General features: G+C 37.9%; 1 protein-coding gene and 1 long non-coding RNA gene across 5 annotated transcripts; one reads left to right on the forward strand and one right to left on the reverse strand.

Moving 5' to 3' along the window:
• The first annotated feature begins 22,234 nt into the window (after positions 1-22,234).
• Positions 22,235-25,111, forward strand: LOC122138858. 4 transcript variants are annotated; one of them, XR_006155842.1, is made up of 4 exons: positions 22,239-22,420; positions 23,245-23,419; positions 23,508-24,174; positions 24,423-25,107. It is a non-coding gene; the product is annotated as an uncharacterized LOC122138858 (long non-coding RNA). The 4 variants fall into 4 exon arrangements; XR_006155843.1 differs by having other exon boundaries at positions 22,235-22,420; positions 23,245-24,174; positions 24,383-25,111; XR_006155844.1 differs by having other exon boundaries at positions 22,235-22,420; positions 23,245-24,174; positions 24,386-25,111.
• A 42,561-nt stretch (positions 25,112-67,672) lies between these two features.
• cpne5b (copine Vb) lies at positions 67,673-232,686 on the reverse strand. Its single transcript, XM_042733626.1, has 20 exons — positions 232,262-232,686; positions 191,926-191,966; positions 189,408-189,454; positions 183,041-183,144; positions 181,369-181,408; positions 180,531-180,607; positions 140,354-140,417; positions 110,774-110,878; positions 109,914-110,017; positions 100,165-100,206; positions 99,997-100,072; positions 93,909-93,962; positions 93,085-93,146; positions 84,492-84,538; positions 82,691-82,872; positions 82,225-82,352; positions 80,727-80,829; positions 73,026-73,083; positions 71,306-71,379; positions 67,673-69,119 (listed from the first exon to the last, which is right to left on the reverse strand). The coding sequence occupies exons 1-20, from the start codon at positions 232,369-232,371 to the stop codon at positions 68,931-68,933; spliced, it is 1,707 nt and encodes a 568-aa protein (XP_042589560.1). The 5' UTR covers positions 232,372-232,686; the 3' UTR covers positions 67,673-68,930.
• Between the last annotated feature and the right edge of the window lie 2,314 nt (positions 232,687-235,000).

Genomic DNA, 235,000 nt, shown 5'->3' on the forward strand with positions numbered 1-235,000 from the left:
AATTAGCTAATCAACTCAAAACACCTGCAAAGGTTTCCTGAACCTTCAAAATGGTATCTCAGTTTGGGTTCACTAGGCTAAACATCATGGGGGAAGACTGCTGATCTGACAGTTGTCCAGAAGAACAATCATTGACACCCTTCACAAGGAGGGTAAGCCACAAACATTCATTGCCAAAGAAGCTGGCTGTTCACAGAGTGCTGTGTCCAAGCATGTTAAAAGTTGAGTGGAAGGAAAAAGTGTGGAAGAAAAAGATGCACAACCAACCAAGAGAACCGCAGCCTTATGAGGATTGTCAAGCAGAATCGATTCAAGAATTTGAGTTAACTTCACAAGGAATGGACTAAGGCATCAAGAGACACCACACACAGACGTGTCAAGGGATTTGGCTACACTCTTGTTAAGCCACTCCTGAACCACAGACAACGTCAGAGGCGTCTTACCTGGGCTAAGGAGAAGAAGAACTGGACTGTTGCCCAGTGGTCCAAAGTCCTCTTTTCAGATGAGAGCAAGTTTTGTATTTCATTTGGGAACTAAGGTCCTAGAGTCTGGAGGAAGGGTGGAGAAGCTCATAGCCCAAGTTGCTTGAAGTCCAGTGTTAAGTTTCCACAGTCTGTGATGATTTGGGGTGCAATGTCATCTACTGGTGTTGGTCCATTGTGTTTTTTGAAAACCAAAGTCACTGCACCTGTTTACCAATAATTTTTGGAGCACTTCATGCTTCCTTCTGCTGACCAGCTTTCTGAAGATGCTGATTTCATTTTCCAGCAGGATTTGGCACCTGCCCACACTGCCAAAAGCACCAAAAGTTGGTTAAATGACCATGGTGTTGGTGTGCTTGACTGGCCAGCAAACTCACCAGACCTGAACCCCATAGAGAATCTGTGGGGTATTGTCAAGAGGAAAATGAGAAACAAGAGACCAAGAAATGCAGATGAGCTGAAGGCCACTGTCAAAGAAACCTGGGCTTCCATATCACCTCAGCAGTGCCATAAACTGATCACCTCCATGCCACAATGAATTGAGGCAGTAATTAAAGCAAAAGGAGACCCTACCAAGTACTGAGTACATGTACAGTAAATGAACATACTTTCCAGAAGGCCAACAATTCACTAAAAATGTTTTTTTTATTTTTTATTATTATTATTTTTTTATTGGTCTTATGAAGTATTCTAATTTGTTGAGATAGTGAATTGGTGGGCTTTTGTTAAATGTGAGCCAAAATCATCACAATTAAAAGAACCAAAGACTTAAAGTACTTCAGTCTGTATGCATTGAATTTATTTAATACACAAGTTTTACAATTTGAGTTGAATTAGTGAAATAAATAAAATTTTCCATGACATTCTAATTTATTGAGATGCACCTGTATTATTTTGCACATCAGTGCATCTAATATTGTGTTCATGTAGTATTTATTTTCTGGAGGATGAAGAGCGATGACAGCGAGCTGCCTTAAGTTAATATCTGACATGATTTGATCGAGAAAAACCCCTTCCACACTTCGGCAGCTGTATCGATAATCACCTTTATAGATTCTCTCATGTTAACCTTGAAGTAACCAACTGAGAGAACCACAGCCTTATGAGGATTGTCAAGCAAAATCGATTCAAGAATTTGAGTGAACTTCACAAGGAATGGACTGAGGCTGGGGTCAAGGCGTCAAGAGCCACCAAGGAATTTGGGTACAGTTGTCGTATTCCTCTTGTTAGGCCACTTCTGAACCACAGACAACGTCAGAGGCGTCTTACCTGGGCTAAGGAGAAGAAGAACTGGACTGTTAACCAGTGATCCAAGGTCCTCTTTTCAGATGAGAGCAAGTTTTGTATTTCATTTGGAAACCAAGGTCCTAGAGTCTGGAGGAAAGGTGAAGAAGCTCATAGCACAAGTTGCTTGAAGTCCAGTGTTAAGTTTCCACAGTCTGTGATGATTTGGGGTGCAATGTCATCTGCTGGTGTTGGTCCACTGTGTTTTTTGAAAACCAAAGCAAATGCACCCATTTACTAAACAATTTTGGAGCACTTCGTGCTTCCTTCTGCTGACCAGCTTTTTTAAGATGCTGATTTCATTTTCCAGCAGGATTTGGCACCTGCCCACACTGCCAAAAGCACCAAAAGTTGGTTAAATGACCATAAGATGAAATCCATAATAAGCTGATATAGCCAAGCTGTTAAAATTAGACCAATGATTGCCTCCATTTCACCAGGTGGGCTAAAAGCAGACTAAACGTAGCCCATCCAATTTAGAGCTAAATCGTGGCTACATATAGAACATGTCATGAAATGTATATCTTTGTAGATATATTTGACACTGCGAACATGATAGGATATCAACCATTTCATGTGCTGCCTGGCCAAAAACTACAGTGAATCAGGTTTAGACTATAAGTGGGCTACAGATAGCCGCTCTGACTATGAGCTAAATTGAGGCAATGCACAGGCTAGGCGTTGAACATGTCAAAGAAATGAACCAAACACCTTGTAAATGCTGTTGACTTTGCATACATAATGGAATATCGCACATCTCACAAGTTATTTTGACTTAAACTGTAATTCATCAACTGGCCGCTACAGGCTGGCTGCAAAAGGGAGTCAATCCCATAGACTTCCAATGTTAAAATGTCCAACTTTACAGCAGATAAAAAAGCTCCAGCCTTTTTGCCCATTTTTGATTATCCGGGAGTGGCGCTCGGTGACGTGCTGCCAAAATGGTGACGGCCCGCTCCAGCCACTTTGAGCTTCAAAAACGCTCTTCAGGAATCTACGGGTGACGTCACGGACACTACGTCCATGTTTTTATACAGTCTATGGTTTGAGCGTAGCTTTTAGGTCCGACGTCAGGCGACAACACCATTGGCTTTTGACACCGCTAGTTCTTTGAAGTCGGCTTGGTGTGTCCCGGCCTTTAGCAAAGTCCCTTTCAAGGAAAGTCTGTTCACTCAGCCCCCATATTTGCAATTCCTCCAGGCAGCTCAAACAAGATCAAGTCCTATCTAAATGAATGGGGGAATACTGAAAACTCAAAAACTGCTTGCTGAGCTCAAAATTAAATTACATATTTCATATCAGCAACAAAATCTCAAATGAATTGCCCAAGGATTGTTGTTTCTTATACTCAAATAGCATTTAAAAAGCGTATTTTTCAGGCTAGACCAGCCCATGTGCATGTGTAGTTCCAATGCGCTTATGACTGCACATGTGCATATGCTGCTCTAGCATCCAGTTTCTATGGGAACCAGAGCTTCTCACAGCCGCTGTAGTGACACAATGACTTTACCAATCAGAGATTGTCTCTTTCATTTAGAAGGCGGGACTATCCCACCATATTGCACATTGCAGTTTCTCCCATTCATAAATACAGGCGTGAACCGTCTTTGTACTTCTAAAGTCTTTGACCTTAGACCCGCCCTGAGTGAGCTGCCATCAGTCCACCATTGTTTCACCGCCAGAGCAGATGTAGACAAGAACGGCTCCTAAGCGATTGAGGTGTTTTGTTGTTGGATGTAATAATGAACAGTCATTATTTACTCCCAACATCTGAGCCTCTGAAGACGCAGTGGATTACTTTTGTTTTTGAAGGGAATGCACCCTCGATCTACATAAATGCGTCTATGTTCACGTGAATAATTTGTGATCCAGCTTCCTTTTTCAGAAGAAGTGAGTTTAAGGTTTTTTAATGAATCTTTGGAAATTGCCTTTACTAATAATATGCTAGTTAGCAAGTTTTACAATGAATGCGGCTAAAATTTACAGTCTCTCAGAGAGCGGGTCGGAAGAGAGGGGCAGGGCTCAGACCAGAAAACAAAGAAATCTTCAAATTAGTTGTAAAAACATAAAATACCTTTCAGTTTGTTAGGTTCTTGTGACACAGGGTCGCACCTGGCTGGAGAAAAGCAAACATTCTCACAGACTCTGAGGCAGACACACCCCTCATCAGCAGAACAGTTTTCTTCAAAAGTTTTAAATCTTTCTCATAATATAAGTGACTACTGTGAAATTTAGACCATTTTCCCAATTACACAGAGACCTTTGGAATGATCTCAAATGTGAAGGGGAAAAACAACAGGTTCACAAGATACATGATAATGGTATAAATCTTTTGGGGGAAAGAGAGTGAGATAGGGCAGAGGGGAGAAGGGGGTCATAAATGAGCAAGGGGGTGGTGTTATTTGCTCTCTTTGGAGATCTCAACTCCAGATTGTTTTGTTGCATGGTATCTGTTTTGTGTGAGTTCCTGACATTTTGGATTCATTAGGAAATAATTTCACTCCTTGCAATAAATAACACTTGAAGACATGAGATGATGTGATCCTACCTGGAATAAAATATGTCTCATTAGTCAAATATGTCTCACTTTTTTCCCATCTAGAGAACACTAGTGAGGTCAATTCAAAACACTGTTACAAAAACCTCCTTTTGGAAAACAGGAAACATTTTGCTAGTCAATGTCTGTTACAGTATGCATCATAGATAGAGGTCTGCAGATACAGTAAAATTCAGCAATACATTTTAAGAAAAGTTTACTTTCATTACACTACTGTAAAGTAATCTTACAGTAGATAAAAAGCGCTACAAGAGAAAAGTTCAAAAACCAAACAAATGAATTGACAGTACATTCCAATGTGTCCAATGTTACTGTAAATAAATAAATTCAGCATCCTCTCCCAAGTTGCATTACAGTATTGGTAATATCCGTATTTGTTATACTATAGAAGTTTCTTAGTCTTCTGACAAAAAGACTTTCTCTGACTCCCCTAGACAGTCAACTCTCAGTTCTGCACAAATACAGTACATGTAAGAACTACTCGGCTACAACTCAATTAAACAGTTATCAGTTTGAGGGTGTGTGCTACAGTATTTACAGTACAAAGAACAGTGAATGTTCTCTCATCTGAAGTACTGCTACTATGTAAGGTAACTGTAGTCAAGTCAAGTCATCTTTATTTATATAGCACTTTAAACAAAAAAGATTGCATCAAAGCAACTGAACAACATCAATTAGGAAAGCAGTGTGTCAATAATGCAAAATGACAGTTAAAGGCAGTTCATTGAATTCAGTGATGTCATCATGCAGCTCAGTTCAGATGAAATAGTGTCTGTGCAATAATTTGCAATCAAGTCAACGATATCGCTGTAAATGAAGTGTCCCCAACTAAGCAAGCCAGAGGCGACAGCGGCAAGGAACCAAAACTCCATCAGTGACAGAATGGAGAAAAAAACCTTGGGAGAAACCAGGCTCAGTTGGGGGGCCAGCTCTCCTATGGCCAGACGAAACCAACAATTCAATTCCAGGCTGCAGCAAAGTCAGATTGTTCAGAAGAATCATCTGTTTCCTGTGGTCTTGTCCCGGTGGTCGTCTGAGACAAGGTCTTTACAGGGGATCTGTCTCTGGGGCTCTAGTCCTGGTCTCCGCTGTCTTTCAGGACTGTATAGATCCTTTCTAGGTGCTGATCCGCCATCTGGGCTATATACATACTGGATCCGGGTGACTGCAGTTGACCCTCTGACTTGGATACAGACTGGATCTGGTGGTTACGGTGACCTCGGAATAAGAGAGAAACAGACTAATATGAGCGTAGATGCCATTCTTCTAACGATGTAGTAAGTACATCGGGTGTTATGGGAAGTGTTCCCGGTTCCGGTTTACCTAATTAATGCAGCCTAAAAATCCTTTAACGGATTTGGATATTAGAAGTGTATTAGTATGTTATGTGTAAGCCAGGTTAAAGAGATGGGTCTTTAATCTAGATTTAAACTGCAAGAGTGTGTCTGCCTCCCGAACAATGTTAGGTAGGTTATTCCAGAGTTTGGGTGCTAAATAGGAGAAGGATCTGCCGCCCTCAGTTGACTTTGATATTCTAGGTATTATCAAATTGCCAGAGTTTTGAGAACGGAGCGGACGTGGAGGACTATAATGTAACAAGAGCTTGTTCAAATACTGAGGTGCTTAACCATTCAGGGCTTTGTAAGTAATAAGCAAGATTTTAAAATCTATATGATGTTTGATAGGGAGCCAGTGCAGTGTTGACAGGACCGGGCTAATATGATCATACTTCCTGGTTCTAGTAAGAACTCTAGCTGCTGCATTTTGGACTAACTGGACGTTTGTTTACTAAGCATGCAGAACAACCACCCAATACAGCATTACAATAGTCTAACCTTGAGGTCATAAACGCATGGATTAACATTTCTGCATTTGACATTGAGAGCATAGGCCGTAATTTAGATATATTTTTGAGATGGAAAAATGCAGTTTTACAAATGCTAGAAACGTGGCTTTCTAAGGAAAGGTTCCAATCAAATAGCACACCTAGGTTCCTAACTGATGACAAGAAGAATTGACAGAGCAGCCATCAAGGCTTAGACAGCATTCTAGGTCATTACATGCAGAGCTTTTAGGCCCTATAATTAACACCTCTACTTTTTCAGAATTTAGTAGTAAGAAATTAGTCGTCATCCAGTTTTTTATATCGACTATGCATTCCGTTAGTTTTCCAATTTGTTATGTTTCGCCGGGCCGCAAAGAAATATAGAGCTGAGTATCATCAGCATAACAGTGAAAGCTAACACCATGTTTCCTGATGATATCTCCCAAGGGTGACATGTAAAGCGTGAAGAGTAATGGCCCTAGTAATGAGCCTTGCGGTACTCCATACTGCACTTGTGAACGATATGATACCTCTTCATTCACTGCTACGGATTGATGGCGGTCATATAAGTACGATTTAAACCATGCTAATGCACTTCCATTAATGCCAACAAAGTGTTCTAGCCTATGCAAAAGAATAGTGTGGTCAATAGTGTCGAACGCAGCACTAAGATCCAATAGCACTAATAGAGAGATACAACCACGATCAGATGATAAGAGCAGGTCATTTGTAACTCTAAGGAGAAGACTCTGTTCTGTCTTTTATTTTATTTTATTTTATTTTTTAAAAAATCTACAGGAAAGTTGTATTTGTCAAGTTCTAAGCTGTTCCCAATTACTAACCAAGCACAGGCTGCTATGTTTTAAGTTGATATGTTGCACATGTTGCTTGCCAATAAATACAGTTGTCAATTCATGAAATTCCTCTTCTCGTAATTTCAATACTTAATATACATTGTTGTTAAATATAGTATAAACTTTAGCTTTAGACTACTTTAACTTTAGACTAAAAACTGCAACAAAAAAGGCTACAGTCAAAATTGTTTCAAGTCAGACCTCAGTTTTTCTAATTTACTTTAAGGACCACAGGTAATAAAGTGCACAACAAAACTGAATATATAAATACAAATAACAAACAACTTATATCTCCATATATGTATCTGTATCCGTCTACAACTTTAACTCACTTCTCAGGGCAGGCCTAACGAGCCATTGCAAGTATACATCTCTTGGGATGTCAAGAAGAAAGGCAGTTAACACTAACATAACTACAACTGCACTATCATGATGGCTTCTGCATTATGAATCAATTATAATTCTGAAGTAGTTACCTTAGTTGTTTTCTGAGAAGCTCAGTCAGATTTTGTAGGCATTTAGAGAGGTAGAGAGAGCAAGAGTGAGGTAGAGAATGAGAAAGGGAAGATAAAGATTAGTAGCTTACTTCTTAAGCATCAATGGCAGATTTTTCTTTATAAATTTAAGCATCTCCGCATTTTTGGGTGACAGCTTTTTGCGCTTCTCATCTATAATATTTCCTGCTGTGCTAAAAAATCGCTTGCTATCAACACTAGGTTCATGCTGCTTGTCCAAGAGCAGGAAAGCGGCTTTTATTGTTCTGCCAAAAATCAAGAGGCTGTCCATTTTTTGGGGTAACTGGCTCCGATAGGTAGAGGTTCAGCTACAATGATACTGTGCTGCTGATGTCACTGCCACCATGTTCCTGATCTCCATCCAACAACTCAGCATACATAGCATGCAAGGAGCAAGTTCGTGGTACTTTCTCTGAGGGTTTGGACCCGCTTGCAGCCAAACTCGCCTCACCATCCAGTTGCTCCAGTCCAGGGACCAGGACATCAGAAAACAAGCCCACGTATCTGGGGCTTGAGTGCATCAGGGAAAAATCTGTCCTTGTACCTTTTTAACAAGAAATCAAAACATTAATTTATTTGAACTGAATATGAATTTATCAAAAATCATCATCAGAAATACTTCAGTGAATGGGTTACAGTTGATCCAATTTTACAACAGAAATATGCAACAGCACAGAGAAATTATAAGAAAAAAAAAGTTATATGATTTACAGTTTTTTTCAACTGCTAACACACAAAATTATTACTTGTCACACAATTTCTAAAACCTGACACTCAAACACCAGAACCATACACTAAATCAGCAAAACCATACACTAATTTTTGGCCTTTTACTCAGTTTTCAATTTCATTAAACACTTTTTGCAAAACACAACACACAATTTTTTCTATGCAACACACAAAAATCTGACAGGAAGTTTCTTGATTTCCTTTTATAAAGACAACCAATCAAAATGCCACACTAATTCATCAGTGCCTCACAGTTACTCCTTACATGTACAACACACTTGTTGCTTTACTTAACAACAACCAATCATAACTTTAGTAGTGGCCTATAAATAGGCCAAAGGTCATGTAATAGCTTTTGGACAATGGATGCAAACAATGCAGACAGAGTAAGAGGAGTTGGAGGGAGAGCCAGAGGATGAGTTCGACTAAGAGGAGTTGGAAGGGTAGCAAGGGGAGGAAGAGGACGAGTCAGAATTTGAGGAGGACAAGTAACAAGAAGAGTGGTCTCAAATGAGATTAGGGCTACAGTAGTCGATCATGTGATAAACCATGGTTTAACAATGAGAGAGGCTGGACTGAGAGTCCAGCCTAATTTGAGTAGATTTACTGTGGCGGGTATAATTCGAACCTTTAGAAATGAGAACAGGTATGTGACAATCTAATGTAATGTACACATGTTCTAATGTACACATAATAGTTTTTTTTTACCATAAAAAACAGTAGGCCTATACTATAACACAGTTTTTTTCAACTGCTTACACACATTTTCCAAAGGTTTCCTCTTTTTTTCAAAACTTAACACACAAATTCAAGAATTGCACACACAAGATGCAAAATGCCTGACATCTCTTTCAAAATGAAACACCACAGTCAAAATATCACAAACATATATTTCAAAAGCAAACATTTGTCTTACGTTGTAAACACCTTTACCATAATATTATATTTTTGATTATGTCATATACACACTGTTATTCAAAACCTAAAGCTCTTCTTTTAAAAGATCACATGTACATGATTGAATGTAATTTGGAGAGAGCTGTTGAATATATAAAGTAAAAACAAAAGCAAAATTTAAACCAAACTTTTTATTTATGTTTTTATTTTTTTGCTCTTTGTGGTTGTAAATGTAGTATTAGTGTACACAGTTTGAAAAGAAAAAAAATACATCAAAAATATGTAGTGTTGTAGCATGTAGTGTAAAACCAAACATAATGTGTGTGCTTGCATGTGGAGATGGTTGGGTGTATCTAGGCTCCATCGCTCCTCCGGGCTGGGTCCAGCCACAATACTTCATCCACGTCACATGCTATATTCTCTCTTGCCAGACACCGTGGAAAAAACCTTCTCTGACCAATGCAATGCACTGTAGTAAATGAATGCAAGGGTACTACAGTAAAATATATTTATTATAGTATAGGCCTACTGTTTGTTATGGTAAAAAAAGCTATTATGTGTACATTAGAACGTGTACATTACATTAGATTGTTACATACCTGTTCTCATTTCTAAAGGTTCGAATTATACCCGCCACAGTAAATCTACTCAAATAAACCATGGTTTATCACATGATCGACTACTGTAGCCCTAATCTCATTTGAGACCACTCTTCTTGTTACTTGTCCTCCTCCATTTCTGACTCGTCCTCTTCCTCCCCTTGCTCCCCTTCCAACTCCTCTTAGTCGAACTCGTCCTCTGGCTCTCCCTCCAACTCCTCTTACTCTGTCTGGATTGTTTGCATCCATTGTCCAAAAGCTATTACTTGACCTTTGGCCTATTTATAGGCCACTACTAAAGTTATGATTGGTTGTTGTTAAGTAAAGCAACAAGTGTTTGCACATGTGAGGAGTTAGTGTGAGGCACTGATGAATTAGTGTGGCATTTTGATTGGTTGTGTTTATAAAAGGAAATCAAGAAACTTCCTGTCAGATTTTTGTGTGTTGCATAGAACATTGTGTGTTGTGTTTTGCAAAAAGTGTTTAGTGAAATTGAAAACTGAGTAAAAGGCCAAAAATTAGTGTATGGTTTTGCAGATTTAGTGTGTGGTTCTGGTGTTTGAGTGTCAGGTTTTAGAAATTGTGTGACAAGTAATAATTTTGTGTGTAAGCAGTTGAAAAAAACTGTAAATATATTTTACTGTAGTACCCTTGCATTCATTTACTACAGTGCATTGCATTGGTCAGAGAAGGTTCTTTCCACAGTGTCTGGCAAGAGAGAATATAGCATGTGACGTGGATGAAGTATTGTGGCAAGCACACACATTATGTTTGGTTTTACACTACATGCTACAACACTACATATTTTTGATGTATTTTTTTTCTTTTCAAACTGTGTACACTAATACTACATTTACAACCACAAAGAGCAAAAAATAAAAACATAAATAAAAAGTTTGGTTTCAATTTTGCTTTTGTTTTTACTTTATATATTCAACAGCTCTCTCCCAATTACATTCAATCATGTACATGTGAGCTTTTAAAAGAAGAGCTTTAGGTTTTGAATAACAGTGTGTATATGACATAATCAAAAATATAACATTATGGTAAAGGTGTTTACAATGTAAGACAAATGTTTGCTTTTGAAATATGTTTGTGATATTTTGACTGTGGTGTTTCATTTTGAAAGAGATGTGAGGCATTTTGCATCTTGTGTGTGCAATTCTTGCATTTGTGTGTTAAGTTTTGAAAAAAAGAGGAAACCTTTGGAAAATGTGTGTAAGCAGTTGAAAAAAACTGTAATACATTTTGAAGGTAATGTTTTGCTCTTGTTGCCTAGCATACTCCCAAAACATATGCTTATTTTTACAGCAAAATTAATTTATTTAATTTATTTAACTAATTTAAATAAGGAAATTCTAGCCTAAGGTATAACACAATAACACTGTTTTCCTTTCAGTATTATCTCCTTTTATCAATCATTTAGAGCAAAGATGAATACTTGCAAGATTCTTGCAATATGAATTTGAATTTAAATGTTTTCAATACTCATTTGCCTGCTGTTTAATTTGCTCATACAGCGACACAGCACAACATATACTCACGATTGGGAAGAATGTACAAATGAAGTTTTCTCACCTCGGATCAAGGATGGTAGCGATGCTATACAGGCACTTAGATTCAATGTCACAGAATCTTTTCTGGACCACTTCCAACAACGTGGCTTTTGAAGTTTTTACTCCATGGTCAGTGTCTGCTGTCTTCCCTAGAAGATGAGTTCAAGCTCTGATCGATGGTATGACATCTGCAGCCCATGCAGTTGATGAGCTGATCTGTTGGGTGAGCTCTTCAAATGGGGCAAGTAGTGAAATCATATTTTCCACTAATTTCCAATGGCTGCCGGTGAACATGGTGGGTAAATCATAGTCGCCTCCATTTCTGTTCCAGCAGACTCTGCAACATGTATAGAGTACTGTTCCACTTGGTAGGTATATCTTGCTGTAGTCTCTTGATAGGCTGACCCAGCTGTTTCTGAATACTTTGCAGTGGGGAGTAGGCAAGTGGGGAGTGTTTGAAATGACCGATGATGCGTCTTCCTGAGGCAATTATATCAGCGATGCTGTATTGTGACATAACTCCATTGACCACAGCAAGCTGGAGTGAATGCGCCATACACGGCAGGCTGGGCAGATTGGCGTCCCTCATGGCCTTTTCCATGTTCTTTGCATTATCCCTTAGAATAATGTGCACTTTTTCCTTCGGGATTCCCCATTCATGAAACATGTCGTTGAATGCAGCAGCAAGAGGCTCCGCGGTGTGTGACCCGGAAAACTCTTGTGAATGAAGAACAACTTTTTGTAGTTCGAAGTTTTGATTAATAAACTGCACAGTGAGGCTCAACATGGACATGGGACATACACTCGCACTCCAAATGTCACTCGTGAAACTAATTGATGTTATGTTGTCCTTCATAAGGCTACCAGCATGTGTAAACACTGTCTGGTATAACTGCGGCAGGCATACATCCGTGAAATATTTTCGCCCTGGTATGGTATAACGTGAATCCAAGTAGGACATGAGTCGCCAGAACCCCTCATCTTCCACAATAGACACCGGCTGACAATCAAGGCATATGAATTCCATTATTTTGGCTGATATTTTTTTATGTTTCTTACTGTCCTTGCAGTAGGGTCGCTGTCTTTGAAACGTCTCTGTTACCGACAGCTGAGTAATTGGCGCTGGAGTTGCTGAACTGTCCCACTCTCTCTTAGCGCTAGCCAACTTTGAAAACTGCTCATATTCCTCTACATGACTAACCTTCAAATGTCTGATGAGGTTCGTGGTGTTTAAATACTTTGGGTGCTTCCCACCTCGTGGAATTTGCTTGTTACATAGGTTGCAAATTGCAAACTTATTGTCTTTTTCACACACTGTGTAGAATTGCTAGACCAGTGAAGCCATTTTAGCAGTGCGTAAAAAATTTGTCTCGCAAGTTTTGTCATCTGATCAGCTTTTCTAGATCAACCTTTATAGAGACCACCGATCAAACTTCCCAAAGCAATTATTGGCCGATTATGATCGCCGACCGATCAATCGGAGCACCCCTAGTAAAAACCCTGCAGATGAGCCTGCTGGCCAGCTTTCCTTATGCTTATTCCATGTACAAGAACATGTTCATTTATAGTGCTTTATATTTCATTAGCAACAAATGACCTCTTTGTCTCCCACTACCTGAATTCGTTTTCCAAAATACATAATCACCTGTGCTCTTGTTCATATCATCCTGAGATTCTGACCTGTGTGCCATCAGTTTTGCTACTTAATTTTCACACGTGTTCATTTTGCGATTCTTGAGGGAGTTATATGGTGTGTTTGTGTTTTTTAAATGAAAACATGGTTGAATGATGCCATTCTTGTCTAGAGTTTTGCAGAAAACACTGAGCAAATTGGAATGTGTGTGAAAACAGGTGAAATGTGTTATAAGTTTTGAGAAATTTGGCTTTGTTTCAAGAACTGTATGAATGGTTTGGAAAATTGTGCTAAATCAATCAGTAGTAGTGTGTTAGCAATCAAAAAAAAAAAAAAAAAAAAAAACCTGTAAGAGTGGCTCTGGACCTAAAAGATAACACCCAAACCAATTGCATTTTACTGTCCTTAAAAATATTCTCACTCCTTATAATAAAACACACTAATTAAGAAGTTTTACAGATTAAAAATCCACAGTAACACAATGACAATATGACTGAGACAACTCATATGAGATTAAACAGAATGTGGCTCCACAAGGACTGAAGACTGAAGTAGATGTTGGTGGTGATGGAGTTTTTCTGATTTGTAGGCTGCTTGTTGAATGTCAGCCAACATTTAAAGCCAGTTTGCAGTCGTTTAATGACAAAAAATATTTGTTTTCTTTCTTTCTTTGTATACAAAAAGGGAAGAAAAATTATTCCCACAGGTATTAAATGGTTTGCATCATTGTGAACAGTTGTCATTTGTTATAAAACTTTTAAGGATTTAACTCGAGGTTTAATGACTTCCTGAGAGGCTCTAATATTCTCTCCATTAGTATTTTTCCTCAACATCCCTTGAGTATCATAACTGCACTCTCCCTGACAAAAGGAGGCTTGGTCTCTGTCATTAGAAACCATTTCCTCTTATTAACATTGTGTTCCTTGACAAAAGTCTTATCTTGAAAGCTTAGATTCAATTAAGGTTGCACTTTTCTAATGGGTTCTTATGAACATTAGTTAATTATGCATGCCACATATAACCTCCCATCTCTGCACTGTTTTGTTTGAATTTTACTCAGTTGAAGGCAGACTGGACATCACTGCATCCACAAACAGGTTTGTTTCTTTTTGTATTTTCAAATTGTGAATTACAAATGCTATTTTTGTGCCCTTGAAGGGCACTATGGGAAATGGATGCCACTTGAAGGGTCATTTCAAATGAAAGTGAGCAACTTAAGCCTTTTACAAGTTTGTTATCCTACAGAAAAGAGAATTGGTCCTAGAGACCCAAAAATGTGTCAGATTATTGTCCATGAGCACCACTTTAAGTGTACCAAATTTCATAATTTTCCTGTTCTCTTCATAGGGCTGATATTGACTCCCATTCGGGAGAATTGTTGAGACTGCTTCTTAGCCATTGTCTTTCTGAATACTGGTATCTTACCGGGACTTGGCCTGGGAACATCTTTCATCAGTGTTCCCACACTTAGTTCCTGGAGGGCCACATTCCTGCAGAGTTTAGTTCCAACTCTAAATAAATACACCTGAACAAGCTTATCAAGGCCTTCATGATTACTCGAAACTTTCAAGCAGGTGAGTTGGAGCTGGTTGGCGCTAAACTCTGCAGAGCTGTGGCCTTCCAGGAAATGCATTTGAGATCACTTTCACTCTGACAGAAAGGCAGTTCTAGTCCATGTCCAAAGTCATGTGTTGCTTTCTTGGATGATTCACAGCAGGTGTCAACTATGTCTGTTGTATGAAGAAATTAGTGGTAGTATGTCCCAAAATAAAGTATATGCTTTTGATCACACTTTAGTTTGGGGTCCAGTTCTCACTGTTAACTACGACTTTTGCCTAAATAAACTCCTAATTTGCTGCTTAAGTTTAGGTATGGGTAGGATTCAGGGATATAAAATATGGTCATGCAGAATAAGGCATTAATAAGGCATTCATGAGCCGCTACAGGTATATAATATGTCTGAGCTCTGTATAAAATTAGTTTACCTGAAGTATACTTGCAATAGTTCCACTTTAGCACAATCAAATAAGAATTTCTTTAGTTGGACCGCAGCACTACTTCCACAAAATTAAAATGCATTACAGCGAACAAAATTACACTGAACAAAATTATAAACGCAACACTTTTGTTTTTGCCCCCATTTTTCATGATCTGAACTCAAAGATCTAAGACTCGTTTCTATGACTAAGTTTCTATGTACACGTTTCTATGACTAAGTTTCTATGTACACAAAAGGCCTATTTCTCTCTATTTCTTCATAAATCTGTCTAAATCTGTGTTAGTGAGCACTTCTCCTTTGCCAAGATAATCCATCCACCTCACAGGTGTGGCATATCAAGATGCTGATTAGACAGCATGATTATTGCACAGGTGTGCCTTAGGCTGGCCACAATAAAAGGCCACTCTAAAATGCAAGTAATGCATATTGAGTGTTTATTAAACAGCTATGTGGAGTAGAATTTAAGACAATTTTTCTGTTGGCAGAGCTACTTAGCATGACACAACAGAAAGAGAAATAAAGCGACCAACACAATGACACTTTTTTGCATAGTGTTGCCTGTCAAAGAAACCTGACAGAGACAGATAATACAGTAGTTCAGACAAAACTGCACAGAACAGTAGAAGAGATTATCACATACTGTACACAGGAATAATATTCAAACTTATTCATTCATTCAATTTGTCTTTTTTTTTTTGTATAATTTACCACACTAAGTAAAGACAAAAAAATATTTTATAAAGTTAGTGAACATTTTCAGTAAAATAGAGCTTCTTTAATCATTTACCTATTGTTAATACTTTGTTTACATTTTATCAGCATGTTGTTTTTATACATGTACACCCACATACCTGTATAGGAAAAAAATCTGAACAGACAGTTTAATAGAAAAGAATGTAATAACAAACATTTCATTTCAACTACATCAAAGTGCTTATTACAAGTTAGTACAGTGCACATCATGTTGCATGTTAACTGTTTGAACTAGTCGAGAGTCGTGTTGAATTCTGACGTCTGTCAGTTTTACAACAGCAGGGAACAGACTTCATTATATCAACAACATCAGCCCTCATGAACAAGTACAATAAACAGTCAGCAAGTGGATTCAGATACAAGAGACATTCCAGAAAGCGGTCAGCCTTTTCATATACCATGTTCATTCGTTCTATAGAGGTAAAATAATTAAAAAAGTCCATGATTACAAAGGGGAGAATGAGACATGTGTAAGTCAACAACACAAGAAACAAACTGCCCAATATTAATTTGCGATTAAGAGACGTAAGTGATATTGAGTGTGAAAGACCCCGGTATGTACCAACAAAACAGAGTATGATTATTGGGTAGGGGATAAAACATGCTACAGTTTGGGGCAGGTCTGTGAAATACAGATAAGGTGGTTTTATGTCTGCAAAGATCAGAGGCACAAACCAGACCATCAAAGAAACAAAACAGGAGCGTTTTAGTGAATGGTGAGATTTGTACCAGTGAGGATGAGAAACCAAAAGATATCTTTCAAAAGCAACACATGCCATAAAATACAGACCTGCAATCAACAGATAATAATATACACCTATCAATTCATCTGAGTCGAATTTGGTTGTGAATAATAATATACAAATGATCTGTAAGAGATCTGAGAAAATTAAATTAATCACATAAACTGAAGCAATACGATTGGATTTGATAAGAACACACAAAGCAAATAGAGTTAAGAGCATGATTGGAATCTCAATGACTGAAATAGCCCAGATATATAATGATTCTGCCACAGACTGTTTAGAATAAAAAGTAAAAAAATTTTTGTAAAATGACCTAAGTCCAGGAATAGGCAGGTGACTGATGCTGTTGTTGCGTTGTGTCATGTCTCACAAAATCTTGACAGGCAGAACTGAAATAGCAAAAGATCAGTCATTAGTTTTATTATGTAAAGAAACATAGTACATATAAAAATATCTTGCACTTGTTTTAATTCCTGCTATTCAAGTAACACATCAGAAACCTACTTTAGATTCATTAAAGGAATGAGTGCATTTTTTCCTACATATTTGAATAAGAAATTTGTAGGTTGATTTCTTTAATAGTTTAACAGTTGTAGCTCTGTTTGACTTTACTTTTTAAGATTTTTAAGCCATTTGAAAAGATAACACTTTATTTTATACTTGACATTCTACCTGCAAAGTTACTTATAGTTAATAGAATGTCTAAGGTGGACTATTGAAATAAAGTGTGACCTTTGAAAATCTCACATTGACTTCTATTGAGAGAACTTTTAAAAACTAACCGATTGCACAGCTAACAGAAATAAAGGAACAAGCTTTTAACTTAAAGAAAACTTTACTGCTTGATAAACCTAAAAATTGCAACACACCGTAGTTTCTCATAAATTTACATTTAACCATAAAGGACTATAAACAATTAGAGTTCACAATAACAGTGAGCATAAAATATGTGTATTCACATACAGGACTGAAAACCAGTAAGCGATGGTGTTTATGAACCGTTCAACCATCTAAGTGAGGGACACAGCCCTTAAAATTGAGATTCTTCAGTAAGAAGAAGAATAAAACAAATAAATAAATAAATAAAAAACCTGGCATCATGTTAGACAATATTTTTGCTCCTCGAACAAGTGTCAACAAATATCATACAGATGTACTAGTTAAATAATTGATAAATATCCACAGTGACAGAAAACAATAATTCACACATGAGATAACATGAACTTACCTGGAATCGGACTGTGGAACCACTTACAGGACTGGAGATGATGCTCATCAGTAGATGATGGTGTTCATGAGCTGTTCACAGTCATTTTATAGTCTGAATTAACTGTGGAAACATCACTTATAAAGAAGTAGTTTTGTCAGATAATGACTTGAAGGGGGAAAAAAGATTAATTAATAATAATTTCTTTGTAATGGAGTTAAAACCACAAGTAAAACCAGAATATAATAAAAGATGCTAAATCAAAAAGATTTCAGACACACAGACACACTGTATATATAATATTGCAGTGATACATCAACAAGTAATGGAAAGATAAGAAGACCGAAAGATAAAGAAAAGATAAAGTTATAAGTTGTAAGGTTCAATCATCTACTGTACGTGAAGGACCCAACCCAAAAATGGAAATTCTTCAGTAAGAAAAAAAAGCAAAAAGAAAAACCCTGGCATTATGTTAGACAATATTTCTGCTCCTCAAACAAGTGTCAACAAATAAAATACAGATGTATTTTTTTGTTAAATTATTGATAAATATAAATAGTGACTGAAAACAATAATTCATACAACATGAACTTACCTGGAATCAGACTGTGGATCCACTTACAGTCTGTTGCTCATCAGAAGATGATGGCGTTTATGAGATGTTCACGGCCCTTTTATAGTCTGAATTAACTGTGAAACATCACTTACAAAGGAGTGGTTCTGTCCGATAATGACCTGAAGAAAAAAAAAAATTCATTAAACATAATTTCTTAATGTAATGGAGTAATAACCACAAGTAAAACCAGAATGAATGATGAATGAATGAATGATGCATTTATATAGCACTTTATTGTGTGTTGTTGTAGACCCAAAGTGCTTTACAGTCATCCAAAAGACGGTGCTTTTTGACAGTATAGTGTCCCCGTCACTATACTGGGGCATTAGGACCCACACAGACTACAGGGTGAGCACCCCTGCTGGCCTCACTAACACCTCTTCCAACAGCAACCTAGTTTTCCCAGGAGGTCTCCTATCCAGGTACTGACCAGACTCAGCCCTGCTTAGCTTCAGTGGGCAACCAGTCTTGAACTGCGGAGCGATGTGGCTGTGGCCAATAAAATACAATAAAACATGTAATAAATTGAATTTATCCAATAAAAGATGTAAAATCAAAAAGATTTCAGACATACTGTATATATAATATTGCAGTGATACATCAACAAGTAATGGAAACATAAGAAGGCAGAAAGATAAAGCTAAAATTATCAGTTGAAAGGTTAGGGTGATACTGTCACAGTGTCTGGTCTGTGTATCCCTGGAAGTCCACTAGAGGTCTCACTTCCCCTTATCGTCACCCCACTTCAGAACTACATTTCCCACAAGTCTTGTTGGTACTCATCACTGTTCATTGTATTCAGCTGTTCCCACTTACATTGTTTACACCTGTCTATAAATACCTGGTTTGTTTTCTGTCTTTGTTACGGAGTCCTTGTTGAACGTCACCCTGCTATTTCGTGTTTCCTTGCCCGAGTTTATGTTTCTTGTTTTGGACTGCTTACCTGGATTTTGACCTTTGGCCTGGCTGATTATGAGTTTTGGATTATCCTAATAAAACACTGCAATTGGATCTACCTATTTGTGTGCGTGTCGTGACAGAAGGACTCCGTCATGCCTAGATCCAGCAGTGGGGGATTTCGAATCTGTTCCCCAGCCACCATGGAGGAATGGAGGAGGAGACTCCTGAACATAACCACCCTTCGTCAAAGGGGGAGTGAGGTGGGTGGCCTGGCGCAATTGTTTTGGACCATGGCGGTCGGGTTGGGTTATAATGATGCAGCACTGAAAGGACTTCTTTAAACAACTTTGTCTGGATGACCCTTTGCCTCAAAGGGAGATGAAGGGGCTGGAGATCCTGGACTTTTGGGGGTTTACCAAATACCTGCGCCATCGTGCTCAGTGGGATACGTCAACCACACCTGATCTCCAGCGCCACAGCACAGGAGGTCCGCCCGCCAGGCCGCCGCCAGCCCAGCACAACAGCACAAGAGGGCCGCCAGCCCAGAGCCATTGCACAAGATGGACGCCATCCCAGGGCCACTGCACGAGTGGGCCGCCAGCCCAGAGCTACAGCACGAGATGGCCGAATCCACACCGGTGTCACCAGACAAGAGGGCCGACTCAACGCCTGAGTCTCTGGACAAGGTACCACCGACTCGCCGTCATAGAGGGCGGAGGAGGAGACCGGCATCGACCGTTCCTCAAGGCCCGGAGGCCGTTCCCGAGCAGCCCGCTGCCGGCCCTGAGGAGGTTCCTGAGCAGCCCGCTGCCGTTCCCGATGCCGAGGCGGTTCCCGATGCCGAGGCGGTTCCCGATGCGGTTCCGGAGGTCGAGGCGGTGCCCGATGCTGAGGCGGTGCCCGAGGCCGTTCCGGAGGTCGAGGCGGTGCCCGATGCCGAAGGTGGTGCCCGATGCCGAAGGCAGTGCCCGATGCTGTTCCGGAGGTCGAGGCGGTTCCCGATGCGGTTCCGGAGGTCGAGGCGGGGCCCGATGCGGTTCCGGAGGTCGAGGCGGTGCCCGATGCCGAGGCGGTGCCCGATGCCGTTCCGGAGGTCGAGGCGATGCCCGATGCCGAAGGTGGTGCCCGATGCCGAAGGTGGTGCCCGATGCCGTTCCGGAGGTCGAGGCGATGCCCGATGCCGAAGGTGGTGCCCGATGCCGAAGGTGGTGCCCGATGCTGTTCCGGAGGCCGAGGCGGTGCCCGATGCTGTTCCGGAGGCCGAGGTGGTGCCTGATGCCGAGGCCGTGCCCGAGGCCGAGGCGGTGCCCGATGCTGTTCCGGAGGCCGAGGCGGTGCCCGATGCTGTTCCGGAGGCCGAGGCGGTGCCTGATGCCGAGGCCGTGCCCGAGGCCGAGGTGGTGCCCGATGCTGTTCCGGAGGCCGAGGTGGTGCCCGATGCCGAGCCGGTGCCCGATGCTGTTCCGGAGGGCGAGGCGGTGCCTGATGCCGAGGCCGTGCCCGAGGCCATTCCCGATGCCGTTCCCGAGGCCGTGACCGAGGCCGTTCCAGAGGCGGTGCCCGAAGCCGAGGCGCCTCACGTCTCCACAGGCCGTCCAGAGCACCTTCACATCTCCACAGGCCGTCCAGAGCACTTTCACGTCTCCACAGGCCGTCCAGAGCACTTTCACGCTCCACAAGCCGTCCAGAGCACTTTTCCACTTCTCCACAGGCCGTCAGAGCACTTTTCACGTCTCCACAGGCCTGCAGGCCGTCCAGAGCACTTTCACGTCTCCACAGGCCGTCCAGAGCACTTTCACGTCTCCACAGGCCGTCCAGAGCATCTTCACATCTCCACAGGCCGTCCAGAGCAACACCGTGTCACGTCTCCACAGGGGCCCCAGAATGGCAGGTTCCGTCCTGGCCGCTCAAATGGCGGGTGTTTCCCTGGCCGTCTGCACAACCTGAACTTTCGGGTCCACCCTGGCCCCCTAAACTGACTGATCCACCTTGGCCCCCTGAACTGACTGATCCACCTTGGCTGCCAGTGGAGCCATTGCTTTGCCTCGCCCCTGTTCCCCCTACACGGGCCTGGCCCCTCCATCCCTTCCCCTGTTTCTATACCTCCACCAGTCCACCTCCCTCCTAGTCTTTTTGGTTTGTTTTGTGTTTGAGGAGCAGCTTGGAAGCTGCTCCTTAGATGGGGGGGGTAATGTCCACAGTGTCTGGTCTCGTGGTATCCCTGGGTGGCCACTAGAAGGTCTCACTTCCCCTTATCGTCACCCCACTTCAGAACTACATTTCCCACCAAGTCTTGTTGGTACTCATCACTGTTCATTGTATTCAGCTGCTTCCCACTTACATTGTTTACACCTGTCTATAAATACCTGGGTTTGTTTCTGTCTTTGTTACGGAGTCCTTGTTGAATGTCACCCTGCTATTTCGTGTTTCCTTGCCCTAGTTTATGTTTCTTGTTTTGGACTGCTTACCTGGATTTTGACCTTTGCCTGGCTGATTATGAGTTTTGGATTATCCCAATAAAACACTGCAATTGGATCTACCTATTTGTGTGTCGTGACAGATACAAACTTTACAACTGAAAAGTAAACATCTTTAATTGCATTGTCTAGAGGTTAGTGGGTGGTATCTTTCATACGACGGAAGGAGGGAGCGGAAGTGTTTTTTTTGGTTTTTTTAGTGAGGTATTTGCATTTTCCAGTCCAGCGCCACGTCGTTTAATTAGCAAATGCATTTACAACCATTTGTGCGCCCATGGGCATGCTGGTCTAAAAAAGAGGTGTGTTCAGGCGCATTGCTATTTTAAGGAGCTGAAAATAGACTGCGCCATAGACCAACTCAATCCTGGTCTAAAGTCTGGCACAATGTTTTTTCTTTGTTATTTAAAGAGCGTGTAAGTATAGCCGGGTACACAACACGCTTTACACTTTGCGTTTAGATCGTTAAAATAGGGCCCAATGTTTGCAAAACACTTTATAACTAAACCTTTTCATCTTCCTTTCCTGTGTTGTAATTGTAGGCTTGGAAATTATCAAATACTTCTGCTTTCTTGTCCCAAAACAAAGCAAGCAAGACCATGGAGCACCATGGAGAGCATCAGAGGAGGAGGCCACAGGTGCAGGCTGTTAGACACAATCAACAACCACCACATAAAAGAGAACAAAGAAACCTGAACAAGAACCCAGCAGGGGAGGTGAGCAGACACAGATTGCTGGATCTCCCACAGCCCAGACTTTGGACAAACTCTTGAGGCCAGAAGCTTAGTGGGAATGTGAGTAGCCTTATCCTCTTTACTAACATTCAATCTCTTCTGTCTTGCTTTCATTAAGTTGTTGTACCAAGGGCCAACCTAGGTAGGATAAAATGCCTTACTTAGTTTTTTTTTTTCCCCTACCCCCTCTCCCTCACCTCTTTGAGAATTAAGAAAATTACATTTTGCCTTCCAGCTGAAAAGTGATGCAAAGTCTGATTTATTTTGGCAAACTGGTTCTTTTGGAAAGTTTGGTTCAATTAACTGGTTCAAAAAAAAAAATAATTCATAAATTCGTGCTGTGGTGTAATTATTATTTTTTTTTTTCTTTTTTGTTGATGTTGTTGGTGTTTTTTCATTCGCTGATCCTTCGTGTTAGATACGATAGACCAATTTAGTAGCCTACATCTTGGATAAGTTTCCTAAAGTTTTCACACTTACAGCGTGCATTACAGACACTGATGCATAAACATGGATATATTCGTATCTAAAGTATAAAAATAATAAACTTCTATTTATATGGTAAAATTGTAGGCCAGTTTAATAAATCTATTACTAAGCATATTCCCTGTATGTTTATTATTAAAGAAACCTGCATTAAACATCAGTCTCTTTCAAGTCCTTGGTAATAACTAATATCAGCAAATCACTCTTCAGAGTCCTCCATAATCCTCAACAAACTTCGACAGTTGGTTGAAACAGACAATTTGTTTCTTTTTGAGTCAAACATGCTACTTGTGTATCTGTGCATCTTGCGTCACCAACCAAGTACTAAATTTTGATTTGTGAACCAGCTCGATTCAAGAGAAGTGTTTCTGAGTACGTGTTGGGATCTGTCTGTGCAGGGCTCGTCTGCAGGGAGATGTGGAAACCGCACCCAGGAAGAAACATTAATTTGCCATCACCCAGTGATGATCCAGTGGCCAGATATACATGTCTGGAGAGAACCGTTGTGTCTGATGCCTGATTGCTTGTCACCTCAAGTCACTGGTTATATGAACTATACATCCATATGCAGAGGTTTTGTTTCAGCCAATCCAAATCCATTTTACCTATGCATTGACGCAATTAGTAACCCCTGTTAGAGTATAATTGCTGGTGTTTTTAGTGTGTACAGACACTTGACTGCTGTACCGACTGTTTTTAAAGCTCTCGTGAATGGGGGGTTTCAAGCTCAATTTGCAGAATGCTCAGCTAGCATGACTGGAGGATGCATACTTTGGAAAGATTGTAGGAGTTCATGGCAGACGCATCACCTCGGAAAGGATCAAGGCCATCATCAATATTCCTAAGCCCAACATCATCACTGGTCTAAGGCAAGTAATGGGACTTTTGAATTACTGCTGCCAGTATATGTCTGAATACACTGAACTGTCTGAGCCCCTCACAGAAGCGAAGGAAGAAGTGAGGAAAACCCGGAATGGAGCTCATGGAGGATGCTTTTTTTTGAAGTATCAAAAAGACCCTTTCTTCCTGTCCTGCTCTTAGAAATGCAGATGCCAACAGGCCCTTTCACCTGTGAACCTGGGTGGGGAACAAGTCCTACTTCGCTGACCTGGGCCAGCATGTTCATGGAAGGACGTCCTACAAAAATAGTGGGATACTGCTCTACACCGATTCCTGCCTCCATGGCAGGGCAACATCTGTGTTTGCCGATTTGAGACTGAGATGCTGAAGATACTGAACCTCTGCCGAATGCCATGAAAGTGTTGACTGTTCCAGCTTCAATGAAAATTGTAAATGCATTACAGGCTGTGCAGTTGTGAATGAACATGGTGAGACTCTTGACTTGGTTCTCTTTCAGGTGGAAGGGCTCAAATTTCAGAACTAGTCACTCTGATGCATGCTTTGCAGTTTGGCAGGGGAATCAGATTAAAGTGTACATGAATGGCAGATATATTTATAGAGTTGTGCATGACTTTAGACCTGTGGAAACACAGGGGTTTTCTGACAACTGCTGGTCATTCTATCTCTCACCAAAAGCAGGTCATTGAACTCATGGAGGCATGTACTCTTCCCGCAGCAGGAGCTGTCATCAAGGTCATGGTCATTGGAGGCAAAGTAATACTAGGCTGCCGACACTGCTGCCAAGGGGCTGCAAAACCGACAGAAAAACTTGGGAGTGTCTCTTTCTCCACAGGAGTAGGTGCACAAAATTAGGGGCACAAAATAATTCAGATGGAATATGGAAATTTAATGATCATTTTATGTGTTCCTCAGCTGCTTGCACTGAGTTAATCTTGGTATCATTGTTTGGCACATGCAGGTCCTGAAAAGCTACATGCAATGATTAAAAAAAAAAAAAAATGGTGGATGAGAAATGTTTGTGCTGAATTTTTGTAAAATATGCTTTTGTGTGTCTCAAAGTAAACTCCCCTTCCAAGCTAAAGATTCTTTTGGGACATGTCCCTTGCCCCCAGAGTCCCTGGACACATTTGCAAATTGATTTTGTAGGCCCATTGGCACCTAGTGAACATTTCACATACGTTCTAATGAGTCTAGATGGGTGGAGGCCTTTCCGCTGAGAAGTTGCACAACAGATGCAACAGTTAAACTTTGCTTAAGTATTTCCGGACATGGACTGCCTTCGTGAATCGATTCAAGCCAAGGTACACACTTCACAGTGAAAGCCATGAAACAGGCCATGAAATTGATGGGGGTAACAGTACTTTCACATTGCTATTAGACCTCAGTCTAGTGGCTCAGTTAAACATACCAACCCTTACCAAAAAGTAGTATACTTCAGTTCAAGTTTATTTTATTAAGTATACTTAAGTAAAGTTCAAGTATATTTTGAGTTTTTGTAAGTATAAAGGCCAATTTATACTTCTGCGTCGAGTGTACGCCGTAGTGTACGTCGTAGGCTACGCACGTAGGCGACGCCTTCGTGAGCATTTATACTTCTGCGTATGTCTGTTTTGCTCTGCAGTTACCCCGCCGAAACGCTAGTTGACGCGAGCGGGTTCCACTGTGTTTACGTTCCTCGATCCTCGCGGGCTTCTACGAACAACGGCGACTGAAAGAGAGCGGATCATACAGATGGCTGTATTTCCTCACTTCTTCAATTAATCGCTCGGTCACTTGGTCCATTTCAATGTTGGCTCTTCACTGAATTTCGGAATTTAAAAATGGCGGGCGGTCCAGAGTGCAGAAGATCATTCCGGAAATGCAATAGGAAACGTGATACTACCAAGCCGACCAATCACAGATCTTGCAGTCCGCGTCGTCGCGACGCGTAGTTACATTTTTGAGGAGGTGCTCGTCAGGGTACGGCGAAGGGTACGACGTATGGTACACGTCAATGCGTATGCTACGCCGTACCTACTACGCGCACCCGACGCAGAAGTATAAATTGGCCTTAAGTCAAGTATACTTAATTGTCATTATAAGTATATATCTTAGAAGTACATAAAGCCCATTTCTGAGAAGTACATAAAAAGGTAAACTAAAAGTAGGTATACTTTCCTATTTTTTGTTTTTAGTATTTTTAGTTTAACACTTGAATAAACTTCTTTTTCGTAAGGGAACCGTACTTTGGGAGCTTCTTGAAAAAAACCAAAACAAGGGGGAATAAAGTGTCCAAAAGGGGAACAGTGTCCAAAACAACAGGGAATCTGGTGTCCTCGTCGGGCTGCGGGTTTCGTGGGGGTCTGGCATTGTTCACGGAGGGAAGGGTCCAGGTAAGGGGCGGAGTCCGGCGGCCGCACGCGCTCCCCTCTTCGGTCCGGGGCGCGAGGGGCGGCGGCTTCTTCTAGCGGCTTCATCCTCCTCGCTGGCCGCGGCGCTTGCAGGGGATGGACGGCCCGGCATCCTGGCCCGTAGGCCGTGTAGACGGGTGCGGTTCTCGACCGGACCGCGGGTCCGGCAGCTCACGTCTCTGGTGGCGCGGGAGTCCCTCAACGCACCCTTCCTGGACCCACGAGGACACCAGTGTGCATGCACGGGGGAAGAGACCTGTCTCTCGAGGAGAGGCGCGTTGGGCTTTTAAACAGCGGCGGTGATGAGGCTCCATTTCCTTCAGGTGTGCCCCATCACACGCCGCCAGCCCTGACTCGTCCAGCGCCCCTCCTCTCTCCCACACCCACTCCTATCGGGAGCCTGGTGAAGGGCGGCGATTTAGGACGGGGTGCCGGTGATTATCAGGGAGGAGGCAGCTGACTCGCCACACCCACTAAAAGATGCTCGTGAAAATTATCTAGAAGCATTGGCTGATTGTTTGTGAGACACGAGTCAGCTTGCTTAATACTGACACTGAAAAAGATAAAGAGCAAAAGAACATGCCTGTTCTTCCAGAGAGTGGGGATGGTGAAATGATGCAGAGGGAAACCGTACTACCTCTGGGACCAAAATTTGACCTTCTCAAGTATTACTGACTATTAACACTTCAGTTCTTCTCGACAGAGGAATTCGGGGTACAGTATCGAGAAAGTGGTCTTAGTTGAAGCCCTTCGAGAAATGTCACAACCAGACTGCTGCCTCCATAACAACTGTTACTCTTCATAACCTAATTATGGTGATATGTGTAGTTATGACCATATATTGTTTTTGCTAAACTGGATTTTGGAATCATTATGGATGTCTCGACCAGAAGACATACTAAAGCTGCTAATTTTCCAAAAAGAATTGCGCAGAGAAAGGTGTCTGAAAATGAGGTGGGCATTCATCTGCTCTGATTGCATTATCAGGTAACTTTCATGCGTTCTCTACAAATTTGGATTGTGAAATTGCCAACTGCAGTCCATCATGGGTCTGTTACCCATGCCTAAATTCAACTGCGGGTCTAAATTTGCTTCCAGGAATATACCAGAATATTAATAACTGTTCTTATCGTCTAGATTGCAATGAACTTGTGACCTATTGGATCGGTAACTATCCAAATTATCCAGATAATACCCTCATAATGTAAAAAGGTTGGTGGGTGCACAATGGTGAATTGGTTATAAAAGTGCATCTCAATAAATTAGAATGTCGTGGAAAAGTTAATTTCAGTAATTCAACTCAAATTGTGAAACTTGTGTATTAAATAGTTTACTTTCTATGAGTTTGAAGTTGTTTATGTATTTGGTTTTTTTTGGTGTGGTGATTTTGGCACACATTTAACAAAAACCCATCAATTCTCAACTAATTAGAATACTTTATAAGACCAATAAAAAAAAAAAAATAAAAAAAAACATTTTAAGTGACATTGTTGGCCTTCTGGAAGTATGTTAATTTACTGTACATGTACTCAATACTTGGTAGGGGCTCCATTTGCTTTAATTACTGCCTCAATTCGGCGTGGCATGGAGGCGATCAATTTGTGGAAGTGCTGAGGTGGTATGGAAGCCCAGGTTTCTTTGACAGTGGCCTTCAGCTCATGTGCAATTTTTGGTCTCTTGTTTCTCATTTTTCTCTTTACAATACTCCATAGATTCTCTATGGGGTTCAGGTCTGGTGAGTTTGCTAGCCAGTCAAGCACACCAACACCATGGTCATTTAACCAAGTTTTGGTGCTTTTGGCAGTGTGGGCAGGTGCCAAATCCTGCTGGAAAATGAAATCAGCATCTTCAGAAAGCTGGTCAGCAGAAGGAAGCATGAAGTGCTCTTTGGTTTTCAAAAAACACAATAGACCAACACCAGCAGATGACATTGCACGCCAAATCATCACAGACTGTGGAAACTTAACACTGGACTTCAAGCCACTTGGGCTATGAGCTTCTCCACCCTTCTTCCAGACTCTAGGACCTTGGTTTCCATTAAATACAGAACTTGCTCTCATCTAAAAAGAGGACTTTGGACCACTGGGCAACAGTCCAGTTCTTCTTCTCCTTAGCCCAGATAAGACGCCTCTGACGTTGTCTGCGATTCAGGAGTGCCTTAATAAGAGGAATGCGACAACTGTAGCCAAATTCCTTGACACATCTGTGTGTGGTGGCTCTTGATGCCTTGACCCCAGCCTCAGTCCATTCCTTGTGAAGTTCACTCAAATTCTTAAAACGATTTTGCGTGACAATCCTCATAAAGCTGTGATTTTCTCGGTTGGTTGTGCATATTTTTCTTCCACACTTTTTCCTTCAACTCAACTTCCTGTTAACATGCTTGGATACAGCACTCTGTGAACAGCCAGCTTCTTTGGCAATAAATGTTTGTGGCTTACCCTCTTTGTGAAGGGTGTCAATGATTGTCTTCTGGACAACTGTCAGATCAGCAGTCTTCCCCATGATCGTTTAGCCTAGTGAACCAAACTGAGAGACCACTCTGAAGGCTCAGGAAACCTTTGCATGTGTTTTGAGTTGATTAGCTGATTGGCATGTCACCATATTCTAATTTGGACATGGGGTTTTGTTAAATGTGAGCCAAAATCATCATAATTAAAAGAACCAAAGACTTAAAGTACTTCAGTCTGTGTGCATTGAATTTATGTAATACACACGTTTCACAATTTGAGTTGAATTACTGAAATGAACTTTTCCAGGACATTCTGATTTATTGAAATGCACCTGTATATTTGACAGCAATTCTAGTTCTCTTAGCTGTATTCCGATTACCCTAGCGCAAATGAACCAAAGTACCTGCCCTTCATTGATAAACAGGAACCATAGATATGTGCTGAATAAGAGGCAACACACCCCCACTGCCAGGCAGAGCAAACGAGAACGGAGTGGTCCCAAGCATACCCATATGATCCTGGAAGGGACAGCTGTTAAGCCATCTCTGTATCCTAGTTATATTATAACCTTTATTTTACCAGGAAAGAAGCACATTGAGATTAAGAATCTGTTTTACAAGAGCGTCCTGGCCAAGACTGACAGACACAGCACGTTTGAGTGTAACAAATAACATCCAACAATACATACACATATACACACACACACAAGCAAATATCAATACATAACTAGCTAAAACATCTACAACCCGATGTTTCATTCTCCAAAACATTTAAAACTACTTTAAAAGTGTCCAACGAAACCAGTTCCTTCAGTTTCAATGTACTTTGCAAACAATTCCAGGCAGCGGGAGCAGCAAATTTAAATGTCTTTTTCCCCAACTCCGTACGTACCACTGGAACAGACAGTAAAAATATATCCTGTGACTGGAGGCTATAGCTACAAGCATACTTTTTACAGATGTATGTACAAAGATAGGAAGTAAACCCAGGATAGATTTATAAATAAAAACATGCCAGTGTTTTTGTCTTCGGATGGACAACGTAGACCAGCCAACCCGAGCATACAACACACAATGATGAGTGAGGGTTTTAAGATTTGTTATGAACCTCAGTGCACCATGATAAACAGTGTCTAAAGCATGTAAATACTGTGAAGATGCATGCATATATATAACATCACCGTAGTCCAGTACAGACATAAAAGTGGCTGCAACAAGCCTCTTTTTTGTCTCAAGGGAAAGACAGGATTTGATTCTGAAGTAAAAACCCAATTTTACTTTCAATCTTTTCACCAGTTGCTGAACATGAGGGCCAAAGGAGAGAGCGTCATCAATTAAAATCCCCAGATACCTATTCTGAGACACAAATTCAATTTCTAAACCTTGGGACGTAGTAATATGCAGAAGATCATTATGGGGGATTGATTTTGATTTAGAAAACAACATGAATTTTGTTTTATCAACATTGATCAATATTATTTATATATAGAGTAAATAGGAGTGGTCCAAGGACTGACCCCTGTGGCACACCTTTAGTGACATTGAGTGAACCAGAGATAAAACCTTCTGCCTGTACACATTGAGTTCTGTTTGAGAGATAGTTTTTAAACCAACCAATCGTATGTTTAGATAATCCAATACTGACAAGTCGTTGTATCAGTAAAGTATGATCAACCGTATCAAATGCTTTTGATAGATCAATGAATAAGGCTGCACAGTGTTTCTTGATATCAACTGATTCAATAAAATCATTTAGTACCTTTAAGGCTGCCGTAGTTGTGCTATGTTGTTTTCTGAAACCAGATTGAAAATCAGACAAGGTATTATTAATAGACAAAAATTCTTTTAATTGATTGTTGACAAATGTTTCGAGGACTTTGGCCAAGACTGACAGCTTGGAAATGGGCCTGTAATTATTTGGGTGTGTGGGATCTCCACCTTTAAACAGGGGAAGGACAAAAGCTGATTTCCATATAAGTGGAATTTCATTTAAGTCAAGTGAAAGGTTAAAAAAATGAGTCAGAGATGGGGCAATAAAATCAGCTGCTAGCTTTAAAAAGCAAGGTTCTAAATTATCAGGACCTGCCGATTTTGAAACATCTAATGATTTAAGGGCTTTGCAAACCTCAGAGATTGCAATTGGTGAAAAGTTGAAAGATTGACTAGACACTAAGCTCTCTGACTGAACAGTCAAAGGATTCACATGAGCACCGTCTACTGAACCAAACAAAAAAACAGAAGCAATGAAGTGTTCATTAAAACAATTTAGCATATTTACTTTATCAATGATTGTATCAGATCCCTTATTAATAGTGCGCCAGACCCCAACCACATAATGTCATACTTTTTGCCTAAAATTAAAGACCAGTTAGAATCTAATAAAGAGGTCAAAGCGGTTGCTCTGAGTTACCTGTACAGTAACCTCTTTTAAGGGACAATCCTAGTTTTGAAAGCTACAGGGAAATCTTAGAGGACAGATTTATTTTTTTTTTTTGATGAGATGGAATGTTACAACCAACTAAAATCCGTTGGGTCTGGTGGGATTCAAATAGATCATATGAGGTAATTTATAATAGATTAGGATGCATGGACAGGACTGATAAAACTAATTTTGATCTGAATGGTAGAAAAAATGGATTACCCAATGTAAACGCTCTCTCGGCCCAGTTACACTAGGTTCAATGATCCTTGAAAGGAGACTTGAGCAGTGCTTTGGTAGGAAAATACAACAGTGGTTTGTCACAACATTTCCCCCAGATCAGACTGACCAATGCTTGGAAGTCACTAAAAAGGTGACAGGTAGTCCAGGGATGAAAGTCCCTAGGGAGATTTGTAATTTGTCTTTTAGGCTGATTATACTTTGGATTTAGTAGAAGCTTTGTTACAGTATGACATTGACATGCTACTAGCTAACAAATCCATTATCAAAATGGAGCAACTACATGACCAACTTGAAAGTAATTGCTATAGCCCCACATCTATGGTTTATAATATCACTACATGGATGCATATAAACATGTTTTACTTGTGCTTTGAGATCATCGCCAGTAGAAAAAACGACCATGCGTTTATTTAATTATTGATGACTTGGTATGGAAATATTTCAACCTCACCAAGTGTTTGTGATCACATGTACCGAATGTGGCAATGGAAGATGAACAGTTTGATAGGGAAAAACAATTTTGTCAGTTTCAAAGGCCCATTCTTTAGGATCAAGAGTTTAGGGATAGGTCTAGTGCAAGTAACTGTCTGTATTACAAATTAGTACAGTCTATTGAATCTAATTGGTAACCTACTGAGAAGTGCAGACACGGTGATCGTGCTGAGCTAAATTCTTGCATTGCTAACATGACTAATGCCACTGAATATTAACCTCAACTGAAAGCACAAAAGTCTAAAGAGAAATAAATGTAATGCTTTTATAAAACAAGATAAGACATTAGTTGTTTTTGCAGGATATCAATACCTGAATTCTGCGTGGCTTAGATCGACTGTATCACCATTTCCGTCTGATCAATAGGCACCCTCAGCTCTCGCTCTTGCTTTGATGTTTGCTTTTACCGTAGGGGCCATATTCACCGATGTAACAGACTCCATAGAAGAGTTTGTGGATGCTTTAGAGGATGTAGTTATGGGAGTGTTAAAGTATGTTCTGTATGCTTTTGGAGGATGCCTATGGCTTCTAATATTATGCTTAAGTATCCGGATGCTTGTTCGCTGTTGTTTTTCATATCTTTTCAAGTCTGCCTGCAGAACAGTAAATCCTGCTGAAGACGAGGTGTGCCTGCTGAAACTGACCAACAGTCTACATCACCAGCTGACAAAGGATAATGTTGATGCCTTGCTATGAGTGGAAGGTGGGAGAGACCCTACCATGGGGACCAGAATTTTATTTTATTTTTTATTTTAGTAGGCATGTCCATGATGTGACCCACCAGGGGACCATTTGTCTCTACTCTGCCTTCCGTTTTGACCTCACTTAGTAGACTAGACGTGGGATATTGGGCTCCACATTGGTCTAAAACGGGGGATTAAAGGAGTCAAGTCAAGTCAAGTCACCTTCATTTATATAGCGCTTTAAACAAAAAAGATTGCGTCAAAGCAACTGAACAACATTAATTAGGAAAACAGTGTGTCAATAATGCAAAATGACTGTTAAAGGCAGTTCATCATTGAATTCAGTGATGTCATCATCTCAATTCAGTTTAAATAGTATCTGTGCAATAATTTGCAATCAAGTCAACGATATCGCCATAAATGAAGTGTCCCCAACTAAGCAAACCAGAGGCGATAGCGGCAAGGAACCAAAACTCCATCGGTGACAGAATGGAGAAAAAAACCTTGGGAGAAACCCAGTCGGGGGGCCAGTTCTCCTCTGACCAGACGAAACCAGCAGTTCAATTCCAGGCTGCAGCAAAGTCAGAATGTGTAGAAGAATCATCTGTTTCCTGTGGTCTTGTCTGAGACAAGGTCTTTACAGGGGATCTGTCTCTGGGGCTCCAGTTGTCCTGGTCTTCACTGTCTTTCAGGGCTGTAGAGGTCCTTTCTAGGTGCTGATCCACCATCTGGGCTGGATACATACTGGAACCCTGGTGACTGCAGTGACCCTCTGACTTGGATACAGACTGGATCTGGTGGCTATGGTGACCATGGAATAAGAGAGAAACAGACTAATATTAGCATAGATGCCATTCTTCTAATGATGTAGCAAGTACATCGGGCGTTATGAGAAGTGTTCCCGGTTCCGGTTTACCTAATTAATGCAGCCTAAAAATCCTTTAACGGATTTGGATATTAGAAGCATATTAGTGTGTTATGTGTAAGCCAGGTTAAAGAGATGGGTCTTTAATCTAGATTTAAACTGCAAGAGTGTGTCTGCATCCCGAACAATGTTAGGCAGGTTATTCCAGAGTTTAGGCGCTAAATAGGAAAAGGATCTGCTGCCCGCAGTTGATTTTGATATTCTAGGTATTATCAAATCGCCTGAGTTTTGAGAATGCAGCGGTCGTGGAGGATTATAATGTAACAAGAGCTCATTCAAGCTCAATACTGAGGTGCTAAACCATTCAGGGCTTTATAAGTAATAAGCAAGATTTTAAAATCTATAAAATATTTGATAGGGAGCCAGTGCAGTGTTGACAGGGCCGTGCTAATATGGTCATACTTCCTGGTTCTAGTAAGAACTCTAGCTGCTGCATTTTGGACTAACTGGAGTTTGTTTACTAAGCGTACAGAACAACCACCCAATAAAGCATTACAATAATCTCACCTTGAGTACATAAACGCATGGATTAACATTTCTGCATTTGACATTGAGAGCATAGGCCGTAATTTAGATATATTTTTGAGATGGAAAAATGCAGTTTTACAAATGCTAGAAAAGTGGCTTCCTAAGGAAAGATTGCTATCAAATAGCACACCTAGGTTCCTAACTGATAACGAAGAATTGACAGAGTAGCCATCAAGTCTTAGACAGCATTATAGGTTATTACATGCAGAGCTTTTAGGTCCTATAATTAACACCTCTGTTTTTTTCAGAATTTAGCAGTAAGAAATTATTCGTCATCCAGTTTTTTATATCGACTATGGATTCCGTTAGTATTTCAAATTGGTATGTTTGCCGGGCCACGAAGAAATATAGAGCTTAGTATCATCAGCATAACAGTGAAAGCTAGTACCTCAAGGCTCAGTACTAGGGCCGTTAATCTTCACGCTTTACATGTTACCCTTGGGAGATATCATCAGGAAACACGGTGATGATATCTCCCAAGGGTAACATGTAAAGCGTGAAGAGTAAAGGCCCTAGTACTGAGCCTTGAGGTACTCCATACTGCACTTGTGATCGATATGATACCTCTTCATTCACTGCTACGAAGTGATGGTTGGTCATATAAGTACGATTTAAACCATGCTAATGCACTTCCATTAATGCCAACTAAGTGTTCTAGTCTATGCAAAAGAATGGTGTGGTCAATAGTGTCGAACGCAGCACTAAGATCCAATAGCACTAATAGAGAGATGCAACCACGATCAGATGATAAGAGCAGGTCATTTGTAACTCTAAGGAGAGCAGTCTCAGTACTATGATACAGTATAAATCCTGACTGGAAATCCTCACAGGTACCATTTTTCTCTACGAAGGAATATAATTGTGAGGATGCTACCTTTTCTAGTATCTTGGACAGAAAAGGGAGATTCGAGATCGGTCTATAATTAACTAGTTATTTGGGGTCAAGTTGTGGTTTTTTGGAAAGGAGTGGAATCCTGGATCCTTTGGTGCCTTCATGAAATATGTATTTATTTCCTTATTGAATAATTATTAATTGAGTTATTAATCAGTATTTAACCACCTAGATTGCTAGTTGATTAAATTAAAGTTATTAGTTACTAGTTACTACAGTAACTACTACTACTATTAGTTACAATATACTAGTAGTAATCATCAAAATGTATCTTACCATCTTTCTCCCTGTTCTTGAGAAGTTTGACTGTGTAACAGTAAGCCTTTACTGTAAGCTGCGTTTCTGTTTTCTCCTCTCAGGGTCACTATGGTTGCCTAGGTCACAACTAAAAGTCTCTCGACATTTGCCTCATTCTGATGTCCGGTGGCATCTGGCATCTAATAGCTTTTCACCTAAATAATCACTGGAGATATACTTCGAACTATACGTCTATGTGTGGATTTTTTCTACGTTCATCAGCCAATCTGAATACATATTATCTATTCATTGATGTAATTCAAAACCTCCGTTAGAGTATAATTGCTGGTGTTTTGAGTGTGTACACAGTGTTGCATACAAACTCTTCACGAGTGTTGAAACTGACTTCTGCTAATTAAACTGGAAATGCTTTTTTTCACTAAGTTTTTCTTCAATTCATTGTATCTCTGACTCCTGGTTTTTGTTCCTATCTAATCCTTGGTTTTTTAACTTTACATTCATCTATAAAGTTATTGGATTATGAAGTCATTTTACTTGACTACTTTGTTTAGAAGCTCTTTTGCCCTCTAATATCTTTGGTACCATCAAAAATCCAGAGTTTTGTGACTTTAAAGGGCACAAGTCAACTAAAGGAGGTACAGTGTTTTTTGTTTTTTTTTTGTTTTGTTTTTTGTGCATTTTAGCTACTAAATTCTGGAATAGCTTTACTGAAAACATTTGGGGGTTAGACACACTTTCTCTGTTTAAATCTAGGTTAGTGATCTCTTTAGCCAAGCTTTCACATATTTCCCACATGAATGATAATATATGAGGAAATCGGACCAACTGCACAAGCTTTTTGCCTAAAATGCTATGGGGTCATTCCTGGGATTCGGTAATCCCAGGTTAACAAGCATCATACAGTACATCAGAAATTGCAAATTGTTGACCCAGAAAGAAGGTGACAATATGAGATAGAAACAAAACCAAAACTTTAAATTAAAGGCAATGTATCCCTTCAAACGTGTTACAGTCTTCAACCCCGTCACACCTTGTCACATTAATATTTTTGGAAAAATACAGGGAAGACGATTAAGATTAACTGATAATTAATAATTGCTGATTACCATCTGACATGTTACAGACTAAAACAATAAAATTGTGGTTTAAGTTAAGCTTCAAATTAAAAATTAAAGTAAAATCCCTTTTAGACCAATCCCATTTTGTCAGTTGTGGGGTTGCGAAAAAAGGTGTCTAAATCTGAGAAAGAAAAAAAAAAGAAAAGAAAAAAGAAAAGAAAAATAATAAAAGGTCTTTAATGCCTAGAGTGGGAAAATTAGATTTTTTGGAGGTTTGATAGGTGCTTAATGTGGAGTTTTTTTGTTTTTTTTTTTGAAAATGAATCATATGTAGTTGAAAAAAAAAAAGTCTATTCCAAGTTGAAATGATACTGAATCCCAAGAATGACCTAATGAACAGCAAGCAGCTAATACACTAATTCTACTAGTTCAGGAAGCCCATCCCAAGGAAACCACAGATCACTAGCTCCAGTATGGATTTGTGAAGACTTCAGATGATGTCAACCATTTTTTCACAAAGATTTTGGATGATGCCACAAAATTCAAAAACTTTGGATAATGCCAACCTTGGATCAACATGAAATACTATCCTTATACTGAAATCATTATGATCACAAGCTCTAATCTTTGCCTAACATACTGTATCCATTATGTCTACATAGCTGTGCAGCTAATTAGCTCAAATGAGAAATATGTATAATTAAATATAACTGGTTATAATCAATTATAAAAATGTAGATAATCAGAATGAATATTACAATCATTTAATCTGTTTATCCACCGAGCAGACAGTATAACAATTTATCAGTTCTAGGAAAGGTCATCTTCCTGGCCAAGAAAGAATAGCTTTCTTACTGTAGACAGTACGAGCAGTAACTTAGCATGTAGCAAGATAAACATTTTAGTGACTTTGAACTGTGAGCAGCAAACAAAGAGATAATCAATCGTGACAATAAGGGATTTAATAAATGAAACTACAGGTAACATACAACTGAACAACTTACTGCACTTTACAGCAAAATTGCTAGCAATGCATATTTGATGTTTAATATACAGCTATTTGGAGTGGAATTTAAGACTGATATAATTTTTCTGTTGGCAGAGCTACTCAGCGTGACACAACGGAAAGAGAATCAAAACAACCAACAAAATGACACTTTTTTGCATAGTGTTGCCTGTCTAGGTCATAGAAACCTGACAGGGACAGATAATAAAGAAAAAAAATATATTTTAGAAAACTAGTGAACATTTTTAGCCAATTAGAACTTCAGTAATCATGCATATTGTTTACATATTGTAAATAGTCACTAATTGTTTTACATATTATGAAAGTGTTATTTTTGTACATGTACACCCACAAATATGTTATTGCGTCTATATATATATATATATATATATATATATATATATATATATATATATATATATACACACACACACATTTAAAAATGACTGATCTGAACAAACATTTCACGACTACATCAGAGTGCTTCAACAATTTTAGCATCACATCATGTTACATGTTGAGTGTTTGTACTGGACGTGAGTCGTATTGAATTCTGACGTCTGTCAGTTTTACAACAGCAGGAAACAGACTTCATTATATCACTAACATCAGACCTCATGAACAAGTACAATAAACAGTCAGCAAGTGGATTCAGATACAAGAGACACTCCAGAAAGAGATCGGCCTTTACAAATATCATGTTCATCCAGTCTATACAGGTATAAAAATCAATAAAATCCATTATTACAAAGGGGAGAATGAGACATGTGTAAGTCAACAACACAAGGAACAAACTGCCCAATATTAATTTGCGATTAAGGGGAGTAAGTGATAATGAGTGAGAGAGACCACGACAAGTACCAACAAAACAAAAAATTATTATTGGGTACGGGAAAAAACATGCTATACATTCGGGCAGGTGATAAAAGATCAGAGGCACCAACCACGTAATCAAAGAAACGAAACAGGAGAGTTTTAGTGAATGGTGAGATTTGTACCAGTGAGGATGAGAAACCATAAGATATCTTTCAAATGCAACACATGCCATAAAATACAGACCTGCAATCAAAAAACAATCATATGCCTTCACCAGTTCAGCTGAGTCGAGTTTGGTTGTGAATAATAATATACAAATGATCTGGATGAGATCTGAAAAAATCAAATTAATTACATAAACTGAAGCAATACGATTGGATTTGATAAGAAGACACAAAGCAAATAGAGTTAAGAGCATGATTGGAATCTCAATGACTGAAATAACCCAGATAAAAAATGATTCTGCCATGGACTGTTTAGCATGAAAAGTAACAAGCTTTTTTTTAAATGTTTTACGTCCAGGAATAGCAGGGCAGCTGATGCTGTTGTTGAGTTCTGTCATGTCTCACAAAGTCTTTAAAGCCAGCACTGAAAAAATAACAAACCAGGCATTAGTTTTCCTAAAGAACATAGTAAAGAAACATACAGTAGTATATATCAAAATATCATGCAATTGTTTCTTGTTTTAATCTTATTTCTGCTATCCAAATTTAGATTCATTAATGTTTGAATTTTTTCCTATATCAAAATATTTTCTCTTATGCAATTAAGACATTTGTAGGTTGATTTCCTTAATAGGTTAACACTGTAGTTCGTTTTTTTTTTTTTTGATACTTCATATTTGTTTAGAATTTTAAGACTGACGTTTGACATTTTGATAGTCCACTTTACATATTCTACTATAACTACATATAGTAACTATATACAGAACTTTAAGTAACTTTGCAATTGCATGTCAAATAGCAGTCATTAGAGTATTAGTAGACTGTCTGCTTAATATCTGAAATAAACATTCTCCTGACTATAAATAAGTACTTGTCAACTTATTCTACTAACCCTAATGCTAAACTTAACTCTAACCTAACAGTCTACTAATACATTTACTCACAGTGACTTATATTGTACAGTGCTTGGGAGGAAACGTGTTTGGTTGTGGTCATGACATATTAAGTCGTGGGAACATGATGACGTTCCCCCGAATTAATATCTTGTGGCCATGACATATTATCACGTTCCCACTAGTATGCCATGCCCATGACAAAACTGAACCAGTCACTGTAATATTGAAAGAATATTCAACTTTAAATTCTAAATGATTACTGTTCACATCTAATAAAACAAGATATATTCTGAGAATCAGACAACAGTATTTTAACTTCAACATTATTGCTTGATAAACCTAAAAACTGTATTGCATACTGTCATTTATTGTGAATTTACATTTACCCATAAAAGATTACAATTGCAGTTCACAATCACAGTGAGCATGAAAAAAAAAATACCTGGGAGATTACCTGGAATCTGTGTACTGAGTGTATATTCACATACAGGATTGAAAATCAGTCGATGGAGTTTATGAACTGTTCAACCATCTAAGTGAAGGACAAAACCCTTAAAATTCTTCTGTAAAGAAAACCACCTTGCATTATGTTTAACAAATTTATACTTTTACTTTTAAAAAATTTGCTGCTCTTTAAACAAACACACAAGTGTCAACAAGTATACAGCTGTACTACATGTTAACCATTATTGACAAATATCCACATTGACGTTAAACAAAACAGACAGATTCACAAATGGGATGACAATAACTTACATGGAATCAGAATGTGGATCCACTTACAGGACTGGAGATGATGCTCATCAGTACATGATGGTGTTTATGAGCTGTTCACAGTCCTTTTATAGTCTGAATTAACTGTGGAAACATCATTTAAAAAGGAGTGGTTCTGTCAGATAGTGAACTGAAGAAAAAAAAAGATTCATTCTACATCATTTATCTGTAATGGATACAATACCACAAGTAATACGACTGAAAGTAGTCAACAGCAATCAGTTCTTTTGGACAGTGTTTTTCAGTGAACCATTTATTTTAAATTCTCACATAATGATATCAATTCTATCACCCAGCAGATGATAAAAACATACTCAAACTCATTTAAATAATGTGGATGTTTTACCTGTTTTATTTGTTATTAATTAATGTGCATTACTACAGAGGCAGAGAGAGTTCAACACAATGCAACTTAAGAAAACAAATACAAATAGACAAAAGTCAAGTTACCATTATTTATATAGCGCTTTAAACAAAAAAAGATTGCGTCAAAGCAACTGAACAACATTAATTAGGAAAACAGTGTGTCAATAATGCAAAATGACAGTTAAAGGCAGTTCATCATTGAATTCAGTGATGTCATCATGCAGCTCAGTTTAGTTTTAATAGTATCTGTGCAATAATTTGCAATCCAGTCAACGATATCGCTGTAAATGAAGTGTCCCCAACTAAGCAAGCCAGAGGCGACAGCGGCAAGGAACCAAAACTAAATCAGTAACAGAATGGAGAAAAAACCTTGGGAGAAACCAGGCTCAGTCGGGGGGCCAGTTCTCCTCTAACCAAACGAAACCAGCAGTTCAATTCCAGGCTGCAGCAAAGTCAGATTGTGCAGAAGAATCATCTGTTTCCTGTGGTCTTGTCCCGGTGGTCGTCTGAGACAAGGTCTTTACAGGGGATCTGTCTCTGGGGCTCTAGTTGTCCTGGTCTCCTCTGTCTTTCAGGGCTGTAGAGGTCTTTTCTAGGTGCTGATCCACCATCTGGGCTGGATACATACTGGATCCGGATGACTGCAGTGACCCTCTGACTTGGATACTGACTGGATCTGGTGGCTATGGTGACCTCGGAATAAGAGAGAAACAGAATAATATGAGCATAGATGCCATTCTTCTAATGATGTAGCAAGTACATCGGGTGTTATCGGAAGTCTTCCCGGTTCCGGTTGTGCTAATTAATGCAGCCTAAAAATCCTTTAACGGATTTGGATATAAGAAGAGTATTAGTATGTTATGTGTAAGCCAGGTTAAAGAGATGGGTTTTAAATCTAGATTTAAACTGCAAGAGTGTGTCTGCCTCCCGAACAATGTTAGGTAGGTTATTCAGGAGTTTGGTCGTTAAATAGGAGAAGGATCTGCCGCCCGCAGTTGACTTTGATATTCTAGGTATTATCAAATTGCCAGAGTTTTGAGAACGCAGTGGACGTGGAGGACTATTATGTAACAAGAGCTCGTTCAAATACTGAGGTGCTAAACCATTCAGGGCTTTATAAGTTATAAGCAAGATTTTAAAATCTATACGATGTTTGATAGGGAGCCAATGCAGTGTTGACAGGACCGGGCTAATATGATCATACTTCCTGGTTCTAGTAAGAACTCTAGCTGCTGCATTTTGGACAAACTGGAGTTTGTTTACTAAGCCTGCAGAACAACCACCCCATAAAGCATTACAATAGTCTAACCTTGAGGTCATAAACACATGGATTAACATTTCTGCATTTGACATTAAGAGCATAGGCCGTAATTTAGGTATATTTTTGAGATGGAAAAATGCAGTTTTACAAATGCTAGAAATGTGGCTTTCTAAGGAAAGGTTGCTATCAAATGGCACACCTAGGTTCCTAACTGATGACAAAGAATTGACAGAGCAGCCATCAAGTATTAGACAGCGTTCTAGGTTATTACATGCAGAGCTTTTAGGTCCTATAATTAACACCTCTGTTTTTTTCTGAATTTAGCAGTAAGAAATTACTCATCATCCAGTTTTTTTATATCGACTTTGCATTCTGTTAGTTTTTCAAATTGGTATGTTTCGCCGGGCCGTGAAGAAATATAGACCTGAGTATCATCAGCATAACAGTGAAAGCTAACACCGTGTTTCCTGATGATATTTCCCAAGGGTAGCATGTAAAGCGTGAAGAGTAACGGCCCTAGTACTGAGCCTTGAGGTACTCCATACTGCACTTGTGAATGATATGATACCTCTTCATTCACTGATACGAATTGATGGCGGTCATATAAGTATGATTTAAACCATGCTAATGCACTTCCATTAATGCCAAAAAAGTGTTCTAGTCTATGCAAAAGAATAGTGTGGTCAATAGTGTCGAATGCAGCACTAAGATCCAATAGCACTAGAGAGATACAACCATGATCAGATGATAAGAGCAGGTCATTTGTAACTCTAAGGAGAGCAATCTCAGTACTATGATACAGTCTAAATCCTGACTGGAAATCCTCACAGATGCCATTTTTCTCTAAGAAGGAATATAATTGTGAGGATACTACCTTTTCTAGTATCTTGGACAGAAAAGGGAGATTCGAGATCGGTCTATAATTAACTAGTTCTTTGGCGTCAAGTTGTGGTTTTTTGATGAGAGGCTTAATAACAGCCAGTTTGAAGGTTTTGGGGACATACAGTATCCTAATAACAACAAAACACCAGCAAATTAAGAAAACATATTCATCCGTTTGAAGACACATGCTGCAAAGATACACAATGCAACCAAATACAGAAAAAGTGCTGCAAAGATTCACAACGCAACCAAATACAGAAAAGTGCTGCAAATACTTACAACACAACCAAATACAGAAAAGTGCTGCAAATACTTACAACACAACCAAATACAGAAAAGTGCTGCAATTACTCACAATGTAACAAAATTCAGGAACGTGCTGCAAATAATCACAACACAACCAAATACAGAAAAGTGCTGCAAATACTTACAACACAACCAAATACAAAAAAGTGCTGCAAATACTCACAATGCAACCAAATTCAGAAAAGTGCTGCAAATACTCACAATGCAACCAAATACAGAAAAGTGCTACAAATACTTACAACACAACCAAATACAGAAAAGTGCTGCAAATACTCACAACACAACCAAATACAGAAAAGTGCTGCATATACTCACAATGTAACCAAATACAGAAAAGTGCTGCAAATACTCACAATAAGGACCTCTACAGCCCTGAAAGACAGTGGAGACCAGGACAACTAGAGCCCCAGAGACAGATCCCCTGTAAAGACCTTGTCTCAGACGACCACCGGGACAAGACCATAGGAAACAGATGATTCTTCTGCACAATCTGACTTTGCTGCAGCCTGGAATTGAACTGCTGGTTTTGTCTGGTCAGAGGAGAACTGCCGCCCCCCCGACTGAGCCTGGTTTCTCCCAAGGTTTTTTCTCCATTCTGTCACCGATGGAGTTTTGGTTCCTTGCCGCTGTCGCCTCTGGCTTGCTTAGTTGGGGACACTTCATTTACAGCGATATCATTGACTTGATTGCAAATTATTGCTCAGATACTATTTGAACTGAACTGAGCTGCATGATGACATCACTGAATTCAATGATGATCTGCTTTTAACTGTCATTTTGCATTATTGACACACTGTTTTCCTAATTAATGTTGTTCAGTTGCTTTGATGCAATCTTTTTTTGTTTAAAGCGCTATATAAATAAAGGTGACTTGACTTGACTTGACTTGACTTGACAATGCAACCAAACACAGAAAAGTGCTGCAAATACTCACAATGCAACCAGTTTCAGAAAAAGTGCTCCAAATACGTACAACACAACCAAATACAGAAAAGTGCTGCAAATACTCACAACACAACCAAATACAGAAAAGTGCTGCAAATACTCACAATGTAACCAAATACAAAAAAGTGCTGCAAATACTCACAATGCAACCAAATACAGAAAAGTGCTGCAAATACTCACAGTGTAACCAAAAATCAGAAAACGTGCTGCAAATACTCACAACACAACCAAATACAGAAAAGTGCTGCAAATACTCACAATGTAACCAAATACAGAAAAGTGCTGCAAATACTCACAATGCAACCAAACACAGAAAAGTGCTGCTAATACTCACAATGTAACCAGTTTCAGAAAAAGTGCTGCAAATACTCACAATGCAGCCAAATACAGAAACAAGTGCTGCAAATATTCGCAATGCAACCAAATACAGAAAAGTGCTGCAAATACTTAAAATGCATCCAAATTCAGAAAAGTGCTGCAAATACTTACAATGTAACCAAATTCAGAAAAGTGCTGCAAATACTCACAATGCAACCAAATACAGAAAAGTGCTGCAAATACTCACAATGTAACCAAATGCAGAAAAGTGCTGCAAATACTCACAACACAGCCAAATATAGAAAGGTGCTGCAAATACTCATAACACAATCAAAATCAGAAAAAAAAATGCTGCAAAAATTCGAAATGCAACCAAATACAGAAAATTGCTACAAATACTTACAATGCAACCAAATTCAGAAAACTGCTGCAAATAATCACAATGCAACCAAATTCTTAAAAGTGCTGCAAATACTCTCAGCACAACTAAATACAGAAAAGTGCTGCAAAGACTCACAATGCAAACAAATACAGAAAAGAACAGACCACAGTGGAAATGTATCAAGGGGACCCCAACAAGTTGTGAAAGTAAGTTAGCCAGATAACATACTTTTTCACAGTTAATAGTGTATTTCTTCAGTTTTGTGAGTATTTGCAAAACTTTTCTGTATTTGGTTGCATTGTGAGTATTTGTAGCACTTTTCTATATTTGGTCGCATTGTGTGTATTTTCAGCGTGTTTTTGTGTTTGGTAACACTTTATTTTAGGGTCTCTTAACTACTTGCTTATTAGCATGCATATTACTACAATATTAGCTATTTATTTAATGGCACTAATTAAGTACATATTAATGCCTTTTTCTACATGACCTTATTCTACATCCCTAATCCTACCCAATACTTATTCTACATCCCTAATCCTACCTTACTAACTATTAATAAGCAGCAAATTAGGAATTTATTGAGGGAAAAGTCATAGTTAATAGTGAATAAGTGTTCCCTATTTAAAAGTGTTACCCTGTGTTTTGTGGTGTTGTGAGTATTTACAGCATGTTTCTGTATTTGGTTGAACTGTAAGTTTGTTGTCAAACTGATGAAGATGTTTTCTTTAGGTATTTATTTATTTATTTATTTATTTTAAGTTGCATTGCGTTGAGGTCTTGGATAAGTGTACTGGTGATTTGAAAACTTTTGCAACGAGTTCTTGACTCGAAAACCGCTGTTGCAGTATGTGTAAATTTGTTGAGCTGAGAACTGCTGCAATCGTATAGTTAACATAAGTATGTTTCCAGTATGTTTATTATGTTTCTACTGCTTTGATCAATACATTGTAAATATTTATGGTACTTTGCCCCCTTAAAACCTTGGCAAAAGTTTGTTTACATCATTAGCTTTATATCAACTTTTTTAGAAATTAAAGTTGCAAGGTTAGGCTATAGTGTCAAGTAGCCAGACTGACAGCATAAGGGTTAGGAATCATGGCTGCTTTGAATGGCCAAGGACTGCCCAAAGGCCACGTGACTGGCAGGTAAAGCAACTAATAACGTTTTGTTTTATGCCGTGTCATGTTCAGGGGCATGGAAATATCCCCACAATAACAGACCGCATATGCATCTATAATTGCAGTCAGTTTCGACCACAAGGTCAACTGAATGTCATCTAGCTAATATTCTCCTTTTAGGAATCCAACCTGACTCAGTGAGGCAACTGTAATAATTTGACTTCTTACTGGCACCAAAAATGTAGTATTCTCAGACAGGTACCAGTCTGGTCACACGTGTTGTGTAAGGTAATTGTGAGAGTTCAGAGGATTCCTTGCGCCTATTATAATTGAGGCACTGGCTATGGACTTTTACTATAACAGTTTAATCACAATTAAGAAAGATTGAAAAATTATGTAAATTAGAGGGGTGTTTGTCTTACAACTGTGATATATTAGAATGATATCTGTATCTTCAAGCAGGAGAGGGCTAGGCAACAAAGAGGTCATTATGTCACAAAAGTAAATGGTGATACCTCTTACTAAATCATCTGAATCACATTAAGGGCAATATTTATGTGTATCTAATGATTCTGATTAGTATTTAATTGATAGTACAGTAATGTTATCGCATCACCAAATGTCACTTAAAAAGAGATAATAGCATTCAAAGACTGTCCAGAGTGTTTCATCTCCCAGTGGCCTGAAACAGTGAGACCTTAACACTTTGTTACTGAAACACACACACACACACACGCACGCACGCACGCACGCACACACACACACACACACACACACACACACACACACACACACAACCTTCTGTTTCAATTAATTTCTTAAGATCTAATAAACTAATAAACCAAACTCTTATAATTTATTTTTTAATTTTTGAAGCTTGGTATTGCAAGCTGCTTGCCAATTTGGATTGTAACTCATTTGGAATATACAACCCCTAAAACAAAGTGGGATCTAGGAAGAAAACAGTATTCACAAGAGGAGAAATGGTTTCTAATGGAAGAAACCAAACCTCCAGAGTGCAGTAACTCAAGGGCTATTGAGCAATAACACTCTGTGGTGTTTATTAGAGCTTTCCAGGCCTGAAGCTAAGTCTTATCATTAGCAGTTTTGTAACACTTTACATTAGACAATGTCACAAACATGTATGTGTTTCATTTCTTGATGATATATATATATATTTTTTTTTTTTTTTGGTAACAAATAAACATTAAACACTTAAAAAAAAAAAAAAACAGTATGTGATCCAATCCAAGGTGCAAAGAAAAGAAGGAGAGGAGGTTTACTCAAGAACAGATATGGGGCATTGCAAATATTAATATACCTGTATGTTGTTTTTTTGCCCCTACATAATTTGATCCACATGCAGTATAAGTAAATTATTTTGCAGGTATATCACTGCATTTCTGGTATACAGCATATATATTTCTGTTTGAAATACTGGGTACTCTATAGATATTTTTAACATTTTGGTTTGTTGGCTGATGGCTTACCATTTTGCAGTTTAGTGGTTACGCATTTGCTGATGTTGTACATACATGAAATATCAATAAATTAAATAAATATTCATATGAAGTAAAAATGTTATAGCTTTTTATAAGTGCTGTCAAACGATTAATCACGATTAATAGAATCCAAAATAAAAGTTTTTGTTTGCATAATATTTGTGTGTTCTGTGTATATTTATTATGTATATATAAATACACACACATGCCTGTATATATTTCAGAAAAATATGTTATGTTTACATATTAAATATATATATTTTTATAATAGAAATTATATGAATATAAAAATAGACATATAAATACATGCAAATATTTTCAAAATATATGTCTATATTTATATTCATATAATTTATATTATAAAAAAATATATTTAATATATAAACATAACATATTTTTCTGAAATATATACAGGTATGTGTGTGTATTTATATATACATAATAAATATACACAGAACACACAAATATTATGAAAACAAAAACTTTTATTTTGGATGCTATTATTCGTTATTAATCGTTTGACAGCACTAATAAAAAGCTATAAAATTTTTACTTCATATGAATATTTATTTAATTTATTGATATTTCATGTATTATTAACGAGATTAATCTGGAACTGGAGTATGAGGTTATGTGATGCATTATGTGAATGTTTGGCCGAAGAGGTGTGTCTTTAATCTAGATTTAAACAGAGAGAGTGTGTCTGAACCCAGAACATTATCTATTCCAGAGTTTAGGAGTCAAATGTGATGATGCTCTTCAACCTCTAGGTACTACCAAAAGTCCAGAGATTTGCCACTTAAAGAAGCGTGATGAATTGTAGCGTGACTTCAGAGATGGCCTTTGTGGCTGTGACAGGACAGGCTGAGAGTTTGGGAAAGGTCTCTTTAAATTTTACTTTAAAGCATGAGCATTACAATAAGACAAAAGTAAGATAGACAGTTGTTTGGGTGAAATAAATTTTAATTTTAATTGAAAAGTAGTTCTTCTTTTCAACATAGCAGTAAATATCAGGAAAAGCTAACCTCTAAAATGAGGTTCATATGTACTGGTGTTGAGTAAATTTTCCATCCCTATAAAATGAGGCAGAGTATTACATGTATATTATAAGTCGAAAGTAGGGATGTTTAACAAATAAAAGGACAAAAAACAGTGGTACTTAGCAATGATATATTTGGGTGCTTGTTGTCCAGACAGGATTTTACTGTGTCCTCCTCCTTCACTACAATAAAGAACCCAATTGTTGTGAGTGATATGATCTCTTTCTCTCTTTCTCTCTCTCTCTCTCTCTCTCTCTCTCTCTCTCTCTCTCTCTCTCTCAAAGGTCTATTTTGTCTTCAAATACCCATGAATCTCTCTCAACGGGCTGTGGAAATGATGTTCTACTGGTGTGCTCTGGCTCGGTTGACTCTGGTACCAAGGGAAATGTACTGTATGTTCTCAGTGACATAAATAAGAAATAAATCTGAAAGTATGATTGCAGTTTAGTATTGCTTCAGAGTGGGTGGGATGATTCACATGTCTTTATAGTTGCACCACCTTTACTGCCACGACTCCTGAAAAACTTTTTCATTCCGCGTCGCCCCATCAAGCTCTCACTGGATCCGTTCCGTGCTATCAACGAGAGGAACATCTGTACTTCCTCAACAGACAACGAAACAGACACTTTTTGGTTGTTAAAAAAGGTGCGCTCGTTCAAAACAGTTGCATTCGATCCTTCGCTGGCTGTGCTGAATTAAGTCTAGCAGTTCTGCTGTGTTTTTGTCGCAAGTTCAGTCCGGCCAGTCCATGATCAGTAGAGTTTACACGTCATGTTTTGGTAATGGTACGGTTCACTTGGAATCTCAACCGAGGTTATACTAAAAAAAGTACCAGGTACCAGGTACCTTACCCAGTGGAAAACCCCCCAAAAGTGAACCGTACCAAGCTGTACTGTGCCGTACCACGTAGTGTAAAAGCGCCATTAGAAACTCCAAAAGGACACCAAAGAACCAAATTACACAAGGACCCCATATAAGCACATGAAAGACCAAAAAAATATATATATATTTTGTATAGTTTGAGTACAGTATAACATCAAAGAGCTTTTTTTTCACATTTTTGAGAAGTCAAGTTGTGATACCGAACAGGACCACATGGAGATGGCAAAAAAACCAACCATCTGCTGACTGCATATATCTACTACACTACACGGATCGATTCAGAAAAACTAAACACAGCAGCATACAAGCATAATTGTTTTAAATTATTTTAACGCGTTATGGATTGTAAAATGAATTGCATGCATTCATAGTGTAGTCTGCCCCATGTTTCCTTGTCGGGTCTTAAACATCAATTCCCTGTGTTATGTGTGTGTTCCTGCCTGTGAGTTTTTATTTGGATTAATAAAGACTGTTCCTCGTGAATTATCCTACGTCTCTGCGCTCCTTCATTGCTATACAGTACTCATTGTGACAGAAGACTCGACCTACAAAAACTTTATTTGCGTTTACCCCTTCGCTTGTTTTCCACGTTTTGTTTCGTGTCTTGTTTTCTGTATTCCCCATGGATCCCCTCGCCTCAATGTTCACCTTCCTACCCCGCAAGGACCACAAATTACCAGCACTCTGTCGACCTCCTTGACACCACTGGACTGAGCTGGAGAGAAGCTATTTTCCGGTTCTATCCCCGATCCAGAGCAAAGCCAGGCCCAGTGCCAAGCCCACCATCTTCCCACTGTGCGAGCCCGAGCCCACTGTGACTGACGAGCCAGAGCTGAGGATTGCTGTGGAGCAGATGCTGCAAATGACATCAGACCAGGTGCGAGAGCCAGCTACAAAGCCCACCACAAGGGAAAGAGCCATGGAGAGTGAGAACGTGGATAGAGGAGCTCTGCCCACTGCACCATGGCTGAAGGTGAGCTGATTGTGGATCTGGGACTGTGTAACTCTGAAGGAAAATGTAAGGATTTATATGCCGACCTGCTCCCACTCCTTCACCCTTTTGTCTGAGCCCTCTGTCACTCCTATTTCCCCGTCCAGCCTAGAGAAGGCTCCTGCTTCCAAGTTCGGCCCAGAGAGGGCTCCTGTTCCCACGTCCATCCCAGAGAGGGCTACTATTTCCACCTCCAGCAAAGAGAAGGGCTCCTGTTTCCAAATCCAAATTCTGCTTCCAAGTTCAGCCCAGAGAAGGCTCCTGTTTCCAAATCCAGCCCAGAGAGGCCTTCTGTTCCTGAATCCAGCCAGGAGAGGGCTTCTATACCCAAAGGGCAGCCCTGAGAGCCTGGAGGCTTAAAAATGCCCACCCACCCTCCCGCTGTTGTCTCCTCCACTACTGTCATTTGGCAGCCCCCCTGCTCATCCTCAGCCCACCATCTGTTGGGTGCAAGCCCTGCAGGTCTGCCAGTCTACATCACCGGCATGGCTGGAGAATCCCATGCCTACACCTCCAGCCTCTGAGTCCCGGACTCCGCCTCAGTCCGTCGACCCAGCGGCTTTACCATGGCTACTAGCTCCCTCCTCTCCACCGTGGCCTCATCCCTCCGGCTCCGCCTTGGTCTGTCATCAAACATCTGTCACCTCAGGACTCCATTCCTCTAGCTGCGCCTCATTCCTCCATCCCTCCGGCTCTGTCAGGCTCCTCCTTCCCTTCGGCTCCTCCTTGGATCTCTGTCGCTCTGGCTCCACCAGGCCTTCCGGATCCACGCCTCCACATCAGTCGCCAGAGCCCTCTGTTCCACCTCAGCCCTCCGGATCCTCCTCGTCACCCTGGCTCATCAGATCTCCATCTCCGCCTCGGGCTCCTCTGCCACCTGCTTTGCTGCCGTCGGTCGGCCCCCTGGAGTCATCAGCCCTTCCTCCTCCATGGCTCCTCCCTCCATCAGCTCCACCGTGGGTCGTCATTACAGCTGTGGCCTTGGTCCCACCTGGCACCACCTGCTCCAAGTCCCTCCTGTCTCCTCCCTGGCTCCTCCCACCTTCATCACCTTCCAGGACTCTATCTCCCGGCCGCCTCCTGTGTGTCCATCTTCCTCCCGAGCCTCCTCCCAAGGTCCCACCCGTCTGTCCCTCTGTTGTTTCTACGGCGCAAGGATGCGCCTTCTGGGAGTGCGGCGATATGTCAGGATTATGGACTGTCTGTGAGTGTTTTTCTCCTCACATGCTCCCCGTGACCCAGTTTTTCCCTTGTGTGATTGAATCATTTGATTCACCTGTGTTCGTTAATTATCCCTCATTAGTTTAGTATTTATAGTGTAGTCTGCCCCATGTTTCCTTGTCGGGTCTTAAATGTAAATTCCCCGTTCTACGTGTGTGTTCCTGCCTGTGAGTCTTTGTTTGGATTAAAAAAGACTGTTCTCGTTAATTCTCCTACGTCTCCGGGCTCCTTCATTCCTACACAGTAGGCACTTGTGACACTCATAAATAATCATTACAACAATTATAGTACATTATAATACTTGTTTGTGGTTATTACTTTTAAGATTATGGTTAATTTATACCACATGATGAACACCATGTCAAATTCAAAATATGATTTTGTTAGTATTAGGTTACATTTTCTTTTGATGGTCCCCTTTAGACATTCTGTTGACTACAAATAATTTTGCCAAAACATGTCAACTAACTCTTGTTAGAGTATTAGTAAACTGTAAGGTTATAGTTAGTAAAGTAAGTTGACATGTACTTGCATAGTCAGTCGAATGTCTGTTGGACCATTAAAATAAAGTGTTTACAGATAAAAGACAGGAAAAAAAAGACAATCTACTAATATTCTAATGACTGCTTGACATGCAGTTGCAAAGTTACTTATAGTCAACAGATTATATAAATCATATGCTTAAAAAGCCATAACCACAAATAAGCAAGTTATAAATTATAACTCGTATTTTGATTATTCATGAGATGATACAACATATGATAAAGTTATTTTTATTATTATTCATTTGTTTATTTATTTTTTTATAAAGCATTATGCATTCACTGTAATGTATGTAAGAATACTTTACTATAGCATAATAAATGCAGGCTTAATAGAAACTACAAGCAAGAGCTTTTTAGTTTTGTGGTGAATATAAAACTGCCAGAGCATTAACAGCAGATGGCGGCATGCACTCCACCATTAAAATGAAAAAAAAAATGAAAAAAAAAAACAAAAAAAAAACTCTCACACACACAAAGAGGGAAGTGGTTTTAAATGACAGAAACCAACCCATTTATGATGCTAAATGGATGTGGAACACTCTGTGGTTAAAAAAAAAATGGTCCTTTATTCCTGAAACTTTAAAGAATATATTAAAACTGTATTGTTTATTATTTTAGCTATTATAATCTTTTAAATCATCATTTGTGAAATGTATCATATCGCTTTTGTGTTTGTTTCACTACCAAAAAGGGGAGGTTGTAAGGGGTCAAGCAGGTCCCAACAAAAAGAGTCAACTAAACATAACAAAGAAATCACAACCAAACATAACACGCCAAAAGGAGACATGGGGGAAACTTTTAACAGAGTTAACATTGATCAGTTAACACCTTTAAGAAAAGAGTAATCACAACACAAAGAAACTAGTATCAAACGCACAAATAATTATAACAAATGAAAATAAATAAGACACAGCAGACTGTCCAGGAGCTCAGTGATGCCCTGATGGATGTATAAATATGTGCGTTGTTTGTTAGCTGCATCATCGGCCAGCACATAGGCTATAGGATTCACCATATTCAAACATATGAATATTAAATAACCGTTTCATCTATGTTAATAGATAAAACAAAACAAAATGTAACATTTGGAATGTACATTTTGTAATTTGTATTGTGCTAGTAATTAAAAGCATGTACAATTAGGTAGAATTAATATCACTAAAGAGTGGTGTTGCATGATTGTTTGGAATCCAAAGCTAAAGTTTACACATGTGGAGTCATGTATTTATTTCCACAGACATCAGTCTTTGGAATAAACTTCAAATAAAGATGTAAAGTCATGGCCAAAGGTATTGGCAGTGACATAAATTTTCACAGTTTGCTGCTTAACCCCTTAACTGCCCCCCCCCCCCCTTTTTTGAACATAGAGGTGAAAGTACACTGTTTAAACTTAAATTGTTATAATTCATGAGGTAGAGATTGTGTGGTTATGGGGGTAAGTGATTAATGACAAAATTTTCATTTGTGGATAAATAAACAATGATAAGCATTTCATCAGGTTTAAAGGTGTTTATATGCAAAAAACACTCTTTACAGTTATGTCCCTTCTTCACAACCACGCAATCTCTATGCAATGAAGAGTGGGAGTTCAACATAATGATCTCCAAACCAGTTCATTATCACTATTGTATTGTGACATGGTGCTCCAGCAATGGAAAATGCACAGATAATAACCAAATTGCTGGGAAGTTGGGAGAAATTGCTCTTGCAGGACAAATGATACCATTCTTTATTTATGGCAGTGTTTTGGGCAGAATGGAGAGAGACCACATTCTTGGATGAAAAACAACCCCTCAAATGGATGGTCTCTTGATGCTTCATTGTTGGCATGACATAGGAATCGTGGTAGCATTCACTTTTTCTTCTTCATATAATTCATTTTTTCCAGATGTCCCAAACAGCCAAAAGGGGGCTTTTAGAGAAAACAAATTTGCAGCATTCTTCTGCTGTTCAATTTAGGCTTCATAATTTCATTGTGTTCTTGATGTTTTTCTTCAGTAGAAGTGGCTTCTTTGCTCCTTCTCCTAACACCAGGCCACTGTCAAAAAGCCTTTACCTCAGTGTTACCTCAGTACCTTGATGTTGTCCAAAAGTCTTTACCTCACTCTCCACCACCTGCTGCCAATAATGAGCAAGCTCTGCATTGGTGGTGACATGATTCTATAGCTGAGTCTTCAGAAAGAGAAGCCTTCAGTGCAGGTGAACCTCTCACCTTGAAGTTCTTGCTGATCCAGTTTATGGTTCTTTCAGGTGCAATATTCTTTGTAGTAATTTTCTTGCATGGGAAGCCATTGCTAACACAAGAACACAATGACTAGAAGCACTTCTTCCCTACTTTTAAGGAAGTTTAACACAGTTTGGGAGCAATATGTTCAAGTAATCCAACCAATACAACCAGTGCAAGACAGGGTATATATAGACGTCCCTCACCTCAATTCTCATTTCATGGTGCAGAACTCAAATGGCCAAATGCATTGGATCAGTGTGAATCAACACCACAACAACATTTGCTACAAACTACAAAAGTTGCTATAAGCCTAACTTCTTTATTTTGTCTTTATTTTGCTCTCACTTTATAATAATAATTTGATAAACTCACAGTATCTTACTTATTACTTACATAATCTTTCTATATAGTTTTATTTATGGGTATTCACTAGGGCTGCCCCCTAATAGTCGACCAGAAGAAGCTTGGTCGACCAGAAATTTATTAGGCACTTAGTCACAAAAAAAAAAAGAAAATTCCACAGGCAAAGTCACGCAGTTCGTGACTAACAGATTGTTAACAGCTAGTCTTTGAAAATACAGTACATCGGGCAGGACATGCAAACGCTCGCCTATCATTCATCAACCTCAAATATGGCTTTTCATCTGAAATATGTAAGTATTAGTAACTTTACATGGCCGCTCAATCTAATGTTAACCTAGAGAAATGTGCGCTGTTCAAGTGTCTGTGCTGAGTGTGGAAGCTGAACAGTAGTTCACTGCAGGACAGATGGAGGCGCAGTGTGCTCACTTGCTCTTAAAATACTCCATTATTTTTGGTCATACAGATAAATGCAATACATCTTTAGAATCTGTAAAGACTCTAAGTTTATTTGTTTGTGTATTTGTATGAGCACAATATCACGCTTTTGTAAAATAATGAAGCAAACAGGATGCGCTTTCTGCCGTCTCGGTCTGTGAACTTGTGCGCAAAACTCTGTGCATACCTTTGCCTTGCAGACATTAAAAATATATCTATAGAGAGTGAAATTTCTACTTTCAAAAGAAACAATTCAAATGGAAAACAAATTCTCAAATTATTTAATCCGTATGAAACATGCATCCAGGCACATCACTACTGCAGAGATGACGAGTCAGTGTCGCCTTCTTTATCTCTGAAGTTGAAAACAAAGAAAGCGCTAGTTTATCAAATTTTTAAAAAGTTAATGCAGTCTCCCCCCGGCGAGGGGAACCCCACTCAATGAATAGACCCCACTTCAAAGCATAGGCCTGCCTTGTAGAGGGGGCTCTAGCTTGAGTGATAGTATCTGTTATGGCCTGAGAAAAGCCAGAGAGGTCTCTCGCCAAGTCTACCACCAGTCCCGTCCAGAAGCCAGAAGTGCAGCTTACATAGATTGGGTCGCTGGTGCCAGATCATCCTCAGGGGAATCCTTCAAGGAGGGGCTGTTGCGAGAAGCATGATGGGTCCGGGTGGGCCAGAACGGTGCAACCAACAGGACCTGCTCCTCGTCCTACCTGATCTTGCACAGGGTCTGTACAAGGAGGCTCACTGGGGGAAGGCGTACTTTTGTAAACCCCGGGGCCAGCTGTGTGCCAGCACATCCGTGCCGAGAGGGGCCTCGGTCAGGAAATAAAACAGCTGGTAGTGGGAGGAATCTCAGAAAGTGAACAGGTCCACCTGGGTTTTCCCGAAATCGACTCTAAATGAGCTGAACCACCTGAGGATAGAGTCTCCATTCTCCAGGGAGGGTAAGTTGCCATGAGAGCAGGTCGGCTGCACGATTGAGTTCTCCTGGAACATGAATGCCACACAGCGATTTGAGCCATCTCAGTGGGTGACTGAAAGCGGAATCTGCTGAGAGCTCAACGGAGCTCCACTGAGAGAGACTGGACTTTCGTGGGGGCTGGCCCAACTGCACATTCCTGATCGTGATCCTCAGGTCACCCTTGTCCCTAATCAATGCAGCTGCAGAGTCTTTCCGACCCTACGAACTGGGCTGGGTAGAGCCTGAGAGAAGCCTCATTATGAATGAGAGTCACGACCTTAGCGTAGCCATGGACATGCACTCACAATGTGGGCACGAGCCATTCGTGAACGTGACCGTCGCCAGAAGGAAACTACCGCAACCAGAAGCACACGGTCGGAAAGACATCTCGAAAGACACTCTTAACAGCCATGTGTCGAGCTACGTTGAACATGACTAACTGAAAGGGAAGTCTTTTGATGGTTTTACTTTTTAATGTTTGGTTTTGTTCACTGATAGCCTGGGTTTGCCATGTTATATGTGGTTGCATCTGCATTAAGCGTACATAATGTTTAATGCATCTGTTTTTTTTTTTCAAAGTCATTATCTGACAGAACCACTCTCCACTCTCTGACTTTTCCCAAGTTATTTAGTAAATAATAAAATAATTATAATTCCTGACATATATATATAGCACTTTTCTGGGCACTCAAAGCGCTTTACATAGAAGGGGGCAATCTCCTCAACCACCACCAGTGTGCAGCATCCACCTGGATGATGCGACGGCAGCCATATTGTGTCAGAACGGACACTACACACCGGCTTACTGGTGGAGAGGAGACAGAGTGATGAAGCCAATCAGCAGATATGGAGATGGTTAGGAGGCCATGATGGTCAGAGGCCAATGGGCGAATTTGGGCAGGATGCCGGGGTTACACCCCTACTCTTTTCTGAAGGACATCCTGGGATTTTTAATGACCACAGAGAGTCAGGACCTCGGTTTTAACATCTCATCCGAAAGATGGGCTGTTTTTTTGACAGTAGAAATATCTTCTGTCTTGTAAGTGGAACCACGGTCTGATTACAGGTAAGAACATGTTATCTTGTGGGAATTGTCTCAGATTGTAAACTGTCGTCATGTTTCAGCCTACAGTGTCAGTCATTGTGGATCATAATCAGTCAAAAATTTGTTAACTCTATAGTGTGCTTGTTTATGAGTAGCAATAGTTGTATTCAATGCAAATGCGAGGCAGCTGTATTCAAATTAACCATTTGAAGTTGGTATTTTAATAAATATAATACAATGACAGGCAGTGAGTGCTGAGGCAGTGACACATCTTCTTTGAACAACTGACAGTCTTATCTGTATGTAATTGTGACAAGAAAATACCAGGGAAACACTCAAGAGGACAACAAGGATCATGGAAACACTGGAGAAATGATGCTAGAGTAACAAAGAAAACAACAAGGAATATCACAGGTAAGCCCTTCAGGTGAGCAGAGAGAGTCCAATAGTGATTGTTAACACAAACGAGTCCAAATAAAATGTGAGGGTAAGTGATGGGTTTATGTGTAGTGCTAAATGAGCTGGTGACTGAATAAGGCAAGTGTGGAAGATTAATCCATGGAGCACCAGCGTGATGACGGTGAGGGGAAACTGTGACACACATCATGAGTAGCTGATGATAGCACCGCTAGTGCCCCTGATGGCTGAGAAAGTTTGTCAGTTTTATTGTCTTCATCAAGTATAGGTTACAATTACAAATACATATAGGCAGATAGGGTCAGGGACTCAAATGCTGGAAGGTGGAGACAGGGGATCCTCCAGCCAAAACACCAATGGAGACTGGCAGACCCTCTGCGATCCCACCGCATAGATAGTGGCTTGAAGGTGAGCAGAGGGGCTGTCAGAAGACATTGGAGGCGATAGTGACGAATGATACAGAGGAGGTGAAAGAGGTAGGCTGGGCGGGAGTTCAGAATGCCCAGGAGGATTTGACATGGTGTGTGCTGCCCACACACCATAAGGCCACTTCCAGCGCCAGCGACAGGGGAACGACCAGCGTGTTCGTTATAGTACAGGCAGATAGTTCAGGGCAGACAAATATTTCCAGACTGACAGACAGTTCAAGGCAGCGCACAGTTTTTTTATTATTTATTTTGTAGTTTATTGAGGGAAGAGGGGATTTTATATCAAAATCTTTTTTGTTGTGGGGGGAGACAGATGATGATGGCGGGAGAAGACAAGGCATATCCGCATATATATTAACGTCTTCTGAGCACAGCCGCAGCTCACCTCTAGCAGTGGTGCAGTGGACGGGGCATTCTTCAATGCCTTCACTCCCTGCTGACACTTCCAGAGACTTACAGATGTATAATATGATGCAATTTAAAGTGGTTGTGATATTTTTGCTTGTCAGCTAGATTTGCTGATTTATTAAAAGGGATAGCTTGCTCAAAACTAAAAAATGTCTCTTTTTGTTTGTTTGTGGTTAATTAATTAAATAATGTACATACATACAATAGAGCTCTGTGGACATTCTTTAAAATATGTTCTGGTTACATTTTATTTTAAGGTGTCCTTGTTACAGTGTAATTATACATTTAATTACGGAGTAATATTTATTAACTACATGCACTTACTAAATGGTTACGGTTAGGATTACGGTTTGGCTTAGGGTTACTTGCATGTAATTATGCATAATTTATTGTTATTATAATAATAAGTACAAGTGTTGACTATTAAAAAAAATAAATAAATAAAAAACCTTGAGGGTGTAATAAGGTAAAAGAAGTTTCATTTTGGTGAACTAACACTAAAATGAGCTGATTTATAACATGCAAACTATATTATAAATGTACTAAGTTCATATTATACTAGGCAATTATATGGAAATCAAAATAAGAATTTGATAACCAGATAAATCAGATTGTTTAAATACGTTTGTGTGTCTTTGTAAAAAGTATTTCATATAGGTTATAGCAGCATATCTCATTCACTGTTAGAGTCAGAGACTGTCTATCTTATTTTTGTATCATTAAAGATCTCACAGTTTTCCAGCATATGCTCATTTGACAAATAACAGATGATTTTGATTAAATGTAAGTGAAGGAGGCCGATAGCTAAATAAAAAATACCAACAGACAAACAAGTATTTGTCAGATTCTATATAAAAAAAAAAAAAAAAAAAAAAAAAAAAAAAAAAAAAAAACAGGTGCATGGAAATATAGTTTGGTTTTATAGTTCACAAAAAAAAAAATATCTTTTTATTTTAAACTCAATTTAAAATGCATTTATCTTCTGACACACCTATTTTTCTTATTAAAACCATAATATTCATGTTTTATATTGTATGTCTTATTTGATCAGTTCTTTGAAGAAATGTAGCAAATGTGAGACATACCCACCCAGTGGAGAGACCAATTAATGCAGCCAATACTGAGAACAAGCACATAGCATTTAGGCTTTGAAGTGATTGTGAGATTGATGGACCACTTTGTGGCTGCCCCACCTGCACTGCTGATTGTTACTCCACTTCTGTCCAGACAGGATAAAAATGTGCCATACAAATAGTCCATAAGCCTTACACTCTTGAAAGTCTTTTTAAGGTGTAAAATAGCTTTACAGTTTCATTTAATTGGTTCAAAAAAAATAAATAAATAAATAAAATCCCCTCTGCTTTGCCCATTCAAATTTCTTACCATTTTGATATATTTACTGACTGAAGCAGAATGCTCTTGGCGGTCAATACTCAACAAATGTATTTTAACATTAAATACCTTCAAAGACTATAGAATACTGTAAGGGGCTTTGATATACACCAGGGGGCGCCAGGTCATCTCAAAACCAACATGCTTCTAGCGAGCCCTGCTTGGAAGTCTGGTGCTACCCAAATGTTCCTCCCTGGTTAACTAACTTGTGTTTGTTCAAATATGTTTTTGTATTGTCAGGGAAGGACTTAAGGAAGTGGGGGGCCATGGGCTTGAGGTTATGTTTGGGCCCTATACACTAGAAATGCCCTCGAATAGGACATCATTATGGAGTAACACAAAATACACAAACATATGCTTTGAGGTTCATAAATAGTACAATTAATATGCAACATGTCTATGCTATAGTCAAAGTTTAAATGTAATATTAAATATTCATTTTAATATAATAAACGGTTCTCTCAGTTGAGAGATCAAAACCCTGAAATAACTTACAGAGACAGAGACAGAGATGTTGGCTTGTTAGTATTATAATATTGTAATTTCTGTGTTCTCTTATGTCAGGTTCTTATTTAATCAATAAATTAAATCAAATAAAAAGACATGCTGGCTATAAACAATCAAATTAAATCACTATTAACAAAATTCATAGATGGATTGTGCATAAATGTTAAGTTTAAATATAACATTCTGGTGTAGAAATTAGGTTTGCCACCAAATAGTAGACGAGAAGAGGCTTGGTAGACCAAAATGTTATTAGTCGCTTAGTCGCAGAAAAAAAAAAAAAAAAAAAAAAAAAAAAAAAAAGCACACAAAGTGGCTAATTCACACAAATTGTTAACGTCTGGTCTATGTGGTAATACAGTACATTAGGCAGGACATCCAAACGCTCACCCAACATTCATCGACCTCAAATATGGCTTATCATATGAAATATGTATGTAGTAGCAACTTTACATGGCAGCTTCCAGCATGATATTAATAAGGTGTGAGGCTTTATTAACATGTACCCAACCCTAAACCTATACCTTACAGTAGGATAAATACAGTGTTGGTAGCATAATCTGATAGGTAGCATTATTTGTTAGAACACTGGCTGGCCCATTTAGATCTTGCGTGAGCAGTGTAAATGCAGCTAATAATTACTGAGTTCTGAATGGCATATAACGAACAAATCAAACAAACGTAAACCAATGGTTAGTCCGGCCATCTGTATTGTAGTGGTAACACTTTAGAATAGGGAACACTTATTCACTATTAACTACCACTTTTCCCTCAATAAATTCATAATTTGCTGCTTATTAATAGTTAGTAAGGTAGTTGTTAAATTTAGGTATTGGGTAGGATTAGGTCGTACTTAGGCTTAACTGTCCAGTCCCATTCCTTCACCTTGGTATTGTTTATAAATTGTCCTTTGCAGATGAGTGATCGATTATGATATTGGCATTGAGAAATATTATGCCAGATTTTGGCTAAATTTGCTCAGATACCAATAAAAAAGATCAAATAAAAAGTTCAAACATTGTTGTAGAGATCTCCAAGACTAAATAAATAAATATTAAATAAATAAATGTATCAAAAAATGCAACAACTGTAAAACTATTTGCGCTACAAATCCAAATTTATTATTATTAATTAAATCATTTGATACTGTTTTGCATCTAGCAGCTTTTCTACATGTAAATAACAGGAAGCTGAATGACACCAGAAGCCTTGCAAATTCATGTTGCAAACTGCTCGCCTTCTCAAAAAGTTAATAAGATGTATATACATATGCATCTGCCTCCTGAATAACAAAGTTAAATGTGAAGTTTGTGTGGATATTAACACCTTATGTTTCATGATTTCAATCGCATTTTGATTAGAGTCATTATGAACAGGAGACAGACCACTTGGGTAAAACGATATCAGAAGTGGCTACCATTGGTCTCTCATACTGGTGAGTGTGATTTCACCAAGTACAACATGTTCCTGGATCAACATTCTAATCAACCAATCAGAATAAAGATATAACCTTTCAGGAAATATCTGTTTTAGGCTTACAATCGGGGTTAGGTGCTTCTACACCCTTTTAATCAGCTATCACTTCACACTGATTTTAGGAATAAATTATGGGTAGGGTTAGGTTTAGGGGTAGGGATTGGGTTAAGTCTATATTTTTGGACAATAATGTTGATCCAGGAACATGTCTTACTTGGCAAAATCAGGCGACCCTCTTAAACCCATGTCATGCTAGTGATCGTTACTCAAAAGTCCAGCAGAGGGCGCCAGTATTCTTCATAGGTCATTAGCCTATCTTTCAAAAGGGGCCACTACAGCCTTCTATCTGAAATAGAGAATAACGAAAGGGAAGTTGATGCATTGTGGCTGATGTAGTTTTAATATAAAACCATAACAATCTGTACAACTATTACATAATGGGTCCTTACAAAAAAGTGATTGGAAAAGATCTGTTACTGTCTTTACCCCTCATAAAGGGACTTCATGACCCATTGTGACAAATGACTCATAGGAAATTCTTCAGATGTCATAGAATAGTTGTGTGATAAACAAACAGAAATGCCATCATAGTGAGATATTAACCATGGCAACTGAATCACAGGGCTGAACTCTACCAGACTGAGCAATTAATCGTGAATAGAATATTTAGATCGTTGTTGTGAACTGGATCAGCTGATTAAAGGAATTGTTCATTCAACAATCCAACTTCACTTTTATTTTGAGACTGGAAGGATTCTGATAATATACTACAGTTATAATTTTCTGCAGTGCTCCTCCATTGATGGACAATTTTTTAATTTAATTTAATTTAGTTTTGTTTTATTCTTTTCTTTTTAAATCAACTATGCAATTAAGTATTATAAATACACCCATGTGGCCCCTGTCATCCCTCAAGATATTTACTTAGATGAGTGTAGCACTAATCTAGTGGGAGCACACATTTATTGAGGCATTGGTCTGAATGCATCTCTCAGATAGTACACAGTTCATACAGAGTTCTTATGAGAATGTGTTTCTAATTGTGTGGGTGCACAGGAGGCCGGCAGGTGCCTGGTCTCAGATCAGATTTGAGGCTCTGACAGCTGCTCGAGTCCCCCAGATGGCACAGAGGCAGAGCCTCTCATTAAGGAAAGTAACTGCATGTATGCATAAGAGTGAGAGACATAGAAAGAGAAAGAAAAAAAAGTGGCAACAAATTTATTGAGAGTCTCATTGATTCAGGTGTCAATTAGAAATTGTCTAAGGACAAGTCACGGTTTGTATATTAGCAGGTTGATGGCTGTGATCCTCACACAGCTTTAAATCTAAGATATGACGGATCAATTCCTCATTCAAATTGAGAAATAATGAAAAGTTACAAGTAGTGTAAAGGCGAATATCTAACAGCAGGTCAGATCATAACCTGGCACTTTAAAGGATTAGTTCACCCTAAAATGAAAATTGTCATTAATTACTCACCCTCATGTCGTTCCAAACCTGTAAGACCTTCGTTCATCTTCAGAACACAAATTAAGATATTTTTGATGGAATCGGAGAGCTATCTGACCATAGACAGCAACGCAACTGAAATGTTCCCAGGTAAATTGTTATTTTTGTTTTCTAGTAACATTGCAAAACTGAAGTTGAGCCACTGATGTCATATGGACTGTTTTACCAATGTATTTACTACGTTTCTTGACCTGGGAACATTTCAGTTGCGTTGCTGTCTATGGAGGGTCAGATAGCTCCCCGATTCCATCAAAAATATCTTAATTTATGTTCCGAAGATGAATGAAGGTCTTACGAGTTTGGAACGACATGAGGGTGAGTAATTAATGACATAATTTTCATTTTGAGGTGAACTAACTACACAACATTTGTGATTGGAAATGTCCACTGATTACAATATCATTAGGAGTTTCACAAAGTTGTATTGCGTGCATCATTTATCCTAATGTTCTCTCTTTTTGTTGTTGTGGTTTTGGGACATTTTAAGAGATGATGCTTTGGATGGGCATAGACTAGCTTTCAGCTGGCAGGTTGTAATCACTAATCTTGTGTCGAAATGAAGAAAATCAGTGTTAAATACAAATAATACTGGACAGCAAAGTAAGCTTTTAAAAGAGAGTAAACATCTTGGCATCAACATGGTTTAATTAGTTACTTGATTCTGATTGGTCAGTCACAGCATTCAGGGGTCGTCCATGGCAACGCTGTATCAGTCCGTTCATCAGGTTAACTAAAGCTGTGTCCCATTCAGAGAATCAGAATCAGAAAGAGCTTTTTTGGCAAGCTTGCTCACACACAAAGAATGTGTCTTGGTGAGAAGCTTCCAGTGCACAGACAAGATGATAGTGACGACAGATATCAAAATAGAAATAAATGAGTAATAACAAATGTGTAAAAACAATACACAATATAGAAAAAGACAATAGACAGTATATTGTACAGATATGCTATAGGCCTATAAAAGCAAGGAAATGTGGATAGAGGTACTGTAGGCTATTACATAAGTAAAATAAATAGAAGTATAGATTATGTTGGTATTGCACATGTTTGTATTGAACAGTGGTGAGAACATTTAACTGTTCATGAGGCAGATGGCCTGAGGGAAGAAACTTTTTCTATGTCTGGCTGTTCTGATGCTCAGCTCTGTAGCACCGACCAGACGGCAACAGTTCAAAGAGAGAGTGTTGTCTGGTCTATCCGCTGTAGTCTTCTGAGGTCAGTTTTGGTAGCTGAGCTACCAAAGGACATGGACTTTAAAGGCCACACCTTCGAATTCCAAACTGAGCATTGTTAAATGAGATGGTCTTGCCTCCAGAGCCCTGTTAACGGGTGGCAGTAACATTTGTACTGATGTTTTTTTTTTTTGTTTTTTTTTCTGAAAACAAAACAGCATTCACAACCTGTCCAAATATGTCCACCATGGACCATGTATGTACTAATTAAAAAAGTATAAACCATCTATAAAATTGCATCTTAGAATGGTATAATTCAAACCAATGAAAAAGTGTTTTGTTTTGTATTATTTTTTTTTGTTTGTTTTTTTTATATACTGTGTATTATATACTTAGTTTGAAATCCAAAACTTACATTTAAAAGTGTAATCTGGCATTCTCTCTCTCTACCGGTGCACTATGAATCTCTATATATTGTATAGATAGATAGATAGATAGATAGATAGATAGATAGATAGATAGATAGATAGATAGATAGATAGATAGATAGATAGATAGATAGATGATTTATTCAGGGCATCTCTTAATCATCAGTAAATTCTACTGAATTAAAACTCTGGAGCTTTGATCAATGATCAGTGACTTTTTGATCAATGATCAGTGATTTTCTTATGCATTTTATGTAAGTAACTTTTGGCCGTATAAATATCAGCACCTGTACCAATTTGCATATTTCTGCTCTGTTTGGCTCTCTGAATAAAATGGGTATTTATTACTCCTCGAGTATAGTCTTTTATGGTTTATCTAAATTAAACTCTTAATTTCTTATGTCAGGCTTTACAGGGTTAATAAATATTAAGGTTTAAGCTTATGCTTACTTTAGTATGGTAAACATCTTTGGCATTATGTCCAATACAAAATGAGGGTCCTGAAGCAAAACCACCAAAACACTCTCATGGAACACAGCATAGTATTTCTGTTAAGTATTTCAGTAATGGTCTATTTAAATTTTTCCCTCCATATTTCCTCCACATTTTTTTAGTCAGTGGCATTTTTGTTAATGAAGCGGAACTGAAAATGTTGAAAATATTAACACTCATTGCCTCAAAATCTGATGCGTTTCTGAATGTGACTCTTGTCGTCTCCTAAAACTCTCATTTATCTGGTACTCTTCTTTATCTGTGAAGAACTGTTGAACGTGTCAGATTTCCTACATGACTCAACAGGAGCAGAGAACAGCAGGCCACCACATTAAGGGCCACAGTCTCGCAGTGAACGTGATAATGGTGAAAACCTTTCAACATACAGTCCACCAGCAGCTATAAATACATTCTCTACAAAGTGCATGGACAAGAGTTTGTAAAAGACTTCATTTTTTATTCTTATTTAAGGCATTTCAATACAAAGCATTTCACAACCCACCGTATGACAAAGATCATGTACAATAGAATTTGTTGGGAGCAAACATGCAAAACAAATGATAATAATAACAATAAAATGTGAGAAATGGTATGTTGTGTTAATGAAACGAAATATTTTAAAGAACATGATTTTTATGATTTATATGTATATTACAAGTTGTATTTATAACAAATTAATAATAATAATGGTCATGATATGCTGGTTGGCTGCCAATGCCTCGGGTGAAAATAAATTATGATTATTAAAATATATTGTAATATACTGCATATATATATAAAACATCCCAACATAACAACAGAAATAGCAAGAGAAAACAATCCCAATCAATCCACTAAATTTCAGGCCATACATGCACAAGTATTCCAATGAAAACAGTCTCTACAGTATTTTACATGTGAACAGCATTCAATGTATGTGTTACAGGTCCTGCGTCCCACACTTCCTGTAATACAGGTATTCATACATCTTCTGCACTGTCTTATGAAGCGATTCAGTCCTCACGAACGCTGGTCATTTGCTTTGCTGAACACTGTATTTAATGGCTTATCGTATATTCCAGGCAGGAACAAAAATAAATCCATTTTCTTACAACATCATGTCAAGAAAGGGAAACAAACAGATGCTTATTTAAAGCAGGCCTATGACATTGCAGTAAAGTGCTCCCTTAATGTTTCAGAGAAATGAGAATTGCTTACAAAAAACAGTAGACTGTAAACATTTGTAGTCCCATGCTGGAAAACAGTTCATACCAGTATACTTTCAATTCCCATTCACCACTGCGGTGTTGACTGTATTTTTGCTTTAAAAACACTTTGTAGTTGGTTTTATCTATGTAAACATGCACTGGTTAAATGGACATAAAAAAAAAAAAAAAAATCTTGTTCAGCTTTTAAAAATTTGCCGCAAGACCCTGCTTTTTTCTTTTTTGCCATTTTGTGCACCGTGTAACGTGAGAGTGTACATGAAGTATATGGTAAATATGCACTAGATCTTCAGAAGTATTAGCTTTGGACAGCATTGAAGATGTTTGCATCGCTATCAAATTTCTCACTATGGAATATGCAAAAAGCTTGAACCACCTTTGTGTGCGTTTCTAGATGAACTCACAGGGCAAATCTCCTCTGTGCTAATTCAGTAGATCCAAGCTTTTGATCAGATATTACAATGACGTTCCTACCTGAAAAAAAAAAAAAGGAGTTGATGTCACTGACTTCTCAAATGACAAAGAACTGATGCCCAGATGAACAGACTGAATTGTGTGGGGTTGCAACTGAGAAAAGGTCATTAATTTGAAGGCACTGAAATGGACGAATACAATTAGTGTTGCAACATCCTATTCATCCGACATCAGTGGTTCCCAAGATGATCTCTGGACCTTCTTTGGGGAAACTGCAGCAGTGTAAAAACATTGACGCTTTTGACTCTGGGTAATTTCAGTTATAATGTTTTGTTGTTTTTCCAAACCAAAATGAGGCAGTTAGACTTTGTGTTAAGTGTAAAACTGTTTTGTAATACAAAGTGTGTGTTGCATTAAAATATCCTAAAACGGTAGATTTAGAAAATGTTCCCCACATTGGGTTGATTTCTGTAATGACAATCTACCAAGCCTCTGCGTAGTAAAATCATTTGATGATATGCATAGTTAAACTGGTTTCAGGGATCTCACTGGCATTTTCATGGAATCATTTGGGATAAATGTTTACCAGCTGTTATTATTATTATTTTTATTATTATTATTATTATTATTTATTTAAAAAAGCAACAATCTTTCCAATGATTATCGTGAGGGCAGAATATTTACTAGTGTGGCATTCGGTGTGTAAAAATCCTATAATTTATTAATTTTATAATTTACTTAAATAGCAAAAACATACATACAAAATAAATAAATAAATAAATAAATAAATAAGTGTGTGCAATAAATACAAATCAATTCAATCTAAGAAAATCAACTGATTTAAATCTGAACTAAACATTATTTAGAATTATACATTTAGGTGGAAAAACACACAAACTGACAGAATAAAATGCATTAATGACATCTTGGGGAAAATGGAAAGGAAAAGTGAATTTTTATTAATGTGGTACAGTGTATGGTGTGTAAAATCCAAGAATGTATTCAAAAATAAAATAAAATAAAATAAAATAAATTTATAAAATAAATTTAAATTAAATTCAATTAATCTGAAGAAAGTCAACTGATTTAAACCTGAAAAAAATAAAAAAATAAAAACAAGGTGGATAAACACACAAATATACAGAATAAAATGCATTAATGACATGAAAAAGGACAGTGTAGTATTAATGTAGTATATGGTGTGTAAAAAGATCATAATTTATTTAACAGAAATAATAATTGACAAATTATGAAAGCATAAATTTATATATATATATATATATATATATATATATATATATATATATATATATATATATATATTGTGTGTGTGGAATAAATACAAATCAATTAATCAACTGAGGTGAATTGAAAAAAAACCAACAACATTATTTTGAATTTTAAAATAGAGTGAATAAAATACATTAAAGACATCTGAGAGATGAAAAGCCTCTGATGCTTTGATGCTCTGTCAAAGCCTTATGGGTTGGCAGAAATACATCTGGAGATAATGAACACCCCATACACAGTCACAGGGCTAAATGCTCACGGTTATTATACCCAGACAGGACTGTAATGTGCTCAATGACACAAGCTCCTCCATTCAGCCCTATACTGGCAGAGTACAGATACATCAGGCACTCGTCTTTGATTAAAAGCCTCTTGACAAAATTGAATTGGTGAATGAACTACAGTTGAGTGGGTGACACCATTCTGAGCACACTCCAGGCCTCATTTCTGCCTGTGAGGGAGAGAGGACCCATATCGGCTGTGCTGCACGTAGGCAGGGTCGGCCAAAATGGCCCCTATGCATTCCTACAAAAGCACATTAGCAAGTGTAATGCTGATTATTGAAGTTTTGCTTCTAGTCACTTTAGACAGGTGCCGTGTGTGAAATTATGGGAAAATAGTACTTCTGTCATCACACCATTCATAAATAGGAAACAAAATTATTCATTTTGCCTCTTCTCACGCATGCATGCTTTCCTAAATCAAAATAGATAAAGACGGAGAATCAAATAAGAGCTTTGCACAAAAGCAATGTTTAACGTAATAAACCCAAATGGACACAGGCCTGATCTGATATGAAATGAAAGCGATACAAATCTAAAAACATCACTGTAAAGCGCACACTCTAGTATACCAATGTGGAGTAAGGTCAAATGTCAGATTAGGGCACACTTGTCCTGGTACACTGAGACAGTCACAGACAGGCACAAGTTGAAACCACAAACATCCTCCTCCTCCTCCTCCTCCTCCTTCTCCTGCTCTTCGTCCTCTTGTCAACTGATCCACAAAACAAGAAACAGTCACAGGCCAAGATATAGATATTTTTAAACAAAACAAACAAAAAAGCTGCCCTTGGGTCAGATTCGTGGATCACACCATCCTTCCGAAAAAAAAAACAAAAAAAGAATGGGCAGAAAATATAAATGGCACAACCAGAAAAACGCCACTGTACCTCAGAGTGTCTTGGAGAGTTCAAACACACGGTGACACTGGGAGCTAAACCCTAAAAGCTCCAGTACAGCTATCCCATGACTCCAGGGAGAGGAGCTGTTGTGTTAAAGCAGGTTTGTGAGCGTGCGCTCAGATCTGTGTGTGGTGTGTGTGTCCTGGCGGTGTGTACGGAGGCGGCGCCGGATTGGGTTTGATTCCCCGGCTCTTCATGTAAGAAATGAACTGGTCGGGAATCTCAGCCAGAACGTCTTTGGCCAGTCGGGCCATACTCAACACGTGGTTTCCCGTCCGGTCCATGTAATCCCGGAATGGCACAAACTGTAAGGGGCAGGAAGCAATGTGCACATTTATTCATCCATCCACTTATATGGGGCTTCTTAACCTTTTTGATTCAAATCCCCATGTTGTCCAATATTCAAAGGCCCCTCAATATATGCTGATCTGGTCCTCAGTTATTGTTGGTGCTCGATTATTAATTTAAATATTATGATCTTTCTTATTATATGAATGTTGAAAACAGTTTTTGGTGCTTTTTATATATAGTATTATATATATACATAGCCTATATTGTGGAAACTGTGATGCATTTTTTTTTTTTTGATGCATGGAATGTTTTAAAGAAAAACATTTATTTGAAATCTTACAAATAGATGTCTTGTCTGTCATTCTCGATCAATTAAAACTTTTAAAACTCGAACAATTGAAACTATATATTAATACACTGCACTCTTTATTAATATACTCATTTTAAGTCATCTTGTGGCCCACCTGTAATCCACCTTTCATTCCACATTTATTCATCCATTCCTCAATTTTTTCCCCATCATCCATGCCACTATTTGTTAATTCCTCCATTCATTCCACTTTTTTTTCATCTTCAGACCAACCATGGCGATGGAAGATGCTTTGATGATATAAATAAATATGAATATATTCATTCATATTTATATCATCAATGCATCTTCCTTCCCCAGTTCAATCATCTAACCCCAATTATTCATTATTCCAGCCCTTAATCCAACCCACATTCATTCATTCATTTGTTCATTCATTCATCCATCCATCCATCCATCCATTCATCTACCTAATGCATTCTTTCCCATTCATCTATCCATCCCTTACTTTTTTGTCTTTCATCCATTCATTAACCTAATACATTCTTCCCCATCCATCCATCCATCCATCCATCCATTCATTCCTAATGCATTCTTACCCATCCATCCACCCATTACATTCTTAACCATCTATCCATCCATCCCTTAATTTTTGGCCTTCTATCCATCCATCCATCCATCCACCTAATGCATTCTTCTCTATCCATCCACCCAGTGTATTCTTCCCCACCCATCCATCCATCAAATGCATTCTTAACCATCTATCCATCCATCCCTTAATTTTTGGCCTTCTATCCATCCATCCACTCAATGCATTCTTACCCATCCACCATCCCAATGCATTCTTACCCCTCCATCCATCCCTTAATTTTTGGCCATCCATCCATCCATCCATCCATCCATCCACCTAAAGCATTCCTCCCCATCCATCCACCCAATGCATTCTTATCCAGCCATTCCTTAATTTTTGGCCTTTCATCTAGCCATCCATCCATCCATCCACCTAATGTATTCTTACCCATCCATCGATCCATCGACCCACTCAATGCATTCTTCCCCATCCATCCCTTAATTTTTTGCCTTTCATCCAGCCATCCATCCAGCTATCTATCCATCCATCCACCCACCTAATGCATTCTTCCCCATCCATCCACCCACCCAATGCACTCTTCCCCATCCATCCATCTATCCATCCATTAATTTTTGGCCTTTCATCCATCCATCCACCTAATGCATTCTTACCCATCCATCCAAACATCCACCCACCCACCCAATGCATCCACCCATCCACATAATGCATTCTTGCATACTTGCTCATCCTCCATTTATTTTTCCTTTCCTTCAATAATACATCCTTTCCATATCAGTTCATCCATCTATTGCCTATGTATTAGGTCAACCACTGATCCATTCAAGCATCTATTCAAACATTCATCTTTCTTCCATTTGTGCATCCACAAATCCATTTATTTTTTGAGAAAGACAACAACATCCCAAAACATACTTATCCTTTCTTCCTGAGTAAAACAAATTAAACAGTGCCTCAAGAGTGAATTCTCCTCACTTTGCTCGCTGTCTGTGACTCAGTAGCCTGAGATGGTCTTATTACTGCTAATGACAGGTTGCATTCATAGGGGACCTGCATAATGAATTGCTTTATAATAATGTGGGTTATAGAGTGGAGCTGTTACACGAGGGCTTGATTCCACAGTGACTGAATTAGTAATTAAAATTCTCATGCTTAAAAGATTTGATTGCTGAAAGAAAGAGACATGGGGCGTCAAGTCACAGCTATTTAAAACCTGAACGTTAACATAGAATACTTGTGGTTTAAACAAGCTTTGAAAGAGCATTGCATGTATTAATAAAGCAGACTACTACTGATGTCACCTGGACAATGTCTCGCTCCGCTAATTTTCCTCTTGAGGAAATCCTGATGTCATCACCATCCAACTCAACCATAGCTGTGGGAAAAGACAGGAAGTATAAGTACATCACTGGACCTGTGCTTATACATTTATTTAAATATCAATTAAATATTACACTTAATTTTTATTTAAATGAATGCAATTTTAAAATGATATAAAAGTGTGTAAATGATGACAATATCTTTTGAACTACTCTATTTATTGTATGCACAGTGTTACATTCAGTTGAAAAAGTCATTTTGGGTCTTAAAACTACTAGGGCCATCATTTCCTTCATCATCAGGTACTGCTTTGGTACCAGACGAATATAATTGGTCTCTGTAACTAGAATGCACATAGAGAATTCCATTACAGTCTTCTCAAACAGCTGGCCCTCTCCACATGACCTGCTCACCTCATCCGACAGGAGCTCATCTTCCACCTCTGTGCATGTGAGGTATGTTGTTATTCTAGGAGGAAGCCCTATTTCAATATCGATCAAAGTCTCTCTCAACTTCCTGAGTGTTCTGACAGATCACTACATGACCAGACATGAAAGTATGTGCTTAATAATACCCACTCAATATAGATGATAATTACTTCTCGCTCTATGATTAGCCCAAACCAGGTCTCTTTAAATGATCTCTAGATTACCTGTACTGCGCACACAGCTGAGAAAAAACAACCCTGTTAATTGCTATCAAAGCACTTCTTTGACTAATTGCTATAAACAGCTTCAGGGCACTAAGCTAGTATTAAGGGTATGTGGTAAAATTTTACTTGAAGCCTTTATGAATAGTGCATTATGAAGATATTTATAATGTACATTGCAATGCATTATATTTTTTCATAAATAATTGTAAACCAAAGTTAAAATGCATTATAATATTTGAAGGTTTGTTTGTCATGTTTAATGTTACACATTCTTAAGGTGTAACAATGAATAGATAAGCATTATAATATATTATAACTGTGGTTACTATTATTCATAAGATCACACAATACATTATTATGTATATTACAAGCCATAATGACTGCATTAAATATTTTATAATGCATTATATATATTAAGGTTTTAAGTAAAGTGTTACCATGTATGTTTACATGACAATGATTGCACTAAATACAGAAAAGACAGAACATGTCATACATTTATGCATGACTTCTTTTCATAGTTTACACAGAGATGATAACAGTATTGTGCACTTTAAAATGTGCACTTTGAAACCCATTTTCAAAAGTTTCCATTTTTAGCTGCTCAAAATGCTGTTGTTAAGTAAATGAATGAGCAAAATGTTTAAAAAAAATTTTTTAGCTGAAAATGGTGTTGAGTAAACACCAAGTAAAACTAAAGAATTGAGTTGCCAATTTTAATTGCATAAAAAATAAAAAATAAAATATTTAAAAGTTTTAAAATATTTATATATTACTTGATACAAATATTTATTTTTTACATGGTAATGTTGATTTTATTCTATAAAGTAAGAGTTGGAGTTCTCCAATAAGTAGATAGATAGAAAGACAGACAGACAGACAGACAGACAGATAGACAGATAGATAGATGATAGAGATAGATAGATAGATAGATAGATAGATAGAGAGATAGATAGACAGATAGATAGATAGATAGATAGATAGATAGATAGATAGATAGATAGATAGATAGATAGATAGATAGATAGATAGATAGATAGATAGCTTACCATCAAATTCAGCCTGTCCAACTCCAACAATAATGATGGACATGGGAAGCTTGGCAGCCTGATGGCAAAACAATATTTATGTTCTCAAACCACAAATTTATGTTTTTTTGTTATATACATGAAACACAGGCATAATGTATACATGTTTAGGAAGTAAAAATCCATTACATTTATACAACTATTCATTCAATGTGATATTGATTTTATATATAAGACAGACAGACAGAATGACAGGAACTACCAAAACACAAATTAATTTGCATTAACACTGAAAGCAACAATTGGTATTGATAAACATGTCTCATACAGTATATCCAGCACAGAGGTGTTTAGCTATTTATAGTGATGGAACAGAATGCTCTCAAGAGTTCTAGAGGGTGTTCTAGAGGGTGAGCAGAAGGAGAGAGAGGCGGGGCCAGTTTGATCACCACGACACCCGCTTCTCTAACAGCCCTCCTGCCATCTCCCCCTCCAAATATCTGTGAAAATTACAACCAAGCATTCCTCCTCTCATATACCACAAACACAATTGTGCATCATTTATGTGCCCTGCTAAATTAAAGGCTAGTAGTTTCAGAGCGACTATTTGCACAGCGGTCTAAATAGCACAGGCCACACAGCACAGCTATTCACACCACGACAGCCAGACAAAATGACAAAATCACATCTGACCCCACTATAACCTTATGTGCAGAAAAAGAAAAAAAGAAAAACTAAAAATGGATGCCAGAAGAGCAGCAGTAAACAAATTAATGTTAATTACAGTATCCAGCTAAATGCAAGTTTGCTAGTATGGCCTAATATAGTTATAGCATACTCTCAGCAGAATGTGTGCTAACTATCACAGAAGTAGCACAGAAGTGTGATTGCTATCTTGAGAAATAATTGAGAAATGTAGAGTACAGATACTATTATATATCCTGAATACACCTGAATGCAAATAAACAGTGTTGGGCAAGTTACTCTGAAAATGCAATTAAACTACTGATTACTCAGTAAGTAATCATGTTTCTGTTCTGATTACTTTATTTCAAACATAATTAGTTACATTACTAATGTAAAATATAAGGAGTTTTTTTTTTTTTTTCACTTCCAGCCTTCATGGAGAATTTTATATCATTATAAATGATTAAACACAAAACCAATAGTAGTTATTAAGATTGATGTGGTTTGGAATTGGACAAACGTGGTTGGAAATAAAAAAAAATATCATCAGAATATCAACGTGCCTAATAATTATGCATGCGGTGTAGTTACATTACTTTTTTCTGTGGCTACATCCATGAAATTAACATGAAATCCCAGCATAAATGCTCCCGATAAATATTTGTTATTAAATTCACGAAAACACTGTTTTAAAGCAAGCATAGGCTGCAAAGCAAAGAGCGCTGCATTTAAAATCTCTAAAAAGATGACATCTCAGTTCATCGAAATCTCACAAATCTCAATTATAACACAATGAATTCATGCATAATGAATCCTTATGTCTACAACTCGTGTTATGATGTGTTATGATGAGAGGATTCGTGAGCACACAAATTTCAGCACTGCACTCCTGACTGGCCATTGCGTTCCAGAAATCAACTTTGCTCAATGCTGCAAACATGTGTTACAGGCTTACAGCCTAAATAGAAACTCTGCCTACACTGGCGCCTGTTAATCATTTTTATTTTATATTAGTTCTTGTTACTTTTGTGCAATAGATACTAACAATTTATTTGTTTTAGATATTTTACGTTTAGACATTTCTATATTGCGGGAGTCCCGTGAATCATTTTATTCTCCTGCATCCCGCACACACACAATGTCTACTCACCCATCTTGTCCCGCGCCGCGCTTTATTGTGTAGGGGCTTGCGGGAGCAGGTCTCTAATACATTGGCACTGGACTCAAAAGTGCTTGTGCTACATCCTTTTTACAATCTAAATTATAAAACACTGCATTCTGTCCACAGTGATGTAACGCGGCAGTAATAGAGACCTCGGCTTGTAACTATAGCCTACTCTAATTACTATTTTGAAAATTATAATGCATCAAATTACTCTGCTACTAAAAAAGTAATCAAATTACAGTAACAAGTTACTAAGCAATACGTTACTGCCCAACACTGCAAATAAAAGACTAAAAAATGTCATCATACTTGGGTGAACACTACCATTTAACTTTTCAACTTAAGCACAACTATTTCAAAAAATGATAATAATTGAGAATATTCAAATGATTTCTAAAGGATCATGTGACACTGAAGACCAGAGTAATGATGTTGAAAATTCAGCTTTGCATCACAGGAATAAATACAATTTTTAAGTATATTCAAATAGAAAAATGTTATTTTAAATTACAATAATATTTAACAATATTACTTTTTTTCTGTATTTTTGATCAAATAAATGCAGCCTTGATGAGGATTAAACTTCTTTAAAAATATATATTTAAAAAATCATACTGATCCCAACCTTTTGAACAACACTGTATATGTGTATGGTTTAAATGTCTGATGGTAAAGAAAACTTGCAAGTTTCAACGGTTTCTTCAGTAGATATTTGGAACGTGTTTGTTTTGAATAATTTTACAGTTAATTTTACGGATCAACTGGCAAGTAAATTTACTTGCTTTATTTTTCCAAACTAAATTTTTCCTTGCATGTGGCACTTGCAGAGTGTTAGATTGTTACGTGTAAGTATAAATGAATAAAACCCCACAAAAGCATAATTTTCAAGCTCTACTTCCTGTGATAGCTGCTCAAAATAATAATGTAATTTCCCCATTTTGAGATGTTTTGTAATAAAAACTTTCCTGCTGCTCTTCTGACAGGTTCAGAGACCAATTTTGTCTTCATTTTTCGCTCCAAGACCATAACAACAAATCGACTGTTACTGACAGGGGCTGCCCATTTCCACAATCTTAAATTATCAGTGCAGAGATTATGACAGTCCTGTCATGCCTGCATGTCATAAAAGAGAGGCAGGGCACTATGAATAATTGAAGTCGGTTGCCCCATTTGTACCATCGTCTTCTGTCATGACTGACAGGACAGATTTGAAGAAATGAGAAAACAACACAGTCTGTTAGTTCACCATAGTTTCCTTGACAACAGCTCTTCAACGTCACGCATGCAGTCCCGAACCCCCACTCTAACATATATGAACGCAGAAGCAAGCGAACATTAGGAACAAAATGGAAGGAAAAAAATCTAGATTCTGAGAACCCACAAATTACCTGCACCGTGTTTCTTTATAACAAAAGCTGCATGCTCACTTGCTTACAGCATTATTATTTGGCCTGGGTAGAATTCTAATGTAATGTCATCAGCACCCAGCTGCTTTAGGAAATTATCATTACGCTGCTAAAGGAAAGACATGATTTGAAGAATTAAATTGGCTTTTGGACATTAAAGGAACAGTTTGGCCAAAAAAAGACAATTCTATCATTATTTATTAACCCTCTTGTAATTTCAAAACAACATGCTGTTATTTTTTTCCCCTTTGGAACACAAAATGAGAATTTCTGAAGATTTATTTTTATAAACAAAGTAGATTTTTTTTTTCCTTTTTGAGATTTTACTGACTTAGATTAACATGGACACACTCCATTGAAACTTGCATGAATGGCTTGTTTCAAAATAAACATTCATAGTTGTATTAATAATCAAATAAGAATGTAAGAATCAACACTTGTTGGTCATACAGAAACATTTGCAGGGCTTTTCTGAGGGGGAAAAAGAACAGAAAAGAAAGAAAACCCATTAACATATTTGAATCATTTGAAATATTAGTATTTAATCTTATCTGCCGAAAACAAATTTTTAGCAGTTTTATCTAATATTCAGTTAACTGCAAACTGCACATGAATTTGGGCTGATAAATTAAAAGACCAAAATACTATTTAAATTCATTGTGTTAAATGAGAAAAGCATCGAATAGATGTTACAGAACAGTAACTTTAGAAATAAATACTTTGATTATATATTAGTGAAATAAATATTTTGAAATAAATAAAAAGGATATATATATATATATATATATATATATATATATATATATATATATATATATAAATTATTGATATGTAATTATTGGCACAATTTTGCCCAAAAATGGCCTTCACATGGCTCCGAAAACTTTTTGTTCTTTTTGGAGCTTGATGTTCACTATGAGCTGTTGTTCTGGCCAAACAATTCCTTGAAGCAGAGCTCCCAGGTCTTCTGTATGAGCATGTACTGTAAGTGAGGAAATACACTGTACAGATTTCTACTTGGAGCCATGATAGGCAGTTTGGGGCTAAACTAATGATGCCCGTGCTCTAACGAAGGGTAGAAAAAGCAGGATTGAGTCAGACATGGCATGAAATACTGTCAGGGTGTGACTAAGGACAGGAACTTCTATTAAGCCTATCATCAGTCACACAGCGAGCGGGCGGTTCAATCTGACAAAGAGCTGTCTAATTGATTAATCCCACCATCCTTCATGTTGCACGTCATCTGATTGGCGGATGATGGACCTCTGCTATTGCTGGAGCATCCTGACTGGCTTATCATCGCAGGCCTGCCCACGTCCAACATGACAAATGAATGCACTCGTAATGTTGTTGTTTCTCATTATCATCCCCCGATTAGCCCTCAACCGTGCCTATTGTTATTCGTAATTACCATGTCAAATAAAAAAAAGGCTGCATGTCTTCAGCTGACGGATGGGAGGATTCCAGCATTCAATGCTAATTATCTAAGACAGAAAATGAATATGCGAGGCTCATTAGAGTCTGCCAGAGCCCAACACAGAACCACTGCATTTTATAACACTTAAAGGAATAATTCAAATCAAAACTGATTTTCAAACTTGTACGCAGCTATTTTTTGGCGAACTGTCCCTTTACACTTTTCTGACACATTGCCCTCAACACGGCGCAGCTGGAAAAAAGATTACTTTAATATGTACTATTCACAGAGACCTCTCACGAATTATTGTGAATGACAATTTCTTTCAAATACTGCTTAAAGGGATAGTTCACCCATTTACTCATTCTCGTGACAATCCAAATGTGTATAATGTCTTTCTTTTGAGGATTTGTGGTGAACAATTTCTTTAAGAGACTGCACTAAGGTAAGCTCCACAAATGATAGATAGATAGATAGATAGATAGATAGATAGATAGATAGATAGATAGATAGATAGATAGATAGATAGATAGATAGATAGATAGATAGATAGATAGATAGATAGATAGATAGATAGATAGATAGATAGATCAGTGTGTTAGTTTCTTTGTAATTAATTGTGACATTTACTAGCAATTTCTGCATGGAATTGTTTTCAACACTGAATTTTTCAGTGCATGTAAGGTTTGAGAAACATTATAGACGTCTTCAGAGGAAACCATACTGCAAACCCTAAATATAGCTGACATTTGACGTGCAACTGACAAATAAAAAGTGAAGACAATGTACTTTTCCCCTCAAACCATTCTTTGTAAATATATTGCTATATACGCATATGCCACACCACATGTCTATATTCGCATCTCTGCTGAAACTGTAATGAGACAGCTTAGCCGCAGGATGCTGTCAGCTGTTGTGGAATGTGAAGAGATGTTGTCGAAACACCCTTAGATCGAAAAGGCCTTGCGTGGGCGAATGTCCATTCCTCTACGACCTGTTTTTAAATGAACAAGAAGGATGAGATGCAAACAGCTGCTTAGAGTAACAGCTTTACTCATGAATGATACATGCGTCTGTCTGAATCTGAATCAGAGCAGAGGAGAGAAGTAGGTCAGTGTTCCTCAAAGGTTTTCTGTGAACACTTTGCACACTGTTATGAAACTATCCCAACATATGCGTGCCACTCAGGACCACCCAGGACAAGAGTAATACACCTCGTCCACCTAGAAACGTTAACAGATCTCCTACGTTGAATTTCCGAGCAGCATTATGATGAGATTTATAGTTGATTTGGCACTTATGAACATTGCTCACCATCATACTGTGCTTGAGAGCAAAATGCAGATTGTATTAGCACTTCAGATACAGCTTTCATTTCAGACACATTTCCATCAACACGGCGCAGCTGGAAAAAAGATTACTTCAAAATGTACCATTCACAGAGACCTCTCATGATTTGTTGTGAATGACAATTTCTTTCAAATTCTGCTTAAAGGGATAGTTCACCCAAAAATGTCACCATTTACTCATTCTCATGCCAATCCAAATCTGTATAACGTATTTCTTTTGTGATACACAAAAATAGTTTTAGGTAGAATGTCCATGGTGCTTTTTTTTTCTTTCAAAACGAAAAGACTTCAAAAATTAAGCAAAAATGCACCATAAAAACAATACGCTTAGTGGGCTGAAAGCATAAGAAAATTGGCTAATATATATAGTAGAAAGAAAGTTAGTCAAAGAGGTGTTGAATGTTGGAAGAAGCTAAATATATGATGACAGGTTTGAGTGAAATTTCCCTTTAAAGATTCCAAATGATAAAATAGTTAACAATTTTCCATATCTCAATATAGTAATTATTGAATTGATGCACACATGGCTAATCAGTTACCAAGACCACATGACCTTTTCATTTGATTAAGAGATGCAGCCCCTTTCTTGATTAGATTAGTCGGTTTCTATGCTGATATCTCCTGTTTCTGATTCAAACCTCCTGAAATCATTAATCAGATCTGCACTGCAGTATAACATTCATTATCTTTAATTCATGACGGTTTGATGAAAATGTCTGTTTTAAATCCAAACACCCAAATTTTGATTCAAAAAATGTAAAAGTCCTTTGAACACACAAATGAAAATCATAGGTTTGCACCATACTGTAGGTCACCATTTTTACCTTGCAGCTTCAAGTCTTAAATGTCACACGAGGTGGAAATGTGAGGCTTCTTGGCAGATGCAGGCAGCTGGGGAAAGAGCAGCAGGCAAGATCTTAAAAGGAAGGTGTGGCTGTTCTACAAATCTGAGTAACAGTCGCAAATTCCCTTTAAATCCAGTCTGCTGGGAAATCGGGCCGTTCATAGGCTAGATGAATGACATGCACCGCTGGAAATGAGACTGACCTTTTAAGTGTAAATTATGACCTCAATACACCACGAGTCATCCATTTAGAATTGTTTTATGCAGCCTAAATAGATTATAACAATATATATATAATCTATAAAAACCCATATCAGCCACAAGAGATGCTTTAGTACTTAAGCGTATTATAGTTCAGTGCAGGCTGAAGATGAAGACCAAGGATTTTACACAAAATATAAAAGCTCTGTTCCGAAACCTAGACCACATAAAAGGTGTGCTGCATTCTAAGATGCTTCATTTTGGCTACATTTTAAGGAAGCATTTTGTGTATTAATCACAGATTGCATTGCAATTTGCTCAAAAATAAATCCACAATGGTGGACGATGAGAGAAGTACTGATTATCTAATTGAATATTTATCCAGTACTTGTGTGTGTTTGGTGATTGATATGCTTTTTGAAGATCAAACATGCCAATGCAAAATCAATTGCGAGTTAAATCTGTCGTGCACTTTTTGTGAACAGATCTATTTTCTATGATGTGTGTGTGGAGTTGCAGCCTTTTCACTTATGAGGTTTCATTTCAGTTAGGATGCAGCCTGAAAAGGAAGTAAAATGGAACAGAGTGGCAATCTGGACCCTCTCCAGCCTGTTCTGTTGGGACACTTGTCCTCTTTTAGTGGTCATACTCACATTCACGATGGCCTCTTTGGTCTGTGACATATCTGATATTACTCCATCTGTGATGATGAGGAGCACGAAATACTGTGAGCCGTCCTGGACAGCAGCTGCGTACCTTCAGAGACAAGAAAAACTAAAACAATGTATACTTCAGGACAGATGATTTTTCTTTACATCACACATTTTACTCTCTACATTCTTATTTTCCTGGTTTTCAAATGCCATGTTAACATCAGCCATGTTCTGCTTTTTTTGGTTAAATAAATCTATGCCGCCTCCAACTCTGAGCCAGAGCCTGAGGAGGTGTATCATGCTTCAATTTAGAAAGTCTAATTCAAATCTGTGGAAGATGGCATTTTTAATTACCACAGTGGATGCAGTGTAATCAGATGGAAAATGATTTGGTTGTGTGATGCCGTGACATAAGGGAGGGGGTGGAGATGTCTTCAGACAATTACTTTGTCTCCTTTATTCTGGAAACACCCACTATCCTTTCAAATGATGATTAAAAAACAGCTGCAGTCAGTACTGAGTCAGTCTTTTATGACACCTATGCTGTGAGCTTTACAATGGGATAACAAGCTTCTCCATGTCAGCATCATTCTTGTATCAGTTATTGGACTAACACAAACAGAATATGGGTTTAAAAGCCGAGTGTTTGGCCTTCGTGGTCAGACATGATAGGCAGACATCTTTGATGGAACATCAGAGAGTCAAAACAAACTGAAGCAAAGGAAATCATAAGTGTCTTCAAAGATACAGTGCATAGACAAGGTGCTTAGCCAAGCAGTTTGAGATGCCAGGCTTATTCTGATTCTCGATGTGTCTGTTGTTCATATGCTATGCATTTGAAAATCTAAACAACGATCAATTTCACTATTCATGGAGAAAATAACATTTGCATTGCATTCCACTAAATCTGGGCAATCTATCATTTGCACGCTAAGCGCAAACAGGCTGACATTTTACATGGAAACAAAAACAAGCTTGAATAGATTAAAATGGCAATTTAATGGAGTAAATTTTGAAATGATGCAAGATTGGGCAAAGCGAGGTTAGATAGAGGAGGAGTGTTAAATAAATATCAATTTACTCTGTGTTTAGATGCTTTTACTCAAAACTGTGACCACATATTCAGGGCTGGAGGTGTCAAAAAAAAAAAAAAAATTAGTTCACAATTTTCTCTCTATTTATTTCCTGCATAAACAGTGTTGTTATTGTTAACTAAAACTAAAGCCAATAAAAATCTGTTTTGTGAAATCAAATATAAATATTCACTGAAATCGTATATAAAATTTAAAGGAAGAAAAAAATAATACAATAAATGTAAAAAGACAGCACATAACAACATTACTAAATCTTAAATCTTGAAAATAATAAAATACTTTCTAATGTTTGAGCCTGCCATCAAACTAATAATCTTAATTTTAGTTGCCATTAATAAATGAATAAATAAATAAATGAATAGTTCATGTGGACTATGAAAAAATGTAATAATTTAAAAACCTACCTGGCCACGTGATTTACAACAGGGGCAAAGTTAGTAGGTCCGTATAGTTGGACGGTCTTTAGACTCTGATGGTATGCCTCTAATATCCCCTCAATACCATTACAGTAGGGATTTTCAATATTGCCATTCTGAAAGACAGAAATCAATGTTTCACATATGTTTCTTCATTTAAGCCAACCAAAGTTCAACAGAAAAACAATGCTGAAGAGAGAAAATGGATTGAATTAATCAATATGACAGCAGAGGTTGCCAATTATAGATGTCTCCCATACAGTTTCATCTCAGAATCATTAAACCACTTCCAGAGCACCAATGCCTAGCATCTCATACTCTCAAGTTTACGACTGGGAAAGTAAGAAAAACTGAAGGACACTGATACTCTTGGAATCAACAATCTCCTTTGGACTAATCTCAGAGATTTTCAGGAAGTTCAAGACAACAGGAAGATGAACATCAGCTCACTCACTAGGGGGAACTCATGAGACACCCGTCCATCGGGGGGCAGCTTGGCTCCAAATCCAAGTGCAGGGAACATCTTGTCACTGTCATAGTCCTGGATGATTTCCCCCACAGCCTTCAGTGCCAGAGCGTAGGCGTTCATCTGGTACGGGTTCATGTAATGGAGAGAAGTGGACTGGGATGGGTTTCCTGAAAATTGAACAGCAAACCAAAAGTTTCTAGTTGTACAAACATATTAGAACACCAATTTAAGAAACAATGTTAATGTATTTGGTCTTAATGGACTAGGTCTTCTACAAGTGGGATACTAGCTGCTGAGCAAGTATAGACTTGCAACTGCCAACAGAGACACTTCTGTGAGCTTGTGAGATATGCAGCTGCTGCATAAATGGGCATACATAAATCCTAGAACATGTTTAGACAGGTGGAGCTGGAGGAGGTGGAGGGTTTAAGAGGAACTCTGATAACATGCTGCAGTACCAGCTCACAAAAAACACTGAACCAGATGATTTAAATGTTGAGAAAGCAAGCTTACTGGCTAAAGAATGAGATCAGTCAGCTTGTGCCATGTTGTAAATTATTTGATTGCTAGCAGACTGCATGGATCTGCCTACGTCATCTTTCTTGACTAAGATAGATATTTCAGTTTAATTCAAAAATGTATTATTTTATCCAATATTAGTGTGTTTTGTGTATTTTTAAGCTAATTAGAATAGTATGGTCTTAGCTTAGCAACATGCTAACATCAAACTCAGCAATCAATTCTGATTTGTATTTCATTTACAGAATGCTATTTCTTGCTTTGAAGGTAAAGCTCTTCAAATCAGTCACTTATGAGGTTCTATGATGGTTAAGATGCCTTATCCTGTGTCTTCCCAAGTGTGGCCACTGTCACATTTGTGTCGTGACCCACTACAATAGCTTGAGGCTTTCTACACTGGATGTGTCACAGCAAACATTTTAAATACATTTGTCCTGTTACTCTATGTTTTCTGGGAAACCCTGTACAGTTTTCGTGTCCCCTTCGCCTCCCCTGGTCAACACCCCTGGTCCTGTTTACTGAGCTACATCCAGTGTAGACAGTTTCACTAAATATAACAGTTTAGATATACATCTGATGCATGGCAGTGCTCGCATCTGGAGTTGACATGGTGTTATCAATGCAATTCATTAGGTATTTGAACAGAGCTACTGTGTCTGCCAGAGCAATTCAAGAAATACATTTAAGAAACACAAAAGAGCACTCCAAGGTTTTTTTTTTTTTTTTTTTTTGTATGTTGTTCTGGGCTTAGAACAGTTGGGATCCAAACAGTTCTTGAGCTATGGTTGCATTGTTACTAAATTAACTCTGTAATTCAGCTCTCTTGTACTGCAGGCAGCCACCTTCAATAAATCTCTCAGCAAACTCCACGATGCCTTCTATTTACATCTTCTCGCTACCCTGTTCTGAACAAATCTCATTAATTTGCTGAATAATTCAAAGATGTTTGGAAGCAGTTTCTTGTGAAAGAACAGTAATTATTTGAACACTTGCAGCAAGTGCCGTGTCAAAAACGACGGGGTGTAACATACACTGCGGGCTGGTGTAGCTGGGCCATTTTAGACTGTTTTATCCAACCGGTTCACCTCTCAGCTTGACTTAAACCCTTACACAGCTCCCCGTTCAGCCCCGCAGCACAGGGGGCGCCCAGCTACAACTAATAGGAGTATATTGAGCGACACAAGCTGTAGAAAAAGACCAACGATTGGGTTTGGATTCCCCAACCTTTTAGGAGGTCACACACCATTCTCTCGACTTAATAACTTACCGTTAGAGGCGGTGAAATCAATGGCCACAGTGAAATTGATCTGGGTCCTGGGAAAAGAAGCAGAAATGAGAAAACAAAAGAGTAAGCAAAAATGCTCTCTGCAGTGATTTGGTAGCTTGCATAGAGACAGGTCTGTGCGGGCACATGCTAACACGCACACACAAGCATGAACACGAACATGGCTACATGATGGCTAATGTGTAAAGTCAACCCCAGCTGCATGGTCTTATTGGGATAAACAGGAAGAGCCATTATTTTGAGCTCACATTACTAGTTGTACTGCACTCAAACAGCATTGCAGTGCAGCCTCCGCAGGTCCATCTGCATCCCTGCCTTTAGCGCATCCCTTCACACAGCTTTTCCTACTGCTCTGGTTTCCCATCAGCCACAAAATCACATTGTGCAGCATGTTAGAGATACCTACTAAATGAGTCCCCCAGGCACCTTCAAGGATGACTTGCTTTCCAGCAGAAGATGCAGTGAATAGAAAGAGTTTAACTTTGAGTGATGCTAATTAGCCGAGGCTAATATTTTAGACTTTAAAGGTACTGTTTAGTTTAAAAAATACTAGGGCTGTCAAATGATTAATCACGATTAATCACATCCAAAATAAAAGTTTTGTTTACATAATATATGTATGTGTACAGGGTATATTTATTATGTATATATAAATACACACCACATAAATTATATATTTAGAAAATATTTACATGTATATACATTTATATATTTATATTCTTATATTTTATATTATATATAAATATATTTCATATATAAACATAACATATTCTTCTTAAATATATACATGCATGTGTGTGTATTTATATATACATAATAAATATACACAGTATACACACATATATTATGTAAACAAAACTTTTATTTTGGATGTGATTAATCGTGATTAATCATTTGACAGCCCTAAAAAATACACATCCAACTGATAAGACAGAAGTTATTATTGCTAAATCTGTTTTATAAAAGTGCCATATTCTAAATTAACATACCACAACATTAGCATAAAACAGATACACATAAAGCAAAGCAATTCAAATGATGGAGCACTTAAAAAGGAAATAATAAGAATTTAATTTTCATGATAAAAAGATGTCGAAGACAGCAACTCCCCTCCCCAAAAAGTCAAACACAGCAGCCCATTAGGGATTCAGTGGGTTATAAGAAAAAGGAAAAAAAAATAGTCCATAGAGAAAAAAATCAATAAAACCATAATAAAAGCAGAGAAAATTACATTACCCTTTAGAATCCCATGCTAATACATGACTCATGCCCCTGTGTTGCGCAGAGAGTAATTATCCTCTTATCAATTCATTAAAAGCCATTTACTCTCGGGTCCCAGTGCATCTCCGCTTTAAAAAACAGTTCTCTCATTTTGGGAAACTAGGTGATCGAAGCTGTGGAAAATAAGACCTCCTAAACTACCCTGGATTATTACTGTTTAATTATACATGTATGAGGAGGAAAATTAAACTGATCAATATTCTTTTTAGTTTTCTCTTGTCTGCTCATGAATGTGCCATTCCAAATTAGAACAAATGCTGAGCTACTTTCAGCAGTGCTGTTGTTCTGCCAGCCGTGTTAGCCTGTGGCACTAGAGCATTTCCACAGCCCAGAAACTTAATAGGCTTTAAAAAGGATGCCCTACGTCTCCTGGGATGAGTTAAACAGAAGGACAAGAGGAATCAATTTCTGGAGACATACATGTCACTGTGTCTCCCTCTCATTTGTCAACTGCAGTGCTCTCTGCAGTGCTGTGGGAGGCAGGGAAGCCCTGCATAGTGACAGAAACTCCACCTGTATCTAATGGAATGGAATGGACAGCATAGCACAGATAATGCTGTTTTTATGTCGCATGATCCATTATGACCCATGTGACATCATTAATGGCCTGCACAAATGCAGTCACACAAATCTAACACAACTTTTTGTAGCCTAGTCGCCATGGGCCCCCAACAGTCAGGGGTCCACAGAATAATCACCATTGCAAGCAACGGCCCTGTCTGTTCTATATATTGAAATCATATGTGCAGCAACGTGACATGTTGATCACATTTCAAATGCACCTCTTCTTCTTTGACTTTTTTCTGCACAATAGACTCTTACCCTGGCCAGCACAATCTCATCTGCCTTAATAGAAATGTCAAAACCGGTCCTGCGTGGGATGCACAGGCTGGCCGGAGACTCGGAGCACATAATAACAGGTTATCTGCCACTCTGTCATGAGTATTTCCATGCAGGTACTGTAAAGGTCAGTGCTTAATCAGGTGCACACACTCACAGCAATGAATGTGGAGCTCAGCATAGCAGTTCTTCATTGGCAAGGGCCAAAAGATCTTCCACTGTCTCATGATTAACAGGTTACTGTTTTGTTTTGTTTTTGCTTTTGTTTCTAGCAAAAAAGAAAAAAAAAGAATCTTAAGAATATGACATTCTAAACAAGAAAAATTTACACGAGAAGCACATCTGCATGAGATTTTGAGACTAGTTTACAAAAATACAACTTAAATATATTTGTCTTAACTTAACACAAATAATTTTCTCTTGTTTTAAGCTTTGGTTTTAAACTGATACTTTTATTCAGCGATGAAACATTAAATTAATCAAAAATAATACTTATGTTACAAAAGATTTCTGTTTCAAATAAATGCTGTTATTTTAACCTTTCTATTCATCAAAGAATCTTGAAAAACATAAAAACGTTATTATAATAATGTTTCACAATGTGTTGGTTTTTACAGTATTTTTAGTGAATAAGTAGTGTTTATAATTTTTAATAATGCATGTTTCCTTTATCTTTTGTTTTGTCTTATTTTTAGGGTGTGAAAGATATGTTATCTGAGCCATACTTGATTTTTCTCAGTAAACAGCACTGTCTGGCCATTTCATCAAGCTTTGGCGAGGCCTTAGGTTTGATTGGCTCTCCTCGTGGCTGATCTAATACCAAACTGGAGCAGCTCGGGTGTGATGTGCTCCAATTCTCTCCATCTTCTAGCCATCATCTCTATTGCTGTTCCCAACTCAGTCACTTAGAAAGCAATATTTGTCAATAATGCAGGGGGTTCCTCTTCTAAGTGGCAATTTCCTGTTTTCATTTAGACGAGGACTTAATCAATTTATGGTCTGTCAGACCACTAAGCCATCCTACATGCTCCGTGTCTGAAACACAATGCTGCAGCTCCATGAATACACATGTGCACACAAATGCACCCACGCACACTGTTGTTTTCTCCACATTTCATTGGGTTGTCTCCATGTGAGCATGAACCTGCGGGCTGTTTCCTGATGTTTATACAACCCAATGGCAGTAAACCCTCTAACCCTATCAGGGCTGCCCGTGCTGGGGCAGTCAGTCGAAACTGACAGAGATTCACCTAAATGTCAATTTGCATTAGGCTCAAAACTTCCGCTCCACTCTCTTATTCAGTTCATGGTCATTACACTATTTGTCTTTGACCGCTGTGGCTTATATTAAACCCCAGTAGGAAATCTATTGTTAGCTTAATTCAAGCTACATGGAACAAAATATTTCTTGATGATCAGCTGTGAATCCAGATTCTTTACAAAGGAAAATGGCCACATTTACACATTTCTACACACTTACGACAGAGTGTCTATCTTAGTATGAAAATCTGGTGTGAGCTCTCCTATAAAAATCACAATTTTCACTGTTCTCTGAGGTGAATAAAAGGAAAATCAGTGCCTACACCATGTGGCAAATGCACATGGGGTGTGAAATGAGGACATTATAAAGTGCAATGTGTACAAGTGTCAGTCAAAATGAATGATTTACACTGTAGATATAGCAGAGTGATTGTGTATTCCACAACTTTACAAATGCATTATTATTTTAAGGACCCCAAAAGGAAGATTATAATCATTTACTCACCCTCTTATCGTTCTAATCTTATATGAATCTTTTACAGAATGAAAGTTCATAGTGACTGTCAAAGGAGTCCAAAGACTTTGCCATACAGGTTTGATTTTACATTAGGATAAGTAAATTATGACAGAATGTTTTTTTGTTTTGTTTTGTTTTGTTTTGTTTTTTTTTGGAAACATCAGTTTATTAAATGATTAAACATGTTTGTTAATCAGCCAATTAGATTTTAGGGGTAGTGCTGGGTTTAGAACACAGCTGGAATTGGGTCTTAAACTACACATTGTTATCAACTTAAAAATTCCCCAACATAGTCTCATTGGAAAAACATGAGTTTACCTACATTTTTCCTAAAAACTTAATACGCTTCACTGTATATTCCAAGTTTTTGATGCACAATTCAAGTACATTAAAGTGATTTAAATCAATCCAATGTTTACAGAGCTGTGCAGAGAGTAAAAGTAATATGTTTATGTATGTGTATACATATACAAGATAAACTCTTTCTATGTACTGTATATATCCGCACATATTGTATAAAGACATTAGTAGAATATGCGACTACCGATTTAAACTTATTTTATTTTATATATACAATAAGCTGAATAATTGCAAAATAAAGGTAAAAAAAAAGTGGAGATATGGTTAGAAAGCACAGTCTATCAGTCAAATCCGAAGCAAGATGCAACCCACAGCAACACATTATGGCAACGACGTCTCAACGACAGAAAAAAGTAACCGATAAATGAATGAATGATCGTTACGAAAGTGTGCATCAAATACATTGAACATGGAAGCTCAAACATGTGTGATGCGCTAGAACAGACCTCACTGCATACATGCATATTTTTTCTTTTGTTTCTTAATAGCGGCTGAATGCACACATTTGAGCGCCTTCTTTTCCTTCTAATGGGGGTTGGCAAATCTACTACAATCTAGACACCTACTGCATGTCACCGGGATGACAGCTGACATAAAACACGGATCGCTTTGGAGAGCCAATGCCGATCAGTTAAAAAAAATGCTTGATCGGCCCTGATCCCGATCCTTGAGATCATCTCAAGACGTCCTGAATACTCGTGGCAGTAAAACACCAACAACTTTTATTTCTTTTACACACAAATTATGATTACAAGGGCAGATTAGATACTGCTATGTTATAACCACAAAATACAATTATATGGTTTGTAAACCATTCACATAGGTTTGAAACCACACAAGGGTGAGTAAATGATGACACATTTTTCATTTTTGGGTGAACATTTGTCATACATTTAATTTCCAAAAGTACAACAACTAACGCTATAAAACATTTCCAGATTCACAATCATCTGGACGTTCACGAAACTGAAAACACTTTTAGTGCTAGTCACTGGACATTTAATCTGGAAAGTGTCACAAAATGTGTAAGAAGCAACACAATATTAGGTCCCACTTTATATTAAGTGGCCTTAACTACTATGTACTTACATTTTAATTAATCATTTGGTACAATGCACTTATTGTGTACATACATGTTTTTACATTGTACTTATATTTAAAAAATACCTGCATGTAATTACATCTGTAATTTATTTATGTAATTACATTTGTAATTACTTTGTTGACCCATTTCTTACACCTTAACTCCCCTTAAACCCACCCATACCACCAAAGCTGTCCCTAAATGTACCCATGTCCCACCTCAATAGCAGCAAAAGTGTTTTGCAATACAATATGAACACAATAAGTACTTATTTTTGTATGTAGGTACATAGTAGTTAAGGCCACTTAATATAAAGTGGGACCCAATATTATTTTGCAGAAATGAGCCTGACTTAAGTTGAAAATCCCTGTGATTGAAAGGTAGTTAATGGTTTACAGTAGGTTGGGGCAAAGTGAGGATTAGCCTACGTTTGTTGTAGGACCAACAAAATTGACAAAATCATAGCTGCACTAAACTTCATCCAAAAATACAATGCATACAGTCAAATTTAAAATGCTTGTCTGTAGCTATTATGCACATATGTGATGGAATAGAAATTGTGGTGAAATTGGTCTATTGCTGAAACACTTTCCTCAAGGGCAAAAGTTGAAAAAGGGTGAGAAATCAGGCTGTGTGAAATGATAACATAGCTAGTGTTTAGAAAAACCCACTGCAATCTCAAACATATTCATCACACAATCTCCAAGGTCGAGAGCTATACATGTGACATTCAGTCAAACAGCACTGGAGAGCTTCAAGCAGATGAATGCAAAGAGATGACTCTGTCCTTTTTGTAAAATGCCAGATAGTTTAAGAGAACAGCCAATCACTGCATACTCTAGTTTAGTGATCACAGCTCTGATTGTCAGATCATCAAGCCCTTCATATGTTCCTTTCTAAGATGATGTTTATCCCTACACCACAAAACAAGGGTAAGAGGGTCGTGTTGATCTTTGGATCTTGTTTTATTTCAAGCATTAAATTGTTATGAATGTAAATGGAGGGTTAACACATAATGTCAATGATCTCTTTTTAAATATACATCAAGACATCATATTTACATTATACATTAAATAAAATTATGTATTAATAACCCATTTATTAACTCTTTCCCCGCCAGCATTGACAGCCAAAAAACCTTTTATTCTAGCTTCATGCAGGTTTTTTTTTTCTTTCTTTTCTTTTTTTTTAACACTTGAGTTAAAAAGTAAAAAAAAAAAAAAAAAAAAAAGAGCAAAAAGCTTAGAAAAATCTTATTTTTGTCATAGACTACAACTGTATCAGATTCAGATTCATGATCAAAACATACTGTAGATGGAGTCGATCACTTCCACCGACACCCCCAAAGCTTGCACAGTCCAGTACCACTTCCCGGGTCAATGTCAGGCAGTTTTGATTTATAGAGTTTAATGTTTGTTGATCACATTATTTTGCAAATGCATCTGCTTACATTCGCTTGTTTCTGCTTCTGCTTCATCTGCGTTTTGATCTGGAGATTCTGTACTCTTTCAGAAGATGCTCAATAGCGCCCCCTACCATGCAATAGTTCCATCAATGGCAGGGAGAGAGTTAAGCTTTCTGTGCTAATCAAGTGTTCCTCACCTGTCCTAAAAAAAGTGAAGCCGAAACATTTTAATCACCATCTCTTGCAGTATAGGTCATAATCCCCACGTCTTCAGCTAAGTGAATGGGATCCAACTAAATAATCAAATTACACTTCAAAAATTTTTTTCCCGAAGATGGTTTCCATCTTTTTAGGTAGTTCTTATCACACTGATGTACATTATGTTCAAGCTTTCGTCTTTCTAATAAGTTTGCTTTTAGTTAGCTATTTGATGCTATAAAAAGGGGTGTGGCATCATTATTGTGGGGTTGTGATTGGGTCTGCAGGAGTTTGGGCAGGACTTTTATACGGTGGCTCTATCTCATGATCAGTACTGAGCAGGTCCAGTCTCCTGATGACGCCATTTTCGCAAGATAACAGCAGCCATAAAATTCATAAAATTATTAAAGTTTATTTTGGTTAACTGAAATAAAGCTGAAATACAATATTTTTGTCTTGGCAATTAAATGAAATAAATTCAAGCTGATATACTTTAAAATTAGTTTAGTTTTAATTAATTAGTTAATCAGGTTAGTTTAAACTAACAGAAATGATAAAAGCACATACAATTACTAAAACTTACACTAAAATGCAAATGGGAAATATAAAAACAAAAGCTTATTCAAAATGCTATAATAGAATATAAGGGTGCTTTCACATCTCTAGTTCGGTTCATTTGGTCCGAACCAAGGGCAAACAATTATACATTGTAGCATTTTTCAGCTTTTTTGGTTCCTTTTCACACCACACTGATTGCTTTGGTCCGAACCAGTTGAAACGAACCAAAATTCAGTCACATGACAACATCCACATCACTCATTGGCCATGACGTATTTCCTAAACTGCTTTTCGATTGGTCAGAATTTACGTGCGGGAAAATTCCAACATAAGAGGAAAAGCCAGCAAACAACACGGAGACAACACAGCTATGGAGAGATGACTGCGTGGGCTGGTTTTGTCCCTGGCCATAATCTATTACATTGTTTGTATACACCACAATATGCAAACAATACATTTCTATAATGAAGCGCGTATGCGGCTTGAAAACAACGTTCTTATGCACTGCACACGCAGGCGGGCATCGCTCGTAACGTCAAGCGGAGGCGTGCATTAATCCACGAGCTGCCATGCTAAAGTGCAAACTGTCAACAAACACTTCCTCATCCCATAATGCACAGTGCAGCTGACTACGACAGCTGGTTTAGTCCAAAAATGATCAGTACTTTTTGCAGTTGGGTCTGTTCGAGGTCGGATCACGTTCTCACCACATACGAAAAATTTCAGAGTAACTGTCAACAAACCACTCCAGTGTCTCTTCAAGCAGGTCTCGGTACGCTTGTTTGGTCCGCCTTTGGTGCGCACCCGAGTGCGATTGCTGCTTTTACACCTGCCCAAACGAACCGCACCAAAGGGGGAAACGAACTCTGGTACGATTCAACTGAACTAAATGAGGCAGGTGTGAAAGCACCCTAAATAATACTAAAATAACACTGGTCATTGTAACAGCAAGAAATCAGTTTGTGTGTAATTGCAAAGTCATGTGAGCCACCCTGCTTTTGTCAGAGCATCAGTGTACAGTAATATGTGTGATTCACAGCACCTGTGCAAGAGCATTTGTCTCTCTACTCACCCTCCTTTGATGTAATCGAGGAAAGTCGACTCTGATTCCACTGAGAACGACAGCAGTGTCACCTGCATCAAAAACAGATCAAAAGAGACATCTGAATCTACAACAAAACAACTAGAGAAAAATATGATGCCACATGATGCAATTCAGTCATGTTAGAAATTGTCCTAATACAACTTGTTTCAGATGAGGCAGTGAATGATGCGGGCGAAGTGTCAGACCCTCTGGGAAGCGACGTTCTCAAACTGATCTCGTGATATAGGGCAATAAGGCGACTCTGGCACATTCATCAATCAAAGCATGATGCTCATATCAGATTATCTCTGTTGTGCTACAAATTCCTGCTTTCATATTCACTTCCATGATCTCTATCTACCCACACTCCCTTTCTCTTACACACATACACATGTAAACAGATGTTCAGTGTGGCGTGACATTTGGTTTAATGTGCATGTCTTGGCCGGGCTATTTTCCCCATTTTAAAGCCATACGCAAAAGCGCTTAAACAGAATGCTTTATAAGTACCCGTCAAAGGAAAACAGCTTCTCCATGCAGCCACGAAGCAAAGCTCTCTCTTGTTTTTACCACTTGTTTTTATTAGCATGGGTATAAAAGGAATACTCATTAATGCGGGAAGACATTTGAAAGCCACTGTGCATGTCATTCCCTTTCCCATCACATAATTGAACACAGGAAACGGCTGTAATTAAAGGCTTCGTCTGTGTGCACATACATGCGTGTTTGAGCGTATGCTCTGATACACAAGCGCATACACACTCACAGTGGTGAAATTTGTTTCATAAGTTAATCTCTGAGCCACCACTCACCGTGCCGGAATTTACATATTTCTTTTTTTTCATCTTCTTCTTTGGATTCACCACCTAAGAGCCATTGGAAAACAAATCAGAAATCAAAATAAGTTCAGACAGATGAGATTGGACGGAAGTGGGATTTAGATTCATTAAACAGATAACAAACAGCCTTTCCTCACACAGGATGGTGCCTCAAAAACAAATCAATTATATTTCCTTGGAAAATGCCACCACCTGCGGAAGATGTGTCTTGCTCTGAGTTAAATGTGATTTCACATTGAATTCTCCAATTCTCAGGTCTAAAATGTACCACATTTTTTAAAGAAAATATCAGTAGTATTTTGGATATTTTGGTATATTTTAGACTGCACCAACCTAAAAAGCTGAATAAATAAGCTTTCCATTGATGTATGGTTTGTTAGGATAGGACAATATTTGGCCGGGAAACAAATATTTGAATATCTGGAATCTGAGGGTGCAAAAAAATCTAAATATTGTATTGAGAAAACTGCCTTTAAAGCTGTCCAAATGAAGTCCTTAGCAATGCATATTACTGATAAAAAAATTAAACTGCCCCTATTATGGATTTTTGAAAATTACCTTTCATGAAGTGTGAAAACATCTTGCAAAGTTTTAAATCAAAAAAGTGCGCTGTATATAAAGTTCTTGTCTTTCAAAAGAAAGAGTCGACTCCGAGTCATGAAAACGAGTTTTTTTTAAATTAACTCTATAGCTGCTTCAAGGTGATGTCAAACTGAAACATTAGGATATTTATGCCCGCCCACTTGTTGTGCGTGCAGACCTGGGAAAAGTGACCCCCCCCCCCCCCCCCAAACACCATGGCTGATTACAAAGTGAACATGCAAGGATGGTCAAACACTCTTTCCAAAAAAAATAAAAATTAATAAATAAATGTAAACAACGATGTAGGACGATTTTGAAGTTGGAGGAGAAAAGTGTTGGGAGTTTTAAGACATACCCTGTCTTGAACCGTTGTACACAGAGTATGCGTGCACATCGCAGAGCTAGACAAGACGAGCAAAAGGTGTATAATTTATTTATTTATTTTTAAAGAAAATGACCGATCGTTTCGTTATATAAGTTGCGACTGATAAATTCTTTGCGACTGAAGAAAGGGAGACATGAACATCTTGGATGACATGGGGTGAGTAAATTATCAGGATATTTTTATTCTGAAAGTGGAGTAATTCTTTTAAAAACTGTTGCCATCATGTACTCTGAAGCCTACTGTAGCATGCAAAATAGGTATTTAGTTGTGTGTATTGTGTTCGCTCCGTGCAGCTTGTAGGTCTCTGTCTAACAGTAATATCTGTTCACTCGCAATTGTCTAGAAATGTATGGATGAATAGTGAATGTTTGTTGTTGTTATTACTTGTAGCACTGATAAATAATAGAGCAATACGTTAGTGTACAAACTGCAGTGCTTCATCAATACTTTTCTGCATTGGGCTAACACATGGCTGTTTGGGTGTTTACCATCGAGCTGTGGGTTAAGTAATGGTGATGGGTGTCTGTTATTTACCTGCGCTGCACACAGTAGACCAATCACAACAGACTGGGTCATCAGACCAGTCACCGCATTTTAGCGTCACGCAAAGGAGGAGTTTGGAAAAATGAATCGTTAAATGAATCGTTTGGGAGTCATTGAGCAAAAAAGGAAAAAAATAAATGCATATTTTAAGACAATGAAAGTGTTTTTTTTGACCTTGCATGCTTGTCAACTTGTTGTTGTGGACTCTCAAAACCAAAGTATGAACCTATCATTACCCATAAAAGGGGCACTTTAAGTTTTAGGGCCCTATTTTAACGATCTAAATGCAAAGTGTAAAGCGCACAGCGCAGGTGCACTCAGGGCGTGTCCAAATCCACTTTTGCTATTTTAACGACGGAAAAACCGTTGGCACGCCCGGGCGCATGGTCTAAATGGGTTGTCCCTATTCTCTTAATGAGTAATGGTTGTTTTTTGGGCGTAACGTGCAATAAACCAATCAGAGTCTCATCTTCCATTCCCTTTAAGAGCCAGTTGCGCTCGTGCTATGATGGATTTGCTATTTACACGCCGGAATTTGGCAATCGCAAATACAGAACGCGTCTCCGAGATGAAACGGAGCTGCTTGTGTGCGAGCAAATACATAGCCTAATTCTGATACTTGCAATGACTATCCATTATGACATGTAGACATTTTTATATTTAATTAGCCTACCAAAAATTATTATGCATTGCAATCCTTTAATTTTTAATATTTAGCATGTTTGTGTGCTGCTGTGCGTCCCTGTGTTTAATAAGCAGCGTGTACGCGCGTTGTGGACCCGCCTATACTAACACGCTCTTTTAATAACAAAGAAAAAACATTGCGACAGACTTTAGACCAGGTTTGAGTTGGTCTATGGCACAGTCTATTTTCAGTTTCTTAAAATAGCAATGCGGCAGCAATGTGCCTGAACACACCTCTTTTTTAGACCAGCACGCCCATGGGTGCACAAATGGGCGCAAATGCATTTGCTAATTAAATGACGTGGCGCTGGACGGAAAAATGCGAACGGCGCCGGACTGAAACTAGCAAACACACTTGCACTGCGCCTTGCGTTGCATTGCGTCGGGTGTATGATAGGGCCCTTAATGTATTTATGGTCAAAATATTTTCATGGAATATGACCTTTACTTAATATCCTAATGATTTTTGGCATAAAAGAAAAGTCAATCATTTTGACCTATACAATGTATTTTTGGCTATTGCTACAAATATACCCATGCTACTTAAGACTGGTTTTGTGGTCCAAGGTCACAAACAGTGCAACAAATAAAAAACATGAAGCATTATCTATAATATAATATGATAAATAATACAAATTGGGAGTTATATAACACTTTTTTTCTGTAGCATGAGTTTTAACTTTTGCACTAAAGGGCAACTTTATGTGTTTCTTTCATTTCTAAACTATGTAAGCAATGATTCTTTGCTATATATTACATCTAACATATATTTTGATAAGAAACATAAAAGAATTAAGGGTATCCATTTTATTGATGTCTCTAGTAAAAGAAATGAAAGAGAGAGCGAGAAAGAGAGAGGCAGAGCGAGAAAGAAAAATACAGTTAATTATGATGTAAAGCACAAAAATGAAAGTAGAACCATCCAGGTGACCTCTGTAAGGGGTGAAGTACAGAAGAAAGGACTGGCAACCCCTGGTCGTCCTCCATTCATCTCCAAACACAAAGTAATCAATAGCTCAAATAGACTCTTTGTGCTCAGATGGATGCAAGGATCTGGACATGAAAAGAGTTTTTGAACATGTTCGCTGTAGACTCATGGCCCAACACCCCTTCAGGTTCACAAAAAATCTGAGAGGTGACATTACAGAGTGGAAATTTATAAGATGTAAATCTAAAGACTCCTTGATGTATAAAAAAGTTCATGTGCCATAATAAAACATTTTATTACACTGTAATAACCTCTTTATTACACTGTAATTACATAAATTCCTACAAATTCTCCAGGGAAAACAACCTCTTATGTTCAGTAATATCTGTACCCTAAATAATACACCAGAACTCATTCCAAGGACAATAAACCAACTTGAAGCTTTTGTTTAAGCCTCAACTGCTACCTCCCAAAGAGACACTATGAATGTTTTATCAGCTCTGAATGCACAGCTCGCAACAACATTTTCACAGGCCACCTGAATCACTGCTTCGTCTGCAATGAGATATTTTATTATGTGTTGGCATCAACACATTAGAAGGCAGGGGTGCTGGGAATGCTTGCGGTATTAGACACCCTCCTTTGGAGAGGAGATGGTAAATCGCTGCAATAATTCAGAATCCCAGGAACGCTCTTATAGTAATCCCCATTTGCATTCTTCCCAAGGGCTTTGATGACTGTACTGTCCAAGCAATTACCAGAGAAAAAACAAAGAGGAGACTTTTAGATACCTGCGACACTGAATGTGAATGGGGGTGGCTAGAGAAGGAGTGTGAAATATCCATAAAAAGAATCTTATTTTAGAGTTAGAAGCTGAAGAAAAAAAAAAAAAAAAAAAAAAAAAAAACCTGGGTTCATGCACAGAACATTTGTTACTGTGTCTTCCAGATTGAGGAATCAGTTTTAAATTGAAAATGAAAATATTTGAGGGTATAGAGAGAAGACCACCGGGTTTCATGGGTGATTTATGTGTCAGCTGAAAAATTAAAAACATCCGTATGGCTTGGAATATTTGATCCTGTACATCATTTTGAGTGGTTTTTATCTAGTAACACATTTTGAATTTTATGCACAGAATAAAAAAAGGAAAGTCTGCTTTCTAATGATACAATTATTATCTTTCTAACAGTGTTTTCGATATATAAGCCATTGGCTAAGGCTAAGGTTAATTTGTGTATGTGTGTGTGTATATATTTTTGGGACTAGTATTATTTATTTTTTTTTATATATATATATACACACAGTGGGTACGGAAAGTATTCAGACCCCCTTAAATTTTTTTACTCTTTGTTATATTGCAGCCATTTGCTAAAATCATTTAAGTTCTTTTTTTTTTCCTCATTAATTTACACACAACACCCCATATTGACAGATAAACACAGAATTGTTGACATTTTTGCACATTTATTAAAAAAAGAAAAACTGAAATATCACATGGTCCTAAGTATTCAGACCCTTTGCTCAGTATTTAGTAGAAGCACTCTTTTGATCTAATACAGCCATGAGTCTTTTCTGGGAAAGATGCAACAAGTTTTTCACACCTGGATTTGGGGATCCTCTGCCATTCCTCCTTGCAGACCCTCTCCAGTTCTGTCAGGTTGGATGGTTAAACGTTGGTGGACAGCCATTTTCAGGTCTCTCCAGAGATGCTCAATTGGGTTTTAAGTCAGGGCTCTGGCTGGGCCATTCAAGAACAGTCACAGAGTTGTTGTGAAGCCACTCCTTCGTTATTTTAGCTGTGTGCTTAGGGTCATTGTCTTGTTGGAAGGTGAACCTTCGGCCCAGTCTGAGGTCCTGAGCACCCTGGAGAAGGTTTTCATCCAGGATATCCCTGTACTTGGCAGCATTCATCTTTCCCTCGATTGCAACCAGTCGTCCTGTCCCTGCAGCTGAAAAAACACCCCCACAGCATGATGCTGCCACCACCATGCTTCACTGTTGGGACTGTATTGGACAGGTGATGAGCAGTGCCTGGTTTTCTCCTCACATACTGCTTAGAATTAAGGCCAAAAAGTTCTATCTTGGTCTAATCAGACCAGAGAATCCTATTTCTCACCATCTTGGAGTCCTTCAGGTGTTTTTTCATGTGTCTTGCACTGAGGAGAGGCTTCCGTCAGGCCACTCTGCCATAAAGCCCCGACTGGTGGAGGGCTGCAGTGATGGCTGACTTTCTACAACTTTCTCCCATCTCCCAACTGCATCTCTGGAGCTCAGCTACAGTGATCTTTGGGTTCTTCTTTACCTCTCTCACCAAGGCTCTTCTCCCCTGATAGCTCAGTTTGGCCGAACAGCCAGCTATAGGAAGGGTTCTGGTCGTCCCAAACGTCTTCCATTTAAGAATTATAGAGGCCACTGTGCTCTTAGGAACATTAAGTGCAGCATAATTTTTTTTTGTAACCTTGGCCAGATCTGTGCCTTGCCACAATTCTGTCTCTGAGCTCTTCAGGCAGTTCCTTTGACCTAATCATTCTCATTTGCTCTGACATGCACTGTGAGCTGTAAGGTCTTATATAGACAGGTGTGTGGCTCTCCTAATAAAGTCCAATCAGTATAATCAAACACAGCTGGACTCAAATGAAGGTGTAGAACCATCTCAAGGATGATCAGAAGAAATGGACAGCACCTGAGTTAAATATATGAGTGTCACATCAAAGGGTCTGAATACTTTGGACAATGTGATATTTCCATTTTTCTTTTTTAATAAATCTGCAAAAAGAGTTTTTCTGTCAATATGGGGTGCTGTGTGTACATTAATGAGGAAAAAAAAATGAACTTAAATGATTTTAGCAAATTGCTGCAATATAACAAAGAGTGAAAAATTTAAGGGGGTCTGAATACTTTCCGTACCCACTGTATATTCTGTGTGGTCGACATCTCACCTCATATACGTTGAACTGGCTCTGACCTCGGGCTAACTCTCTGTAGCTGGTGGTGAATTCACCAATGAAATCATGGCTAAAACATAAGAAGATTCGCAGATTCACTACAGTGAAATATCACTTAAACTCTTCATTTGTTATCACATCAAAAGCCAGTCATCAGCTTACCTGCCATCACGATCCCAGTCATACACTTCCACTTTGATTGTTCTAGAAAACACAAAAAGCCCAGGCATGTTTGACAAAGAAATACACTCTAGGAATTTGCATGCAATGTCTATATTGTTTTAGCACCTGAATTACTAAAGGAATTCTGAAAATTAGATAATGGTGCTAACATTGGCAAACACTGAAAGGTGAACTGATTTTGAACATCATAATTTCTGTACATCTCTGTGATTTTAGCCTACCTCCACCAGCCACCTGAATCCGCTTTATTAAAAGTGCATGGACTTCACTGTGTATTTGCCCAGTTATAATGCTCTTCTCAATACTTAATAAATTACTGCAGCCATGATCAAAGGAAAATGTAAACACATGCAATAATACAAGAATATTGATTTATTTTATTATTATTTTTTTAATACAACTCAGTTTACCACTTGGTTTGCATGCAGGAATAGTGCAACATTAATTGCATCAGGAAAATAGTGGTGGGTTTCTTATTTACTGTATAATGAGCTTAACTGACATAAAATTTACATATACAGGTGCATCTCAATAAATTAGAATGTCGTGGAAAAGTTAATTTATTTCAGTAATTCAGAAATAAAAAGTTAATTTATTTCAGTAAAAAAAAAAAACAACAACAACAAAAAAAAACATTTTTAGTGAATTGTTGGCCTTCTGGAAAGTATATTTATTTACTGTACATGTACTCAATACTTGGTTTCTCATTTTCCTCTTGACAATACCCCATAGATTGTCTATGGGGTTCAGGTCTGGTGAGTTTGCTGGCCAGTCAAGCACACCAACACCATGGTCATTGAACCAACTTTTGGTACTTTTGGCAGTGTGGGCAGGTGCCAAATCCTGCTGGAAAATGAAATCAGCATCTTCAAAAAGCTGGTCAGCAGAAGAAAGAATGAAGTGCTCCAAAATGTCTTGGTAAACGGGTGCAGTGACTTTGGTTTTCAAAAAAACACAATGTACCAACACCAGCAGATGACATTGCACCCCAAATCATCACAGACTGTGGAAACTTAACACTGGACTTCAAGCAACTTGGGCTATGAGCTTCTCCACCTTTCCTCCAGACTCTAGGACCTTGGTTCCCAAATGAAATACAAAACTTGCTCTCATCTGAAAAGAGGACTTTGGGCCACTGGGCAACAGTCCAGTTCTTCTTCTCCTTAGCCCAGGTAAGACGCCTCTGACGTTGTCTGTAGTTCAGGAGTGGCTTAACAAGAGGAATATGACAACTGTAGCCAAATTCCTTGACACGTCTGTGTGTGGTGGTTCTTGATGCCTTGACCCAAGCCTCAGTCCATTCCTTGTGAAGTTCACTCAAATTCTTGAATCGATTTTGCTTTGACAATCCTCATAAGGCTTTGGTTCTCTCGGGTTGGTTGTGCATCTTTTTCTTCCACATTTTTTCCTTCCACTCAACTTTCTGTTAACATGCTTGGATACATCACTCTGTGAACAGCCAGCTTCTCTGGCAATGAATGTTTGTGGCTTACCCTCCTTGTGAAGGGTGTCAAAGATTGTCTTCTGGACAACTGTCAGATCACTGTCTTCCCCATGATTGTGTAGCCTAGTGAACCAAACTGAAAGACCATTTTGAAGGCTCAGGAAACATTTGCAGGTGTTTTGAGTTGATTAGCTGATTGGCAGGTTGCCATATGCTAATTTGTTGAGATTGTTGTTGTGAATAGGTGTTTTTTTGTTAAACGTGAGCCAAAATCATCACAATTAAAAGAACCAATGACTTAAACTACTTCAGTCTGTGTGCACTGAATTTATTTAATACACGAGTTTCACAATTTAAGTTAATTACTGAAATAAATGAACTTGTCCACAACATTCTAATTTATTGAGATGCACCTGTAAATTGTAACAGATATGAGTTCAGCATGCATACAGGGTGATGATGCATAACCCAACATATGGAAAATAAATATACAGTAGCTGTATATTTTGTCAATGTTATACAGTAGCTAATATATATATATATATATATTATATATATATAATTATTATTATTATTATTGTTGTTGTTAAAAGAAAAAATAAAATAATGTCATTTATATCTTCTAAGATGGTTAGAATGTTTGAGAATTTTATCAAATAACATAATACTGTGATTAAAATGTTATTAATTTAATTAAAAAAAATTAACATAAAAAATCTAAATCCAGCATAATATAAATTCACAGATCGTAATATCTACAGATGAGAAAGGATTATTTAAGATCAAAACTGTTGGAATAAACATCACATGCTGATGTAAAAAAATGTTTATGCAACTATATGTCATCTTAACATATTTAATATTTATTAATATTTACGTCTATGATCAAAAAGGTGATTAAAAGTTAAAGGGGTCATTGTAACGTATTAAAACGTATTAAAAGTGACTAAATCAGTATGTTCCAGGAACATAGTAAAGATTATTTTGTGCTGATTTAGAGCAAGACTTGCAAGACTTGGACTGAACTTCTTTTACCATGCTTTGATTGGTCTCTTGCTGTTAAGGCCTAAATTGAGTCATCAGTCACAATTAAACAAAAGCAGCGCAGGTTGGTGAATGCATCCTGTGGCAGGTGTTCGCTCAACGGCTTACATCAACAAGATTTGCTGAAAAAAATAAAGCTAGCTACTGCCCATATTAATGAGGATAAAACACAGTCTCTTAAAGCTTGCTCATTAGCATGACTGAGAGGCATTACAGAAAACTCTATAGACCGGCAAAGAAAATCTGTTCCTGTTTACTTCCTGTCTGCAAACAGTCCAGAACTCCCACGCAAATCATTACAGCCGTTTATGGAGAAAGTGAATAATTCTTATGATTACACTGAGTCAGTGCCCAGAGGGAACAGTGTTTCTGGAATAAAAGCACAAATGAATGTCATGGGGTGGCTTGCTCAGTTCTGCTGAGTTGTCTTGATGTTTACTTTGGGGTAAACAAATGAGTGGTCTAATATGTCCCGTGATACCCGTAAATTCGAAAAAGCATGCCGTGAGCAGTTAATATCTTTCATGTTGTTCCAAACCTGCAAGACTTTTGTTTCTTTTGTTGAACATAGAGTGCAATGGTGCTTTGGACCCCACTGACCTTCATTGTACACATTCAGAGAAAAAAAGGTACTTTGGTACTGATTACTCAACTCACATTGCTTGTAATGCATTACCCCTAATGCTGCACCTTTGTATCTTATTTACCATATATATTTACTGTATATACCATATTAATACATTAAAGGTGCATATTAGTACCTGAATTGCACATATTTGTACCTTTTGAAAAGTCACAGTTTTTGTACCTTTTTTGGTGAACGTATATGGACAACACATTATTTGAAATATTTTCTTACATGTTTCATATGCAGGTTTGGAACAACATGAGAATGATGTCAGAATTTTCATTTTTGAGAACCTCCAACTAGGGAACCATCCCTTTAAGACTCTATCTGAAAAAAACTTTTCACCTCAACATTGCCATTTGACTTGTAGGCAAAAGTTTTGCACACCTCACCAGTACAGCAAAGGAAAGGCAATATATCAGAAAATCTCCTGTAGTTAAAGAAGCAACAAAAACACGCTTCCTCCATGGAATTGTGGGCGGTAGCGTCCTTTGACGTTCGTTATCTTCAAAGTAGCGAGTCAGCGCCTCTCTGAGCATCTGTCACCTGGGCGTCATGTTCCCTGACAGTAAAAGAGTGCAGCCGCCAAGACGGCTCCCTAGGCAGCTGTCTATCAAGCCTGACAACAGAGGAGAAGAAAATAGATTGCGCTCTGAGCCCAAACAGTGAGGACGGGAGGTGGGGAAGGAGCTGTGCAGAAGACATTGAAGGCTGAAGGTACAATCCAGAGCTGTTTTTAATTCCCATGTACTGACCTCAAACCAAAATGTCGATCCGAGCTTCTCATCGCTTCGGGCGTTGCGTGAAAAACGCGTTGTGTGGGATTGGAAAGACACATTGGATGTCAACACCAGTGTTTATTGCAAAACTATGGTTGTCTCTTGATATAACATTTATATATTTTGAGCTGCATTTTCAAACTCTGCTTGACAGTTGTCATTTTCTAGTGAAAATTTGATTCCTCTGGAAATTTCGAAAAACTTTAGCCTAAGGTTTTCATAGATAAAACAAGGCATATATCCTCCCCAAGGTTTATTCTTAGTCTAAAGTAGAACATCTGTGATTCATTTCATTACTGTCTCAAATTAATTGAGATCAGAATAAAACCATGGAGACGTGTGGGGATGTTTCGTATCTACTCTTTTGAAGCTTGGAATAGAATGGATGCACACTGACATCTATTTTAATGAGCTCTGGAGCTATAATTTGTTACGTCTACATAAATGGCATGGATGATGTATTGACGTCGTCTTTTTTGGGAACTTCATTCACAAAGATCATCACAGTTCCCCAGGAGACAACCGCCTGTGGTGGAACTGCAACATCATGTAATTTATGTTCCATATATATTCACTGTCCTGGTTTATTTCCCCACTGTTAATGCTCTTTCACGATGCGTATGGCCTGTCAAAGATACAGCCGTGCCTTATAGGTGGAGTGTCACGGCTCTGCAGTATAGTGAGCCAGAGAAGACAGCTGGATACAGAAAGAGATGTGCTTAAAGCATATTTATATTTATTAATGAAAAAGGGTATCTCAGGATTTGTAGCAAAGAGTTAAAGGCATAGTTCACACAAAAATGAAAATGCTGTCATCATTCACTCACTCCCGGTAAATACTATGTATATACGACACTATGTGTGGACAAAAAAACTTCAAAGTATTCTTTGAAATATCTTCAAAAACCCAACACAATTTTTCCTTTGGCTTTAGGGTTATTGCAGAAAATGAGCTCTGTGGCCAATTAAAGTTTATGATTATAACACATTTTGTTTATCATGATAATCTTCACAAATGAACACAAGGGTAAATGGCTATATAAACAAACTAGACCACAGTCACATGGTTATTAACAAGAAGACAGTGAAAATTGGCTAGTGAGTAGATGAGTTTATATGGTCAACTTACATTGTCTGATATAACCTGGGGTGACCATACATACCCTTTTTTCCGGACATATCCTGGCCAGTATTTCTATGTTGCCTAAATATCAAGGTTTTGGCTTTGTTTATCCTGGCCAGTATTTCTATGTTGCCTTATGGTGACCCATACTTTTGGCTCTGTTTGCACACACACAGAGCAGTGAACACACACACACACTGTGCACCCACCCGAGCAGTGGGCAGCCATATGCTGGTTGGGGGTTTCAGTTTGCACCTAAGTCAGAGCGCTGTACATTCACTCCCCCCACCCACAATTCCTGCCGGCCCGAGACTCGAACTCAACAACCCTCGATTAGTCCGACTCTCTAACCAACGACTGCACAGACTTTTACAGTCGTGTACCGTTTATTTGTGCTGCACAGACCAATTGGTGTTTGCATACAATGCATACAATGCATTCATTTTATTTTTGAAATTATTTTTAGGACATGTCCAGGAAAAAGGGCGCGTATGGAGACCCTAGATATAACCACTTGTTAGAAACCAAGATTGCCAAGTCTAACAAAACCAGCCCCATTCCTACTCAAAAGTAGCCCACTCACAACCAAAACAAGCCCAATCATGTTCAGTGTAGACAGCATCACTGATTATAATGAGTTCTACAGTATTTTGCCGCACCGCTCACATCTGGTGTAGACACAGTGTGAGACTGTTAACTTTAGCTGCATTCGTTGTGAAACTTGCTAACTAGCACATTATTAGGAAAGGCGATTTGCAAATATTCTCTTCTGGAGGTGAAGCTGGGTCACGAACAGTGATCCATCCTTCAGGAACAACTTTTTAGCAAAACCTGCTTTGTGTTGACTCTTGTTTAAAAAGCAGCCTGGTGTAAAAATAATTGTGCAAACAGAAATACATTTAGGTAGTTCAGGGGTAGATCGAACACTGCGCTTTGCGTGGAATCCTGCCACAACATCCTTTGCCAAATGATAAGCACACTACTATATCATGATTTTATTTTCTGTTCGATTAATGTTCATTACAAAACAGTGGGGGGAGATTATATTATGACAGCCCATCATTGTAAAACAGACATTTGATATAGAGTGCAATAAAGCAGTAAAAATTAATCACTTTAAAAAGGCTATTATTCACCTCCTGTATGTGCTTTAAATATTTGACGTAGACCACATTTTAATCTTTGTTTTGCATAACTTACACCTGATACATGTGAAATATCCACACCTGAACATCCTTTGGCAAATCATCAGACGATCATCAGACAAATCATCTTGTCGGTGGACAGACTGTAAAGCCGCGAGATGCGTGATCACAACAGATGGCAGTAAAGAACAATTCTAGTTTGCGATCTAGTCAGAAAAAGACGCTGCGCTGTTTCAATGCATTACAGGCTCGTGACTCAGAATGCAAAATGGAATGTAGCTTTTGGTTGCGCTACACCATTACTTGCTGGAAAAAGTAGTTAGCTACTGGAAAAGCTACACTGATTTAAAAGTAGCTGAGCTACTGTCACGCTACTGAAGATGTAGTTACGTTAGTAGCGTCGCTACTTGTAGCTAGCTACTCCCCAACACTGCTTACTCAGGGCGGGTCTATGCTAAAACGGCAATGTCCGTCAACAGTCATGGGAGAGGCCTATGCAAAGTGATGTCAGTTTGCCCAGAATCTGAGAACAGCTTGCTCTGGGAAAGTGCTTATGATTTGTGGGGATAAAAAAAAAAAAAAAAGATTTTATATCATTATAAGATGGTTGTGTTCACACACTGCCATGACACATTTCGGTTGAAACACCTTGTAAAAAAGTAAATTTTGCATCCAATTTCCCCTTTAATGAAAAGTATTATTTACTTTACGTTGTAGAATAAAACTTAAAATATATATTGAGCTTGTTTTAACCACAGACCTTATCCGGGGAATTTGACCAAAAAAAAAAAAAAAAAAAAAAAGAAAGAAAGAACACCTTTGGGATGATGAAACCTGAAGTGCCATTTCCAGGTTTTGACCTACAAAAATACAACAATGCTGCAGCACACTATTCTGACCATTTTTATTCTTGAGTGAAGAATCCCTTTGAGTTGCAGCTCACTATTTTTTTAAGTGGCAGAAAATGGAATTTCAAAAATAATGACTGTAAGAAACATCTTTCCATTGCTATTGGTTGAACAAACAGGTAGTTCCACCCCTAATCTTTACAACTGACCATTGTTGAAGATATCTGACCCTCATTTTTGAATAAAGGCACAATGAAATTTCATCAAAATGCCTCACTTCCTGATTTGGTGTGGCATGTGGCACAGTTCAGCACCATAATGTACCGTGCTGCCTGTCATGAAAGATTAACCCTGGAAAGCAGCTAGAGCACACACAGGCAAGAACGTAATTTTTTGACATGCAGTTTTGGTTCACCAAGCTGATTGGTCGGGACAGAGTGGTAACCCTCGCTGTGTCAAATGTGTGAAGAGTGGGCAGAGCATGTACTATTATAGTTACTCAGGCACGTCACACCAAGTCCTATGTTATCTCTACAGCATCTCTCTTTTTGAACTGATGTATGATAAATTTATAATGCTTATAGCATTCTCGAGCAAATACATGTAGGCAAGGGTCAAGTTCAACAGTTCCTCTGTGGTAACCATGGAGACGATCTGCTGGCATCTCTAAAACAGCTTTGTTAAAGCAGTTATTAAGATCTTATTTATCACACTGTACATATTTTAGTTATATTATTCATCATTATATCTGATGTTCAGTCATCTTTGTATGGAAACACTCTTGAACAAGCTTTTAAAAGGCAGATATTGGTTGGCTTATTCTTCACATCCCACTTATATAGTCTTGTATGTCAAATGTTCAACACTTATCATACCATTAAAAATAAATGAATAAATAAATAAAAAGCATACAAGGCCATAAAATACTAAATAAACAAGATTATAGATAAAGATGACTATGTTATTGTTAACTAATATATATATATATATATATATATATATATATATATATATATATATATATATATATATTTCATGGTCTGTCTGAATACTGGATTTATACCATAGTCAGTCTGAATAATCAGTTATACCATAGTCAGTCTGAATAATCATCAGTTTAATCACCATTCCATATTAATGCGCTGCTTTAATTGATGCACACAAGCCCACACACACACACACACACACACACACACACACACACACACACAGAGAGAGACAGAGAGAGCGAGACAGCAAGAGAAATTCAGAGATTGCAGATTGTGCTACGCACACACATAAACTTGTTTTTAACGCTTCTCCATGATTTTTATTAATAAAATAGCCTAGATACTACATTGCTACATTATATTCCTCAGCAACGAGGCAGTAAAATTGCTGTTTTTGAAGTAATTAATTGTTTGTAGAAAGAGACGTACAGAAGCAGCACAGGTAATGTACACACAGCTGTCATCTCTCTATTTCTCTCTCTCTCTCTCTCTCTCTCTCTCTCTCTCTCTCTCTCTCTCGATCAATAATTAATTGAAATAAATGCTATAATTCATTCAGATTCATTTATTACATCTATGTGTCTGATTTGAAGAGGGCAGAATGCTAGACCTAACATGCCGTAACTGACGAAAATAACCGTCATTTTTACCCTTCTGTTAAAATATTGCGCTGCAAAAAGCATTACTAGTTTTAACTTGTCTTTGCCTCCATGTCGTGCATTTAAATTCCTTTAATGCACGGCAAGCAATTGATTATCCCTTACAAATATATTAGATAATTAAAATAGAGTTGAAAATATATATAAATATTATTGGGAGATTAAAAAATAGAAATCTTGCCTTGGAAAATAATTTTAAATAAAACTGAAATAAACAAATTAAAGTTGAATAGAAATATACAAAAACTAATAAAAATAACAAAAGCACATATAGCAAAAATACCAAGACGTAAACTAAAATTAAATTCAAAACTAAAAATAAATTTCAGAATATTAATAAGTACTATAATAGTTTATAAATAATAATAAAATAACTACAATAAGAAAGATTTTTACTGTTACCCCTGGAACGAAATCTAACTGCAAAAAAAATTACTTTTTTCAAAAAAACATCTTTCATACTGTGGGTATATTGGTGTTTCTTAAACTATAGCAAATGTGAGCTAGAAATATATTTTACTTTGCATCTACAAATCTTTGAGCCTCATGGGACTCAAACCCAAGCACTCTGCATTGCAAGTGTTATGCTGTACCAGGTGAGCAACCGCTAACATTTATTTATTTTACTGCCACTAACATTTTTTTTCCAACTAGAAACTGCAATTAATTGTACAGTATACAGTATAGGTATATAGGTAGAGGCATGTTTTTCCAATGAGCCTGCATTGACACATATCTCATATTTCATCATCAAGCTCTTCTTCTGCTGTTTCCTTGGTAACCAAATACACTTATCTTTGAAAAAAATAATGATAGGTAGACGGACGGATGGACGGACGGACGGATGGACGGACGGACGATAGATAGATAGATAGATAGATAGATAGATAGATAGATAGATAGATAGATAGATAGATAGATAGATAGATAGATAGATAGATAGATAGATAGATAGATAGATAGATAGATAGATTTTTTTTCATTGACTCCTTTTAGGAGTGAAAGTTAAAGGGTTAAAGAGACCTAATGGTGTTATGTAAGAAAGCCAGTGCTGGTCTGCGTGTCTTACCTGTCATAGTCTCCATTACAGAGAGCTCTGACTGGAATGGTGAACGGCTGCCAAACAGGGTTGAGGGTGTTCTTCACCACCTCAGTCTTATGGCAGATCGTAAATTCATGTTGAGAGAACAAACAGAAACACAAAGATGTGAAGGCACTGCGTAACTTCTGAGGAAACTTGACTGACATCAGCCACCTGCTGTGTTTATTTCATGGTGATCAAAGATGACAAACTATATGAACTACAGCATCAGTTATACACATCACATTGTTTTTTGGGGTGATTTTTTAGACTTTGGAAATGACATATGTCATGTAAATAATATGGTTTCCAATAGGGTGACCAAACTTGCCATTTTTGCAGCACAAACAAAGCCAAAACCTGGATATTTCAGGCAATATAGAAATCCTGGCCAGGACGTGTCCTGGGAAAATGGCACATTTGGTCACCCTAGTTTCCAAAGGTATTTGAAATTGCATTGTAGTGCAATTATCATACCATAAAATGAAACATCCTTACATTCTATAACAGAGATTATTTAACATTTGATAATTAGCCCCTTCATCTGTGCCAAAGAGCATCATTAAAACATTCTAAACCTGCTAAAGTACAATCTGAGCCTCTGCACAGCTATTTTAGCTGCTCTGTTGAGTATTTTTACTCTGAAAAACAAAATGGGCAAACTACATCACGGCTCTTGAAAACATGAAACCACAGTCACTTAAGTAAGAGGCTTTGATGGAAAACTCTGGGTTACACCAGGATAGGAGGCCTTTTCTTGTTCCTCTGTTCACACACACAGAGAGTCTTTATACAGTACCTATGATTAACACACAGCTGTGGTGTTTTAAATCAAGTTAGGACACTTACGTGCCGTCTTCGTTACTTCTGTAGAAGACCATGAAGGGATCGGATTTCCCAAAAAAATCCTTCTTGTCCAATTTGTTGGCACAGAACTGCATGGTTGCACTGTCCTACAAAGAGAGAGAGAGAGAGAAGTTGTAGCAGGTTCAAATATCGCTAAAAGTTTGTAGAAGTTAAAACATTTAAAACTATCATTCAAATTGACCCAAAATTTATATTCCCTATTCCCTGAGTATTATTATTATTATTATTATTATTATTATTGAGTGAGTGAGTGAGTGAGTGAGTGAGTGACTGATTGATTGATTGATTGATCCATTCGTTAAAATAAAAATAAAAAAGGGGGTGGGGGGTGGCAGGCGGTAAGCCAACAGTTTGAGGCTGTCCACTCTGGATGCGCCAAAGCGACCATTACAAATCATTATGTCAGACAGTAGGCCTACGTCATAAATTGAACAAGGCATCAGTTCACTGTCGGGGATTTGTCATGCTGTGCTGCATCCAGTGTAGACAGCATCGCTGCTAATAATGGGTTCTGTTCATTTTTTTGTGTCCAGTGTAGACACGGTTTGAGTCTTCAGGTGTTTTTTAAATTTTTGTTATTGCTTCAGTGCAAAGGAAACCAGCGCACCCAGAGGTGACGGCTTACAGGGCTGGACTGGGGTTAAAATTTGGCCCTGAACAAATCCAGCCTATCCAGCCCACGAGTTCCCCTGTGAATGTTTCGCTGCGCTATAGGGCCTTCAATTTGAGTAAATACATAAATAAAACAGGATAACGATAAAACAATAATAATTGCGATGGGGGGTGCTCTGTTCCCACGGCTCTCGGCCCCACCCTCTCATCACAATAATATATTACTTATTCACAGCAAATGCAACAAACTAATAGCCTTTTACAACATTTTTTTTTATTATTATTTAATTTTATTTTTTATGTGTATTTCTATATCACATAGAAATACACTTTGACAGTATAAGCATTGATTTTGTGCTGGAACACAGGAAATGTACTGCTAATAAATGCTGTCATCATTTCCTCAGTTTACCATGTCATGGCTTTTTTCACCCAGAACCTTTAATGTTCTCATATCACACAACTGAATAACAAAATTCTGTTTCACTCCTGAATGGATCAAGCGATCTGCGCTGTTTATCTCTTATAAATCTTGGCGGAAGCGCAGCACTGTGCAGGAGACTGACCTTGCTCTGCTTTTGCACGCAGCTGCCGGATGCAGCAGGTAGTGCAGCTTCACACATTTGGAGTACTTGCTTTTTACAGTTTCACGTGGGCAGTAATTTAAAAACAGCGCCTAATATGAGGTCTCCCTCGCTTCGGCGATCAGCCCACTGGGAATGTCCTGGTTCTCCCGATGGCCAGTGCATCCCTCAAGTAAGCTGCGCAATGAGGCTGTATTTAAGATATCATGATGAGTCATAAGTTCAGTATTTCCGCTAAATCTGCACAGATTTGGTTTACAAGAACTTCCCCAAGTTATTATTGAACATAATTTACGAAAAGTAATCCGCCAAATTGGCTAGTGATTTGACAGCCTTACCTGCCACAGCTGATTTGTATCCGCATTTGGCGGGTGTAAATTTCAAACCCTGTACATCTGTATAATCACCTATAAAAATGGTTAACCTTTACATGGCAAACCATTTTAGATAAATGCAATATATAGGGTAAATACTGGTTGGATTAGGGATGTAGAATATGGTCATGCAGAATATGAGCTTTAAAAGTAATAAGTACTAATAAACAGTCAATATGTTAGAAATAAGCATGCTAATAAGCAACTAGTTAATAGTGTGAATTGGTCCCTATGCTAAAGTTTTTCCATATATACAACTTTATTGCAGTGGTTTTTATGGCATATGTTGAGCATATATTTGAAATATATTTTGCCCAGGGAAAAAAAATAAATAAATAATAATAATAATTTTGCTATGGAATGTGTTGAATTGACAGCAACAACACAAAGTCTGCATTGATTACAAAGCAGAGAGAATAGAACCAAAACACTTTCATCTAATTCGTCTGGGAGAACGAGAGGCTCATTAGAGCTAGATCTGTGATCTTGTTGAAGTGAACACACAGAAACGAATGAAGTCTATGAAGCTTTGGGATTTGAGCTCTATTCAATCATGAAGAATGCCAGTCTGTAATCAGCTTCTGCTTCACCTGGCATTATGATTATGACCATGACTGCCATGTAGAAACAACTCTGGATGAGCAGTTTCATGCAATGATGATTCTGAATGTAAATCAACTCACTGCTTATCATTTTTGGATTGGCCCTTGAGATCAAAGGTAAAGCACATTCAGTGCAAAAGATGTGTCTACTTCAACTAGAATGAAGCCATTTGAGAAATTATTCTGTCTGTTTAGATAGAATTATCTGCAAGTTCTGAAGGTCTGAAAGTTTCATAGAGACATTACATAAAGACATTTAGTTGTACAAACACTGGCTGAATATCTAATGGCTGTTGTTTGCAGGGGTGTTTTCTCAGAAGAGACATAAGAGTGCTTCCTCAAAAAACCTGAATGAGAAAATAATCAACAGTACAAAAATAAAACACCAGAAAAAAAATAGCATAATACAAAATCTAATTGGGTTTATAATGCAATTTTTTTTTAAAGCATTTTCTCTTAAGAGCCAATATCATCTTCTACTTTTTTTTTTTTTTGAATGCTGCCTCTTAACCTTACAAAATGTTGAAAAACTTTTTTTGTAAAAACTGGAATACACAGATTTTTCAGAAATCTTATATATATATTTCTTAAAACATCAATCAATCAGTCTCACTGGCTCTAATAATGTAAAATCATGCACTCTACGTGAATGGACTCCCAAAATATGGTGAAAATAAGCCTGTAATAATATACCTGCAGAAATATCTTGAAGATTTACTGATTATTGGCATAAAAAGAGATTATTTGTGACTATAAGAAATAATAGCAGAACAAAAGTTACAAGTAACAGCTGAAATCGCCAATATACAGTGCCAATATACAGTCATATCGCACTGTTGCTTGTGTGACATTGCTCATATAAATCATATATAAATATTTCATATAAAAATATAAATATAAACATAAAACATAATAGTATTGAAATAGTATAATATTAAATATTAAAGCATTAGCTTCTGAAACCCAAAAGTTGTCTAAACATCATATTAACCATAAATTGTTTTATTATACATCTATGATTTCTCTCTCTCTCTCTCTCTCTCTCTCTCTCTCTCTTTCTCTCTCTCTCTCTCTCTCTCTCTCTCTCTCTCTCTCTCACACACACACACACACACACACACACATATAAAAACAGAGAGAGGACACAGCCTTCTCTCTACAAAAGCTCACAACACCCCACTGGCTGTTTGGTCTCAGCAGTAAGGCGCTTGCAAAACATTTTACAGTTTAAATGCTCCCCTGTGTATAACACCTCTCCAACATAAATTGCAGCTCTTTCTCCCTACCACAGCGCTGCTGCTCATTCTGACCTAGAGGCGTGGCACTGCGGTTAGACAGGCTACTGACTGAGCATGAATGCCATGTGACTTCATGCTAAAACCAATATGCCATATCTCCTGCTTTTGAAAGTGATGACCACTATAAAATGCATCCAAATATCAAATGTGTTTCCTCTGAATACAAATAAACAGTGTTTTCCTTTGATATCTCAGTATGGATGTTCTAATGTGTCCATTTTCTCCTCATCGACCCCAGAAGAAAATAAAACTCAACAATCATGATCATCCTTCCCTTGTTTTTCTTGTCTTTTATAGCAAAAGTGCCTTGTCGTCGTTGTAGGCAAACAACAGTGTATTTAATTGAGTCATATTCTAGTTTCCCGTTCATTTAAAATAACTCAGTAAAGCCTCTCCGTTTGACAGCAGTGGTCAGAGTCTCGCTGCTCTTTTTGATAATTGACACTGTTCAAATGAAAATGTCTGGATTGTCTCATTCTCAGTTCAGTGCTCACAGAGCTCCCTGGAAACCAATTTTCACTTTCCCTGGTAGTCTACCTCAGAGAAAGTCTTAGTGTTTTCCCTGAGTTTTAAGAAAACTTCATAGTGTTGATGTATATCATAGTGTTCCATGTATATCAACACTGAAAGTCGTGACATTTGCCAAATAATGGTATCCCATACTCGGTTTGGTGCTCTGCATTTAACCCATCCAAGTGCACACAGCAGTGAGAAGTGAACACACACCCGGAGTAGTGGGAAGCTATATATCCAGCACCCGGGGAGCAACTGGGGGTTCAGTGCCTTGCTCAAGGGCACTTCAGCCATGGGTATTGAGGGTGGAAAAGAGCGCTGTTTATTCACTCCCCACCCACCTACAACTCCCGCCAGCACCGAGACTTGAACCTGCGACATTCTGGTTACAAGTCCAATTCTCTAACCATTAGGCCACAGCTGCCCTTCAGTGCACACTCACAAATGAGTCAAAGACAAGAAAGACTACTAGACTTCTTCCGTAAGTAAACTCGAGAGAAGCAGTGGTCAATAAAACACCCACAACAGAGAAATCAAACAAAAGGTTTTCAAACTGGCTAATGCATAAAATAGTTTTCATAGCCAAGTACATTTTAAAACATATAATACTTCTGTCTGAATCAAAATATTCAGTAGGAAACATATGGTAGGGCTTGATTTCATCCACTGGGATTTAATGTTTTTCTCCAGGTTTATACAGTACACTAAAGTAAAAAAAAAAAAAATAAAAAAAAATACAATACACTCGATACAGTACAAAGGCAATATTTTCTAGATAATATTTTAGTAGTTTTGTAATAATTATATTTATTATCATATTATATATTTATTATTACAAATATATTTATTATTTACTGTATATGTAGCTGTCTAGATCTGTTATGGGATCTATGTATGCCCATTCATGCAGCAGCTGCATTTCTTATATATATTTATTTATATATATATTTTTTTTTTTTTTTTTTTTTTTTTTGAAGAAGAAGAAGAGTGTATTTGAATCTACTGGCATCAACAAGTCCATACTTGCTCAGCAGCAGCAACAGCTTCTGTAGCAGATCTAGACCAACAAGACCAAATACATTAACATTGTCATATCCATTATCATGCTAAAACTATTATGAATAAATTATAGGTTAGTTGAGCGTATATATTTATTTAGTGACTGAGTTTTTTTTCATAATTTTGGCTCTGTATGCCACCAAAATAGAATTAAAATGAAACAATCAAGATGAAATTGAAGTGCAGACTTTAAGCTTTAATTCATGGGGTTAAACCGAAATACTGTATAACATAGAATGCTTAGGAATTACAACCATTTTTATGCACAGTCCCCCCATTTTCAGGGGCTCAAATGTAAATGGACAAATAAATATAATCATAAAGAAAATTAAATTTCTTTAAATATATATTTTGTTTAGAATCCTTTGCAGGGAATGACTGCCTTAGGTCTGGAACTCATGGACATCACTAGAGACTGGGTTTCCTCCTTTGTGATGCTTTGCCAGGCCTTTGCTGCAGCTGACTTCAGTTATTGTTTCTTTGTGAGACTTTCTGCATTTAGTTTTGTCTTCAGCAAGTGAAATGCATGCTCAATCGGGTTGAAATCAGGAGACTGACTTGGCTATTGCAGAATATTCTATTTTTTACCTTCAAATCTCCTGGGTTATTTTGGCTGTATGTTTTGGATCATTGTCCACTTGTACTATGAAGCGCCATCTAATCAATTTGGCTGAATCTGAGCGGACAGTATGCTAATCGACTGAAAAAGTTTATAATTAGAATAAATGCAATCACTCTAAAATAGATTATGACAACTCACACACCTGCATTAGGAGCTGTACTTCTATGCATGCCTGTTTAGCCTTTTGCTTCACAGCACCTGAAGGATGTGTTCGTTACACAAACTTTAAGAAGGCGGGACCCACTTTGAAACAGCAACATTAATGGGTTTAATTGAATAATTGAGTAAAAATTCAACAATATCCAATGATCAATCTGTCTAGCATTTGCTGCCTGTCTTGACTGATTGACTAGCGTATGGGGGATGATCTGGTTATGGAGTCCCCTCCTCAAAGCCCGAGGCCCTAGGCCCTCTGCCTATAGCTAGCACCGGCCCTGAATCTAGTGAAATGCTGTAATCTTCTGCTGTGATAATAAAGCAGAACTGCTGGCCTTTGCCTTCCCAAACGTATGTTAAACTCACATCATGTGCAATAAACGAGTTCACTGCATTCATTCACTGTAAACAAAGTCATTCTGAGGCGCGGAAAACACGAGTTGATCACATACACAATGTGTGCGCTTCCCTTTGAAACACGCAGCAAAAACAGACTTGATGAAGGCCTTAAGCCATATAGTACTTTCGGTTTTATTTTGTTTGACAGATACTGTGCCAAAACATAATGGCCCAAAACAAATATATTTTTAAAACTACACTTTTTGCCCAGAAGACCTATCGTTTCGTATCGTCATGTGACCACGATAATATTGAGACAATTTTGCTATCGCAATATCATGATATTGATAATATTGTTACATCCCTATTTGACAGTGACACGCCTACCTCCTGGAGAGTGTTCTTCACTTGGCTGGATGATGTGAAAGGGTTTTTCTTTACCATGGAGAGGATTCTCTGATCATCCACCACTGTTGTCCTCCATGGATGTCCATGCTTTTTTATGTTGCTGCTGAGCTCTCCATTGCATTCTTTTTTTCTCAGAATGTACCAGACTGTTGATTTGGCCACTCCTAATGTTTCTGCTATCTCTCTCATGGATTTGCTTTGATGTTGAAACCTAACAGTTGTCTGTTTAACTTATATGGAGAGATCCTTTGACTGCATGATGTGGGTTCAGAGCAACAGCTTCCAAATGCAAATGGCACACTTAGAATCAACTCCAGACCTTTTACCTGATTAATTGATGTACAAACCCGATTCCAAGAAAGTTGGGACACTGTACAAATTGTGAATAAAAATAGAAAGCAATGCAATGATGTGGGGAAGTTTCACCAAATCTTAGCAAATTTCAATATTTTATTCAGAATACAAGATAGATGATTATAATCAAATGTTTTTAAACTGAGAAAATGTGTTATTTTAAGGGGAAAAAAAAGTTGATTTTAAATTTTCATGGCATCAACACATCTCCAAAAAAAAAAAAAAGTTGGGACAAAGGCCATGTTACCACTGTGTGGCATCCCCTCTTCTTTTTTATAACAGTCTGCAAATGTCTGGGGACTGAGGGAGCCACAGTTGTTCAAGTTTAGGAATAGGAATGTTGTCCCATTTTTGTCTAATACAGGCTTCTAGGTGCTCAACAGTGCCTTAGGTCTTCTTTGTCGCATCTTCCTCTTTATGATGTGCCAAAATGTTTTCTATGGTGAAAGATTCTGACTTGCAGGCTGGCCATTTCAGTACCCGGATCTTTCTTCTACGCAGCCATGATGTTGTAATTTGATGCCGTATGTGGGTATGGCATTGTCATGATGGGAAGAAAAGCAGCTTGCAAAGATCTGGACCTAAAGCAGAGTAGGCAATGTTGGGATGGTACACCCGGCAGCCTATGTGTGTACGTATCAACTGGGCTAGGACCTTTCAGCATGATGGGTGTTCTGTTTCCAGATGTTGTCAAATGGTTACCATCCCTAATTTGACAGTGACACGCTACCTCCTGGTAGAGCTCCCTGTATTCTTCAATTTGGCTGGATGATGTGAAAGGGTTTTTTCTTTTTTCCCATGGAGAGGATTCTCTGACTCATCCACCACGTTGTCCTCCATGGATGTCCATCGCTTTTTTTATGTTGCTGCTGAGCTCTCCATTGCAAAATTCTTTTTTTTCTCAGAATGTACCAGACTGTTTGATTTGGCCACTCCTAATGTTTCTGCTATCTCTCTCATGGATTTGCTTTGATGTTGAAACCTAACAGTTGTCTGTTTAACTTATATGGAGAGATCCTTTGACTGCATGATGTGGGTTCAGAGCAACAGCTTCCAAATGCAAATGGCACACTTAGATTAGACTAATGAACTTTTGACTTTTTAATTGATTTATTGATGTGATTCCAAAAAAGTTGGGACACTGTACAAATTGTGAATAAAAATAGAATGCAATGATGAATGGAAGTTTCAAATTTCAATATTTATTCAGAAATACAAGATAGATGATTATATCAAATGTTTAAACTGAGAAAATGTATAATTTTAAGGGAAAAATAACGTTGATTTTAAATTTCATGGCATCAACACATCTCCAAAAAAGTTGGGACAAGGCCATGTTTACACTGTGTGGGCATCCCCTCTTCTTTTGTTAAACAGTCTGCAAAGTGTCTGGGGACTGAGGAGACAAGTTTGTTCAAGTTTAGGAATAGGAATGTTGTCGCCATTTTTGTCTAATACAGGCTTCTAGTTGCTCAACAGTTCTTTAGGTCTTCTTTGTCGCATCTTCCTCTTTATGATGTGCCAAATGTTTTTTCTATGGGGTGAAAGATCTGGACTGCAGGCTGGCCAATTTCAGTACCCGGATCTTTCTTCTACGCAGCCATGATGTTGTAATTGATGCAGTATGTGGTTATGGCATTGTCCATGTTGGAAAATGCAAGGTCTTCCCTGAAAGAGAACGTCTGGATGGGAGCATATGTTGTTCTAGAACTTGGATATACCTTTCAGCACTGATGGTGTCTTTCCAGATGTGTAAGCTGCCCATGCCACACGCACTCATACAACCCCATACTATCAGAGATGCAGGCTTCTGAACTGAACGCTGATAACAACTTGGGTTGTCCTTGTCCTCTTTAGTCCGGATGACATGGCATTTCCAGTTTTCCAAAAGAAGAACTTCAAATTTTGATTCGTCTGACCACAGAACAGTTTTCCACTTTGCCACAGTCCATTTTAAATGAGCCTTGGCCCAGAGAAAACACCTGTGCTTCTGGATCATGTTTAGATATGTCTTCTTTTTTGACCTATAGAGTTTTAGCCGGTTCACAATATGGCGAATGGCACGGTGGATTGTGTTCACCGACAATGTTTTCTCGAAGTATTCCTGAGCCCATGTTGTGATTTCCATTACGGTAGCATTCCTGTATGTGATGCAGTGCCGTCTAAGGGCCCGAAGATCACGTGCATCCAGTATGGTTTTCTAGCCTTGACCCTTATGCACAGAGATTGTTCCAGATTCTCTGAATCTTTGGATGATATTATGCACTGTAGATGATAATAACTTCAAACTCTTTGCAAGTTTTCTCTGAGAAACTCCTTTCTGATATTGCTCCACTATTTTTTTCGCCGCAGCATTGTGGGGGAATTTGGTGATCCTCTGCTCATCTTGACTTCTGAGAGAAACTGCCACTCTGAGAGGCTCTTTTTATACCAAACCCATGTTTGCCAATTGACCTAATAAGTTGCAAATTGGTCCTCCATCTGTTCCTTATATGTAAATTTAACTTTTCCGGCCTCTTATTGCTACCTGTCCCCAACTTTTTTGGAATGTGTAGCTCTCATGAAATCCAAAATGATCCAATATTTGGCATGACATTTCAAAATGTCTCACTTTCAACATTTGATATGTTATCTATATTCTATTGTGAATAAAATATAAGTTTATGAGATTTATAAATTATTCCATTCCTTTTTTTACTCACAATTTGCACAGTGTCCCAACTTTTTTGGAATCGGGTTTGTAGATGTAGAAATAACAAAGGAATAGCCCATGCCTGTCCATGAAACAGCTTTTGAGTCAATTGTCCAATTACTTATGGTCCCTTGAAAAAGGGAGGAGGTACATATTAAAGAGCTGTAATTCCTTAACCTTTCCTCCAATTTTGATGTGATACTCTCAAATTAAACATCAGTGCATGCAGTTTAAGCCCATATTTATTATATAACTGTAACTTGAATATGTTTTGGTCAGCAGCTAAAATAATAAAAATTGTGCCTGTGTCCAAATATATATGGACCTAACTAGGAAAAAAGACATACAGGTTTGGAAGGACAATGAGGATAGAATTTATATTTTTGGGTGAACTATTTCTTTATCATTCAGGCAATATGTTTTACAGGTGGATAACATAAATCAAAACCAAGTTGTTAAAAGTACAGTGTGTTTTGTGAACTACATGCTCCTGCGTGAGCGATTGAAGGGCCAAACTAACAGCTAATCTAGAAGCAGATGTTGAACAGCCCTGTTATCTGCACAGCTCTGCTGTGAAAAATTAGATCGCTCTTAGTAAACAGACTTTGCTGTTGCAAGCTCTGCGACCTGCAGAATACTGATGACATGCTAACAGTTATTTACTGCTGATGAGTGCAGTTTCACATTTATCATACTTGAAGGTGCTCTGATTCGAGAGCAATTAAACATGCGGTTGCTCTAAAGGTTAATTCCTAGACTGCTATATCAACATATTCTGAGGCTGTTTTGGAAGCCCTTTCCTTCTTCCCCTCTCTAATCGCTTGTTACTGTCCTCCAAAGTCACTCGCCCTTGTTGCAACACCCCAGCCCTCGTGTATCCAGCTGTCCAGATAGCATGGCATGGCAGATGAGAGCTATCACGTCCTTTCTATCGCCTTCCCATAAAAAGCCTAGCGGCAAATGATGCCTTGGTGCCTTTTCACATGACAACCTTCAGGAATCTGCCAGCTGTAGAGGAACATAACACTTTAAGAGCAGCTTTAGGGTTCTCACTAGAAATCATCAGTGACACCCGCTGAAATGAGGCAGTATGAATATCTGCCTGAAGCGCAGACACCCTAAATAGGGCACTTTATGAGAGGGTGGTAAGGGTGGAAAGTTCAGCATGCACTTGGATTAAAATGCAGTCTTCACCCACACTCCCCTTTGCAGCTACAAAATAATGCCACTTGGTCTTTGTAATGCCCCAAAGCCTCTTAAATATGTTCTGGGTTCTTGGATATGAGGACTACGAAGGGGAAAGCAGCCTGACATTCTTTCTCTGCCAGCTTACATCAGCTGAAAGATATTCTAATCGCACTGCAGTTCTACTTCAGAATCCAAATTTCACATTAGATATCAAGTGGTGACCAAAATGGTTTTATGGAGAAGAAAAAACACATTGTGGTTAGCATAAAAATGTTTATCCTTGCTGCAAGTTAACCTGTTTTTAATGTAGTCAGTGTTGTATTTTCTGTAGTGTTACAAATTGATTTAAAATATTCACTTTCTGTAATTAGTCGTGATTAAATGTGCACTAATAATCATGATTAATCACATTAAAATCATTAAAATCATTAAAATTAGTTATCATAAATTAAAGTTAGTCTTTAAACTACCCCTTGTATGCTCATTTAAAAGTTCATAGTTTTTTTATTTTGCTGTCTGCTAGAACACATTTACAAGATACTGTACAGTACTGTAATTTTTCTCTGTATTATTTATGCTCTTTTCTTCTTCTTCTTCTTCTTCTTATTATTATTATTATTATGCATATAATGATCTTTTTTAAATATTTTAAAGGCCTAAAGTATAAAAGATCTGACAAATTTTTTAGAATTTATAATTTTTTAACAACAAAAGTAATGGTCTTGTACTCTATCGCATACATTTTCAGTTTTGTGCACTTGCTTTGCCCTTTGTTGTGATAAACAGTGAAGTGTGTCCAAGCAATAGCAAAAGACAGTGTAAAGACATATTTATATTTGAATAGTGGTGAAAATTTAGATTCTTTCAAGAGATTCATTAATTTTCAGTTCGTTCACCAAAATGATTCATTCAGATTCATTAAGTGACCATTTCTTCATATTACATAAATATGCCAGCAGTTGCCGAAAAAGAGTGTCTTATGTGTTATGTCTTAAACATTAGTCAATGAACGTATTCACTTGTTACAAAAACTGATTCAGCTTTATTAAAATGTGTGCATAATCTACTCATTAAATAAATAAAGTCTACATAAGATGTTCAGATGACCAAAGCAAAAGGTTTTCTTGCATAATTAACATTTTAATTGTTTGGTCAGACAATTAAACATTTATAAATCGAGATTAAACGTGGGGTTATGTTCTGTATGCTAAATATGAATATATAAAAAAGCGTATGTGAAGTGCCTGTGCACTAGTTTCTACTGATTGCTGATCGAGATTGACAAGCTAAATATGGAGACAGATAAGTCTCAAATATAATTCACGCAAAAAACACGATTCACACATGCGTAGACAATTTCACATGCATGAAACCTAATTCACGTACACACAAAAAAAAAAAATTCACAAAAAGCAATTCACATGCGCAAAATAAAAATATATATTCATAAAATACATTTCACAAATGCAAAACACAATTCGTAGATATACAACTGTGCACAAAACCTTTGAATGTTTAAAATGTACGAGTGTCTGAATGTACAAATCGTCATTTACTACGAATCCCCTCGGATTTGTGTGTGTGTGTTTTTGAGACTTTCCTGGCAGAGCTCTCTTCCCACGTGGGTCTGTCGTACTCTTTTAGCCAATCAGATGCGAGCTTACCATTCAACCAATCATATCATAAGCAACTGAGAGTGCATTCAAGGAGCACGATTCTGCGCACCTTTGCGCAATATGGATTAATTAGAACGTGGAAATTAGCCTTTACATCAGTAATCCCATAGACAGTAAAAAGAAATGGACACAGCGACCCAATTGGAACTCAATTGAGACAAATGAAGCCCATTTTAGCGATTTTTAGAACTTCCGTTTCTGACGCGCAGACTCAAACTAAGCTTGATGACGTCAGCAACCTGTCTGACAGATGTAAATCTTCTAGTAGCTGTGCGTGCAAACTGCCATCGTTAATCTTGCAGAGACGGCGAGCTTGAGCGGGGGAGTTCTTTGGCGTGAGTGAAAGCAGCAGGGTAAGTATTCTGATTAAATTATTTTGTATAGTATTTTAAAAATGTAACGCCAGGGCTTCTATGGGCTTCTCTCTTGACGTCTCCCCGATTGCCTGCGAGCTTCTGAATGCACTCTCGGTGGCTTATGATATGATTGGTTGAATGGTAAGCTCGCATCTGATTGGCTAAAGAGTACGACAGACCCACGTGGGAAGAGAGCTCTGCCAGGAAAGTCTCAAAAACACACACACACACAAATCCGAGTGGATTCGTAGTAAATGACGATTTGTACATTCAGACACTCGTACATTTTAAAACATTCAAAGGTTTTTGTGCACAGTTGTATATATACGAATTGTGTTTGCATTTGTGAAATGTTTTTATGAATATATAATTTTATTTTGCGCATGTTAATTGCTTTTTGTGAATATATTTTTTTTTTTCACGCACGTGAATTTTTTTTGTGTGTACGTGAATTAGGTTTCATGCATGTGAAAATTGTTTACGCATGTGTGAATCGTGTTTTTTGCGTGAATTATATTTGAGACTTATCTGTCTCCATACTAAATGGCCGACTGACCCGGTACACTACCATTTATTTTGTTCACGAATGAGATACAGTATGTACCAGTTCAGTCATTTCATTCACGAATTAGATGAAGCAGTTAATTCAACTCGTTCATGAATGAGATGTACCAGTTCGGTCATTTCGTTCACGAACGAGAATATCTCTCGATCTCATTCAGACTCTAAAGAAACTTGTTCAGTGAATGGAGTATTCGATCACTACATTCAACAAATCACATGCTCCATCACATCTCATACTCAAAGGCTATTGGCATGAGGTTTAGTCATTCTTTGACGGGATGAAATCATCCACAGCGCTACCTGGTTCAGTGTGCTGCACATGCGCTGCTAATAGGGCCATGCTGCTCTGGAGGGAGGAATTTCAGTGAACGAGAAATATGAGTCAATGGATTACGTGAATGAGAACGATTCGTTCACCTAAAAGATTCATTCAAAAAGAACGATTTGTTCACAAACGAAACATCACTATATTTGAAAAAATATAATATTTGAGAGAAGCAGCCGTAAGTGTATTTATTTTCTGTCTCGTTAGAGTTTAATGTGGTTGTCGTTTCTAGGAAACACTTGTTTTGTTTGGTGAAGTCACATTTGATCTCGTACTGTATCGCATACCTTGTCAGTGGGATGCGCTTGCTTGGCCCTTTGCTGTGATAAACAGTAAAGTGTGTCCAGCTGAATTCAATTTCAATGTGTTTCCATATCCCTATTATTACTACCACTCGTAAACCACGCATCACACACTATAGGCAGCACAATCCTAACAACCTGCACACTTTGCCTATTTCTGCTAACCCTTCTTGCTTTTTCTGTTGGTCTCTGGAATTGTTAGTCTGCAGTAAACAAAGCAGATTTCATTACATCTATTACTAGTCATTTAAGCCTAAACCTCATGGCCCTGACAGACCTGGATCAAACCAGAGGGCACTGCTACTCCTGCAGCACTCTCCAATAATTTCAAATTTTCCCACATTCCTCATCTGACAGGAAGAGGTGGAGGTATCTTTAATGATTGGAAATTTATTATTTTACCTTCTCAGGTAAAACAGCTGCTTTGAATAACATTCAGCCACTCTCACCCTCTCGGATCTCTGCTATGGTTTCATCTTTGCTTCCTCCCCCTAACCAGTTATCATCTCTTGATGCTAACAGTGCTACTGATACTTTTCTGCTCCACTCTTACATATTGTTTAGACACTGTTAGCCCTTTGTCTTCCAGGCCAGCCTGTACCACCCCTTCTGCCCCTTATCTGTCTGATGTTCTCCGTGAACATTGTTCTAAGCTCGGGGCTGCTGAAAGGGTGTGGCACAAATCAAAAAATCCTACTGACCTTAATGTGTATCATTCACTCCTCTTTTCCTTCTCCGCTAATGTTTTCACTGCTAAAAGGACATACTATCATAACAAAATTAACAATTTGTCTAACTCTCGCATGCTCTTTAAAAAGAAAATTTCCCTGCATTGTCCTCCTCCTCCCCCTCCTTCATTAACTCTAACAGCTGACGACTTTGCCACATTCTACATTGTGTCCTTATTAAACGTTAGTTGTAATTTTTATTATAATTAATATTTATTGTGCATATTTACAGTAAACATACACTCCTTCACATCCTTCTCTTCACTTTCTGAGGCAGAAGTCTCAAAACTCATCCTTTCTAATCATCATTATACTAAGTCACAGCATCTAACTACTGGGGTGCCTCAGGGCTCAGTTCTTTGACCACTTCTCTTCTCTGTCTACATGGCATCACTAGATTCTGTCATTCAGAAACATGGCTTTTCATATCACTGCTATGCTGATGACACTCAACTCTATCTCTCATTCCATACTGATGATCTGACGATAGCTGCTCGCATCTCAGCTTGTCTAACAGACATTTCTTGCTGGATGAAGGACCACCACCTTCTACTCAACCTTGCCAAGACAAAACTGCTTGTGGTTCCATCAAACCCATTTTTAATCACAATTTCACCATCCAGTTAGGCACATCAACCATAACTCCCATCAAAAACAGCCAGAAACCTTGGCGTTATGATTGATGATCAGCTGACTTTCTTAGACCACATTGCTAAAATTTCCCGGTCCTGCAGAATTATTTTATTCAACATCAAGAAGATCAGACACTTTCTTTTGGAATATGCTGCACAACTCCTTGTTCAAGCTCTTGTTCTGTCCAAGCTGAACTATTGCAAGGCTCTCTTTGCAGGTCTTCCAGCCAGTTCTATCAAACCTTTACAAATAATCCAGAACGCGGCAGCAAGATGAATTTTAAATGAGCTGAAAAGAATACACGTCATACCTCAGTTTATCGATTTGTACTGGCTACCAATAGCTGCTCGCATAAAATTCAAGGCCTTATTGTTTGCCTACAAAACCACCACTGGCTTTGCACCCCTTTGCCTAAATTCATTACTTCAGACTTATGTGCCCTCTAGAAACTTGCGTTCTGCAAGTGAACGGCGCATTAATGTGCCACCCCAAAGAGGTGCAAAATCACTTTCACAGACATTTACATTAAATTTTCTAACTGAGACTTATCATAGCACTTGCATATCATTGATCTTTTGTTGATTTTGATTGCTTCCATTATCCTCATTTGTAAGTCACTTTGGATAAAAGCATCTGCTAAATGACTAAATATAAATGTAATGTAAAATGTAAATGTAAAAACAAAACATACATGGTCAATTTTTAAGAAGGAGAAGAAGAAAAAAATGCATTAGATCAATATTTTTTTATGATTAATTTAAAATCAAATAAAATACCAAAGCAACTTAATAATTATTGTACATGATTTTATTAGATGGATTTTATCATTAACACTGCTCACCCCCCAGATCAACAGAGCATAAATACAAGTATAAGAAGAAGGAGGTCCAAGAACAGGAAAGGTCCCTGGACATATTTTGTAATTTTTGTCATTGTCCTACTCCTTAACTATACACTGCTTTAATAATTAGGGAAATTTAGCTTAGAAGAACATAGCTCAAGCCTCATCCCCAAACCTAAGCCTTTGTACAACCCTAAATCTCATTGGTTGGTATAGAAACAAGCCCAATTTAGTGTGGGGTAGATTGTGTCTGTAGAACATGAGGTTACATAGTACAAAACAAGCCTGTGAAATAACCTGTGGTTTTAGTGTCTAACATTTTGATGACCAGAACATAACTAGGAAGTGTGCCTGAATAATATTTCCAAAAGAAGACATTTAGGAGTCAATTTGACATGAAAGCAAGGATAATTCATAAGCAAATTATATGTGTGAAGTCAGCTATCAACCCTCAGCAGTCGGCTTTCAGGGGTCGGTCTGAAAGAGAGGTTATCTGCTAATATTTTCAATCATCTTTGGGCTTTGGTGCTTTTATATGCTGAATTCTCAGTAGAGACAGGCTGTGACAATCCCAACATGCCAGAGGGTGTTAAAGAGGATCAATATTATCGATATTGTCAGTGTCCAATTCTATTCTCTATTGAACACAGACAATACAGTGCAATACTGCTGAAAGACAAACATGGGTCCTTGAACTCGGACACAGTCTTAAATTTTCCACTTCAGACCCTCAGAAGCCACATAAACAGATGCTGCAGATATTTATGCTGGTACAGATTTTGTATTTCTTTTTTTAACTGGCTGATCGTAGGCCTCACAGAACTAAGTTTATGTGCTTAAGTCTTGAAAATAAATAAAATGAACTCAAGCTTATTCACCTCAAATAAAACTGAAGTGCATAAGTTCAAATCAATGATGCCTATTACTAGTCTCTTACAAAAAGAAATATAAAACCTGTATTAATAAAAAAATAAAAAAAAAGTTTGAGTTTTAGCCTAATGTGATTACAATAACTAGCATTTCAGGAAAAAGAAAATCCTCCCCAATTCAATGTTACCGGAACACAACAAGAGATTTATAAATTATGTGTTGTACATAATGTTAAATATGATAAACAATAATCTCCTTATTTAACTTTAATTTACAGCAGTTAGCTAAAATGTCTACACTTTGGAACAACTTCAGTGTATTTGAACTACTTCAAATGATTGAAAATTGATTGCCAACTACAGTTTCAAAGTAGCTTGCTAACACAGTCAAACTCATCATGCCGGACTGAATACAAGTTCTAGGCAGAATAGACAATCATTTGTAAAGAATTCAGGATTGATTTTCATACACGCTGATGGCTCAACACAAAACCAAGGTTCCCCTTATAGGAAACTCCATGCTGCGCCCCCTAGGGGGAACATTAGGGAATTCAGCCTGCATGACCAGTGTCTGAAGCATGTGTAAAACAATGCCAATCTATTGGTCCACCTGGCCCATGACGTCATAGGCGGGGTTCCCGGAAGTATAAAACATCATCCTCTTTGCTGTCTTCAGGAGCCGTCTGTTTGAAGTGCATGTGATAGACCAAGGCAGGTTAGCGTTGTGGAAAGTGTGTGCCTCCATGTCCGAGTGGCCAATGAGAAGCTTTGTTCATGTTTGTCCCTCTTCTTGAGTGATGAATTGCCAGAAATTTGCATCTCGCAATTCAGGCTGTTCCCGCTGCAGCCGAGGGACGGCGAAGACTTGGATTATGAGATTCGTGGCTTAAGGACATACACAATCTATGTGTAATGTGTCTTGGCCAGGAGCTTGTGCATTCAGTGCTCGAGGGTTCTGGCTGTTATTAAGCTTCTTATTAAAAAAAAAAAAAAAAAAAAAAACTTGACCCCAAAGAACTAGTTAATTACAGACCGATCTCGAATCTCCCTTTTCTGTCCAAGATACTAGAAAAGGTAGTATCCTCACAATTATATTCCTTCTTAGAGAAAAATGATATCTGTGAGGATTTCCAGTCAGGATTTAGACCATATCATAATACTGAGACTGCTCTCATTAGAGTTACAAATTACCTGCTCTTATCATCTGATCGTGGTTGAATCACTCTATTAGTGCTATTAGATCTTAGCACTGCGTTCGACACTATTGACCACAACATTCTTTTGAATAGACTAGAAAACTTTGTTGGCATTAGTTGAAGTGCATTAGCATGGTTCAAATCATACTTATCTGACCACCATCAGTTCGTAGCAGTGAATGAAGAGGTATCATATCGATCACAAGTGCAGTATGGAGAACCTCAAAGGCTCAGAACTAGGGCCATTACTTTTCATGCTTTACATGTTACCCTTGGGAGATATCATCAGAAAAAAATGGCGTTAGCTTTCACTGTTATGCTGATGACACTCAGCTCTATATAACTTTGCGGCCCGGTGAAACATACCAATTTGAAAATCTAACGGAATGCATAGTCGATATAAAAAAACTGGATGACGAGTAATTTCTTACTGCTAAATTCTGAAAAAAACTGGTGTTTCATTATTGGACCTAAAACCTCTGCATGTAATAACCTAGAACACTGTCTAAGACTTGATGGCTGCTCTGTAAATTCTTCATCATCAGCTAGGAAGCTAGGTGTGCTATTTGATAGCAATCTTTCCTTTGAAAGCCATGTTTTTGAGCATTTGTAAAACTCAATTTTTCCATCTCAAAATATATCTAAATTACGACCTTTGCTCTCATTGTCAGTGCAGGAACATTAATTCATGCGTTCATGACCTCAAGGTTAGATTATTGTAATGCTTTATTGGGTGGTTGTCCTGAACGCTTAATAAATATTCTGTTAATCTCTATCTTTATACTTGTATTGAGTTCTTACTAGAACCAGGAAGTATGACCATATTAGCCTGGTTCTGTCAACACTGCACTGGCTCCCTATTAAACATTGTATAGTTTTTAAAATCTTGCTTATTACTTATAAAGCCTTGAGTGATTTAGCACCTCAGTATTTGAACAAGCTCTTATTGCATTATAGTCCTCCATGTCCACTGCATTCTCAAAACTCTAGCAATTTGATAATACCCTGAATTTCAAAAATCAACAGCGGGTGGCAAATCCTTTTCCTGTTTGGCACCAAAACTCTGGAATAACCTACTTAACATTGTTTGGGAGGCAGACACACTCTGTCAGTTTAAATCTAGATTAAAGATCCATCTCTTTAACTTGGCTTACACATAACACATTAAGACATTTTTATTTTCAAATCCGTTAAATGATTTTTAGGCTACATTAATTAGGACAAACCGGAACTGGGAACACTTCCAATAACATCCAATGTACTTGCTACATCGTTAGTAAATACATGTAGAATGCACTTTCTTATTCCGAGGTCACCGTAGCCACCAGAATCAGTCTGTATCCAGATCAGATGGTCACTGCTGTCACCCGGATCCAGTACATATCCAGCCCAGATGGTGGATCAGCACCTAGTGATGACCTCGACATCCCTGAATGTCAGCAAAGACCAGGACAACTAGATGAGCCCCAGAGACAGATTGAAGTGAAGACCTTGTCTCCTAGATGGCCACTGGCAAAAAGCCAACAGGAAATAGATGAATACTCTGCACAATGTGACTTGCTGCATTGTCCCTCTTCTTGAGTGATGAATTGCCGGAAATTTTGCATCTCGCAATTCAGGCTGTTCCCGCTGCAGCCGAGGGACGGCGAAGACTTGGATTATGAGATTCGTGGCTTAAGGACATACACAATCTATGTGTAATGTGTCTTGGCCAGGAGCTTGTGCATTCAGTGGTCGAGGGTTCTGGCTGTTATTAAGCTTCTTTAAAAAAAAAAAAAAAAAAAAAACTTGACCCCAAAGAACTAGTTAATTACAGACCGATCTCGAATCTCCCTTTTCTGTCCAAGATACTAGAAAAGGTAGTATCCTCACAATTATATTCCTTCTTAGAGAAAAATTATATCTGTGAGGATTTCCAGTCAGGATTTAGACCATATCATAATACTGAGACTGCTCTCATTAGAGTTACAAATTACCTGCTCTTATCATCTGATCGTGGTTGAATCACTCTATTAGTGCTATCAGATCTTAGCGCTGCGTTTGACACTATTGACCACAACATTCTCTTGAATGGACTAGAAAACTTTGTCGGCATTAGTGGAAGTGCATTAAAATGGTTCAAATCATACTTATCTGACTGCCATGAGTTCGTAGCAGTGAATGAAGAGGTATCATATCGATCACAAGTGCAGTATGGAGTACCTCAAGGCTCAGAACTAGGGCCATTACTTTTCATGCTTTACATGTTACCCTTGGGAGATATCATCAGAAAAAAATGGCGTTAGCTTTCACTGTTATGCTGATGACACTCAGCTCTATATAACTTTGCGGCCCGGTGAAACATACCAATTTGAAAATCTAACGGAATGCATAGTCGATATAAAAAACTGGATGACGAGTAATTTCTTACTGCTAAATTCTGAAAAAACAGGTGTTCATTATTGGACCTAAAACCTCTGCATGTAATAACCTAGAACACTGTCTAAGACTTGATGGCTGCTCTGTAAATTCTTCATCATCAGCTAGGAAGCTAGGTGTGCTATTTGATAGCAATCTTTCCTTTGAAAGCCATGTTTTTGAGCATTTGTAAAACTCAATTTTTCCATCTCAAAAATATATCTAAATTACGACCTTTGCTCTCATTGTCAGTGCAGGAACATTAATTCATGCGTTCATGACCTCAAGGTTAGATTATTGTAATGCTTTATTGGGTGGTTGTTCTGCACGCATAATAAACAATCTCCAGCTGGTCCAAAACGCAGCAGCTAGAGTTTTTACTAGAACCAGGAAGTATGCCCATATTAGCCTGGTTCTGTTAACACAGCACTGGCTACCTATTAAGCTTGTATAGTTTTTAAAATCTTGCTTATTACTTATAAAGCCTTGAGTGATTTAGCACCTCAGTATTTGAACAAGCTCTTATTGCATTATAGTCCTCCATGTCCACTGCATTCTCAAAACTCTAGCAATTTGATAATACCTAGAATTTCAAAATCAACAGCGGGTGGCAAATCCTTTTCCTGTTTGGCACCAAAACTCTGGAATAACCTACTTAACATTGTTTGGGAGGCAGACACACTCTGTCAGTTTAAATCTAGATTAAAGATCCATCTCTTTAACTTGGCTTACACATAACACATTAAGACATTTTTAATTTTCAAATCCGTTAAATGATTTTTAGGCTACATTAATTAGGACAACCGGAACTGGGAACACTTCCAATAACATCCAATGTACTTGCTACATCGTTAGAATACATGTAGAATGCACTTTCTTATTCCGAGGTCACCGTAGCCACCAGAATCAGTCTGTATCCAGATCAGATGGTCACTGCTGTCACCCGGATCCAGTACATATCCAGCCCAGATGGTGGATCAGCACCTAGTGATGACCTCGACATCCCTGAATGTCAGCAAAGACCAGGACAACTAGATGAGCCCCAGAGACAGATGAAGTGACGACCTTGTCTCCTAGATGGCCACTGGCAAAAGCCCACAGGAACTAGATGAATACTCTGCACAATGTGACTTTGCTGCAGCATGGAATTGAACTGCTGGTTTCATCTGGCCAGAGGAGAACTGGCCCCCCAATCGAGCCTGGTTTCTCCCAAGGTTTTTTCTCCATTCTGTCACCGATGGAGTTTTGGTTCCTTGCCGCTGTCACCTTTTGCTTGCTTAGTTAAAGACACTTAAAATCCAGCGATATCGTCGACTTGATTGCACAGATACTGTTTAAACTGAACTGAGCTGGATGATGACATCACTGAATCCAATGATGAACTGCCTTTAACTGAAAATTGAGTGTTTACTATTGTCATTTTGCATTATTGTATTGTATAATCTGTATTGTTAAAAGCACTATATAAATAAATGAAATGAAATGAAAGTGACATACAGCCAAGTATGGTGACCCATACTCAGAATTCGTGCTCTGCATTTAACCAATCCAAAGTGCACACACACAGCAGTGAACACACACACATGCACAGTGAACACACACCCGGAGCAGTGGGCAGCCATTTATGCTGCGGTGCCCAGGGAGCAGTTGGGGGTTCAGTGCCTTGCTCAAGGGCACCTCAGTCGTGGTATTGCCGGCCCAAGACTCAAACCCACAACCTAAGGGTTAGGAGTCAAACTAGCATTTGCGATCCAAGTCTGCTGCCGAGTCACGGTGAAGACTTGGATCGCGGGATTTGTGTGTTTAAGATGCTCTTTTGGGTTATCGATCCCGTGTATAGCGCTTGAGTCGAACCAATGGAGAGATGCTTGCAAGCATTCTCTCCCAGGGTGTTTCAGTACCTAGAGTGGTTATGGGGAATGGTTCTTCCCGTATTAAGCCAGACGGGTTTAGGAATGAGCTGCCTCCACAGGCTTCTGGGTATTTTTAAGTGGGCTGTCCCTCTGAATCCTGCTTAGTGAGTTTGAGCTGAGTTCACTGCTTCCCCTCTTCTGGGTTTTAAGTGAGCAGTCCCTGCTTAGAGTGTAGCTGTCTGCAGATGGTTATGTTCCAGCTCAAGCTTACTTTGCTCTGGAATAGGGGAACTGAAGGCAGCTATATTCTATCCTGGCTTGGGTTCCCCTTGGCACAAGCTCTCTCGGGCAAGCGCTAAAGTCTTTGTCCTGTCTTCAGCCTTATCTGAGGGAACTGCTATTCGAGGAAAGCTTTGTCCAGCTTTTGTCTAGTGTTTTGGCCACAGCTTATATCAGGCTTTGATCTCGGTCTGATGGTGTTTATGTGTTTGCTCTTAGCAAATAATTTAAGGAGTTCTTGTGAGCTCTTGGTCAGTCACACAGTGCTTCGCTAGCCTACTGTGGGACTGATACAGATTGGGGCCTCCTTAGTTTAGCCATCTAAGGGTGGTTATATTACAGCCATTGTTATGGCAGGATAGGCTTACTTGAAATCAGCTATCTGAGGCTGGCTGTGTCTTACTGGCAGTTGTAGTGAGCCCTCTCCTGGAGTGATCCCTTAGTTCTAGAGCCTAGCTATCTGAGGATAGCTATGTGCTAGCTCAGTGATTGCTCCCCTGCTTAGGGTTTTAAGTAGCGGTCTCTTGAGTCCTTGCCTAGAAAGTGCTATCTCCCCTGCTAGGGTTGTAAGTAGATAGCCCACTCTCTGTGGTCTGGGCAGCTTTGCAGGAAGTTTTTGCCTGGCTATTTAGGCTAGCTGTGTATGGTTATTCTGGTCTACAAGCCTTCATAAGACCTTTAGGACATGGCTATCTGAGGATAGCTGTGTTCTAGCTCAGCAGCTGTTCTTGTTACCGGGACTTAAGTAGCTATCTTTGATCTCCTCTAGGGGCTTTCTAGTTAGTCTCTTCAGTGTTCTTGTGTATCCAGGCTCATACGGCTCACATAACATAGCTATCTCAGGATAGTTGTGCTGTCAACTTGGGTGGGATGTTCCCCTTGATCCAGTCAGGTTCCCCATTTCTGCCAAGTTGTGTGAGCGGCCCATGGCGTCAGTGGAATGGCCCCTTTCTGAGGAAAGGCTTGGTGTATGGCCATGCCTTCGGCCTGCCTATTTACGTCTCCTTCAGACAGCTAAGGTGCCCCAATAGATTGCTGTTATTTCACATGTTCGCAGCATCCCGTTCCATCTCGGGGAACCATGGTTACATGCATAACCCGAGATGTTTTACCATCTCTCACTCTTGGTACATTATGAAAAAAAAAAAAAAAAAAAACACAGCCCTGAGAGTGTCCAGTCCTTCTAGAAAGCAAAGCCTCAGTTACACAAAGCGTATTTAAATATAAATGTGTCCAGCAGTTTTGGGGGTCTTGAATCAATTAAAATTTTTACTACGTGATCAAACAGTTGTCTATGATAATTCATAATAAATCGTAAATATCTTTACACACTGAATTCCTAAATGAATGTAGAATCAACATACAGGAAGTATAGCTCAAATAATATTTGCATGATATTTTAAATAATATTGTTTAGGAAATCAACCTATGAATAGCTTACTTAGTGCTGTCTCTGCAGATAACAATAGGACTCATTAGGAAGTTTTTTTTTTTTTTTTTTTTTTAACACTGAACCATCAATGGTACAGAAATCTGAAACCATAGGTTGAAAATTATTTTCATGAGCCCTTTCTGTTATGACTTATATTAATTGAAAGCTCCATTATTATACTTCTTCACACTTTAATTAGGAAGGGAAGAGACTTTATTGAGCTGGATACTGATTTCTTAGCCGGCATGTGACTTAAAGCACAGAGGAGGGATCTGGGACAGATGCATAACAAGAGTCCACTCCATTGGATTCACGTTACCTTGAGCTCAAATTAAAGCTTTTGGTGTGTAAAATACAGGCAGTGGAGCAAAAATATCTACAAATGAACTCCGCCATTGATACAGAGAGCAGAGAGGGAGTAGAAAATCCTTTTGAAATTGTAATGAAGGTGCTTCACAAGAGCATTGTCCAGTCACAGTCCTAACAAGAGCGCAGTGCACATGATGTAGAACGCTTTAGTATCACAAATGTTTTACAATGAACCCACAGCCACATCACTACACATTTCCCCCTCAAATACATGTTACAATAGCAGTGAGATACACTTTTTTTATCCTATCCTATAGTGTCTAAAATCACAAGATGAGGTGAATTTATTAATGTAAATCAGGGATTTCCAAACTTTTTTGCCCCCCTGAGATTTAGTTTAATATTTCAATAATTAAACAATATTTAAAACATTTTTAATTTAATTTAATTATATTAAATTTACAGACTTATCACCTGGATACCCAGATGTCAAGGCTTTGAGAGTCCTGTTCTATGGTCCGGTTAGATGGATTTAAAAAAAGGAACTAATATAGTTTCATGCCCTGTGTCATTTACATTTCACCAGGTTAGAATAATTTCTCAAGCTTTATGCTTGATTTATTTGTAATACATTATCCTCGAAACCTTGTCAGCTTTCTCTTTCTGCAAATTGTATAGGCTAGTTGTATGGGGTAGTATAGCGATATGACAGCACCCAAAATGCTATCAAAACCTTCCAACGCAGCTCCATTCTTCGCAAAGGTGGATAAAAAGGCGCACTAGATGGCCAGTTTGCATGGAATTAAGATAACAGACAACCGCCACAATTATTACAAATGACTGGAGGTCACCAGGTAATACTAATCCCGTGTTAATAGGGCTTAAGTGTATGTAGTGTGTATTCGCGTTACATGTAGATTTCAATTTCTGTACAGTCTAATCTCTAATTGTCATAACATTTGAATTTCATATATAGAAATTATTTAACCCTAAAAGCTAATTATTTCTTAGTAGTAATTACTACTTTTCTTCGCATTCAAATGAGGGAGGAAATCTTACATTTGTCATGGGAACATGGAGAGCTGCACTATAAGGAATCCAAGATTTTGATCTTCCCTGACTTCTCTGCGGAACTCAAGAAACAACGGGATTAGTTTAGGTCTGTTAAGACCGACCTACACAGAGCAGGTGTCAAATTTAGAATGCTATATCCCTCCAGACTTCTCCTCTCATTCAACAGCAAATCGTGCAGCTTTGACACCCCTGCTGCAGCTTCTACGTTGCATACCACTGTGAAGAGTTGGAATCACCCTTTTCCACAGAAGAGATAAGTTCAGGCTATCCAGAATATGCAAAATGGCAAGACCCCTAGACTAGATGGGTTCCCTGATGAATTTTTAAAAAAGTTTTCTCAAACACTTAAAACACCGCTTCTAAATATGTTAGAGGACTTTTTTTTAATAATGGCTGCCTGCCCTCAACCCTTCGTTGATCTTTTATTTCTTTGATTAAAAAAAACAAAAAACAAAGACAAAGATCCACTTAAATGTGGTCTTTTGAATGCTGATCTAAAGATTCTGGCTTGCAAAGCATCTTGAGTCTGTCCTACCTGAAATCATACATAATGACCAAACTGGTTTCATTCAAAATAGATTATCGTCTCATAATAAAAGAAGAGCACTGAATATAATTTACTCTTCTAATTCTCATCCATTGAAGGCTCTTCTTCTGCTTGATGCAGAGAAGGCCTTCAATCGTGTAGAATGGGATTACCTTTTTTACGTGCTACAGAAATTCGGTTTTGGCAACACATTCATTCCCTGAATTAAATTTTTATGTTCCTTCCCAGTGTACTCAGTTCTAACAAAATGAGTATCCTCCTCTAATTTCCCCTTGAAATGTGGCACAAGACAGGGCAGCCCACTTTCACCTTTGCTTATTGCATTGGTAATTGAACCCTTGCCAATTGCCATTCGTTCTGAAAAGTCTATACTTGGAATTGGGAGAGCTGGTACAGTTCACTAACTCTCACTATACGCTGATGATGTCTTGCTCTATATCTCTGATCCAGCTGTTTCTTTACCCGAAGTCCTGAGAATTATAAATGATCTGAGCCTCTTTTCTTTTTATAAATTTATTATAAGTAAAAGTGAGATTTACCCAATAAATTTTCCAATTTATAATTTACAGACAAGCGTTTCAGTGTTTAATGTTGCTTCTCATAGTTTTAAATACATTTAGATCTCTTTAAAGCTAATTTCACCCCACTCCTCCAGCAAGTTCTGAATGATTTTGCTTGCTGGTCAGCTCTCCTCATTTCTCTGGCTGGACGTGTGAACTCAGTAAATATGAACGTTTTGCCTAGATTTCTGTATTTATTTATTTAAATGCATTCCAATTATTATATCTAAATCTTTCTTTTAGACTTTAAACCAACACAACTCATCTTTTCTCATCTGGCTCAGACCAGCCAGAATTCGGGACATACTTCAGAAACCAAAGTTTCAGGGTGGGCTTGCCCTTCCTAATTTCTTATTTTACTACTGGGTGGCAAATACTGTATACATTCTACACCGTTCTGGTTTCAGGGGCATTTCGGGCTCTGTAATTGGTCCCAGCTTGGGTTAGTATTGAAGAGGGTTCTTGTTTCCCAGCCTCACCAGCCGTACTACTGTGTGGCCCTCTTACTGCTGTCTCACATCTTCCATACGGTAATACCATTGTCCGGAAATCATTACGAATTTGGTCCCAATTTCGAATTTTGGCCTACAACGTTTGCCATTGTTTTCACCTATTAATCATAATCTCCCCCTCACCCCCTCTCTTAATGATAAAGCATTTCATATTTGGCAGACAGCATGTATCGCAGTTGTCAATGATATCTACACTGAAAATATTTTTCCCAGCTTTTCTCACTTAACACAAAAATTCACCCTTCCTAGTGTTCACTTTTTTCTATACTTCTGAAGCTTTGTTGAAAACTAATTTCCCAACTTTCTGAATCTTCCACCAAAATCCCATCTAGATCAAATTCTTGAAGTATCCATAGATAAAAGGGGTGTGCTGTCTACTCTATACAGGCTGATTTCCTCTATTTCTACCCCGTCTCTCTCTTATTTAGCAACAGTGGGAGTTGGACCTCTGCCTCACATCTGAAGATGAGATCTGGAGCCAGATCTTGTCCCGTATCCATACCTCTTCTGTTTGTGCACGACATAGTATTATCCAATTAAAATGTATTTATTGGACAAAAGTGAGGTTGGCAAAAATTAGGCAAGATGTTGACCCTGTATGTGATTGTTGTCATCAAGCCCCTGCAGACTTAATACATATGTTTTGGTTATGTCCATCCATTACTTCTTTTTTGCTTTCAATTTTTAAATATTTTCCCTCAGTGACAAAAACATGGATCGAGCTCTTTCCTTTGGTTGCACTTTTTGGACTTCCTTCAGATGTCACAGGTTTTCCTGGCTTTTTTTAACATTATTAGCTAGACGGCGTATTCTAATGCTATGGAAACAAAGTCTTCCTCCATCTTTTGATGACTGGCTGTGAAATGTTATGAGATTCATTAATCTGGAAAAAATCAGGTACACAATAAAGGGCAATACTGGCATATTTTCTGAAACTTGGGACTCTTTTAATAGTTTTATTTTTTCCTGATTAGGTGAACTGTTCTTCTGTTGTCGCCCAATCTAATCATTAGGTTGTGCTTATGATTGTGGCTTGATTTTGATCAAAAGTTTATTGAGTACCAGTATGTGCACTGTATGTACTTTTAATATTTTTTATTAGTAATGTTTTGTTTGCTGATGTACATGTGTACAATGTACATGTGTGATTATTTTTATTTATTTGATTAATTAATTTATATTTATTTATCTGTATTTTTTTTGTTTGTTTCTAAACTCCGAAAATGTTATTCTGTACATAAGTGATGTACTGTATACTAAATAGGTATTGAGTGTTTTTTTTTTTTTTGGTTTGTATAACTCGGCATTGGGGGTAGTGTTGTGAGAAAAAAAAAGTTAAAATCCTTTAATCTCACATGGCTTTATATTAAAAACAACTACTGTTTTACATTAAAAACAACTCAAAGTACACCAACACATTGCGGTTAACAAGCCTTCATCAGGGTGTCAAACTACAAACATACTCAAAATCAACCAACAATGAACAGTTGTATTTTTATATTTACCAATGTTAATAAAGAAAAAATATATTCTGTAACAAATGTGTTAATCACTGTTGGTTAATGTTAATATTAACTAACATTAACTAGTGGGACCTTATTGTAAACGGCTTAAGAAAACCAATGAAGATGTGACACTTCTGTGAGGTTCACTGTGACTTCTGAGAAGTAAACAAAGTGTACTTTTAACTGTACACTTTGTAAATCTGCTTGCGTTAATGTACACTGTAATGCCATTTAGCTCCAAAGTACTGTAATGCATAGAAAATGTTGTTATATTTTGATTGAATTGACCTTTTCCAATGAGGGTGACGCTCTAAATTGACAGCCCCTGCCTAAATGAGGTCTCTGTTTATTACTTGCTGGACACTGAAGATGTGGACTTCATTTGACACAACGGTTCCCTGGCTCCATCTGCGCACACCTCTTTGAGAGGATCCACTGCCCACCATGCTGACCTGACAGCCTCTTGTTCAAAAAATCCTTGGTTATCTTTATCTTGCAGTTTATCATGCTCTGTTGAGAAATGCTCACATGTCTCCATGACCTTTTAAAATAAGTATTTTTCTATTTTAAAGATCCTCACAGTCAAGACAAGAGTCATTGTTTTTTGTTTTGCATGGATAAATTCATAAACTAGGAAGCTGTTTTCTATCTGCACAGCAGCACTCTGGGCTTTAATGAGACCGAGTGTTTTTAATTGAAGGTCACAGAGTAAATTGCAGGCATCTGCTTAAAACTCATCTCTGCCTGTCCTTGAAGAGAGAAAACACTATGTGCCCCTCTAAAGACACACTGACAGACTTACCCTGCAGTTCCCCAGTTCTTCAGCAGATAAGATGATAGTGCCGCAGTTCTTTCCCGGTATGCCCCTGAAATAGACAGTAAAGATGATATCGAACTATCAGATGTTGAACTCAATGATTACACAACAGCAGTAATTAAGTACAACCCAAGAAAAATCACCATAAGGAGGTCTAGGTCAAAAAGAACATAGTTTTCTATGCTAGTTTCAGGCATAAGAATTCCCAGAGCTAGTGAATAAACTTTTTGATGGTTTTAAAAAAGTAAACTTTATCTTATGTGGGTAACAAATTAAAATGTAATGGCACACAAAAAAAGGGAAAGCAAATTTAATAAGCAGTGAAGCACTTTTGTTAACATATTATAAAAAGGGCGCTATCATACACCCGGCGCAATGTGGCACAATGCAATAATTTAAAAAATATATATGGAAATGATATCAGAGAGTAAAGGTCAATGAGTTTTATTATCTTTTATATAATAATTTTATCTAATCTGTAGAGTTAGTTCATGATGAAAAAAGTCATGCGGTGCAACAATGTAATAATATTTATGACACAATAATGCATGATATTTGTATTAAAAATATTTTTATACACATTTTCAATGTAAAAGTTATTTAGAAAATGATTAAGATGTTTTATGTTATGCAACATTACATTTAGTTTAGTTTAGTTTAATATATATATATATATATATATATATATATATATATATATATATATATATATATATATATGTGTGTGTGTGTGTGTGTGTGTGTGTGTATATATATATATATATATATATATATATATATATATTTTTTTTTTTTTTTTTTTTTTTTTTTTTTTCTTTTTCAGAAGCATTTGAAACCACTATGAATACAATTCTGGGAACTAAAACATACATTTAACCAATTTAAAAATACATAAATACATATTTTCAACACAATTATTTATCATTGTCCCAGGGAACTATGTAATCACTTGTTATACCTAATAAAGCATTATAACACTATTTCTCTTTACCAATAATGTCAGGATCGACAACATTTTCTGATATAATTGCAAGGCATGTGGTATTTATGGGCACACATGTAAAATTTATGGCCTGTGAATAAATCTCAATCCAAGCAGCTGAAGGCGTTTGGCAACTACAGAATGCAGAAGGGGGTTGTGGAATTGGGCTTTAAAAGATCCATCATCTGCACATCCCTGCATTCAGATTCTGGACACTTTTCTCAGCCTCCCATTAATACAGAAATCACAAACACAGTCCCTAAAATGCATAAACAGTTTCATTAGCACTGATGTTGCCCATATGGCTAAGCTCTCCTTCAGGATTCTTCATTTGCAATAGAGACAGATGCATGCAGTCTGTGTTAGCGCTATAGCCATGTGTTCACAACTGAAAATCATTTTGCTAGACATGCTGAAAACCATAATGGCTCCACATGACTTCTGTCAGCAAACATCCTGCTCTGTAGGATAACATCTCCATATCTCCATAAAACAAAGTTACATCATCACCAGATGGACAGCCTGCTTTTTTTTATCTCGAAACCTGTGGATTGTGCCAGTGAAAGAAGAAAAAAACAATAATAATTGACCATAACAACTGGGTTCTCAACACACATTTGACCAAGTTTGTTACAACAACATCACACTTACTGAATGAGGTTGAGCTGGTCTGAGTTATCTCTACTTTCACTCAACATCACTGTGTAAAGAAACATTGGGTGTATTACAGGTAAAAAAAAAAAAAAAAGATCCCTAGATGAACCTGTGGTTAACCTTAAACTTACCAGTCAAGAACCTTAACCACTGACTATGCCATACTACACAAATTTGCATGAAGCTACGACCCCCATAATTTAACAATAAACTTGTTTACAGTCAAACTGTTCTTTTAAACAGTAATCCGCTACATTACAGGATACAAACAGAAAGTAATGTCAGTAAATTCATTAAAGCTATCGTATAAGGGTAAGCATCTTTTAAAAATATATAATTATCAGATTATATGATTCATTTTAAAAAAGTGTTGTTTATCTGGCTCCGAAACAACAAAGATAGGATGGAAGCATTAAACTATGTATAATAGTTAGCAAAAATTTACCCTTAACACTAAAACTATACTGCATCCTAGTTTATAAGTAATTACAAAGCAGTATTTAACTAAATATTTATTTATTAAAAAAAAATGTGATGACAACATTTCTGGAAAAAAAAGAAGTGATGATTCAAATAATTTAGTGAATCATTTTTGAACAAGTTCATGTTATTGATTCATCCACATTAACTAGATCTATAAAACAAATCACATTTCCCAACAGAACTTACATTGGATATTATATGTTGACATAAAACAGTTGCAGAAGTATTAAAAAAACATATATTAAAATTTATTCATATCACCATGCAGTGCATAGACCCTTTATGTAAATTTAGTTGTTTCATTTATATATAGACTTCCATTATCAGTTTTAAGTAGCATAATTTCATCATATTTAGTTTAACAAAGATAAACAATGTCTGCACTTATGAAACTCTGAAACTTATCCCAACAACTTCAGTTACCTTCTGTCAAGTGTGCAGACTGCATTGTGTTTTCTTATGGTTTTAAACACAATGAGTAAGAGAATGCTCTGTTTGGACTTAGATCCTGCAGGTGCTTGCTCACACTCCAGTGTTTGCTAATTGCTTCATTTCTCGTTTTTACATCCCCCGAAACAACAGGAGTACTACAGTAGTTTGTATTATTGTATTATTACAAAAGGGGCCTTGTACAAAATAGCTACAAAGGCTTGTCTAGAAAAACAAACAGGACAGTCTTTCATGTTCACACCCTCAGATGAGCTAAAGGTTGTATTTTTTTATTGTGAAAGGCTTTCTGCTGTTGCCAAACTGAACACTCAAATCACACACAAACATCTGAAAGTATCACCATTATTACTCAACTGATCTAAGCGTTTGACTGAGACATATTACTGACACAACATCTATAATGTGGCAGTATGTGTGTTGTCAAGAAAATGACCACACACCTTGTTTTCTGATTGATGTGTATGTTTTATTATTATTATTATTATTATTATTACAAAATGATTCAGGTGGAACCAATTTAAGGTCCAGATTTGGGCCATGATCCATTATTTCAGATTCCAAAATAGACTAATGCTTACTGAACAGAGTAAATCAATAAATAAACCTAAAAAACAGCCTCTTAGGGTAAAGCGGTTTAATTAACGTGTTTGAAATGCCGAAAACATCTTGCAAGAGCCGAGAAGCCAATCTGTGCAGCAGTGTGGTTCTGAATGCTGATATTATTCCATAATTATGCCACCCAGAGATGAGCAGACAACTCACATGCGCCTGTTTAACTGTTTTTGCTTAATTAAAGTTTTGCAAATATATAACAAAGCCACATCAACATTTCATTCCTTTATGTGCAGCTGAAAGCACTTCATTTGTATGTGGTGTAAACTTTAGCTTACATTGTTACAGTTCACGATGAATGACAAATGATTTTAGGATACATGGCACAAGACTGTGAGCACTTCTGTGTGTGAAGCTAGTTTTCTACAATCTGTTCATATTAATAAGTCATGCTCTAAAATGCTAGAGGTGTCTTCGGTTGCTTCGTTTAACCCAAAGGGCATTACAAATTTGGTTTGGCTTTAGCTCTGCAGTATCTGTTTGCATTTACACCTACACCCTGATCATCCCCAGTGGCTACTGGATTTTTTTTTTTTTTTTTTTTTGATTAGTTTCTGCTCATGAGTATAAATCTACCATTACTTCAGGGTGTGTTACTTATTAGTAACCTGCCAGTTGAGTACATGTGCATTAATAAAATACATCATTCATTGCAAAGTCGCCATGTGATTTGGGCTTTGCGCATAAAGCTCCTGAAACCCAGAAGGGCTGAGATGCTTTGTGCACCCCATCCATATTAAAATCTGAGCTTGACTTATATATTCACTAAGCTCCACTCTGGGACATGGACCGAGATCTAATCAAACGCTTGTGGACTTCTATACTTCCTCGAAACCCCAGAGCTTTCACTCACTGCCTGGATCATGACTCCCTGCTTTACTGCTTTTGTTCTCTTCAGCAACCAGAGCACATAATTACAAACCCAACAGAGAGAAAACTAACAAAAGGTGAAATGTAATAATGGAGGCGGCACTTTACATATTCATCTTATATTTGCCTTGGGAACTGGGGAGATTTGTGTGGGGGTGCGAGCACTAAAACTTTCTTCAGGCGGTGCACAAAAAAAATAATTTACGATTCCTGTCTTTATCTGAGCTTTTCATCAGCTTTTTACTGGATATACATATGGTTTAATATAGAATGTGGCAGTTGATGGTGTAGTGAAGACATACTAGCTAAGATAATTACTAGCAGGAAAAAAGTATGACAGCAGCAGCAGCAAGATACTGCCTAAGCTTCAGGAAAATAGTGAAAAACAACTGGGTCACTGGGTAATACTGTAAACATGGCATGGTTGTTGGTACCAGACGGCTGGTCTGAGTATTTCAGAAACTGATGATCTACTGGGATTTTCACACACCACCATCTCTAGGCTTTAAAAATATCCATTAAGTTGCAGTTCTGTGAACAAAAATGCCTTGTTGATGCCAGAGGTCAGAGGAGAACGGCCAGACTGGTTCAAGAAAGGCAACAGTAACTCAAATAACCACTCGTTACAACCAAGGTTTGGAGGAGAGCATCTCTGAACACACAACATGTTGAACCTTGAAGCAGAGGAGATACAGTGGCAAAAGAACACACCGAGTGCCAATCCTGTCAGGTAAGAATGGGAAACTGAGGCTACAGTTTGCACAAATTCACCAAAATTGGATAATAGAGGATTGGAAAAAGGTTGCCTGGTCTGAAGTCTGGTCTGAATTCTGCTGTGACATTCAGATGGCAGGGTCAGAATTTGGCATAAACAACATGAAAGCATGGATCAATCCTGCCTTGTATCAATGGTTCTTGCTGCTGGTGATGTGATGGTGTGGAGAATATTTCCTTAGTATACTTTGGGTCCATTTGAGCATCATTTAAACACCACAGCCTACCTGGGCATTGTTACTGACAATGTCCATTCTTTATGACCAGTGTACAAATCTTGTGATGACTACTTCCATCAGGATAAAGTGCCATGTCACAAAGCTCAGAACATCTCAAACCAGTCACCAAATCTCAATCCAATAAATCACCTTTGGGATGTGGTGGAACAGGACATTCGCATCATGGATGTGCATTGGACAAATTTGCAGCAACTGTGTGATGCTCTCATGTCAATATAGACCAAAATATTTCCAGGAATATTTCCAGCACCTTGTTTTATCTATGCCATGAATCTATGCCATAAGGAATTTAGGCAGTTCTGAAGGCAAAAAGGAGGTCCAACCCAGTACTGGCAAGGTATATATATCAGAGATGTTTTCTTTCGAGGAGGCAAGGTAGGCAGTGTCTCCTCAAAAAATTGGATGAGAAAAAAATCATAGTACAAAAATGAAACAATGCAAATATTACAAAATATGACATTAAAAGCATATAGATCACTCATTTTTTTTCTAAAGTAAAACTGCTCAACAGTGACACCAAGCAGGTAAAGTTACAGCAGGAGTTCATGTCTCTCTTGCCTTCCCTGAGCCCAGGGAGTTTTAACAGACCCACTAAAGCATGTTGTGGGTTTGGTGGGGGGTAATTAAGAATGAATGGGGGAAAGTCACATTAGAGGAGGCAATGCCTCCATCATGATATGACTGGATATGACTGGTCATGATGGGCTATGATTGGTTCATACGATAAATTCCACCTCGTGTTCATGTGCGTTCTGCATTCATAAATCAGTCTGAATGAACAATATAATGGCATCACACACTTGTATACTGTATCACCACTTTGTCAAGTCAAAATTAAACCTAAAATGGTCTGAAAACATGATTTTTTAGTGAGCAATCAGCTTGTTGAAATTAAACCAAGCTCCGATGACTGATGATCTGAAAACAAGTTTATGAAAAAGAACAGCTGAAGATCAGTTCATAAGTAAAAATATATAACCGTTTAAATAAAATATTTTTAATATGCTACTGCCTTGAGTTATTATTTTGGAATAAATGTGAAATGCTTTAAAAAACTAAAGGATGAGATTTATATTTGTTTTTAATAAACTGAAATAGCCTATTAATTACAATACAATACAAAAAAAATACAATACAGATTTTTTGTTCTGGTAGTGTAAGTAATGTCTATTTAACCAAGAAAATGTGACTGGGACATATATAGTCACGTTTTCTTCTCAATTTCACTGTTTTATTTTTTATATTTTCCCCCTTCATTATTATATCATTATATTATTATGTACCTCACTTACATTTTTTTATTTTTTACTTTATGCCTGAAAAATAGCCAAATTAACTCAGAAATAAGAAGCATGTTGGTGTTTTCTAATAATTATATTAATAAAGTGCATTTTAATATATTTTTGTATACATTAATCAATTCAGGAGAAAAAAAAACAGCATGTTTGTCACTAACCCAACTGGCTGTTGTATAAAAGCTCTTCAGGCATTGTATTTTTCACTTTCTCACTGCAGAAAGTCTTGAGCTTTGTTGTATGAGCAGCTGTCTTCTCTTTGCCAGTTAGTACTTCACAGCAGTGACTACAGCCTCTCAAGGCATTAAAACGTGCAATAAGTCACAGTAATGGGTTTCTAATGTGCTGAGCCTGCTCTGTTGGCTAGCTTGCCACATAGCGAATAACGCCGAAGGCTACTTCTGCTGGCAGTTACGTGGTGAAGTTATCAGCTGTAATCTGAGCTTTCTTCAGGCTGAGGGCCTTGACATCTTAGCAGACGGCACCCTGGTGGTTGTACATCTACACAGCAGGCCCGCATCCATCTGAAAGGCTTAAGAGCAGCTTTTTCAAACTCGCTGGAGTAGGTGATACATCATTCGTGGAAACGGCAAAAAGAAACAGCAGAGGACTGGAAACGGCTGTTATAAATTTATGGATCTAAAGATGGATGAATCTCTGAACAGCAGGTACTGCAGCCCCTTTGAGTTGGACACTAATGCTCCCGAAAAATGAAAAAAAGAGTGCTGTAACATTTCCTTACAGCGATATCTGAAAAGAACACTGTGTTGCATTTTGGAAAGTCACTCTTGCGCACATGTGCAAAACAAGCATTTTTGTGTGGGTACAAACACAAAGGACAACAGGAGGGTGGTTCACTGAGTGGCACTTCCCACACAAATAGTGTCATGCAGATTATCGACCCATGAATCCAACTACAAATGCAGCCTGAAGCAATTAAGTCAGCATGACTTGCCGCTGCCATACCGAGAACATGACCTTTGCATTATTCTAGATACAATAGTTGCATGGAAGAGGGTGTGACAAAAGTAGCAAGACCTCCAATCAGGAGGGCAATTCGGAAAAGGTGATTATCATACACCATGTTCCTGATGCCCAAAAGGAATCCTGTTTGTGAGCACCTAATTTCATGGGTATCTGCGGAATAATTTGCATCGATGTACACATGCACTGACATGATTGGATTAGCCAGTACATTTAATGAGATGTCTTGGCAGTGGCCGTGGAGTCAGCAGTCATTTGTATTGATGGGCATTGAGCAGTGACGACTGTCCCTCTTTTCAGAAAGCATTAGCCCGATAACCCACAGCATTCACAGCAGACTGCAAGGTTAAGAACTTGCGTCAGGCATTGTCTCTACACCTACTGACTGAAGTTCACTGTCACATTTATTTACAGACTAAATGTGTTCAGTAAATGGTATGGTAAACACTCACGCAGAGAGCTCATCGTGACTTGCTGATGGGCTGCAGGTGTTTCCTTACTTTTTTCTGTTATGTACCCCATCCTCCTCATTCAAATAACAGCTAAAACCAGCCTAAGTTTGATTACTGGTCTACATTGGTCTTCTTGAAAGGTCAGTCTGTGGGCTGGTTTAAAAGTTTGCACTTTTTTGAGTAATGAAAAACCTAAACAAACAACTAAGGGTGGCACACCAGCTTAAAGCTATTTCTTGTTTTCCAGTAGTTGAACTCACAGCAGAATATCATTACCATTTAGATTTTTAAAACTGCCATTATTACAATAATTCACTTTCATACAAGAACGGTCACAGTGTTTTTCTGTGGTGTGAAGAAAAAAAAAACTACATAGACAAGGTTAGAAATCATTAAATGGAAACTTTTCATATACCATATGAAATCAATATTATTCAAAAGTGCACATAATTTCTACGAATTAAATATTTAACCCTGTATAGCCTGAGATACAGTTATAGTAAGAAAACCTACACACAAAGATTAGGCAGGCAGGCAGATTATTTTTCAGGTATTCTTGATATTTATATGGCCACAAAATAAAACGAAATTCTGATAGCTTAAAATGTAAATCAATGACATGTTTATAACAGTATAGCAGGCTACTTACCTAAAATGCATAAATTCATATGTATAATATGAATAATAATATATACTGTAAATGCTTAATATTAACATCAGAGCTCAGTAAAACATTTAATGCAATGCAATATAATGATTGAAGTTGCTAAATTTTTTTAAAAAACTATCAATCAGATGACATAAGGTTGTAGATAGTGATGAGCAACGCAGACTTTTTGTTGTTGTTGTTGTTTTGTTTTTTTGTTTTCTAGACACTCTTGCTTTTCATTAACCCATAAATCACATTCAGCCACATCTCAAACAAAACTCTAAGGCCTCGAAGGCCAGTAAAATATTACTGGTGTGCAAGTTGACAAAACAAAGGCACTGATATATTTTAAGATCAGTCAGTGCAAGTTTATTTCAGTTGAAACAACTCAGACTTACATTTTAGTCTGGGACTAGATTTAAGCCTTGTTTTTGAAACAAGGGGTAAAACTTCTGAGTTTAAATACTTTTTCTCTTTTTTGAAAAAAAAAAAAGGCATTTGTTAACAAGTTGCTATATAAGGACTTCAAAAGAAACAAATGTGAAGCTGTTAAAGCACCCCCTGGGTTACAAGTACCACTGGTTGAGAATCACTGGTGTCACTTACGTGATTAATCTCCTAATGAAGCTCAAAAGAAAGAAGTTTACTTTTCCAATTAGCAGGGTGTGAGGAGCAGGTTTTTGTGCAGCCATCTATAATGGAGACAGCAGGTTTTAGAGCTTCAGTGGCATCGTTCAGACACTGGGATTAATGAGTTGCTGTTGAATTAGGCTGCCGAGAAAATCTGCTAAAAACCTGTTCTCAAAAGTGCCAAGCGGCAAAGGAAATACCTTCATGGCTCACCAGGACATCCAACCCACGCTCTATTTACACACACACAGGGGTGAGACTGCTCAGACTTTGAGTATTATGTATCAGCAATGTTGGTGCCCACCAAGAAGTTACTCATATGAACAAAGTCCCTTTCAAGGAAAGTCTGTTCACTCTGCAGCCATATTTGCAATGCCTCCAGGCAGCTCAAACAAGACCAAGTCCTATCTAAATGAATGGGGGATTCCTGAAATCTCAAAAACTGCTCGCTGAATTTGCAATTAAATTATATATTTCAAATCAGCAACAAAATCTGAAATGAACCTCCCCATGAATGCTGTTTCTAATGCTCAAATAGTGTTTAAAAATTTTCAGGCTAGACAAGCCAATGCGCATGCGCAGTTATATCGCGCTTATGACTGCACATGTGCATCTGCTGCTCTAGCCTTAGGTTTCTATGGGAACCAGAGCTTCTAATGGCCGCTGCAGTGATGCAATGACTTTACCAATCAACAGTTGGCTCTATTGAGACCATGAAGCTTAAAAGCACGTGCGGTGAAGCCGGCATTAGCCTTCTGTCATTCAGCAAGTGCTTTATGTGTGTTTCAGTCCCATATTCGTTTGTGAGACTTATTTAGTGTTGTTTGTCCCACATGTCAAAAGGACAAGACAAGACCAAACACATTCTGGGCAAGGGCAGGCAGCTTTTCAAGCTGTACACACAGTTTGTGCGTTGTCTGCCACGGAGCGGAGCATGCAGAGTCGGCTCTCGTTTTCTTGTTCTGAGCTGATGGTGGGGTGTCGTTTCTGAGGGAGTCTTCGCTAGCATTCCCCATGGCACTGGTCCCGCCATCGAGGTGGTCCCTCCTCACGACAGAGAGTCCGGGTTCTAGTTCCAAAGAAGGATGGATGGTTGCGTCCTATTTTAGATCTGCGTAAGTTGAACCACTCAGTCATGCGACTGAAGTTCAGGATGCTCACTCTCAAGCAGGTCGTGTCTCAGATCAGGTCCGAGGACTGGTTTGTCACGATCGATCTAAAAGACGCATACTTCCATGTCTCCATCCTTCCCAATCACATAAATTTCCTGAGGTTCGCTTTTGGGGGCAAAGTGTACCAATATCGGGTTCTTCCCTTCGGCCTTGCACTCTCACCCCACAATTTCATGAAGTGTGTGGATTCAGCTCTGGCTCCTCTGCGACTCCAGGGCATCCGCATACTGAACTATATCAACGATTGGTTGATTTTAGCTCATTCAGAGCAGACGGTGGTTCGACATCGAGATGTCGTTCTCGCCCACATGAGAGAGCTGGGGTTCAGACTAAACGCCAAGAAAAGTGTGCTTTCTCCATTACAGAGGACCACTTATCTGGGCGTGGGATTTGACCACAATGCAGGCACGATTGTCACCTGCTAGGATCGAGTCAATCCTCACTGCAGTCACGAGAGTGAGAGAAGGGCGGTCACTCACATTTCTGACATTTCTCAACATCACAGCAGTAATGACTTTATGAACTACTTTACTTCTAAAGTCGATACTATTAAAGATAAAATTGTAACCATGCAGCCATAAGCTATAGTAGCACATCAACCAGTGCACTATAGATCCCTGAGGAACAGTTTCCACTCATTCTCTCTATAGGAGAGAAAGAATTGTATAAACTTGTTAAATCATCTAAACCAACAACGATGTATGTAGGACCCTATTCCATCTAAGCTCCTAAAAGAGGTGTTTTTCAGAAGTCATAGATCCTCTTCTGACTATTCATTAATTCCTCATTGTTATTAGGGTATGTCCCAAAATCCTTGGAAACTGGCTGTTTTTAAGCCCTCTCATCAAAAAAACCACAACTTGAACCCCCAAAGAACTAGTTAATTATAGGACCGATCTCTCGAATCTCCCTGTTTCTTTCAAAGATACTAGAAAAGGTAGTATCCTCCCAATTTATTCCTTCTTAGAGAAAAATGGCATCTGTGAGGATTTTCCAGTCAGGATTTAGACCGTATCATAGTACTGAGACGGCTCTCCTTAGAGTTACAATGACCGGCTCTTATCATCTGATCTTGGTTGTATCTCTCTATGTAGTGCTATTTGGATCTTAGTGCTGCGTTCGACACTATTGACCACACTATTCTTTTGCAATAGACTAGAACTTTTGTTGGCATTAATGGAATGCATTAGCATTAGCATGGTTTTAAATCATACCTTATATGACCGCCATCAATTCGTAGCAGTGAATGAAGAGGTATCAATATCGTTCACAAGTGCAGTATGGAGTACCGCAAGGCTCAGGTACTAGGGGGGCCGTTTACTCTTCACGCTTTACATGTTACCTTGGGAGATATCATCAGGAACACGCCTGTGGTTAGCTTTCACTGTTATGCTGATGATACTCAGCTCTATATTTCATCGCCGGCCTGGCGAAACATACCAATTTGAAAACTAACGGAATGCATAGTCGATATAAAAACTGGATGTACGAGTACTTTCTTACTGCTAAATTCTGAAAAACAGAGGTGGTTAATTATAGGGCCTAAAAGCTCTGCATGTAATGACCTAGAACGCTGTCTAAGCCTTGATGGCTGCTCTGTCATTCTTCGTCATCAGTTTAGGCACCTAGGTGTGCTATTTGATAGCCACCTTTCCTTAGAAAGCCACGTTTCTAGCATTTGTAAACTGCATTTTTCCATCATCTCAAAAATATATCTAAATTACAATGCCGAGGCTCTCAATGTCAAATGTTAGAGAAATGTTTAATGCGTCTATTGGGTGCGTGTTATGACCTCAAGGTTAGAACTATTGTGAATGCCTATTGGGTGGGTTGTTCTGCCATGCTTAGTTAAACAAACTCCAGTTAGTCCAAAATGCAGCCAGCTAGAGTTCTTACTATAACCAGGAAGTATGTATCATATTAGCCCGGTCCTGTCAACACTGCACTTGGCTCCCTATCAAACATCGTATTGATTTTAAATCTTGCTTATTCTTATAAAGCCCTGAATGGTTTAGCACCTCAGTATTTTGAACAGCTCTTGTGTACATTATAGTCCTCTCAGTCCCGCTCCGTTCTCAAAACTCTGGCAATTTGATAATACCTAGAATATCAAAGTCAAACTGCGGGCGGCAGGATCCGTTCTCCTTTTAGGCCCAACACTCTGGAATAACCTATCTTACATTGTTCGGGAGGCAGACACACTCTTGCAGTTTAAATCTAGATTAAAAGACCCATCTCTTTAACCCTCTGGAGTCGATTAACGCGTATACGCGTTTTGGGGTATTTTCCTCCTGATGAACCCCGAAAAGAACTTAAATTACACTTTCAGTTTTTGATCGTACGATAAGTGACAATACATCAATCGAATCTGTACAAGGGTCTAACTTGTTTTTTGTATACAGACATAATAACAACAAACCTTTGTGCACTTATAAAATAAAGATAACAAACAAGGAGTGCTGTCTGCGGCCTTTGTCTGCGCTGATCTTCAGATACAAATGCGTTCATTAAAATGAACTGTAACTCAGTGAACTCAAACTCAACGATAGGACAGAGACATTATCATAGGAAAGCCTGACATGTCTACTTTTAAACTAAACAAAAGCTGCTGAAAACAAATATTCTGTGATAAAGTAATCCATATGAAAACAACGCGATGTGTCCGTTTTTTGCACGTCTCCCTTCATTATCTTTCTAATGCCGACACGTCCCCCGCGCCGAGCGCGGAGCTTTTGAGATTCAAATGTTTCACATGAAGTGCGCGGCTTTTTGAATACCACGCACACCAGACAGGAAGACAACGCCAGCGAGACTGGTTCTTCAAGTTTTTTATTATTTTAACTGTTTGCTTGCGCGATGAGAGACATAATTCACACCCCAAAAAGATTGATGTGGTTGAGGATTTGAGATTTGGATTTCCCTCAGAAAAAAGAATGAACACTGTATTCAGGCAGAGTTCATAAACATGATAAGTCTCTTTTATTTAGTTATTATTACTTGTACTAGTTTTCACATAACGTGTAAACATTTACTAGTTAGGAACTTTTTCCAAAGACTTTTTCCAGACTATAATTCCTGACTACAAGTATACTCAAGTGAAAATATTATGAAGTTTCAATAACATATATACACTACTATACCATTCCAAAGCTTGATGTAAATAATATAAATGTAACAATAAATGTAACTGTAACAATTAACAATCATTGCTGTTTCTTTCAATTTATCCCCCTAAAAACCTAAAACAAAAAAAATATTCTCAGCTCTTGTCAACATAATAATAATAATAATAATAACCTAATAATCATGATGATACATAAATGAGAAAATGAATAATAAAAGGATTTCTGAAATTGTGTGATTTTTTTTGTAGAAAATAAAGATTGTTAAAAAGGATTTCTGACGGAATTGTGTTACTGGAGGAATGATGCAAAAAATTCAGTTTGAAAGTCAGCTTTGATTGTTCCTAATAAACTGTTTAACGGTGCACTCACAAGTGACTATTAAATTATGTTGTGGGATAATTAAAATATATTCTAAATAAACTACAAACATAAATTATATAGATTTATTGTGTCCTCACATTCTTTTCTTGTCAATCATCCCTCTCCATTGACACAGCGGACTCCGTGAATGGCTCATTAATGCAGCCTCATTATGCAGGCCTTTGTCTTCTCAGGTGTGAATTCATGATAGTTGACGCTACTCGCATATGACTTTTACCACAAAAGTTTCCTTCGGAAAATTTAATCAATATATTGTTTTCTGTAAGTGAGTAAACAAGATGATTTTCACATCATTTAGAAAAAAAAAAATTCTAGGCTACAAGCTCCAGTTCTCAAATTCCTGGGAAACCAATTTTCTCTATGTGTTGTATTGCCTTTTTCAAGTGATTTAACATTTTTAGTTTTTTCACTAACCACGCATAACATTTTTTTTCTCAAAAACACATCATCATGTACATACATGCTGCTCACATATTATTATAGGCCTAGTTTGTGCTGATTACAGTGAGATTAGACTTTAGCCATTTAGTATTTATAAGAAGAACTGAAAAAAGATCACAAATGTCAGGGCATGACAAAACTTCTCCAGGCCCAAAAATACCTTAGACTCCAAGGTTAAACCTGGCTTACACATAACATACTATACACTTCTCAAATCCAAATCCGTTTAAAAGGATTTTAGGCTGCATTAATTAGGTAAACAACCGACCGGGAACACTTCCATAACACGCCCGATGTACTTGCTACATCGTTAGAAGAATGGCATCTACGCTCGATATTAGTCTGTTTCTCTCTTATTCCGAGGTCACCGTAGCCACCAGATCCGCAGTCTGTATCCAAGTCAGATGGTCACCCTGCAGTCAACCCGGATCCATTATGTATCAGCCCAGATGGGGGATCCACACCTAGAAAGGACCTCTCTACAGCCCTGAAGGACAGCGGAGACGCAGGACTAGGAGCCCCAGAGACAGATCCCCTGTAAAGACCTGGGTCTCAGACGACCACCGGACAAGACCAAAGAAACAGATGATTCTTCTGCAGAACCTGACTTTGCTGCAGCCTGGAATTGAACTGCTGGTTTCGTCTGGTCAGAGGAGAACTGGCCCCCCAACGAGCCTTGTTTCTCCCAATGTTTTTTTCTCCATTCTCTCACTGATGGAGTTTTGGTTCCTTGCCGCGTCGCCTCTGGGCTTGCTTAGTTGGGGGACACTTCATTTACAGCGATATCGTTGACTTGATTGCAAATTATTGCACATAGATACCATTAAAACTGAACTGAGCTGCATGATGACATCACTGAATTCAATGATGAACTGCCTTTAACTGTCATTTTGAATTATTGACACACTGTTTTCCTAATTAATGTTGTTCAGTTGCTTTGACGCAATCTTTTTTGTTTAAAGCGCTATATAAATAAAGATGACTTGACTTGACTTGACTCACTGTCAAGCAGTTTCAGAGACTGCTGGGTCTGATGGCAGCTGCGTCCAATGTGATACCTCTTGACCTGCTGTACATGAGAACCCTACATTGGTGGCTCAAGACCAAGGGGTTCTCCCCAAGGGGAAACCCACTTTGCATGATCAAGGTCACGCGGCAATGCCTACATGCCTTGGACATGTGGAGAAAGCCTTGGTTCTTGTCTCAGAGACCGGTGCTGGAAGCTCCTTGTCACTGTGTAATGCTAGCGACGGACGCGTCCCTCACCGGCTGGGGTGCGGTCATGAGTGGCCACCCTGCCCACGGTCTGTGGAGTGGTCGCAATCTCACATGGCACATCAACTGCCTGCAGATGCTGACCGTGTTTTGAGCTCTGAAACACTTCCTCCCGGACCTAAGAGGCCGCCATGTGTTGGTGCGACAGCACAGCAGTAGTCTCTTACATCAACCACCATAGAGGTCTGTGTTCACACCCCCTTTACAGGGAGGCACAACAAATCCTTTTGTGGACCCAGGACAAACTCCTCTCTCTCAGAGCAGTACATATTCCTGGGCATCTCAATATGGGAGCAGACATCCTGTAAAGGCAGGGGCCGAGGAATGAAATTTGTGACATTTGCCAAGTATGGTAACCCATACTCAGAATTGGTGCTCTGCATTTGACCCATCCAAGTGCACACACACAGCAGTGAGAAGTGAACACACCGTGAACCTCCTGCCAGCACCAAGACTCGAACCTGTGATCTTCTGGTTACAAGTCCAATTCTCTAACCATTAGGCCACAGCTGCCCCTGTGAATGGTGGCTTCGCACCGAGGTGGTGAAGCAGATTTGGAAAGTTTTTGGCCAGGCCCTGGTGGATCTGTTCTCGACTCGAGAGACATCGCACTGTCCCCTCTGGTACTCTCTGACTGGAGCTGGATGCCATGGTACAGACATGGCCGAGGCTTCGTCTGTACGCTTTTCCCCCAATCGCTCTGCTCCCGGGAGTTCTGGAGAGAGTGCGCCGGGATGGGGTACATCTACTGCTAGTAGCCCCATTCTGGCCGGGCCGAGTATGGTTCCCGGACCTATTTCCCTGCTCGACGGCTTTCCATGGGAGATTCCCATCAGGAAGTATCTCCTTTCACAGGCGGTGGTCACTATAGTCCACCCCCGCCCAGAGCTGTGGAAGTTATGGGTGTGGCCATCTCCGTAGCCCCTTCCTGTATAGATATTGCTCCCATTCTGGCCAAAGCATTTCTCTACCCTTGAGTGGGGTATGTTCCTAAGGTCCCCTCTTCTACAGCAAGGCCTGTCGTACTCCAGGCTTTCAGTCCTCCTCCCTTCAGGGAGCCAGACCAGAAGAAGCTTAATTGTATGTGTCCACAGACCTGCCCTGTGTAGAAGGGCAGCCCAGTTGTTCGTTTGCTATGGTCCCCTTAAGAGAGGTCTTCCCGCTGTGAAACAGACCCTCAGCTGGTGGACAGTAGATGCCACCTCTATAGGCTGTGAGTCCTCTGATCTCCCCTCGCCCTTGGGGGTCAAAGCTCACTCCACTAGAAGTGTGGCGGCTTCGAAGGCCATCTCAGTGGGTGTCACAGGACATCTGTGATGCTGCGGGTTGGTCCACGCCCTTAACCTTTGTCAGGTTCTATGGACTAGATATGCGAGCCACTCCAGGCTCTTCTGTTTTCTCGTCTTAGCTGTGCAGGTTCCCACACTAGGCAGAGATTTGAAAGTCAGACGGCATGGGCATTCTCATTCCCAAATCATTCTCTGACCCAGCTCGAGTCTCAGGTTACGCATGTAACCATGGTTCCTCGAAGGAACTAGATGCTGCGTCACAGTGCTACACTTCCAGCATCTCTGCGGGCGCTTGCTTCATTCCTAGAGGCTATGATGCCAGCTTCGCCGCACATGCTTTTATGCTTCCTGGTCTCTGACATCACCCATCTATGACGTCTCACCCATCCATTGGACTGATTACACACGTGATTCAGAGCCGATCACACTGGAGGCGTTCCCAAAGCATTCTCCAATGCAGCGTCTCGTTCCTTTGAAGAACCATGGTTACATGCGTAACCTGAGACGATTTCCATAGTTTTTGATATGAAGTAAATCCCTAAAACTGTTTTTGCTGAAAACGTGACACAAAGGTTAATGCCAGGGTCAAAATTTAGAAAATATACCTTTGAAAGATGGCTTTTAGTGTGTGTTAATGACTACTTTCATTTGAAGAGTGATTTTAAGTTTAGAAGTTAGCAGGCTGTTACAATTAGTGATAAGAAGTATGTGTTCGTTTGAATGAATCTTTTCACTCTCGTTCATTTTCCTACAATGACAAATTTTTCTTTCTATCTTGAAGCATGTCACTTGTAGACAAACTTTTTTGACAAAATCATGTTGTGTGGCGGATGTTGCAAACTCTTTTTCACCTCTGCACACATAAAAAATGGAAATAGACTTGTTTCCTCTTAATACAAAAACAGCCTCAGTGAAATTCTCCATAAAAGCTTTACTGAACATCAATGAATTCATGCTGAATAATGTGAGCGATGGTTGGGGTGATTTTTTGGCTGGCTTTAAGATCCTAAATATATGTTTAGGAGTTTAAAGTAAAAAAAAAGAAAAAAAAACACACTTGGTTACATTTTGGTGAGTGTGTAATAGAAATAGATAAAGTGGTGTTGGTGCACAATATAAATATTTTGATAAAACTATTCTTGCAGCAATGCTCCCGTGGCAAGCTGACTCATTGGCACAGCTGCAGGAAAACACTTTCATCTTCTGTGTTTCATCTTTCTTGATTATCCTTCCCTTCTTCCCCCCAAAAAAAGCCTTAAGAATTCTCACCACCAAAGATTTAATATTTATCCACACAATGTACAATAACAGTGAGATATTATAAGTGGAAGATTTGTTTTATATTCTCAAATTTAAATATTTGCAGCTCTCTAAGTTCTTTTTTGTAGTTGAAGATGGAAGATGAATGTTATGTTTTAGAGCAGATGAACATGTTCTACATCTAAAATTAGCATAACATATTTACAGTTCTTGAGATTTAATCACTTCGCTTCTGTATATTAGAAAGATGACTGCCATATGGATAGAGAGGAAAATAATCAAATAATAGTCTTCCTGAGAGCCTCCTGTTATGAGATTTAGCTGACAAACAATTAGATATGATCTGCATTTTAGGGTAAAGCATAGAAAATATCACATCAAACTGTTACTACTCCAGGCAAAGTCTTTCACTAGAAAAACTTTTCAGGATGTAACATTTTGAAAGAAAAAAACGCATTCATTTTATTCATGCTTTTCTTCAGAAAATGTGACATTTGGAGTAAAATGTCAACAAAACAATATGCTTTGCATGGATATATGGGTGACAAAAAAAAGAGTGTCAATTGTAGAGAAAATGAAAAATCTTGGTAACACTTTATAACTTTTATTAATAAATTATTGACAAACATTATATAATGCTTTAGTTAATGTTAGTTATAATATTAGTTAATATATATTCACATAGCTAGAAATATGAGATAATGTAATGTTTACTAATGTACTTTTTTAAACATTACCTAATGATTAACAGATCATTATTTCATGTAAATTAAAATGCTTAGAAATGTTATTCAACTTTCAGTTCATGTGGTCATGCACTTTTAAAAATGATTTTGATCAAATGATTTTGACAGATGGTTTACAATGATTAAAAGCATCATTAATAAATAATTAACAATGTAATGTGGGGTTCTGGGGTTTTGTTCCTTGTTCATTGTATTCTTGTCTTTTATTTTGATATTTTTGCCTTGTCATGGTTCCTGTCTAAACATGGGATTCCCTTACCCTCATGTTATCCTGCTATTGGTTGGTTCTTGTCATGTGACCTGTATTGTTTGCTATAAATAGCTCTCATGTTGCCATTGTCTCCTGTCGAGTATTGATGTTGTAACCTGCCTTGGTGAGTCAAGTCTGTTCATGCCAGGTCAAGTCTGTTTAAGTCTGTTCATGTCAAGCCTGTTCTAGGGGTGTTGTGATATACCGGTATTGACGATAATCGTGATATTCAAAGCAACAACTGTTGATATCATGTTAATTTAGTGTGTGATGATATACCGGTATTAGCGATAACCGCAATATTTAAAATGAACAGTTCTCTTATGATAACACCACATGTAAATGCGCCAGTACCTGGTTGAGCTCCCAGGTGGCAGCATTGTGCCTAACGCTGACACCTGTCACACAAGAAGACGAGCAGCGCTCGCAGCTACTCCAAGGAGAGTAAGTTGCCATTATTTTACTAGTCATAGAATGGGAAGCGTTATATTAACCTTTTAACAGTGGTTTTTTACTAGGCCTGTGCGTAGTAACACTTTATTTCTTTGTTCAAATCTATTAACAGTTACACGATTAAAACTGAGCTTAAAGAACTAAGCAACCACATTGCTACATTAAACTCTGTAAAATGTTAAGTTGGTCGCAGTGCAATGCCTCATCTGTGGTCATTCTTCAGTAAGGTTCATTAGTTAACATTAGTCAATTACATTAGTTAAGTTGTGTTTGTAAACATTAATGCACTATGAACTAACATGAACAAAGAATGACTCTATTTTTATTAACATTAACAAAGATTAATAAATTGTGTAATAAATGTATTGTTCATTGTTCATTCATGTTGGTTAATACATTAATGTTAACAAATTACATCTTAGTATTAAGTGTTACCATTAATATTTATTCATCATACTGTTGTACTTGACAGTATTTTCTCTCTTGTTATTTCATAGGAGCTTCAAAGAAGATGGAGAGAGCCAGAGTCTTGTGCCCTGCGTTTATCAGTATCCTTATGTTTCGTTGGGCGAAAAAGAAAAACTCAATAAATAAAGTAAAAAATAATCTATTTTCCCTCCAAGGTTTCTATAGATATCACAATATATCGATATCATGAATTCTTATGGCCACAATAACCGTGATATGAAAAATCTAATATCTTGACAGCCCTAGTCTGTTCAAGTCTGTTCATGCCTGTTCATGCCAGGTCAAGTCAAGCCTGATGGATTTTGTTTGTGTCTTCGTTGTAAATAAAAGCTGCACATGGGTTCTTAAACTCGCCTTCAGTGGACTGCTTGTTACAAATAAATGTTATATAATGCTTAACAGATCATTAGTTAACAATACAAATGTCATAAAACTTTCAATTCATATGATCATGCACTTTTTAAAAATCTACAGATGATTTTAACAGAACTATGTCAGGATTGGACCTGTTGTTATGTGTGTCAGTCCCTGTTTTTCCTTATTTGGTCTGTTTCCTGTCCTTGTTTAGTTTGATTATGAATCGATTCCCTACACCTGTGTTTCCTCATTATCCTGCCTTTATAAACCTAGTCCTTTCAGTTCAGTTTTGTCGGGTCTACCAGTAATGTACGTGTGTCTTCCTCCTGGTTTCCATGTTGGATTTACTCCTGTGTTGGCTTAATAAAGACTTTTCCGATTATCCTCGGCTCCACGTTCCTTCCGGCAGCATAGTGTGACAAACTTATTCAATGAGTTTATTTGTTAATGTACTTTTGAATGCAAATGTCTTTGTCATTCATATAGTACCTAATGCTCTTTTTTTTACAATTACAGTTGTTGTGAAAAAAATAGCTTAATTAGTCATTTTAAACAACTATACATGTTAACAAATTATTAATTAACTCAGAATCACAGTCTTAAAATCATACTGTATATGTGGTCTCCGTTTGTTGTGTAGACCTGTTATGAATTCTGTCCATGGATACTGTTTGCCCCTGCCTGGACCTTTTGCTTTGTACCTGGATTATCTCTCTAGTCTCGCCCTGTTGGATTATGTTCAATTTTTCAAGACATTACTTCATTTATCATTTATCAAAACAATGTAATATAAACAGATTGAACCATGTTTCCTTATAGTAATCAAATTGACCCCTTTACACTGTTGACCCCTTAACCAACCCTTAACCTCCTGGGGTCAACGATGGCACCTATCCATACCACCAAACCTGTAACCAGGATCCCCATTTTTGCATGTTTCTTGAAGCCGTTCTTGACCACTGTTTTAACACGGCGTGTCAAATGGCACCATTACTAATCATCAGAAAATCTTACTCGCTGCTTTCATTGCTCAACAATTCATCAGCACTGCAATTTAAGAGGCAACAGCTGCATCAATCCAAAAAAATGCCAAGAACAACATTCAGTGGATAAAATGACAGCGTTCAGCTTCTCAGCAGACAAGATTTTCTTCCAAGCACACTCATGAATTGGACAATAAGCAACCATTCATCACAAAGGTACTTAGAAGAGGAGAAGAGCAAGAAAAAAGTGTGTTAAAGGAAGAGAAAGAGCCCCAAAGAAGTAATTACATAGATGATCATTATTCTTGTTCTGTATTCTGCAGCAAGAGGACATTGCGGTCCTGTCTCGGGCTCATCAGGCCTGTCATCATACCTTTGCAGCAGGACAATCAAGAAGCCGAGTGAAAATTATATCTTTCATCCCACTACAGAGAAAAGCTCAGCACGCACACCCTGAGCACTGTTGCATGTGCTGATGGGAACACAGGAAGAGCGGAGACAGAAGACTTTGTGATGTCTTCATCAAGACAAGTGTGATCAGGTCACATGACCACTGTCTCAGCTGTTTACAGCCAAAGGCCAGCAGGAGGGACGTCCACTATCTATAGGAGGGCGTCATCACTTCTGCAGGTGTGCAGGAACCCCCCGCCACTTCTGCTGTTGTTTCTGTCTCTCCTACAAAGTTTGAAGGCTTTTATATGGAAAAAATAACTGTCACATTAAACAATGGATGAAAGCACTGAGAGAACTCAACAACTCAACAAACGTCAGTTTTGTAGCTGTCTCCAGCAGAGGATAATATTATTGCTCTTTCATAGCTTAAGAGATTTTGTCAGTAATTTCATTTAAAGAAATAGTTCACCCTATTCTTTTCTACAATTAACACCAAAAGAGATTTTAAGCACAATATGCAAGCTGCTCTTTTCCGTACAATAAAACGGGATGGATACTGAGAAGCTCTGAAAACTATACTACCATAAAAATGTTTGGGATAAGTCATTTTAATAACGTTTATTTAGCAGGGATGCTTTAAAGGCATAGTTCACCCCAAAATTTTGTACACATTTACTCATCCTCAGGTTGTTCAAAACCAGCATGAGTTTATTTTTTCCACTGAATACAAAAGAAAATCAAATACTGGAAAACAAAAATTTGCTGGTATCCATTGATTTCCATAGTATGAAAAACAATTTACTATGGAAGTCAATGGCTACCAGCAGCTATTTGGTTACCAACATTCTTCAAAATATCTTCTTTTATGTTCAACAGAAGAAATAAACTCACACAGGTTTGGAACAACATGAGGCAGTAAATGATGACAGAATTTTAACTTTTGGGTTAACTATCCCTTTTTAAGTGACAAAAGAGAAAGTAAAGAAATTCATAATGTACTGTATACAGTAAAACAATTTATAGGAAGATTTCTAGCACGAGTCCATAATCTATAATAGCACTTACTCCAGTTAAAAATGCCATCCTCTGTTGTCCTCTAACATCAAAATCCACAAATATATTTGTTTAGATCTACAGTAATTTGGACTGTAAGCAGTGGTTGATATGTGCATATTTCCCTTATGATTCAGATGAAATATTTCAGCCAGTTATAAATGTATGTGTTTACTTAATGAATGTGTTTACAAACACAGTTTTTCACTTTGCAAATTAATGGACTAGAGTCGTGTGAATTACTACTTGTGATGTTTTTATGAGCTGTTTGGACTCTCATTTTTGGACTAGAGTCATGTGAATTACTACTTGTGATGTTTTTATGAGTTGTTTGGACTCTTTTTTTTTTTTTTTTTTTTTTTTTTTTTTTTTTTTTTTTTTTTTTTTTTTTTTTTTTTTTTTTTTTTTTGTTTTTTTTTTTTTTTTTTGTTTTTTTTTTTTTTTTTTTTTTTTTTTTTTTTTGTTTTTTTTTTTTTGTGTTTTTTTTTTTTTTTTTTTTTTTTTTTTTTTTTTTTTTTTTTTTTTTTTTTTTTTTTTTTTTTTTTCACGGTACCTGTTTGGACTCTCATTCTGACGGCACCCATTCACTCCATTTTTGCTATTCCTTTAATCTCACTGCTGTCTTAGTGAAATAACTGATATTAAGGAGATTTGTCATACAAGTTGATCATTTGAGTAAAGTAAATAAATACAGCTTTAATTTCTTTCCACATTTAAACAGTTGAATTGAGAGTTTTTTAATTATACTTAGAGCCCATCATGGATCTCCCAGAGTAAAGATCAGGAGCAAAAGATATTAGGTGCAAACAAAATGCCATCTCTTTCCTGGAGATAAAAATACTCTCCTTATCAAACCCAAGCAAGAGGCTGTAAAGGGCTGTTTGGAAAGGCAGGGAGGGGAACTTATTGTGCAGTTGCTTTTATACACATCTGCATACTGGAGATACACAATAACAAACCTCAAAGGACCCGCCACTATTTAGGTGAGGTTCTAAAATAGCTGGTCGCCATACCAGTGACGAGGTGTAGCGTCTGTGACAGCGAGATGAGCTGTGTGATTTCTCGTGTGGAAGTCTCAAAGTTAGTGTTATTCTGGGAGACATAGCAAATCTAAAATATTACCTATTACACATGCAGAATTCATCATCTGTCATGATCTGGAGCAAATAAACAGCTTGTTTGGCGATGCATGCTTCTAAAAGACAATCAATAGAAGCGCAGGTTTTGCATTTTGATCAAACAAAGGAAGATACGGGCTTGATGCTCACACATGAACCAGACAAAATTCATCAAAGTCTTCAGTTCCTCCGGCGTTCATTTAAGCAGCCTGGAAAATGCAGAGCAGAAATGAAGGAGGCTCGTACGGATATTACCACGGCCTCATGAAACCCAAATCAGACGGCTAATTTCAGATAAAAGGTCTTGACTTATTTCCATCACTGAAAACTCGCACAGCACGCCTGGATTGTTTTGGTTCAGTTCATTATTGAGAAATATGATTTAGAAACGGCTGCTAAAATAGTCTGGCAATACTGCTTTATGATGGGCGGGGATTTTACAAGAAACAAGACATTAATGTTTGATATCATAAGGAAGCATGGTCATAAACTGTTTGGTATAGAAATCGTATATATGGCACAGTAAACAAATATTTCATACATAAATGGCCCTTTAAAGAGGAAATCAGTCCCTTTTGATTCTTTCTGTAACATAAAAAAGGAATTGAAAATACATGTAAATAATGCACTTACAATGGAAGTTTTTTTTATTTTCCCTTAAGATGCAGTTCCTGACAAAATAATCCCAATCATTCTAGAATGACTAATTTCTTCCATCTAGTGAAAATTCAATTTCAATCTGTAAATAAATTTTGCATATGCGTCAGCAAATATACCAATATTGTGCAGTCCAACTTTGAGGTACAACTATGTTTTAGGTGATCATGCATTATAGCCATTATTCCTGTGAGTGGAGCTGTGAAAGTAACTAGAGGTTAACTGAATTTGCATGGTCACAACATGAGTTGGCTTAAAAACTGGCACAGACCAGATTTTTTAAACATAAAATGTTTAAGTGACGTGGTCATATTTCAAAACAGTGTAATATTTGCATATATTCCATTTAAAACTGAAGGTCTAAGAGTCTGAATTTGTTGCTGTGGTAATCACCAGCAGGTCACAGATGGCATGTGACCAAAGATCCTCTTTCTCATATTTAAATAAAATATAAATCTGGTTCTGTGGTACATTTACATAGTTTCGGATTTTTGGGGAATAACTAAACTCAAAGTTGAATACAAAGTGATATTAGGGCAAAAGCTTGCATTGTCAATGAGTTTTATTCATAGAGCAGGGAAAAGGTGTAAAGGGAATTCACACATTTCTGAGACCAGCAGGAAATTAGGAATTATATTCAACAGAAAGAAGATGGGCACTCACAACTCACTGCAGCAATAATCCAGCTCGCTTTGTATTCAGCACTGTTAATCTAATTTGATATTCCAATGAGAAACAAAAAGCCAAAACTCTCATCCTACCACAGTGCACTGATTTAAACTTGGTGTGTGTAACAGGTTGGAGCTTTAACTAAGAAAACTTCAGGTCAAGAGATGTTAATTGCTCTTATTTATCTGCATCAAATTACTTAGCCTGCACAACTGTCTTTGAATTTCAATTACTGTCGTTGTGTATTTGTGCCTACTGTAATTACAGGTCATCATCAGCCACATAATGGCTACAAAACTATCTTGATTATGTTAGACAACATCTGGTTCATAAATAAAGTTCTGCTTATAATGAAAAAGGGAGTTCTTGTGCTATTTATTTATTTATTAGTTAGTTATAGAAGTGAAACATTTTACGACTGATCAATTTCATAAGATGCATATTGAGATAGATTTGGTTTTGGTCATGAAATGGCTTTCATGGTACAGTTTTCTTTCCTGTGTTGTTGTATTTCCTCTTGAAACAGGAAGTTAGGGTGGAGCATGTAGTCAATAGCTTTTAGTCTATGGTGCAGCTGAGCATTAAAGGTATAGTTCACCCAAAAATTAAAATTCAGTCATTAATTAATCACCCTTATGTCGTTCCAAACCCGTAAGTCCTTACAAACCACACATTAAAGTGCCCCATTATGAATTTTTGAAAATTACCTTTCATGCAGTGTGTAACACAGCTCTAAGTGAATGAAAACATCCTGCAAAGTTTAAAATCTGAAAGTGCATCGTGTATAAAGTCATTGTCTCTCAAAAGAAAGAGTCGACTCTGAATCATTGAAACGAGTCGTTTTTAGAACAGATCCCAAGCCGTTTCATGTTGACGTCATCATGAAACATTAGCATATTGCCCGCCCACTTGTTTCACGTGCAGACATTATTCCAGTCTTCAGTATCACATGATCCTTCAGAAATCATTCTAACATGCTGATCTGCTGCTCAAGAAACATTTCTGATTATTATCAGTATTGAAAACAGTTGTGCTGCTTCATATTTTTGTGCAAACCATGATGCTTTTTTTCTTCAGTTCAAAAGAACAGCATCTATTTTGAAATTACAGACCACAAACTTTTAAACAGCAGTGTTTAAAATCTCTCTTAAATTCTCCTGGCTCCTAAACAGTGTCTTAATCTGCCAAACAGCAAACAAATCATTTACATTGCCTTTCAAGAATAGAGTGGAGGGACGAAAGTCTGGGTCTGGCTCTCAGATAATAGCATTTCATGTGAAGATGGGAGAAAGCACTTTGGTTCTTAATCTAACTGTCTATATATGTCTCAGTCTCTCTTTACCACGGGAGGCTTTGATCTTTCTCGCATTAGAATGCATCATGTACACACTTTGGCTTCTCAATAGTGGAGATACTTCTTTAACACATGACTCTCAAGGGCCAGGTTCTTTCTAAAAATTTTAATTCACATACATTTTGCTGTTAATCAACACAGTCAATAAATTTCGCAGAATCTACTTGAAGCAAAATAAAATCTCATCAGCACTGTGTAAATGTGTAAAAAACAATCAAGAAATGGTAAAATGTACATGTGTAAAATACAGATATTACAGGAAATCTTGCAAATGCTCAAGGTATTTTTTTTTCTACTATATTTAATGAATCGCACAAGGGCACAAGGTTTGGCTAGTTAGCATGGGGCTGTTAAACTCTGTCATAACCACACCATCTGGCTGCAAAAAGCATCTTTTTCAACTGACTGCCATTCAAAAGTAGCTGACAAAATAAAACTTTTTACAATCAACATATAAATCCTGAGTAAATATGCTTTAGCTGCACGACTGCCATTGAGACAAATAGGAAGGCCAGCAGAAAGCTTTCTCCTTAAAACAGGTGAAATTCTAATTTTATCTCCAAATACAATCCAGTCTCATGAGGCACGTTCCTCTTTGTATCTGTACTTGTTCAGAACTGGCTCTTTCTTATTGCTTATTACCTTCTAGCCTGTTATTCATCTGCCATTCAAACACACATACTTGATATGCTCAGTGTTTTCCTCTGCTTTTTTCTCTCACGTCCCTCTTTCATCATCAAAACCTGACCTGCGACTCATAATTAATGTGAGGTCCAATTTCCTGAAGATTAAAGGCAAAACAATTAAAAGCAGTGGAGAAAGGGGGTGGAAATGGTGGAAGAATTGCTGATAGAAGCTTTTGTTTACTTGTTTGGAGAACAGCACTGAGGTGGTTTTGTAAATGTATTATGTTGCCCAAACAGCTATGATTGGCCAGAAGAAATGAGAACGAATCCAAGGCTAGAAGAGGCACGAGAGATGGTTTTTGGTTGGAAAAATGTCAGTTTACTTTTGTTACCTCTCCAAAATATGTGCAAATGGTTGACTGGCACTCTTAATGCATATTTTAAGTCTTCACACCTCCGTAATGATCTGCTCGGTTTGCTTCAGAGGGTTCTGGTTTCATTTGGAACATTACCAAAATTCTAGTGAAGCGTTCTGAAACCCCACAAGTCTCCAACGTTTTGACACACGGAAAAAACACCACTTTGAAATGACTTTGTTATTGCAGACATGTTTGATTGCATTTCTATTCATTTCCTTCAGTTTTTTTTTAATTTTTATTCACTTGTCTGTGTTTGTGAAATGTATTTATTTATTATTTATTTTGTGTATTAATATAATATAATATACACTGAACAAAATTATAAACGCAACACTTTTGTTTTTGTTTTTAGTGTAATATATGTCATGCTTCTGGACTGTCTGTCTGTTTTCCTCCCCATGTGCTCTGTGTGACCTGAGTTTCTGTCTCTTGTTAATCATGTCATTTAGTTCAAGTATGTCTTCTTAATTGTCCTTGTTTCCCCATACATTTAAGTCCCAGTCTGTGCTGTCTGGCTTTGTCGGTTCTCACATATGTCAAGTTCGTGTGTCAGTTCTGTTACTTGCGTGGACTTCCCCTGTGTTGTGATTACATTAAAGACTGTTCCTTGATTCAGATCTCTGTGTCGTCCCTCCGACTCAGTTCATGACAGAAGACCTGACTGACAAAAGAATTTAACTGCGTGTTTTCCCTCAGTTTTATTTCCGTGTTTTGTTCAGTGTTTATGTTTCTCCCCAATGGATCCCCTCATTGCCAAATTCACCGCCCTAGCCCATAAGGACCTTCCAATCTTGGAGTATGCGGTTGAGTTCAGCCAACAGTGAACTCACTGTTCTGGATTGGGGCAAATGACCATCGAACTATTTGTTTTGGATTGGGGCATGTAATGATCTGGATGTTGGTGATCATCCGGTGTCTGGAGAGCATCAGGCCCCGATCCAGAACACAAACCAACCCAGAGTCCAGCCCACCATCACCCCACTGCACGGATCCAAAGCCCAAGCCCACCGATGACGGAGAGCCTGACCGATGCGACCGATGAGCCATTGTCACATGGAATAACAGAGCTGAGGATCGCCACGGAGCCAGAGCTTCAAGTGGAGTATTGCCAGGTGGGTAGATTCTCTGAGGTGCTTGCCACGAGGGAGAAGGTCATGGACAGCGAGAGCGCAGAGAGAAGCTCCGCCCACTGCACCATGGCTGAGGGTGAGCTTACAAGGGATCTGGGTCTGCTTGAGGGGATTTAATGGATATATATATGCAGACCTGCCCGCTCTCCTCCCCACTTCATCTGAACTCCCTGTCAGTCCTGTTTCAGCCATATATATACACATTTATATACAGTACATATTTGGCCGTATGTATATTACATATAAATAATTCCAATTTTATGAATATTTTTATACAGATTACAATATTTCTAAAAAAAAATACATAAACTACGTTTATATATAAATATATTCATATTATATAACAGTGTATACAGAAATGTGGTAATAATTTTAATATATTATAACAATACTTAGTGTACATCTATATTTTATATATTTGTAAAGCAAAACTGTAACATTCTATAAAATGATAATAATAACAACATCTTCAGGAAACATGTAACGAATTGATGCAACAATATATTATCAACATAATGCACTACATTAGCTCATATGCCATACAGTAACACATTAAGACCAAAAACTATATGGCTACAAGTCACAATATTAGATGTGTTATTAACAGCCGGATCACAAATGATGTGGGTCGAGTAAATTTAATAATCTAGCGTATAGTTAGTTCTGACAGGTCAAGTTAGTCAAGCTCGCATCAGCTGACTCTCAGCTGATCCCCATCTACCTATGGGAATACGACTCCTATCTAAGCATTCATATATAAGGTCCCTCAGTATTATCAGCAGTTTTCGCATTGCTCAATAGCTAGGCTGCATGGATGCGCAGGGAGTTCCTGCCCAGAACAGAACCATACTGCCAATCCAAACTGTATGCTAATTGTCAATCATCTTTGACGATAGTGGTCCTGACAGAACTGATGTTTGTACAAATCTCTGATTGAAGCTTGATTTTAGAGGTAGAGAGAAAATGAGTATCTTGTGGACAGAAGGTTGGCTCTTGTAATAGACACTGCATAAATGTGCTTTATGAGAGCTTATTAATTAAGTTGTTGAAAACAGATTGGTGTCCGGACTGGAGCTCTCCCCACTGAGACTCAGACATATGTGTGGTGAGAGCGCTGGGATTGTCTGGGTCCATGGTGCAGGGAAATGAACACAGACACCTCACATACCTTCACTTTTGCTCTCTCCATTTAATTATACACTGACATTTACATCCACTGCAAAACGTAGTAGACCTCATTATGGTGGGGGGGTCTTCTAGTACTTAAAGTTAGCTTCCTGCCATCTGCAGATGGAGCTCATGCAAGGAGAGTTAAAGTACACTAATTGCAATACTTGCTGGATGTTCAGCAGCCCACAGCAGGGCAGAGCTTTTATAAAATATTTCAACAATATATCGCTGAAAATTTGTGGCGCTGTCCATAAATAGGGTATAAAACAGGGCTAGAAACATTTTTTAAAAGTCTGATTTATGTACTTTTTCAACAAAGTTTCAGAAAGAGAAAGTGCTTAACCTAAAAAAAAAATTGTCACCCTCAACTAAATATTATTAAACTAATAGATCTAATGGGACATTTCATGCAATGTGTGTTACCATGATGGTGTTTTGTATTTGTTTGTATGACACTGTACAGCTTGTGATGAACTTTTATTCATCATGAGGTTTTCTCTTTACCACCACTGTTTTTATGTTGCTAGTCAGTATATTTTTAAATTTTAAAGTTTTTAGTAAAAGATTTTTGTAAACATTATTTCAGTAAATGAAATACACATAAATTTAAGCTAAATCTGTAAATTTTTAAAAGTTGTCACCATATTTTTTTTTTTACAGTAAGTTCTGGCAATCACATCTACCACTGTAAATTTCTACAAATTTTCCCAACCCTTTTACTGCATAATGTCCTTCTAAAAAAAAAAAAATTAAATTTCCACTCTCAAAATAACAAGCAATTTTTAAAGTATTGTGAACAAGCTTAAAAAAAATCTAATTCCATTATTGAACATAAATGTAGTGTTGACTGCATTCAACGTTATTTTTTTCTCTCTCCAATATACAAGCTTGTCAGTAACTCCAAACTAGCTATACTTTTCATGCTAGGTTAATTTTAGATCATTGTTAAGTATAACACTGTTTGTTGAATTTTTAACATTGTTTCATTTTAACTATAAAAAACGATAAATAGTAAAAGTAAGTTTCATTACTGTATACATTGAAAAACTCATCAAAAAAATGTCATGGAAATCTTATAAACTACCTTTCCCAAAATTCCCTGTGTGACAGCTCACATTTGACAATATTTTGCTTTTGTTGTGTTCCTTAACAGTTTTTGTTATCAGTAATGTATATTTTGGTTTTACATTACATCTTATGTTGTTAAATTAAGATTTGTTTTCGCATTATTATAGCATCGTGTGTTATGGTGCTTTGTGTTTATGTGTTTGTGTTTATATTAGTATTGGTCTGCCATGCTGCTGAGTGGTTTGTGATTTTATGTTTGTTTGTTTTCGATTTTATATTCTGTGTAGATTCGCTTTTCTGTTGAATCTCTGTCTTTCTATCACACTCTGTTGTTCAATATTATCTATCAAACAAATCTGACTAATTTGATCGTTCGCTTTTAATTTTAAACCGTAAGTGCAGCACACGAGCAGTGCGTTAGCATTCATAAGTCTGTTAGCTTGTCATTCGCATTTACATTCGCATTTTGCATATTGAAAAGAAAACAGCGTCTATTACCATTTTTTTTTCTCTAGCTCCGTTTCTTTTCTCTCTAACTCCGTTTTTCATGAGTTCATCAAACAACAGTTGTACGTCAGAATCATTCATCAATCACAGTGAGTAATGTCTTCTTGGGGAAGTCGTGGCCTAATGTTTAGAGAGTCTGACTCGTAATCCAGAGGTTGTGAGTCTCGGGCCGGCAGGGAAAGTAGGTGGGGGGAGTGAATGTAAAGTGCTCTCTCCACCCTCAATACCATAACTGAGGTGCCCTTGAGCAAGGCACTGAACCCCCAACTGCTCCCCGGGCGCCACAGCAAAAATGGCTGCCCACTGCTCCAGGTGTGTGTTCACAGTGTGTGTGTGTTCTCTGCTGTGTGTGTGCACTTTGGATGGGTTAAATGCAGAGCACGAATTCCGAGTATGGGTCACCATACTTGGCTGAATGTCACTTCACTTCTCCTACTATTGTTATTTGCACTGCTTGCCGCATGTACAGTTTATCTTTCTCTGTCGGCAAAGAGGGATTCACATGTGATAAATGCAGGGAAATAGTTAGGCTGACAGAGAAGAATTCAGAACTAGAGACACGCATCCAAACTTTAATTGAGGACAGTAAGAATGTGAGGGCAGTAGATACGGCTTTGGATGTGACTAGCTCAGGCAGTCTTGTACATTGTTCGGTTTTGGTAACAGAGCCTCCACTGGAGGGTGACTGGGTGACAGTGAGGCAGCGGGACAAAACACCGCTCTTCCATTTCGATCAAAACATTAAACAGGTTCCCTTTCAGTCGGTCACCCTTGACACCACATCGGTGACCGACGAATTGGGATCTCGTTTAGAGAGACCAATCTACTTAGAGTGTAAACTAAACAAGCCAATGCACATTGGCATGTGATTATTGCATCCAGCTGCTGCTGATCACAGCGTGAGCATAAAAACCATATTTTCGCTTCAGAGCCGAGTGATCACATCTTGTACTCCGCAACCAGTTGAGCTGCCAATGGAACATGCTGGGCTCTCTACAAGGAGTGTACCAGCAGTATCCTTTGGCGCTCCTCACGACGACCGGATATCAATCGCTGCATCAGAGGGTGAGCCGGAGCTTTCCGGAGAGGAAGATTCGGCTGCGCTGCTGTCCTTCAGAACTGTAGCAATGCCTGAATTGGATCCAGAAATAACGGCTATGCTTTCCCGGGCCGCCTTGAGGGTAGGGCTTGAGTGGAGACCTCCACCGTGTGCCGACCCCTCAAAGTTGGATGTCTGGTTCTTCGGGGTGGTCCGGGGTGATTCTCAGCAATTCTTCCCGGAGGTGCATGAGGGGCTTACCAGGTTGTGGATGGCACCTTTTTCTGCCAGTAACTGACCTTCAGGGAAGGTTCGGGTTTCCGCAACATTCCCGTTCCAAGTGGAATGGGTACGTTTTGCCAGTGTTATCCAATCTCACCTAGTGGGTAGTGCTTTGACAACAGTGACTGGTCTTAATGTTGTGAGCCCCAGCCTATACCAAAAAGGGGCACAGGCAGCTCACACAGAACACTGGAAGGGGCAGCATCCATGGCACTTTGGTAGGGATCCAAATTCATCGGTCACCGACGTGACGTCGAGAGTGACTGACTGAAAGGGTACGTCTCGGTTACCTATGTAACCCTAGGAGGGAACAGAGACATCCTGTCCCTTCACCATGGCTGCTGTACCACTGCTGAGCAGCCGGGTCAATGACTTGGCTCCTCAGCAAAAACCTGGTATGTGTTGCACCGGCTGCCTTTTTATGCTCATGCTGTATTCAGCGGCAGCTGGATGCAATAATTGCATACCATACATAAGTAACCAAGATGTTCTCCCCACTCAGTGACGCACCCACTGAGAAACCTGATGAAAGTGCTCTAGTTATTGGCAATTCTATTGTACGGAATGTGAAAATAGAGACACCAGCGACCATAGTCCAATGTTTACCAGAAGCCAGAGCACCTGACATCTTGACAAATTTAAAAGTGCTGGCTAAACCTAAATGTAAATTCAGTAAGACTGTTATCCACGCTGGCGCAAATTATGTTCAACTTCGCCAGTTGGAGATCACTAAAAATAACTTTAAAGAACTGCAGCACCTCCTGCCAACAGCTGATTCAGGTAACATGGCTTCTGTTCCTCTCCCTGCTTACCGTGGTGATGAGATTCATAGCAGACTGTCGTCACTCAATGGCTGGATGTCTAAGTGGTGCCCACAGAATAACATAGGTTTCACAGACAATTGGATGAGTTTTTGGGGCAGACCTGACCTGTTGTAAAGAGATGGTCTTCAGCCCTCCTGGGTGGTGCTGCTCTTCTCTCTATAAATATGACACATAGTCTTAGAGTTTGTACTTGACTAACTGGGGCCCAGGTCAGAAAGCAGACTGGCTAAGGACAGACTGGCTTAACCCACCATCTGCTAGCCGCCTCACGTCACAGAAGTCAGTTAATTCTCAGCACATAGAAACCCTTTCACCTATATATTACACTATAGAATCTGTGTCTGTTCCCTGAACTAGAAAATACAAAAAAAAAAAAAACATCCAAAACCAAATTAAGAGTAACAATATAATTGATGTTCAACAAATAAAAAAGTGTATATAAAACAGATAAACAAATTATAAAGCTTGGCTTATTGAATATCAGGTCCCTTTCTATGAAAGCTTTTTGTAACCTTTTGTAACTTTATGTAAATTATATGATCACTGATCATAACCTAGATGTGCTCTGTTTGACAGAAACCTGGCTAAAACCTGATGATTACATTATTTTAAACAAGTCTACCCCCAAGATTACTGTTATAAACATGAGCCGTGTCAAAAAGGTAAATGGGAGGTGTTGCTACAATTTATAACAATATTTTCAGTACTTCTCAGAGGGCGGGCTTCAAGTATAACTCATTTTAAGTAATGGTGCTTCATATAACATTATCCAGAGAAACAAGTATTAATGATAGATCCCCTATAATGTTTGTACTGGCTACTGTATACAGGCCACCAGGGCTCCATACAGACTTTAATAAAGAATTTGCTGAGTTAGTGCTGGCTACAGATAACATTTTAATTGTTGGTGAATTTAATATCAATGATGATAATGAAAAAGATGCATTGGGATCAGCATTCATAGACACTCTGAACTCTATTGGGGTTAGACAACACGCATCAGAACCTACTCATTGTCGAAATCAGACTCTAGATTTAATACTGTCATATGGAATTGATGTTAATGGTGTTGAAATACTGTAGCAAAGTGATGATATCTCAGATCATTATCTAGTCTTGTGCAAAATCCATATACTGTAGGTAAAACTGTAAATTCTACTCCTTGTTACAAGTATGGTACAACCATCACTTCTACCACAGAATCTATGGACTCTCTCTTTTCTAGCATTTTAGATACAGTTGCTCCTTTATGCTTAAGGAAGATTAAGAAAAACAGTCTGATAACATGGTATAATGAGCACACTTGCACCCTTAAGAGAGCAGCCCGGAAAATGGAGTGCAGCTGGAGGAAAACAAAACTATAGTTATTTCGTACTGCATGGCAGGAAAGTACCCTATCCTACAGAAAAGCATTAAAAACTGCTAGATCTGATTACTTTTCTCCTCTTTAAGAAGAAAGCAAACATAACCCCAGATATTTATTCAATACATTGGCTAAATTAACAAAAAAATAAAGCATCATCAAGTGTTGACATTTCACAACAGCACTGCAGTAATGACTTTATGAACTACTTTACTTTCAAGATCAATATTATTTGAGATAAAATTGCAACCATGCAGCTGTCAGCTACAGTATTGCATCAGATAAGGAACAATTCCACTCATTCTTTACTATAGGAGAGGAAGAATTATATAAACTTGTTAAATCATCTAACCAACAACATGTTAGATCCTAAGCTCCTAAAAGAGGTGCTTCCAGAAGTCATAGATCCTCTTCTGACTATTATTAATTTGCATTGTCATTAGGATATGTCCCCAAAACCTTCAAACTGGCTGTTATTAAGTCTCTCATTAAAAAAAACACAACTTGACCCAAAAGAACTAGTTAATTACAGATCAATCTCGAATCTCCCTTTTCTGTCAAAGATACTAGAAAAGGTAGTACCCTCACAATTATATTCCTTCTTAGAGAAAAATTGTATCTGTGAGGATTTCCAGTCAGGAATTAGACTATATCATAATACTGAGACTGCTCTCATTACAGTTACAAATGACCTGCTCTTATCATCTAATTGTGGTTGTATCTCTATTAGTGCAACTGGATCTTAGCGCTGCGTTCAACACTATTGACCACAAAATTATTTTATATCATCAGGAAACATGGTGTTAGCTTTCACTGTTATGCTGATGATACTCAGCTCTATATTTCTACATGGCCCGACAAAACATACCAATTTGGAAAACTAACGCATAGTTGATATAAAAAAACTGGATGACGAGTAATTTCTTATTGCTAAATTCTGAGGTGTTAATTATCGGTCTTAAAACCTCTGCATGTAATGACCTAGAACACTGTATAACACTTGATGGCTGCTCTGTCAATTCTTCGTCATCAGTCAGGAACCTAGGTGTGCTATTTGATAGCAATCTTTCCTTAGAAAGCCACATTTCTAGCATTTGTAAAACTGCATTTTTCCATCTCAAAAATATATCTAAATCATGTTACAAACGATGCTGTTCTTTCAATTAATAATATATATATATATATATATATATATATATATATATATATATATATATATATATATATATATATATATATAATGATAACAATAATAATAAATGTTTTTTTTGTTGTTGTTGTTGTTGTTTTGTTTGTTTTGTTTTTTGAGTAGCAAATCAGAATATTAGAATGATCTCTGAAGGATCGTGTGACTGGAGTAATGATGCTAAAAATTCAGCTTTGAAGTCAGCTTTGATTGTTCCTAATAAACTGTTTAACTCCACTCGCAAGTGAATCTCAAGTTATTTTGTGGGATAATTAAATATATTCTAAATAAACTACAAACCTAAAAAATATATACATTTATTTTGTCCTCACATTCTTTATTGTAACTCTTCCATCTTGGTCACATACCTGACTGAAAGGCTCATTATGCAGCTCATTATGTTGGTCTTTGTCTTCTCAGGTGTGAATCACACTAATATTGAAGGTCAATCACGCCTATTCGCATATGCCCTTTCGAAACAAAAAGTGTCTTAGAAAATTTAAATCAATCTATTGTTTTCTGTGAGCGAGTAAACAAGATGATTTTCACATCATTTGGAAGCAAAAATTCTAGGCTACAAGGTCCATGTTTGATAGTCTTGTTAACAAATGTTCTGTATGTGTTTTATGACCTTATTTCAGTGACTTCAAAATTGTAGTTTTTCACTAACCATACATAAATGTTTTCTCAAAAACACAATCATGTAAATACATGCTATTTACATATTATTGTAGCCCAGTTTGTACGGAATACAGTGTTATTAGACTTTAGCCATGTATATGTTTATAAGCAACTGAAAAAAGCACAAAAGTCAGGGGATGTCCAAACTTCTCCAGGCCCCCAAAACCCCTTAGACCCCAGAGGGTTAAACATTGTATAGATTTTAAAATCTTGGTAATTACTTATAAAGCCCTGAATGGTTTAGCACCTCAGTATTTGAGCGAGCTCTTATTGCATTATAGTCCTCCACGTACACTGCATTCTCAAAACTCTGGCAATTTGATAATACCTAGAATATAAAAATCAACTGCGGGTGGCAGATCTTTCCTATTAAGCGCCCAAACTCTGGAATAATCTACCGAACATTGTTCAGGAGGCAGACACAATCTGTCAATTTAAATCTAGATTAAAGACCCATCTCTTCAACCTGACTTACACATAACACACTAACACATTTCTAATATTCCAATCTGTTAAAGGATTGTTAGGCTGCATTAATTAGGTCAGCCGGAACCGGGAACACTTCCCATAACACCAGATGTACATGTTAACTCGTTAGAAGAATGGCATCTACGCTAATATTAGTCTGTTTCTTTCTTATTCTGAGGTCACTGCAGCCACCAGATCCAGTCTGTATCCAGATCAGATGGTCACTGCAGTCACCTGGATCCAGTACGTATCCAGCCCAGATGGTGAATCAGGACCTAGAGATGACCTCGATAGCCCTGAATGCACAGGGCAATCAATGACTTGATTGCACAGATACTATTTAAACTTAAGTTAGCTGGATGATGACATCATTGAATTTAATGATGAATTGCCTTTAACTGAAAATTGAGTGTTTACTATTGTCCTTTTGCATTATTGACACACTATTTTCCTATTTAATATTGTAAAGCTGCTTTGAAGCAATCTGTATTGTTGTTAGTGGTGCTGTATTTTATAAAGTTGTTTTGTTGTGATTTTTTAGTGTATAAATTTTTTTTTTTAGTATTTACCTCGGCTTTTGCTTGTGAAAAGAAAAAAAAAACTACAAAACTTTGATTCTTCATAGCGTTCTCTTTACCACCTATGTTACTATGGAGGTTATTAGTATAGGTTAAAGTTAAAAACAGATTTCAGTATTTCCCACTCCAGTGGAAAAGGAACTGTTGATTTTAATTAAAGTAACAGAACACCAAATTATGCCCTATGAATGGAATGTGGCATAAATATGATCTCTCTATACCTGTATGAGAATCTCAGATCTTTAAACCCTTGACACGTCCGGAGCAGGTTAGGCAGACATTAAACTTTCAGGTTTACTGATTTTAGACCTTTTTCATCAATGTCATGAAAGCCTCCTGTGGTCAGCATCTCTTTTGATGCCTGCAGCGGGATACAGGCTTAACGCAGCTTGCACACGACAACAGCAGCACAGCAAAACTGAATTTCTCTGAGATGTGATAGAAACACACATGCTGACAGTGAACATCCTCATCCTTCACACTGCCTCAGAAGCATACTGTGTTATCCCTTTCAGTTTATTAGACAGTCTACAAGCCTGAAGGATGCAATTTAGTGTGTTTGCTGGGCTTTATGAGTCTAGTTATTCCCTCGAGAAGAGTTTCTTTGAGTCAATCAATGGAAAACATGTTCACGTTTTCCACATGCACACATACTTTGAGCTTTGAACCACTGGAGCTCCGGAGAAATACATGCATTGTGTGTTTCATGTATGAAAGCCTTGAATCAAGACGGGGTTAATTTTCCAAACAATATTGTCACTTGCATTAATGTAGAGCTCAAGTAAATGCCTTTCCCAGCTCACAAATTATTTCAGTAATAAACAACTGCATGAGCTACTGTATTGCATTCTTTTTCCATCTAATTCCAGCTCCCATTAAAAGTTTTGTCTGCCTTGGAACTTTCTAAATACGTGATTCTGCTTTTGTAAGACATAACATAGAACAAAAACTTATGGAGAAAAGGAAAAAAATGCATGTCTCAACATTTTTATACCAAGTAAAGTATCCTCTGACAAGTTTACCCTCAATGCATGGTTATAGCTAATGAGGATCTCTAGCTAAGCCTTGAAATCTGTTGATCTCACACATCAGGGTACCTCTCTAATTTAAGAGTTTCTCAGCCAGAAATACTGCGCTCCACGATCAGACTCCATCTGGGTGGACCTGCTCTACCAGGGCCAATGATGGGGAAACTAAAAGACTAACAATGCTTTTGAAAAAAATGGGCCACAGACAACTGCTTTTGCTAATGTGTCCTCTGCCAACACTAAAACAGCCAACAGAAACAAGCAGGGTGCAAAATTAACACTCGCCAAACACAAATCCGACTAAAAATTGGTTTTGGCGTGTAAATAAGACAGAGTTAACTTGCCAGTAACCTTATAAGGAAATTCAACATTATATATGCTTAAAATGGAAAAAACAAATCAAATAAAATGTAAGTTATCACAATGACCTGTTCTGGCTGGCATAAATATGTCTTTTAATACATAAAAAGATTATATAAAAATAAAACTTTATATTAAAAAAATATTATATTACACTTTAATTTTACACTCAATTACATTTTATATAGTTATAAATAATACAAAACACACCCCCATTCAAAATTTGCAAGTCTCTTGTGCTCACCGAAGTTGCTTATTTATATAAAAATAAAGTAATATTGTGAAATATTATTCCAATTTAAAATAAGTGTTTTCTATTTTAAAATATAATTTAATGCTGTTATCAAAGCTGAATTTTTAGCATCATTACTACAGTCCTCAGTGACACATGGTCCTTCAGAAACCATTCTAATACACTGATTTTCTGTTCAAGAAACATTTCTTATTATTATCAATGCTGAAAACAGCTGCTATTTTGTGGAATATATTTTGTAAACATGATACAACCTAAAAGTCAATTTATTGCATCCTTGCTAAATGAAAATCCAAATATTCTGTATTTTTATATAAAAAAATCTTACATATTCATAATAATATATAAAATATTCTTGTAAATATATTATATAAAAACAGACAAAACATTTATTTATTTATTGTTTATTTTATTTATTTATTAGTATTATATACATTTATTATCATTAGCAATAACAGGAAATTATGCATAATTACATGTAACTACCCCTAAACCAAACCCTTTTTCCTAACCCTAACCCCTATAGTAAGTACATGTTATTGATTATTTGGTAATTTTGGCCACACTGGCAGCTGTGGCTAATACTTGACGCTGGAAACAAGCCAGCACAGTTCGAGCAAGCACACTTTTGAAAACACAGCTTTGATTTGAATTCTACTCACCCAAGAGGTTTCTCTAGCCGGCTGGCCGGTGACCCCACAATTTCGCCGAGCGTGCAGAACATCTGGCCAAGAAAGTCCTACATGGAGTGGGTAGGATCAAGCAGAAGAGGCGGTAAGAGCTTATCAAATTCGACAAATACCAACGCTCTGCCCTCTTCTTATAGTAGGGAATTGAAAGGCAAAGACGTACGTATAGTTCAAGGGGCTTCTGGGAAGGAGCACGGCCATGTTTACAACAGAGCACAGCATGTAACAGAAAACATAAGACACAAATACAATACCATCCACACAGACAACAACACACACAATTTAGGGGATGATCAAACCAGAGAAGACAGTGATGATTAGTAGATCTAAACGATCGCTTTTCATGCATTAAATGAAATGTGATGAGAATCACAGGAATGGGAATAAAATATATCCAAATATATTGTCACATAATCATATTGATTTACTTCTCATTTTCTGCTTCTGCACAAGTAAATATGCCAGTGGCTTCAAACACTGTACTTAATTTTTTTAAATAACAAGAGTTAGTTTTATTATCCAAAACTTAATCCTGTAGGTTTTAAATGTGGATTCAAAAAGCATAACAAAAATAACTGTATATATAATACTACATGAGATCAGTTTCATGACATCAGCCATCAACTGTGGACCCAACTAAAATAAATATTCATGTAAATATCTAATGTCATTTAAAATTGAAACAACATCTCAATGACTTTCTCTTCAAAAAGGGGAGTGCATTCCAAAATATATTTGGATATTTTTTTTTTTAAAGAAACTGATTTGCATGTTAATGTTTTCATTCATATCATATTACAGCACTACTTACGTGTTTGGAAAGATCAGGACTTTTAGAGTCAACATCATATCTGAATTAAATAGGGGGAAAAAAACACTGTTATCCAAAGTCTTCAAACACACTGAGTAGCTAATTAAAAGATAAGCCATTAAAAACAAACTTTAAAAGGAAACAAGCACTTTAATAGACAAGTGCTCAAATACACATACACAAACAGAATGTCTTTTAAGTAAACGTGCATAACAAAAGGGTCAAACGTGCTTGCTGTTGACAGAAAGCAGTTTCATAAAGAGCATAATGTAAAAACGTTATCTTTTACTATTAAAGCAACTATCTCTGGCTGGATTCACATAACATTCTTCTTGTTTTCTACCCTAAGAATAAAGTTAAAATAGTTTGTATTCTCAAAAACATTAGGAAACTTCTTAAAAATGTCTATATCTTTGTTCTTAAGAATGATGTAAAGACAAATATCTGAATTCATGAAAAAAAATGTTCTTAAATATCATTGTCTTAAATTTAGGAATACCTCCAACTTGTCTTGAATCCTCAAAGGTAAGGCGTTTAATGAAATTATTGGGTTGTTTCAAATATTAAGCATTGCAATAAAACACTAGCTACATACAATACACGATTTATGATTATTAGAGATGCACACAAGTACTCAGAAATGACACCAATGACTGATCATGTAAATAATGATCATGCATCATGGATTTTTAGCCAAAAACTCTGTTTTTAATTTTATAATTAAATTTTTCAACAGAGTTCTGAACTCTCAGTGCTGGACTCTCCTTAAGACTGGCACAACAAAAATAGTGTGCACACTATTATGTGATTATTACAGTGAAAAGATGACTTCTGAGGTATTTTTCATTGAGTTGATCAGAAAATCTTTGGCAGGAACCCACATCCAATCAGACACTTAATAAAATATTTGAGAATGTCTTCATTTACACTGGGAGTTGTATTTTACATTCTTAAGAAAATAAGACATTAATAACTTCTTAGAATTTGTCTTAAGAAATGTTTTCTTAAGATGTTCAAGGTTTATTCTTTTGAATGCACTCAAGACATAAAACTTGTCTTTCTTTGAAAAGTTATAGAATTTTGTGACCAACATTATTTTGTGTCCTTAACTACTATACTTACATTTAAAATAATAATTTCATACAATGAACTTACTGTGTACATACATGTTGTTACTTTGTACTTATATTTAAAAATTCCTTCTTGTAATTACATCTGTAATTACATCTAAATTAACTCTGTTCACTCTACCTTTACCACTTAAACTTAACCATACCACTAATCCTGTCCCTAACCTCCTACATCCCACCTCAAGAGCAGAAAAAGTGTTCAGCAATTAAACATGAACACAATATGTACACTGTACCAAACAATTCATTATTTTATTATCACAGTGGGTATTTAAAGACACCTAATATAAAGTGACACCAACTGAACAGGCCACAAAACAATCATGCATGAACACTTACAATGGTTAAGATTAAGTTTAATAAGAGGGTCAAAGTAAATCAAAATAAAATGGCAGATCAGATGCTAAGAATCATTTCATGCATTGGAATATTCCTGTTTAGCGACAGAAGAAACAGGAAGTGGGAGGAGGTGAGTGGGTTTTCCAATGGAATGGAGGTGTGGATGTGGCGCTTCAGGACAGGGATCAAATGAAAGAACTCACAAATCAAAGCGCAGGTTCTGCTTCTCCTCAAAGAAGTAGTCCAGGATGTACTTCCTGACAAAGTCCGGATTTAGCGTGTTGTCAATCACCTCTGTTCTTCCAAACTAGAAAGTGGATTAGGGAGATATAGGGTCAGAGAAAGAGAAAAGGTGCGAAAATGAAAAGTGAAAATGAGTAATAGAGGACAAATAACAAGAATTGGAAAAGTTTGATTCAAAACACTGCTTTTTCCTTTGCACTTTTTCCTTACTATCCTACTGCCCTCCAGAGACTCATCTAAAGCCGGAGGGTTGGTTTGCTGAGGTGTGTGCTCTTGTGTGAGGACTGGAAATGTTTAGTGAAACTTTAAGTCCTCAGAGGCAGCACTAATTACAGCGGTGTGGCTACTCAACAGCTCTGAAGATCGGTGACAATTATGTCTGCTTAATTAGAGGGGGACTTCAGCCAAACAGAGTGCTATATTCCTCTGAACCCCAGCTAGGGGCATCTTACTCCATCATTAACCCCTTTTCCCTTTAAAAAAGAAGACTAAATAATTGGATTGGTTCCCTCCCCTCTTTGTAAGGCTAAATGTACTACAAAAGAATTAAGGCCACCTTTTGACATTTACCTGATCTGAGCCAATGTTTGTTTAGTGGCATGCATTTCACCTACAGGCATGGGGACTTTTCATGCGCTATATGTCGACCATAAATTATTCAGTGTCAGAAAAGTTTACATAAATGAATAGACAGCCTGCAAACAGAGTTTGTTTTCATGAACTGATATTTGATGATAACAACAGACTGTTGTAGAGTGTTTGCAGTATTCTGTGGATCAAGTGTTTTTTATGGTTTACAGTGGTTCTCAACCAGGGGGTTGGAACAACTCATGATAAAAAAAATAAATAAAAAAAATCAAGCAATGTAAACTGAATTCGATTCCTTTTGTAAACTTATTTTTTTTTTTTTTTTTTTTTTTGTATTGGTTTTTTTTTTTTTTTTTAAGTCAAAAGATGAATAACCTTATGTTAAAGTGAAATTAAAGCAAATATACAGCAAATTGTCATGTGACGCATGTCTTTTAATTATGTAACATTTGAAAGGCTGTTAGAGGGTAAAAAAAAATCTAGCTTTTAGATTAACAAAACTAGTTCAAATTGCGATTTTTGAAGTTTTGCCATTCACTGTAATTCCATACATTTTTAAAAAATGTTTCCGCTTACAAAAACTTGTTCAATGACCCTTAAACAATTTAACCATTAAGGTTTAAAAAAAATGTTTTTTTAGTTAATTAAAAAAAAATTTAATAAGCCTAAGGTACACATTTTAATCATTATTAACTAAATAAATAAAGTTTATGTGTGTATATACTTTTACAAATATTGTTAATATTTTAACTTTGTTTTTCCACACTGACAATGATTTTTCTAAATCAATATTAATAATGTTTTAAAAGTATGCTTAAAAAAGTATCACTGCTTTAATAATAATAGATTATATAAAAAAAAGATAAACACTTTTTATAACACACTTTTTTAGAAATTCAAGGACAAATCAGTGTCTAAACATTTTTCAATTTAAGCCCCTTGAAAATTCTAAATGTATTTTATTTCCAGACACTGTAAGTTGTCTATATAAATCATATTATATCATATATCTGGAGTTATAATAATAATAATAATAATAATAATAATAATAATAATAATAATAATAATAATAATAATAATAATATGACCATCACATCAATGGACAAAAATAAGCAATAGTTTCTGTGCACAGATGTTAACAATAAAAACTGATAAAAATAAATAAATAAATAAATACTATCATTCAAGCCAAATGCGAAACCTTGTGAAAGTCAGGAGTTCAAATTACTCATGCAACAATTAAGTAACAACTTTAATTGCAGTATCCACAAAGAGCTTTCCACCATCTAATGAATAAAACCTAATTAGTAAACAAGCACTGCACTGCTGTGCTGGTAGAAATGAACCTTTCACACTGCTCTGTTAATTTCAAATCAACAAGCTAAAAGCCATATAAAGAGTGCCTTAATTATTAGCAATTATTAACAAATGTGTGCAATTGCTATAATCACTCCTCATCTAAAACAGATAAATGGCAATTCGCTCTGTAGACTGGGTATTAATGTTATACTGTATGTTTCCTTTTGCATAGGGAAAGAGCTAAAAGGTCAATTACTTTGTCAGGAATGACAGCAATGAAGCCTCGTAATTAAAATGTTTGTTGACAGAATGCTAAGCTGTTTCTGCCTTCACTGTGCTCAATGTTCTAAACATTGTGAATTTTATTTCAGCTTGTTAAAACCAAAATGATGCACATAAAAACTTGATGAATGATCCCTACACTATGTTCAGCCCCTTTGATTACTGTAACTAGCTCGGATAAACTTTACAGAATGTCCCGTAGGTATAAGTTTAGTTACAATCACTTCTAAAATGAAATGAAGCTTTACAAGACATTAATTGATTGTCTGGAGTGATGTGGATTACTTGTGTATTATTGTGATGTTTTTTATTTGTTGTTTGTTATTTTATTCTAACGGCACCCATTCACTGCAGAGGATCCATTGGTGAGCAAGTGATGTAATGCTCAATTTGTCCAAATCTGTTCTGATGAAGAAACAAACTCATCTACATATTGAACAGCTTGAGGGTGAGTACATTTTCAATATATTTTCATATATAACAACTATTTTGCTAAGTCCTCCATGTGTTATTATTATAAATAACCCGGCAGCAATGTTGCACTATATTTTTTAGATAGTTTTAAATAAAAGTTATTATTATCCAACAGATTTACCTTAAAAAAAAAAGGCAAAACTGTCTGATAAAATAGGATTTTCAGCAGTTGTAACAGCAGGACTAGTCTGTAACATTTTAAGACAAAGAGCAAATTGTATATTGAATTTAAAAATTAAACTAATTATTATTAACTAATGCACCATGTTGTTATTGTTGTACATGATTCTTGGTCCATATAAAGGTTTTTAATAATCTAACTGGCCTCAAAATTTAAGAAAAACATTTGGTTCATACTTCATTCAGAACAGAAATGTTATACGAAACCCCTGCCCTGGGTTCTCCCACTGACTTGCCAGGGACAACAAACACACACTCACACACCAATGAAAGGCATACTGGTCAGCGCTGTCATATCTTCAGACTGCACACATGAGCCAGCGTGAGCTTAAGACAGTACGTAAGGACAAAGGGATCTTAATGATCACCTTATTTATTATTTTACATGGCAATAATGTAAAAAATGTGGTTGACTAGGACAGTGGTTGTAATAGGTTAGTAAATTACACTTGTGCTGCTGGCCATAAAATAGCCAGTTTTCTTATTTAATTTACAGTATGTCATTATGCATTATGTTGGTACAATGGTACAACAATTGATCTTAAGTATATTTCGCAACTTTTGTAAAATAAACAATTAGGAAACTGCTGGGTCACCATTTGATACCAAATGAAAAACTGTCGAATCTGGGTCTTTATCTGGATACATTTACTGTGTGTGTGTGTATACATACATATATATATATATATAATATATATATATATATATATATATATATATATATATATATATATATATATATATATATATATATATATATATATATATATATAGATCAAAGATCAAAATTTAGAATGTTTTGCACTGGATTTTTTGTGTGGTTTCTTTTTCTTTTTCTTTTTATTGTGCAATAGATGCAACAGCTAAAATCTTTGACACACACTACTGTTGTGAAATCCAAACATTTCCAAACTGTAAATTCTCTTCCAGAACTTGACAACCTAAGGTGACGGTTCTGTCAGAAAGCAAGCTCTTGCACAGAGATTGCATGGACAGCGGGCAGGATGTCATGAAAGCATTGAAGCTTATATAATAAAAAGGACCAAAACCCCTATTCGGTACAGGAAACCAGCTAAGACCCTCACAGAAATCAGTTGAGGAGAGCATGCTTGACAGAACAGTGGAGCACCACAGTGTATCTGTGTAATATACTGAGAGATGCAGTGACAGTGAGCAGAACCAGCACTAATCATCTCCTGTTGTTCAAATGTGTTTGTATTATTAAGTGTTAAAAGGCAAAAGTGCCTCTCTGTCATACCCGAAGACTGAACTCTAACGAAATAACATGTAGATTTACCTTCATGTCAGCAAAGGTCTTGAATCACATGAATGTCCCATTATTTATTATAAAATATAAATTAAAGCTTTTAAAAAAAAAAAAAAAAAACTTTTCATTCAGATCGCGTAACTTCTTTAATGACAGTCTCTTGTGTTATTCACACTGAATATGAGCAGAGTGCGTATAAAAATAGACAGCTGAGAAATGAAGCATGCCAGGATTTATTGCTATGGTGAGCTGTCATCGCCTACACGAAAACCTCCAAATATTCTGCAGGTGTATGAGGCAGCCCTCAGCTCTCAGTTTTATATCTTACAGTCTGGGGACAGGGCAAAATCATCTGCCACTGGATAAGAAATTATTATTATTTTTTTTTTCTAATACAAAACCTTTGTGGTTGTATTTGACATTTTGTGAGGTGTGTGTTTGTTTGTTTTTATTTCATATCAGATCTGAAATTCAGATGGCAAAACATTCATGATTTATTCATCAATTGCAGTTACATTGAAGTTCATATGATTATGTCTACCAAATGTCATTCTCTGTTTCAGTATATACTAAGTCTCTATCTTTAAAAGAAAATCATTATGTAATTTCTGCACACTCATGTGGTTCAAGACCTTTATTGACTTGCGTTCTTCTGTTGAACAAAAATTCATATAAAAGTGGTCCATATGACGTGTAATGTGTGTTATATTTTCAGCAGAAGATTTGAAATTTGAACTGAAGATCTTACCCTGCCACTTCAGCTCTCAAAAATCATTTATTCACAGTCTCATTTGGCACAGTGAAAATACATGTGAGGACTATTGGCATGTAATGGCATTTGGCATTATTGGCATGTATATTTTAAGGATTAACCACATAAATGTTTCACACAAAAAGGACCACATGACTTCAGAAGACTTGAAATATATAGTATGAATCATATGAACCACTTTTATGGTACATTTATTATGCTTTTTCGTCATCATCATGCGCTTAACAGCTTGTAGTATCTGCATGCTTTTATCATTAAGAACAGAGTGAACATTCTTTAAAATATCTTCTTTTGTGTTCCACAGAATAAAATCAATTATACGGATACACTTTTATAACAGAGCACTTTAAAGCATGGAAATCAGCTCATTTACATATCACAATAGCAAAAAAGACTTTAGTTTGTGTTTAAAAAGTCATTAAGATACAATATCCAACAAAAATGTCTTTGATTTGATCCCCCTGAATAATTTCAACCCAGGCTTATTGGAAAAAGATGCCTGTGGTGATATTTCTATATATTTTTTTATATACATTTCATACATATTTCGTACATATTTAAATGTACAGTGAGTCGGGCTATTTTGTCTGTAACAGGTGAATATGAATAGAAATGTTGTTGACCGTATCACAGCAGTTAGGAAAATGAAATGCCACTAAAAGGTTAATGCTCTAGTGCAGTTAATAATAACATATCACTAAACCCTACCATAAACCTAACTGACAGTGTTAACAAAAGCAAACATGACCTAAAAACACATTTGCTGAAGCAACCATGCCATTTCATCTTGCCTCTACAAGTCTGAGCTCTTTAATCATGACTGTTGTTTTGCAGGATACATAGCCGAGTGCTTTGGATCGCAAGTGCATAGCTGTACCAGGTGGGTAACTGAGCATGTTTACTACAGCAGAAAATCAGTACATACGGAGCTGGTTATTTAATGCAAACATCAAAATGTATTAGTTTACAACTCATGCACTATGGTGTGCACAGCTAAAAACTGCAGTGAATTACATTTATATTAAAGATAATGTGTAATCATACTTACAATAACATTTAGAGGGTAAAATGACCAACCATGTAACAGATCTTACCACTAACCTATGAGAAAACCACCAAAGCTTAATCTGCACCACCCAGCAGGACAGTCCTCTTCTGATTCATAACCTCAAATTGGAAACTACAGAAACTGACTCACACTCGCTCAGTACAGCAGGTCGAGACAGAATAGAGAGCTGTTGTACAGGCACTGAACTGGGTGTTGCTTGTTAGCGATAAGATGCTGGATGTGTTTTGATGGCATAAAGAAGAAGAAGAACAGACAGCAGTTTGACTGCATGCTGCTGTAGGGAGAACAGACACGCCTGATTGGACAACAACACCAGAGATGAAACCATAGCAATGCAAGCTGGGAACACTCATGGTGTGTGTATGTGTGTGAGTGTGCGAGAGTGTGCACACTCACCTCTCTCCACTGCTTGGTCTCCGCACCCTGAGTGTACAAGACACACACTGTGAAAAGGGACAAAAATAGCAAAAATCAGTGCTACACTCAGAAAAAAAGGTGAAGCTGTGATTGGGGCGATAACCTTTCAAATAGTGATGCACCGAAATGAATATTCTGGGCCAAAACAGAAAATTAAAGATACATGAATCATGAAAATGATTTTTTTTTTTTTGTACACACAATTAAACTGCACATAAGGCTTTTTCTTTTTTCTTTTTTTTATAACAGATTTATGTTTCTATTTTTTCTAAAAAGTTTTTGCTGAAATACAAACATTTTAATAGTGGCTGTAATAAAAAGTTGTTTTCAAGACAAATTTATTCAAACATACATTTAATTATAATTAAGTAAAATGTAATTAATATGTACTATGCTGCATATATTTAGCACACTGTTTCTTTCTAGAGTTATTTTGACTAGCTGAATAGTTTTAATGGACAATGAATGTCTTTTCTGGTGTAAATGTAACATTATGAGACATTGTTTACCAGCTGATTTATTGAAATCTTTCTGTAGTTAAAACACTGATTGAGCAATTGCATGAGACATGATACCTTCTGATGTTCATTATGTTTATTTCTTGCTATAATTAGTAATAAAAAGGCAGAGATGTCGATTCACATACTGCTTAAACTGAGGTGCTACAGCAATCTGTCAAGTCACATTTAAAGAACATCAAAACATCATCTATTGTTTGTATTTTGTGATAAAATACATAATTTGAAAGCTGAGACTTTGTGACAAATAATGATTCGTGAAGTTCATGCAAATCAGGAAAACAGCACATACTACAGTAAAAGATTGGTCTTGAGATTTATGAATCCATATGATTATCGATAAAAAATAAATAAAAACGGATCAGTATACTGAATCTAGCACTAGCATCCACATAGCTGACATGTTTACCTCTTGTAGTTTATCCACAATGTGCGAACAATATGAACATCGACATAGACAAAAGCACCATCGGAGAAATGCTAATTAAACAACACTGTTTCAATGACTATGGCCCTTAAAAACTATTTAATCCGAAACCAAAAATTACTGTTTTGAATGAATATTTTCAGCTGCTGAAATTTCGGAGCATCCCTACTTTCAAAAGATTCTACTATGTACATTTTAGGTGCTAATATGCACCTTTAAAATAATAATACGTGATCAAAGTACTATGTATTATTTAGGGGTAAATACGGTACAAAGATGAACTGTACCTCAATGTCCTGCCCCAGTGACAGCTTTGTATCTAATAGTGAACTTTTCAAAAGAAACATTCCAAATCTGAAACCATTTGAAAGTTTTGCGTGACAAACAGACTAGTGTTGTCAAAAGTACCAACTGCAATACCAGTCGGTACTGAAATTTTAAAAATTTATATTTCCCGCTAGCATTTGAGTGCTGTTGAGCAGATTCTTAAACACCGCTGATTGGTTGACTGGTGAACACAATGGCCAATCAGTGGTGTTTAAGAATCCACTCAACTGTGCTCTAATGCTAGCGGGAAATGGACATTTTTTAAATTTCAATACTGACTGGTACTGAAGTTGGTACTTTTGGCATCTCTAAAACAGATTAAAAATTGTCATTATTCACTGAAAAACTGCACGAGTCCATTAAAATATACCGCTTTAAAATGCAACACTTTAGCGACATCATTAACAAACAGCAGGCATGGGAAATGTAACTGTTTTAGTATTAGTATTTAGTATTTATTATTAAGTATTTAAAAGTGGAATTCTGCTGCCAAATGTTCAAAGACAAATATATAATATATATTGTTTTAGTATTAGTATTTAGTATTTATTTTTGTACTGTATATATATATATATGTGTGTGTGTGTGTGTGTGTGTGTGTGTGTGTGTGTGTGTGTGTGTGTGTGTGTGTGTGGTAACATTCCATTCATTTCTTCTTCTTTTAATTTCTATTTTTATATAACACCACTTACAAGATGCACAATATGGCACTTTCAATGTGATCTATATTTATGTTCATTATGTAGCCATTATGATTTCAATTGTGTTTCAAGAAAGAAAGTCATACTGGTTTGAAATAATGTAAGGGTGAGCTGAATTAAAACATTTTAAGCAAAATATTTATTTTATCATAACCCCTAGCTTATGAGAAGTATAGAGATATTTCTTTCAGAAAGGAAAGAGTTTCACTTAGTTAAAATGCTGAAACTCCATCCAACTCTTTCTTTTCTCCCTCTCTCTTTTCAGCTCAATCTGCCAGTTCTCTTCAAAGCATCTCTATGAAACTTGCTGCCATTGCGCATTTGAGTTCATGTTTCATTCAGGTTGGTTGGAGTCATGCAGAGCGTTGTAGATGAGAAGAACTCATCAGAATCACGCTGATGTTTGATGAGAGGCGAAAGACAAGACATTACAGAGAAAACGAGTGGGGGTCGCTAATTAATTCAGAAAGAGTATAAAATGAAGAGATGTTAGCTCAGTTTCATCTTCCATTGGCTGTACTCACGTGGATCAGATTTGGAGAACGTGTCTCTGTCTAAAAGATTCCTGTGGAGAAAAAAAACAAAAACAAGATCAGTATAATTCTGACAGCACGATTAAATGATATCAGTGACACACTGACATATGAAGGTTTATTGAAGAGGCTTTTTGACATTTTCATTAAACTGGCTTATTAGAATTCTACAAAAGCAGATATCAGGATAAAGGTTCAAGATAATATCCAGAAATGTTGAATATAGGCTCCCAGAAAAATACTAAGGGGATTTTCACGCTTAAACTCCGCTTAAATAACATAACATTTGTTATTTCAACTACTGTAGGAGGGGTTATCGCTGCTCAGAAACAAAATTTGACTTTCAACACATAAGGTAAACTTATGTCTTCTGAAAACAAAATGAGAAAAAAAAAGAAAAGAAAAAAAGAAAAAAAAATGAGTTTTATTTTTTTTTGTGAATTTTTGGAAAAGAAAAGAGAAGAGAAAATGAAAGAAATTGAAAAGAAAAAAGAGAAAATGTTAATGCTTAAACTAAACAACAATTATAAATGTTGCTTAGGTTACTCCTGAAAAAAAGCTTAAAATAAAGAACTACAGTTATTGCAGTATAAAGGAAATAATAAGTTGAAACTACAAGTGAAATAATAATTAAGAAACGCTCCTGATAAAATCATTTAGGCTAAGCATAAACATTCACAAACCACTGTCCACTTTTATTTTTTACAGAAAAGAATGCAACATGCTTGAAATCAGGACTTCAAAAGTGGGAAATAGGAAGTTTCTGATAGCATGTGAAGACAGCAGAGAAGCGCTCTCGCTCAGCACAGTGGAGTGCATCGTTTTGTTAACTTTGTGGGCTATTGTTTTAAATCGTCTGGGACATGGTAACACATGGCCCTCTCACAATATATTGCTTTACAGATCTATTACTTTTGCCACTCAGAAATATTCATGCAATTCTGCTGCATGTATCATAGATTCCATGCTCTGCGCAGTTAGCGCTCACACTCACTGATCTATATATAACTGAACCGTGCTCTGCCCCACCTCTTCCAACTGAGCCAGGGACAGCTAAAGGTACCGGAAGCGATCACACTAGTCAACTGAACCAGGCTTTGGGGGTCAAACGCGGGCACGGATAAGACTGCCTAGTGTGAGTACACACTTTTATTCTCCCGCCCACGCCCACTACCGCACCTGCACCCCCATCAAGCCTTGTCCTGCTTTGGACTTTTAGCATAACTTGTTTTTCTATAACAAACTATAAAATATTTTCTATAAAATCGTTAATGCCCTGGCAGTGGCAGATAGCTTTGGTTTTATATTTAATTTGATTACATTAATGTTTAAGTTGAGATTTACAAGAAATATTTTAACTGCTACTATGTAAAATGAATACTGCTGTAAAAAAGCACTTTATTTGTTTAAAATGTTTACAAACCAAATGTTATTGCAGTTTTAATACAGTAGTACTTTTAAATGAAAAAATGCACAATACACTACTTTTGAATCCATTATTTAATTTTGTGCATAATGTGATTAATCTCGATAAAGAATATTTAATCGTTGCCCAGCACTAATAAATATATATATATATATTAGGGGTGTAACAGTTCACAAAATTCACGATTCGGTTTGATACCACACATGGTGTCACGGTTCGGTAAGTTTGGTATGGGAGTAATTGGTTATGTCGCAATGGTGAAAATGTTGCGCAAGAGTTATGCCAGTGAATGTCTTAATCTCAGTCAATTCACTACGCAGAAAGTGAAAGTAAAAACAGAATGGACGGAGCTTTTGGCATGTGACGCCGCTTATTCTCTCAGAGACGACGAGAGACGAATCAACATATGCTGATAGTATATAGCTAACTGTTTTAATTTAATCCCTTAATATTTCTAATATTACACAGTCCAAAAAAAAAAAATGAGAAGAAACATATTTTGTGTTAAACAGATTGTTTTTGAAAGTTGGTGCTTGAAATAAAAGCTTTTTATTTCATAGATTTTTATTGATGACTACAGTGTTAATATTTTAACTGTAGGCCTATAAATCATTGTATAGCTAATAAATCTGAATTAAAATAAAAAAAAAACATTTTAATTGAGGAGTAAATATATAGCCTAATCTTTTGTTATCCTCGCAGCACTTCAGTTATTTGGTAATTATTGCAGGGCAAATTAATTGTAATTTAAATTTAATATGTCAAATAAAAGTAACTTCATACAGCTAATAATAATAGGCCTACTAAAAATAAGAACGTAACAGGCTTACATTAATTGGAAATGCCAAATATTTTAATATTGCCAACAACTGATGTTTTTGACACTACCTCTGGCTATTGTCGATACAAGATCATCATCTTTTGATGCACCCCAGCAAGGGGAGGTTATTGCAGGGCAGAAAGCATGTTGCCTGTTACGTTGTTTGGGCTGCCTTGTTGATCGCAGTGGCACTGAGAACATCATATTTCACACACTTTAAGCTTTTTTATTTTCCAAATGTAATAGGATTAGTCCAATGAATCGAATATTTCGGTTTGTAATGCTCACCGAACCGAAAGCCTCGTACCGAACGGTTCAATACGAATACGTGTATCATTGCATCCGATATATATATACACGTGTAAAAAAAACTCCATAAAAGTAAAGATATTTTCTTTTAAAGTGATCTGAAGGCACACACTGCTCTCCAGATATGAGGACACTTGATCAGCTGCGGTAAACTCTGAACACAGATATTGATTCCTGCACTAGAGGTTCACTTCTGTTGATATGAGCTGTGTGCCTCACTCCCAGCGGCACGACTGTCATCACATCTCAACGTCTAAATCAGAAATGGCATTTCTATTATGAGGATTACACACACATACCCACACACACACACTCAGGATGGACTCAGGCAGAATAGATGATCAGAGGGAAATGTGTGGTTTTGCTCTCACAAACAAAGCAGCTGTGATTATAGGTTCTCTCAGCAGCTGCCTGGAAAGGCCTTCACCCTACCAGTTTCTGCTTCACCTCATCTACAGGAACCTGCTCATAATCCTCTCATTTTCCTTAATCAACTGTGTTTATGCTCACTGCAGACGATAATTACCATGTTGGCCTGAACCATCGGGAATACAGGAACTGACAGCAGAAAAAATTATAAAAAAGTGGACTCTCGCTTTCATTTATGGTTACATTTTCCGATTTATATTTATAGTATACTTTTTATAGTATAAACTGAATTTTTGATCTTGATCATATATTTATTAATTTCTGTATTTATAGCTTATTTTACACTGCACAGACAATTCAAAATTATTCATGCCAAATAAAATTAAAAATTGGCAGAAACAAATTTCAAATTAAAGGTCGCATATTGTCAAAACTGAAATTCCCTGGGGTTTTTTCACGGTAACTGAGGTCTAGGGGCTATTTAACTACCATATTAGTTTCAAAACAATCAGTCCACAGTAAAATGCACACAGCCTGCATAAAGTAGCTATGATTTTTCATGAATTGTTGACGTCAGAACTACACAGTCACCGCCTTCAGTCACCACCCCGAGCACCACCCACGGTCCCACTCTCCTTTTGCCAAACCCCCAGACAACATCGCATCCGTAACACTGCTGAGCAACAACAACACAGAAACATGTTGAAAAGGTTAACTTTAATGACAAAACCAGATCAGCTGACCTGTAACGTTCCACTCTCACTCAAAGGATGGACGATCTGACAGGATTGTTACTGTTAGGTGGATCACATCTAGCTTGTATAATAAAGACAAACTCACCGTGTTTATCTAGTCATGATGAAGATGTATATACATTTCAATTTCAGCAGGCATCTATTTTTACAGCTACATTATTGTTCCAGCCACAATTAATTACAACAATGTATATACAATTACAAATTATTATATATAAATCATTAACACATGCACACAGACATTTATTTCATCTGTAGACGCGTCCATAACACCACAAAAGACAATACTTTATTAAACCTTTTCTAATAATAAGTCTGCGCTGCAAACACGGGCATTTTTGACGTTTGTTTCTGCCCAGTCTGCTTGTTTTATCGCATTTAACCACAGCTGTCGTGTTTTTTTTTTTTTTTTTTTTTTTTTTAGTGGCAGTGGATGTGTGTTTGTGATTTATTTTTTGATTTTGTGTTGTGTTGATTCTGTTATGCAACATCACAACAAGATGATATTTTAAGCTCATGTAGCCGAATCTGCACTGGTTTGAATGGGCCGCCTCCAGTATCCCCTTTTGTTTTGCTGCCTTCAGCTAGCGCTGTGACGTCGGCTGACCCTGGTTACCTGTGGTTGGCCTGGCGGTCCGTCACTCAGAAAACAACAGGCCAATCAGAAGAGAGGCTCATGAATTTTAATTAGTCAGGCCAAAATCGACCTGTTCTCAGCAGAGCTCCTGAGAAAGGAGCTGTAAAAATATATTGAGATGGTTTTTGGTACTTATATTGCAAATATATATTCTTAAGGACATCAAAACCTAAAATAAAACTCAAGAAAGGTGTAAAAAATGCGACCTTTAAGAAAACATAATTTAGGCAAATTACACATTTGCACAGCTAAATAAGTTCATTCAAAAATAAAGTTTAAATAAGGCATTTGACATTTGGCAATGTCACAGGCCAAACAGGTGATAATTTTGTTGCAGATTAACTGAATGGCACTGTGGTGTAATGAACTGCTGTCAGTAACATCACTTACAGAAGCAAAAAGGTGTTTGTGAGATAAAAGACTCTTTAAAAATGGCAGATTTTATTTTAAGCCGCTTACGATCAAGAGATGCTTTTTCCAGCACATAACTTATTATGTGCATATTTCCATTTCACAACAGTTTGGCATAAGCATGTAAAACAGAAACAAACCAAAGCTATAACTAGAAAATTCAGTGTGCTTGCATGTCAAATGAACAGGAAGCAACAGTGAAATGAGCGCAATGAATTCTATTTTTATAACCCTAACTATATCTAAGAATAGAGAACTTTACTTTTAGGCCCTACTGGAAAAATAAATGACAGAAACATGTTAATGTATTCAGAGGAATGAATGTGTGTGTTCTTACAGAATATTTGATCTCTTACCTGATAAAACGTATTTATTATTTTATGTATTCCTGTTATTCCGTTATCCTGTACGTATTGATTGGCACCAAACTTTCTTAGCGGAAACTTCTAAATGGAATCACTTTAATTATGAAGGAATCTAAGAGTAGCATCTTACAACAAGTATAAGAACATGAAAAAAAAAGAAAAAAAAAAAGCCTTTTGGCACAGTAATCTTTCTATGTGTTGATTTTTGTGTGCAGCCAGAAAAACAATGCATATCTAATCCAGCATTTAATTTACACAGAACCAAACCCAAATCTAATCTTACCTAAGACTTGAACGTGATTCTTGAATGTGATTCAAGCACTGCAATATCCTTCAGAAAATGCCAAACTATTTTTTCTTCTTTCATTCACTCTGGATTTCTAATATGGAAATGAATCTGCCCCGCTTTTTCATAAACGGTTGCTCATAGGCCAAATGTCAGCAACATTATTACTTTTCTCTCATGCAGAAGAAACGCAGATGACAGATCAGGTTTAGTGAAACATTTAGAGATCTGTGTGAGTAAATTTTTTCTGAACTCATCATCATCCATAACACTCATCCCTGTTTATGCTTAGTATATTTAACATGAAAATAAGAAATGCTCTTGGCGTTTACACAGAGGCATATACATAGTTATTTGCTGTGACAAAGCTACCAGAAGTCTTTTATTTTCAATGAAAGTTGAAGATTTGAGGCAAGATAAGTGACAGGAACTATTGGCAATAAAACAAAGTTAAGCAAAGTTTAAATTTATGCAAATAAGCATTTGACTACCAACACCAGTGTAGAAAGTTATGTTCATGTGATCCGCTGCTAGATACAAAAACTGGGTCAATGACAAATCAGAAGAAAAAGAATTAATGAGCTTAAAACGTGCTAAATTCTTAGAAATGTGCTCTTTATATTCATGTTGGTTTAATATGATGTTGAAAAACATTTTTTGAGAAAAGTTTCAAATGTCTCTAAGCATGTAATGTGGTGTAATATAGTAAAATATATATTTCAAAGGGGTTTTAGCCATTTATTTACATGGCAACAGCATTTTGGGGTCCTAGGGATTTTTTTGAATGTTTTTTTAGTGGTGGTTTTTGAAAACTATACCATTATCATCTCTGTGTAAACTACAGAAATGTGAATTTGTGAAAACTTTCATGTAGTGCACGTGTGTATTATATGTTCAGTCTATAGCGTGAGTACTTGACAACCATAATACAGTGTTTTTAGTTGTTTTCACGGATTCCATATGAACGGATTGTTTTCACAACTTTGTCGTCTGTAAAAAAAAAAAAACAATCTTTGTCAAATGTGTAGCCTGAATGCACTGTAAATCGCTTTGGATAAAAGCGTCTGCTAAATGCATAAATGTAAATATAAATCAGACTGGTAACCCCTACCAACCGAACTTTAAAAAAACACAAAGAAAAAACATTTCATTTTTAGTATGATGTTCTAAAGTCAATATTCTCTTATTCCACTTACCCTAACCACAACCTATCAATCTACTAATACTCTAATGAGAGTTAGTTATTTATACTTACTTATAGAGCAATGTTACATGAAGTAACTTACATGTAGAAGAATCTCTAAAGTGAACTTTTTTTTTCAAATGAGTCACACTGCACTACGTTTTACAAGCTGGTCTAACTTTGCCTTACCATGAAAAGAACAAATTATTTGATATTTTAATAAACTTACTGAACTTCTCACACAGTCATGAGGATCTGAGGATCTTTTCTATAATATCACACCCCCCCCCCACTCCCGTTCCACCGCTGTCATAAACGCAACTTTTTAATGTAAACGTCACCATCTCCAATTTCAACGAATTTGAGAAATGAGGAGCTTCTAATGTAGAATTTAAAGAATTTTGAAAATAACGTGTGAAACGTTTTGCCTGGTTCCAAAAAGCCTGTTGAAAAAGCATGAAGCAGGTGTGGATGATTATCTTCATAAATTACGCTCTTCGCTTGGTGAGTTTAATTTCAATTACTCATCCACTTTTCAACAGCCCAAAATGTAATTAACTTTAAGTATTGTCCTCTGCATATCAAAGTGCCAATAACCAGCCTGATCTTCTCCGTCATGCTTGTTGAAAGACATTGCAAGGGCTCCCCAAAAAAATAACTAAACAAAACCTTCTGCTTGTTTTGCTGAAACTGTTAACCTCTTGCTAATCATATCTAGCAATATTCAAGCACTCAAGACCAGGTAAAATGCATTTTTAAGTAACATCCTCCCAAGGATGAACAGATATACTATATCATAGTTATAGCTCAGCATGAGTACCTGCCATTCTTCATCAATTGCTAACTCTGTGACAGCAAGTGCCATCATTAAACTCTATTCATGTCCTTCTCATCACACCTACTGAAAATCAGAATATCTTCTCCAAAGCTCAGCAGAGGTTCTTTTCTTTCTCTCCAGGCTCTGAGGAATCCTACTGGAGGTTTAATTATAGCCTTTAAGAGCTGCGAGATGAAGCAGAATCGGTTATGAGTACCGCTCTGAACCCCCTGTGTCTCGAGAGCAGGGAACCAGTCCACCTTGTTCCCTTCTTTCCGTATCAATCCTTCTTTCTACAGTGAAATGTATATATCCCAGTTCGATACTCAGTGACCCTGAGAAATGTGCTGTTGAGGTCAACAGAGAATTCATTAAAGATTAATCAAAAATGTTGTTTCATTTCAGAACGAGAGCTGTGTGGATGGACAAGGGCTACTTGGACATGTCTGGAGTTGCAGGATTTTGAGTTACTGTGGCAATGGAAATTATTGTATTGTTGAGTGTGACATGGTGTGATTATAGGGCCTTCCGCACCGCTTTAGTTCCAGAACTAAATGTACAGTACTGGGACGATTTTGCACGAACTATTTCCCAGTACCATTTAAAGGGTTGCATTCGCACCAACAGTGTGTACTAGCAAGTGACCTAAACTGTTTGACAGCAACGTAATTTGTGCGCAGCGTTCAACAACTGAAACAAAGAAGAACAACGTTAACAATAGGAGGATGGAGGACGCTGTGATCGGAGCTGTATTTTTGTTGTGTCTCGTGGGTTTCACAATAATGGACATGGAATGTTGACGTATACGTAAAGCGAATGAAAGAACAGAAATGAGAACTAAGAATCTCTAACGACAACTGGCAGTGCTACATTTGCTACAAGTGCCTGCACTTCAGTGTCCGTCCATCTATCGCTGTTCTCCAAACTTGCGAAATAAATTGACACAATGTTTACATGGCATTTTTAATCATGGTGGGTGAGGGCATTTTCGTACGCGTTTGGCCAATCATGTCTACTTACATCACTGGTAGTACCAGTTGTGCTGGTTAGACCCTGCTCCAGAGTAGCAGCTAATTTGGTTATCGAAAAAGGCAGTCCAGTACTAAAATTTAACCCAGTTCCGGCAGTGCAAAAACGCGTGGGTAGTTCCACAATTATTTCTGGTACTATGAAAAGGTTCCTGCGGTGCGAAAGGCCCTTATATCACAGTGGTATAAAGGTTAAGCAGGTTCTTGTGACTTTAAAGATCAATGAACAGTTTACTTTCCGTGGTAATGTTAAGGAAAGCCTGGACTAAAAGGGATATTCGACATAATATATTTTTGACATACAGTCTATATGGTTGTGATGATAAACAGAGAGAATACTGTAGATCCCTGTACTGACCTGGTATTTTGTGTTTTTGTCACATGTATTGTAGACACACAATAATACACTGGCAATGATGGACTTGTACACTCTAAAAATGGCTAGGTTAAAAATAACTTAACTGCTTGGGTGACTCATTTTAACACAACACGCTGGGTTCTATGAATGTATATACATATTAGGGACCATTCGACAGTTCGATACGTAATACGTATATATATATATATTATTATATATATATATATTATATATATATATATATATATATATATATATATATATATATTTCAGCTGTAAAATTTTCAGAATTATCTTTTTTTAAGTGGAGAAATATCTGGTTATGAGTTACCAAAGTAAATCATATTTCAGGAGTCTGCATCATTGGTCATTAATAAAAGCAACAAAATCCACTTTTCCACAGAAATTATCAGGAACAATTTGTCCCAGGAACTTTTTTTTTCTCCAGACCCGTTGCTGTCTGCATTTTCATCATGGTCTAAAGTACCGTGAAGAATAGGCAAATAGTCTGGTGATGTAGGTCTGCACGCGTTTCTCAATAACAAGTACAAATTTTGGTAGTTTGGACTTTGCAAGTTTGCAAGTCCAGTAATTCTGCAAATGGAGCATCAGCGTACTTGACTACGTCAGTCAGCTCACCCTGCCTACTGCCACTTTCGTCACTGTATTTACAAGACGAAATATGATATCAAACACCAATGTCTCTTTTCATTTTCATTTAAACATATTAATAGCCGCAGAAATGTAGTTCAGAGAACGTACATACATTACAATGAAACAAAATATTATATATCAAACATTGCTTCTTTTCATTTTCATTTTAACATATTAATAGAATAATAAAATAAAGACCAAAGATTACCTGTTAGATTTACCCCAAACAAATTATATCTTATGATTAACCACTACAGAGACATCAGAGCCAGTGGCAAATGTCAGAAGGACTAGCTGAGTTAAAGCTGTTCTCGTCGGGAAACATGAGCACTGAGCTCTCGGTGATCGCGTGGAGCTCACGTCTCCGAAATCGGCGAAGCACATTTTCAAATAGGCGCTGTCTTTATAAATAAACTGCAGATTTGAGTTTTAAACAACTACATTCTCACCTGAAACTTTTAAAACTACATTTCATGACACAATAACAGTAATATTTAAAAAAAATTATGTGAATAAATGGTGGTTGAAATACAGTGCTGCGTGAACTCAACCAATCGGCATGTTCGGCACACAAGTCCCACCCCCGAAATTTCTTGACCTTTGAAAAAGTACATCCTCGTGAGCAGGTACTTTCTGAGGGACAAATTTTTCCCCGGAACTTTATTTAGATTCTGGTTCCTGCGGTGGAAACACACCAAGTACTGGCCCAAAGTCCCTAATTACTGCGGAAAGTTCCTGCGGTGGAAACGGGGCTAAACAGTTTTAGATGATCATAACAGTAATATGTTTAATTTATATAGCGCCTTTCCCAAGCTCAAGGACAATTCACAGTAACATTATCTAACAAACAATCATTTCATACATAATCAATTAAATGGACAACTTACAGTCCAAGACATGATGACTGCAGTTGCATATCACAATAGTAGTGCAAACAACCAAAGACAAACAGAAAAATATAAGAGTTTTTAAGAAGAATCTCATTATGACAGGTATTATTGGTTAAACAAATTGGCTTTGAGTTAAGTCTTAAATTCATGCAGTGTGGTTATTGTCCTAAGAGCCAAAGCTTAGGAGCCAAAACAGAGAAAGACCTCCGTCCCATAGACGATAGACAAAATCTTGGTACACAAAGAAATTCACCTCCAGATAATCAAAGTGGTCAAGAGGGAATATAAGGACAAAGTAAGTCAGACAGTTAGGAAGCATCAAGACCATAGAGTAACATAAAGGTAAGCAGAAGAATTTTGTAAATAATATAAGACAACACAGGTAGCCAGTGGAAATTAAATAGGAGTGAATTGAGCAGGCCGTTTAATGTAAGTTAACATTATCACAGCAGAGTTTTGAATATATTGCAAATGGAAGAAAGAGTGCACTGGTAGTACAGAAAAAAAAATTTAAACTGATAAGGTCTTGAACTCATTGATAAATGACTATAGTGATGCAGGCTGGTCAATAGTGTCCAGTCAGCAAGCAATATATCTGAATATCAGCAGCAAAGCAGTGCTACTGAAAACTATGGTGGCAAATAATTTGTCCAGGAGGCATAATGATATTAATAATAATATAAATAATAATAATAATAGGCCGAGAACTGAGCCCTGTGGAACACCCTGTAAGACAGTGGGAAATTTATAGTTATGCATGGTGATATAGTACTGTCTTTCTGTCATTTGGGAGGATAATGCAGCTCCTAACATGCCAAACTCTGAGAGGCACATGAGTTATAACTTATGACAGATGGTATCAAAAGTTCTGCATTTGATTACCACTGTTTTTATCAAAATTTGTATTAAATCATAAATCCAGAAAAACTAAAACTAAATTTCTGAAATTTCATTTCAATTTTGATCTTTTATTTTTATTGTATTTTATTTACTTATTAAAAATGGTATCCAGTAAAAAAAGTAAAATATTAAAAAACAGATCACAGATTTTAGGAAAAATCATAATTTTATATGAGAGTGACATGACATACAGCCAAGTATGGTGACCCAAACTCGAAATTCTTGCACTGCATTTAACCCATCCAAAGTGCACACACACACCCGGAGCAGTGGGCAGCCATTTAGGCTGAGGCGCCCAGGGAGCAGTTGGGGGTTCGGTGCCTTGCTCAAGGGCACCTCAGTCATGGTATTGAGGGTGGAGAGAGCGCTGTACATTCATTCCCCCCACCTACAATTCCCCCCGGCCCAAGACTCGAATTCGTAACCTTTGGATTACGAGTCCGACTCTTTAACCATTAGGCCACGACTTCCCCATTAAATACCTATATACAGGTATTTAAATATTTCTATTAATTAAACATGCTTTTTGATTGCAAACATTTATTTTAATGGAATAAAAAAAATTATTTCATAGGACCCATTTTGATACACATGCATCTGTTACAGTATATGTGTATTTTACTATGTATTTGCTCATTTTTTACAACCTGAGAGATGAGTGGCAAATACTGTCCTATGTAACTGACAGCATGCAACAGCTGTGGCCATCAAACATTAGGTTTGAAAATAACTTTGAATATTCCTTTGACATAAAATCGCTCTTTGCTCTGGCACAATGAAAAGATTCTTAACTTCAGCGAGGGAATGTCGAAGTGGCAATGTGATGCAAACCTGTGAGCTGGCATTGGAAACAGACGCCTGGCTGTTATCGAATCCCGAGAGGGTCTGTACATGAGAGTAGTAGAGTGTTGTGAGGTGGCAGTTTTGCTTTGCAACCAGAACCATCAGGCACAGCAGAAAGACGATAAAGGAAGCGGTCTGCAGGCTTCTTCCCACAAGAGAGAACATACCGACTGCTCTGGAGAAGATGCCAGCTCTATTTTCTGCAACCTTCTGCTTGATTTCACATATTCCATCTCATCAGTCTTCTCCTTCCATATTTCTCTCTCTCTTTCTCGCTGTGTCTCTCTTTGTCTATGTCACTTTCTCTCTCTCTGGCATCAAACTCTGATCACTATGAGCTTGAAGGCTTTTAACACTAAAAAACAGCGCTCACCAATCAATAAATCAATGCCCTGGAGTCATAGTCCTCTGTCTCTGTGTGTGTGTGTGTGTGTTTGTGTGTGTGTGTGTGTGTGTGTGTGTGTGTGTGTGTGTGTGTGTGTGTGTGTGTTTGTATAAGCAGGCACTGACATTTGAAATATAATGGAAGAGCAGCCAAAGAAGCATCAACTCAGTTATCCGGTGTAGCCTATCCAGGCTCATTGGAAATATGTGCCTCCACCTACATTTCTGCAAACCTCGTACTTCATACCAAAAAAAAACGTACCTATATGTATGAAATGTTGCAGTTTCTAGTTGAAATAAACACTAGAGGCAATAAAACTTTACAGGGCCAGAGTTATCATTACGAAAGCCTAATTTTCACACAATTCCTTGCACGATACTATGTTATATCTTATATATATCATATATACAGCTTCATTTGTACGGGTTTTCTAATTCAGTAGGTTTGCTTCAACAAAACAGCTCAAACATGTGTATAATTTAAAATAGCACAGTTGCTTGCATGAGCAAATGTATTTTTATATCACTTCTGCTTTTATTAACACTATTGGATAGGTTTTGGGTTTTTAGTGACACTCCCCAGAGATTTGAAATCTAAAGCACCGCAATACATACCATATGTAAGCAATGTCATAAAAATCCCACAGTACTTGCCTGTACCAACATAATAAAAATGTGAATATTAATCTGGATATATATGCACACATGCCCCCTCTTCTCCTGCCTTCTTATGAACTCTCTGTCAGCCCTGAACGGTCTGTCTGCCTGGAACTATATGTCTGTCTGGATTTCCCATTCACCCTCCCTCTCCTTCTCTTGTCATCTATGGTTCTCCATCGCCACCGCTGTCACCTGTCAGCCCATTTGCTCACCCTCAGCCCACCATCTGTGGGCTGGATTTGCCGCGGGTCTGCTACTCTCCATCAGCAACGTGGCTGGAGGATCCCTTGTCTTGCCGCCCTGGCTCATTGGCTCTCTGTTTCCACCTCGGGCTCCTCCTCCACCTGCTCCGCCGCCATCAGTTAGCCCGCTGGAGGCATCTGCCCTTCCTCCACCATGGCTCCTCCCTCCGTCGGCTCCACCGTGGGCCTCCATCATGGCTGTGGCCTGGGTCCCACCTGGCTCCTCCTCCTGCTCCAGCTCCTGTCATCTTCCTGGCTCCTTCCTCCATCGTCTCCTCCCTGGATTCTGTTGGTCGTCCTCCTCCTGGGACTCCGTCCTTTGCCCAAACCTCCACCTGTATGTTTTTCCTGCCAGCCCTTGGCCACCCCTCCATCGCCTTCCTTCTCCACAGCGCGAGGTCGCGCCTTCCGGGAGAGGGGCATGTGTCAAACCCCTGAACTGTTTTCATTCCTCATGTTCTCTGTGTGACCTAGTTTCTGTCTCGTGTTGATTGTGTCATTATGTTCAGGTGTGTCTTGTCAATTATCCTCATTAACGTTCCCCTTATAAGTCCTTATAAGGTTGTCCGGTCTCATCGATGTGTACGTGTGTCTGCATTCTCCATATGGATTACCCCTATGTGGATTATTAAAGATTTTGTATCATCATCATCATCATCCTCGTTTACATGCTTCTCCGAACCACACCATGACAGTGACATCCAGTATTATAGGAGCTAACAGAAATATATTTCAGGTTTGATATTGATGATGTACGGAGCCTACATGCCATGTAGGAAAAAAAATAGTAGGCAAAATCGTGCGCATGATTTACTAATTCGTTCCCTCAATGTACTAAAACGTGCACGATTACTATTGCGTTCCCTCAATTTACTATTTCGTTCACTCGATTTATAAATTGTGTGCACGATTTACTAAATCGATGGAACGCAATAGTAATCGTGTGCACGTTTTAGTACATTGAGGGAACGAATTAGTAAATCGTGCGCACAATTTATTTATTTTTTCTTGCATGTCATGTGCGGGGCTCCGTAATGATGGAACGATAAGTACAAACTGTACGAGAGGAATCACTGCTCTAATCCACTTTTTAACAAAACCTCATGCATCTCAAAACCAATAAACAAAAGACATATATGATAATGATGGCATTCCAAAATAAGCTTGTCACCATCCCAGATCAGTCTTCTACATCTTACAGCAACAAAGCTTTGATGTCTTCTAGATTTAGCTGCAGGCAAGCCCATTTTCTCAAGCTGGATTAGAGGAGATGATGTAATGCATTTCACAATATCATGAATGATGTATCAATTTGACAGCAGGATCTCTGAATAAAGGAAACCTTCAGAGGGAGCTGACACATGATGTGTTTGAGGAGTGTGAATTACCATCTAGGGACCACCTAAAACCATCTTTATTTAGATAATGATGCAGACTAGGCTTTTAGAATCATCGGACAATTGATTCATTTGCATCAAATTAAGATCAGCGATCATTTTAAATCACATTATATTACTGAAGCAAAAAATGGCTAAAGTTGACATTTATTTTTCTTGTGTTTTAACTTACTCTGAGTCTGAATATGCATTCTACACTATATAGGCAAGTAAACGAAAGCAGAAATGGACATATTACTATCCCATGAGGCCATGGAAGATTAATTATGAATGGCAGTGGAACCATAGATATGTATATGTAGATTCCACATTCGACCACTCCAGACATGTCGAGATGTCTGAAATCTTGGAATGGTCAAAGTGTCATCACTCACAGTTTTCCAATGACCTTACATACAGCAGCCTGAAGAAACAGCCTCTAATGAGGCATCTTGGCATATATGATTGAAATCACGCAACTGACACTGGTAGGTCATGCAACAGTAACAACATGGGGGATGTAGTATGTCCAAATTCATTCATACTATCGATCCACCAATTATATAATATACTGAATTATTTGAATGCTTTTATATTCAATCACAAAGGTTGTGTGCCCCCCCCCCCCAAAAAAAAAAAAAACATTTTCTTGTAAAGTTTATGCATTTCCTTAGCATTCACTCATAGAAGCACTGAAATAGTTTTTGCTCTCACATCATATTATTTCCATCAACAGTTTTGTGAACATACACAGAAGTTCTACAACATGTAGTACAAGAGATCCAAAAGAAGTCTTTATGTAATCTTCCGAAGAGTAGTTAAAGAACAGTGTTTTGTTGGTGAATGACTATATGTCAGTACAAAGTGAAATTTCTTTTTGAGAGTAGGCCTATTTTGCATACAAGAGCTATTGACAGCTGCTGATTTCACTAGAGGGAATGCGTTATTAAAATGTTCTACACATTGACCTCAGTATAAATGTGACAGATTAACTTCAGAGTATATAACTAATAGCTGACAGCAAACACACCCACAATCTCTGGACATCACGTCTTTTGTTCTGTTTTTGTGGAGTTCTGTATGTAAGTGTGAATGCGGGGGCTAGGTGTGATAATACTTGTGATATAGACAGTTGAAACAATCTGTGGGAGGCCATGTTTTGCTCCCAATGTTTACTTCCTCTTTAAAATTGCATTTTATGCTGCTTTTTGTCTCAGTAAAGTTGTGTAATTAGCCATGATTAACTAGATGTCTAATGTGCATGTAATGACACAAAATAACCCCCCAAAAATGACACTGAAATATTATGCCTTTAATGAGCTCCTGACGATCGTTAAACACCATAAGAAATGTGTATTCATAATGTTATTTTGCAAGCCCTTTGGATTTTCTAACCAAATCTCGCTCTCCAGGATTCACTCACATTATAAACTCAATTACAAATCCCCCCACTTCCACTTTGAGGTCATTTTTTATGCCAGATGATTTTGAGGCTACTCCAGCAGTCCAGCTACACTGAAGTGGGTCAGTGCCAGGGCTATAAGCACCATAAATATGAGGGGTTTTTCATTTCACAAGATGATCATTGATTGTGTGGATTACTTGTGGATTAGTGTGATGTTATTATCAGCTCTCATTCTGACGGCACCCATTCACTGCATAGCAAGTGATGTAATACTGAATTTCTACAAATCTTTTCTCATGAAGAAACCAACTCATCTATATCTTGGATGGCCTGAGGGTGAGTAATTTTTCGGCAAATTTTCATTTCAGTGTGAACTATTCCTTTAATGCTCATTGGTTTCAACAATCGTGATGTTTTTGTTTTGTGAATATTCCCAAACACTTATAGTTTGATCTCTTCATGGGATTCATGATTGTTGAATTTTTTTTTTTTATAAAAAAATAATTACATAATTGTCTTTAATAAACTAAAAATGGACAAAACATAAGCGTGAATCACAAGCACAACAGCAACAAATCCACAATGATAAGTAAGAACTGTCCATCTTGACTGCACTTATTTCACTCATTCCCTAACTGAAGCCGCCTACTCACGTCTACTTTCTAAGCAAAGTGTTTGCCATCTCAAATGAGTCTATGGATATGGCCTTGGACAGTGCACATGCTGGACTCTCATGTGAGTTTCCAGTGCTAGGCAGACAAATGTGTCATTTGCACTCAGGACTCGATATACAACGTACTGTAAAACAGGCCTATTTTCCGCTGCAACCCCTTTGTTCTCTCCAACAGAGGCCTCCTGTGCAGCTCCCCTGGAGTTTTAACACACACACATCCTGCAAAGAGCAAACACACTGGCATCTAGGAGTGCCCGTTCCTGCCCTTAAAGTGCCTCCAATCACCACTGCCAGCCTCCCGCTCAACACCACCTGAGCAGAGAAGTTAGAGAGGACAAAGAGGCCTGAGCTCCATTAGAGTACTATTTTTGTCCCAGAGCTGGAGATAATGTCCACTGTTCAGGCCAGATGGCTGAAAGAGAAGCTGTTGAGGGAAAGACCAGTGATATCTCAGAGATGGAGCTCCATTTAAGGGGTGGGGGCAGTGATTTGACCCTGAGTTGGGGGTGTTGGACGGTGGAGGGTTGTAATATAGTGCTGATTACAGTGCCTTCTGAATAACGGTCATCTTCAGCCCCCTGTCTATTGGGTCGCCAAGTCTTTCTCTACATCATTCCTGAACGAATCTTTATTTTGAACTTGTTCTTTTTTTGTGAACTGGATGAAGCATTTCATTAAATTGGACTGAAATGCCTGACACAGTTTACAGTTCAAGTCAGCAAAGATCTACAAGTCACTCAATCAAAGCTCCTTTTTGAATGTGCCAGACAGTCACTCAGACTCAAAATTAGCCAATATCCCAGAGTATGTGATCTTGATGCCGCCATTTACCCAACTCGTTCAGTCCTCCAGTTAGTCCAACAGTACAATGGACTGAGAACAGTACAGTCATGTCCGATATGGGTTTCAAGGGGCAAAATGTACTGTATGTTTCTGATGTCTTTTGCTGCAGAGCATAACAAATAAAATGTATTGGAAATATAACACTAATAATGGTTCTGGAGTCAAAAGTCAGTTAATGGTTACAAAATTCCTCGATCAAACAGTACACTTAACTGAGAAATTACCTAAATGAGGGGGCAACATAGACGTTTCCCATGGTATATGTAAAAAGGTGAGTTGATTAAAACTAGCTGATACACTTCATATGCTCTAGACATGTAAATCAGCATTTCACATCATTGCATACCACATACACGTGATTAAATTGCGTATGTGACATCATTGTGTGATTACGTAAACAAACTGGTGATTTGGTTATCAGAACTAGTTCATTGAAACAAACTGTCCAAAAGAAGTAGTTTGCGGGGAAAAAAAAGATTTCCCATCACTACCATGTATTTCACCTGCGCTTTTGCATGAAATATATATGTTCTGCTCCAGTGTGCTGAGGTTTTGTTGAAACATTTACCAATATATTGCATTTTCCAATACTTCTTGTAGACGTCACGATGTTGGAGAAATGTCAGATAGAAGAAATTAAAGCGCTCTAAAAGTGTTCTGAGCTTGTTACAACCCAAACCAGGAATGCATTATACCAGCCCTCAGTAGAAACACAGGATCATTTGACATCTCACGAGACTGGCCTCTGGTGCACTTAGAGCAGCTGGATCGGTGCCCTGAAGCGGCGGACCAGCAGGAGACAGCGGTACTAACTGCTCTAGAGGCCTCCATAGAGGTAGCGAGCCTCTTAGTACCGCTACATTTCTGGGCGGTAACTGGAGAAGTGCTCGCCGGAGACCGCTGCGCCCTGGAACACCGGCAGGGTTGGCAGACCGGTCATCTGAGGACACTGAGCAGAGACAGGCACCGTGTAATGCGGTTAACACCACTCTTCCCCAGAGAGAGCTGGCCCTCAAAAAGTCCTAGGCCTTAAGCCCAATTTATACTTCTGTGTAGCTACGTCGTAGGCTGACGAACACCTCTCAAAATATCTAACAGCGCGTCAATTCTACACGGACAGCAAGCGCTGTGATTGGTCTGCTAGAACCCCTTCCTCCGTATGTACTTGAGGTTTGTGTGTGTTTGTTTAATATATTTTAATATATTTTCTCACTTTAATATATTTTAATGTTACACCTTCTTATATAAAATGAAACAAAGCAAAGAACAAGTGTCTTTTCATTTATTATACTACATAGCATTATACATCAGTACTTGTCCACGAGAAACAATGTTGATCTGAAGTCCTTGTGGAGATGGAAAGAATGCCATATCTTCTCCTGTTCCATTGTTGTCTTCTTTTTGTAGTTTTAAATGATGATTTAATGATTTCATATTTATTTGCCACCATCATGGCTATAATGCTTCACTGACAAGCCGCTTCTTCTTCGGCTTTTGTCTTGGTATTGTGGGTTACACCAGCAACATGCCCGTGGATACTCCATACTAGCCGTTTGCATGTGCACTGCATTTTTGACGCAGACAACAATGCTGAAGTATAAATGAAAACTGACGCATAGCCTACAGCGTAGGTCCGGCGCAGAAGTATAAATTAGCCTTTAGGCGTCAGGACATTTAAGAAGAAGACTATCCAGCGAGAATGACGGTCTGCAGAACCGCCTTCCGCTAGAAGCCATCGGCCTGGGAGCGCCACTCTGACTCTAGACTCTGCGGAGTACAAGAAGTGACGCCACCAGAATGAGGAGCTGGAACACCATAGGTTGGGACTGCTCACGCCCAGCAGCCCCCACTGACTGCTTCAACCTCCTCTGAGGAAGAGAGGTAAACACGCATTCTCACTCAAGACATTTTTATCCCAAGAGCCCCTGTTTATCTAACTTCTCATAGTCAGATTAATATTTCATTTTATTCCTCAGAATTAAATGTAGTCAAACAACCAGACGAGAAAATACATCAAAAACCGAAATGATGTAATATATGTGTTGCCTCAGCCACGCACGAGTCGCTCAGTCACACAAACAACATCTGTCTCCTCAGAGGAAGATGGCTGCAACAGTGAGCTCTCACTCAGAGGGGGAAGAAACCGCAGTGTGGGCTTCCAAGCCTCAAGAACAAGCTCTAGATCCAGGGAACATGGGTGTAGATAGGAAGAGCCGTCTCCAACCCGTCAGCCAGATCATGTGCAATCCCTACAATCTCAGTCGCCACCAGCCTAAGCAGCGGGACCAGGATCGCAAGATCACAGGTACAGACACACTCCTTAGAGCATGCCCTGCGAGAGCACACAATCAGCCCCCCAAGAGCCTACCTGCACAAGCTCTGCTTACCATTATGCTGCTCATAATAATATTAGGCATAACATGCTTGTGGAACTAATGCTTGTGGAACTGGCGAGCTCATCGACGCCCTCCATATCAATCTCCTCGGAGAAAGACAGGGGAGCGTTGCACCCTCTACCCGGTTGAAGGACTGCAGCACGGTCTTCCGAAACCACGAGAGCGGGTGCCGGATCTGGTGGCTGAGGCAGAAGATAGGGACTCGCCCGTCTACATTCCCTCCACCGGATCCGAAAGCAAAACCCTCCCTCAAGAGCTGACTCTGCATGCTTCGCTCTCAAGCAGACAACACCCAAATATCTTTTATTTTTTTGTATTTCATGGGCAGGGAAAAACACACAGCCTGAACGCCCATGACGTCTCGCCCTTCCATTGGACAGATTACATATGTGATTCAGAGCGTGGTCACGCTAGAGGCATTCCCAAAGCTTTTCGACGCAGCTGAGTTCCTGAAGGGGAACCATAGTTTGTGTTTCCTTCAATAATTTTAAAACCACAAATATATAGTTGAACATATATACAGTACAAACATAGTGAACTATGAGGGCATTAAATAAAAAAAATAAAAAAATTGTATTCAAGTTAAAATTTTCAGTTAATGGAGATTTTGATTTTTTGGTCATAATGTCCTGCCCTACAGTAATTGCAATACAGTTATTTGGAGAGGGATTTTCGACCAGTGAGAGTACACTGTAGGTGGGACTACCAATCACATTGCCACTGAAATTAAAACCAAGTCACCATCAAAAAAGTCATTATGACAGGTTACCACAGTGTTGATTTCCAAAATTGATTATTCCTCATAGTAGTCCCTCATGCAAGGTCTTTCTATTGCCATAAGTGTTGCACAAATTTAAAACATTAAATACAATGAAAAAAAAAATCCTGCAAAACTCCTATGCTCTCCAGCAAAAGCACCGGCTTCCTCAGATCAAACATCTCTCTGAGTGGTTCAATGGGTCGCCATGACAACTCCGAAACTGATGTTATCACAGGACTGTTGGATCTGTCAGAATGACGTCAGAGCCCAAATTGATAGGTAGAGTATGAAATCTGAGTCAAGAGAGGAAGATTCAGAAAATATAACGACAGAACAGAGCATGTGTGTTGCTTACTTCTAAAATAAAGAGACTGATTAAATCTTCTCCTCCTCAGACAAATGAAACATCAAAGGACTGAGGAATATAAAAGTGAGCACCACAGAAAAGAGCCATAAACAGCCTGTCCAGAGAGGCTCCATCAGCGCAATTAATGCTGTCAACACCCTGTTTGTCAGAGCAGATCGAAGTCAACGTAAATAACGCCTGACTGCATCATAACACGATGCACTTTCATTGCAATTCTTTCAGATGAACTCATTGAGCCGATACACCCACACACGCTTAAGTTCTAGAGTTTCATCTTAGACGCAAACCACAGGGAGCCTCCTTGCAGCAGCCTTTGAGAATTTAAAATGCAAATGATATGCATATGTAGCGGTTCATTATATCCCGACTACAAATACAGCAACATATGGCGATGTTTGCTTATAGCTATCACTCGAATGATCTCTTTATTAATGTATAAATTAGAATTGATATCTGAGGCCACAGTGCATGACTGATTACGTGTACCAAGAACAGGCGTTTTGTCGGGGCAGCCTCTAATAATGGATATTGGATAGATACAATTTGCTCCAGCAACAACAACAACAAAACCTCTCCAATCCCAGAAGCAATTATGTCCTGATTCGCAAGAGAGACCAGCACAGTTATATGCCGTATTTCCTAATATTTCAGTTAAAATTATTTTTTCTCGAAGTAACCCGACTGCTTGTGAGTGTAGACAATCTTCCAGTCCAGTCATATCCCTACCGTTTTGGAACCCCTCTAGAGTCTGCAGGCTTTAAGTTGTGATGGCATTTGGGAATTCTTCATCCTCTTCTGTGCATACTAATGCTGAGTTTTCTTCCTAAGCAACCTAGATCCGAATGAATCAATCCCATGGTGCAGTCTATGGTGGCTGGGGCCTAATTGGCTTTCATCCCTTGTGTGATGAAAACTCGATGTGTGCCCAACAATGGGAACCCGAGAGATGCAAACAGAGCCGGGACTCTCTGGATCGATCTGGACGCCCACGCAGTATGCTTTTCCCACCATCTATTTAATTATTCACTCCGGCCAGCTGCCCCTCCAGGGCTTTCCATGCAGTGTGTGGAATGTCAGAGGTACAGATGCAGAGGCAGAGCTGCCTATTGCTGGATGTATCACTGCAGCACTGTGGTGGTACAACTCTCTGGAGGAGGAAAGCGACACCACATCACGTACACAGCTAACAGGCAACAACATCATCTGTCATTATTCACTCACCTATGTCTTTCTCTTTCATCCATGGAACACAAAATGTCAATTTTTGACACTTTTTTTCGACATAATAAAAGAGAATGGATATTGGGCTGTCAAGATGATTCGGTCATTGAATGAAGTATTATTATGGGCAGCATCTGAATCACATTAAAGTATGTTCAGTATACAGTAGTATAAATATTCATATTATGAATTAAATCTGGACATAACATTCTTTAAGCTGTCATTGTCATGTGACTATTTGCATGCAGGGTTGGATTTTTTCAATGAATTTTTCAACAATGAATCCATGATTTAATGATTTAGTCACTGATTGAATCATTCACTGCTCAGTTCAGTTTGCAAAATCAATCTAAATGGACTTACTGACTAATTACTTACTTAAGTTTCAGGCAGTTCGTCACACAAAGCTATAGTTTGGCATATATATTTTAATAATATACTTTTATACATTTAGATGGTCACCGTATTTTGCGTTCATTTTGAATCTTGAAAGTTCAGATTGATTGTAATTGCATGGAAAACAGCATCTCCACTTTTGTCTTCTACAGAAGAAAGAAAGAGACACTTTTATGGTACTTGTCATCAAACCCACTGATGCAGAGCTGGTCATACCTGCACAGCCTTATGGGTCACCTCACCACTGCAGCTTCGTATTCTTAAAGAATGAGGCATGGGTCGCAGAACAGGAGAAGTGCAGCAAAGCATGTGGAGGAAACATCTCTTTCCTGCACAGTGTCTTCAAAGTGAGCTCCAGCTCTCTGTAGAATGCTTGTCTTGTCTTGTCCTCCAAGATTTTCTTTCCACGAATCTGTTTTAAGGGTCTGGCTCAGGCTCTCTGAGGTTTTTTCTATAACCCCTGCCTCCAGCTAGTGTTACAACTCTTATCTCGGCTCTACAACCCTGTATTTCCCCATTTTTACTGTCTCTGTCTTTCTGTCTACCTCCTTCTCACTTATGCACTCATAAATCTATGTCACATATCTCTAGCCCACGAGTTTCATTTATAAAACATTCTTGTGACCTGAAATTTCATCTTATATTATAAACTCAACAGAAAAAAAGTGCTCTACTTTTATCTGAACAATCTTTAGAGTGCGTGAACTACGCCGCTATGCTTTGAAGGATTGTTGGAGGCTTTTTGTTCTGACCATGACACTGCTGAATCACATTCAATGGAAGTGATTGCCAGTATAATGCTCAGCAAATAGATCAGATCTAGCTTCAAATTTAAAGCCAAAGCCACGCACCAAACCCACGCACTTGTTCTCTACAGCAAAATGTGACATTTGGTTTTGATGATCATTTTTCCCCACCAGCTTTAACCTTAGAGAAAACTAGTATGGAGGATTTTTGGATTTTTTTCAATAATGCACACTACATAGAAGACTACAGGGAAAGGTATTGCACAAAATAAATGCAGTTTAATTTATTCAGTTTCTCAATACAACATTCAGAAAATATAGCCACATATTAAATATTATGTGATAACACAAGACCAATTTGGTCAGTCAGTCAGTCATTCAAATAATTAATTAAACAGTTACCAATCTGGTAACCACTGTAACCACTGCATGATCTTCAGTCTAGCCAGAGTTCAGGCACTCTCAAAAACTCCCATTATAATCACTGAAGCCATTTACACTGTTAAATGAATATCTTACTTACATTCATATGAACATCTGCACTTTGTTGTTTCTGATGAGAGAATTCCCAGTCAGCGAGGGGGAGCAGTGAACCAAACACTGGCGTTTCAGCGGTGACTCATCTGAACGACTCTGATTGGCCACTGCATTCATAAGCGCAACACAATCATGTGTGATTGGTTATAATGTGCAGCGCTGTAAAAACACGTCTGTCTCTGGCTCAGCACCAGCGAACGCAGATTTGAATTTAGCAGATCGTGATGCACAGCATGGAACGTTCTAATCACACCGGTGTGATTGTATCAGATATAAAAAATATTATATGGCTATTTTTTGTCTTTTAGAAACTGCATTCAAAATACACTTGGCTCAGAAATCTGACGGGGCACATGTCCCCTCTGTTTGAATGGGCATGACACCTCGGTCTACAAGAATTATTTTTGTAACACATAACCAAATGTATGGGGATAAATCAAATGTATGTTTTTTTTTTTTTTTTTTTTTTTTTACAGTCAGAGTCAGTGTAATACAGCTGTCTTAAGGATATTATAATGAAAAAAAGCCTTTAAGCCTTTAAATTAAGTACTTTTAGAATATTAATTCCAATCAAGTGACTCCAAAAAGAAAAGAAAAGATTTCTGCATTTTCCTAAGCTCACTGGTGTTTAACAGCTGCACCCAGCATGCTCTGCCTTGGCAAGTGCATCCATTCTAATAAAGCAAAACCTAATGGTGCTAATTCATCATCAAATTAGGGGGAACACGGCGATGACTCACGTGATGAGGCCTGTCAGGAAACATATGTTGCCCAAAATGAAAACAACCATTGGTGAATGCAGTTTTGCCAGCCAAATGACGTTTCAACAAGCAGACTGGTTTAGACAACTAGAACCGGCATTTTCAGCCTCAAACCTAAAACAATCAATCATTCCAACACTCAATGCAAATGAAGCATCACATGTGTGCTTCAGTATCACCTCAGCCCTAATTTAAATTAGAATATAACATCAGGATTAGTCACTTTAATTGTATTAATATAAATTACAACAAATGAGTAACAAGGACCTTGTGTGACATTTAGTGCCTCTTTTTTGTTATATAGTGAAAGAGACAATTTAATTTGCCCTGCTTCAAATATTCATTTTTTAATGACATACTGCATTAGATTAGTAAAATACTTAGGCACTGAATATAACGTGGCTTTAGCAGTCTATTTATATATGTATATTTATGTATATATACTGTTTGAGCAATATCACACATATGGCTATATATTGGCACGGCTGTGATTCAGTAAGTAATTCCAGCGTGCCGATATACAGCCATATCTCACGTCTATGAGTGTGATATTGCTCATATACAGTATACAACAGTTTGATGGCACAAGTGTGTAAATACATAAAAAAATAAAAGTCTTTAAAAGCACTATTTTGTCCACAACTACTTCCGCCACGGATTCTTAGCAAAGTTTAACAGTTGAACAGCTGAGCCCAAGCCTCCGTTACTTAACATCACTTTAGAAGTAGTAACGAAGAAACGTTGAGTTGCTTCATTAAAAGCTTATTTTATTCCTGTAGTAAAAGCAGTGTATTATGTATAGAGAAATTGACTGAGAGATCATGATTACCTGCAACTGATACAGCATTTATTCTTCAGCACAATCTCATATTCACAATAAAACATTTGTTTGAATGTCCGATAGTCTCGTACTATCCTTTCGTCTGTTATGGGTGATTTCTGATGACAGCGATGCTCAGTGCATTTGTTGGCTGCGTACAATCTAGTTTTGAATGAAAAAATAAATAAATAAATAAATAAAATTCCTTGTTCAGAACTGCACTTTAGTATTATTCAATTTAAAAGTCTTCACGGCTGACTCGTAAAATAGTCTCGTCACCATCTAATGGCAGAACAATGTAAGTAAAATCAGCATCAAGAACACACACACACACACACACAGTTTCCTAATACTAAATACTATTATTTATATAAAATATTATTTATTGAATAATAATATTTAATAAACAACAACAACAGCCATCATAAAAGTTATTAGGCAATCCAGTCAAAAGTACAAAGGCAGCGCTCTGATATACAGCGTTGAAGTTACATAAACATAATGAGATTTTGCCAAAACTATTTGCTATGGAACAAATAATAGATTATTTAGACCAAAGACATCAGAGACATCAGAGCCAGCGGCAAATTTTAATAGAACTGGTCAAGTTAAGGCTACTCTCGGTGGGTTTGTGAGCCCTGGAGCAAACATCTCTGAAAACATCAAAGCAAATTTTCAAATAGACATCATCTTTATTAAAGGAGTCATATGATGTTGCTAAAAAGAACATTATTTTGTGTATTTGGTGTAATCAAATGTGTTTATGCGGTTTAAAGTTCAAAAAACATTATTTTCCACATACTGTACAGGTACATTATTGTTTCTCGTCTATGCCCCGCCTTCTGAAACGCATCGTTTTTTACAAAGCTCATTGGTCTGAAAAGCGAGCTGTCCTCTGATTGGCCAACTATCCAGTGCTTTGTGATCGGCCGAATGCCTCAAGCGTGTGACGGAAATGCCCCTAGCCATACTGCGATGCGTGTCACGGTCAGAACAACAATGCGACAAGACAAAAACAATAAAACCCATTACAAACAAGCCATATGTTGCATCCAGTGGGGACATAATTACGGATTATAACGACTTTTACTGTGTTTTTACGTGTTGCGTTGCATCGCATCGCATAAACATAAAACCATGTCTGCATTTGTGATCGGAGAAACGACAAACAACAAGCGCTACTCTACACCAGAGGTTCTCAATTCCAGTCCTCGCGCCCCCCAGCTCTGCATATTTTGAATGTCTCTCTTTGTTAACACACCTAATTCAGATAATCAGTTCGTTAGAATTGAGCTCCGTGCATGAACTGTGTTCCCACTGACATGGTCCTTACACAGTGTTCACTGCTCCCTACTCCCTGAGCAGGGGAAATCTGTTGAAGTTTACTTCATTCGGAACATTCATTCACGGATTTGCGCTGCGCAACGACTTCACACACGGACAAGTGTGACATCATACACCTCTGTAAATAAATATAATTTAAATTCATGTCTCTCAAACTACAATGCACTTTGAATTGAACATATACAGTACGTTCGCTTCGAACTGGAATCATGGCAGAATATCCTGTGATGTCCATCTGCAGGGCACTTACGTTCGAATAGAACAAACGTCTAAAGCCATAAGAGAAGCTGTGCAGAGCAGGGGAGCATGAGGACTGGAATTGAGAACTGCTGCTCTACTCTGCTCAAAACTCATGTTTGAATCATCAGTGGCAAATCCTTTAAATATGTAAACGTACTTACAGACTGTGAGTCAGAACAGCCGGCATTGTAATCTTCTCTCCCAGGATCACGAAACAGTCCTCCATAAAATGCGATGCACACATCTGAATATTTGGGTTGAACTGTTCTGGAAAAGTGTTGTAAATACACCTCTACCACTAATTTCTAGTTGTGTCCTCTTTTGGAAGGCCAAAAAAAGTACTTTCGCTTTCACAACGAAACAGCGTCTCTACAACATGGCGCCAGCGGCAACAGCGAGAATCAAAGGTTACGCAAACTGCATATTTACATATTAAGAAACTGCATATTTAAAGTCCAAATAAGTACATTCTTGCCTAAAAAGCTCTTAAAACTGCATTACGTGACACAAAACAGTATTGTTTTTAAAATTATAGTGGATTTGGGTGTTCGCCATGACACTCGCTGTAAGAAATATGGCAACTTCAGCAAGCGGAGTGATACTAACGGTGAAATCAGATTCGCGGACCAGAATATATATATATATATATATATATATATATATATATATATAGTGACTAATCGGCTGCCTCCCACCCTAATTATCATCATTACCCCGTCCCTTAATCGCCGCCCTTCGCCAGGCTCCCGACAGTGGGTGCGTGAGAGAGGAGGGGCACTGAAATAGCCAGGGCTGGCGGCGTGTGATGAGGCACACCTGAACCGAATGGAGCCTCATCACCGCTGCTGTTTAAATGCCGAGCGCGCCTCTCCTCAGGAGACGGGTCTCTTCCCTGTGCATGCATGCTGGTGTCCTTGTAGGTCCAGGAGGGGTGCGTAGAGGGACCCCCGTGCTGCCAGAGCTGTGAGCTGCCTCTCTCAATCACCCATGAGAACCGCACCCCTTATACGGCTGATGGGCCAGGATGCCAGGCTGTTTATCCCCTGAAAGTGCCATGGGCCAAGGAGGACGAAGCTGTTCAGAAGAAGCCGCCGCCCCTTGCGCCCCGGGACCAAGAAAGGAGCACGTGCGGCACCTGGACTCCGCCCCTTACCGGCACCCTTCACTAACCCCGCCACACAACGAGGACACCAGATCCCCTGTTTATTTTGGACACTTTATTTCCCTTTTCTGGACACTGTTATATTTTCTGTTAATAAAAGCCTCTCCGAGGCCTGACACCACACCTACTGTGTCTGTCCTTTGCTCCTCCCCCCACTATATATATATATTTATAATTTAGGTGGCAGTTGATTAGCTCTAATAGTATAGAAAAGTTTCTTTATACATAATGTACTGTATGAACAGGTCAAGATATGGTTAGTCTATTGTTTTATTTTATTTATTTTTTATATATTTAAATAATACATTAATATAATTCATCAATTTATTATAAAAGAGAACATTAAATTGTCAACCGTACAACAACCCTACAAAACGCCGAAATACTTTCACTAAGTTTAAATCAGTTCAACCACTTCACTAGTTTTAAACCCAATGGTGTCAAACTCCTTTCATCCACGAGTAATTTAATTATAACTTAATTAGACTCATTATGAGACAATCCTTGTTGTACTCAAGACCAGACCTGTCTCTTTGGTGGTCTTGAGGCAGTCTGCATATATAACCAGGTCCCTCTATGCTCCACTACCTCTTAGTCAGGTGTGTGTCTGTGTGTGTGACTGTGATGAGACAGACAGAAGCACAGGGGTGTCCCACTGTCCCACACATATGCAATTCTGCCACCACAGTCGGCATTCCTTTCAGTTTCACAGTCTTCTCGCTTGGCTCGAAGCATTTATCAGCTCGAGAAATAGTCCACGCGGCCAGTCGCATTTGAACAGGAGGCAGATCCTTTTTTTGACAGAGAAAAGGAAGATATTCTGCACGAGTCAAAGCCAGATGGAACAGAGGAAGTGCATTAAAAGCCAGTTGGATAGCAGAAAAACAGAAAGATTATTCAAGGAGCAACTCATGTTTGTCACAAATTAAGGATGCACATCAAAGAGCCATTAGAGTGATTAGCACAGACTATGCCTGGAAGTTCATGAACTGCATGAACCTGAAATCTATGATACCATTATAGCTAATTTTAGATTGGTACACAAAGTTTACAACAGCACTCTTCACGTAAAGGGACAGTTAACCCAAAAATGTACATTCTGACATCAAGTGACCCTCATGTTGTTTCCAACCTAAATGACATTCTTTCTTCAGCTGAACACACAGAAAAGATAACCTAACAATTTTGGTGACCATTGATTTCTATTGTATGGCCAAAACCACAAAACATTTCTTAAAGGGGTCATATGATGCTGCTAAAAAGAACATTATTTTGTTTATTTAGTGTAATTAAATGTGTTTATGCGGTTTAAGGTTAAAAAAACACATTATTTTCCACATACTGTACATCATTGTTTCTCCTCTATGCCACGCCTTCTGAAACGCGTCGATTTTTACAAAGCTTATCGTTCTGAAAAGCGAGGTTTGCTCTGATTGGCCAGCTATCCAATGCGTTGTGATTGGCCGAATGCCTCAAGTGTGTGACGGAAAGGTTACACCTCTTAAAATAAGGTGATGCCTTGTCCGGCCGGAGCGACGAGACATCAACATAAAACCCATTATAAACGTGATATAAACATGATTTCTAGTCCTGTCTTCTTTTGGAAAGCAAAAAAAAAAAAAGTAGTTTCGCTTTCTCAACGAAACAGCATCACACACCGCAGCCTTGAGTGAGTCGCGGCCGGCTTGAGTGAGCAGAGGCAGGTGGCTTGAGCCATGACAACGACGGAGCATTGTTGTGCATACGTCAACCACATTTGACAACCGTGGGCTGTGAAAGCCCATTCTGCTGTCCACAGTGCAAAGTTGATGTATTTCCGCAGCGACCAGCAGGGATCAGCCCCAGGCACGACGAAGCGGATATCGTCCTCTTTTGGAAGGCCAAACAAAGTAGTTTCACTTTCACAGTGAAACACACAGTGTCTATACTACATGATGGCGGCGGCAACAACAATACTACAACGAGAATAAAAGGTACGCCTTCTTTCTTTGTGTGAACATCTGGGCGGCGTTATGCAAATCTTCCCACATACTGACGTAGATATGTGGGGGCGTGTTAGAACGAGCCGTTTCAGGGGGGCGTGGACAAGTGTTAACTTTTATAAAGAATATCTCTTTGGATTTGAGACTTTAGTCTTTGCAACTTTACAGATCTTCTTTATTCACCAAGAGTGTGTAACACTCCAAAGAGAAAGGAAAATTTGAAATCGCATCATATGACCCCTTTAAAATATCCTTGTTTTTTTTCCACAGAGGACAGACAGTCTAAGTGGTTTGGAATGACATGAAGGTAAGTAAATGATGATAGAATCTTCATTATTGCTGAACTATGCCTTTCAGGTTATAAAGACACATCAAAGAAGCTAGTAAGACCAAACTTTTTGACAAATCTAGATACCAGTTTTTTTCTCACAGTGAACCCAGTTTCTTTTAAAATAATGCGTAAGCATAAACAGGTTGACAGAGGTAGTTTTTGTCTCTTACCCTAATTTTGCGCAGTATGTGAATGCAATAACCCACTTTCTGTAGGCTTATAGAAGTGCGCATGTGTGATACACGACAGGAACACATCCTTAGTGCAGATTTAAGCGCATCTAGACAGAGCAACACTTTGCAGTAAAGAAAGAAGGACATCTATCACAAAAACAGACTCTTTCATGACTCATTAAAATGATAAAAGTGTTCTCATCTTGTGCAGCAGAAATAGAAGTGGTTCAGTCAAAACGCTGCATTATAACTCCATGGGAGGATAATATATGAGCTGTTGCAAGCTTCAGTTAACATCACAACCGACAACATATGAAATACTCAGAGTCAGATACCCAGATGATTATATTTTGACGTCACTAAAGGGAAATAACCTGATTTATAAATAAAGTCATGTAAACGCAGCTTACTTGCGTTGTCAGGTTACTGATGAGGATGTAAACCGAGGAAAACTGGTTATTTTAATAAGCTGATATTTGTGAGTTATCAGTTTACAGGTGTGCACGTAAACGTGCTCATTGTTGGATTATCACTGTTGTACTGTTATACTGAGCCTGATCTCATTACGAAAACATACCTGCGGGAATTTTTGTTGAAAGACACAAAATGCATAGCACCATGTATCTTTCGTGACATACTGGATGTGAAATGTCCACTGATTGGTGCTAAAAGAGTGTTTTGTTTTTTTTCCCTGGTACATATATTACATTTTATGTGACGCTGGTTTTGTCTGTCACCCGGCTCTGACTTGAAAAGTCTGTTGAATAGCACTATAATTCTAATGCTCCATGACGTTTTGAAATAATGTACCATCTGCACTACACCTAAACCTACCCAATATTATGAACAAAACTGATAGTATGAAAAAAAGACAGTATGAAAAATGTGACATAAAAACGCAATTGCAAGCTTGCTTTTGATCTCTCATCTTTCAGCTCTTTCATTGTGAGTCATGTTTTTCATGGTATTTGTACCCAAGGATTCTGCATTCTAAGTCCAATTCTGTGCCAGCTGAGCTACTGAGCAAGCTTGTCATGTCCGGAAATCGAAACATATGGAGCTGTAATCATAGCTGTGTACAAAACTGATTACAAGTGTTCACTGTTTTACCACCTCTAGTGTTTATTTCTGCTGGAAACTGCAGTGATATGTACTTGAATACATTGATTGATACGTATTTCGCATATGCGAAAAATTTCCCACAGGTATGTTTTCTTCATGAGATCAGGTTGGTAATACTGCAATAAAAAAATTTTACAACCCAGGCTCATTGGAATACGTACTTGTGGTGAAATTTCTGCATGACTGATATTACATAACTTGCTGTCTGTTTCAAGGCAATTTCAAAGGGAAACATCCAGTGAGTGGAGTTTTTATTACGTTGCTTCAGGTACGTATTGTGGCAATTCAGAATTCAAATGTCCAGAAGTGTCACTCATACTGCAAATACCCCCTACACCAAACCCAACAAAATTCCTACCCGATATTAAATGCAAAAGTGGTATAAAAATTAATCTGTTGATGCAACTATGCTATTTTAATTTCCTTACAAGAAGGTTTGAGCTGTTTTGTCAAACTGCAGTTTCACAGTATAAGTACAACATGGCTAATATTAAGTTGTAAGCTAATTGATTCACTAAGAATAACCATTCATAAGAATCATTTGTTCAGGAGTAAGGCTTTATTGGTCACACTATATATATTTGATTCACTAAAGATAAAGCTCATAAGATTCACTCATTACGAATTGGACGACACAAGAATGTACAGTACTTGTGTCCCAATCCTAGAAACCACCCAATAAGATCTGTTCATTTCAGCCAGTTCTTGCCATCTGAGGGAATGAAGCTTACTTATTGGACAATGTACACAGGGTTTGCGGTTCACAGAAGCAGAGCGTGTTTTTCAGCTTTAAACGCAAAATATTTCATATTTGAAAACCGACAGTAACATCCAGTGATGCAATCTACTCAACTTTTTATCCTTAAATTTTGCTGTTTTGAATTGAAAATTTGGTATAATTTATATGATTCATGCAGTTTTTAACTGGATGTGATGAGACGAAACGTTTTGCTTTTTTGACTTATTAGGCATACAAATAAGAGTGTATGTGTGCGCATATTTTAAAATGATTTGCATATAGTTCAAAATGATTACTTCCCAACTAGAATTAGACCAGGAATTTCTTACTGTTTTTTTATACTTTATAAAACTAATATAAAGTGTTCAAGAAATGGTTACGTCCTAGACTTATGCAACAGTAATTACCTTGAATCTGGACTTAAAAACTTAATCAATACTGATAAGGTCAAGTTGTATCTTTAAAAGAGGTACTAATGTTTCTTTAGTTTAATGGAATACAGAAAGCCACTGCAAGGTCACACCCAGAGTACAGAATGATGCTTTCAATAACAAAAGAATTTAGTTTCCAGCCTGACATGGATTTGTAGAGAATGCTTTCCAAAATCACTTATAAGAGAAAACAATCAGCAGAGTTGAGTGGCTCTTCTGTTTCAAATCAAAATGAAGAAAACTCAGGCTCTCTGCCGGCATGGCAACCATGACCGAGAAAATTAACAATTGGATGAAGTTATTTACGGCATCTCTGCCACGTCCTTCAGAAAAAAATAATAAAAAGCACCAGTCAGCCATACTGAACATCTGTTTGTGAGAGACAAGATTGACAATTGCCATGTGTCTGCATGTTAGAATACAGGAAACAAGGGTCAGACCACTGAGGATCAGAAAAATCAATGTTGCTTGTGATCATAACAGCTCAGGCCGGACTAGATCTCCGCTGGGGTTTCCGAGGTTGCCACTGCCTCCACTTCGAACACCAATCATTCTGTGCTCCTTATCGGCGGCGACAACCACAATTCTGTTTCAAGAAATCTATTTTATTCTGTTGGTTTTTCTTGTTTACTTCCTCAGTGCTTCAGTGGACTGCATCTTCATGGCGGATTGTCTGTTGAATATGTTTTTGTCATTAGAGTGACTGTCGAATGTGGGCAGGCTGTCGACATTGCTCACCTCAAAGACGTCCTTCTTTGCTTCCAACTTTCTTGCCATTCCGCTTGTTTTTTTGTTTCGTTTTTTTTTTCACATAAAGAGAGTTTTTTTTTTTTCTAACGACCCCTCAAAGACTATCTGCAGAGAGGCTTAAAAGACTGAAAGCCACCCACTCAGTTCAGTATTTAGCAGAGGGCAGGGCGAATTGAAGAAGATACTAAGGCCCAATCCCATTTCTACCCATTAGCCCTTCCCCTTTCCCCGACCCCTCTGTTTTGCACATTCACATGAAGGGGTAGGGGTGTCTCAATTCTCTTTTAGTTGGAGGGGTAGGGGTAAGAGGAAGGGCCAGATAGCCCTTCAAAATAAATATTTTTCGGGACCACACTTCAAACGAAGGTGTATGAATTATCTCAGCATAAACCAGCTACAACGGCAACATAGCTGCCTGAGCGAACAAAAAGACACATAAATGTAAGCATTATTGGCATTAATAAAGATGTTAATAAAAAGTAATCATTTGTTTTATGTTACGTTCAATTGTGTGTAACGGTATTTATGGGAGGGAAAAACCAGCGCTTTCTACACCTTCAAAACCTCACATTCTTTCACACACACATGCATCTGTTAAATGTTATAATATCAGTGTTAATGTTGTGGTTTATTTGTGTACTGTCATGCTAGAATAGTTGGTAAAGAAGTTAACTAATTGTACATTTATTGTATAATAGTGTTTTCATATATTTTTATATAGTATATAAAATTTAACAAAGTCCAATTTGATCTTAAAAGTTTTATATTCAACAAATGTTCAATGCTTTATTTATGAACTCTGTAGCTGTTAATGCCATACTTTTCTGCATTTCTTCTTACATGCATGTTACTTTTTGACTTTTCTCTTGTTTTTAATAAATACCTTTTGATAGTTATTATTTGTGTGTAAAAGTGATTTTTAAAATGAACAAAATTTGTAGGTTTAATGCCTAGCTCAATTTGGGTTCATTTTAGCCTAGCAATGCACTGTTTCCCACAGCTTTACACTCAATTAGTCGCGGCATTCCGCAAGTTAATTTTCTGCCAGCAGGAGGCGCTTTTAGAGCGGGAGAGGTACAGGATTCTCCGGTAACGGCTGCAAAGCGGCGCTGAGCTCACAAATCAAGCATTACATGCAAAATCGATTATTTTCTAAATACAGTCGGTTTCCTTCTGAAAAACAGTGATAAAAAACACCCGTTCTGGTTTTAAAACCCTGCAAAGTAGTAATTTTAAACCATAAAAAAAGCAACCCAGCATGCTGGGTTAAACATACTAACCCAACTGGTTGGGTTAAAATAACCCAGCGTTGGGTTCGTCCCTTTTTGACCCAGCGCTGGGTTGCCAAAACAACCCAAATTGGGTTGTTTTCAACCCAGCAGTTTTTAGAGTGTATTTACGGTATTTATGGGAGGGAAAAACCAGCGCTTTCTACACCTTCAAAACCTCAGGTGAGACACTTGAGCAAGGCACCGAGCCCCCAACTGCTCCCCGGACACTGCAGCATTGGCTGCCCACTGTTCCGGGTGTGTGTTCACGGTGTGTGTGTGTGTGTGTGTGTGTTTGTTCACTACTCACTGCTGTGTTTTTGTGCACTATGATGGGTTAAATGCAGAGCACAAATTCTGAGTATGGGTCACAATACTTGGCCACGTCACTTCACTTTCACTTTTATCTCTGATATGTGTGTGTGTCTCAGTAAGCAGCGCATTAATATAGAATGGTAAGGTAAAGTGTAAGGTATAGGTGTGTTTATTGTAGGAGCTAGATGACCAATTCTTAGGGAAATATTTTCACCCCTACCCCTTGACACTCTGTTTCAAGGCACAAGGGAAAGGGGTAGGCGGAGGGGTATAAAAAAGGGGTATAAATAAGAATTGGGATTGGGCCTAAGGGTTACAAATTGAAGAAATGGAGCACAAGCGATGCTACCTGCCTGCGAAGCATCATTGCCCGCTGCCCAGCGTAGCAACCTGGAGAGACTGTTTAATGTGGGAGAAAATACAGTAAATCCAAGGTTCAGGATACTCTTAAGGGACCTTGAACCAGACGACAGAAGTTTCAGAAACTGTTGCATAATATGAGGTTCTTTGAGAAGGGAGAATGAAGCATCAGCGCTCAATGGAACACGAATGACATCAAGAAAGTTTTTGTTGGTTCAAACCCACAAGGTGCGATCCATAAATCATTACCTTTCACTTAACCCAGGGTTCTCCAGGGGAATAAACGTTCTGTAAGTATTTTGCATAAAGCATCAGCTAAATCACCTCATTAGTAGGCAAGCTATTAAAAAAATCTAGCTAGCTAAGCTACAAACCACTCTGTAGAAATTAGGCCTGCCACAATTCTCAATATAATATTGAACCATTCGATATGTCAACGACGGTTCAATACATGCTTGTGAATTGTGTTTTTTTCTGGTTTTGCGTTTAAGTAATTTTAGTCATTTCTATTTCTCTCTGAATTGGCTCTGTTCGTGCGTGCCCATGAGTCTACGCCTCCCTGCTGAAAACTTGCATTTGAAAAAGCAACACGCACCAAACATCTTCCGTTGTAATTACTTGCAATGTGAAAGCATTTCTGAACCTGTTGTACAGGAGAACATTATAACATGTTTTAACTCCACAACATCAGTCGAGTGTTTGAAATAACTTCATTTTGTCATCTGATGTAGCATCTTTTCACAGAATGGGGCAGGAAAATATTTTCCATACTGTATTATACCATGGTCTGTCTAAATACTCAGTTCTGATTGGCTAACAGGTTTGCATTAAAACGTTTAATGCACAGGTAGTTCCAAGTCAGTTTATATTCTTGGTGTCAGAGTATTATTGGTGCCATTAAACATTTGTGCAAATGATCAAAAATGCTGTTTTTAATCACCTTTTGGAGATGTTTTGAATTTGGAATTTTATATTATATTATTTATATCATATTGTAGTGTATTGTATGATATTATATTATAAAGCGGAACACAGCAGGCTTTATGGACTTCAAGTGAAGGTCAATAAAGCAGTTTGGTGTTGCTTTTGATGACAACATATCTTTGTGATCAGACAGCAATCTTTCTGATAAAGAAAACAGATCCTCGATGTTCCTTTTGTCGACAGCACTTGAAAAGTCTAGAACTGCGTGAGGTGTAATCTGGCTTCTCCGCCTTATCCAGCTACAGTAATCCCAGCCTTATCTCACCCGCCCCGGGTAAGGGTCTTTCTCTGACAGGTTTTTGATGCATGATCATTGTGACAGGGATTTTAATGAGCCAACCAGTAATTGCTCTAAAATCACAGTAATTACATCCAAAAGACAGGTCGTAATTTTTATTTCCCCCAGAATCCAGAGAAGAACAGTGAATCACTGACAGTGAAGAGCCGTCAGGAGAGGGAAATGGCTCTGAGAGATCTGTCCCCAGGTACACGCTGACATTTCACACTGATGGTTATCTGTATTGTGATTGGCTGCTGAAAGCAATCAATCATCAAACATCACGCCTCCCACAATGCACAGAGAATATGAAAGCAGAGGGGATTCTTTGCATTGTGAACCATATTGTAGGTATTTTTGTGTTTATCTTGGGTAATAAAACAGGTACGGTCTCTGGTGGAAACATAGACTGTGCGCTTTAGATGCTAGTGAATCCTACACTTTACAGATAAAGTATTTAAAAACCATAAAAGAACAAAGCAAGGGGGGCTACACCCCAGAGTGCACATCACAGCGCTCCCCTTGTCTCTCTGAAGACAATCAACACAAGTTTGATCTTTGCGCCACATCCCTTTCAAGCTTCTTTTGAAAAGATGTTGAATAATTTAACGCTTGCGATTAAAATCAGGACATGTCTAGTTACAGTAAAAAACAAAGAAATGAAATGCTCTTCACAAGCAAGCAACACTCTTGATCACACAACTATATGGACTGTACGATGAGCTCAAAGTGTTTCTTGATGCCAATTAGAGATTTGGATGTGTTATATATACAGAAAGTGGGTGGGTTGAGTGTTTTAGATTATGGCGAACATTAATATTTACATTTCTAGAAGGAACCGAATAAATTGTTAATGCGGCATGAATGTTGAATGAAGAAAAATGGTAAGAGTACAGGGATTGCTTGGGAAGCCACTGCCATATTATGTCCAAAGTCATCAAAATGACACATGCACTGGAAGAACATCTCATTGATAATGAAAGAGGTTAAACTGAACGACCACACAGGGTTTTCATTTAGCTTACAAACCACACAACCGTCACACGACTAGTCAGATGTAATGGAGTCTTTTGGCTGGACTTTGAATGCAAACTTGGTGAAATCTATTATAGATTTAATCTGCTGATCCTTCTGTTTGTCACTCTATGACAACAGCTCTTGGCTCTATATGTGACGGGAATGCCAATCGAAGTCTCTAGGGTAAATGAAGCTCCTGTTTCATGAAACCAGTGGAATCATGTCGATGCCTCATCCTCCTTTTCAGATTGATGTCAATCCACACATCCTCTTCACTTCATAATGCGCTGTATTAGGCATGTTGAAATTGCATAAAAACTGAAATAGCATTATTTTGTAGCATTCATTCTAACTCCAGGCTCTCAAAGAAAATAAAATGCTGCTTTTGTATGACTCATATAATAGAAGAGTATTGGAGATTAGCCAAAGGATTTCACACTTATTATTCATTGGTATTTTCACCCACAGTTTATCCTCAAAGGGTTCTACAATTCAATATTGTCCACTATTTATCAATGGCATGTTAGCAATACATGCTGGAGTAGACAGGAAAAGGATAAATGGTCCACAGTTACAGGCAGTTATAAATCACCCGTGTACAAATGACTTCTCGCTCTTCCTTTATCTGCAAGTAGCTTCAAATCAAGACAAATCATCCTGGCACAAAATAATTGCACTTATCCACAGAGATTCGTTTTCATTTAAATGCAATTAATCATCTCTTAGGAATCTGCCTCATGTATCATCACTTTGTACAATGGAATTTAGATTTCATTTTTAAATAACACCTTTATACTTGTGCACAAAAGAAAGGCACTTACAGAATGCCATTTTTGATCATAAAAATAAATATTCATGTGAGTGAAATTTTTGATGTTTGAATAAGTCACTATTACATAGCTGATCAGTTTTCTTTTATATTGAACATTGCTTGAAATCCTGGAAGGAAATTTTACTGCTGTGATTACAGTTAAAATCTTAAAGAATATAGTGTTGCCTTCTGAAATGTAATGTACAGCTGATTACAAATTACAGAAATTAATATTGTAAGACAGCAAAATAGTATTATTTATTTGGTGTTGTGTGAAAAACACTGCATGAAAAAATTCTGATAATTTTTCATCAAAAATTTGCAAATTAATCCCAAATAGCCATCCTTTCATTCTAGTTAGACTGCTGAACTAGGAAAGTTTGTGGTGAGTATATTTTGGCCGTTTTTGAAAGGCAAGGACTGCATTTCAGTGATATTTTCTGTGTGTCTCCTTGAAAGTTATTTCTGTATGTAGTCAAATAAAGAATGAGACAGCTATATCTTTAAAGTAGCTGCTGGGATTATGTCTGTCTGCTCCCCTTTCAAAAATCTTATGAAGGTCCGCTGAACTTCTTTCAACCTCTGGCTCTGGCAGCTCTTTTAAAATTTAGGGACACCATCATAAAAATATGAATTAAAATAACCAACTTGATGTTTGCAGTCTAATTACATAATCTAGATTCAATTAGTCCATTACCACTCAACACAATATTACAACAAAAATGCACGTTGAATCAGTTAAATCAAAAGTAGCCCATGACAATATCAAGCCGAGAATGTTCAATGAATATGAGAGCACAGTAACAGAGCATATTGTGCATGCATCCAGCACAGATGTTCTAGCATCTCCACAGAGAAAAACACATGCATTTACACATATTCCTTACCAATATCTCACAACTGTGAACTTTTGCATGAAGAAATCCATATAATAGTCTTGTGTGTGTAAGAGTAAGAGAGGCAAACGAGATGTAGAATGCACAATACTGGTTTATGGATATTCTCTGCATACAGTACAGTAAATGAGAAATTGTTTAACAGTTTTAACACTTTAAACAAGCAGCATTGTGTTTTATTCATGCATATATTGGTTACCTGGCAGTGGCAACTGTCCCCACCCATAACCAAAAACTTCCTAATTCATAAAAATCCCCTTGCAAACGAGTACAACTATACACGCATGCAAATAATCTCTAGTCGATTAGACATGTAACGTTTTCTGTCTTATAAATATATGCTTTTTTGTTTTTATGCTATACTATTATACGCAACGTTTAAAGATTCAATTCATTAGAGTGCCATTCCCGACAGTTATAAGTTTTCAGTTAATTTCTCTAAACAGTATGAACGAGGCTGATTTTTTATTTTTTATTTTTTCCCTACCTGCACGAAACTGTGATCTCCACTTTGGTGGCGGGGATGTTCCCCGTCAGCGGGTCGAACTCGTAGACCGAAGCCATGTCCTCGAGTTTGTCCATGATGTCTCCCTCCATTAGCGCGCGCGGCTCGGGGCAGTTCCACGGAGCCCCGCGGAGGCTTTCACGGTCCCGCTCGGACCAACCCGGAGTTAACAAGGCCAGGGTATTAATGAAGAGCCCCCCTACAACTCAAGAAACTTGAATGGGGTTAAAGTCGGGGGGAAGTCTCTGAAACTGTGCTGTAGAGTCGGGTGGTCAGCTGCGGTTCATCACTAGAGAGAGAAAGCTCTCTGCACATCAAGTGCTCTACATGTGCGCTCGTTAAGAGCATCCAGCGCTCTCCAGCCCTACCCTACTATCTCCAACACGCCCATGCGTACTACTGCGCTCTCCACCACACACAAGATGAGCGATTCCTTATAGCGCTGCGTGGGGGTTGAGTTACAACTGAATAAAAGCCGAATCTAAATGCTGTTGTGCGAAAAGACATCATTCTAATCTATATATTTATGCAATAACATAAAAAAAGAGCTTTCATTGATTGTTCTTTGACACTGGTGGTATTTTTATTTTATTTTTTACGACTTACTGATTCAATACTATTATTAATATTTTATCAAATATCAGCATTACATCTTTAATTATATAAAAAAAAATATGAAATAAATTATGTCGTATAGTTGCCATAAGGTTGCTATAGCAACTTTTCACATTAACACAGAATTCAGCTGATGTTTAGTCACCGGTGGGTGGGTGTGTGTGTGTGTGTGTGTGTGTGTGTCAATCTGCTCATGCAATCAGAATTTAGAGTTGGATCTAGCCAGAATTTTTTTCATACTCAGAAATATGGCTCCCATGATGTTCACCTCTGTCTCCTCTACATTATTCTTTATTTACATTACATTATAATTTATTAACCATCTGATGCAAACCCTCCACTAATGAGACTGATTCTGTGCTAAAGCTGATGAAAGTGGTGAAGTACGTCTGTAATATTCACCCCATTCTCTACTGCACAGGACAAATGTGTAATTCTCCCAAAATGCATCCACAATTTTGCTAGAAAGAGAGATATACTGAAACACTGAGAATCTTTTTTCTTTTTTCATATTGAATGCATCAGAGTGTTAAGAAATATGTCGCACTATCCATTGCATTAGTAATCAAAAGCATCAAGTCACTTGTCCAACAAAGATCCATTGTGAATTCACATTATTTTAGTGTAAAAATGCAAACTCTGACCTAGAATTGTAGGAATGTGTGCACATTCAGCACCACTGATGTGTGGACAGCTCCCAAGAGCCGAAGTGAACAAGTTCAGTATGTTTCCCAACTTTTTGAATCACAGTTCAACCACAGAAAAGTCAGCTATGATTTGCAAACATATTTACTGTTGCCTAAAAGCCCAATGTTCAGTGTTTGTTTAAAAATTGTATGCAAAAAAATTAACGATGTGGCTAATCTCTTTCTTTTTAAAGGGGACTATAAAAAAAAAAACATGCAATTAACGTGCCCTTCCTTCCTTCTTTTATTTTGACAGGAAGGTAGTACACACTGTTGTTAGTAGTCCGACTGCAGCAGCACTTTTCTGAGCCAAATAACCATTTCCAAGAAACACCAGCGCACAGAACAAGTGTACTAATGCAGTAAAATCACACAAAGTATTGCTATATTTGTTGCTCTGAGTAGCGGCTGTATCCTCGCAGCCATATTTTTTTTTTCTCCCCCAGGATGCAAGTCTATTAAAAGCAATTTAAGCAGTTTTCATCCCTTTTTCTTGGACGACTTAAGAAGAGCGGTCTTAAGCTCCAGGGTGAGAGGCAGGCGCCACTTTGGAGATCAGTGGGCGCGGAAACAGCCTCACACTGGCACAACGACCACCCTCGCCTCCCCTTCCCCTCCGGAGTGAGTCATGATTGTAAAGGCCATGTTAAAGCATGCGGGCATACAGATGGGCATGTGGGTGGACGTGACTATGCACAGATGTGCTCCTGATTTTGAGGTTTAATTGTGGTGCCTTCAGCACCACAGCAAAGAGAAGAAGTGGTGCCCCTATTCAACTTTGACCCTGTAGCACATACTAATTACCACCCAGTGCCAACAAAACCACTTTAGGCGATGTGAAGTCAATGCCAGGGTAAGGAAGGGATGCAAACTGGATCTCTGCACTGGTAACCAGGACCAGTAAATGCACCAGATGGGAAGGCAAAGCTGCCATGGAGAACAAAGACAGACAAAAAGAATGTTTTCAATAATGTCAGCCAAACTGCACCATTCACTGTGATTTGGGGCTTTAATTACTGTGTTTCTCTCACATTGCGTCAACGGGGCCAGAAATAGGCCTATTTGGGTGCAATTAAGCGGAGGGAATTGAAGGGGTAAGGTCCAAATGAAGACCCTTGCGAGGTCTTGATAAGATGATTAATATGGGTGCAAAAAGGTCCGGGGGGTCAAATACAGACAGGCTTATACTTGCCATCCTGCTCGGCATCTAAGCCAGTATTTGTGTGACATCACTTCTATTGTGGTGCCATCTTTTAAATAGGAATCTAAGATAACAATCTCACAGCTCACAGGTGCTCAAAAGGCCCTCAGCTGCTGGCAAAGGCTCATGAATAAATTACATCTCCACCACCAACAGCAATTTTTGCATCTTTTTCCCCTCCCACCAGTGTGTTTTCCAGTCCCTGGCAAAGAATAGAGG

Source organism: Cyprinus carpio, chromosome B11 (genome assembly GCF_018340385.1).
Source record: "Cyprinus carpio isolate SPL01 chromosome B11, ASM1834038v1, whole genome shotgun sequence".
Taxonomy (NCBI): domain Eukaryota; kingdom Metazoa; phylum Chordata; class Actinopteri; order Cypriniformes; family Cyprinidae; genus Cyprinus; species Cyprinus carpio.

Bases quoted from the DNA above. Each gene is read 5' to 3' on its own strand.
- cpne5b (XM_042733626.1), bottom strand. From the start codon at position 232,371: ATGGAGGGAGACATCATGGACAAACTCGAGGACATGGCTTCGGTCTAC. The intron at 183,145-189,407 runs GTGAGTGTGCAC...TCCACTTTCTAG, and splicing joins AGACCAAGCAGTGGAGAGAG to TTTGGAAGAACAGAGGTGAT. The intron at 93,963-99,996 runs GTGAGATGTCGA...AATGGCTCTTAG, and splicing joins GCCAGTTCAACGTATATGAG to GTGGTGAATCCAAAGAAGAA.